Source organism: Lagopus leucura, unplaced genomic scaffold (genome assembly GCF_019238085.1).
Source record: "Lagopus leucura isolate 7727_CA_CO unplaced genomic scaffold, USGS_WTPT01 Super-Scaffold_73, whole genome shotgun sequence".
Lineage (NCBI taxonomy): Eukaryota > Metazoa > Chordata > Aves > Galliformes > Phasianidae > Lagopus > Lagopus leucura.
This window is the reverse complement of record NW_024962252.1, coordinates 67,584,859-67,873,216: the sequence shown is the minus strand read 5'-3', so window position 1 is coordinate 67,873,216 and position 288,358 is coordinate 67,584,859. Positions and strand designations below refer to the sequence as shown.

The window sequence follows — 288,358 nt, the reverse complement described above, 5'->3', positions numbered from 1 at the left end:
AGGCAACATCTGGTTGCCTTAAGCATAATGGTAGGCTTTACTTTGGGTATGTCATTGGGAAGTTTATACCTGTGCATTCACACTGCTTCCAGCACTGAGCATACACTTGTTCTGGTAGCCTAGGCAGTGAAAGCAGATCTAAAGTTCCCTGTAACTGTTCCTTGTACAGTACATGAGTCTGGATTTCATTTTGGTAGTGACACCTGCATTTTTCTAGTGACACCTCTGAGAAAAGACTGATGCAAAAGAATAGTTTTACCTCTATCTGAACACAGAATGAACATTCTTCTTCAGAGGGAAGGACAGCTATTAATTTTTGCTTGGATAACAGCATAGTGTACAGGATGTTTTATGAATACACATCTTGCATCTGAAGTGCTGTCTCACATCTGAGGCACTAGCAGCTACTTATGCCAGCTGCAGAGCTGCCTCTAGTTTCATTTCCCTAATACATTTTCAATAACTACTTCCAATACAATCTAAGCAGGCTGCTAATAATAAAATTTTATTTTATTATTTTATTTATCTTGCAGTATCAACTACCTTGTAATTTTTTTTTAATGTTTATTATTTACTGTCTAGCTTTCTACTATGAGTGCTGTTAACCTACACTTTTATATCTTCCTTTAACTTCAGCACTGGCCCACTCTTTCACATAAACACAATGCTAGAATGCATTTGGGAACTTAATATATCTCACAGAAGACTTATATTCACCTTTTTTGTATGTATGTTTTTTAAACACAAAGTCTTTAGGCATTTATGATTTACTAACAATCAGTTTAAAACCATTGAAACACGATTCCAATCGCTTTCTGGCAGTGTGTTACAGGAATGGCTCGGGAGGCATGTTATGGCTAGAATTAGCCGTTTGAATGGATCAAGCAACCAAAAGCAGCAGAGGAAAATAGCACAGCAAGCCAAAGTCATTTGCTAATGGTTAGTGGTAGAAGCCAGATCATAGTCAAGGTCTTATGAGCCTCACTTCTGTCCTTGTTTTTTTGATCACTTTGCTCCATCCTGTACGTGTAAATTTTGGCACTAGATGTGCCATATTTCTTTGCAGTGAGAAAATAACATTTGGTTTGCTTCCAGCAACAAACTTTCTTATACTTAATCAAACAGTTTATTAGAGCATGAAGGAAAATTGGTCACGGCTTCAGTTCCTGTACTGCCTGAATTAACAAGCTGGCTGTTGCCAACACCAAACTTGGAAGTGCTAATGGTAATTAAAAACTATTTTCACACAGATCTCACAGTTTTAAGGTGGAGAAGTATTTGATACTCATGTGAATTTCCAGACTATGTATTTTTTAAAAAAGTATTTTAAAAAAGTGATACTTTCTATGAGATGATGTTATCGGTGGGAAAGAGATAATTAATGAATTATTAATGCTCTGTGTGATGTGGCATTTGTTCACCTTTAGTATGTTCATGACTAGTATGTTCTCTAAAATCTCTTAAGAGAAGTTTGAAACTACAACTTATAAATATTACTTTTTTTTTTGTTAACTTCCTTGTTATGTTCTTGTTCTAGCAGCAAAATACAGAAAAAAATAGTGCTAATATTGAAATGGACAGGCTATCTGTAGCTTCACTCTGATTTGGCAGAAGTCCATGTGACTCATTCAGTCAAGTTTCTCTCAGGTGCATTTAGGTTAAATGCCTCATATTAACTAAGTACTCTTACCTCAAGCTCAAGCGGCACTGTGTTCCAAAAGGTGAATCTCCTCAATTATTCAACATATTCACACTATATGTTGAGGGGAAACAAGAGAAGGATAATCATACTTTGTTTTCCACTTCATTTTCTAAGCCTGCTTCCTAGCTAATTCAATCTACTGCATCAGTAGGAGGGACAAGCAAGACACTGAAAAAATGTTGACTGTCAGATCGACAGGGGATTTGAATTAATGTTCTTTAGCACAGAATGGAAGCATATGGGCCGCGGGATGCAGCTCTCCTTGGAAAATTACTACCAAAACAGTACCATCTCTATTAACACAGCTGCTGGCTTGTGAAGCAGAGATCAGTTCTTCCTTACATTAACCTTCAAGAAGCATTTTCAGAGTTACTGTATGCTAATATCCTGTCTCTTGCTTCACTCTAACGTTGCCTATTAAAACTCTATTCCAAGTCACACCTGCACAGCTCAGTAAGCATTACTGCAGGATGTAACATCCTATGGACTCTTCCTATGGTAACGTGAAAGAATCGAAGTTGTGTTCACCCAGCCTGATAACTGTTACCAAACCTCACTTTTCTCATGTGAAAAGGGAAAGCACATTTTGATAGAATGTCTTTCACATAAATATTGTCTGTTCCCTGCTACAAGCATACTGCTCAATTTGCCTGCATGTCAGCTGATTTCCAAGGCAGAAGTTCTGTCCTCCTACATAATCAGATACAGACATTTCCTTTAGATAATACTGCCACAGATGTTCTAGTTTTCTACCCCACTGTTTTCCCCAGGAAATAGTAAGGCTTCCTTATCTCTCATTTCTTTACTTGCAAGCTCTGAAATAAATGTTTTATCTGAAAAGAATGTTAAAGATTCAAACTTTAATTTCAGCATTTTATTCTTGGAGCTTAAGCGCAATCTATGCGCTAAGTAGGACTGCCTGCAATGTGCAACCTCTTTTTTTCTGTGGCAGTCCAGCTCAGTGTGTGCCAGAAAGGAGGTCTGTCATTAAGGCTCTGTGTGGGGAATCAAAGACTTGGTATTTTCTGTTATGGCCTGTGCTACCATATCCTGTATTATCATCTTATATAACTTCCTTAATCTTTTCATGCTTCATCTCTCAATGTAAAATAATAATGGACACTTCTGATTTATGTGGGAAACGGTATAGCTACAGCTATAGCTTCTGAGTGGTTTAACAGTCTGCCGATGGAAGGCACAGATGAGTTCAAGGACTTGGGACTGCTGAGAGGTTAGCAGGAGTGTGCAGGGACTGAAGGGACTGTCCTTGAGAGCAGCTCGGCAGAGAAGGACCTGGGGGTCCTGATGGACGAGAGACTGAATATGAGCCAGCAGTGCGCTCTGGCAGCTCGAAAGGCAAATGGAATCCTGGGCTCCATCAGGAGAGGGGTGGCCAGCAGGGACAGGGAGGTGATTGTCCCTCTCTACTCGGCTCTTGTGAGGCCCCATCTGGAATACTGTGTCCAGGTGTGGAGCCCTCAGTACAAGAAAGACATTGAGATTTTGGAAAGGGTCCAGAGGAGGGCAACTAAGATGATCAGGGGGCTGGAGCACCTCCCCTATGAGGACAGGCTGAGGGAGTTGGGCTTGTTCAGCCTGGAGAAGAGAAGGCTGCGGGGTGACCTCATTGCAGCCTATCAATACCTGAAGGGAACCTACACCCAGGAGGGGAGTAAACTCTTCAAAAGGGCTGACAACAGCAGGACTAGGGGAAATGGATCCAAGTTGAAGGAGGGAAGATTTAGGTTGGATGTTAGGGGGAAGTTCTTTATTAGGAGAGTGGTTAGGCCCTGGAACGGGCTGCCCAGGGAGGTTGTGGATGCCCCGTCCTTGGACGTGTTTAAGGCCAGGTTGGACGGGGTCCTGGGCAACCTGATCTGAATGTGTATGTTTGGTGGCCCTGCTAGGCAGGGGGGTTGGAACTACATGATCCTTGGGGTCCCTTCCAACCCGGGTGATTCTGTGATCTGTGATTCTGTGAAGGGATGCTCACTAGGACTTTTGCTAAAATGAAGCACCACTGATTTACATTGTTAAAAAAGAATACTGGTGAAATGGGTACAGTCAGATATAGTCAGAATGCACGGGTTCTTGAAAGTGTCTCTTCCAACTCATTATCCTTGCTGCCCAAGCAAGAATGGGTTTGAATTTGATCACACTGAAGACACTGTCCTCATCCCATAATGCTGCTAGCACTGCAGTGTGCGTTCTAAAGCTGTCCTTTGGAATGATGTGAACGTAGTTTTTGAGTTCTATGTGTTCACTGTGAACTTTGCTCTTTTGGAATAGTTGCTTCGTCATTCTCAGCCTAAAAAAAAAATTTGCTCATGATTTACTGTCTTCAGCATTAGCTTTCTCTATAAAGCCTTAGGAAAATGTTGGAATTTTCCATTGCTGTTAAATATAAAAGCTTCAAGGTGTCTTTAAAAACCAACCAAACAAAAATGGATGAGCTCATTTTAGAGCATAAAATTACTGATTTTTAGGACTATAGAAATCAGTACAATTCTGGTTACACTGTTAAGGAAATTGCATAATAAGGACTAAGATTGTGGCTATTGGGTCAGAGATGCTAATTTAGCATGCTCAGTCAGTAACTCAGTGAACCATTTCTTGTGACGTTTTTGTGTACTTTGTTTTAGTAATTTCATGCATAAATTTTGCAGCAAATCAATTCAGTGTTGAAGATTTGACTAAAGACTTGTGAATTCACTATGAGCCTTTGGACTAAAGGCTACAATGTAAAAGGCAAGGCAAAAACTATTTGTCTGTATTTCTTTTTCTTCTTTCCCTTTAGTGTCTGAAGACTGATTTCAGTGCAGTCTATAAAATCTGCAAAAGAAACACAGATCTGTTGGGCAATTCTACAATTTCTTACTTAAATAGCACTACAATTTTTGCAACCCAGAAGAATGATAGCTAGTATCAGCATTCAGACACCTCAGTTCCTAACTACTAGAAGGAAAATGGACATATGATCACTAATTGAAAAAATCTGAACACTAGCGAAATCAGTACTGTTCCATAGAAAATTAATTTAGTAAATTTTAAGGATGCTTTAATTAATGACCACAACTTGTTCATGAATTACAACTTGTTCTGCAGTTGGCTACAGTTACTTAATTTAATGCTTTTTATCAGTGACTGAAGCTATTCAATTCCACTTATCATACAAATTGCTTTTGATATCTATACACCCTCAAAGAGCTTTGATGTTCATATCTTTCAGTTCATTTCTCCCATCCAATTTTGTGCTAGAGATCTTTCATCCTACATTTTAGGCATTCTTGCCCTACCTGCAAGATCTGCCTGAAAAATCAGGAGTTTGTCAAAAGAATGTGTTCGCTTCATCAGGTTTGTGGTTAGCACTATCTGATGATGTGAAGGTGAGTGTGAATGGGGCCAGCAGGGAAAATCAGCATGCCTTTGCATCTTAGGAGCAGAACCAACTCTATCCCATTCTGAGCAGGGGAATCTTTACTTCCAAGATAATGTCAAAATGGCTGAACAAGGCTGGAACAGCGCAAGGATATGCTACATCTGGTAGTGGGCCCTTTGGCTTGAGGCTACTGGGGCTTCAGAGTTTCCACTGCTTTCTGTAATTGCCCTGATTCACACAACAAAAACCCACAGCCCAGCCCCAGGTGACTGAACTATGCTAGGACAGAAAGAGCTGTCAGTAAGCGAGTTGTGGAGCTACTGAAGCATGGGGGAATCGTAGAATCACAAGGTTGGAAAGGACCTACAAGATCATCTAGTCCAACTGTCCTCTCACCAGCATTGCTACCACAAGCCACTAAGCCATATCTCACAGCTCCTCATCCAGACACCTCTTGAACACTGCCAGGGACAGTGACTCCATGACCTCCCTGGGCAGCCATTCCAGTGCCTGACCACTCTCTGAGAGGAAAAAAAATTTTCCTTATATCTAACCTAAATCTCCTCTGGTACAACCTGTCATGTGCTTGGGTCCTGTTTGTTGTCTGGGAGAAGAGTCCAAACCCCTCCTCATCACAACCTCCCTTCAGGAAGTTGTAAAGTGCAATGAGGTCTCCTCTGAGCCTCCTCTTCCCCAGACTGAACAATCCCAGCTTCCTCTGGAGATCTCAGGATTCCAAAAGGCAGCATTACACAGGAACTTTGGCCTCATTCTTTCCCACTGGTGCCACTGGAATCACACTGACTGATTGGAATTACTTTGTCTTGAAAGTCTATGTACTCGTAGAATTACTACGTAATTTCACTTTCCTGCAGATGTTAGGTAGGGCATAACTTAAACTTCAGGTAAATATCAAATTTCTTATTTCTTATCTATTTAAACTGAATATCTTGTTAAAAACCACACAGCTAGTTGCTTCCTCTGCCAAAAGCTGTAGAGAGTAGACCTCTGGTAGCATGTTCTTAAAGAGAGTGTTGACTCCTAGATGACTCTGATTTCTTCTCATTACCACTCACATCTCCTGTCTCATACGGTAATAAATACCTCATTTTGACAGGACACAGAAACTGTTTTAAAACTTTCCTTTTCTTCTGGCAAGTGCTACATTTTCTCAGATCCCTTCACTTTCTTTTTTGTTCATTTTTTAATAGCAGAGAGATTGAACTATTGAGAAACCATATTTTCAATTTGGTATAAACTCCTAGTGCGTATGGGACACAGTTGTCATTTGAGCTGTACTTTGACTCTGCTTTGACTCTGTATTTGATTCTTTTAGTATCTACAATGACTGCTAATAAAACACAGATTAAAGCAGTGGTGGTTTTTTTTTGTTTTTTTTTTTTAAGATTGGGGCAGCAAGGAAGACAAATACTTCTGCTCTGTATGTTTCTGTCATCCAAGGCAGGTATTTGTTTTTACCTCTAGCAAGAGAATGGATTAAGTCTGCCTTTTCAAAAATCCCAAAAGCACTGAAAATGGTGGAAAAAAAGTGTCAGAGTAATAAAACAGAGTAAGAATCTTAAAGTAAATGCAAAGTTTCAAGAGTCCCTTCTTCACTGAAGAAAGACTGGGTACAGGCCCTGAGCAGTGCACTACTAAATTGTTAGTGCGAGAAGAAAAAAAATCCCACCATATATATATATATATATATATATATAGTATTTATTTGTAAACTTAATCCTTGCAAACCCCTCACCCAGTTACTAGAATGTATAAGACCATCAAACTCACAACATGCCGTTATATTATAATGACTATAATAATCTGTGTTTTCTTAGACAAAAGCCACAGTCCTTAACAAGGACAGAGCACAGTAACAATGAGAAAAAGGGCACTGGGGAGTATGATTGGGACTGCACTGTAGGAAGTCATGAGCCAGAAAGAAGCCCACAGCACAGGCAATTCCCTCGGTGGCCAGGGCACAGCCCCACCACATCTGGCAACAGCAGACAGAGATGAGTGCAGGGAATGAGTCCACCTGCAGCCCCAGATGTGGCAAGTGATGAACCAGGTCTAGGGTCCCTCCAGTGAATTCAGTCATGAGCAGCAGCAGTCAGCCAGGTCAAGGCTACAATGCAGATTTAGTCCACGTGGCAGGTTGGTTCCCTTGTAGACACAGATCAGGGTAGGCCAGTGGCTGCTTGCTGCAGTTAAAACCTATGAATGCCCTCAGAGCCCTAACAAAGCATTGCTTACATACACCATCCATTATATAATGTACACATTTATGTTAATCAAAGTGCTCCTGGTATGAAAAGCCTTACTAAAGACAATGTCACTGTTTCTAAATTTTGGTCCACTTATTACTGCTCTTTGACTTTCTTGGCAACTTGTGTTTCCCATTGATAATGTGAAATAATCTGTACGAGTATGAAGCTATTGATAAAAAGGAAAAGCAAGCCAGCCAGCCATATAAATAAAAAAGTGTTATAACCTTTGAACTCCAGAAAGTAGGCAGGAGCAAGCCACAGGCCTTGCCCAACAAACCACAGAAAGAGCAGCAGCACACCACGACGCCAGGACATTTTAATACTAGGTATTATGATAGGCAAAAGGCAGAGGTACCAGATAAAATACTGGGACGTGCACACTTTGTTAAAGCTCACAAAAATAGCGGTGTGTAGGAAACAACAAAAAACAAGGTCTTTGTAAAACGCTACAGACACCACCAGGAGCAGAAGCAGCTGCGGCAGGAAAGCTGCGAGCCCAAGGGCAAAACTCCATTTGCTCTCCGCAGTTAAATACAACATGTAGAAATAGGGAGAGAAGTTGTGCCGGATATCCCTCCTGGTCAGGTGGTAGAGGTAGGCGTGCTCCAAAAACTCCCAGCCGTAGAGGTGGTAAAACAGGACGGTCGAGGCGGCCAACACGGATCCAGAGACCGCTCCGAAAAGCAGCACGTCGCGGTTCAGTGCCCGCACTACCCGCTTCCAGACGCCCCCTACCAGCGTAAACTTGGCCGTTCCGTCACGCCCCTTCCCCGCCGCCCCTTCCCTGCCGCCCTGCAGGCGCAGCGCTATGGGCAACGCGTAGGTCAGCGGGTAGATCTTCAGGTGCACGGCCAGCCCATAGCATAGCGCGGCCCTCCCTACGCTCCCCGCTTCCACCAGGTGCAGGGCGGCCAGCACCAGCGCGGCCACCAGCGCCTCCGCGTTGCCCCGGCTGGACACGGCCATGGGCAGCGGGTTGAGCAGCCAGGCGGCGGCACAGCACCCGCAGGCCCGTCCGGGGGAGGCCCCTCGGCGCCGCAGAGCCCGGTAGGCCACGCCGGCGGCCGCCAGGTCCCCGGCCACGAAAAGCAGTTTCCCGAAGAGCTCGCCGAGGAAAACGTTGGGCGTCAGCAGCCAGGCCAGCAGCGGCGTGTAGCGGAAGGTGGCCCGCCGGTAGGGAGACTGCCCCTGGGTCACCAGCCGCGCCGCGTCCGTGAACACCCGGTAGTCGACGTCGGTGTACCGCACCCGCATGACCGCGTCCTGGTACAGGCCGTACAGCACCAGGCTCAGCCTGCCCAACAGCCCCGCGCCCAGCGCAGCGCCCAGCCCCGGACTCCCCCCCGCCATGGCCGCGCTCACCCGGAGAGCACCCAGCGCTGCTGCGCATGCGCGTGATGGCGCGTGCGTGGTGTGGCGCTGAAGCTGCTGCCCTGCCCGGGGAAGGGAAAGGGCGCTTCATTTCAGAATCACAAGATATCCGAGGTTGGAAAAGACCTTCAGGATCATCCAGTCCAACCATCCGCCTATCACCAACAGTACTCACTAAACCACGTCCCTCAACACAAAATCCAAACGTCCCTTGAACACCTCCAGGGCTGGTGACTCCACCACCTCCCTGGGCAGCCCATTCCAGTGCTTGACCGCTCTTTCAGAAAAGTAGTACTTACTAACCTGCTGCCTGAATCTGCCCTGGCACTGCTTGCAGCGTTTAAGGAGCTGCCGATGGCTTCAGGGCACCTTTGTCGTTTTGGGCTGTAGGCGCTGGTGCTTCCCAGCTCTGAGGTGCCTCTGGAGACAGAAACATCAGTACCGGCAGCAACCGCCACCGTCCGCTGTTAGAGCGGCATTAGCGATAGCATTTCCCTGTCTGTGGTGCCCGGCTGCACGGGGTGTGGAGGAGTACCGCCCGTTGGGGCTGCAGGGCGCAGCTGTGGGCGCTGCCGCGGGCTTTTCCGCCACTGCTGCCCCTCCTCACGCCGGCGCGCTGCGCGGCTCCCTCAGAGCTGTAAAGCTGTGCACGTGTAAGCTAAGAAAGAGAAAGGAAGAATAACACCGCTGTTTACCTTCTGCCGGTTGCTGCGTTTTGCCTAGATATTTGAGTTCACTTTAGAACTCTTAGGTAAGCTCCCTTCCGCGTTCAATTTCGCATTTGTTTGTATTAAGGACGGCACTATGAAAATCAGAATTTAAAAAGAGATGTCAGTTTTTCCCTGTCTGTGTAGATCACTACGTGTTGCCATATGTAGATCCCCCCAAAAGCCATGCTTCCTGCTTATTTCCATAGCAAACGCAACGGATAGAAAGTACACAATAATACCGTTGGATGGAGCAAATTCTCAGCTGCAAAGCGTAACTTCTCAGCATCGCCACCACTGTTAGCTGTGCATTTTTGTCAGCAGTAGCCAGGAGCCTGCATGCCATGCTCCTCAAAACACGTGCCAGTAGAGGTGACCCGCTGTTCCACAGCTGCTGTGATGGTGTTGAAATGAGGTACCCACTGCCTTACTGTGGTCCTATCCACTGCTTGGTCACCTTAAGCATTCAACAAGCATTGATGGATGGTCAATGGGTGCAATTTTTCCTGCATAGAGGAATTCAATCCATTTTGTCAGACTGTCCATCTGCTGCTGTCTGTCCCATGGCAACAACATGTAAAATCCACCTTTGGTGTCATGGGCCAACGTAATAAAATAGGAGACGTTACTTTCAGAGCAGCCTTCATACTAATTAGACAACTTCCACAGGAATCATTGTGAAATTTCTCCATTAATTTACCATATGACACCATTAAGTCCTAAAGCTGATAATTAAGGTATTTTTGGGTTTGGTGATATTTCATCTCCTTCCTCCTTTTATATATCTTGTACCATAATGGTTGGGATGTTGTACAGAAAGCTCTGTCACCCAATCTTTTGCAGTGGCCAAGGTACCCTGTGGAAACGCTAGGAAATAATAGAGGCTTACAGAATCGTTGGAACTGAAATCACTTGATATTCTATGGAACTACGAGTCCAAGAAAAATTGTGCATGTAGATACTCAATTCTGAGCTTTTGTTTCAGGAAGTTTATTGCTAAAAAAGAATTGTTCTTGCTATCTCCCTGTTTCTTCCCAGGATTATCTTGTGATTCTTCTGTAACTGCCCTTAATAGAATATGTTTTATTGTTTCACATTCTTTGTGGAAGCTGTCTATTGCTAGAAGAGAATTCGTTGCAGTTAATTTGATGGTGTGTCAAATTTAAATGTTACTGTTTAAATAATACTAGTTTAATAAAGAAACGTTTCCATTTGGTGATCTCTGAGATGCTTTTTTTTGTTTGTTTCTGACAGTTTGTTTTCGGACAAATATTTAATCTCCTCTGAAGTTAACAGAAGTTGCGAGGCTGTCCCTAGTGACTCTTTATCTGGATTCTAAAGAAGAAAAGGTAGATAATTTAATTCTAAAGTGTCCTAAAGTTAATAAGATAGAAAAACTACTTTAGCTATTGTTGTATATAATGTAACTGTATGACATTGCTCATGCTGAAAAAATAATTGATTTTCCTTATCAATAATTTAACATCTTGAAAATAAGCCTGAAGCTCTGCAGAGAATTAATGTCTGGCTCAAAAAGGTATTTGGCTTCAGATTTGATACCAGCTTGCTTAACCTGGTTTGTCATGTAGACTTTAATGCAGGAAGGAGGGCAGTCTTATTAAAGCTGTAAATCTATTGTTCCTGTAAAATGCTGCTTTTATTTATACAAGACATGAGGAGCCACTTTTAGAAAATGCTGGAAAATAAAAACTAATAGAACCACTGAGACCAAAGCTGATTGATTCCAGTGCACATGGAGATGGAAACAGTACGGAGGAAAATGTGGAGTGGAGTCGAGCATAGTCATGCATAAAATACGAATTAAATAGAAATGCGTATGGGAATATATGCACATCTATTTATTTTATAAGCATCTGCTTGTATGTGCACATAGTAAACAGACCTTTCCTGTTACCCATTGTGTATTTGGGTTACACAGTCTCAAAGGTGATACCATCAGATATTTTATAAACTGGAAGCTACTGAAGAGGTGCAAAGAAGTCAACTGAACTAAAAGATGATTTTGGTAGTATGTAGGAAGGAAGATCTTTGAAATTCTAAAAAAGTAGACTGCTGTGCTATGATTTATTTGGGTTCCCTTCCAATTTCTTTGGTTTTTGAACTTCAAATGTTTCCTTACAAGAGAAATATTCCTGCATAATGTATTTATCAACTGCCAGTGTGATTGATAAAGCAATTGGTACAATCTGTTTCTTGCAGCGCATAAAATTTGATAGAAAAACTGAATAACATCTATGTTAGATATTTTGAGCTTGGTAAATTTTTTTTTTGCAAATATAAGTGATGCCTTCCAAATATTTGTGTTGGGTTGAACTTCAGCTATTTTTGGCAAATGGAAAGTATGGCTAAGATTTTATAATGATGTATTCACTTCTGCTTTAACACTGGAATTAATAATACAGTAGGTTTTTCAAAAATAAGATGAAAAAGACATTAGATCTCTTCACAAAAGAAAATCACTGTTATAAATATAAGGTCACAAGTTTTGACTTTTCTTTTTTTTCTGTTAATGTATTTACTTAATACTGATGGATAAATCTATTCCCTTCTTCACACATTGTGCTAAAAATGTGTCTAGTCAGAGAACGTGCTATGATTGCAAAGGAAATTTTTTTCATCACATTATGGCTTCTCACAGCACGTTTTAGGTGTTGCTTGCATTTCAGAAAGAAAAAAAAAAAGAAAAAATCTACCATTGAGAAAATGCTTGTGGAACATTTGTCAGCAAGAGTAAGTCTTCTGAGGTATGATGCTGACCTAGGGAGAGATTCCAAAAGATTGCTCAGATTTAAGGCAGCCATAAATGTCCTAAACAGCTCTCAGTCACAAGACATAAAAGTAAGGGAATAAGGGAAATATTTTGTGTATTTTGAGTCAGTAACCACTTAATACAATGTTTTCTCTATTCAGAGAAAGAAAAGAGACAAAACTTGGGAAATATCTGTTCCACACTTCTCATGCAATTCTTTTATCAAATATAAAAGATAGGTTGTAGTTATAGCAGATAAAATATCTCTTGAGTGCAAGACTGAGCACCACCTTCTATGTTGGTGAGACCTTTGCTAATACCCAGTTTCTGAGGTCATATCCATATAGATGGATGAGACACAAAACTATATTTTGATCTTCTATTCTTATTTTTTTGATTGAGAAGTAGACATCAAATATGGAAAGCAAATCATTCCAGCTCTGCTACTATGTTTGTTTTTCTTCTAACACTGCTCTCGTCACAGATGAGATATAGATATGAAAAGGCACAAGAGCTAATCATCAATAATTTGTTTGGAAACAGGTCCCAATGACTTCTTTGGCTAAGTGGCTAAAGTAATAAGTGCAGAATTATGGGCTGTAACTCAAAAGTTACAGAGGCTGTGGTTGAAGCCAGAATTTTTATGACATCCCTTGAAGCAACACGTGCTGGCATTTGATCACAAACCAAGTACTTTTCTTGGGAGCTGAACTATGGAAACTTTGAAATTTGACCTCTTTTAGCTTGCATGACCTTTGGATTCAATGGGATCCATACTGTATGAGTTTTGGTCAAACCTTTTCCCAAGGAAGAAGCAGTTGTGGTTTCTCTCAATCTTCCTCCCACTACCCCAATTTCATTTTCTAATTAAGTTATTGTTCTTGCTGCTACTTTCTCTTCATAGGGGAATTCTGCTTAACCTGTCTGCCTGTCTAACTCATGAAGTTAGTGGGAATTTAATCTCTGAATATTTTTCAGTATTGTGCTGCTGCAGTAGAGGTAGGGAGACACACACAGTGTCTATGAACTCACTGTGTCCAGTGCTCATGGAAACAGTTCTGGTTAATGAGTCCTTTAATACAGCAGAGAGCTGTAACCTGCCACAGCTCCATTTCCATCTGTTTGAGGATCCTTCTGGGCTGTGCTCTTTTCATCTCCCAGTTAAGAGGATTAGAAGAAGTAGTGTTATGCTGAGAAATACTAAATAAACCACCTTAATGAAAAGAATGGGAATGACAGGCAAATAAAAAAAATAGTGTAACTCTCTCCAATGACCTCTCTTTGAAGGGAGAAGGTGAAATGGAATTTCTTTGCTATTGCAATTTTATTTAAGATAAATAACTGTCACCATGATAGACTTCTTGTGTATTAGTTGGCACGTTGTGTTTCAGTGTAACTAGAATAAGCAATCAGATTGAGTGAGTTGAGTTTGTTGTTAGCAAGTACAGATAATATTTCTTAAGAGTTCCTGCTGGAAAAATTTGTGGGGATACTGGAAATGGTAAATTTACAAAACTTCTAAGAAGGTGTGCCCAGTTGTTTAGACTGAGCATCAGGTGATTTTTCTGAGATCTAGGACACCTGCATTTAGAATGGTTTAAGAATGTTTTCTGCATTCCTGCAGAATAGTGTTGTGAACCTTGGAGAAAGAAGATAGTGGGGTAAGCCAGATCTTAACTGATAGTTTGATCTGAACTGCTGTTTTAGGGTTGTTTTTTGTTCTTGCTTAAAAAAAAAAGAAAGAAAATAATCTTTCTGAAATTTCACTGAGTAATTCTGGCTGAAGATTTGCTGAAGGAGCAGAGCTCTGAGTTGTTTCTGCAGGTTTTGTAAGAAAGGTGGCTGACACTATTAGAGCTGCTCTTAGTGCTTCTGCATGACAAAGGTCTGCGGCAGGAATCCAAAACTCTTGGGAATGAATGTTACACTGAGCACTGCTCCTACGTGCTGTGATGAGAAATGATTCCTTCTTCCAGAAGGTACCAATGGGCCAGCAAAGTTACAGAGAGTTACCAGGAAGCAGGCTTTGCTGTTCTATGGCTATGTTCATGTTTACTTTTGCTTATTGAGGTAGGGACAAATAATTCTACTTACGGATATAATCTCAAACTAAATCGCACAATATTGGCTGAGATGAACAATAAGAGATGATCTTCACCCCCACTATTTCTCTATGCTTTTAAGCACTGAATGGAATTCCAAGGATGTGGTATTTCTTTTTCTTCCCAGCAGACAGATGAGTTCCAACTCTCTACTGTAGATAGTTCTCTTATGTAGCACTAAAAGGTTTCCAAAATTACTTAATGAAATCAATGATGTGTTTTTTTGCTGTTGTCTTTATGGTCACAACTAATCAATGTGTCAGGGAAGTTAATATCTTAAATTCTTTTATGTTTTCTGACAAAAAAAAAAAAAAAAAACAAAACTATTAAATGATGTCTTTCTTTCTCTACAAAAAAAAAAAATACTTAAATGTTTCTTCTGTCAATAATCTTGAGAGCATTGTTGCACTTCAACACAGGGTACAAACACTGAAAAATATATTAAAAGAAAAAAAAGTCTTTTAACCTTTGCCCTTCTTTCTTCTTGTTTCCTAATGGCATTTTCATCTAGACACAATCAAAACTAAAAGAGGATGCATAATTCAGGGAGGATGTGGGATCAGTGGGAACATATCACACTGCTAGGGTGAGGGGTTCGTGTCCTCACACCTAGATTTTACTTGTACTGTCTTGTACAAGACTTGTAAGTCTTGAAGAGCTGTTCACAGAAACAGGTAAGAAGAATGAAGTAGTATGCTATGAGAAAGTTCTAAAAACAATCAGGCCTGTAAATGCTGCATTGGCAATACTTATGAGCAAAATTAGGTGGCTTTTGGATTATTATGAGGCTTCTTAGTACCTCATAGAGCATCGTATTTACCCACCTGTGGTTGTGCAGCTGATCAGAAGCAGCTGTTATGAAAGGCAGTGCCTGGCTGCTAGGGCTAACTGTTCTGGAAAGGCTCCAGAGCATATGTAACAGGTAAGAGCATGCGTGTGGGGAGTGTGTAGGATTTCTTCTGTGGGAGTGGTAGAAGAGAAGAGGGAATGTATTGTTCTATAAAGAGTTTTGTGTTCAGTTTCCTGCCCTTCAGTCAGTATGTCTAGAAGAAAGTTCAGATGGGTTTCTCAGTTCCTCCATGCTTGGAAGGAGGTAAGATAACTGTAGCAGGTGTTAGGCTCTCTCCTCATGTGGAGACATGGGTAATCCTCTAACTTTCCAAGAGCTTGTTTTGAACTTTACTTCTAAGCTTTATCTACCTGGGTAGGAAAGGTCTGAACTGGAAAGAAAAAAAAAAAAAACCATAAATCCTCTCGTGGCATAGCTTGTAAGAGACTGATCTGGATAATTGTTGGTACTGATAACTGCATATATGAGTATATGAGATAATAGGTGAATGAAGACCACCTGGGTTTCTGCATCTGAAAGATTTACAAAAAGGAATTGTTCTCTGATGGATAAAACTTAAGATATTCCCTCTGGTAAGGAAATGAAATATTCTTTTAGCTACCTGTAGTGCTTTTGATCAATAAAGGGCTTCCCTGTCTTATGATGTAAGTATTTTGAACTGGTTAAATATCTTCTGAAATTAAATAGCATATTGCTACTACTGCTATTAAACAGTTATCAAGTGATGGAATGGTCTTAGAATTATTTAGGGAAGGAATCCTGAATTTGTGGAGAAGCTATTAAATACTTTGGTAGGACAATAAGCACTTGTTTTTCTAATGCCTTTTAAAAAAGAAAAACAACAACAAAACTTGTCATATCCTTGACTAATAATTCCTTTTGTGGTATCCTAATCTATTTTGCATAGTGACTAAAGTGCTGTTATACTTGGTTCTATACAACTGTAAGCTGTAGAGAGAGTTAGCTGTAGAGATGAATCTTTATGTAACTGCCTGTGGAATTTTTTTTTTTTTTCAGTAACTAAATAGTATTTTCAGTCTCCTTAATATTTATTTAGATATGCTTCATTCATACTCCCTGACAGCTATTTGGCTGGACTAGTTGCTTACAAACACCTTCAGTTGGAGCCCTACCCTTTAATGTATGCTCTCAGACAGTAATGCTTCTTCAGAGTATAATTACATAATAGCATTTGGCACTTACAGTTCTATCTGTACCTGTTCCCTCCTTGTATAGGATGTTACTATTGTAATTTTAAGTACAGGTGTCTCTTAATTCGGTCTTGCTTATGCATTCACTGTTGATTCCAAGTGACAGCTGTGCTGTCAGTCTGTTCATCAGTTTCCCCCCATTTGTTGTACTAAATAATGTTCTCCCTCGCACACAACCTTAAGGTGCTGTTTAGCCCCTTTTGCTGTGCTGGTCTGCTGCACCTGGATCAAAAGAGAAAGGAGTACTCCATTGTTATGAGCACACAGTGTTTCAGTAGTAAAAATCCTCAGGAAAATAAAAAAAAATTTGAAGGAAAGTAAAGCCATAGTAGTGAATTCGGGCAGGTCATGTTCGTAGATTGTCAGGATTTGTGTGGAGTGTTCTCTCTCTGCATTGTGTGGTGTAACTAGTAATGGGCATGGCACTTGTGTCTCTACTGTTTGGCTGTCTTCATTCTGAATACTGTTGTATTTCAATATGTGTCCTTGCTGACTGCCACATCGCTGAGTTTGACAAGTTGTTGCTGGAATTTGAGTGTGCTGACATAAATTTTGCATATGTGTCAGCAGAGAGTCAACAAATAATTTTCTTGTGGCAGAGTAGATCCTGCTTTGTTTATGTAAAGTAGCAGATTAGGAAAGGCTGCCTTTTGAGAGAAGGGGGGCAGCTATATCTGATATTTATTTGATGAATCTTTCAAAGAGCTGATTGTGCCAAAAAATACAGCACAAAAATATCCCTCAGGCAAGGTGTGCCTTAGGTTACTGGTTAGGTTAGGTTTACTGATATGATGAAAAGTAGTTTTCCTTATTTAGACTGCACTGTATTTGTGCAAATAGTAAGGTAATTATTTCTGTAAAAATAACAAGTCAGCGGTTGATACTTACTGAGCTATGCTATTTTAGGATGATGGGAGTCTAATTTAGTAATACAGTAACTGTATTACTCAGTTTGGAACAGTGCAAAATTAGTGTTGTGTTGAAATACGTGTCATGCTTGTACAAAATATATAAATTGTTTGCCCTGACTCTTACTCTTTAAATGTTTAGCTTCCAGGGAGTAACTGCCGGGAATCGGAAGAGGAGAAAATTTTTCTACTTCCAGTAGAAATTACTCTGTAGAAATTTTTAGCTAACATAGAGGCAGCTGAAAAATGAAGTTTCTGCATCAGTAAACCTGTGGCTTTCTGTAGGAGAACTGCTATGTCAGGTTTTAATTCCTGCTAAAATGTTCTTAGTAACGGTAAAATCTACGATGATTCTTTATATGAGATGGCTAATAAACCCAAGAATGTTGTTTCTGGTTTTGTTTTGTTGAGTTGCTGGCTGCTTTACAATTTATGTATAAAGACAGTTTTCCTTTCTGAGAGCCAGGCTGTCCCTAGAATTGTTCAGGGGAAAATGGAATAGCACTTGCCTAGGAAATGTTGCTACAGTCCCCCTTAGCGTGATCAACAACAGAAGGATTCATTTGTTCAGTATCCCTTTTGATGTTCCTCTGAATTAACAAGTTCAATCTTCTATGAAGTAAGAATAACCTTCACGTGTAAAGCAATACCATGGTGAGATTTAAGTTCTACATATATCCTTTGATGTCCTGTGAGGACAAAAAGATAAAATTCTGGTGTGCATTTTCCAATGGAAATAAATCATCCTGTCTACCTGACCCTTTGGAGAATTCTTAAGAACTTCACAAGCTCAGGACAGGAAATGATCTTTAACCCTTTGTTTCATCTGTTTCTCCTTCTGCTTCACAGAATTGTCGTGGCTATGGCTTTCTTTGCATAGTAATCACAGCAGTAGCATGCATTTCTTGGGAACACTTTCAAAAAAGAAAAAGTAATCTAGCTCTCACACAAAGTACAGAAAATTATAATAGATAATTCTGTTCTGGGTTCTTCTAATAGTTCATATTTTTAAATACGGCAAGAATTAACACATAATGTTTCTCTAAACCGAGCTGCTTATAAGTGAGTAATGATGGAACAAATGCTAGAAGTAATTTTTGTCTTCGGAGTGAGTGAAATTTATGTGTATATATATATATATTTTGTGTCTGTGTGGACTTTTTAGAATTCTCTTGTTTTTGAGATTGAGCTAAGAAACTCAAGATTAGAGCTAAGGAACTTTTATTTTCTTGGGGAGGTTGTGAGGAGGGGAAGCAAGAAGGTTATCTTAGGTATTCTTCAAAACATAAACCTTTTATTAATGTTGGAATCATGGCAGCTTTCTCTGATTGGACAATACTCTGTTCCTGGGGTTTTGACTTTTTGGAGATGTGTGGAAAAGTCTGCAGTCAGAATGGGAGAGCTGATGCAGGTAGCTAAACATGAAGCTTGAGTGTTTTAAGCACTGTTTTTCTATCCTGCTTAGAACAAGTTGCTTCCCTTACTACTTTTGGTGGGCCTGGATTATCTATCCTTACCACAGATCTTACTTTTCTGATGTGTGAGGTGGATAGGAAAGACTGCTGCTGAAAAGAGCTACTGACAGATGGTGCTGGTGAAGCTAACTATTTTGAAGGTTTGTTTTTCATGCTAGGGACAGTGGTACCAAGAGGATCAGACACCATACGGATTTGTCAGGTGACTTGAGGAAAGAAATAGCACACTGTGAATATGAGTAAGAAATGACATACAAGTAGATGCTTACAATAGTGCTTGTAACAATGGCAGGAGCAGTCAGTAAATATATACTCGCTTGGTCTTCAAGATGTTGCTTTGAGGATTGTGCAATGGAGATTGTGATGGAATGAGCCATTTCATATAAAACAGGAATCTGAGCTCAAAACTGAAATGTATTCTGTTTTTTGTAATATGAAAGGTTGTTTTTTTTTTTTTTTTTTTTTTTAATGTTACTTTATTTTGGCTTAATTTATCTAGAGTTATGATAGATTTCCTTAGTGGAGCATTCTTGTCTACCTCTGCTTTTTTTTTTTTTTTTCTAGATGCAAGATATGAGATAGACTGATGAAAGGTTGGGGGTGGTAAGTGGTAAGATTGGCCTCAGTTGTAGCAGAATGCTTGTAGAGGAGGCAACAAATGGCATCCATGTTCAGAACAAATCATAAAGCAAAAGTGAGCAGACCGTAAGCATAAGGAAATGGGAGACCTGTTTACGCAGAACATGAATAAAAATTACTGAAGTAATCAGTGACTTTTTTTTATCTCAGAAGAAGAACTGGTTCTATCTGAACTACTCAACTCCCAGAATTCTAAGGCAGAGACTGGTAGAATGAAGTATGAATGGTGAGCACACTGTTGGAGAAGATCAAATTCAGTACTGTCTAAGGAACCTGAAGTGCAGAAGTCCCTGGGACCTTTATGGGATGTACCTGAACGAACTGTCAGATGAAGTTGCTAAGATACTGTCCATCAGATTTCAGAAGTCATGGAAGGCTGGTGAAGTTTCTAGTGACTGGAAAAGGGGAAACATAATGCCAGTTTTTAAGGAGGGAATAAAGAAAGAGACAGGCAGTCAGTTTTACCTCAGTGCCTGGCAAGCTCATGGAGCAAATCTTTGTGGAAACTATGTTAAGGCACATGGAGATCGAAGAAGTGATTTGTGACAGCCACCATGGGTGCTGTTTTATTAAGGGCAAATTGTATGTGAAAAATTTGGTGGCCTTCTAGAATGAGATTACAGCAAACGATGCCATCTACTTGGGTTTGTGCAAATCATGTGGTACTGTCCTGCATACCATTCTTGTCTCTGTGTTTGAGATGCATGGATTTAATAGATGGACCATTGAATGATCACATTCAAAAAATTGCAGTCAAGGGCTCAATTTCAGCAATGAGTGATATCCCTCATGGGTCTGTACTGGGACAAGTATTGTTTACTATCTTTGTTGGTGACATACACAATGGGATTGAATGCATTCTCGGCAAGTTTTCGAATTACACCATGTTGTGTGGTGGAGGAAAGGAACATCATCCAAAGGAACCTTGAAAGGTGAGTCCATATGGACCTCTTAAAGTTCTACAAGGCCAATGCAAAGTCCTGCACCCAAAGAGCTCCGTAAATAGGCAAAAGACTAACATTTTGACCAGAAAACCACCACAGAATCCTGTGTTAACTTGATCCAGTCAGATCTGCTGTTATCTCAGCCCTTTAAGCCCTAAATGGTCTGGTGGGTGATAATGCTGCTCATGGTGAGGGGGGCTGGAACCTGGTGATTTTTTAGGGTCCATTCCAACTGAAATCATCCTATGGTTCTGTGGAATACAGTCAGTATTTTTATTTTTTTGTGAAGTATTTATTTTGAGATGTTAGCTTATATACTGGAGCACAACTTCTTATTGCACAACAAAAGCGCACCCAGTAAGCCTCCTCTAAAAAAATAAGCCTGCTCTCTTATTTTCTGAAGGTAAACTTTTTTTGTTGTAAATGAGTGAAGGAAAAAAATGGATAAAATTGTAGGAGACAAATGTGAGCAATTACGTAATCAAAATGTTGGTTCATTAGTCTTCTCAGCAACTTCTGTTTGCATTGATTGTTTTTAAACTGCTCTATGTACGTCATAACATATCTTTGATTACATATCAGCATGTGCACTGATGATGCTTTTATAATTCTGTTAGTCCAGTGAACAATTATGACATTAACTACTCAGTTTTTCCATAGTGCTTTTTGCATAAATGCAGAGGCATATTAAAATTGAAGGAAATCCAATTGAAGTTGGCAGGCATCTGCTGGTTTAAATTTGTTCAAAGTAAACAATTGAAAAGAGAATTCGAAAGTAGTTTTCAGTAATGTTGCGAGTCTTTTCGCTACTTCTCTAAAGTTAGCATAAGAGGACTTTGGGTTGCAGTAACAGTTCCACGCGAGATTTGGTTTTTTTGAAGATTGTTTCCAGAAGGCCTGGATCAAACTTTTTAAAGGTGATACTGAGTTGAAGAATAATAGCAAAGGAGTGGCGATGTGGGGTGCTAGTGAGGGGACAATGTAGATCGTAATGTCTTGCAAGCTTGGATTACTAGCTTTTAGAGGCTATTTTGTAACAAAGAATTGTTAAGTGTTGATTTTAAGCCTTTGCTCTTCTTCGTTTCTGCAGAATACCTTTAAAAGTTAAAATCTGTATTGGTGGGAAAAATGCTAAAAACAGTCCTTGGTTCCAGGATCAACCACGATGATTCACCACGATAATCCTGTTTATATTTTGCATTATCTTGCTCTAAAAAAGAAAAGTTTTGGGGTGTGTAGACTCTAATGATGCTCAAGCCAATAGTGCAGAACTATGCCAGCTGACCTTCTGTAGATTTGAGAACTGATTGCTTTCAGCATGCTCTTGGTGGAGGAATGGCCTAGAAAGTGGCCTGGATTCTCTCTGTGTAATGTTAACTTTCTAAATTTTGGTGTCTAACCTAAGCTATCACTGCTCTAATTAATGTGAAGAGGTGTATGTCCAGTTAGCCAGAACAGATAACTCCAACAAAATAGAGCAGATGGAAAATGGTAGATGAGAGAAATACTTTGCTTCTCTGCATCTTCCATATGCTCTTCAAATGAATCATTAGATGTAAAAATTCCCTTTCTTAGGTCTAGCAGGGCGTGACACTAATAATTATGTCCCACTAAGTTATAAGGTCACTGTGCCTATTGCCTCTCTTTCCTGCTTGATATAAAATATATTTATAAATACTGTGGATGCCTATTAGTACTAAATTTCACGGAAATCAGGAATGGCAGTTTGTGACCTAGGATCTGGGCTGTGACCTAGGATCTGGGCTGAAAGATGATAATAAAAAAAAAAATAACAAGGGACAAATATAATTTCCATGGTCAATCCCAAGAAGAATGAAAGATGCATATGAAAAATTTTATTCAGGAGCTGAAGCAGGAAGGCTGTAGCAATTGCATGGTGGCTTTTATTGAACCATTTCTGGTCTGATGGTGTTCAGCATATGAACTAAGAGTTAGCTAATTTCAGTTTTTTATAATAAAGAGCACAAGGTGGGTGGTGGTGGTGGTGAAATCATAAGCTTAGTGTACTGTTAGGTTCTGTTCCAAAGTTTTGTTGACTGGAAGGCCCCGTATTTAGGTGGAACCCACTTAAATAAATTAATAACTGTGGATACGTTTCTAGCTAGTTCTGATTATGGGTAGAGAAAATACAAGGAATCGCCCATCAGCAAATTTGATATTAGAACCTAGCCAAGACTTTTGAATAGCGAAGCCTATCTTGATACGTTTTGACTGTATGTGTAAGAGTTAGCGAGACCCTGTTTTAATTTTTACTTCAGTGATATATTTTGATATATAATAAAACAGCTTTTCTTTTTCAGAGAGAAAAGATGCTCTTTGCCTATGTTTTGCTATTAGCTCTCTTTCCTGTCTCATGAAGGAAACTTTGCTGGAATGCAGCTTCCCTCTCTTCCCTCAGTTAACCAAATAACAGCTGAAAGGTTCAGTTCTGGAAGTTAGATGTTGATGTGTATAAGTTTAAAAAAAAGTGTGTGTATATATATATATATATATATATATTTAAAAATATATATATATTTAAAAATATATATATATTTAAAAAAAAAGTGTGTGTGTGTATATATATATATGCTGTTCCATAACCCATATTATATTAAATATCAACACTGCAGAAAGTTTGAGTGCTAACTAGCTGAATCAGTCTCTGAAATAGAATAATAAAAATTTCTCAGCATTACATGAAGTAATAACCTTCTTCTTCCCTGTCTCTTCCTGCCTCTCAAAGGAAAAAACACCCACAGCAATACAAACAAACAAACAAAAAAAAAAAACAACCATGGATTTGTGAATATCAAAATGTTTGAAAATTCAAGAAAGGCTTATGTGAGCTTTTGAAAAATGTCTACACAGAACTTCTATAGACTGGAGTAGAAGTTAAGTGTCCAGTCTCCCATTTTCTTTTGGAAATTCCCATAGATGGCTGTATCTTGAAACAGCTTGTGTTGTTTCTCTGTGGCATTGAGGACAAAATATTTTTTTTCTGTGAATGTGAAGCAAATATCTCTTCATTTGAACACTGCCCAGTATTCAAATTTTATGTGGTCTTAAAATTCAAAATGGAGAAAATAGATTTGGAAAACTAATTTTAAAAATCTATTCATTGGCCTAATGTGCAAAACCATTTCTCTCTGTACCATCAATTAACTTATCAGCCTTTGCAGTTTCTATCCACCTATGGAAGTATTTTTCTCCCGTTCGCTTTATGTATTTTATTTCTTTCTGTTTCTTCAGTGTCATCTTTTCTGCAGTTATTTATCTGTGATACTGTCTGTGGGCTCATCTGCCACTATTTGGCCTGTATTTCAGTTTCTTTTACTGATTCATATATAGAGTCATAAAATGTGCTGACATCTCAACATATAGTCTTCTCCTTTCTTTAATAGCTTTTTTTTTTTTTTCCCCTTGGATTTAAATTCTGAAGTACTTACTCCAAGATAAAAGTCAGGAGTTGGCAGGTTTGTATAAATACTTCTCCAAAGAAATGGGTATGGGTACGTTGGTTCCCAGGCCCCATGCCTGAAGTGATACATTAAGAATGCAGGTGTTCTACATGCAGAAATATACCGTGGGTTTCAACAGTGCTGGATAGAAGTGAAAATTGAAACCATAAAGATACTAGCTTCCTTTTTAATTTTTTAATGTTTTCTTGGAATGAGGAGATGACACGCATGGAGATTGTGCTAATATTGCTTGCAATTCTAGGAGGAAATTTTCTTTTTCCTCAATTCTCTTCATTTTCTTTCCTTAGTTCATTTTCTTTCCTGTCACTCACGCTTTCTGTTTTGTGAGATTGGGAATGTGAGATGCCATGCTCTACTGAAGTACTTTAGAAAGTCTTGTCTGTAATTAGTTGAAGATTTTTCTTCTTACCCCAGACAGTGCAGGCACATAAAGTCACCCTTCTGTCTTCCTTGTTCTTGGATTTGGATATTTTATCCATATGGCTAAATTGATTGTACATCTGAGAAAGGTATCTCAGTGGACAAGTAACTCCAGGATTACTCAGCAGTATAAATTGATATCTGTCCTCCTTCAGATCCACGTGCAATCTGTGTCTCTGCCTACACTCTATCTCACACTCTCTTCTCCCTTGTTACAGTGTCTACTGCCTTGGATTCTCATTACGTGTCCTTTTGTTAAGACCAGAGAGTTCTGGTATTGCTTTCCTATTTAAAGTCCCTCATGTTTATGAGTTGACCTTTCCAGGAAGAAAGTCTTTGTTTCTCATACAAATCTGTTCCTCTTCGTCTCTTGTGGCATCTTCATACAAAATGCACAGTTTCCTTCTTTCAAAAAGACAGCAGTTCAAACTGTAGAATCTGGCCTCCAGTTTGGTTTGCAACCATGCAGAATGAAAGTAGGGAATGCCTGTTCACAGCACCCTTTCACCATCTTGCTGAAGACTCCAGAAAAGTTCAGTCTAGGACCAACACCTTTTGTGGAAATTAGCCCAACAGTTTTGAAAGAGTTCTGAACAACTTCAGCAATGTTTAAGAGAAGTGTTAGCCAACTTTAACTTGGCCTTTTGTATGCTTGTTCATTCAGGCATACACATTAGTAGCACTAATAATGCTTAGTGCTACATATTTTACCTTGGCAAGCCCTTACTATGCTCTGAAATTCAAGAGGTTTGCTAGCACGTTAGATTTAAACCAAAACAGATCTGGTTCTGAATTCATGGAAACAACAGGAACAAACAAGAGCTGTTTTTACAAGACATTGTGCATGTATGCTTCAAGAGCCCAGAACTTCTCAACATCGCAGTGCTTGCCATACAACCAGTAGGAGGGATATCTGCCTAAATTTGGAAATAAGATAGAGTATTTGTGCTAAGCATATTATTTTAAGTGCATAGCACTTGCTTCTGCCTGTGGGTTTTTTTCGGTACTGGATGTGTTATTTTCACAAACTGTTCTTGTTCAGCTTATTTCTCCCCCCAGGCTTCATAAAGCAGTGGGAAGGAGTCACACATCTTTAACATATCTTCGATATGATAGTCTGAAAATAATTCTAAGTAAAGTAGAATATTCACAGTAACAAAAATAAATAAGCTGTTATTTTACACCTTGTTACTTTTGTACTGATATCACAAGATGCGATATCAGTCTGTCAAGGAGAGCTCAGAACAAGTTGAACAAGCAGTCTTGTTCAAAAGACCTTCCTTAACAGGACCACAGGTCAGGTTTTTCAGGCGACTTCCCACGAAGCAATTGTGTCTGCTTTTGCATCAACCGGAAAGGGAATGAGAGAAGGAATGGTAGCCAGTTTAGGCCTTAAGGCTGTGTCTGTGTTAGGAAGCTTATCAGGGCTGGAAGATATGTTTCAGAACAGTCTAATGATTCAATATTCAGTGAGTTTCCAGGCATGGTTTCGATATGTGGTAATCACTGCTCTCTTGTAATGCCTTGAGATGGACAGCGTGGGCTAATAGCTACTCCTAGTAAGAAGTAGAGAGGAAGTCCCTGCCTTGTTTGGGGGGAAGATGAATCACAGAATTGTAGGGGTTGGAAGGGACCTCCAGAGATCATTGAGTCCAACCTCCCAGCCAAAGCAGGTTCCCTACACCAGGTTGCACAAGTAGGTGTTCAGGTGGGTCTCGAATATCTCCAGAGAAGGAGACTCCACAACCTCCCTGTGCAGCCTGTTCCAGTGTAGTTCCGTGAGTTAGACAGATGGATGCAAGCTGTTGTGCTGTAATTTTTCACACAGTAAGAAATGGAGTGAACTCTTTCATTTCCCATGGAAATGCAGTTCAATAAGACAAGAGTGTGGTTACAGGACTGAGCTCTAAAAGGGTGACTATGACAGAGATTTGGATTGTCAAAGTTAGTTCACTAATCCTATGGCAAGTTTTTTATTGAACACTAATTCTTGAAAAGCTATCATTATTTCCTCCAGAAGTAGTATTTTCCTGACAGCCTACAAAAAAATCAGGTCCACATTGCTTTTGGAGTGTGTGAAAGCCTTGTATTTTTCATGTTTCAAAATACAAAGCAAATGCAATTGTTGGTTTCAGAAGTAATATATTTTCTGTTTGAAATTGGTCATGTTTTGCTGTATTCATTTGGATCTTTGACCAATGATTTCCTTCTTTCTAATTTGTCTCTCTTTCACACAAAACATACTTATGTGATCCTAGGAATACCTTACCAGGTATTTTTGAAAGATAGATGTCCTCAGACATCTGTATAAATGCTGAAGCTTTGATTATTATTTTTTTTTATTTTTATTTTTTATTTTTCCCCTTTAGTGTACTTTAGTGCTCCGTTAGTGGAAATGCTCCTGAACCAGTGATTGAGCACCTGGTGAGAAGGCAGGGCCAACCCAGGGAAACTCAGGTGCATGCAGTGCCCCTGAGTGACCAGAAGAGGTGGAGCTGGGATCCACCCCTTCCCACACTTCATTTAAGCGTTGGAAGTGGAGGTGAGGGCATCTTTTGCTGGAGGTCCCTGCCTACATCCAAAAGTAATCAGCTCTTTTTCTTCATTTCTGCATCCATGGCTGCTGTATCTGGGCTCGTTCTTATTTGTTGTAGTCAAAGACTTTGCCAGCCTGTGATTATCATCCCCATTGTAGGAGTACACCAAGTAAGTGCAATTTTGGAGTAGTTTGCTATGAAAAAAGGAGTTTGGAAATTGTGGAAGTACTGGGCCTATCTGAGCTGTGCATGCATCTTGTTGTAAGAGTCTGGAATTTGTGGTTGTCCTGAGAACGGTTTCTGTGTTTTTCTGTGCTTTAGGTAGATTTGTCTTGCACTGGGCCCAGTGCTGATATTTTGAATGTTCCTGTGTTCCTGCCTGGCTGGGCAGCCCAGGGAGTTGGCTGGTTTGGCAGAAGTCCCCATCTTAAACAACACTGGCAATTAATTTGAAGTAGTGGCTATTGAATGCAATATGAATATCTGAATGCACTTTCAGATTATTTGCTTCGATTTAAATGAAGCTAAAATGTAAGACAGCAAATAATAGAGCTCCAGGCTTTTTATCTTCGTCTAAAGTGGGTCAAAACAATTTGGAAAGCTATTTATGTATTTATTTACTATACACTGACTAAGCTACAGATGCAGGTAGGATGGTAGACTTGATTATTTTCATACCCTAATCCTAGCCTGATAGTTTTGGCCTTTTTCTCTATGTTCATTTATAGAGGAAAATGAAGTCTTTGAATTGGATGAAGAGCATGTTGATTTCTAATTTTTCAAAGAAGTACCTATGGAAATACAACTGAAAACAAGCAGTATGCTTTTTTTTAATTTTAAAGGTGTTTGGTTTTTTGTTTTTTTTTTTTTTTAATGTGATTACATCTTTGGCAGAGAAAGAACCTACTTTATCTGACTCTTTTTTTTCTGCCTTTAATGTTTATGGAATATGGAGTATTTTGACATTGAATAAATTGCTTGTGGTGTGTGATCCAGGGCAAACTGTGTAAAAGAAAAAACAGTCAGATTGTCATTTAAGTAAATGTCTTTATCTCTTTAGCTTCTCTCCTGGTCCTCTTCCCTGTATGAAATTATAATGAAGTAATAAAAACAAACAGGAAAAAGACCTGCTGGATGGGTGCACTGTATTATTATGCACCTTTCTTTTGTAATGTTTCTGATGCAGTTGGCTTAGTATACTTTCATGTGAAGTATTAAAAAAAAAAAAAAAAAAAAAAAAAAAAGCAGGATTTAGAGGAAGAAAGCTGAGTAGGAGCAATCCTTTTCTTTCTCTGTCTCTGTTGGAACACTGGCTGAAGGGTGAAATTCAGGCCCCACTGAGCAGGTTGGACTTTGAATTCACCATACAAGAAATGAGCTTTTCCAGGTCAGTTAGCGCCTCGTATTGGAAGCCTATGTTTTCCTAACTAGAGAAAACAATCCACAAAAAAAGGAAGAGAGTAGTTTCTCAGCAACCCAGAAGTGAATCATGCTGCGGGAATCATGATGTGGAGCTAAAGCTTTCCAGGCTCTGTACTGGAGGTGTTTCTCTGATGATTGTGACTACATTCAATCTTTTCTTTGGGAGTAAATGTTGGGTTGAAATTTAAATTTTTAAATTTTTTTTAAAGGGAAAAGCTACCATCTTTATAGTGGTCTATTTGAAATTTTTAAAATCATATCTGGTTTTCTACTTCTTAATTATAGTGCTTTTTTTTCTGTATTTTTTTTTTTTTCCAGAAGATTGGTTTAGAGAGATTTAGAGCTACCTATAAAAATAAGTCAATTATAGTATTGCAGAGAAGACAAGAGTTCTGAAACTTCACCATGTTCACTTCCTCATGCTGAAGGATGAAGCTATTTGATATCACTAAGTATGGTGACAGCATTCTCGCAGTTGGGCTTTGATACAGTGATGGTCTGAGGACCTGTAAAGAGGGCTGCCCTGTTACTTTACTAAGGTTTCCTGCAGACCTTAGGAATGGATTTATCTGGAGCAGGACTACCAGAGGTTTTATATCCAGAATAAAAACTGCAGTGTAAGTTTGGCTACTTTGACACATGCTTCAGAGCAGCTGCCTTCTGGGTACTGGCAGACTGAACTACTGAATATCCAATTTTTAATGTTTGTGTAGACTTTTAGAAGCAGAAAATAAATTATTGTTGTGTACAAGAAATGTATTTATTTCCCTCTGAATTGCTGGCATGGTGAGGTTATGAAGGTAACATTGAAGTTTTGGGGAGTGAAATGGTAAGAGGCCAGAATGGAGATATGCTGCCCTAGCATCCTGTGATGACAGCATTATTACCTGGTAACATTTAGAACTGAAACTTGCTACTGCTAAATTACCCATTAGCAATCCAAGCTCATGACTTTGTTCTTTTCTTGCTTGTATTAATGAATGTGACTTTCCACTGTCACAGGTATGGGGATATGAGTTATGGAGATATTGTGCATACCCTCATGGATAAGTTGGGAAGGACAAGTTATTGGAAGCTGTATTGTGACTGGCAGTGTAGGCATTTGTGATGCTAGCAGCTCTCTACCAGAATGTAACTTACCAAAATAAAGTGACATTTAATTACTAAATAAAATGATTAGGTAGGGGCATATACATACAATTCCATACCTGCCGTTTGCTTCCTAGATGTGTCTCATGCCAGATTAAACCAGCTTTGAAACTGATTGTTACTTTGCTAGAATGTTATCAGTCTAGATTGCAGGGTTGGTTTCGCATTTCAAGGTGTTTTTTTTTTTTCTCTAAATGTGCTTGTGGAGTTTGGTGGTATTTTAGGAGAACAAAAAATACTACTTAGGAGACCTGCAGTGGTAAGATGGACACACAAGTCACCTGCAAGCAGCCAAGAAATGAAACATGAAAGCTCTTTTCAGTTGACATGTCTGAATTTGCAGTCTTAACCATTGCTCGCTTCTGAATATCTGTTGATGCCAAAGGCAGTTACTTCAATTCGGCTTTTTCACTAGGTGTGCTTTTGGTTTGAGGTGAACTAGCTGAGCTACAGCTGGATTTCACTTCTGTTTGTACTTCCTCTATTAAATTATCTGAAACAATCTTAGCCAATGTCAAGCCACTTTCTGTGATTAATGTGTGCTGGGTATAACTGTGTTGCAATGACATAAAATTATCCGCTGTATATATTATGTAGCCACAGTTGTGGATGTAGAACAAGTAGTACTGTTATGCCAAACACCCAAAATAACCTTTGCTTTAGCATTCTGTAGCTTTGACAGACAAGCAAATACTGTATAGGAGAGAGAAAGGGAGATTATAGAAGAAAATACGCATGCTGCTATGATTTCATGACTCAACACTTTAATTCTCTCTGTCATGTAAAAGTTTTTTCTTTTTTTTTTTTTTTTTGCATATTGCTTATGATAGCTTTTCTTGTCAAATGTCTTTAGAAAAATCCCAGAGTACTATTGTAACTCAGACTAATAAATTAGTGGTTTTAATTTTTTTTTTTGTTCTCTATTTGTTGTCAGGAAGTAGATAGCACCAATTAATTTTAAAGACAGTCTGTCCTTGCCTAGTAAGAATGGACACCTTCACTTTCTTTCCTTTTTTGTTCCCTCTGTAACATCTTTTTTTATTTTTTTTGGTCCAATGCCCGAAGTATTTCAGTTTGCTGTGAATCCCAGAACTTTACCTTTTTCTACTGTTAATTCTCTTTTTGTTACAGGGCTAAAGGATTGTTCTTGTTTTCTGTAGTGCTCAGCTTATTTTTCATTTATATCCTTGGATTTACTTTCCTTGTCCTTAATTTTATCCTGATAATCTAATCAGTTTGCAGAGAAAATGGGATTAATCCTGGCTTCTTTTCTCTCATCCTAGCCCATCTTCTTCCTTTATCGTTGACAGCTGCACAATTTTCATTTGGCATACAGAGTCGTGATTGTGGAGTCTGATTTCAGTCTGCTTCCTTATTAAATAAGTAGTACTGTCCTCTCCCACTGGGAAACATTTTTCTGTCTGACTGTACTCACGCTGCCTTCCTGCTTTGACTATCATGACCTCTTTATTCACTTCTCTCTACCTCTTTCTTGTCTGTTACCAAAGACCTGTGACTAAACATCTTTCTCTCCCCCAGTGCATAGTAAGACTTTATATTCTGAAAATCTCCTGTGGATGCCTGATTCCCTTGTGTAAAATGTTAGTACCCTATTTAGGTCCACCAAAACTCTACTTTCTTTACTCCTAGTTTACTGCTCCTTTCTGTTTCCCTTCTTTTGCAACAAAATAAGGGAGGTGGGGCTATGATTCTTTTTAGGTTAAGTGTTTTATCTTATGATAAAATATCAGGCTTCACTGTTTGCCAGTAGTGAAGTAGAAGACAGTGAGAAAGCCAACTGTATATATACTTGTGTTTAACTAGAGAATGGTACTGTGCATTGTAATAAAGATAGACATGCTGGCATTTTGAAAAGATTAAAATCAATTTTATTTTTCCTAAAATAAAATCAATTTTTTTTTTTCTTATGTCTTGCATCTTTTTATTCCCTTCTCCCTCTTATTTTACCTCACTGCCTCGTTATTCAGGCTAAGAGCTCCAGGTCAGGATGATTTTCCTTGCTTGCAAAATGCCTTGATACTACAGTGTATTGTAAATAAAGAAGTGTATTTTACTCATTGCCCCCTGACTGCTGAAAGCTGAGGCAAGTTTTGGCAATACCAACGTTTTTATAAGACTTTTCTTTGCTATCCATACTGTTGTAGCCTGAATGCTTTGAACTTGCATGTTTATTGTTTTTTGAACTCTTTTCCCTAACTTTCATGATCATTTTAGTGAAAATACAGACAGGGTGTTTTCACAGATACAATTTTCTTTGTCAGTCAATTATTGTAAAGAGTAGAATACTCTCAGAGCTGTGGTTTCAGGTTTTAAGGCAGTTTCCTTTAATATTTGAGGAAATATATTAAAGTTGAATGTCAGTTAATAATCATGTAACCTGAAGGGAAAATCTTTGTGATATGGAGTAAGTTCTGGAAAAGTCTCAAATTCATGCTATGGTTTGGGGGGGAAGAAAAAAAAAAAGCAACCCTAAAAAAGCCCTTAAAATGCTCTAGTTTATGGTTCATTATGTTCATTTAAAACATAGGAATCTTTAGATGACGCAGACACCTGCTGGCATGCTTTCTTGTGTTTTTCAGACTCTTGGGGTTCTGGATAATTTAATTACAAAAAGCTCTCACTTCAGTCTGAATGCTATATAGAATTTTTAAAGAATGAAAACTCCAGTTCTTCTTGTGAGGATATTAGTATATTTTTTTTGTATGTGTATTTGGGTATAAGTGAATAAAGTTCAGTTTGTGATGCACAGTCAGCAAATTGACTCCACTTGCTTTAAAGCTTTAGAAAGACAAAATGACCTTGGGGGGCAGAGGCTATTTGATTAGATTATATGTGGATGTAAGGCAGGGGATTTGTGAATGATAGGGGGGAATTTTGAAATGAAATGCAGGGGAAGGAAGGAATATGACAAACAAAGCTTTTTAAACTGCTGACCTTTTTTTTCCTACAGTGCTTTCAGCTCAGTGAATTAATTAGATTAAGTTGCATCACTCCTGGTTGCTGGAAGGATTTAGCAGAAAAGGGAATTCCAGTAGTTGCCTGTGGATCTGAATTTGGCAATTGCAGGGAACCTATGGTGGTGTGGTGCTACCATTTACTGGATAGTTGGATAGCTGCCTCAGTTTTTATTACTTTTGTGATATGTGGAAACTTGGCTTATGGTTGGGAAAGTATATTGGAGAAGGTTTTTCTTTTTTGTAGAAGAAACCAATTTGGGCAACTGGTAAACAAGCAAATAAACAACTGCTCCCCAAAACACAGAATGTTTCAGCACTTACCTTTTCTAGGAGCTTCTGGAAGTTCTTCTGGTGTAAGCAGGGGAGGAGCGCTTGGTGGAGTAAGGAACAAATTGCATTTTTCAAAACTTCTCAGTTTTCCCTAACATGTCCTCATTAACTTCTTAAGTTAATCTCTATTTATCAGCTCAGTTCTTTGCCACATGGAATATTCCTCCATCTATTTCCTGGTGACTCCTGATAATTCCCTTATGATGCCTTTCAACAATTAATTGGTTCTGGCCCGTAACCATGGCATTCTCATACATGATGCACTTTTCTCTTTTCCTATGTAGTGTTTCTGAGTCCTCCTTTCTCTAGTCCTTTTATGCCAGAGAATTCTAAAAGGATTCTAAATCAGTGATTTATTTCTAATTAATCCTTAATAAGGGGCTTATTCTTTTTGATCTGAGCAAATACAGTCCCGTAAATCAAGCCTGAGAGATTTTCTTGAGTAAAGGGATAAAGCTAGTTTCACACTTGAGAGTCTTTTTTTTAAGCCACAAAAAACAACAACAAAAGCCCCAAGCCAAATCCCAAAGACTGTTGTTGTTGTTGTTTGTTTGTTTTTAACCTGAAACTAGTGCCAGCTTAAATTAAACTAGCGGCTCTGCCTGAAAGAATGACTTGTAAAAATCACAGCCACTAGATGATCTTTGATGTCCCTTCCAACTTAAGCCATTATATGATTCTCTGATTATGTTTTCTTACTTCATTTAAGTTGCTCAGTAGTTAGGACTGCTATGTGAGATATGCAGCATTCCTGAAGATGTGGATATTAGCCTATGAATCTTTTTTTTTTTTTTTTTTTTTGCCACCCAGCAGAATGTCATAAGCAGCAAGTAGTAAGAGATGCTTGAAAACAATAGACTCTTAAAATATTTTATCTGAAGTATAGATCAAGTGTCCCATTACACAATCTCTAGGTTCATTTCATCAATAATGTTGTGTCACAAAATGGAAAAAAAAATCTCTAAGGGCTGTTTTGGGATTTGAGAGAGCTGGATTCTCAATCTTACTTTAGTAAGAGAGGATGCTGGCATAAAATACAAACTTGACTAAAACAAAATCTTCTTTCCTGGATGTTGGTTCTATTCCTGCATGCTGAGCTGATTTTCCAAGCTGGTGATTTAGACTTAAGAGTAAGAAAAGTAATTAATCTTGAATGTTCCAGGAAATTTTCAAGGAGTATAGTGTAGTATTTATTATTTCTGTGAACATTCTTACTATTCGATGAAATAAGGGTGTATAGCTGGTTGTGATAGTTATTTGTTTGAAAGGAAAATTAATGTTGATGAATGCTTGTTGCATATCAGAGATCGAATGTAACCTCTTTATCTTTAACTGAGAAAGACTGCCCTCTTTTGGATGTAATTAGAATTGGTTTAATTGCCAAGGCTACAACTGCTTGAAGATGCCCAGCTTTGTCTGTAGAAGCTGGTGAATTTCCATGGGTGAATGAGGTGGACACCACTTTGATATCAAAATCTATGTAGCTGTGGTTATCTATGACGGTTGTAGTCAACATCTTCAGCAGGAGATTGTTAGTTGCATTTAAGCTTCATATCATGCTATGCATAATGTATGTAGTGTGTATATATCATATTAATGAGAATGTGGGATTTCCTTATTTCTAATAATTTCCCCTTCATGTGAGATTATGCATGGCCATAACCTAGCATATTTTTGTTGTTCTGTTTTATTGGTTCAATTTTTTTTTTCATTAAATATATAGAGTGCTTTAGTTACTTTTTTTACTTTCTAATTTTAAAGATCCTCTTTTCCATGTTTTGTGACTCCTTGCCCTAAGAAAATGAATGCATAGTTTCATTTTCTGCATCATAAATTGATGAAAGTAATGAAGCTTGATAGATGGGTGGCAAACCAGACGCCCATGGCTTAAAAATAAGTTTCATGAAGGAAATAGTGAAATTCGTGAAGTCAGTCCAAGGTACGTTTCTATCAAATACATACTCTAACTTGTAATAGTTTGAATGGCATTTGATGACCTACGTTAAATGAATTGATTGCCATTCATTTTTGAAGGAGCAGGTGTTCCAAATTTCATCAGAAAGGCTGTGGATTCGTTCTGGACTGTCTAGCTACCAATTCAGAGCCTGGCACTAAAACACTCACAGGTCTGTGGGATCATAAATATATCTGCTTGACTAAAGTAGAAGGGCTGTCTTTGTGCTTAACTATGCTGACAGGGAAAAAAAACCTTGGATTTTATACTTTAAAGTAGCATAGAACAACTCAAGTGAGTATTTAGGGTTTAGAGCCTAGATGAAAGGTTTCTATTAGTTTAGTATATTCAAATGTGATTGTTTATAATGCAGTTGTGTTTTAAAGACTTCATAGAATTAGATTGTACTGTTCTAAGAGTTTGCACATCATCTACTCCAAAGAACATTCAGTCTAGGTATAAAATGAGATAATTGATGGATATAGGCAGCATGCTGATGTAATGCTACAGCATTGGTCAGTATAACAGAGATAAACATTCCTGATCTATTTTAAATCCAGATAGGAAAAAACATCCTGACATGATGTTTTGACTTAAAAATGCCTGTCTTATGTGTACCATGTGCTTATGATGGTATTGGAATACTTGAGTTGTATTGATAATGCCAACTAAACACAGAAAATGTAGTCACCACCTTGCTAAATCATGTGTACTTTATTGCCTTGTTAGATAAAGCTGCCCCTTGGCAGCCTTTCCCATCATCATTGTTTTATTAATGAGTAGTTTTGCTTTGCATTTTGAAACAAGACATTCCTCTTCTGGCAGACTGTGCTTTCTGAGGATGCTAATGCAGATTGTATATGAAATGAGTGATGACTCTCAATGTGACAAAACACATAAGTAATTTATGAATTATAAAGCCTCTTATAGGCTACTGAGCAAGCATATCCAACTGTGTGAGGATGAAATTATCATATCAGTTATGTATTTTTAAAAGAAATTAATTTCTTTTTTACTTGCTTTTACGAAGCAGTCCACTCCAGGGTCTGTTTCATCACAAAATAGTGGCAGACAAATTTTGTTAGGTTGTTTCCGGTTTTCTCTTTCGTTTAGACCTCTCGGAAATCAGAGCTTCTTTTCCATTTTGACAATGGACAAACTGGTGAAGACCTTTTGATATGCTTCAGTGTAGGAAGTCTGTAGTTAAGAGATAAGTAGCAGTGATTATTGACTGACTTTTTTATTTTCAAGGACAAGATTAAAGACTGTGAAATATTGTTCCTTTCATTGATCCTTTGATGTTAATGGGCAAACACATACTGATTTCAGTAGGTCTAGATTGTTGCTCTGTCTGCATTTTTGAACAAATTTACTTTAGAACTTGATTTATGATAATTAACTTATTTCCAAAGAAAATATCTAAGCCTTGCCCAGCTAGTATGACATTTTCATTTTTTTTCTTTATTTGCAAAATTAATCAATGTTTGAAGAAAAAAATCATGATTGGAGGCAGCACAGCCAAAATTCTACCTCAGCTGGAGATACCCCTGCCTTTATTTATTTATTTATTTATTTTTGAGAGAGTCTCAGAAAATAAAAGCTTGGAAATACACTGCCTAAGTTAGTCAGCTTTGGGGAGTTTTTCAAAGACATAATACCCACCAAAATCTTTTTGTTTATGGCAAATAGGTAGATTAGAGACATCTTGTAACATCTTTGTGTATGCAGTCCAAGATTTCCAGTACAAAATAATTTTTTGTAGTATTTTTTCACTTGAATTTATAATTAGGTCAGGCAGAGTAAGAAAACAAGCATGAGACTTCATTGGAAACTTGCTTACATCCTTTGACACAAATTCTATACCGAGTGTTGGCTGGCCAAGTAAATGGAAGGAACATGAGTATAATAAACATTTTTTGTGGTGTTTTTTTTTTTTCCTCCTCTTCAAATTTGAAGTATATAGTATACAGTTCTTGCTTTTACTCTGAAAGAAAAATTTGAACAACTGCAGAATAAGAAAGAACATAAGTTTATTTTACTGCCATACAACTATTCTTGATGTATCTTGGAAGATATTTCCCTTGACTGTCGGTACATTTCTGAGCTACTGCAGCACTGCTTACTTAAGAAGTGTGTGCTGAATCTAGGGAAATTTTGTTAGGTCATTTCAGCTTTTACTTCTGCTTTCCCTGAAGAACATTCATATTCATGCTTGGGGTCTGCTCTCTACTCCAGTGTTTGTTACAGTGCCATTTTTAATCCTCTTTCTTTCCTTAGCTTTCTGAGAAGTCCAGATCAGCCCTGTCCTGTCTCCTTTACCATGCAGTGGCCACTGTGACTCACTATTGATGCCTTAGCTTGTCACATTCACTTTTGAAAGGACTTCAAGATATTTGCAAAGTTTGGAAGAGGAGTTACTAGCTAACAGTAGGTTCTACTGTTCTCCTAGGCTAGGACTTCTAGCAGGATGTCATTAACGTGAATCTCTTTGAGATGGGAGAAAGGTAGAAAAAATGGAATGATGCAGTAGTTGAAATCTCTGTGCTTGACTTGTGCACTTCTAGCAGTGTGCAATCCACAAGGTGAAGTGCAAACACAATGTGACTTTTTTTTTTTTCCAAGATCATCCTTGTAATAAGAGCTTATGTTTTCAGAAAGGACACCTTCAAACGGAGATATCCCAAATCTAGCCAGTTAGGTGTTCTTGTCCTGTTCTTGTGGGTGTTGAGTGCAAGGCATTTCAATGCTTTTGGAAAATGAAAGCATTCTAATCTATGTGATGAAAAAGCATGACTTAAGAGACCTTATTTTTTATTTTTATCGTGGTCAGCTCTATGCCTTTGCAAATCAGGCAGTTGCTTGCATACAGCAAAGCAGCCTTGATGGTGTCCTGAGGTGTCCTCGGGACTCCTTCCTGCTGGCTGGAACAGACTCGCTCTCTCCTCCCCTGCTGCTCAGAGGTCTGCAGTGCCGACAGGACACGAGCTCTCCCCAGTTCATCCTGGAAAAAATACGGAAGCGCCCAGGCAGAGGAACGGGCAGATAGATCCCTGTTACTGTCGGGAAATGTGTAAGAAGGAGACAGGTGACATCTGCTTCCCCTTAGTCTTTCAACCCCGACTCCTCTTTTCCTTCGCTAGCCCGCATTTGTCTTCCTGCCCAGCCCTCGGGCCGTCCGATCTCATTTACGGGGTCTACCGCCAGATCCGCAGACAGCTGTAGTTTCTTGGCCGCGGGTTTCGGCGTTGGGCCGCTGCGTGGCGGAGCGGCGGCGGCAGCGCAGCACAGCAGCACCTTTGACGTGCCCGTTCCCCACGTGACGGCCGCTCCATTGCGGGGCGGGCGCTGAGCTGCCGCCGCTCCACCAGAGCGGGGAGAGCCGCAGCCGCAGCGTGTGTGCGTGCGCGCGTGTGTGTGATGAGCGATCGCCGCGTCCCTCCGCCCGCCGCCGGCTGACACCCCCAGCGCCGGGCGCGCCAGGAGCAGCGGCAGGAGGAGCCGAGGAGCCGCGGCCACCCCGCACTGACCTTGGCCCGGGAGGTAACCGAGCTCCGCGCCTTCCCCGCGGCCGTGCCGAGAGCTCTCAGGCGCCGCTGCCGCTGTCCGCGGTGCTGAAAGCGCCGCGCCGCTCTGCCCGCAGGGCTCCCCCGGCCCTTTGCCGCTGGGAGGTGCGGGCACGGCGGGGCAGGCGCCGGGCGGGGCGTGCCGAGGGCGAGATGCGGCTCAGCCCCCATCGGGAGGTCTGGGGAAGGGTTCGGGGGGGTTCCGGGAGGAGATGCTTGGGGCAGAGCTTAGTCCGCCCCGCTCTCCGCAGCCTCCGGTGCCGTCTGTAGATGGAGCACATTCTTACACCTGCGTGCAAAGCCGGAGCTACAGCAGGAGCTGAGCGCTCAGTGCGGCTCCCGGGTGAGCGTGAGGGGGGGGGGGGGAGCCGGGGCTGGCGGCTCAGACGAGGCTTTGCGGTGAACTCCGATGAAAGTAGCTGAAAGCAAGCGGGAGCGCGTTGTCGTGTTTTTGTTTGGTGCCGAGAGAAGTTTTTAAGGAGGCTGTTCTTCTCACTGTGTGTTTGAGGGTTGTGGAAGTTGCTTTTGTTCGAGCCGTGAGATTAAGGCAGACCTGAACACAAAGTCTTGGGCCCTGTCAGTCCTCCCCCCCCCCCAAACTCTGGTCAGGAGGGTGCTGAGCATCCCTGGTTGGAAGTGCATATCAGGAGGGAATGCCTGGGGCGAGGCTCCTCATGATGTGGTGGTTAGTGAGATGTCAGGGAGCTATTTGGAGCGACAATTCATTAATGTCTGAATTAGATTAACATGTTACATTCATTATTTACAGGTAAAAGAGAGTAGTGACAATAAATGCTGAATTAGCTTCAATGTAAATATCTGTAGCAAAGTTTAGAGCATACACTGAATCTAATAACATCTTGGTATAAAGTCACATCCATTAATCATCAAGGAGGGAAGGAGACCTGAGGAAGTGTCTTACTGAGACCACTTGTACCTTTTACAGCGCACCAAAAGCGGATCAAATCTGTGGGACATGGCACAAGGAAATAATTATGGGCAAAGCAGCAATGGGGTGGCTGATGAATCCCCAAACATGCTGGTGTACAGAAAGGTAAGCTTTGTTTTATGAAATCTGAAGAAGGTGCTTCAGGAAATGGTGATGTCCTGGACTCTTGCTTAGCAAGTGAGACCGTTGTTTTTACTGTTTCTCTCTACCTTCCTGAAGAGAAGCTACTGCTCTGCTTTGCCATGAATGGAGCAGTGTGATTTCAGGATGCAGTCACCTGATATGAATTTGGAATGTTTTGGCTGCTGACGTTTATGCTACCTAAGGCAGATCAAATGGCTTGTGAGAACTAGATCTATATCTCAGGAACTGCAGCGACTCTTTTTTATGAAGTGACTAGATTTCTTGTTTTGAGCAGCAAATTATATGTGCCTCAACTTTGCATCATGTTCAGAAACCGTTTAGAATTTGAAATCTTCATGTATTTACTTCATTTTATGCATTGAAACATATGGCATGTGATGGTGGTGATGTGTCAGAGTCTGGAAAATGTTGTGGGTTCAAGTGTTCACTCTCAAAATCTAGTAGTAAAATGAATGCATGTATTATACTTATCTGCAGTCACCAGAACATAAAACCAGAAAAATTGAAACAAAACACAACATGACAACACAAACATACACTCTGGGGATTCTCTCTGGAAAGCATTTCTAATGTAGTTATTCTAATGCCATCAATACACAAATTTTCAGATCCTGAGCTCCAACAGTGTGATTTATATAGTTTCTACACTTTCATTTTTGTTAAAGTAGGTGCTTGGGGATTTTGTGATGGGTTGATACATTATTACTTTTCTTTATTTCAAACTTGACAATTGTGTTTATTATCATGACTTTTTTATTCACTGGGAGAGTGACACATTTTCATAATGCAGAGGAATAGCTGTTCTTGCAAATTGAAATACGTAATTACACAACTACTTGTTTATTCCTAGAATGCAGTGCTTTCTAACTTGTTTGTGGTTGTTTCTGTCAGGTGGAAAAATCAATACTTTTTTTCTTAGAGCCCTCAACTTTTCTTTTTGTGATTTAACTGTAATACAAAATATCTGATACATATTCAGATAAATTTTTGAGGTGAACTGAGGTATCACCGGTATCTGTGATTTTTTTTTTTTCCTCAGAAATTATAAAATAGTTTCAAAATGAAGACTGTTACATACTCTATTTTTTCATTATTATTTTCAAATATGTTGCTGATTTCAGTGAGTTTCAATGGTATTTTCCATGATTTGCCATTTTGGAAAATTATGCTTTTACACAAATGAGATTTATGAACTTAATCTTAGTTATACATGCGTGTAAGAATAGACAGCTGGAAAAAATACAGTGTACCTCATCACTAACTTGACAAGTGTGTTTCAATATGAAATAATGTGCATGAATTTATATGTAAAAAACATGCTGTGCAGATATAAAGCAATATAGCGAAACTTATTGTCCTTTATAGGCTTCTGATGTTTTTGAACAGTATCTTTTCATATTTGACATGTACTTCTATGCTGAAAAAGTGCCTATTTAGTAGATGGGGAGGAGGGGGGGGGACGACACAGAGAAACAGTTTGTCTTCTCCAGTGGTGTGTATGTCTGAGTAGTGGGCTGAGCTTATCATCCATTATATTTAGTCTGACCTTATGCCACAAAAACACTGCCCCTGAGCAGCCTCCAGATTAAAAGGAAAGTTCTGAGGTGGATGACCAAAATGTTGGTGATTCAGAGAAAACTTGAAAATGAGGAGTGGAAATAGGACCTAAGGCCTCATGTAGTCACTCAGTGTCAAATACCTTTTCAGTAAATCAAAGGCATGGGGATGGTATGAATTTGTATCATCTCCAGTATAGCAGTGGTTCTTCTCTTGATGGTAAAGTGCAAGTGGTGTACTGAGTATTAAACTTTCACGAATACTGACCTTCTACGATATTATCTGCCATATTTATTTTTATACACTTCAACATATATATATATATATATATATATATATATTTTTTTTTTTATACATATATATATATATATATATATATATTTATTTTTTTGGCGTAGTAAATCAAAAGGGTCATTTAAGATGGTTAGCGTACAAAGAGTATAAACTAAGTAGTCCTTCCTTTGGGAGAAATCAAGAAATAGGCAACAAAATAATAGATAACCTTTTCAAAAATCACCTACCTTTTTCTGTAATAAGATATTGGTGTAGGTGAGTGTTTTATAAGTTCTGTCTAGAGCATAAGAGAAAGATAGGTGGAAGTCATTTCAATTCAGAATATATAATCTCTAAATATCATTCTTTAATAGCAACAGCTAAATCATGGGATTCCTTGTAATACATTAGAAAACACAATACATCTGTCATAGTGTTGGAAATGAAAGTGTTGTGCAGAGTGAACAAGGAACTAGATTTGCTGGCTTCATGAAGAACTCTTTTTTTTCTTTGGCCAACTGAAAAAGTATTAATAGTTGTTAGAAAAGAAAAAAATAAGTGCTGTTGGCTGGCTTCAGAAGGAAAATAACACTACTGAAATACACAAATGCTGGAATATTTTCTTGCTGTAGATTATACAGCGTCAACACAGGGATTAGCACAAGTTTTGTGACACGTGTGTCTGCAAGGACTAGGTGAGATACCTCTCTTGTGATAATGAAGAACTGAAATTTGGCCATGATAAATAAAGACAATGCCTTTGGCTATAAAACATGACTTAGTTGTTTTGGTTATTCTTTTAGTTTAACTCCCAGACGCTATCTGAACTAAATACAACCTAAGCTACGTGTGGTTTCAGACTTGGATTTCCTAAATCCTCATTCTGTCAGGAGTATTTTATAGAAAATATAAAACCCGCTCTTTACGGAATGACATTTTGGTGTTTGAAAATTAAGTATTTAAAGCTTTGAATTGTTATAGAGTTATTATTGCACTTTAAGTACATAGAAAAGTATTGACATGTAGGCTTGTTTTTTTGTTATTGATTTTTATTTTTTTTAAAATGTTTTTAGTTTGTCTTTGGTTTGTGATTAGTTACTCATCTGGGAGATTGAAGAAACACAGGTTATTGAAATGCAGGATAGAATATTAAGTGTAGACAACATATTATAGTTGCCTGTATTCTCAGAGAAAGAAGAGTTTCATTGCATTCTGCTTTCAGAAATGAAATATATTTTATGCTGAATTTTTGAATTAAATATTCTGTGCCTGTCTAATTCTGAATGCTTATTTGACTCTGATAGAAAGGGTAGTAACAAACATAAATAGCTCCTTATATCATTTTTATCCTGACTCTTAAGATGCTTGTATGTCAGTGCTTTTATGCCTTGGGGAATACTTTTTATTTTAATAGAATGTCAGTTGCATTATTCTATTTGGCTATCAGCCTAATTATAAAGTAATGACATGTGACACATCATTAATACTGACATACCTTGGAAAAAGTCCCGATTTTTTTTCTGCCAGTAGCCTGAGGCCAACATGAAAAATTTAAAACTCCTGCTTTTACTTCCCCTCCAACAGAGTCCATTTCAGTCGGCACTTAAAAGACATAAGACATTAGAATGCTTGCTCTTTGCTCATACAGGAATCTTAGATTTCAGCAACACTAATTTAGGGCTGGAAGTTGAGTCTTAAAGACAATTCTTCAAATGTAAATGAGGTTTATAATGTGCAGTTTTGCCTAGTTTCAGAGCTTAACTTATCCTGTTTCATCTTCTGTGTGCCACAGGTAATTAAATAAGTAGAAGTTGCATTTTGAAGAACCTCATTTTAGACATACTGCTGGTCCTTCTAAACCTTTGTTTATCTTTCTGTTCTTACTTTTCTTAGTCAAGTATAGGCTGAAAGGATTAAGAGTTCTAATTTGGGAAGTTGATGGTTATTACATTGCTGTCTGAACTAGCTTCATTTGAGAGGTGATAGCCTTATTTTGTAAGGTTGCCCTAGTCTGAGTTCTTGTGATTGAGACTTGGATTCTCTGCTTTCCTCACTGCCCCACATGTTAAGAGCTTTTGCCAAAGCTGATTAGAATTAGTAACAGTTGATGCTTCCAGTATTGTAATGAAGCTACGGAGGTGTTCTTTTGTGTCAATTGTTGAAGGTCATATGCCAGTGCCCCTGTACTGAAAATGCTAAATTTGTGATCTCGGGTACTTCTTAGTTTACCGTCTTCTGATATTCCTGCTAGAAGCTAAGCTTCCCAGGTGTGATACTTTAAAAATCTTGTTGTAAAAGAGCATTAGAACACTGTTACCAACTTCTAGTAACCATTGTCTTCTGCTTGTACAAGAGATGACTTCCAGTGTTGACTGCATATAATGTGATGCTCTCATGTGGCTTTTATCAGGTGTTCATTTGAAGATTGATAGAAAAAAAAATATGAGAACTGTATTCCCTAGAGCCTGTGAGATCAAGGAAGGACGTAGTAGGTGGGATTTTTTTAAGTGCTGTCACTCAGTTTGATAAGAGAAGAATTGCGCTGATGCACCGTGTTTCTGAATATGCTGTCGCAACCTATGCTTGCATCTTGCTTCCTGTGAAAACTGCAGAGTTTGCTACTACTGTGTTCTAAGTGCAAATGCCAGGGCAGACTAAAGGATGTGAAATGTAGTTTAATTAAAAATGGATGAATATACACAAAATGTAGTTTCTTCTGAGAAGAGTAGTGGTATTGCTGCAGTTAGTGTAGAGTGTGGATGCTGCTTTTGGTTTCATTCTGATTCTCCTAGGTACAGGGTTGACTTTGATATATCCACGTCTATGGACCTCAGGAATTCCAATTGTAAAAATAGCATTTTCCTCCCTATTCAGTATGAACATCATGGGGATGTTGTCATGCTGTTCTGGAGTGGTTGGTTGCTGTTAAAGTAAAATAGATGGTATGTAGGGGGCATGAACTCGATACTGAAGGGCAGTATATTTACTAGATTCTGTGGAGTGCCTTTCATGTGGTGAGACTACATTTTGTGTTATGGTCTCATCTCTCTTCATACTAATTTTTTCCGTTGTATCTTCCTGCTGTGCCACCTGATGCTCTATCCCATCCTGGAATGCTTACTGTCAATGCTAGCTAGAGCATATATGCTTTGGCATCATTTGTGATAACAGTGTTATAAAGGAATTGACTGTCTCACAACTATACAAAATCACTGAAATGCAACCCAAGGAAACTTGATTAAAAATACTTGAGTCTGCATGTGGCTGGATCTGCAGATGTGAGAGGCGCACTTGCTCCATATACTTACTTTGGTGATTCCTGCTGATATTTTTCTTGCTTTCTGTTCTCCTCATTCTTTCACTAGTTGTAGAAATGTATGAAGTGGTTTTGCAGTGAGAAGTTTACTGCTTCATACCATTCTGAACTTGATGTGCTCAGATCGCTAGCACTGCGGTGTTTTTGTATTTGACAGTAGAATTCTGTGCTACCATGCTACTTCCTTTCTCCATCCCATGTGTGCTATCTGAAAACTGTATGTGCCTGTTTTGATTGTGTATTGTCATTTTTAGTTTCTTTCCGTTTTGCCTTTGAAACAGTCTACATTTGTAACTATGGAAACGATGCTATTGACAGCAATGCACAATTCGAAGTAAGAAATTGTTTGTTCTGGAGTTATGAGTTTTGTTTTCTTCAGAATTGCAACATGCTTTCTAAGTGCAGGATTTTTTTTTTTAATGGTTATATGTTGTCATCTGGTACAGGTGAAACATAAAAACCGCTCTTCAAATCAATCTGTAAAGGCTGCTAAAAGAGAATAAATTGTTTGTGAAGTCCATTTACAATTGAAATGACAGATGAAGCTGTGAAGAAATAAAAAATAAAGTTAGAATGAGGTTGTCATCAGAACATGTCTGTTTAACATAGTATAAAACTTCTCAGGCAAAATGTTGGGGAAGGGATTAAACAGTGGCTGTATAACAAAATACAGTGTAAACATATGGTTTTCAAACATATCTCTGCACAGAGATATCTCTTTTGTAACAGATGCATATGGTTATTCTCTGTGCTACCAGTGAACAAGCTGAGGCATGGCAGTAACACGACAAAGCAGCGGAAAAGCTAGAAGTTATTGTTATTATTATTATTATTTTGTGTGTGTGTGTGTGTGTGTGTGTGTGTGTGTGTGTGTGTGTGTGAAATAGAAAATACAGTTTTCTACAGAAGAGGGAAACATCAGTGCCAAGCTTGCAAAATATTACCTGGAATGTCTCCAATACTTTCCATCATTATTAGTTACTTTATTTAATGAATTACAGCAGTAGGGGGAAGGAGTTGGAAATGTGTGAGCTGAATTGTCTGTGGACCAGAGTTTGGAACTGTAACTTCATCTGAAGAGAGAACTGCTGGAAGTTTGTGCAGGAAAGCAGGCTGGTCTAAAAAAAAAAAAAAAAAAAAAAAAAGCGGAAACAGCAATAGTGGCCCTTCATAAAGCCATCATAACAGTCAGGAAAGTCTTTTACTGGATAACACATAAACTTCTTAACTGTCAGGGATGAGAGCTTGGCATTAAAAACAAACAAACAAACTACCAAACAAAAAACAATCTGAAACATGGGAGAGAAATGCAACCTGCAATATTTAAATGTCTGTATGTTGCAGCCTGTTAAATCGTTCAAAAATACATTCAGGTAATAAGAAAAAAGTTCAAATGTATATATTTTAATTAGAACTCAAAATGTTTTTTAAGTTGTGAGAGTTCAGAAGTAATTGTATGACAGGTTTTGTGACAGCATATGTAAGATTTTTTTTTTTTTCCTTTCAGACTGTTGTTGAACTCCCCAAAATAAGGAGTTGGTCTGTATTGTGAGCATTCAATTTTTCTTTGAAAAGTGACAGGCTAAACCAACTTGTGTTGAGTATATGTGGTACTTTGTGGTGGGTAGTTTATAATCTTTGGGTTATTTAACCTTCTACAATTGGGGCCCATTTTGTGCTTACATGCGTACCTCTGAATGCTTCATTCTTCAGATGCTGCTATGGTTTTCTTTCAATTTATTTGCATATGTGTATGCAAATGTGTTTATGTATCTCTGTAGCTCTGAGAAGCTCCTTTATTTCTGAGGTGAACAGGGCATTGCTCTTGCTTTTTCTTACTTTTACTACCAGCTTTTCCTTCAAGTTGTGATACTGCTGTTGATGCATTAGAAACTGGAGAAATGACATCATAATGCATGTTTCATCTGCCTTTGCCATAGGAAATATTTAAGTCCATTGCTTGTTTTTCGAGTATTTTACCATTATTGGGCTATTAATTAATTAGGGTCGTCTTTGCTAACCTCTAAATGGAATTTGAAGTGTAGTTGATTTTTAGTGTTACTCACATCAGAAGGTGAAGGGTTTGTCATGTTGTGTTCAAACAAAAGATGTGGTGATTTCATTTTGAAAAACCTTAAGCAAGATCTGAATAGATCCTGGCCAGACAGAAATATACCCTTGACATACTTCTTCTCAGATTCTTGCATGGCTTTGTGAGAAGATGTTCCTGAGAATTGCATTTCAGGTAAAATGAGAATTTTGAAAATGTCAGCTCTTCTGCGTCATTTCTGCTGCAGTTTGTTTTTCTTCTTCCTTTGACTTATGGAAATCCCATTCAGCCAACATAATGTGTAGTTGTAGAGAGGAAGGTTTGCTCCACAGAAAAAGCGATATCAAGTTCAGTGCAGCTCAGATGTACAAGGATCATCTAGGTGGAAGTGAAAATTTCTTCCTTCAAGGACCAAAGAAATATTTTCTTTCTATTACATTTATTGTTGGTGTAGGGGGAAAAAAAAAAAAAAAAAAAAGCTTGTAGCCTTCGTGGAAATTATTTTTGGAAGGAATATTATACCAACCAAACACTTCTTTTGTAATATGATTGAGTCATAATTGACCAAAATTGCATAAACGTGAATGGGAAGATTGGTTTAGTGAGCATATAAAAGTGTAGTAGTCTTCAGTGTCTCGTACATATAAGGTAACAGTATTGTACCTTTCCTTCCACGCTGTTGAAATGAACTGCACATATTTGTCTATACAATTCATTCCACCTGTATATGCATTGCAACAGAAATAAATCAGTATTTCCTTGCTCTTTGGGATTCTGTTTTCAGTACTAAAGTATTTTGTAGAGCTGTTATTCAAAGTGCCCTAAATTCTGGTGGAAAAACATAGTTTTTTCTGAACTACTTTTTATTTCAGGATGAATAAGCAGTTTACTGAATGCCTTTTAAAAGAAAGACATTAGGGCTTCTTAACACCTACACTTCTCTGAATTACAGACTGTAAAATATATAAATCTGTGAACTAGATTCTGCCCTCAGGTACAGTTTCACTGTAGCTCTTGATATCAGTGGGAGCCATACATTGCATTTGATTATAGAATCAGTATCAATATAGAAGAATGGCAAAGCTCAATAAAAACAAAACATCTCCCCCTCAAAATTACATAACCTCGAGGTGTTTTATGGTAAGAATTCTCATCACGTGGCATGCTTTTGTCTGTATGCAGTGCCATATCTGGAACATCTCATGGCTGTACCATGATGTTGGCATATTTGGTGATACGGGTGAGAAATGTTTGGTCTGAAGAATAAACTCAGTATTGTAAAATGGGATGACTTCTTAGTAGCGAGTGCAGAACTTAATGTATGAATTAATGCTGTCATAGAGGGCCACGCTGAGATTTCTCTATGGGTAGAACAGTTTATTAAAATAAAAGCTGTGTCATCTGTAATATAGATAATCTATACTATAATTAAACTTGATGCTATTCTGTGAAGTTTAACTGTTCATTTTCTACAGAGTACCCTAAATTTATCAAAGTACAAATTAGACACTAAAGTACTATTACCATAGGAATTCTACTTTTAGCTATATAGAACAAGAGTTCTACCCAGCTGCTCACAGTGTTACTAGATTTCAAATGTCTCCATTTTTTTCATAGTTACTAAGCAACCACAAATCTCATTCAAGTTGCTAAGAGGTAAAGTTTTTTAGTAACTTTTCATGTAACTTTTTAGTACCAAATTGTGTCTCTTGTGCTACCTGAATCAAGCTGGGGAGGGGGGAGAAATAAAGTTCTGGTTCCTGAGGTTAAAAGTACCAAACAGTGTCCATCAGAAGGGAAGAACCATATTAATGCTCATGAGGCTAAAACATTTGTTTGGTGTCCTAAAAAAGAGGAGAAATGCTTTTCTTCCTAATACATAATCTACATCTACATTTTTTACTTTCAAAGATTTAATCTTTGATCAGTTAATACACTCCTTGGTAGGGTCTCTTCGCGTCTTTTCTGTAGGTCCTCTTTAAATACTGGAATTTCCAATTTTTGAGCAATTATTCTATTGCTGAACTGTTCTTGCGACCTGAACTACTTTGTTACATTCATTGTGAACAAAAATAGTTCTGATCTTACTTTCTCTTTACCAGCAATTCCACTAATGTTAAAATTAAATTTGGATCCTTAAGTGCATATTCAGATAATAGTAAATACACTGTTGTTCTCCTTCAGGTAATGTTGTTTGTGTCTCATTCAGATGTATATCCAGATAAAGTGTGCAGATGATCTATTACTATAATTTCATTTGTATTTTTGTATTTATCTGATTTGATGGATCTGTAGCTGTCATCACATGAACCTTTTTGACAAAAACTCAGGAGCACAGTTGATCAGGAAGGCCATAACCAGCTGTATTGTCTCTGGGATTCTTTTGTTTTATGTATTAATTTTTTATTTAATTGTTTTTGCTCTCTAGAAATTAAGGGATAGCTTTGATTCCAGTATGTTGGAGTTGGAGTCCTTTCTAGTTCTGTATTCTGGTGTTTAGGAGCTGTCATTTTAAGCTATGGAAAATAAGGTGTCCTACAGCTATGAACTCGTAAGTCTAGATTGGTTCTGTCTTTCCAACTTGCAAAGACAAGCATGGATGCTGAGATTTCAGTTTACACTGGAAGGATGTTACACAGGATCATGTATGCATTTTTAAGTTCCTTTGATTGGTCTTCCATTTATTTATTTAAACATACTGAGGAACTTCTTTTCACGCTTTGACTTTGAACTGAAATTCTGCTTTTTTGAGTCCTGTGTTTCTTGAGCTAGATGATTTTATGATGCTTGGTTTCTCTCAGAAGCGTTAAAAGACTTGGAGTAAATTCAAGGAAAAAGAAAATCGGCAAGTGAAGCATTGAAGGGAAAATATTTAGCATTTCATCATTTTGTCACTTGCAGAGTGTTCATGAGCCATACCAGGGTTGAGTGAGGCCAGCACGAATCTGGAGGTGTTTTTGGAAATAATGCTGGAGCTTCACTAGGTGGTGCTCTTCCCCCTGGGTAGTGAACAAACATTGCACTGTGGTTCTGGCAGGGTTTCTGTTGAGGAAGAATGGAGTACTGGCTCATAAACTATGTCTTCCATGGTAGGTGTTGGTGTTGATGTCCTGGTGAAACTGCTAAAAGCACCAAAGATAAACTAGATCAGTTAATTCTTTTTGCAGTTAGTAGGGTGGAAAGCCTTTACTATAATCATGAGTTCATCAACCAACCTAAGAACTGGAGCTTATTACCTGCACTTATTAAACATAAGAGATTGTTGGGATTTAGTCTTCTGCTAGCAAGCTGAAAATATAATTTCTGTGCATTAAATTCTGCACTCTTAAGTGTAAACGGAAGATGGCTAAGAGATTTGGGGAGACTACTCAGTAGAGGCTGAGACCAGGTAACTTTCATCTATTTCTTTCCTCAGAGCATGGAATGGTCTTTGCCTCTTCTTCAGAATAATGTGTCAGGATCACCAAGTGGAGCTTGTTACAAATTCAATCATTCGCATGATTTGTTCCTAGATGTTTGTGTTTTTGGTTGTTCTGGTAGGCCTTAGCAAGAAGAAACTGATTTCTGTTACAGTCTCACATTTCTCCATTATCTCGCTTTTTGAGCTTATTTAATCCATCGTAAGACATGGTAAATGGATTTTAGATGAGTATTCAAATTTGACATGAATATCTTAGCATCTGTTGATGGTTTAGCCATATTGTTGGCTATGTCTAAATATTTTAGTCCTATTCTTTTTGCAAGCTATGTTGAGTAGATAGAATACTTACATGCTTATTTATTAGTCAGTTATACTTAAGAGTGTTAGCAGAAGCAATCAGCATGAATGTGTTTTTAGCTATACTTCTGACAATCTTTCTCAAGATGGAAGCATCTGTTAGATGCAGTTGAGGGGGAAAATGTTTCCTTCCTGATTTTTTTTTTTTTTTTTTTTAATTTAAGCAGTGATTTTTTTTCTTCTTTTTACATGGTAGATGTAGACACAGGATTTTACTTTGTGTGTCTCCAACTGCAGAATAAATGCTGTCCTCACTCAGGTTATTAATGTTCTTGAAAATTACCAAGTCGTTTCTGTGCAAGCAAAATGCTATAGAAGTTCTTATTCACTAGTGTCCTGATGGTAGCACGCTAGAAGTGTGAAAAATAGGCTTTTTTCACCAAAGTCGGCAATACTATAGAGTGATCTAAATGAAATCTTATGTGGTGTTTGTATTTTCCAGTTTCCCTTCAAAGTAAATATCACTATTAAAGCAGTGAATGATTTCTGACAAGTGAGAATAAATGAGACGTTAGTCAATAGCCAGCGTAACTCCTTTTTCATGAATGAAGATATGAATGATGCCTCGAGGATGTAGTTTGCATTAGAATATAGTAGAAAAGCAGTGGCCAATAGAATACTGCACTGAAATGCATTAGTAGTCATACTTTTTGCTAATGCTAGGATGATTTGTGATGAATGATCTGTTGTATCACACTTCTAATCTGTCAGATCCCAGCCTATTGCCTTCCATTTAAGATTCAGTGTGGTCTTGCAGAGGGAGACTGAGCATGGGAGAATTAAGGTTGTCTGTGTTGTGCAGCTGAAGGGTTTTGGGGAAAAAAAAAAAAAAAAAATTCCATATCAAGGAAGCAAAAAACTTTATAGGCCCTTTGCGCTTAGCTGTTTTGGAAAGATATATAGATATTACTTAAATGGATGAATCAGTGTGTATCTTAAAAGTAAACAACCCTTACCTACATTTTTGAGAAAGAAAATTGGAACTACAAAAACTCTTCATTTGTACAGTACTGCAAAAACTGTAGATTCCTCATCGTTGGTGAATTGTTGTACTATCACAAGAACACAGAGCAAAGAAGCTTGTCTAAAGTCAAATACTGCATTTAGAAAATAAGGCACCGAGAACATGGATACGATTCATTGTTCTGATTTCCCATTTGACAAAATGGTAGCAATTTTGTTCCTCTGTTTTCCATTTGTAATTTATAGAGAATTAAACTAAACTTTAAAGGGACACTGAAGATAAAGCTAATTACGTTTTTGGACAGCGGGTAGTATGGTGATGGCAGTATCACTGCAATGAATATTGCCTTTTTTTCCCTCATAATTGTTTTTCCAGTTACATTTTTAGAATTCGCTGTGATTATGTGATTCATTACAGTTCTAACCTTTGACTTTCTGATTTAAAAAGTTCTGTATTATTAAACAGACTTGCATGACTGCTAAGGACTGGCCAGCATGCCAGAATCATAGAATCACTCAGGTTGGAAAAGACCTTAAAGATCATTGAGTCCAACCACATACTACCTTAACTCAAACAACCCTTTGCTAAATCATGTCCCTGAGCACCACATCCAAACGTTTTTTAAACACATTCAGGGATGGTGACTCAACTACCTCCCTGGGGAGCCTATTCCAGTGCTGCGGGACTAATCCAGTTAAGGGATTCTGTGTCCTTTTTGGGTGAAGTTTTTCTGGCATGGAGGACTTTGACTTTCAGTGGAGTGTTGAGCAGAGATACAGTGGCTAAATCTCCACATGGTGTGCTGGTAATATTCTTCCTGAAGTCATCTTATCTGTTCCTTTACCTGTTTTGAGTTCTCCTCTTGGTGATGACGGGGGGAAGGAATGTACATGACCTACAGTACAGGCCCATCTGTGAATACCAGATGGCATCTATAGTAGTTTTTCCAGTAATTTGGTTATTTTCATTTCAATTTCTTGTAAACTGCCTAGGAAAACTCATGCACTGAAAAAAGAATATTGGAAGTACTGGCCTTTATTGATGATGTGGCATTTTCTGTTTTCTTACCACTGCAGCCTAACCTCATTTCTGTAATGCCAATGAATGCTGAGCTTGAAATAATGTGAAATTCTAAAAGCACAGAGAGGATATCTGTATCTGAAATGGTGTGTGGGAGCCATGTTTAGCCATGTTTGAAGGAGTTTGCTTTCCAGCAGTTTAAAGATAATCAGGGTGCTGAGCAAGAATCAAAGCGAGTATATGTAAAGAGGCATTCATTCACATTGTCTTCACCGAGCTTCATTTTTTTGGTAACCTTTACTGTAATTGTACCTCTCAGCAGTATATCTTAATGTTGGAGCATTCACTATGCTAAAGTATAAAGTCCTGCTTTTTAATCTTTAAACATGTGCTATCCATATGAATAATATGACTAGTGAAGATCTGAATGAACCTATGCTGTTCTATGCACTGCATTCCTGTGAAACAGGAGTAGATATGCAAAACAGTGGGCTATTTGTAATGTTTTTTTTTTTGCACTAAGTTTAATTGACATCTGTGTCACAGCCAGCAATATTTGTTTCCCCAAGGTGCGTGTGCATGTGTATTCATGTTTGCAGTTGTTTGAGTTATGACTAAGTTTATCCATCTAGCTTAAATCAATCCATGCTTTCAGTGTGGTCCTTTCTTTTACTATAATACCATACACCTATCTGCATAAAAAACATAGAAGTGTGTTTCAGGTGGGCTTCCCCCTAGAAATAAGATTATACCATCAAAAGTGCATCTTGTCCATAGAAATGCATCAGCAGGTTTGGGCATTTCATAACCACTATTCTGTCAGATCATTTTGTGATAGCTGTGTAATGTTTACTTGAAGACATTAAAATGTATTCAAATTTTTTTGCAAGTACTGCTTCTGATCTAGCAAGTCCCACGTGTTCCGTGTTGACCTCTGCAACAGATATTGCAATTTCTTTTTGGTAGTTTCTATTCATTTACCTCTTCTTCTCATAAGACTGTAGCTCTGGAATGATAGCTTTGCTAATGATTTCAAATATTTTCTCCACTTCGTAGTATTGTCTAGCTTCTTTTTCACTTCTCATAAACTTTTATTAAGTAAGATTAAAAGCACCTTAATATGTCACTTATAAACCAATTTATTTGCCAAAAGCATCACCTCAGATGATGTCTTTTTTCAGTTATAAATAACATTAAGATCAATATCACTTCAAGTTGTTAGAGTCTTCTTGGATGCTCATGAGGCTGAGTTGTAATTGTAGACAGTTCAGGATTTTGAGTCTGATGTTATGTTGGATTTTGTGCTATTTCTGGTAGCATCCAAGGTAGGATTATTTTAAGCCTGATGATATGTTGAGTTTATATTGTTTCTGGTTGTGTCTGAGGTAGGCATATGACAAATTACAATTGACATCCAATGAAGCTGTTCCTTCTGCAATCACAAAAGTTTTAGTGAGCTATTATACATTCATTTTTTTGCATTTTAGTTCATTTTTCACTGATTCAGCTCAGTACAGAAACTCTATAAAAAGCTTAATTTTATTGTATTGAAATTTTAGCCTAAACCCTAGAGCAAGGAACCAAATCATACACACAGTACAATTGGAGATCTGAATTAAGAGATCTGTTTACTTATAAATACGATGCTTTGCTAATTATTTGCAGTTAACAGGTAGTAGTTACAGGAATTTGGATAGTACATTACTTTATAATATAGCAAAAAGAAAACTAGTCTGGTTGTAGATATTAAGGACATTATTTAAGCTTCTGATTTTTGCCTTTTCTGAAATACCTGGAAAGCCACACAATTTGTCTTGTAAATCTTCCATAGTCTAAGAATTGTGATCCACTTCAAACTGTTGCTTCTCTATGCTACTTTTAAGTAATAGCAATTCTAAATTCTAAATAGAATTCTAAAATCTAAATAGAAAGACCTCTTCTAGCTTATTGTAATAATAATTTACAAGGGCCTTTTTTGGTTTTAACTTTTTTTTTTTTTCTTCAATTTGCTATTTTGCACTGCTCACCAGACTTTGCAGTTCAGATGAAAAGAGTCTTTGATAGTCTGTGCTTCACTAGGAATGCAAGAGAAAATGCATTTCATCTTCTGGTCTGACAAATTGATTTTTTTTTCTGCAGAGTATTGCTTGATCTTAAAGCTTGAAAGTGATGTATTAATGTCTCAGATCTATTTCCATTCATCGTTCTTAAAATGGAATTTGCGAGTTCTGAATTTTGTCTGTTTTGGAATCTTTTTGAAGGAAAAGAGATTTTTTTTTTTTAATAAACATAAAGTTAAGGAAAATGTTGTGTATATTATTTCATTATTGGCTTCAGACATACTTCCCTAAGGGAAGATATTGTCTTTCACTTAGAATTGCTTTTCCAGTTGCAGAATTCAGTTGCAGTATTACATGAAGTTTTTCTTCAGTATGTTTAATTTCTATTTTTTTTATTATATGGAAGTACATGTATGATTGAAAACTAAGCTGTACATTCTTGATTTTAAGTATGTACTCAACTGCGATGCTCATCAATACAAATATCTTCCAAAAAATTTCCTGATTTTTTGCAAGCACCAATCTAGTGGAAGAATTGATGCATTTACATCTGCAAGCTAGATTGTTTAAGAACTTTATTTTTCAAGTTAAGACAATTATATTTTATTCTGTTGAATGACCTCACTGGGGAAAAATATGTTTAGGGAGTTACGAGGACTGCTCCAAAAGTAATACCACCTATTTTATTATGTTGGTCTGTGGTGTCAGAGGTGGATAATGGTGGTATGGCAGTAGAGGTTGAATCTTCCCATCAGTAGTCTATTCCTTTTGTTGCTATGTGACGGATGGCAGCAGAGAAGAGTATGACTCAATGGTGTCTTATATGGTACAAATAGGGAACAAATGTGTGCCACTGGATTCCTCCATGCAGAAGAAATGGCACCCACTGATGTTCATCAGTGTATGCTGAACATTTCTGGAGATCAAAGAGTGGAAGTGCGCACAATGGGTCAATGGGTGCTGTGTTTCAGCAGTGGCAGCAGTGAGAAAGATAAGCCGTGTTTTGGATGGCTGTGTCACACTACTAAATGGAGAGCTATCAGCTTATCCATGCAAATCTGCTAATGGCGGTGACTGTGCTGAAAATATTTTGTAGCTGAGAATTTGTTCTATCAAATACTGTTATTGTACTCTTGTCTGTTGTAGTTTCCATGAAAATATGTATGAAGCATTACTTCTGGAGTTACCTATGTGTATTACTAAAAAATCTTTGGCTTTTGTATTGCAGATTTGAGGGATTAAATACACAAACTTGTTATTAATGTTACTTGCAGTTGTCATAAAAATCTTGACAGTTGTGTTTGTGAGGCGCTTAAGTTTCAAAATTGTATTCACAAGTGCATATCTATCATGTGACTGTATAACCATTTTTCAATCGCCATTTGAATTTTTGGTTACTATAAGCCTTGAAATATAGTACATACTACCCATTGATACTTGTCTGAACAAGCATTTCTGTAATTCTGCAAAAAAAAAAAGGGGTCTGTGTAAGCTCATAGACTAATGTATGCTTTAAAGAAATCTACACAGCAGTATTTCAGTTGCAGAATAAAAAGTGAAAACAGTTTTAAATGGATGGTCAGAAGCACAAGATCTTAGTACAATGGTCAAGTCTTAGAACTGCTAGAAAGTTTTTGGCAGTTTACATTTTGACTGTATGCTAAACTACAGTAGTAGTTTTCCTGACTGCATAGTCATGGCTATCTGAAGTTTGGTAAGATTGGCCTTTCTTTTGGTCAGTGCAGGTCATCTGAAGCAACTAGCAACAAGGCTGGTTCTCTGAGTCTTAGTGGAAGAAAAACTTCAGTGTTGCAGAGTATTTAGGATGCAAAAACAGCGCATCCATTCATTAGTAAGATACTTGACTATGTATTTTCAGAACCTTTCTGTAGTTCAAGGAAGGCAAATTGTATGTAATTTGTCTTTGATACAGCAGCTAGTGCTGGGTGGCATGACTTTTGCATGATACCTCTTGCATTTCACAGCATTATTCCAAGGAGACAAATACATGGAAAGGTTTTCTAGTGGGTAAAACAACTGAAAGTGTGTATTTGAGCTTAAATAGTTTCCTTCTAAAATAATTTTAGTGTTCAAGGCAATGGTGAAACTGAGTGCATCAGCAGCAGATGTTTTGTATTTGTCTAAGAAAAAAAACAAGCTGCTCATGAAATTTGCTGAAAAGATTTTAAGAAATAATACTATTGTTTTTATTTTTACTCAGGAGAGTTCTTCATGCACCTGCCTAGCTCTATAATCAATTTTTTTTTCTATCTATTAATTGTCTGTGTTTTGTAAGCTAAAAAATATAAATGTAATTCTAAATCAATTATTTAGTTTTCAAATAGACTTTTGAAAAGAATTTTGCTTTTTTCTTATTGGATATAAAACCAATTTTGTTGTTAGTGATTTTCATTAATGCTACTTTGCATGCAGTAGCATTTGCCATTTGATGACTTTCTTTCAGGAATACTTGGTGGTTAATGCCATTCTAATTTATCCGTATAATGATCTTAGACTGTTTTAATATATAAACTACTTGCTTTGCCACTGATAAGTATCTATTGGCTCAACTGCTTATCTGCACATTACTCTATCGATCTCTCTGTTTATCTGGTATCTTCTACTCTTCTATTTGAGTCAATTTATTCCAAGGACACAGAGTACTTTTCAAGCCATTTGAGCACACAGCAGGAAGATTATTCAGATGGTAGTTTTATCATTGAGTTTTACAAGAGTTTGTGATTGCACAATTAAAATCTAGCTGCAGGTAAAGGGATGTGTTTGAAGAGATGAACTTTATGTTTGAAGTGACAGTAAACGAATAAGCAGTTTCCATTGTCTGTTTCTGAAAATATCTCTGGCTATGCTGTTATTTTTTTAAACAGCAAATGATTGTGGGAATAATTCTTTTTGTGTATTGCTTTTGGATTTTGGGAGATGACTAGCTTTCCTAGGCTTGTGGTCTCTTCACAGGTAGTCTTATGGAATGTCAAGTGGAGATGAAAATCCAGGCCCTTCTGAAATTAAGGTTGTTCTCTATGATGTCTTACCTTAACATTCAATTTTCAAAGGGTTTCTGTAGGAGCTACCCTCAGCCTTTGGTTTGCTGTATCATAGTTCTCCTTTTCTTGCAATGTTGTGCAACCTCATCTGTAGTGTTTCCCACTTATCATTCCTTCAGAATTCTGGTTTTCTGTTTTGTAGTAACTTGTCAAACTGCTTTACACCTTTGTCAGTTATACAGACATAATTCTATATGACAAAGCTGAATGAGCTTCTCAAAAGCAGCTAAAATGCTGTGAAAATTGAAAGAATTTGGTATCTGTGTTGGATCGGAGGTACACTGCTGAAGGGCTGATGGTATTGAAAACTTGGAATTAGTGCTTCAGCCAACCTGCCTGCATTGTGCCCATGTGCAAGAGGACAGTAAAATGCTTTTTAATTAAATGGTTTAGTTTGCAGGCCTAAAGATAACATGGAACTCCAATTTCTGTGATACTACTGGAAAAGTTTAAGCTATTGCTAATTTTCTGGATAGTTACATAATTTTTATCTCTATTCATCTTTTTCTAAAAACCAAAACTCTTGGCCTTAGGATCTTGTGCCTTTCCGTAAAGCATAATATTCTTGTTCTCGCCTAATCCTTCCCTGTGCTTTGTTTTCCTGTTTTTTAAAAATCTTACTCTATCTTGCCATACTCCAAACAGATCTGTTCAGTAAAGAAGTCTTACGTCTGAATTTCTCAATATTTGAGTAGAGTTATTCTAAGTCAACTTGTAAATAGTAATATATTCCAGTCCTCTTTGAAATAGAAAGTGTTCACTCCTGATGCAAAGCTTTGCATGCATATGCAGAACTGGAGAACAGATAACCTTCCTGAAATATGAAAGTGGCTGAAGACACAAAGTGACTTGATAGGAATACTGTGAATAAGGAATAAGGTGTGAAGATGGCTGATTGTAACCAAAACAGTAGAAATATGCTGTTTGATATCGACACACTCATAGAATCATAGAATCACAAGGTTGGAAATGACCTATAAGATCATCTAGTCCAATCATCTCCTCATCACCATTGCCACCACAAGCTACTAAACCACATCACACAGCACGTCGTCCAGATGCCTCTTGAACACTGCCAGGGATGGCGACTCCACCATCTCCCTGGGCAGCCATTCCAGTGCCTGCCCACTCTCTGAGAGAAATACTTCTTCCTTATGTCTAATCTAAACCTCCTCTGGTACAACTTGTGGCCATTTCCCCATGTCCTGCTTGTTGCCTAGGAGAAGAGGCCAAATCCCTCTTCACCAAAGCCTCCCTTCAGGAAGTTGTAGAGTGCAATGAGGTCTCCCCTGAGCCTCCTCTTCTCCAGACTGAACAATCCCAGCTCCCTCGGCTGCTCCTCATAAGTCTTGTGCTCCAGACCTCTCACCAGTTTCATTGCCCTTCTCTGGACACGCTCCAGGACCTCAACATCTTTCTTGTAGTGAGGGGCCCAAAACTGAACACAGTACTCGAGGTGCAGCCTCACCAGTGCTGAGTAGAGGGGGATGATCACCTCCCTGCTCCTTCTGGCCTCATATGGGGGTGGACGATGCTAAAAATTTAAATAGCCTCCTTCACCTGTATTGTTTTGCTGTTGAAATCTCCTTAAAGACATATTTTGAAGGGGAGAAATGAAAGATGCACTAGAAACAGTGAAGCCAGTGAGACTTTATTCAGTACAGCCTTATGAAATAGGTAACCTACACTTTCTGGGTAAGGGAAGGCTGTACGGCTTTCAGTAGTATTGCTGCTGGTGCTCCATGATATCATTTTCTGGTAGCTGAAGGTACTTTTACTGATCTTCACTGGGAAGTTCAATGATCTATTTCTGAAAAGCGATAAAACAACTAGATAGAAACCAAAGCTTTAAGTGAGCATCTTAGTTGTGCCTAATGGGTCATGAGATTTCCAAAACATTTGAATTGATGTTTCCTATTTTCTGCAAGTGACAGACTGCATTTCAGCATTCCTGCTTGTAATTGTACCATCATGGGAATGTTTGGGGGGAAAAAAAACCACAACAAACAAACAAAAAAACCCCAAACTCTGGAGATCGTCTAGTCTCCAGCTGAAAATTATTATTCCTGACACTAAAACTGGTCTTCTGGATATCTTCCTTTTTTTTTTTTTTGTGAGCTTCAAGGGAGAATCGCAGAAGAATCACAGAAGAGATAAGGGTTGTAGAATTGGTATAGCAAGAGAAGAGTTCTGAACATTTGTGTGAGGTTCTTTGAAATATCTGGTTAACGTTGACTCTTGTTTAAAATCTGAGTTCTTTTTAATATATGAAAGTTTACAATTGATTTTTTTTTTCACAGTATTTCAACATTTGGATGCTTTAGCATAAGATGACATTTCTTTATTCAATCAATGTGAAAAAATTCTTTTTGGAGGCATGTGCAATAATTTTGACTTGCGATGAATGAAATTAAATTAATGAATTTAACTCTTACAGAAAAATGGGTGTGCTAATACTAATTTTATAACACTCATTTCATTTCTGGCAAGGTCCTCTAGGGAAAATCTTTGTAATGCAAAGTAGAAAGGTATATTTGTAGTTTGGACTGTGAAATATTTTGGGATAATTGCTTGTTTTACAAGGTCTTTCTGTTTAAGCTTGGGAAATCTATCAGTCTCTCTGTCTTAGATCCTCAGCAGTTAAATGGAAGAAATGTATTCACTGTTCTACTGTCTTAATACACTGTAAATTACTATATATTTGAAATGGAAAGCATACTACGTACATGAAAATATTTCCACTTAAAATATCAACCATGAAAAGCTGAAGGAAAAGCAGATAACAATTTTGCAATATTAAGATGATTAATCTGAAAGGCTTGTTTGGATCCCTTTGTTTTCTATACCTACTTACTCTATATTCCTCTTCAAATCAGTCTAAATGTAGATCTAACTTTAAAAGCCTGATAATTTCAGTTATTACCAAAGAGTTCGTGTGTGCGTTTTCACATAATTGTGAATTATAACGTTAGTTTCAAATACATGCTCCTATTAATACAACTTTAAATTACTCTTTCTTTTCCTGTTTAACATTGCCTAATCTGCAACCGGTTCTGGTTAACAGCTTTCCCTTTTCCAGTTATTTGTGAGAGTGGATGAAATGGTTGGTTAAGCATCTGTGCCTTGTAAGACTGCTGTTTTTTAATAAAAAAAAAAAAAGTCATCTGCTTAGTGAGAAGTTCCAACCAGTTCATTTTGAACCACTATAGTTACATCTGCATAAACGAGTGGAAGGTGAATAGTTGCTGCTTTTACTTTTTCCTCTCCATTCCAGAGTGAGAGTCTATCAGACTCGCAGCTCCAAAGTAATTGGCTGTCCACTGTCACAACGATGACTGCTTAGTGTAGAGCTTCCTTGTTTAAAAAAAAAAAACTAAAAAATTAAGCTGATGGAAAGCTGTTCCAAATTGCTCTTGCATTCTCTCACCAAATATAAGCAGTATCCAAAATGTGTGGAGATAATAGGAAAAAAAAACTGTGGCCAGCTGCATATAAAAGAAACCTACTTTGTAGTTAATTGTTCTGAAATCTATAATCTTTTAAGGAAGGGGAACATTAATTTATTGTCTGTTTGATTAGTTAATATTCTCTTGCAAAACATCTCATTATTTTCTTTGGTTTCTAAAGCTAATTCATCTGTGTTCCAGCTGGTGGAACTGTTTCTGATACTACATCCAGTAGAATATACTTTAAAGCGTGCTGATGCACGGCATGCAGATTATCTAGATAGTTTATGTTTTTGGCACATTTGGAACTTTGCAATAAAATTCTGACAAATCTTGTCTAGCTTATTCCCCTATTATTTTACACTGGTAAAAGAATCTTTGAGAAAATTAATGATAGATGTTTCATACGCTCAGAAACTTTTGGTTATACCATTTTCCTTGTGGAAAGTAGCATGAGGCTGTTATGCTCAGAGTACTTCTGATGGGTTTACTTCCAGCATTGCTACAGGGATCCATCTGTGGAAGGCAGCTCCAAGATGTACTGGTCATTTCTTAGTCAGTGCTCTACTTAGGGAAGCTGTGTGGCACCACCAACTGTGCCTTCCTCTTATAAAATAGAAGGGCTATTGCTTTCAGAACAGCCAAAGCAGATGGTTTTTTAAGTCTAAGCTTTGTATGTCCTAAAATTTTTGCTCTTGCAGTTCTATTGCCATTGTACCTTCACTTTGAAGGTATTTTCAGTTTTCCAAGTTAAGAACTCTTACTAGCTGGCAAGATAGAAACAAATGGTTTGAATGAATGTAGTTATAGATGGGAGTATTAAATCTAAAAAAACCAGAACATAACCAGATTCTATTAATAAAAAAATCTGAAATATCTCTTAGCCAAGTCATATGCTTATCAAGGATAAACTGTTTCTACTTTTAGAACAAATGTTAAATGGCAGATGCCCACAATTCTAATACCAGATGCCAGTGATGGAAAGGATTTGTGACCTAAATACTCCTGAACAATTTCTTCTCTAAATGCACATTCACAGTGGCACATGGATTAACTGATCTAGGTAACTGGAGTTATCTCTGTTATCTCTGCTCATATTATGACAGCAATATTGGCAAGGTGCTGTTGAAACCCTTATGTTTAGCTAGAAAGCACCATGCTCTTTGGGTATGAGGTTACTCTGTTTAATGAAATCAGTGAAAGCTCTCTTAGACTTAAATGTGGATGCCTTTACACCAGTGCTTTAACTAATCCTAGTTATGAATGTTTATGTTATGTTAGTTAATGAAAATATTAAAGAAAAATGTTGTCCATCTTTCCCAAAGAGGTTTCTCATACCAGTGCTGATTTATGCAGAAAGATTAAGGTGTTTTTTTTGGGGGGGGAGGGGAGGAGTGGGAGGGTGGAAGGGAATTGTGAAGAAAGTGTGCAGGCGGTTTTTTTTTTTTTTTTTTCTTCTCTCAAATCCAGCTAGAAGACTTAAGATTGCTACAGAATTAGTTAGAGAACATTCTGTTCTACTGTGTTATGCATAACACAAGTCTGCCATAGTGGTCTGTTGGAGCTTCCTATTAAAGCAGTTGAACAAAAGCACTCATCTGTGAAGTTTTATGACCCAAGATGGAGATTCCTCTTGTTTCTGAATGAATTGGCTTTGCTGCTTTGCCATTATATCTTTCTCCCTTCACCCCTCCCACCCCCCTTTCTTTTTTTGATTTAAACAGAAAATAGTATTTTCTGACAGTCCTTGCTTTTACCTGTCTGAGGTTGTAATTCCTTAAATAGGACACTTGAGAGGACCAAGAGATACCAGTCTGTGTTGGACTGTTGTTTTGAAAGCTGGAGATCAACTTTAAGGTCAACTTTAATTAATGAGATGGTTGTGCACTTGTCTCTGATCATTGTGACCTACACCTTCATAATCTCCCTTTTCTCTCTTCCAGAAATATCATAATTGTATATTTAAAAAAAAAAAAATTAAACAGAATGTAAGTGATAGCCTTGCTATGCAGTTAATGTCTGGATATATTCTACAATTAAAATTGGTCTTTAATCTAAAAATGTTAACTGTTGTCATCTTTTTAAAAAGCAAAACAAAAACACACATACAGAACAGTTTGTTTTGATTGCTCTGATGCCTCCTTTTCAAGTGTTTTCACCTACTCTGTAGTTGCTTTTGCCTTTCTCAGCGGTTCTGTTTGTCCCATCTATACTGGGCAGGCTGTTCTCTAATGATATGTGGTAATGCTCTGTAGGGAATATTCTGATTTTGCTATTGGGTTAACCTAGAAATATAAAACTGTGATGCTTTAGTTCAGGTTTGTTTACAGTGCTTGTAGACAGATAAAGTGGAGATTTGAGCTGTAGTTATAATAAACTATATTCCTTAACACTAATTCTTTGCCAGAAGTTCATATGGAAAATTGGCAGTGATTGAAGGGACATTGAGTGTTGAATCAGAGCTCTAACCAGAATTTCTAACCAGACATACAGTGAATCAGCAATCTACTTACTAGAATTGGGACTGTGACTAAACCTTGAATTGTACTATTAAATGATGTGAGGTTTGATTTTTTTTTTTTTTTTTTTTTTTTTTTTTCTGTCACATCTAGAGGTATTCTTCTGTAGTGTAGTAATATAATGTAAACAAACCTCTAATTGGTGGAACTTGAGAGGAAATTTCTGCATCTGTTTTTTGATAGCAAAGCTAGGTTACTTTCTAGAGACATCTGAAACAGGAAAGGTATACAAATATGACAGGCAAACTCATTTGAAATGTGTGCTTGCTTGTAGAAAGCATGGCTGGAAGTGTGGATCTGCCTGAGGGTAGCGAGGCCATACAGAGGGTTCTGGACAGGCTGGAGAGCTGGGCTGAAGCCAATGGGATGAGTTTCAACAAGGCCAAATGCCGGGTCCTGCACTTTGGCTACAACAACCCCAGGTGACGCTACAGGCTTGGGGCGGTGTGGCTGGAGGACTGCGTAGAGGAAATGGACCTGGGGGTATTGATTGATGCTCGGCTGAACATGAGCCGACAGCGTGCCCAGGTGGCCAAGAAGGCCAATGGCATCCTGGCTTGCATCAGAAACAGCGTTGCCAGCAGGAGCAGAGAGGTGATTGTTCCCCTGTACTCAGCTCTGGTGAGGCCGCACCTTGAGTACAGTGTCCAGTTTTGGGCTCCTCACTGCAAGAAAGACATTGAGGCCCTGGAACGTGTTCAAAGGAGGGCAACAAAGCTGGTGAGGGGTCTGGAACACAGGCCATATGAGGAGAGGCTGAAGGAGCTGGGAATGTTCAGCCTGGAGAAGAGGAGGCTCAGGGGAGACCTCATTGCTCTCTATAACTTCCTGAAGGGAGGTTGTAGTGAGCTGGGGGTCGGCCTTTTCTCTCGTGTCATTAGTGATAGGACCAGAGGGAATGGTTTCAAGCTACGGCAGGGGAGATTCAGGCTGGACATGAGGAAGTATTACTTTTCAGAAAGGGTGGTCAGGCACTGGAATGGACTGCCCAGGGAGGCGGTGGAATCACCGAGCCTGGGGGTGTTCAAGGAAAGGCTGGATGTCGTGTTGAGGGACATGGTTTAGTGGGAGCTACTGGGAATAGGTGAACGGTTGGACTGGATGATCTTGAAGGTCTTTTCCAACCTTGGAGATTCTATGATTCTATTTCCTTTTTTTAATTTTCTCTCACTGCTTGCATATTCCAAACAGAACAATGTTGGCAAGCCAAAGTGAGCTAACCTGCTGTAATTCCAAACTAAGTTCTATGGAATTTAGGTTAAATGTCTCAGGAAGTAATGACACCTCATGATGTGTAGAAAAAAAACCCAACCTCTTCATCTTTGATAGTGGTATATTACATAATGTGAATGATATGTTTTGCATAGGAATAAAAAAAATAGATAGGGCAGTATTGTGTTATTTATTTTTAATTTTAATTTAGGGCAGAGATTTATAAGAAAGTGTTTTAGGCCAGCAGAAGTTAAAGTTAACTTATCCTGAATGCATATTTTAGGAAGAATAATATCATTTGGCAGTTAGTAGCAGAGTTGTAGAGATAGCGGAATCTCCAGTAAGTTTGTGTCTTGAAAACCAAAGAGCAAAGATGTCTGGTTCCACTTTGAAATGCTCACCAGTGCTAGAAGTTTCTAGTGTGTTTACCTAGAGTTTTAGTGATGTTTAATAAGACATCATCTAAAGAATTGCACTTCAGCTTTTAGTAAAACTATGTTTAGAAAAAGGAAAAGGGCTTTGTGATGCTTGTAACTGTCAGGCACAAATAGCGACAGGAATAGGTATTGATAGGAAGCCAGCTCGTGTGCTACTTGGCATGAACAGCACGTCTCAGAGTCCTGTTACACACTGATATCTATATTGTGTATCAGCTGTCCACTCTAGGGTAGGGGAAATTTTGATAGATTATAATATACAGTGATACTTATTCACTGTAGGCTGACTTTTTTTTTTTTTTTTTTTTTTTTTACAAGCTGAGAGCATAGTAACTTATCCAGATATAAGGAAAAGCAGTCAGAAACAAAGGTATATAATGTATACATCATTTCAGAATATGACGTACATTCAGTCTTTTTTGTTTGTATGATGGAACTGATAAAGATAGCTGTTACTGTTTAAGTGGCTCTCTGTGGTATTTAAAATAATAGATTATTTAAAATAATAGTTGTCATTAAAAATACTTTTGTCTTTTTGGAATGAGCTTGTACACTTCATTTGTACCAGCTCTTGAAAGTTGTGTAGATGGAAAGATGAGAAATGTGACTAGCTCTTTTGTTGCATTTCTAGCTAACCTAGGAGAATATTGTAGAGAATATTACAGCAGAATATTTTTCATTGGTATTATTTTACACCAGCCCTGCAGCAGGTGAGCAAACACTGTTAACAGCTGTTTTTGGAGTTGTGTACATATGCAAATATTACTTTTAAAAACAAATGTAGAAGACTGAGTGATGTAATAGTGGGTTTGAGGAGGGCGCTTAGGTTGTCATTACTGCAAACATTTACACTTTGAAAAAAAAATGAATATGTTTATATAATATTTTTAGTGCTAAGCAGGCAAATGAGTCTACTGATTCTCATGGATGTAGCTGCCATAAATGTGTATAGGAAGATAAGTCGCTGGTTATCCATGTAAAAGTACAGATGATGGAATCAGAGCAATGAAGGCATAGATACGGAAATTAGCTTATATAGTATAGCAAATACAGAAGAATTTAAAAATATGCTATGCTGTAACTGAGCTTGGTTTTGAGGAACTGTTAAGATTTCTCAAGGCTCACTGTTGAAACATTTGTACTTACAGTAGCACGTTTTTCTGATCCTTCCTGCAACTGTTTTCTGATAGGAATGTAGCTATATTTTGTTTGAAGGGGATAAACAGTAATGACAAAATTATAAAAGAACCCCCTGGAACTGTCAATTAGATAAAAGTAGAAAATCTCAAAGCAAATTACTTCACTGATCTAGGTATATGCAGTCACTAAAAAGCCTCTTTCGTAACAATCCAACATTCTTATAAGTAAGCTGCATTTCTCTAAGAGAAGCCCATGATTTTAAGTTCAATACCACAGATCGTGATGTCAGTTTATTCCTTCATTTACTAAGAAAGCCTGATTTGTAGACTGTTTTTCAGAGAATAGTATTCCACATGGTTTAGCATGATGGAAGTGTTATTGCTGTGAAGCACTTTATGAGTTGGTTAATTTTTTTCCGCTCTCAAATGCAGTAAAAGTTCCAAAACTATTCATAGGAAACTACTGATTTACAGAGATTCTTCTGTATTGGTAAGTAGATGGAAACATGTAAATCTTTCAATTAAAAAAAAAAAAAAAAAACTTATAAAATTCATAAAAACTCATAAAAACTTATTTTTTTCTGCCTTTTCCCATCTTCCTGACAACTCTGCGGTGTGTTTTTTTTTTTTTTTTTTTTTTTTTTTTTTTTTTTGGGAGACTGAATATTCTGTGATACTCACTTAAAATTATTTCCTAAATAACTCTGTTGCTATGGCAGCAACTGCTGCTGCTGGCATTCACATGCACTCCAGTGAGGAGATTTACAGAAAAGTCATTGAAAATGGCCAGGTTTGTCCGTGTTTTCATAGCCCCCCCACAAAGAAGTTCATTATGTATCTCTTTGCTAGAAATCAGAAGATCTGTTGTAACTGGCACAGCTAGAAATGTAGTAAAGAAGAAAGAAGGATCCAAATTGTCTAGAATAGGGTCCTGGCTCATTATTTTTTTTTAACCCTTGCAGGGCCTTGTTTGTTTCTGTGTGGGAACAGATAGTATTTCTCACCATCAAATGATTAAATGTATTTCTGTTTTGTGTTTTTTGCCTAGAAAATAAATCTGAGCTCTTTGGCAAAAAAAACAAAAACAAACAAAAACAAAAAAAAGAGGGATGCTGAGACAAAAGCAAGCTTTTAGTAGGACAGATTTGTTATTCTGGAAGCCCTTTTAGTACAATTGAGATTGTGAAAGAAAGTCTTGCTTCGGTGTTCAGAAGTACTATTTGTGCATCTTGCCTTTTTTGTATGCTGCTGACACACATCAGGATAATTGCCTTCTGGATTATTAGCAGTGGTTATGGGTGCATCATCAGCTCAGAAGGAACGATGAATAATATTTTGACAATGAACTCTTCTTGTAGGAGTTTGGTGTTCTTTGTAGTTCACTGTGCTCTGTGTCCAAGGGAAGTAATCAAATATGCGTGGAAAAGTTGACTTAAACTTTTACTTAACTGTGTAGAGCTATACAGAGGACAGTGCTCCGAAGAGGAGGCTATATAGATGCTTCCTGGCCTTTGTTTCAGTCCTCACAGTAGTAATTGCAATGCCTTCAGTATTAAAAACACGTTTTTGTTTTGTTAGGTAAAATAGTAGTGGCGCTTGTTAATAGTAGCAACACAGTAGTGGTAGATGGAAACAAATAGCCAAATCCTGCTGTCTTGTATCACAGACTTGCCTCCTTTACTAATTATACATTGTGATGCCATTTTATGACAACTTGATAATGGCATAGCAAATGGTTTTTTTTGTGTGTGTGTGTCGTTTTTTTTTTTTTTTTTTTTTTTTTTTTTTTTTACTGTTTTCCAGAGATATAACAAACACTGGTTGCAAGGAACTGGGGATGCAATTTTAGCTTTGGAACATTGAATATGAGAAGCCCTGTGAAGCTAAAGAGATGGCCATTGTCTCATAGCAGAGGATATGACATTGATGCTAAGCTGTCAGTCCAGGTTAACTTTGGAGGAAATAATATTTTTCTCCACTGTTGATGGAACAAAGGCATGGAAGAGAGTTATGTTACAGTTCTTCTTAAAAACCTGATCACAGACTTCTAAACTAACTAGAAAATTTTGATCATGTACTTAGATTTGACATTACAAATATCTTTACATAAGGAGACCTGCTTTCGTGAAGAGGTATTTTGTCCTTTAATATCCTCTTTTTAAAATTTTCTACTCTTCAGAAACAAACCGAACCCCCAAACTCATGGGTAGTTCATGTTACTTCAGAAGTTAAGTGAAACCTTTACAGACTGACTTTGTAAAAATTCCAATAAGGCTAGTTTGTAGTTACATAGAGAAGTATGTTTCTTGGAAGGGGCTATTCCTCTGGCTAAGGCACAGTTAACATCCCTTTTATGTAATTCAATCATGCAAATTATGAAGACCTCTGAGGTTCTCTGCTACATCATCATCTTCAAGGTAATGGTAGCAATTGTTATTGGTAGTTTACTAAGTAGAAGTTTTTTTCATTTGTAGCTGACATTTAAAATCATAGAATCACCAAGGTTTGAAAACACCTCTAAGATGATCCAGTTCAACTGTCCACATATCACCATTCTCTTTCTTGCAGTGAGAGGCTTAAAACCGAACACGGTAGTTGAGGTGCAGTCTCAGCAGTACAGAGGCATGATCACTTCCCTGCTCCTGCTGGCAACAGTATTTCTGATACAAGACAGGATGCCATTAGCCTTCATGTCCACCTTGGCACACTGCTGGCTCATGTTCAGCGAAGCATTGATCAATCCCCCCAGGTCTGTTTATTTTATGCAGTCTTCCAGCCACTGTGTCCTGAGCCTGAAGCATTGCCTCAGGTTGCTGTGGCCCAGGTGCAGGACCTGGCACTTAGTTTTGCTGAACTTCACCCCATTGGCCTCAGCCCAGCTTTCCACCTGTCTAAATCTCTCTTTAGGGCCTTCCTGCCCTCAGACAGATCAATGCTTCCTGCCAACTTGATGTCATCTGTAAACTTACTGAGGGTGCATTCAATGCCCTCATCCAGAGACATCAACAAACAGGACGGGCCCTGATACCAGCCTCTGGGGAGCACCACTCGTGACCAGTTGCCAGCTGGATTTAACTCCATTCAACACCACAATCTGGGCCTGGCCATTCAGCCAGTTCTTTACCCAGCAGAGGGTGTATCTGTCCAGGCCATGGGCTACCAGCTTGTCCAGGAGAATGTTGTGGGAGACAATGTTGAAGGAATCAAACTATGCATACTGAAATCCTATGTAGTTCAGCTGAAGTCACTGAAAGCTAATAAAATGTATTCCGTATTGAAATAAGCTTGAATTTTGTGTGTTAAAAATTAGAAGGTTTCATACATTCAAAATGGCAGCTTGCTGCCACATTATCATAAAGCCTTTTTAGCTGAATTTGGCTGACTTCAAAGGCAGCCGTTTCTGTCGATCTTCGTGAATTACATATCCTTGAATGCTATAAGACAGAACAGCTTTCTGAGACAGAAGATTTGTATGGAGCCACAGCACATCAAAGCAAATAGACCACGTGCTAAATATTTTACTGCATATTCTCAGTGCTGCTTGGTCTTCATGTCCTGAAACAAATGTTTCTTCTTCTTCTGTAATCCCTTAATTTAATGGGCATGGATGACTTTTATTTGTTTGAGGTTTTGGACACATCATATCCTTCTCACATTAATCAACTTAGAATAAGCTTTCAGTGTACAAACCTGGCAGTGGCCAAAAGGTCTGTACGACTCTTCTCCAGATGTTATGAGTCTGAATAGCTACATAAGGCAAATTTGGCCTGAGGTTACAAACAACAGTATGCATAGGAAGTAACTGATTAAAAAGATCTGATCTCGTACTGGGATGCAATGTTATGAAACTCCATATCACACCAGAATTTTTTAAATAGCTCTCAGTTTCTATGACACCTTTTTACATACTAGAAAGCAAAGGTGACATGCAACTTCAGTAACATTTAATCAAATGGCAAAAAAAAAAAAAAAAAAAAAAAATTGCTTTGAGATAGAAGTAGGGAAATAAAAGATGAGAATTTCTTAAATTGTACAGTGGAAACAGTAGTTGTATAATTTCTTTTTTTGGAATATGAATTTTCATGCTTATCATGTGTAATGATATGTTAAGGGCAAGACAAATGGCAAACAGCTCAGACTGTGATGATAATACCAGAAAAAGCTAAAGATAAGAAGTGGTCCGTTCCAGGAAATCCTACTTTTTATCCTAAAAGCAGAGAGAAGCTGTGATTAAACTCTTGCCTAAGCTATAGATGACCCAGTTAAAGCTTTGTTCATAACAGAAGCTGCAACTTTAATCAAGCCTGACTATAAAATCTAATTATATTTCAATGCCTACTTTAGATTGAGAAGTATTTGTGCTTAGCTGGGGGCAACAAGTTGCAAGTTTCTATATAAAAACCATATTTGTATTCTGAAAGAAATATAAACCCGTATTTCTGTTTACTTAGTGTTTTAATTGGTAATACAATAATAAAAAATAATAAATTGATAATATAACAATAAAGAATATTTACACAAGTGTACAAATTTCAGTTTGCTATAGACTTTTTTTAGCCTCTTCCTCTGCATATGCACTTTTTTTTTTTTTTTTTTAAGATATGCTACCTCTTATTTCCTTTTCAAAGAGGTATTTCTTCTTAATGTAAAATAGGAGCAGGAGAAACTTTTAGAAACGTCTAAATAACTTACTTGTAAATAGTTTAATCTTCTTTATTATTTCAGTGGAGAAGGAAACAGAGAAGTAGTAGTTATAGTTATTTGAAACAAAAATATTTAATGATTTTGAAAGAAAGATCATTTGATCTTTCCTGCCTATAAAACAGTATGTAAAAGAAAAGAACCTTCAGAGTAATGTACTTAAATATTACCTTGGAGTAAAGTAAATTAGTAATGGTATAGAAATGACTATCAGCCTGAAAAAAAAAGAAAAAGAAAAAGAAAAAAGGAAATATCACTAGGTGATTAGATTCCTTACTCATGGTCTTGGTCCTTCTTTATCTATATTGCTATCTTTATGGAGCAGTCTAACATAGTGCTTGTATTTACTTTTCATAGTAAGAAACTGATCTTATGAACCAAACTAAAAGTAATGGACATACCTCCCATCTACTTATGGGAGGTAAATATTTGAAATGGTGCAACACCTGAACCGGGAAGCTAGGTCGAGTGGAGCCTCAAAACAAAGCTGAAAATAGTGCCTTTCCTTCCTTTCCCCACTCCTTTTACTTGAGATACGTTTTGTTTAGGGAAATTTTTTTGTATCGATGAAAGAGTCAGATTAGAGGAAATGAAACAGTACAGGGCTGGAAACAAAGGAATTAGGCAGAGATATAAGAGAGGGTTTAAGTTGATAACTAAGCAAGTGAGCGAAGAAACTGTCTTTTTCCTTTCTTTTCCCACTCCCTTTCTTTTCCCCCCCTCTCCCCTTTGGTTATACTGTATTCAGAAGAATTGAATTCTTTAATTCTTTCAAGCAGGACTCTTAACCGTGATAGGTCTAATAATATTCCTTCTTTGGGAAATCTTTTATTGTCTGCAACAAGCTTCAAGAGTCCAGGCTTTAGGTAGCTGATCAGGTGAGAGCTGAGAATTAGCACTTATTTACAGATACATGCGCTAGTTCAGATATAAACATATTCTCTTGATTAATTTCCATCTTTTTGGCACTTTTTTTTTTTTTTTTTTTTTTTTTTTTTTTTTTTTTGGTGAGAGGGATCCCTGCTATTCTTCTTGCATGTTCTCCAAATGAAGAACCTGGCTAGAAAAGGGATGGGTGATGGCAATTTTCAGTGTGCAATGGCTATTGAAGATATAGTGATTGACAAAATGAAGAAGATCCTTAAATCTGCTCTGTGTCATAGAAGGCTTTAAATTGTCCAGTTTATAGCATAACAGGCAGCTGAGATCCATTGTCATTCCTGTTTTTCTCATCTTTAGAATTCTGAACCAGGATCTGGCTAAAATTATGCTACTTATTGCAAGGCTGTGACTTACATCTTTGCAGAGTGAGGAAAAGAGATGTACTAATCATAGTGACAGTCTTTAAATTATTTATCACATTCATAAAATTGCTTCTTTTCATCTGTGATCATGGGTCAAAAACTGAAATATATGAAAAGTGATAGAGAAGAAACCAACTGTGATTTAACTTCTGTGGCCCTACTGAACTTCCATTCTAAACTGTATATACTCTTCTATTCTGATATTGTCGTAATTGAATAATGTTAATATTTTATTAAATATCTGAAAAATCTGGAGGTTTTATTGTGAAGTTCTTTCAAGTTTTTCAGGATTTTTATTTTGCTACTTATAGCTCATTGACAGAAACTAGACTTCCACTCTTTAAGGAAATACATTTGTTAGACAAGCACAATTACGCAAGTGTTTAAAAAAAAAAACAACAAAACAACAACCCTCACATACATGGTAGAAATCACAAGCTACATTCATAGAAAAGGATGAGTGGGAAGTCATTGTGGCCCTCAGTGTTGTTGTTATTTTGGTGGTACTCTTCAGACCATCTCAACTTGCTTCAAACTTCTTGTGCTGTTTCTGGGTTTTCATCATAATGACTTCTGAAGTCAGGTTCTTCTTTTTGGTTTTAAACACATTTACCTAATAGTTAAGCTTTGTTACTTGGTTACCTCATGGCAACTAATATTTGAAAATTGTGCTACCTTGAATCTCTCCATCACCCCACTCCACAGTTGGATACTTTGCTGTACCTGTGTCGTCGAACTTGTTCATCTCTTGGGAAAAGAGTACCTGTCATAACATATGCAAATCATTTAACCCTGAAACTGCTTTGTTTCTTGACTCTGTACTAAGTTCCATTTTTTAAGGACTGTCAAATACTTGAAAGTTCTGTTTGTTTATGATTTGATTCTACAGGAAATTCATTTTGTCTTAACAATGTGGGAGCTCAGGTTTGTGTTATAAAAGCAAAAGTCTAGAGCCCCTTTGAGATTTACCCTAGTTCATTAGATGCTGTAGAATCTCTCTTCAGAGTGCCAAATTGGATAACTCCCACTGAACTTCCAGAAGAAAACGGCAGAAGTCCATAATGGATTACTTTGGCTCTATCTTTCATCATAAGATATAGGAACGTCATATTGCATCTAACCCATTTGTGACTTCAGTATGAAAGTTTTCTGATACCTACAAGTAGTCCACTTACAGTAAGTGCTAAAAAAAATCTTTTGTAAAAGGAGAGTTCATGACTATACCTGAAGAGGTTGAGTCTTTATACCTGCAGAAAGACATATAATTGACCAAATCCTCCAATATTCTTTTTCTTAATTGTTTCTTTCTCTCTCTCTTTCTCTCTCTTTCTCTCTTTTTTTTTTTTTCCTAAAATTCTCCTTCAGTTTTGAGAGAGTTTACATGTATGCAAAATTTGATTCTAAGTCCCTAGCATGCTTTGAAAATACAAACTGGCATCTCTTCCTTCCCACAGTTCATGTTGGCATTACATCCAGAGACTGCTTTTTTTTTTTTTTTTTTAACTTTGGATTTATCCTTTATACCAACAGCCAAGTAAGTAGAGGGATACGAATGTTCCTGTTCATTCAGAGTTGGATTTAAGGCATGTATTCTGCTTTCTGGATAAAAAAAAAAATTCCTTTTAGGAATTTGATTTCTGGCATCAATGAAGCATTTCTGTAAGTGTGGTATGCATCTACCTTGAAAGCCTTGAAGAATAATGGCAAGTTAGCTTTAAACAGCAACTCCAGACCAAGCTTATGTTTGTTTGAAGATTAAAGTCAAAACGATTTGCCATGAGTACAGATATCAAGTTCCTGTCAAATTTGCCTCAGTTCTCCAATCATCTTCAACACCAGCTCCAATGTGATTTAGAATCAGAAATGTATTTGTTCTGCAGTTATACTAACATTGCAATAGGTATGTTAAGAGTCTTCTGAAATTGGCCAAGACTGCTAAGTGGCTGCTGGCACCAGTTTGCCAGGGATTATGGCATGTTTTTTATAGTTGTGAAAATTTTAAATTGCAGTTGGGAAACAAGCAGCTTTCTTAAAATGCTACATATCTGAAAAAATATACATTGTGAGAGCATGCTGTATTGAATACTGAGGATGAAGACATTTTCTGGAAGATGGTAAATTCTGCAGCTGGAGGTTTTTCATTGATTTCATCATAAAAGATGAAATTGAGATCTGTACTGAAAGTTTTGACTATAAACTAAATAGTGTAGTGTCATTTCCTTGGTGATAAAAGTTTGTTAAGGCAAATCTTTGTAATGGCTTAGAAATAACGGGCTTATTCTGTGCAAGAAGATGTAGGAGACAGCTTGGTTTGTCTGAAAAGCCTGTTTGATTAACCACAAAATAATAAATGGTGATGCTGAAAGTTCAGAAAACGTAATTCAAAGCTTTTGTGTCAGGCTTTGTGCGAATTCACACAAATATGACTTCAACAGCTTAATTGCTGTTTTTGTTTTTAGGGTTTTATTTCCTACGAAAAAGCCACACTAGTCTTATTTTTTAATGCTTCATTTTACACAGAAATTGTGTGGTAAACTCTGCAGCTGCAGAATTTAGTAACATTCAGACTTTATTATGATTGCTCACTTCTAGTAGTTCGCTGATTAGACCTGTACACTTGTGAAAAGTTTGGATTAAATTCATCAGGAAAGTATGTGCTATTTCTTTTAACATGCTTTGGTAGCTAAGCTGTCGTTTTTGTTTTTTCTTTGTAGTTTTTAGGAAAAAAAAAATAATCAGCTTTTTCTGTCCATACACACAGGTGTAATCTGGAGTACTGTGTCCAGGTCTGGAGTCCCCAGTACAAGTAAGGCAGAATGCTGTTGGAGAGGGTCCAGAGGAAAGTCACAAAGATGATCAGGGGACTGGAGCACCTCCCCTGCGAAAACAGGCTGAGGGAGCTGGGCTTGTTCTGCCTGGAGAAAAGAAGGCTGCGGGGTGACCTCATTGCAGCCTTTCAGTACCTAAAGGGAGTCTGTAAACAGGAGGGGAGTCAACTCTTTGAAAGGGTTGATAACAGCAGGACAAGGGGAAGTGGCTTTAAGTTGAGGGAGAGAAGATTGAGGTTGGATGTCAGGGGGAAGTTCTTTACTATGAGAATGGTGAGGTGCTGGAACAGGCTGCCCAGAGAGACTGTGGATGCCCCGTCCCTGGAGGTGTTCAAGGCCAGACAGGATGGGGCCCTGGGCAGCCTGGTCTAGTATTAAATGTGGAGGTTGGTGGCCCTGCCTGTGGCAGGGGGCTTGGAGATTCATGATCCTTGAGGTCCCTTCCAACCCATAATTCTGTGTAATCATGTGGGAACAGTTGCATGGGATGGATTCTACTTCTCTTATGCCCAGCTTCTCATAATATTCATAACTGTTTAAGTATTTAAATAAGTTTGATAAGTGAAGGCTGCATACAACTTGATAGTTAATTAGGAGCTTTAACGTGATTTCAGTATAACTTTATCTGTGTCAAACTGTTCTTACGCCTTTGAATGCATGACATGGCTTATCTTCAATAACAGATTAGTGCCTGTAAGGAGGGAGAGTTCTTTGAAATTGATGAGTCTATTCATCAAGCTGGCTTGTTCTGTGATTTGTCCGCAAGTGCCCTGAGCAGAAAACACCATATACTTTCCACCCTGAAATGAGTGTTGTATATATAGACACCAATGAGTCAAAGTAAATAGAAACTTGAATTCAAATTTGATAACTGAACAAATCTTGAAGACCTGTAAAGTATGCTTAATTTTAATTGAGACACGATAGGAACTGCCACCTTCTGCTCCTAAGTGTCATTGTCAGATGTGGCTATTTGTAAAGAGACAGCTAGAACTGAGTTGTAAAAGAAATTTTTTTCTTAAGTTTTATCTTTAACATCACAATGAACTTAAAAGTAGAATTATTGGGTGAAATTGTCCCTTCAATAGTGATAGAACCAGGCATTTCATTTCAGGCTCAGTGTAGTTCAGCACGTCAGCAGCAACATGCTAACTGTAAGTAGTACATTTCCTAGGAATTCTTAATTTGCCTGAATGCTGGTGTTACATATTGTCTCGAAGTAGGAGGATTTGCTATGTCACCTTCAGGCTTAGCTGAGCATTGAGGTTTGCATCACTCTGAGAATTTGATTTTGGTTTGAACTCATTTTTAATTTTTACTGGTGATGGGATTAGACATGATTGTCTGAGTCATCGCTGGGTTCTCTCCCAGTTCTCAGAAGGTAATTATATGTTAGGTATCTAGCTCAGATGAGCTCATGAAAGAGTTCTCCCCACACCATTAAACACATCCCAGCACTTCATAATAAAACACATATGCTGCCAGATGGTAAAAATGCAAAGCTTCTTCAAATATATGCTTTAAAATGTATAGTGTCTGTTTTCTCCTTTAGTTTTCTCCTCCCCTTAGGTTCTTGCTCACTTCTTTCCCACACCTTCCCCCATACTTTCTTAACTTTCCTCTCCAGCACTGATTCTTCTTTTCCCACCCCTTCACCCAGCTGCTTCTATTGCTTCTCCAGCATTTTAGTTGCATTTTCTGCTTCTTTCTCTTTCTCTGAATTTTTGTCACTCTTCAAATTTTAGAGCTTTAAATTCTCTCCTATTTTTTTAATCTGGCATTTGAGCCCTTCTTTCAATTTGTCATTATGATCTGAGTCCGCCCTCAGCAAGTTTGCTGATGACAAAAAGGTGGGAGGATTGCCTGACACACCAGAAGGCTGTGCTACCATTCAACAAGACCAGGAGAAACTGGAGATCTGGGCAGAGAGGAACCAGATGAACCTTAACAAGAACAAGTGCAAAGTCACTTGCAAAGTGCAATAGCTGAATGCATCGGTATAGGTTATCACCTGTATCCTGAGGTATATTAAAAAGAGCATGGCCAACAGGTTGAGGGATGTTATCCTCCCTGTCTGCTGTGCCTTGGTGGGGCCACCTTTAGACTAATGCATCCAGTTCTGGGCTCCCTTGTTCAAAAAGGACAGGGATCTCCAAGGAGTCCAATGGAAGGCCACAAAGATGATTAAGGGGCTGGATCATCACCCATAAAGGAAAGGCTGAATAAACTGGGTCTGTTCAGCTTGGGGAAAAGAAGACTGAGAGGGGATCTGGTAAACGCTTATAAACAAGGTGGGAGGCAAATGGATGAGGCCAGGCTCTTGGTGGTGCATAGCAATAGAACAAGGAGTAGTGGCCTAAAACTTAATGTAGGAAGTTCCATACTAACATGCAGAACTTCTTTACACTAGGGGTGACACAGCACTGGAGCATGTTGCCCAGAGAGATTGTGGAGTCTCCTTCTGTGGAGGGATATTCAAGACCTGTCTGGACATCTGACTGCATAACCTGTTATAGGGTTATCTGCTTTAGTAGGGAATTGGACTCAATGATCTCTTTAGGTCCCTTCCCTCTGTGATTCTGTGATCTTCAGAGAGAAACTAAAGGTGTTCAGCTATCTCTTGCTGCCTTTTGGTTTTGGGTCCCCAATGGCATTTGAGTCATAATAGAAATTCATTGATTTTCTGCTTATGTAAGATGATGTCACTTATTTACTGCTAAAATCAGCATGTTAATGTAGCTAGCAGATGCACTTAAAAAGATGCATTTCTGGAATCACCTGTTGACTGTCTGCATGTTGTAATGCTTCAATGAACTTTAAATAGTTTAGAGTGTATCTTTCCTCCTCTGTCTCTAAACTGTTGTCTTCTCAGGTCCACAAGTGAGGAACTCAGTGTAGCGTAACTAACAGAGGTTCTCTCTCTCATAGAGAATAGCACAATGACAAGGAGTGGGAACAGGAATCTCTTTCGGTATCCTTTCATCTCAACGTGATGTTGACATCAGATCTCCATATACGAGACAATGGATACTGTAGCTGAAAGTACTTTTAAATGCATTGCTTTGAGATGAATGGGCATACTTTGAGATTTTTCTATGAAAATTCTTAATCGCCAGTTATAAGTGATGATGGGAAATATTTCAGATCGTTCACTTGCAAAGAAGTGATGGAAGTGTTGTCTCAGTTGGGGAACAGTTTGCCGTAAGGGTAGTTTCATGTTGCTACAAAAAAAAAAAAAAAGTTTGAAGGATTAGTACTTTTTAGTTCCTGTCTAGACTCTTCTTACAAGGATGTTCTGGGTGGAAAGGGATATCTGTAAAGCTTGTTTCCTTCAATCAGTGACTGGTTGTTTAGAGATGTGTGAGGTTTTAGTGTTGCCTTGGCTTGTATCCGAGAGATGGTAATAAATGGAACAGTATTCTACTCTGTCTTTTTTTTTTTTTCCATAAGGAATTGCATCTTGTTAAGTAAAATTTTGTTTGAATTTATCCATTAATTTTCCTACTTCAAAGAAGATACCTTAAGAAAATATGCAACTTTTCTGACAAAATGGTCATTATTGATTTATCTGCTAAAAGCTTGTATTAAAGATGTATTTTTCTGGAAATAGACATATGGCTGACAATTGATTATGCATTGCAATGTCAAAGGATTTCCTGACTAAAAAGTTATCAGTGTAGCATGCAGAGCCATGGTATTGCTTACTGACTTGTGTAAGGTAAGCTGGCAGTGATTATTCCATTTTGTTCTTACTGACTGTGCTGTTTACCGCTGGTGTGATGCTTAAAAACAGTAAGTGGTGTGATGGAATTTCTGTGAGCTGCTTCTCATGGTCAGAATTCATGTATGTGTAGGAGAGGGCTATTTTAATCTTTTCAGTCTATTATATCTGGCTAGTTCAAGAATGTTAAGTGAGCACTTCTGCTTCTAATGACTCCCTCTAAGCGATGTTTGTGTCAACTCTCATTAACTTTATGATTGTTAGTATACACCATACAGCCAAGCGTTCTGGTTTTCTTCATGATATGGAACAAAGAGGAACCAAAATCCCAAGTGGAGGGCATTTGTTTTTGTTTGTTTTTTTTCTTTTGTTTTTTTTAATAGATGAAACTTTTCAAGGAATCCAAGCTGCTTCTGGGCAGTTTGTTTTGTGAGATTGTAAGGAAAGTATGAGAGTTGTTTGAAAAGACATATTTTTTAAGGGTTTCAAAATACACAGATATCTTGTTTGATACTGGAGAAGTGAAATAAAAAATGCTACTGGGGGGAATCTTGGTTATACTCGGTATATAGTATACTTGGTTATACTGTATATTGTACACTACAGCCAATGGGCAGGCAACCCCACACACGCTGTACTTTATTTCTGTCTTGTCAGTGTTGTATTGGATGGTATAGTTTCATTTGCAGATTGGCACTGTGAATTTGGGGAACTTCCTGGTGACAGGAAAATTAAAATAATCAAGTTTTTTTTTTTTTTTTTTTTTTTTTCATTCAAATTATGCTTCTTGCTATGAGGGTTCAGAAACAGAAAACACTCTTTCTGCGATTCTGAAAACCTGTAGCCCATTCTTTCTCAGTCATGCTATTTATGTCCTGGAAAAAAATCCAAAGGCGATGGAGAAGAAATAAATGCATAATTAACTCATGTGGATTCTATGTGAACTGACAGGAACAGCAATCTTCAGAACATTAAACCACAGTGTTGTTATTTTGGCATGTGACAGAAGAATTTACGTTGGAATGAACTAGATAAATTCTGTCTTCTGATTTGGCATCTCACTGAAAAGGAATGAAAAACTATGAATAACTCTGAATGAATTTAGTAAATTGTTACATTAAAACTGAAAGGTTCATTAGTTAAGAATTTTTCAAACTGTTTTTTTCTAATGAGCGCTGTTGCTGGGCAGTAAGATTCTGTATGTGATTACCTGTTGCCTTCGTATTTTCTGGTATTTCATTTTTATTCCTCCATCATAAGGTGTCTTTCAGCTATTGCAACTGTGAATTGTCTTGGCAGATTTTACTCTAAATTCTTCTTGTACCTGATTCTAGTAGAAGATTAGACTCTGTGTATGTGTGATTTCTCTATAGCTGCTTTAGTAACAGTTTACTTGAATTCAAAATTTTCCCTTAGATTGAAATATTAGGAGCTGATATACGTAAAACTTACATACACTTAGACAGCCTTCTTATACACTTAGACAGCCTTCTTGTACTTACAGAGTGCTCTTTCATCGAGAAATGCCAATATTTTTCTCAATTGTAAAGTTTTATTTTCTGCCTTTTTTTTTTTTTTTTTTTTCTTTTTGAACAAATGTCATTTGTATTCACTTCTGTGCTTAAAGTTTTGCTGGGTATTAATCTGCCTTCATAGGAGGTCTCTCAGATGTCTAAAAATGCTTCCACTACTTAATAACGGCTTGTGATGTTTTAAGTCACACTGAGGTAATTGGGATGTAGAAGGTTGTCAAATAGACTAGGCAGTAAGAAAATGGTGTTTACTTAACATTTACTCCACCAGGATAATGCATTTTCCAGAAAGAAACAGAATTTGAGAGTGAGAAGGGACTCAAACAAGGCTACCAAAAGAATTTGAGTTAGAGCACTGCTGTCACAAGAAAAAGAGCGTGACAGTATTTTAAGAAAGTCTTGAAGCAACTTAAAGATGACATATAAAAAGTATATTAAATATACCTTGACGTGGCTGCCTTTTGGAGCAAAATGGAAAGTAGCTTATTTTGTTTCTTTCTTCCAGTGTGTTAATAAATGTCTAATGGAATGAAATGTTAGAAAACAAGAAACAAAGTATATCACTACAAGCATAAAGTACAATTGATTGATTTGCTGAGTATCAGCCTTGAAATGAATGGAAACTGATAGAAAGGACTGTCAAACAAACTATAATGTGGACTTTAAAAAGAACAATGTTTGAATGCTCAAAGTCTATCTAAAGATAGACTTTCTGGGCCCAATCTATATGTAACCAGGTCAGAACTTTCTGATAAATGAAATATTTAGAGATCTGTGTGAAAATGGTGGTCTGTTACTCCTGGGTACAAACGGTGAGTGCAGAAGCCAAAATTGCAGCATTTTTTATCCATAAGAAGTTCTGTGTTTTTCATTATTTTTGCCTGGGTTTGGTCATAAGTAGCCAGCACTATTTTTTCTTTACTCTTTAGCTGCAAATTCTGCTTTTCTCTTTCCTAGAAACACTAAGTGCAGTGTTTCTAAATTTTTGCTTTCCTGTGCTATGGTTGCTCAATGACATTATCAAGACAGCAGCCAAGGGCTCCTGAGATTCTGAGTCACAGCACTGCAGCAGAGTGCCAGAATCCTTACTAGACTGCAGTTCCCAGGACTTCTAGATTGACAGGTCTGTGATAGAAATTCTGGCATAGCTTTCTTCACAACACCACATTTGAGTTTTGAGTACCTCATGTCGTGAAAAATTTGCCTGGCTTATATACCCTATATCTTTCCTGTGAAAAGATCACCTGTGATCTTTTGTACTTGATGAGGGATGTTTCAGAGCTCAGAAAGTGCTGGAGAAAGTATTGTGGCAGAAAGAGATTCCTTTCTATGTCCTTTTTCTTCTAGAGGAGATGTTAGGTTTTAAGAAGTATTCTTTTCAATTGTGCTTTTCATTGTGCCAGATACCTTCTGAGTTAAACACTTAAAGCAGAAAACATTGCTCCTGGAATTTTAAAATAACTTTTTCAAAAGATGTCGTAACATATTGGAACCCAGATGATGATTTTCACAAACAAAATCAGTATAAAGTGATTGTGGATATCAATTTCATGCTTGGCTACCTTTTGTCCTTTGAAAAATTCCCCCTACCAAAGAACAGTAGATATTAATGTGTGTGTTATTAAAATATCAAATACTAGGACTGCAACAATACTTGGTGTTACTTATATAATATGATTAAAAAACAAAAACAATTTTCATAATGTGTAACCAACTTGACTGAAAGCACTCCAGGTGTTCCTTAAGACTGGTAAACATTTCAGCATAACGAACACAGACCTTGAACCAAAAGCATTGTTTCATGGCAGTTCCTCAGGCTGTGAAATAAGAAACTAACTTCTATAATGAAGAATCAGTGAAACATGGTAGTTCAGATAATGGAGACATTTGGACTTTATTCTTCAGTCAGTCCCTTATCATTATGAAGCAGAATGACTTGGGTCTAGCATCTAACTTGGAAATATTTATAAGTACATTAGAAGTCAAAATAAGTAAAAATGTATGTGCTTATTGGTGGAGAAAACCACACAAAGAATGTCTACGAATTCTGTTTTGGTTCTGTTATATAAATGATTAATATAATATTATGAGACCATGTGAGAAAGTTTTAAATGTGAAATATGAGTTACTCTTAACTAATGTTTAGTGCATTTTCTCCCCCGTGCTTACTTGAATGCTGAAGGACTCTGCTCTGTATGTGTTACCAAATATTAACAGAAGAAAATCTAAGAATTTAAATCCTTAGACATTTACTATAAGCACTGTGTTAGGGTCTGCATATTTGTAAAGATATAATGTGAATTTGTGCATTGTTGAAATTCAGCAGACTTTGTTACTCTTATTTTTTGCTTGATTGAAAACAGCCCATAAATTCTGCTTTTTCCCAGTATATCAGTGGGGTTTCTAGTATCACAAAACAGGTAATTTATGCTGAAGATATCAAAAGCTAGACAATAAAGTACAGCAGATGAATTTGATTCATGTGGTTTACTGAATTGCTAATTTAAAATGTTTAATTATATCTGATTGCTATACTGCATAGAAATGTGAAACAGGAAGAATCTTGCAGTGTGTCTGTAGAGCAAATACTATCTTAATAACAAACTACTTGGAACAGATGGTGTTCACTCAGGAGTGCTACAGGAACACATGTAGGAAATAGCTGGTGATACTATTGGTGATGTGCAACTTTTCCCTTAAAATTTTCTTAGCACTGAAGATTAGAGAATAGCAAATATGATGGCAGGTTTTAGGAAGCATTTGATGTGGAAACTAAAGAATGATAAGCCTACAAGTAGAAATTTAGATTACTCTTAGTGGACAACTGCATAAATATGACATAGGATAAATATACTTGGGACTAATCCGCGTGTCTTTTGTGAAAAGAAGGCTTGCAGTTCTTTTAACAACAAGGCAGCCAAGACTTAAGAGCCTTATTTGATTGAAATTCCACTATGAACCCATTCAATGATATAAAAATTTCCAAGCAGTTTTTCAGAAGGCAGAATTTTTTCAGAGCTTAATTGAAATCAGTTGGATGGGTTTTTTGAACTGCAATAGACCTGGAATTAGGCATCCCAGAACAAATTAAAGACCTGCTGTTAAAATCTGGTGAACAGAAGTGCATTGGAACGATACTAAACCTGTGTTTCATCTACATTTTTCCTTACAGATTTCATGTACAATTTGTGAAACGTTATTCAGTGGCAGAATTATGCCATGTTGGCTGAGCTAGGGCTTGGTGTCTTATATAACAAAGCAGCAATAAAATAGACAGTGGGTAGTTTTGTTAAATGTCCATTGAATGCCTTCTCCCATAAAAATAATTATCTCTAACTGAATCCTGTTTCACAAGGGAAAAAAAAAAAAAACCTTTCTGAAAACTGTTCCCACTCTTTAGAATGTTATGATGGCCAATATCAGTGTAAGACTGCATGACTTCAGTGATAAAACAGGTAACAGAGAGTAGGGCTGAGAATATTTTTGCTAGCTCTTTTTGAGGAAACGTTCAGCATCCTCAAATACAAAAAAGAGATGCTGAATGTCATTTGATTGCATTAAACCAATGTTTGCTGCAATAAATATTTTTGCAAATCTCAGCTACTTGGCAGTTAGTAATTTATAGATATGGTAGTTTCTCCATTTTTCTACTGTTTGCAATTTAAAATCGTATTTCAGTTATTGACAGAAGAGGTTATTTTTAATAAGTACGGGCAGATGTCTTCTCTTGCTTTTGGCAACTTTAATCTGAAAGAAAAAAAAAAGATGATGATTTACTAATTAATGTTTTTGCTTGCTGAGGCTCCTTACCTTAAGTAAGCCCTGTTTGTCACAGTTGCATTGCAAGCTTTTTGTCCTGAGGACTAATTGGCAGGCTAGATGGACTGTGACATTCAAAAATGTGGAACGGGAGGATGTAGCCAGAATGTTAGACACTTCTGTGCATTTGAGATATTCTCAGTGGCTTTTTCTACTGTTTACAACTTCTCATTGTTTTATATTTCAGTGAATTATGCTTTTTGTTCCTTTCTTTTCTTTTTCTCCTCCAGAGTATTAAAATCTGAACTTAAGCATCTATTTTGGAAAGTATGCCAGTTTTTGTTTTAGGTAATGACATGGCTTCAGCATACTCCTCCTTGAAGATCGTAGTTCTTTATTTTTCTTTCCTTTTCCCTTTATTTTTAATTTGCTGCCTTTGTTTTTAGAACATTAAATGTTACTGGTATTATAAGCAGTCTGATCTTACTGAATCCACTGTGACTACTGACAACATTCAAATGGTTTGAAACATTTAATATTTCCTTATAACTGTGCATTTCTTTTGCTTTAATCACATTTCTCCTGTCACTCTCTTTTTCCTGTATCCATTCTAAGTGTTATATGCTTATTTGTCTTCTATACCAACTGTTTAGAATTAACAGGGAGTGTGGTCCTGTTGCTCCACTTTCCGTGGTGGACTTGGAACATTTTAACTATAAATAACAAATAACATTAGAAAAAAACAGATGAAGCTTTAGATCTCCTGCGTTTTAGAAGATTTTTATTGGAAGGCAACATGCTGAAGATTGCTGAAGAGGAAGATCTAGGTTTTTCTTAGATCTTACATTCATGGACATAGAGGGCAAGTCATTTTTGCTTCTTCGTTATCCATTCCATGCCTGTTGAAGAATGTAGCACAAGTTACTGTGTTTGGTACAGTAAATTCTGGATGAATGTCCAGAATTCAACAGTATGACTTTAATTGCTTTAATGCTTAGAAATTCTGTATGTGAACTTATGAACCAGCTTATTCTGTAATGAATATCTATATATATATGGCCTGTATGTTGAATGTAGTTGAAAACGCGCAGAAATTTGCATAAGGATCAGGACTTATTGTGTGATTATGTGATCTTATTAATGTTTATAAATTTATTGAGTGTGGGACTCAAAGAGACACGACCGACCTCTTTTCAGTGGTCTCTGGGGACAAGAAAAGGGGAAATGGCCATAAACTGGAGCACAGGAAATTCCTCACCAATATGCAATGGAACTTCTTCACAGTAAGGGTGACAGAGCACTGAAACAGGCTGCCCAGGAGGACTGCGGATTCTCCTTGTCTGGAGATATTCAAGACCTGCCTGGTCATCTACCTGCACAGCCTGCTGTAGGGAGCCTGCTTTGCAGGGAGGCTGGGCTCGATGATCTCTGGAGGTCCCTTCTACCTCTACAATTCTGTGACTCTGTGACTCAGTCCAGATAACAGAATTGCAACGTATACAGGCAGAGGAGTATCTGCTGGGAATCTGGTCTCTTTCATTGACTGAATCTTTTCTATGATGTTAGTTTTGCATTTTCTTCCTTTCTTCTACCAGCAACTTAGCTGGTGAGGATTAAACACCATTGATAGTTCTGCCTCAGTATAAAAACATTAATGTTACTTAAGGGAACTTTAGCAAAAAAGATTTGGAACAAAATGTTAATTTTGTGAGTGTGATTGCACATAATATTAAGTGTCCATTCGCTTTTGTTCGTTACTGATTTTTACTGTACTAAAGTTTGTGGGACAGTGGGATTATCTAACTAATTTCAGCAACAACTAGAAAGCAGTTAAAAAGGAAGAATATTTCACTAATGAATCAATAGAGTTTGCATTTATTCAGTCAAGACAGATTGCTATGGATCTATCCCTAAGCAAATTAACTTCTCCTCCAGCCTTCCAAAAATACTTTGTATTACTAAGAGGCACCTTACATCCATTTTGCTTTCCCTTCTGCTGTTCTTTGTGGGAAACTCCGCATAATGTATTAAAACATTTGCAAAGACTATAGTTTTCATCTATAAAACATTGTTATTAGAAAATACTCTGTCTGACAGATTTAGTTGTAATTGATTCTAGATAGCATAGTGTGATGATACGTTCCCTCTGTTCACCCCCTTCCCACCCTCTTGGCTTCTTTCCTCAGCTCTCTTTTTCAGCCTGGCCTTGCACAGGAAGACAGTGAACATCAGTACTGATAACAGTTGCTAAAAAAGATTAATGACCGTAAATCTGTCTCAGGCTGGGGGCTGAAAGACTCACTGTTCAATAGATGAGGATCAATTGAGCATGCGCCTAATCATAGGATACCTATGAGTCAGTTATCTTACCCCTATAAATAGTGAGCTGCCCAAGAATCTTTAAGCTCTCCTGCACAGCAGCTGGCTGCATGACAGGATCTCCTCTTGTGCAGGAAAGCCTCTTGAGGTTATGCCTGCACGGAAATCCCTTTACACCTTTATGTCAAGATGCTTTACTGATACAGATCCTCAGTAAGTGAGAAAAACCTTTAGGAAAGCTGTCTTTGGATTTCTAATGTAGGAGCCACCTGATTCAAATCTGCACTAGTTGGTCTGTAGATCTAAGCCAGTTATTTTATAATAATATTATAATATATTATATATTATGTAATATATATACAGTTATAATATATATACAGTTATAAATATAACTGTAAAAAAAATGGCAAATCTGGTCTCTAATACATACCTAACAACAATTTATCTGCAATATTAAACGCTTCGATTGCACAAGTAAGGAAATTTCCTTGCTACAGCTACCTCTCAAACACTAAACTTCTTCTGTATGTTTGCAGAAGTCATATAGGTTAGTTACTGAAGATCATTAGATAAATGATCACTGAAAGAGAAGTAACTAAAGGCGACTCATAAGTGCCTGTATTGCAGTAATGAGAATAAATCTGAGTGTGAATCCATACCATTGTACAGTGCATATCAGAAAAAGATGCTGTTTTTTTTCCTTTGGGAATTCTCTGAATTTTGCTTCAGCTAAGTAGCTTATACTAGCAACTGCATTTTGGACAACTGCCTGTCAGTTTTCCTATGTACTCTAACCTTGTTATATTTTGTAGTAGCACATTAATGACCAAGGAATTGTGAGCCCTGAACACTTTGGTTTATTTTTAATGGTGATATTGAGGACAGTTTTAATTCTTAGTAAAATTAATTTCAACAAATGATGTTTGGAAAATAATTAATTTGCTTTTTTCTCCTTTTGTAAAAAATGATGGCAAGCCATGAGTCTCTACTATTGATAATTTGTTCATTTGAGGCGCAGTCATTTAATCAATTTCATGGTTTCCTAATGTTGACCTGCTCTTTTGGGAATACTACTGTATACAGTTAACCAAATCTTCATTTGCTGTCTGATTACAAGTCAATGCAGTTATCAGTATAGAACCAGCTAGTGAAAGCACAGCTAATACTTCTTGTTTGCATTTTCATTGTCTGTTAGCATGTTTTAGTATAATCACTTTTTTTTTTATACACAGATGCTGGTGCATTCATTTACAGTAATTAGAGTTCAAGTCTTTACCTCATCAGTGTCAAATAAAATTGAGTACCTATTGAGATTGTAACATTATATATGTAAAACCTGCAATTGGCTTTTTAAAACAAATATGCTAGTCCTACATTTTTCTAAATCACTAACATTTTAGTGATTTGATTCTTCTTTAGAATCAGTTATAAATAGCTATCATGGAAAAAAAAAATCACAAATACATATTTTTAAGTTGAATTTTTAAAGTTATTATTATGTAAACTATTTTAACGTTTGAAGGATAGTTGAGATGTTGACACGAATAGTACTATTTGGTGCTTATGGAAGTGACAAATTTTTCAATTGTTTTTAAACAATGAAATTCTAGTTGTACAGTTAAGGTGTACAAAATTAATTAGTAAAGTGACATTTTATTGCTTTGAAAAATAGAGTGATTTACACAAATTTAACCAGCATACTTACTATGGCTGCCTTATTTAGCATACATAATTCATTTCTTATTCTACCTATACAGGTGCTTGACAGGAATTCTCTCGTATTAGGCAGAAGTAGATTAGAAACGGATCAAATCTGAGAAGCTCTGTTAAATTTATATCTTCTCAAAATAGTATTTCTAAATATTGTATGCTACCTTAGCATACCTCAAATACACATGTGCTTCAGCATTTGAAATACTGATGATTAAACAGAGCTTTTGATCACTGCCTGTCTTCATGCCTGATTCTTTACTTACAGGTCTACAAGTTCTGTGGTTGGCTTTGTTTCTTTTGGGTTCTGCTCTAAATAATTGTAATAAAGAATATAATTGGACTACTGCAGATGTGTATTTTATTGGATGTAGGCTGTTTCCATGAATTTTATCATGCTTTATTGTACTTCAGCTTTCACATTCCTCCAACAAATTTTGAGTCTGTTTTTTCAGCACCACGTTGAAAAGATTTTGAGATGCATTTTGACCAATAATGCCAGTGACTTTCATGTTGACCTGGATGACTGATTTATATGCATTAGTGGCAGCTGAATATGTCAGATATGAACTGTTTGAATTCCTGGCATATAAAGGTGGTGGCCTTGTTTCTTTGTTTCCTTGGCATTCATACTTATATTAATTGGGAAATATGAAAGTTCTTTATAAAGAATGTGAAATTCAGAGTGTGTGTATTTAAAAAAAAAAAAAAAGACTTATTCATATATATGGAGTTCCATTTGTTGAAATGGAACACTGCAAAATCTAACAGTCAGTGGAAACACCTAGAGAAAGTTTCAGTTGCTCTTTGGTTAGCACCTCAGGTACTGTTTGTAAGGTAAATGAATTTGAGTATGACAAACTAATTCTACATTCAGCCTATGATTGTGATGCATTTTGCTTGATTATCTTATATGTCTATAGAAAGCATAAAGTCTGAAAAACTGAATGGATATTATCTGTAGGGCTTGATGTATTTAAACAGGAGTCTGACCTAGCAGAAGACAATGGGGTTATTGATAGGATTAAGAATAATAATGTATGTTTTTAAGAAATGAATATTTAGCAGTGTAGACTTCACTAGATTAATGCCAAAAAGCTTTGATTTAGGGGGGGAAAAAACCCTGTGTTTTAGAAGGTTTGTTTTTTTTTTTTTTTTTAAACCTAACTACTACACTTAGAAAAGCAATGGAATGTGTTTTATCTTTACATTTAATTTAAAAATTTAATTATTTGAAATAAGGCATAATATAGTGATTTATCTGTACTTGTGCTCTTGATGATAGGGAAGAAATGTCTTATTTCCTTCTTTAACTGCTGAAGGTTAACAGGGCTATCTTGGGTGAACTGTTATTTTTGTCTCATTCATCTGCAGCTTCCTTGGGAAGTTATGAAACTGCTAAAGACTTGTTCTGATCTGGAATAACTCATGGCTCAAAAAAAATCTGCTGTGCAATTTTTTGGGAAGAGTTTTAATAGAACTAGAAAATTATATATCTTTAAAATGTATTCAAAAGACTGATATAGCAAGCTCATATATTCTGTCAAAGATTACCTAGAATACCTCTGTATGGTTTTAATATGTTCTAATGGAAAGTTATATTTAGTACTTCAGTGTTTTCAATGTTTTCAGAATTTTCAATTAGCAACATTGACAGCTTTCTAAAACCTGGTGGTACACATTATTCTCACTTCTTCGCTATTCTTCTTTATAAAGAGTCACCTGGCATAGAAAAAAAAAAAACACGAAGAAACATGGGTTGGTTACTTTTTTACTGAACTTCATCTTATCTTGTGGGTACCACTAAAGTAGTTTAACACTGCCTAGTATTTTTCTGAATGCCAAAATCCGATGTCTATCCTGTAAGCTTTTAGATTGTTCTCTAGCTTTAAAAGAAATTACTATGTTTGCATTTCTGAAATACTTTGGGATTTTGCCAGTCTTCCTTGAACTATCAGAGGTTACTTTAGCTGGCTCTAATAATATGGTAGGTGAACTTCTCTAAATACATTTAGCTTCCTCATTCTGACCTAAGTTCCTGCAGGCAACAGTTGTGTTCTTTGTCATATAGAAGTACTTGTGAATACAGAAAGAGAAAAAAAAAAAAAAGGTGCAGAGGTGGAGCGGTGGCGTGCTTTCCCCTTTTTTTGCAGCATGGGTGGCTGACTTGATGTTTGTCACCCAGAGAGTGAGATAAAACAACCTTTCATGGAAGTCTGAACCAATTTTTGAAGACTTGTATTGATTGTAATTATTGGGTTTACCATTGATTCTCTACCTAAATATTGAGACTATATGGACTAGTAACGTCTGTTTTGTCTTTTTGATAACACGGATTCTCTAGTAATTAGGATATGTATATCTGAAACACATCCTAAAACTGAGATTTGTTGGGGATGCAGAATAAGCTCTCATCTATTCCAGTATCTTTTGGAACACGCTTTGCTTTTGTTTATCAGTTGAAATAATATGATCTCAGAGGTTGAGGATTTTATTTTGTCTCTTCTCTGAAAAAAATGCTACTGATTTTATAGATTAGATTGAGGATATTTTTATTCCTTGTTTTACTCAGACCTTCCAAGTCAACAGATTAAGAATTGAGAAGTACTTGCAGATTTCCTTTATCAGTTTAAAACTGTAGTATATCATAGATGCATGTTTTATTTTAGAACTTCATAACTGACAGTAGAATGGATAATACAATTTTATGATAAAGAATTGTAAGTATAAATAATAATTTTATAGACCAAATTTGAAGTTATATGTACTTTCATGTGGGAAATGCAAAGATTCAGTGGAAGTGACATAGTACCTGAGGCGTTATGTCACAAGAAAATACATTCTCAGAACTGAGAAGAGAGATAAAATGCCTTCAGCTATCTTTGAACTGGGGGAAATACCTCATGTAAAAATAGCACTAGTAAGCATGTTTGATCATGTGTTAAATTTGTTCTCTACTTTTTGCATTACATCAAAAGTACAGTCAATTCATATCAATTCAATTTACCTTCGCTAAACTGTTACTCGAATGCCAGTCTGAATGTTCAGGCAGAATTAGCTCTGGGGACTGGTAAACAAACCCCTAACAGAAGCTGAAGTGCATGTGCAGAAGTAAAATGGGCAGAGTGAGCACATGAATTGTGGCCTTCTCCCTGCAATGTCTGGTCTTATGCCAGCTGTAGTCATCACTTGACTGTTCTCCTCAAGGCACAGCATGGTAGCATACTATGGCTGTGTCTGCCCAAATGGCTCAGTCTGCTGTATTACTCCTCAGAAACCTTCAGTGTGTTTCGATTCCATACGTAAGTGCTTCCAGCTTGAATAAAACAGGAATTCTATATTGAGCTTGTCATTGTGCAGTGTCCCAGTCCTCGTTGTCTGTCTTGATATTCCTCATCATTCCACACAGATATTAATAATGTTTGATTCTAAACACAGTTCAAAGGCTAATCATGATGGTAAACAAGCACTGAAGCCAAAGTTATGTAAACAAGTGTGCTGATTCTACAAAGATTTTTTTTTTTAATTATCAAAACTATTAACTTTGTTTTGGTAGGTGTTGCAAGTATTTCAATTGCTATCTTTCCATTTATTGACATTCCTTTAAATAGATACTCTCTAAAAGGAAAAGTTACTGACTTTCCAAATTGTATTTACACTATTAGATTTAGAAAGCCACTAATAGGCAGCAGGTTGCCATTCATTGTCATAGCAACTAAATGTGAATGTGCTTTGAGTGACCAGGAAAATCAAGAATTTTGTGTCATTCCTTACTGAAGTTATCTAGCTTTATATTACTAGTGACTTCAAGGCCTGAAGCATGCAACAAAGAATTGAAAGCAATATATTTTAGATGTTTTGGTTGAAAGGTTCTAAACTACTTGTTTGAGGTGATTGGAAATGTTGAAATACTATAGACATGGAAATCTTTGCTGTTTAGCAAAAGCAGCGTTGTTGAAATTAATATGACTATATGTGTTAATTGTTAAAAATTGTCACTAATGAAGAGCTACTTGTGGTGTAGATATGTCTAATGTGCTGTGTGCTTTGACTACAGGTTTAAAATATCTGAAAAATGGAAGCCAAGTAATAAGAATTCCATGTCATGTCTCTGAGGATACAGATTGCAAATCTTAGGTCCCAACATAAGTTTTTTTTTGTTTTTGCTTTTAAATTAACTAAGACCCGGAAATAAAAATGCCTGTGTTGGGTGATAAATCATGTGGCAGAGCAACGAACACTCAAAATATCTAGCAAACACTAGACTGAAATTCACTTTCTTCAAACTGCTGTTTTGCTCATAGGTGAGTGAGCAAAAGAAAGTCATAGCAAATCATCAACAGAAAAAATAATTAGATATTGCTTTAGACTTTAAGAATTACCTCAGTGTTCCCGATTGCATTAAATAAACTGTTCAGAATAGATACAGAATATCAATGAACTACATAAGTTGTGTTTGCATTAACACATACTGTCTGATATGTAAAATTACTTTTGGAATAACTGCTGGAGAATGGCTGGCCATTGATAAATTGAAATCACTTGCTCTTCATGTAGTTTAATACCTCCCATGCTGAATATAAGGAATTTATCTGATAACAGCATCTTAAAAAATTATGTTCAAAAGAAAATCTAATTTGCTTATGAATACTCAACTTTTCTAACAGATGTTTAGTGGAGGAAAGAAGATGCTAACTATGTGTCAGAATAATTTATACAATACTAATTGGAGTCTTGATTTTGCCAAACAGACAAAAGGAAGATCAGAAAATGTGTAGTAAGCTAGATCGGAGGGACAGCTGTGCTCACATGTTGGAAGAATCTTCACAGATGTGGATTTATGAAACTCAGTTTTATGGCAGCAAACCAAAGATGCTGTGACTCATACAAATCGAAAGCTTCTGTACTTATTCATTTCTTTAACACTTTTTTTTTCTTTTTTTTTTTCTTTTTTTTTTTCTTTTTTTTTTTTTGACATGTGCATTAGTTAAAAAAGACATAGGACTTTCTCTGGTTACAGTGAGTTACTGCAACTTATCCTGGAAAAAAAAATTGCCATAGAACTGCAATACCTAGATACTAACATTACTACTTCAATAAATTAAAAAAAAAACCTGTAGAATATAAGGAAAGATATTTGAGTAATTACTCTTCATGATGCACTGCATGTAATTTTTCAGTATCAAGCACAGTTTGGAAAATACTGTGTTAGCAAATACCCACATTTAGCATCTGAATATTCTGATAATTCATGGTGCATGCTACCTTTAACTTTTTCCAAAAAATCTCATAAATTCCATTATGGTTCATATATATGTTTATTCAGGCTTATGATTGCATCCAAAAATACTATACATGAAAGAGTTCCATTTACGTAAGATATATTTTAGGTTCAGTGAGCTTCCACCTAAATTTGAAGCACATTACTTTTAGCTGGTTTTTTTCTTTTTCCTTTTTTTTTTTTTTTTTTTTTTTTTCTGTTCTTTTGCGTAGTCAGTTCTGTAGAAAGCAAAGCAATCTGTTCCCATTGGGAGTGTGCAATAATATTAACCTTTTTGTAAGGAATGAATTGAGGACAGAATAAGATTTTTATGATGTGCAGCATTGAATTTTTGATATGAAAGAGTTATTTTACAAATTTATAAACAATGTTAGGAGGACTGCTCCAAAAGTAATGCCTTCTATTTTATGATGTTGACCTGTGATATCAGAGGCAGATGTTGGTGGAATGGCAGTAGGGGCTGAACATTTCCACCAGTATTCCATTGCATTTTGTTGCTATGCAACAGGAGACAGCAGAAGTGCAGACTGAGAAATTGGGGTCTGACATGGAGGTGCATATGAAGCAAAAGAGTGGGACTGAATTTCTCCATGGGGAAAAAATGGCACCCGTTGACATTCATTGCTGCTTGCTGAATGTTTCAGGAGACCAAACAGTGGTTGCGAGCACACTGAGGTGGTGGGTGGTGCTTTTCAGCAGTGGTGTCAGTGACAGTGCATCACCTCCACTGGTGCAGATTTTTGTAAGCCTGTTAAATGCAGGCTCCTGTTTATTGCTGGCAAAAATGCATAGATCATGGTGGTGACTGAGTTAAAAAGTAGTGTTTTGTAGCTGAGAATTTGCTCTATCAATTAGTCTTATTGTGGTCTTTCTATCTGTTGTAGCTTTTATGGAAATAAAGAAAGAGGTATTACTTTAAGAATGTCCTACATACCTCAATAAAACTGAATTGTATTTGTCGGGCACTGGTTTTCTTTCTATTTTTTGACTTCTCAGAGCGTGCTTTTATGCTTTGACTATATTGTTTTCCTTTAAACTTGTTTGAATGTTTGTGCATACTGCATATACATATGTATACATCGTGCTACCACATCTCAGTCCTGTTTTATTCAGGACTCTCAGTACTTGTAAGGGATCACATTAAGATTTTACCTCTCAGAGTTAAGAACTATGTGAATATTCTCAATGATGTCAGTGACTTAAGACACTCAGAAGTGAGCCAAAGATAAAACTTGTTCTTTTACAGTAATTTATGCTTTTGGTGTCCTGAGATAATCCCTTAGAAGAGCCTAAAGTTGCAGTCAGTGTTTTGATTATGAAGAGAAAGATGTGAGTTGTAGTCTTGCTTACTGTGATAGTTTAAGGTTAGAATGAGTTTTTAGGCAGTGCTTCTTATCAATTCTGTTTAGCTGTGCTCATGTTCTTAAGGTGAGTCTTACAATAAAAGTATGCATACAAAATAGGAGATGAAAATACCATCAGATCTAAAAATGATAAATGGTTTCCAAACAGTTCATGATAGATTTTTTTATTTCATCTTTGAAGTTACTTTTGTTTGCCTTCTTTAAATGCAATTTTGAAACAACCTTAGCCATGGTCTAAGCAAATGAATTATCTGAAAAATGAAATTTGAGTTTCTTTATCTATTTTAGACACCTTCTATTTCAACTTGTGGCAAATATGCAGACATTCTTTTGAGTCTACAAGAAAATTTCTCCTTCTATTTCAGCTTGTGGTAGACATACAGACATTTTTTCTGAATGTACAAGAAAATTCTGCCACCAGTCCTAGGAAAAATGACTGGCATCTCAGCCGTCAAGCAGTGTCTTAAAAGCTTAGCGATATAAATGGAACAGGTACTGTTTCAGTTCTCTGGAGAAATTTAGTACAAGAGTATAGATTCATTTACTTTAATGCCAGGGATGCTCAGGTTATAACCTCTTCTGAAGCTGACCACATGCAGCCAGAAGTAGTTCCAGTGAGAATTCACCTTTTTCTACCCATGTGCATGGTTTCCACATAGGTCCCTGCTGTGCAGCCATCTGCTGGATTTGTTGCTGATCCTCTTGTCAGCAGCAAGCTGCTTGCCAGCCCTACTTCCCCAGCCAGCTGTCATTCTGCTGCTTTTACCGTCTGACTTGTGACTTCATGCTAATCCCTTTTTTTCATGGGTGGTGGTAGACCTGAGCTGTCTCGTGGCAAAGAATCAATGAAACACTTCATATTAAGTCTCATAAGAAAAACTTTACTGCTACAAACTCACCGTTATTGGAGGTCTGTGCCAAACACGGAATGTATTCCATTGAAGTCCTCAGCCCAAGCTCCCATTCTTTCTGATTCTTTCTTTATAGGATCTCCCATTGCTGGATGTCTGCAGAGCCGTAGGCCTCTATTCTTGATCTTTATCTTCCTCAGTGATAAAGTCCCAGAATAATTTTATTTTTGATACAGCTACTATTACTATTCTAAACTAACAATATTTTTCTATTTCAAACTAAATCTTCTGTCCAAACTAAATCTGCTTGACTAACCTACATATTCAGCTGCAAGCTTAACTAGCAAACAGATTTGTCTCCTAAACCTCTTTTTCAATTTTCTTGACTGCTGGACACCTCAGGCTGATAAATACATCTTGAATTCAGAATGTGAGTGAATCTGATTGTGTTGTCATGAGCAATATTTCTTTTACTTTTCCTCTTCAGACATGCAGCATTAACGTAGACTTTGTCAAAGTATTTTGGTTATTAAAATAGTTTCTCTTCTTATTTTATGAAGTTGCTAGTCACACTTATACCTTTCAAATGCTTCTGTAGAGATAATTTCTTTATTCTGTCTGTTGCTGTCACTGTCTGTTTCTTTATCTTTCTCCCATAGCACAAGCTCCACCAATGCTTCATGTGCAAATTTTGTCTGCAAGCTTCAGAATAGTTTATTCTGAAAGTGTTCATTTGCAGCACGGTGTTGCAATGTTTTTCTGGCTGTTTAATGATAATACATATTATTTAGAGTTTGATTAATTTCAAAATGAGCGCTTGTTTAGAAGAACCTATTGCACAGTCAATTAACAGTTGGAAAGTCAGCTTCCCAGCATCGTCTTTTTCTTTCTATGCTGTTTTGCCTGCGTTAGTCCAGTCCTCTTCCTTAGATGCTGTTGCATTGTGTCTATTTTTTTCTTACGTAATATCTGACAACTGCCATGGTCCTGTCATTCTGTCTCACCTAGACAGATCATTTTGAAGCATGGGCTGAGTTTTTCTAAACAGAACATGTTCATCCTTTCATAGAACTTATTACAAATACATTTTGAACACTAGATTGTCTAATGATTAATATTTGTACAAGAACAAATGCTAATTGAGGAAGAATGTCATATCACAGGCTTTCTTGAGTAACAGATTTAAACGCTTAACTAGAAGCAGAAAGTATCACTCAAAGTATTTGAAAAGATATTCATTTCCATGTCATACAAGTTGGCTTATACCTGAGTATTTTCTTTTTTTGTAGTGATTGGTTTTTAGGCAGAAGAAAAAATACTTGGACAAAAACAGGAATAGGTGTGTGTTCCAAATGGTGGATGTAGTGTTCTCAAAAATGCTAAATTTAGATACTCTTGACAAGTAAGAAATGCATTTTCCAAATCAATAGCAGTCTTTAAAGATAGAGATAAAATAGAAGTTCTGGTGACTGTACTGAAAGCATAAAGGTACAGCAGTTGTTCCCTCACATTGCCATGGTCTAGTTCCTGACTGGTCCTTTGTAGATAGGTTCTTCTCCTGCCATCTTATTCAATTAAGATAAGATGAAAAGATAGCATTCTAAAGAAAAGGAAGTCTGCTTCTTGACCAGGAGTCAAGAAAATGGAAAAGTTCTGTAAACACTGCTGTTTTCAGTCTTCTTGCTGACAGAGAAGATATGAATGGTGTGTATTTGGAGCACAAGGACTACAATACTGTTGTACATAATTTTCATTAGAGTCAGAACATTAGGCAGAATATTGGCGGAACTTCGTGTTAAAAGATCAGAACTACAGAGTTGGTAAAAATGTGTTAAGCCTAAAACAACTAGCTGGCTTACTGTCTCATTTTTCTCATGAATAACCTAGTTGTGAACAGACAGCATTGTTTATATTAAAAAAAAAGCTTTTGTTCTTGTGCAATACTCTTACATTCTTAGAAGCATGTGAAAAGCCTAACATCCTACTGCCTCTAGTCAACTGGTGGAAAATAGTTCATGCACAGGTGACAATAACAGTGAATATGTAGAAAACTTGTCATTAGGAAAAGACTGTGTGATTGCAATTGACTACTCACACAAAGGAAATATTTGTGTAGATATAGGTGGTATAGTGTTCAATCCCAGATTCAGAGCTTCTGATTTGTTGCCAGAGTATGTAGATTCCACAGTCACAGGCAGAAATACTTTCCACCCATGTTGTCAGACCACGAGAGTAGGAGTCTGCTGAAATGTTGTGCTAAGATCAACATCACAGCAGTGTATGCTGGTTACTGCTGGTTTTGCTTGTAGGTTATAGTTTTCAAGTTTGTATAAGCTGTATGTCTCATAGGAAGTGAAATCTGGGTTCTTAAAACGTATCTGTGAGTACAGCATCAGTATGCTTTTCATAGCCAATCAATATTCTTTCTTTTCCCCCTAGGCTTAAAGAGATTGAAAATTTAGGTAATCACCACAACAACAAAGAGATGCAGAGTCTCAAGGAAATTAAAGGAAAAGAGACCAGAAATCTTTATTAAGTATGTAGAAAGACAAAAAAGATATCAAGTCTCATTTCCATAAAAAAAAAAAAACCAAATAAATTATCAGCACTTTGTACACATTACATTTTCTCAATCAACTGGATTTCTTTCATGTATTTGCAGAACTGGAACTCAATTGAAAATGAAAAAATGTTAGTTATGTGATTTGCATTATCTAGAATCACAGAATCACCAGTGTTGGAAAAGACCTATAAGAGGCCTTCATCTAGTCCAACCACCCACCTACCAACAATACTTACCTGCTAAACCATGTCCCCTTAGTACTGCTTCTCAACATTTCTTGAACACCTCCAGGGATGGTGACTCAACCACCTCCCTGAGCAGCCCTTTCCAGTGCCTGACCACTCTTTCAGAAAACAATTTTTTCCTAAGATACAACCTGAACCTCCCCTGTGCAACTTGAGGCTATTCCCTCTAGTCCTGCTGCTAATTACACCCACCTTGCCACAATTTCCCAGCAGGCAGTTGTAGATAGTGATAAGGTCTCCCCTGAGCCTCCTCTTCTCCTGACTAAACAATCCCAGCTCCCTCAGCCGCTCCAGAAGCCTCAACAGATTTGTTGCCCTTCTCTGGGCATGCTCCAGGGCTTCAATGTCTTTCTTGTAGTAAGGGGCCCAGAACCAAACACAGTACTCAAGGTGTAGCCTCCCCAGAGCTGAGTACAGGGGGATGATCACCTCCCTGCTCCTGCTGAAATACTATTTCTGAAACAAGCCAGAATGTCAGTGCATCAATTCAGAACAAATGCTGTGCATTGGATGTGGATAGAAGTAAAAATAAATATCAGCCATGTCAATACTTAATATTATTTTGAAGTTCAAAGGCATTTTGAAGAATAATGCATTCTTCTTATGATAAACTAAGCAACAAATATAAATAGCTTTCCTAAGTCAAAGCGCAGTTTTTCAGAGGCGCAGCTCCCATAGGCATGAAAAGACTACCACACATTCTTTTTAACATCTTAATTTATGTTGTGCTATTCAGTGTTCATTAGTAAGTATATTTTTCACTTTTTTGTGCAGTTTTAGAATTTTTACCTTTTGTTTAATAAAGTTTCTCTTTCATAAGCAATACGGGTAAAAACTGAAATCATGTGTTGTACTTATGCCATCGTACGCCTCCCTAGTGAAAAGTGACCGTTCTTTAAACCAAGGGAAATTATTTGCTGGTTATAAAATGTCTTTGCTTTTTTTAATACAGAAATATAGCAGGTTTATCTTTAAGGTCATGATGCTGCTTTAGGTAATAATGCAGAGAGTTGGAGGTGCAACATACAGATTTAGGTAGTTAGTTTTAGACAACATAAAAATTGAATTGCTACTACTTTGAAATGCCCTAAGATTAATGACTAGAACATAAAGGTTTTGCAGCAATCTGACAGTTCCTCTGAACTGCTTGCATTTAATTGTAATTTGGCTGACCCCACTTTGAGCAAGCGGCTGGACTAGGTGATCTCTAGAGACTCCTTCCAATTGCAACGACTGTGGTTCTGTGTCATCATAAAAATGAGCAACAATACGGTGAAGGCATTTGAAGGATGCTGTGTGTATTTACTAGTTAAGCAGGAGGAGGCATAGGACGGATCTATTTCTGCACTTTGCAGATCTCTTTGGAGGCAGAGGAAAGGTGATTTGCAGTGCCTTGGCTTCCAGGAATGCCATCTCTGAGGTGAACTCTAAGATCGTTTTTGTTATTGAAACTATTCTTTAATAATGTTTTTTGGACACTTCAAAACAAAACAACCCTCCCACTTACCCAGCCAACAAAGTGGGCATGATCTGGATACTGAGCCAGCCCTATGCCAAAAGAGCAGGCCACCTACATCAATGGTTCTGAGATAATACAGTTATACAATGCCTTATTTTTAAGGTTGCAGAGAGTTGCTTCTACCTGCTAAGGCAAAGCCTAAAAGCAACAAAAAGATATGTATTATAGCAAGTGTTGTCTTTGTGCCATTACATCACACTATGGATTATAGTTCTGTTAGGATAATTGCTGTAATGTTATTTTATATTTTGCCTATCTGCTCTATCTTAAGCCTAACTTGTGCTTCATTGCACACTGTATCTAACCTGATTCAGACTGAAAGCTGATGGAGCAGAAATCTTACCTCTCTGTTCTGGATTGTGCTTGTTCTGTAGGTAAATCTCCTACTAAACTTAATGGGAGCTTTTTGTGTATTAGGTCCTGAGTATTCAGTCAATCATAGGTATTACTTATGACTTTCTCTTTAAATAACATCCTTGGACAACTGTTGTGCAAATATTGCGGATTCATTCAGAAATCCTTCCTACAGAAAGCTTATATAAAAATATAAGAATGGAAGCCTTCATGCTTTAAAGGAAGATCTTGTGACTGTGTAAGTGGCAAGAAATAGAATATGGTTACTTTCTACATGGGAAACAGAAGTAAGGTATGTCTGGCATCAAGATGGTGGACTGTTATTTGCTCCTATTTGTTCAGAATGTTACACATGAGCTCATTTAGAACATAATCTTTCCCTTATTTGCTGATATCGGTAAAATACATGCATCTTCTTCTTTGGTGTTTAAAAAAGAAGCAAAAACCTAACTTCAGTCCTTAGTGTAACCCAGCAGGTGCTTTTGGTTGTGGTCAGTTAACTAGCACATCCAAAAGAAGGGTATTTTGCCTTTGCTTTTAAAATTGTTCACCCAGCTGTAATTCCTGTTACCTATACTGTACTTTTTTTTTTCTTTTAATGGGCATGAGTACTAGCTCTTCTTCTGAAATCATCATTGCTTTCTTTAATGGTGTGAAAAAGGAACTAGCATTTAGTTTCTTTCTAATTATAAAGATGAGGTGCTATTAGAGGTTTAGGTATGTTGGTGGGGTTTTTTTATTTTGTTTTGTTTTCTTTCCTGATTTCAAGCATACTTTTTAAATTGCAGAATTGCTACTAAAGAAGAAAAGAAGGCAGGTAGTTTAGAATTTTTCTTTTTCCATCCTGTTAAGTTTATCCTGCACTAGTATTTTCTAAGTAGCTAAAACCAATCAACTCAGCAAGTAAAAACAAAAGCTCACCAAGTCCTTGGATGTTTTTTCTTCTTTGTGTAGTTATGCAAAACAGGTGATAAGACTTAAAGTGTTGCAGAGAACATTTTATTGAGATTGAAATATAGGTGTGTTACCTGAATCTTCTGTCATTTCTATCCTGTTGTAACTGTTTTTATAATAAGCATCACTTCTATTATGAGGCTGCTGCTGTTTAAATTTGCATTGGAAAACTGCACAGCGAGTTTATGAGGTGTTCCAATTTGTACATTTGAAACACCTTTTTCATTATTCCCATTTGTCATCCTGTGCAATTGATTCCTAGACCTCATATCTCATCAAGGCACACCAGATACTTCTCCTGTTTGAAAATGTTCTAGAATGTAAAGTACCTAGTGTCTTTTTGAGCGTTTAGGTTTTTGTTTGTTTCTTTAAGGAAAGAGTCTTATGCAATGATCTCTAATTATATATCATTTTGTAATCAGCCAGAATAGATTTCTGTGCTGTGCTGAGACAAATATTTGTGCCAGCAGTGGTCTTTATCCCATGAAGAGAATTTGCAAAGAAGAGAACAGGAAACATGGTTTATTTATTTCTTAATGAAAAAAATCAGAGAAAGAGTAGGTTCAGTCAGGTGAGCAGAAAAGGAAATAAAATGGTGCTTGGATTATTAATTGTCTTGCCTAGAAAACAGTCTAGAAAACAGTGAACCCTTAAGGTCCTTGAGAAAGTTGGTAATAAGATGTTGGTTAATGTCAGCTGAAAGGGTGCTAGTCTCCAAATTACCTCCAAATTCAAGTTGGTATTGCTGTGTTCTTTGCTCTTACTGTATTGCTGCGGTAAGTCAACTTTCAGAAAATCTTTACAGGAAAACTAGGGGAGCTGTGCTTGGTTTTTTCAACAGGAAATTCTGATATTTGGTTTGAAAAGCATGGGAAAAAAATGTAACTAGGTGTCAGTAGGTCTTTACCCCCAGAAATGACTACAGCCTCTTCTGGTGCTTTTGCTGCTTGACTAGCAGTGGTTATTTTCATTGATCACAAGGAAGAGTATAAGAAAGAAACAGCTTGCGAATGCCTGTCAGTGAGCTGTGAAGCCAACAGCAGCTAGGACTGCTCAGATAAATGCTTTTGCAGCACCATGAAAAAACCATACTTCAATGTCATATCCAAGAGCTTCAATGAACTTTTAGCAGGTGTTCAGTCTTGCTGGATTTGTGTTCAAGATTGAACAGACTTAAATATTTTTTCTGTACTACAGTCTTCTGTCTTCTCTAAAACTTACTGAAGATCATGTAACTGCATTCAAGAGTATTGCAGATTTTTATAACAAAAGGCAGATAGTTATTAATTCTTAGTTGTCTGCATATGAACTGTTGCATTTTAAAAAGCCTATGAGTTTTCCTATCACAAATCTATTCAATTCTTGTAAGACTACTGTTGTTTTGTTTTCATTTGTGAAAGCTTGCCATTTGTGAATGTGTTCTTCAAAGCTCTGAAGAGTTGACAATACGTTCTGATTTTTTAAAGGTTATTTTGATTCTACTTTGAAAATACTCTGACTTCATTTTTAAAAAATGGTGGTTTAGGACTCCTACATGTGCAGAGAGCATAGGTAAAAAAAAACTCAGTAGAGTACAACTAAAAACTGGAGACTGAAGAAAAAACATATGGAGAAGTCAGCTATGCCTGATTGTTTTCAGTTAGTTTTTGATCATTTGAAGAGAGATGAAGATAGCTAGATGTTAATGTTAGAAATGGAGAGCATCAGGTCAATGAAGTAGCGCTGTGCAGGCAACTTTTAATTACAAGGAATTTTTTTTCTTCTGTTTTTTTGTTTTTTTTGCTGTTATTGTTTGTTGATGATTTTTTTTTTTTTTGTTTTACTGCTTGAATAACAATCCGAGTTATTGTTGATTAATATTTTATATATATGCAATGATTACCTACATTTGTATAATAGGAATGATTATATAAAAAATAATAAATGCCTTGTTTGTGAAAGAAATCACAGTCCAATTATAATTGGAATGAATGCATCTTTATACTTAGCATAGCCTGAGGCATTTTTAGGTATTCATTATCTGTATTGTAAAAGTTCTTTTATGTTTTTGAGATGTGAACATTTTGTTTCTTCATCTTTCTGAATCCTCAACATTAGAATTCTCCTAAAGAAATTGAAAAGCAAATTAGAAAAAAATTCATCTCATATGTAAATATTGGTGTCTTCCAGATGGCAGTATAATCTGGAAGAAGTTAAATGTATTTTATTTATTTGAAATGTGTTTTGATAAGCGACATTTAATAGTCATTCATAAAGGGACCATTTGCTGAAGAAAGCATTTTTCTGCATAATAAGAATGAACAGCTTTAGAATGCTAAGATGAGAAAATTGAGTTCTAAATAGAATTTAAAAAACAAACTTTCAACATGGCATTTTCAGTTTCTATCATTTGCATCTACCTTAAAATAAAGTATGCAGTGTTTTATTTATTGCTCTATTAATGAATCTTATGTGGCTCAACACGTAGGATAATGCTGAAGCACATTATCTTCTACTTTGTAGTGCTGAAAACCATTAGCTGCTACAGGGAAACTACTCATTGATTAGGTTCTCTGTGCAGGATGTGGAGGGTTTTAAGAGTTTCTGTGATTATTCTGGATGAAAAGCATAAACATGAATGAAAAACTGCTGCTGTAAAAGTTGTTTCAACCGGAAACATCAATATCAGAAACATTTATACTAACTAGATGGAGATCTTTAGATAACCCATTTAAAGGAAGTATACTTTGACAAAGGTATATTTCTTCCTCAGAAGAATAGTAGAAATATCAAAGCATTTGTCGCAATACTTGGAATATTCCAAATTATATAATCTCTGCTTTGTCATTGAGATGACAGGAGTAGTAGGCAAATCATATTAAATCAAATTCCTTCAAGTCTGTTTTTCAGAAGTCAAATTGACATTTCGGATTCAGATAGATAACAACACCTCTTATGTTTTGTAGTTCAGGAACTGCTTTGCTCTACCTTCAACTAAACTCTAGTTCAGTCCTGGTTTATAAAAATGTCACCCCGGTAAACCATTTGACCAGGAAAATGTAGTATGTGTGTGAGTGGTTTTCCAAACTGTTCAATGGCACAAAGGAAAGGAATGGGAATAGAAAAGGGAAGGGGCTGGATATCTGCTTTTGCCTGTTCAGAATACCTTGTTGATTTTTTTTACCAGCAGTAGTTTTTATCAGATGTCCCCAGCAGATCCGTGAGATGAACAAAGTAACAATTTCTCACCAAAAATGCTATGGCTGTATCTGGCACAGGCTAGCCCCTGCCAGCACCTGGAGGCCTGTAATCAGTTATTTCAGTCTTGGCAACAAATCATGGGTTTAGAAGGCATGGTGTTGGCAGCTGAAAGGTGATGTATGCTTACTTCAATTTGGCTGCATTCCCTGCACCTGAACCAGGCTTCTCTCAGGTTTTGTATCACATGCGTTTGCTGCTGAGTAATACCCAAAGAGTCATTTCACTGTTGAAACAGAGGTGTGGTCAGAAGAATATGGATATTATTGCTGTGAGGCTGGGGAGGGCAGAGTGGTGTGTGCTCTGGAGCCCATAGAGAAGATGGCTCCCAGCCACTGCAGGCTCTTTTCAGTGCTGGTGCCTCTCCTTGGTGCCGCACTCTAAAATGCTGTCCTGAGATGGGGTTCAGTTCAGCCTGTGCATCTACAGCAGCATGTGTTTTTTAACATGTGCATGCTTACAGTACCAGGTAATTTTCTTGACCTTGAGACTAACTTTTCTAACAGAATGCCAGCTCTTTTTAAAATTCATATCCCACTGGTTGAATGACCTCCAAATGCCTTCAAAAACAAGACTTTCATACCTAGTGTTTTTACTCTCGTATTTGACAGACTGATGACTCATTTATCTGTCAGCCAAATCACAGCAGCTTACGTTCTGGGGAAAAAAAAAAAATCCATATGAATTACCATGCCTTGTTATGGCTGTTAATAAGAAGCTTACTGTTCCAAAATGTTACCTTAGAAATCACAAAAATGATAGATTTGGCACAGATAAGGATTGAAAATCACAAGCAATATAGGAAGAATGTCATGAGATATGAGGTGCCCTGTCTGCACTTAGGAACCTCCTAAATAGACAAAATGTTAAAAGAGTAAAAACAATCTCCATCAGTGGTAAATCTGTTCTGTAGTTGTTTGGGTCTTGTATACTGAACATCTCTATCTTTTCAGTCTCGCTGCTGGCCAAATAAATTCGAAGGTGTTACCTTAGAACAGCAAAGGGTAGAAACATTTCCCAGTTGCAGTGTTAAAAGCAAAGCCTGTTTTCAGTTGTAATTTACTGAGGTTTTGTTCATTTTGTAAAACTTTTGTAATTTTGTAAAACTTGTGACCAGACTTAGGCAAAAAGCTGTAACACACTTTGAGATTGGATTTGAGGTCTTGGCATGAAGAGTTTCAGTTTAAAGAAAATGAACTATATAATGAAGATGTAAAAATTGAGTATGCATCTGGAGTCCTTGCTTGAGAAACTGGAAGATGAGCATTTACCCTTTCATGTGACTAGGTCTTGTATAAACATCAGTTTGAGTTGAAGAATTATTTCTAAATCCAGAAAAGCAGAATAAAAAATGAAGCTATTAAAGCCGAGTCTCAGCAGGTAACCATTTTGCCCAGGTGTCACAGATTTAAAAACAAGAACGACATACAGACATAGTATTATAGTCAAGCTTTAGTGTAAAAGCGCTGTGAATTTCATTTTGGACCTTAAAATTAGCAAGCATGCTTTCAAACAAAATGTGGCTAGTTTCCATGTTGTAAGGAAATTCATTTTTTTTGTAAATGAGTTAGGTAAAATTCTATTACTAAAGTAACTTTACTTGGAGCAACTATTGTAGCTGGGTAATTTATTATAGTGCCCTGTATTTTTTTAGACACCTAGGCTGATTAGAAATATTCTTTCAGAGACCCGGTGAAGAGATCATTGTTTATTAAATATTTTCTGAAAGAATACCTAACATTTTATGCTTAAATTTGTGGAAACAACCTGGGAGACCTCATTGCAGCCTTCTAGTACTTGAAGGGAGCATATTAACAGGAAAGGGAACGGCTGTTTATGAGGGTGGATAGTGACAGGACAAGGGGGAATGGTTATGAACGGAGACAGGGGAGGTTTAGGTTAGATATTAGGAGGAAGTTTTTCACACACAGGATGGTGACGTACTGGAACAGGTTGCCCAAGGAGGTTGTGGATGCCTCTTCCTTGGAGGCATTCATGGCTGGAGTGGATGTGGCTCTGGGCAGCCTGGTCTGGTGGTTGGTGACCCTGCACAGAGCAGGGGGGTTGAAACTAGATGATCTTTGTGGTCCTTTTCAACCCAGGCCATTCTATGATGCTATGAAATATTCTTTCTTTTCCTGTTTGTATGTACCGTGGGAAGTTTGAAAGGGAATGCCTTCTCACTAGTTCATCAAAGGAAAGATTTTAAATTTGTTGTCTTACCATAGCAAGAATTCCTACCATACTGGTAGCTTAACAAAAACTAAATGCACTGATGTTTCTTAACTTGCCTTTTAGCGTTTAAAAATACAGAAAATCTGTGCACAGTGATAAACACTAATATTGACTGTGTAAGGTGGAAGTCTCAAAGGTCAAGGCAGTGTTAAGTTGTCCATGTAGTGTGAATATGTGCATCACTATACAGCCTGTTCTGTGTTCAGTGACATGCTTGGTAGACAAAGGAAAAGCTATTGATGTATCTACCAAGACTTAAGCAAAACCTTTGACTCTGTCTCCCACAGTATTGTCCTGGAGAAGCTTGCAGCCTTTGGCTTGGACAGGTACACTCTTTGCTGGGTAATGAACTGGCTGCATGGCCTGGCCCAGGGAGTCGTGGTGAATGGAGTTAAATCCAGCTGGCAAACAGCCACAAGGAGTGTTCCCCAGGGGTTGGTACTGGGGGTCTGTCCTTTTTATTATCTTTATTATGACCTGAACAGGGAGATTGAGTGTATTCACAGTAAGTTTGCAGATGACACCAAGTTTGCAGGAGGTGTTGATCCTGAGGGTAACAGTGCCCTACAGAGGGATCTGGGCAGGCTGGATCGCAGGGCTCAAGCCAATGGAATGAAGTTCAACAAGACCAAGTGCTGGGTCCTGTACTTTGGCCACATCAACCTCAGGCAATGCTTAAGGCTTAGGGCAGAGTGGCTGGAAGACCATGTGGAAGAAATATTGGTGGACGCTCAGCGAACATGAGCCAACAGTGTGTCTAGATAGCTGTGAAAGTGAATGGCATCCTGTCTTGTATAAGAAATAGTATTGCCAGCAGGAGCAGGGAATTGGTCGTCCTCTGTACTCAGCTCTGGTGCGGCTATATCTCGAGTACTGTGTTCAGTTTTGGGCCCCTCACTATAAGAAAGGCATTGAGGCTCTGGAACATGTCCAGATATGGGCAATGAAGCTGATGAGGGGTCTGGAGCACAAGTCTTATGGTGAGTGGCTGAGGGAACTGGGATGGCTTAGTCAGGAGGAGTCTCAGGAGTGACCTTATTGCTATCTTACAACTGCCTGAAGGGAGATTGTGGTGAGGTTGGGGTCAGCCTGTTCTCCTGTGTAACTAGGAATAGGACTAGAGGGAACGGTTTCAAGTTGCACCAGGGGAGGTTCAGGTTGGATGTTAGGAAAAATTTGCTTTCCAGAAGAGTGGTCAGGTGCTGGAAAGGGCTGCCCAGGGAGGTGATTGAGTCACCGTCCCTGGAGGCAATCGAAATATTTAGATGCTGTACTAAGGAACGTGGTTCAGTGGGTACATATTGGTGGTAGGTGGATGGTTGGGGTAGATGATCTTAGAGATCTTTTCCAACCTTCGTGAATCTATGATTTTATGTTAAAGCAGGTATCTGTTTTTGCTTTAACCAATACTGAAATAAAGCGATTATTTTTTCTCAGATTGGAAATTTTATGTTCTTTAATAGAAGCAAAGCAGTCTCTTTGTGTTTCACTTATTATGTGTAAACTGGGTTTGAAAAGATTGCTGCATTTTGGTTATATTATGATAATTGGTATTTTAGAGGACGCTATAAAATACTTAAGCTATTATTTCATGGTGTATACATGTATAACAAAACCTTAGCTATGGTCAACAAATTGTATTGATATAAACTTGAATGTGTATATAAATGACAACAACTAACTTTTAAATGTAGTACTAAGACTCTTGAATATAGACAAATTGCACATTATTGCCACTGGCTCACAATGGAAATCCTTTTATCTTTGACTATTACTGAAGTCTTACTTATTTGTGTCTTGTTTGCATAGAAAATGCAAGTGTCCTAGTGGAAGGCTTGCTACAGTATAAGTGGAGCGGCTGTGGGAATTCCAAAAAGCAGTTGCCTTAGTATGTTTCTAATTTTGTAGCTCTAGCAAGGTGTTCTGTAGTACCATCTGTTCTTCAGAGAGCTTGACATTGACAGGTTTATCAGACTTCAAATTATAAACAACACTGTGCTTTGCATTATCTTTTGTAGGTTAGGAAAGGAGAGATACCTGGTTATAGCCTACTCAAACTGAGTCTGCTCTTACTTTGAGATTCTTCCTGTGGGCAATAAGTAGAGGATTAAAACTGGTAGACTTATGATAGAAGAAAAATGTATTCTGGGTCACTTAGGTGAGGCAGAGAAATAAGGGCAATGAAAAAAACATTAAAATTCACAATTTAAAATGAAAGTGAAATAATACTTCTAATCTCATTTCTGCTGGTGGTTTTGCCAGTTATCATCAAAAAGATGGACAGAACCACTAGTTTAAATGAATTAGACGCTAGCACTCTGTACAGTGTCTCTCTGTTAAGGACACAATATTGAACAAGAAAACAATGTTTTCCCCTTCTGTCAAAGTTTTTACTGTCCATTATTTCTGATGATGCTTTATGCCCCTACATTGACACATGGGTCATCAGAATGATTGATTTGGCACAGATAAGGCTGTAAAAATCACTGCAAGAGTGTCATGAAACAAAGCATCTGGTTTTTACAACCTTCTAAATAGAGGGAATATTAAAAGAGTAGAAATTGTTTCTGTCAGTGGAAATCATCATCTGCTCTGTAGATGTCTGAGTCTTACCTGCTGAAAGTTTCTACCTCCTCAGTTTGGAGGAGCCTGCCAGAACAGCTTACTGATTGTTGATTTTTCACCATATTTGGAATCTTGGAATAAAGTCTGATTAAAATACTATTTTTTCATTGATATCAATAGTACCTATTATGCTTACAGCCACAGCATTAACAATCTTGTCTTTTTTTAAACCTCAAAAATCATTACAGAGAATTTGCAATAGTTAGGTTTTCAGTATGCAGAATTCTTCACAGTGTTTCTCCTGCTACAGCATTATACTCTTGTAGAGATGCTGTATTGCAAATGAAGCTGGATGAAGTTCAAAATTCACTAATAAAATTTTACCATTATGAACCAGAGTTATACTTGAAAGAAAAAATTATTCTCTCCTATCTCTATAACTGAATTAAATTAAGGGAAACGTGTATTTTGAGTTTGTAAACTGTATAAAGTATTTAATATTTTATATTCCTATTGGGTTCTAGTTATTTAAACACAATATAATTCAAAATTAAAAAAAAAAATTGAAGTTAAGAAAAACAAGAAAAAGTAAACCATTTATTGATGAAAGGAAAAGGGAAATTAGTGATAACAATGGGTTCTTAGCTCTGGATAGGAGTTAAAATTTTCATTGAATTCCAAGTTTATGAAAAACTATTTAATTTTTAAAGGAGTTCTTCAGAATCATGCATTATGATGTATAGCTATTTTGCACAAGAAAAATCTGCTGTAAAATTGGGTAAATTGTTTCTTGTTTTTAACATTCTGTGTGCTTCTACTGTTTTACTCTTCCGGTAAAGTTTTATTTAAAGTAGATCATCTTTCTGTAATTGAGCACAAAGTATCAGAAGATGTGTTGTTTTTATTATTTACAGTGCAACATGATAAGTGCATGGTTTTTTATTCCAGTTTCCTCTTCCTCTCCTTTTTGCTGCTCTCTCTTTTAAATCTAGTCTCCTTAGTAATCCTATAAAAGAAGCTGGTGGTATTGTATGGTTCAGTTGTGGATGAAGTGAGTGGCAACGTTTTCAAGCATTTAGAAAGAGACCTGGATTAATTAAAAACAAAGAAAATGGAAAACTTATAGCTTGAGGCTTCAACTGAGATAATGGTTTCCCAAGATGTTTCATCAGCATTACTAGTTGAATGCGTTCCCTCTCCCCACTATTTGTACTCCCATTTATGTCAGCACAGTTCTCTGTGAAACCGTGCTGAAGTCCAGTTTCACAATCAGGGTGGCCTGCCCACATCTGCCAGATGCTTCTTCCTTAGCAGAGAAGAAAACTGAGGTAAATTTGTTTGACAGAGGTATTTATTTAATAGCTTCATTTGATTTAATAGTTTCAGTTGCTTCATTGCTTCATCCCCAGTTGTGTAGCCTTAAAGTACAGATGGGGTAAGCTTCTTGTAAATGCAGAGGAGTTGGTTGCCTTTCTAGTATAAGTGTCAGCTCCCAGTGCTAAAAACCCTTTTATTTCCAGTCAGCCATCATCTGCACAGCATCCACTATGTCCTTGAATGCTTTCATGAATGCGCATCATTGGAAAAAACAGTTGAGGTCTCACTGGTTCTCTTGTTTGGTTCTATTTGTTTTTATAGTATTGTCTGAGTATGTCTTGAATGTTTTATCATTGATTTTTATTTCAGTCCCTTAAAAACACTTCAACTGGAGCTACGCTAACACTTTTTATTTGGAATCCAGTATAGGAAGGTGCAGATATTTAGATAAAGTGTACAAGAGGCAAGACAAAAGGAAGCAATCCTTCCTCTGTATCCTGTTCAGATTCTGATAGTCATCAGCTTGGAAATCTTCCATACCAGGTTTTTTGTTTGCTTGTTTGTTTTTGTGTGTGTGTTTTACTTTGTTTTATCAGGGAAATAGAAAGAACCCTACACTAATCAAAGAAAATGCTAAAACTTTTAATGCTATTTTAATCCGGCTATTTTTTTCTCTTTCATTCAGAAGCAGTACATCTTGTACTGTAAAGAATCCACAGTGTTCATTATCTGGCTTAACATCTGTCAATAGCAGCCTTTTTAACCAGACACCTAAAAGAAAATACAGAAATTAATCTACGTAACTCGACTACAAAATAATAAATAATTGAGGTGGAATTGCACTTGGCTATCTGTCTGCTGAATTAGATTATTGAATCCCAAGATGGTGCTTTGAAGATACTTATGAGTAGTTTACAAATGAATCGTTGTAGTGGATCAGAAGATGGTAGTTACAGGCTATACCTGAGTGGTCCATGACATGGGGGATACTTGCTATTTCTGGGCTACCTGAATTCTGAATGGTAGAGCTGAGTTTTGATTTCTGTTACTTTGGTTCAGAAGCACTGGGATCTTAGCTGGGTTCAAGGACGTATCCCAGTAACTAAAAAGCAAACAGGGTAATGAGAGGTTCAAATGAGAGGAGAATGGCTTATATCTGAGAAGGAAAAGAAAGACAAAGATACGAATTGACAAAATTGATTCTCAGGGCAGGTGTTGGCATGCTCCTGTCTGTACATAAATAATTGAGCAGACTAGATACTGGATGTTTGATTAGATATTGAATTTGATTGTAACAAGCAAGGCAAAGGATCCAGCATGTATCTAATAAGCCAAGGCTATGAAAAAAAAAATAATGATAAAAAAACAGCAAGAATTGCCATGTGGAACTGATCAGGAACTGATCACCTCATTTAACTTCCCAACTGAGCAATCGTTTCTGTACCACTGTCGCTCCTGTATATTTCTTCATTAATTTACACTTAATCAATTCAAAAAGTTGTTCACAAATCCAAATGAAATTTAAAAATATATTTGCTATGAAGCCACTTTCCACTGAGGTAGAAAAGAATCCATGGATTTTTTAAGCCTTTAACAATCATGGGAATGATTTTTTATTAAGATTGAATTAAAAATGAATTCCATTATAACATGTGCTGCAATATAAGCAAGCACATTCTGAGTTGGTTCTATTTAATTCTTCACTCTGTTATTTAATTGCATCAGTTCCTCATAGTTTACCTAGTGTGCTGAAGGATAAACTTCAAAAAAGTTGTGTAAGCTTTTCAGCTGATACCTTACAAGCACAATATATGGGGAAAAAAGCCATTACACAACCAAAAACATAATTCAAATTTTGAGATTCAAGTCTAAGACAAAGGGTAGAAAACTTAAGCCGTAATTTCTTGAGGAAATTGCAGAAGAGTTTCACTAACTTGAAACTTAAATAACGTCCAAGGAATTATCAGGAAGTAGATAGGAAGTAATCAAGTACATATAATGTTCATATGAAACATCACTGTATAGTTTACAAACTTTTTTTTCTAGGGCATAGATTTATTCCTGAAATATTGTTTTGCAAATAGCGTTTCATCATGGAATGTCAGTGAAGAGTTGATATAAACAAGAAATAAAAATACAATGAGAAACAAGCAAAAGGAAAATAGGTAAAGGACTTAAGGCCTTGATGAAATCTGAACTGTTGATATCAGTGGCTCTTCCCTTGCTTACTGATGCTGTTATGCCATCAGCAACAAGGCTGGTCAGGCAGGACCTGCCCTTGGTGAAGCCATGCTGTTTATACCAACATGCTGTTTATCACCCCCCTGTCTTCATTGTGCCTTAGCATATTTTCCAGGAGGATCTGTTGCATGATCTTCTCTGGCACAGAGATAAGGCTGTAGTTCCCTGGGTCATTCTTTCTGCCCTTCTTAAAAATGGATGCTATTTTGCCTTTTTTCTAGTCACCAGGGACTTCACCTAACTGCCATGGCTTTTGAAATATCATTGAGAGTGGTTTGACGACTATGTCAGCCAATGTCACTCGGAATGTGTCTCATTGGGACCCATAGACTCATGTATATTTAGGTTCCTCAGGCAGTTGTGACCCTGATATTTGTTTAAAGCAGGAAGGGCATTACTCCCCACTGCTCCCACCTTATGAACCATCTACTCAAGGGCAGTGTGTGAATAGCAGTCACTTGTGAAGACTGAGACAAAAAATTGGTTAAGTACCTTGGTCTTCTCCTTGATCCATTGTCATTAGCCTGCCTGTATTGCTCACTAGGGGGGATATGCCCTCCTGGACTTTCCTTTTCTGGCTGTTGTACCTGTAGAAGCCTTTCTTATCTTTCTTTGTGTCCCTTGCCATGTCCAGTTTTAGTTGTGCCTTGGCCTTCCTGACCTCATCTGTACACAGCTTAGCAGCATTCCTATTCTCCTTCCTAGTTACCTGTCCCTGCTTCCACTGTCATTGCATTTTCTTCTTGCTCTCCAGTTTGACCAGCAGATCTAGGTTCAGCCATGCTGATCTTTTGCCTTCCTTTCCTGACTTTTTACATGTGCGGTGGAGAGCTCTTGTGCCCTAAGGTAAGCTTTCTTAACAATCCAACAACTCTGCTCTCCTCCTTTGTCTTCAAAAACAGATTGCCTGGGAGTTTTGGTGACTGTCTCCCTGAAGAGCTGGAAGTTGAATTTCCTAAAATTAAGCTTCCTGATTTTACTCTTTGCCTGTCTGATGTCTCTCGAATTTGAGCTTCACCATTGCATGGTCACTACGACTCAGGCAGCCTCCAATACTTATGTCACCAATCAGTTCACTCGTTGGTGAGCAACAGGTTTATCATTGCATCTTTTCTGGTTCAATAAGTTATTCTCGAGACATTCCAGGAGCCTCATTGATTGCCTACAATTTGCCATGCTACTTTTCCAGTACATGATTGGGTAGTTGAAGTCCACTAAGAGGACAAGAGCCTGCGAATGCAATATGTCCTGTAGTTGGAGAAAGAAGGCTTCATCAGCAGTCTCCACTCAGTCAAGTGGCTTCTAGTAGATAAGAATCACAAGGCTCCCTTTGTTGCCTCTGTCTTTAACTCTTACTCATAGGCTTTTGACTTCTCGTGGCCATTCTTCAGGTACAGCTCTTCATACTCTGTTCCTTCTTTGATATAGAGGACAATGCTTCCTCCCCTTCTTCTTCACCTGTCCTTTCTGAACAGCTATCAATGGCAACAGTCCAGTCTTGGGAATCATCCCAACTAGGTTTTGGTGACAGCAACTATATCATGGATTTCCAGTCGCACCGTGCCTTCATTTCCTCCTGTCTGTTTCACTCTCATGCTGACAAATTACACTGTTTCTCAAAATGCTGTCTCTTTCATATATTCTCACATACTCGCTTTTTCAACCTTAAATTGAAATGAAAAATATGTGGAGTTAGAATGAAAAAGGCTGAGGGGAAGGGGAATTTTTATTTTTGGGGAAACTGGTTTCCTCTGGAAAAAAAATCAAAACTGTTCAGTTATAGATGACAGCATCAGCAGTAAAAATAAATGTACCAGTGCAGTGATGAAATCTACTGTATAGCTAAGACATCAATGCATGAAATAAGATAGTCTGAAAAGATCTTTTCAGGTTTTATCTGACTGTTCTGTCAGGTATTAATTGATTGTATCTTTCAATCAAAAGAGTCTCCTTTAGTATTATTGCTGTCTTTTAAGTTTCATAATTCTACTTTGAGACTACATAGATAAGGTTCTATAGTTTATGTCTGGTTCATTTTTTTTTTTTTCCTGCTTATTTGTGCTGAAAAAAAAATAACTGGTTCCAGAAAGTTATTTTTCATTTTTTTCAAAACATTTAAAGATACTCATTAAATAAGTATTTTTTTTTTTTAAGTCTGTGCATGGCATGCAAGGATGCCACAAAACTTCTGTTTATATGTGGAATATTTTCTTGCTGCTTGCACTAACAGAATAAACTGAATAAATTTTCCATTAGGTGCATTAAGATATAATGAAAGTAATTCATTAGTTGCTGAATAGCTTTCATCTATTAGTTAATTGAAAACCTTCATTTTGACAGTAGGGAAACCAAGCAGCTAAGTGCTGAGTGTCTTTATCGTTTCAGGGAGGTCAGTAAAGATGAAAGCATTCATCATTTTTCACAATTTTGAGCCTGCCTTTCATAAAATCGTTTATCTAGAGAGTAGTAAGCTTCTCCTCAGGCATTATTGATCCTTTAGCTCTCATTTTCTTGCCATTCCTTGATACCTGCAGATATTTTATTCAGAAGTACATGCTAGCAAGAGGGATATTGCACGTGATGCTGTAAGAGTTCCATTCAGCTTTCTGAACCAGCAAAAAGTGGTTGAACATCAAAGCTGACTTGTGTATAATGTCTTTTCCTATAAAATATAAGAAATAAGGAAGTTGCTGTTTCTCTATTTTATTATTATTATTATTATTATTAATAATTTTTCTTAAAATACAAAATAAAAATGAGTGAGGTAAAACTTCAGAGCAGTAAACCAGAAATCTTAAATGTTGGACTGTCTTAGACTGCTTATGCATCTTCATGCTAATGCTTTAGATGACAATTCAGTTGTAGCTTAACAAAATGGTTCCTGGAACTCTGGAAGCTGGAACAGACCACTGGAGATCACCTCGGTCAACCACGCTACTCAACTCAATTATGAAATAGAGTTAACTTATCTGGCTACTTATGTTCATGCCTGGATAGGTTTTGAATGTCTCTAAAAATGAGGACTCTACAAACTCCGTTTTACTGTTCAGTCACCCTTACGTTAAAGAAAAAAGAACCACCTGCATTTGTTTACCTCAGAGTCCTGGCATGTATTACACTCCATACATTCCAAGCTACAGCTCCATACATTCTGAATGCTCTCTCACTTACTAGGAAACACCTCATCTTCTCCTTCTAGCCTGTCCTTCCCAAGTAGAGCCTATATATATCCACTGCAGCACTCTTGCTGTGCAAGCTATCCCACTGGGTCTCCATCATCCCAATGAGATCAGAGCCCTGCAACTGCAAGCAGCTCTCTGATTCCTCCTCCTTATTCCCCTTATTGTATGCACTGATATACAGGCACTTCAAAGAAGCATCCTGTTGTGATGATTTTCTTGATAAGGTATGAAAGCTTCCTCCACAGCTCTACAAAAACTGTCTTGTAGACACAGCTTTAGTTAAGTCCATGCGCTTTGGGTATGCTCCTTTCATTCCTGTTTGGTTGATATGAATTCATGTTTACATCATCCCATACCTTTTTTTTGCCAGCCTGGTCCACCAGTTTCTCACTTGATTTTTTTGTACTTTCCTTCTCCTGTTGGTCCTAGATTAATGCAAAGATGCTTTTCCCCACTTTATTTAACAAACAAACAAACAAAACAACCAAACACCAATGCATGTAAAAAATATGAAGAGAAGATTTGCAGTGAAAAAAATTTAATTTTCAGTTTTAGTAACTTAAAATGGAATTAAAATAATTACGTGATAAAGATTTAAATAAGGTAAATGTTGACAGTCGTAGTGTCAAGTAAAATAGTTTTGTGTACCAACTAATTAGCTGGTTACCAGAAATTTTGATAGGTTTGCAGAAGGATGAGTATGTAATAAATCTATGGGAAATAAATTTAAAAAAGATTTTTGTGTCTGTGTGCTCATCCATGTGCCAGCATTCACAGCTCTGTATGTTTGTTTGGAAAGAAAAGTTCTAGGTTTTTGTTGTTTCACTTTATTAGTATGTGAATTCATCATAGAGCCACTACCTTATTTTCTTCTTTCTTTCATGTATGAAATATTTTCAGTTGTGTTCACAAAAGAAACTATTAATATATATATAACAGTCATCTGTCATGCATCATCATAACTGAGGCATTAAATGGTTTTTAAGGCTCTTAGAAAAAAACTGTCAGTCTCTCCCTCCTATCCTTTTTACAGTGAAATTTTGAAGATACCAAGGCAGAGGAAGCATGAACTTAATTTGAATAATACATTTAAAGGTATTATAACGTTGATTATACATCTTTAAAAACCGTGACACGGGCTTTTGCAACAGCAAAGCTGTGCTTTTATCCCAGCATGACTGACATATAGCTGAGTTAATTTTTAAAGTCTTTCATGTGCTGCAGAGACTCAAATAACCATCAATTTATATTTAGTTAAAACTAGTCTTACAACCTATTTACGTATACATTTCTTTCTTTGTCTTACATTTTTTGCTCAGTACAATTTAATTTCATATCCTTAGTTCATGTATTATGAGAAATATTAATTTTCTTGTATTCATTTTTCTGCCTTTCATGTCTTTTATATTTGTCTCCTCACCATTTGATCATCTCTGTTCGGAATTTTTGAGTCCGTGTTTTATCACTTCCAGCACGAAGCCCATTCTGTTCTTTTTCTCATTCTTGCCCATCCTTCACTTTTTTTTTCAGTACATCTTCTCTATCTATAAATATTAATTCTTGCTGTCTTGTGTATTCAGAAGAAGGAATGTTACTGTTGATTTACCTCCTGACAGTTGAATTTAAAATCTAGAGAAGCTGAATGTTTCGTGTGCTGTCAGGTTTTCAGTCAATGTAACAAAACCAGTGTGAATCTTTTGAGTCTGTAAGTCTTGCTATATATCTGAAGTTGTGAAGTATATTTCAAGTTAAGTACTTATTAGTTATATTAATTTGAATTTTGATGATGTCAGGCATTTAACAACTCCTGAAATGATGGTGTGTGAGCGCTACAGAAATTGAGTAGTAGTTATTGCTGTATTAATGTGCTTGACAAGGATGCAAAAGCAGACAGAAAGTCTGTTGCTACTTCAGTGAAGGAGCCCTTGAGGGAGGCTATGCTGTCCTGTTGCCCCTATGAGTGTTCGAAGAGGGACTGAGTTTGGACAATCCCTTTGCTCGACCCTGCAGGCAAGGCCAGACAGGGCTCAGCTCTATGTTACAATTTTTTCAAAATATGACCTAGAGGAGTATTTGCAATGCAATGTGCTCTTATTTAGATTTGACACAACCTTTGAGGAATCTCATATTCTCCTGTGGCAAATTCAGGTGAATTTCTGTCTTGAATCTTTCTTTGAAAATTTTACTCTCTTTTTTACTTTAGGTATCTCATTCAAAACTTTCTGTGCCTCACCTAAAGCTTAAAAAAAATAAAAATAATTTTTTAAAAAAGCTTTAGAAATGATAGTCATGGGAACAGTAAAGAATGTTGAGGATTTCTTTGCAAATAATTGTTGTTAAAATGTTGTTACTTAGATTCACTGATTTGTTTTGCTGCTGTGATATTGAGTGAGAAGGTGGTAAGAATGAGATATTTTGATTTACAATTTTCTGACATAGTTTCTGCAATGGATAATAGAAAGTGACCATGCTAACAATCTAATTGGTTATCTTAGAATAAAACAGCATAGAAAATTAGTTGAAAGGCAGGAAGTCTGCATTATCTTTTTCACATCCATATATCCTGGACTAAGTATGATGTTTCACAGTCAAGCCTATTGATAAGTTTTCCCTTAAATTGGTGCTCATACTTGCTTCACTGTATGGTTATCTGGGCACTTTCAAATGTATAGCTTGGAGTAGCATGGTGTGGGAACAGAACATAGCAGAACATTGATTGTGGCAGCTTTGCAGCTCAAAAAACCCACCACAACTCATTGTATTTCCAGTGTTTTGGTCTTGAATATTGCTTTTGCCTTCAGAATCTCTTGGTTAATTGAAAATAATTATCTTTGCTGTGAGTTTATCCACAATAAAAACAAAAAGGCATCTGGAAAAATAGGTAGTAACTCTATAGTAATGCAGTGGTACTTCTTTTACTTGCCATTTAAATTTGATCAAAAGTAAGTAATGGATATATCACGATATCATACTAATTTATTGATCCTCCAGGATGACATAATTGTGATGCAAGTTATTGATGCCCAGAAATTTCCTTTTGCACATTGCAGTAATTTCTGTTGATTTGAAAAACTTAAAATTTTGTTTCATTAGGAAGATTCATGGAACTGGAGCCCTTTTTTAACCAACTTTGTTGTAAAGGGAGAAGTGAATCCATATTTTCTACACAAAAGAGTAGACATACCACACAAAACCTATGATAGTTGGTGCGAGTATGCTGTGAGATTGTTCTCTTCGTGTTCTTTTTCTATGTGTCTCTGCTTCCAAATTTGTATGTATGAGGCATGTTATCCTTCAGTGCCAGACTTCCTCACTGGTTGATAAAGAATTATGTATGTGGCATGAACACGAGTGAACAATACCTCAGGGTAGACCTGGTGGACAGAGCACTCTTCTGAAAGCTAGTGGTATTGGAAAAGTTACATAAATTGGAAAAGTTTCTGCAGTATAGCATTGATTCCTAAGCTCTAGCTCACAAGAGGATGTTATGTTCTAGTTTCATAAATGTAGCTCTTCAGTCCCATTGCTTATTTTCTTTCTCTTCTGGTTTTGCATGAGAGATTTGTTTAGTAGTTGAAACAGAAAAATAATTAGCTGCAGGTTTTAATTATATATAGTATACTGGAAACTGTTTGACTCATTTTTGATTCTATTAGCCTACATAAGCTTTTTGTCCCATGGACATGCTCCTTTTTTTTTTTTTTTTTTTTTGTCTGGTGGCCTTTTATAACAATTTGTTGTTGTGTTTATAGAATAATAATAATTTGAGTAGTTACATAGAAAAATATATCATATTTTGGTGCATAACTGTAGGAAATCCAACAGGCTAGACAATATTAAAACTTTATTATATGTAGAAATGTTTGTTATTATTATGAATTTTAGGTTGATAGGTTGAAGAAGTGAAAGGAAAGAGATAAAATATGATACAGCTGTAAGTTGTCCTCAGCTCTGAACTTTTTGTTAAGCGTTTGACCCTACTTATATGCTTACACTACAGCAATAACTTGCTGGAGGAAATACAAGAAGACAATCATTTTAAATTGTGGACTTGATAGCTTAGGACGTGTTAATCTGGGACACACTGATTAGAAATCATAGTGTTGATTCAGATCCTTAAAGCTCCTGATGTTCAACTGTAGTTGGAAAAAAAGCTTTCTGTCCTGGAGATAGGAACAATTGGTGGGAAGGGGGATAGGGTTGGGGGAGAAAACTGGAAGTTTATTGCCAGTGCTTGGTAACCTGGAGTTTTGTAAGAGAACCCAGAATTAATTAAGCTCCAACATTCTTTACATGCTAGGATTTACATTACTTTAAAATTACTAAGAAATAAGATATTCATAGCAATGCATGACCTCTTAGTTATGAAAGACAATAAAATAGATTTTGAGAAAAAAAAAAAAAAAAGTAGAAATCTATAAATAATCAGCATGGTTTCTGTTTCTCTTCAGTATTTACATGCTAATAGGTAACATAATTCTGGAGGTATATGAGATATTCCAGAAAATGGAAAGAAAATGTATTTAAAATTAAAATGAAACCTAATGTGAATCCAGTCTATATATTTTATCCTTGGTATCAATGCTGTGTAGCCATAGATGCTGCGCATGTTCAACACACTTCCAGGATGCTGCAGATTCTGCAGTGGGCAGCCACATTCTGCTGCAATGCACTGAACATGCCTGGCTTAGTTGCCAAAATGACAAGAGGGCTAAGGTGCATCTATTTGGCCACATAAAAAGCATCACAAATGACATGCTTTCCCAGGGTGTTTGTGGTGGGCTGGAGGAAATCTCAAGCGAGCAGAATGCCTGCTATTTTATTTTGAGAGCTACTGTCGCCCTGCTGTTCCACAGTATGGAATTGCCAGGACCCCAGTTCATTAGATTTGGATTCATTAGATTTATTAGCAGTTAGTCATAATTCCATGAACAAAAAGCAAGCTTAGAAGGGAAAAACAAACAAATGAAAAAAACCTGAAGACAAATAATAGGAAAATTATAGATTTTTTTGAAGTGCAGATATTCAATTTTTCAATATAATTACATCTCAAAATGTTACGTGAGTAATATGCCTTCAGGAGGTAGGATCTCAAAGTGAATTGCTTTAATGTAAGAAGAAATGACATAAATCATATAACTTTAAGCACATTTAATTTTTATTTTAATGTCAATAATGAACATGAAATCTTTGATTTTTAAAGCAATACAGGTCTCAGTGAAAATGCAAGAATTATTCAGAAATGTCAGTGTTTTTCAGAATTTATTCTATGAGCCTATCAGCTTCTAAGGAGAAATGAATTCATGGAGGTCCTGCAGCTTTTTCCAAAGATTATGTCTAAAATATTTGTTTTTTTCTGCCCAATATCTGCTCACTTCTACTTACAGTTTGTTTGCAAAATTTAACTATTCTTCTTACGCATTCTGTGATGTTTGTTTTTTTCTGTTGTTGTTTGTTTGTTTTTTTAAGCTTGCCTGAATCTCAATTTAGGCATATATTGCCTGTATTTACTAAACGTACTTAGGCTGTTTCATTCTACTTCTTGCTCCAGTACTGCTACATGAAAGTGCCCACCCATGTCCACTGCAACTGCTGTAAAGCATCTAATCTCACTATTGAATATTAATTTCCTGGGCCAATTGTACCTACAGGATACAGTTACCTGATTGTACCTACAGGACATGATGGCTTTTCAAGGCAGGGATTCCTTTAATTATGAATTATGTTACATTATGATGATGTGCACTTTAGAACTGACTAGAATTTAACTTGCTAGTGTGGTATTGGCTTATGTTTAACGTTATTGCTTTGCTTTACCAGTAAAAAGAATACTTTGCTCTGAATAAGAGTGTTTAGCTGGAGTAATATTCCAGGATTCAGATGCAATAGTTTTCCTTACAAACACATTCTTCTTGCTGGCACCTGGTTTAATTTTTAGTTTCTGTTGCTCCAAATCTATTAAAGGATGTGCACTGTGCTAGTCTTAAATTATTGGTTGGAAATTACAGTTTTATGATCTGATTTGATTCAGATGACTAGATTTAGTCTTGGGGAAGTCAACTCTGATCATGCTACGCTATTAGGTTGATGTTGTTCCTGTGTACTGAATATCATACTTATTCCAGTATAATTGGAATATATGGCTGTTGAACAGCAAACCCTATGACTTAGAGTGAATAGGGATAAGAGGAATTTTCTGTTAAAGATCTATTAACGATCTTTTATATGGAGGGTTTTGATATGAGAACTACCAACTTAGCATAAAATTTAGATCTTGAGTCTAAAAACTATTGTTATTACCAGTTCCTTGATAGCAGTAGCTCATTTCATTGTGTGTGCTGTTAATAAAACTCTGATTCATGGTTTCCAGTTGGTTGTACAACTTCTTCAGATGCTTCAGGGTACACACTGAGAATACTCTGATGGGATAATGAGTGTAACTGGCATATGGAAGAAAAAAAGCAAACCATCACTGAGAGAAGGTCTGAATTGATCTGGTTATTTCTAATGAGCTTTCTGTATCTGCACATTTCTTGTATATTTTCTTTGTTTGGAAAGTACAGTTAAATGCACAAGTGATATTCACCAGGTTCCTTCTAATCTAAGCCACTCTGTAATTCTGTGATTTTCAAGTCCTTGTCAAGTGCTTCATCTGCTAAATGAAACTTGCATTAATTACTAGTATTTTTTTTCAAATACTAATGGAATCTTATCACAGTTGATATGTTTACCTCTTTTTTTTTTTTCCCCCCCATCAGTTTGAAAGTGAATCATATTGTACTGTTTTTGTACAGCCCCTTTAATTTTGCCTGAAGAAAAGCTAGTTGTGCAGTATGTTTTCTCATCTGGAAGTAAGAATCTGTATTTTTTTATTTTTTTTACTTGGTAGGGGCAGGCTTGGTAGACTACTTAGTAGACTTCTCCTGTAGGGTAGTTTCTCTGTATAGAGATATAGAGATAGAAGGTTTCTCCACTAAGTATCCAATTTCTTCTAGCAGTTATACATCTCTCATATATTTGGAGTGTGAGGTGGATTCTTCTGAATGCTCCCATGCACTAGTTCAGAACTGCCTCAAGAATACTAGTGCTTAGGTTGTTAAGCACTGTTAATTCTTATCCTTTAAACTGGTAAAATGGGTGAACTGGTGACCGAAAAGATGTATCTCAAAAAGAGCTGGCATTTTTTGAGTAAGAGAGAACTTCACTGTTATCAAGCTTCTCTGTTTTGAGGGTAACTTTCTCTGAAATTTGGGGTAGAAAGTTTCTAGGACCCATATCTGAGCTACTGACTTGATCCAACTGGAATTAGTACAAAGACTTCCACTCAGTCCAGTTTCATTTGCAATGATGGAACTTAATTACGCCCAAAAAGATGGAGGAAAACCATTTAAACATTTTTATTGGCAGATTATTTATCCTAATGTCAAGCCCTTCTCTGTTAAATACTCTGTGAGGTTTTTTTTACTATTAAAAATTTAATTAGGCTTTCTGACCCAAGAGAAAAGACCAGTAACGCTTGTTTAAAAGTAGCCCAAACTTATAGTTGAATTTGTAAATACGGGTATTACTGCAAGTATCTTCCTCTGGGTAAAAAAAAAAAAAAAAAATTAGATTTGTTTTTTTTTTTTAATCATATGATGGATGGGTAGCATTTTCCTGAAACATTATTAATGAAATTTGAGGAAAGTTAAATGAATTGCTATTGAGTCTGCAGTACTGGCACCTGATCAACTCACCTTGATATACAGGAAGCATAGCTGGCAAACTAAGAAAACAGCATTATCTAGGATGCAGGCTCAGTAGGCCTAAGGGAAAAACTGATGACTAAGATACATCTTAGGTGAAAAAAAGTCATCCAGAAACTGGAACACTGTAACTCTGGACTCCAGTAAATGTAAAGACTTTATGGGAAGCTAGGAAAAAGCATATTCACCAAGATCTAATATAATTATATGGGTAGATTTGTAATGGTATATTTATCTTTCATGGGTTTATTTGCTGTGCTAGATTATAAAGTTATTTTTATGTTTGTTATACTTTCAAAACATGTAAATGCCCCGTGAGGCTTTCTGAGATCATGGTAATGGATCGGAGGACTAGAGATTCTTGCTCTGTTTGCGAGGTCATTCAAAGCTGTAAATCCCTCACTTCAGCTAAAGGATAACACGCCACTTGGCACAACCACAATCAGCTATATCATCCTGGCTCTCACTTGTCTTTAGCAGGATGAGTAGTTAGATACTGTGCAAGAACTATTGAATGTTAAATTATACTGATTACATGAAAGAAGACAACAATTTAAAAAGTGTTACATTCATTTGAAATGCCACGATCTGGAATACTGAGCAAAGGGTAAGGAAAATAAACTTTTCAGGTTAACCAGATATCTCTCAACTGATGTTGTGAATTATTATGTCTTCATAGAAAGGTATGTAAGGCATACATAGTGTAATTGTACACTCACCTTCTTCATAGTAGTCTTAATGTTATAGGTTTATGTCAAAACCTCATTTTTTGTTTTCTGCTCAGCAGAATCCCGATCTGCTTAATCTTTCCTCCTTCAAAATATATATATTATACCTCCTTCCTGTTTCTGTACCTTTTTGAGAAGAAGGACAGGGTTGCTGCCAAGTGAGTGCATAATGAAAATGTGGTTGCTCTGAAAGTAATCTCTCATATTTATTTCCATGGCAACTACAACAAATACGAAGAGCACAGTAATATTACTTGTTAGTGCAAAGTTAGATAGTTGCAGTGCAACACTCAGAGCTGATGGTTTTGTCAGGGTCCCAGCAAATCCCGAAGAATCACAGTGCACATCACTTCACCTAGTGAGGGCTGCATCTCAAACTTGTTCTTTGATGGGGAATTCACTTGTGACCCTTCCATTGACAGCTGTTTTGACTCTGGCTCATAGTGGTGGCGCCTCATCTCTGCATCTCATCACTAGTAATGATGTGATAGAAGAAACTGTCACCTTCAGCCTTTTGCTGGTTCAGTAGCTCCTGACCAATTTGCATATGGTGTTCTTTCTGTTCCTGCGTGAGCATTTGTGACGCACATCTGGTGCAAACTTTGTGATATTCCAACGTCACCATCATTGTTTCCAATGCATTGAAGCCAATATCCTGCTCCACAACTTGTAATCTGCTGATTTGTACAGATGAGCTGATCAATATTTTTGGGGTGACAGCTGTGCATGGCTGTCCAGAATGTTGCTTGTCTTTCATGACAGTGTTGCCACTGCTGAAACACACTACACACCACCTCACTTTGCTAACAGTCACTGTTGCTCTTCAAAAGTATTCAGCAAGCATCGATGAATTTTGAACATGATTTTGATGGGCAGCTCTTTCACTTGTAAGAACACATTCAGTGCAGTTTGTGAAATGGAAGAGTCTTGAAGTAATGTCCTTACCAGGTGGATTGCTAGTTGGCTATTGCTAGCTATTGCTAGTTGTCTGTTATCCACTTCAAGTTGCTTATATCTTACTTTCCTATCGTTATTCAAAAATGTATAAATTTTTCAATCTGTAGAGACGTGGTTTGTTTTTCTTCTGATTTTATGAAATATAAACATTTAAAGTGCTTTGAAGGAGTGGACAGACTCCAGTTAAAAACATTGGTTAGAAATGTCTGAAATGACAAAACATCAATAAAAATGTTCCCATTATGGAAATGATCTATATCATTTCTTCCCATACATATCACTAAAAGCTCTGTCTAAATGAATAGATTTTAGAGGAAAGTAAAAGTAATTTGGCTACCTCAAGCAATATATGATAATTCTTGAGCTGAAAGTGCCTGGTCTGTCCTTGCAGTCAGACCTCCTGGTCATCCAGTTTAGGGACTGTTAGTTGTGTCCAGTATATTTAAAGTACTCTGCCACCTGCTTGGAAAGAATCAAGCATTGATTTATACTGAATTAATTAAATTTATCATTTAATCAGTCATTAATTTTAACCATAGGCTTCAGTCCTACAAGTGTCAGTGGTGCATGTGAGAGTGCATCGCTCCATTTCATTCATTAAACTAGTAGCTCAGTGATGGTTCAGTATCCATCCATTTAGTAGGTAAACTTCAGTATTGTGCTGTTTTGCCCTGTAGTAAAAATCTATTGGAAAACAAAGCTCACTTTGTTCCTGTACATTGATTTGGATTTGAGTGAGTTCATTAGTGAGTGATAGTGGAAAGCAAAATCCCTATCTCCATGTGCAGTGTATTCTGTTATTCTGACTTGCACCTTCAGGAGACATCATCATCATCCACAGGTTTTCTCTAGACCAGTTTGACAAGGTAGGAAGTTGCTTGTTTGCACAGAAAATATAAGGTGCAGGACAGCAAGTTTACTGAAGGGACAATGTGCCTTCTATCCCCTGGTAACAGAGTCCTTCCTGAAGTGTGGAATTTTCCTTGTACTGGAAAATCACTCATTTTGGGAATAAATGTTGATGCATTTTTATGTGAATGTTCAGTGCACTCCACTACAGGGTTCACTATACATCTTCTATTTAGGAGGCTAAATTATTCTGTATGATGGGTATTACTGAATTTGACGCTAATTGTCTGCCCCTGTTTCCCCATGGATGTTTTCATGGTGATGTAAGTTGCTGTGTTTCCACAAACTTGTACTAGGTTGCAAGAGGACAGCTTGCAAGATACAAGTTAGAATATTTTTATATATCATTTGCAATGACAGAAGTAGCAATTTTGTCATGTGTTCTGCTCACCGTAGTTAATATCCAGAATGAGTCTGTACTTCTGGCAAAACCAAATTCGGCTAAAAATAACATTCCTCGCAAATGCACAAATGATTAGATTGCTTTAATCCTGAAATTATTTGGATTTTGAACTCACTGAGTCCATTTTCAGTTTTTGGTTGTAAATTATAGTGTGCTTAATTTTAATATTATTCTACTCTCATTATATACACAGAGAGAATGTAGTGGTATGTGAATACTGGAATTGGTTTCTAACAGAAGAATATCTCCTTTCCTAATTGTCTATCATGTAGACTGAACAAATGGTTTTATAGCCATCATTTGCAATTTTAAAAACTCACATTTCAAATCTGTGTCACAAGCATGATTTGACAATGAAGTGACAATAAAGACAGTATTTCTAATCAAAAGGAATATGACTGCAAAGAAAAATAAAATGTAGATTCAGTAAATGTCAAACTGACTAAATTGGACAAGCGCAGAACATTCAGACCTGATTTGCTTTTAAGTGTCAAAATTATAAGAATTCAAAACCAAGTGTTTTGATGGCAAAATAAAGTGAAAAGTGAAATTAGTTCTTTTTTTTTTCCTAAGGCAATTAAAATACAGTTGGATTTTCCTTAGCGGTATAACATGAACTCATAAAAAAGTTCATTTTCATAAAAAATAAAAACTATTTTTTTTAATAATTATGAGAGAAAGGGATAGTTCATTTTAATCTCTTTAACTATTTTCTAACAACCAGAAGACAACCTTATAGCTGATGTAATCACTACATACATTGAAAGGAAGTATCACAAAATGTTTTTCTTTTGCTATTATATTATTATTATTATTATTATTATTATTATTATTATTGTATCTTTCATTTTATATTTTCATTACTTTCATATTATTATTATTATTATATTATTATTATTTTGCTATTATATTATTATATTATGCTATTATACTGTGACCGGACAAAATCTGAACTAGAAAATATTATGTTCAAATGGAGTTCTTTTTCACAAAGTGCAAGAAAATACCCATATCTGTGCCAGCCTCTATGTGTTGATATGTCAGCCTACCATCTTTCAAGGTCGGTTAGGTGACTAGATACATCCATTTTTCCTTAAAAAAATTCAACCTTTAAGTTTGCCAAGTATTTAATGCTTTGATGAATAAAGCTTTATTGAAATAGCTCCTGAACTGCCACAGGGTAGAGAATCCTTGTGAAAATATGGCGGTGTGCAAGTGAGAGTGAGAAAAATAATATTTATTTTATGAATGGATAAAGATGGACAGGGCTTTTGGAAATCATGTGAACTGAATATGTACTTAATCGAAGAAATGAAGCCAAGTCAATAGCTGTGTATGTCTATGAGGTAACTACATGAGATGAAATTTAGAAGCTTCACTAGAGTTTGTCAGACTGGCTCTACTGAACTTTTTCAGAGATTCATATTAAGAAAGCTTCTAGGAAAATTGCTGTGATAAGACTATGGCTAACCAGGCTTTTCAACAAGGATTTTTCATTTCTGTTTTGTCTCTTCATTGTGTAGAATTAAAACCCCTGTCAATACTCTGTCTTTTTTTCCAAGTAACTGTTAAGAGAAACAAAGGCCTACATTCATTCAGTCACGATTTTAATAATTTTTAGGAGAATATCAGAAATTTATGGGTACCATGAAAACATTTAGTCAGTCATGGGATAATTGGATTTTAATGAAACGTTAATTACATCTAGAATCCCATACTGAAAAAAAAAAAATTCTGGAAATGTTGTGAAATTATATATTAAATGATGGCAATTTTGTCATTGTTTGAAAAATACCTATAATAGTTTTAATTACTCTTTAATTATGCTATTTATTAATAGAAGACGGAAATTTTGTCAAAATTAAAAAGTTCTGACTTGAACTATTTGTTTTCACAGTTTTATTTCTTAGCAATTCAGATTCCCATTCAGATTAAAATAAATTTCAAAACCATAAAAAGCGTTTGAAAATAGAAGTAATGCCTAAGTTTTTATATGAGTGTGAGAGAAAAAATGACATGGAGAAGTACTACTGTAGGGTAGGCTAATACATATATGTTTTACATATATTAACCTACGGTTTTCACTGCAGTTCCTGAGTTGCTGCTTCACAGGAGATATTAGGTAGCTCTGACATGCCAAGCTACTTTTGTATGTGATGTTCTCAAGAGCAGTAAGAAGATGAACATGCCTGAAATTTCTGCTAGCTCAAAGGATTTTTAATGAAGAGGGAGAATAGGAAAATCAGTTGCTGAATTTTTACAGAAAATTTTGTAACTACTCTGTTTATTACACTTTTGATACATTTTTTTGCATAAAGAATGTGTAATGATTGTATTTTCTGTTGAATTTGTCCTTTCTCTCTGTAGAAGATTGCTTGGCAGATCAGTACCTCAGTAATTAATTAATTTGTTTTCCTTTCATTTACATTGTTCTTAAGGTGAAACAGGTAAGTTATACATGCTTCAAGAACAGAAAGACAGAATATCTATGACTCTATGTCTATTCAAATAAGGTAAAATAAAATAATTGTTTTTAAATAATTGTGTAACAGACGGTGAACAAATGATTATGAAATGTGAAATCAATTCATCTCTCGTGTAACACTACATTACTGCATTACATCAACAGCACCCCCATTTTGCTATTATTTTTCAATGCCAAATGTGATTGATCACTGAAAGCTTATTATAATCTGGAGTACTGTGTCCACTTCTGGGCTCCCCAGTACAAAAAAGACAGGGATCTCTTGGAAAGAGTCCAGCAGAGGGCCACAAAGATGGAAAAGGGCCTGGAGCATTTCTCCTATGAAGAAAGGCTGAGTGAACTGGGTCTGTTCAGCCTTGAGAAAAGATGACTGAGAGGGGACCTGATCCAGGTCTATAAATATCTGAGGTGTAGGGGGCAGAATGGTGAGGCTGGACTCTTTTCAGCAGTGTGTGGAGACAGGACAAGGGGAAACGGCTGGAAACTGCAGCATAGGAAGTTCCGCACAAACATGCGCAAGAACTTCTTTACAGTGAGGTGACGGAGCACTGGAACAGGCTGCCCAGGGAGGTGGCGGAGTCTCCTTCTCTGGAGATGTTCAAGACCTGCCTGGATGCCTACCTGTGCGACCTGCTGTAGGGAACCTGCTTTGGCAGGGGGGTTGGACTCGATGATCTCTGGAGGTCCCTTCCAACCCCTACAACTCTGTGATTCTGTAATTCTGTGATATGGTAATACAATTATCAAGAACAACTTTGTTACATGAATACAGATCTCTTACAAGAGTGTAGGTATTGGCAAAAATCTGTTTAGGTGGTAGCACTTGTATTTTTATATTTAATGGGGCTTAATGCGTGAGAGCAATTCAAATACCAGCAGAGGTAGAAACATAGCTCATATGTGGTATCTCAATTTCCTGGATGCTGAAGGGTTATCAGAAGCTCAGCTTCACTGTTCCATCACCACCGAGTAGCAAACAATGCAAAAATCACGGAGTGAGTTAGGCTTTGTTCTCTAAAGTGTTCCTCCTTGCATTTTCATTGAGATAATCCCCGACTTTGATCAGTGTCCTCATCAGCTGTTCTCCAGAGCAGGCTGCAGGCTGTCAAAATACAGCAAGGCTCATTTTTAAAATCAGTATTCCATTGTATTGTCGTCGTTTACCCTGTAATGTTGTTTCTCTCAATGTAAGTTTAAATATTTTTGTAGTTACTGCTTCAGTCTTCAGTATTTGAAGAATAATTATATTTATTTAAAGTTCTCCTTGCCTGGCAATAGCTACTTCTAAACTGGTACGCTGCTATGTTGTGGCTTAGTTGTGTTTTAGATCATTTGATAAACCAGGAGAAGTCTCTAACCACACAAATTTGGATCTAAAACTATTAATAACAGATTACATAAGAAAGCTATACTAACATAAAAAATATCTGTTCTGTATACTTTTAAATTTAATGACAATATTTGGGAATAAAAGAAGTATTTTTCCTGAGAAATAGCACTTTTTTTTTTTAGACTCTGCTGTATCCTATTGCTAATGGTTTTGTGGTTTCTTTGAAGGTACGATGCCTCATTACTTGTCTGTCAATTTTGTAGCTGAAGGTGCTTTGTATAAGCTAAATCTGCCCTAGTTTTGCATTTCCAGTAAAAATAGGTGCTTGGTTTTCTTCTTCTTCAAAATATTCTTTATAATATTGGCCTGTACACAGGGTACCAGAATCTGTTCTGGCATTTGCCTATTGAATTTTGGCATTTTGCTTTCTCCTTTGAAAAAAATCCAAACCTTTTTGCAGTATTGTTTTGAAATGTCAATCTGGGGCCACAGAGATCAATTTTCCAGTTGAGCGGCCTAAATCACTGTGTGCAGAATGTACTATACACTATCTTCAAGGTTTTCCATCCAATATTGTATGATGTTATATTATAGGTATTAACCTTAATCCATTCTTTAGTTAGGGGCACTGACAGCTGTAGCTTCTAAACATGCCATATGATTACAGGTTATTCACCAGAGTTCAAAGCATGCTTTAATTTATGCTTTCTCTAAAAAATACAAACCAGAGCTAACCTAAATTCTGTTTCAGCAGACTATTTTCTATTATTTTTTCCAGCATTTTTGATGTTGGCGCTGTATTACTTACTCAGAAATACTTTCTCTTAAATAACATGTAAAATAACATTGCGGACGATTCTTTGCAGCGTGATGGTTATTAACATTTGAGCTGCCAGTAATTTAACTGACTGAATATTCTATGTGATTTCAGTATACATTATATGAAAACTGTGCTTTTTTTCTTCTTTGATAATACGTATTTAGGAATGGAGTGATTTCCCTCAGCCTTAACATTATGTAGTTTAACAGTGCCAAAAGGTGGATGTTTCTGTACTTAAATGTTCATTAATTGTCCTTAAGACTCAAACTTGCCCAGGTAACTCCAGTCTCAATAACAATTGCACAGAACTGGAATTGATTTTCAAGCAAATTCAGATTATTCTTAACAAACACAAAAGCTTGCCTTGCACTCATTTAATGTGAGCATACGCCTCTAATGTATGTAGTACCACTCCTTGCAGCCAGTCTGGAATGGTTTATATATACTGTATCTGAAACAGTATAAATAAATAGGACAAATAAATTTGTATCTTAATTAGATATTCACAAACTGATAATTACAAGTGGAATCATTAATACTGAACATAGATAATGCCTCAATACAGAGTTCACTGCTTATGGAGCCAGGACTTTGTGACTTTCTGTGTGAGAGGAAAAATGCTAAAATCCTGGGTATAGAGATGTCATCTATTTCATTTCTATATGATTTACAAAAACAGTTGTAGACATTCCTGACCTGAGGTGATTTGCTTTAGTTTGGTGGACATCACTGAAATATTTTATGTGATGATCATCTTGTCTGTATCTGTGCTTGCTGGTGCAGCCTCCTGGGAGTTGCTGTGTTTTGTGCTCTTTACTTCTCTATGATGCAGCTTGACTTGCTGAAAAAGCCCCCTGGTTCACTGAGTTAGGCATCTCTCAAGTGGCACTGTGATGATTTAATTAAAGAAGGATATTACAGTGATTGTTGATGTGTGTAGTCCATGCAAAGAGCAGCTCACATGGGAAGAAATAGACTGGAGCAACTAGATTGGGTCTGATGGGGTAATTCAGCTTTTCATCTAAACATACAAATTTTTACCTCAGTGAAGCACAGCAAAAGGCTTTCTTCCCAATTCTCTGTACCCTGTAATTGTAGGCTTTTTAGCTGATGAGCATTTCAACAGAAAATCTCCAGTAGAGAATGTGGAGGGACCACATATAGTAAAATGGAGTTTCAAAATAAGATCACTGTTGAAAGCAAGAGCAAATATAGGTAATACTGCTTCACATGAAAAACGCTTCTTATGAAGCACCAATGCCAAATTATGAGCAGAGAGATTATTTTTTTGCAAGATTTGTATGCTTAGTAATTGAATTCAGATTTACAAATTTAATGATCTGGGTCATCCCAAACCACGTCTTTGAAATTTAAGAAGCTATAAAAATTCTGCTCCTTGGAGCTGGATTCATTTCTTCCAGCTGTAAGTACATAATGGATACTGGTATGTGTTTGTTGTCAAGCCTTCCACTGTCCACCATGGAGATACCTTTGGGGTAGAAACTGGTTAAAGACAGAGGAGGCGAATTGTATCCCTTGTGGCAGAAACCTCGTATGACCATCAAAAAAGAAAATTAGCCAAATTAGCACAGTTCTTCATCCAACCTTTAGAAGTACGCTCAACTGAAAACTCTCACCTTTGCTTCTGTCTTGATAACTTTAAGCTATTTCTCCTATACTCACATACCACTGCCTGAAGTCTTGTCAGCTGTCAATGTGTTCTGCCCATGTGGAAGGCCACGTACTTCCCAATTCCTAGCTCTCACAGTCATATTTTTTCTTCACATAAGATGCATTGTCAGTGTAGTCATAGAGTTTGTCTTTGAAATAAATTTGACAGTACACTTATATATCAAGACCAAGATTGCAAATTGTCTTCACAAGGAGGTGAGTGAAGTTTTAAATAATAATATTGTGTTTTAAGTTTGGTGTGAGTTGCCTCAGGCATCAGAAGTCTAATGAGCTTTGCCAGGGTTTGAACTGACTCAGTAGTAAATAAATGACACAGTCTTTGATGTTTGGAATTACTCAGAAAACACCTGCAGAATCCTTGCTGCATTGGAAACAACTTTCTAGTATACTTTCCCTGTTAATTCTGTAACTGTGTCTGAGAAGTGCTATGAAGTGTGCTTATATAACTTATTTTTTTTCTCATGCATATTAAGCTTTGTTTTGAGAATGATCATGAGGCAGTTGTTTGTGCACTTGTTTTCTTTGACTTCTCCAAGAAGGCTTAGGGCTAAAAAAGTTAATCCCATTGCATGGTTAAAGCTGGTGAGGTTTAGCAAGGTAAGCAGGAGATAAAACACTAGGAAAGCCTAATTGTGAGGGGAAATGAAGGAGCTATGTTTCCCTTATGAGCATCAGGTCAGGTTACTCAGATGCAAAAAAAAAAAAAAAAAAAAAATAGGAGAATTTCTGTATCAGGCATCAGCTTGTGTTTCTCAGAATTCTTAAGCAAATTTAGACAATTTGCTTAGATTTTGCTTTAGAAGCAAATTTTTGTTTATCATTCTAATTAAAACATATTGCCCTTTTCATTGTCTTAAATCATTGTTGATGAATGGCAGCCTCGAGTGCTGTTTCCCAAATATAATTAAATGAGGACATGTTTTCTGTGGAAGAGATTATACGTTTGCTGCATTTAAAACAGCCAAAACTGCAGAAAAACGGACTATGTGTACTTGAAGTTAAACTGTGCAACTTTGTAGGCTGGATTAGATGATTTTGAATATTTAATTGAAGCTCTTCTTTAAAAAAAAAAAAAAAAATCACACCTTGAGGTTTAAGATGACCATAAAAATAAAAGACCTTTTAGTCTTGCAGTTCAAAAGGGACAAGACAAATAAAGCTTAGTAGTCTGCTTGATAGAAAAGACTAGCAGGTCAATTATAACTAGTAAGGTGTGCGTTGTGTTTTGTCTTGTCAGATCATTTCCAGTTATTATGCAGTAATCTTTTCATGCTGAACTAACCAACCTGCTCACAATAGTGATGTCTGGCATGCAAGCTGACTTTTGCATAAAGGGTATTCACAGTTGACACAGAACAATATTTTGAACTAGACCTGCAGGAGGTGTATAATTTTGCAGTTCAGCCATCCAAGATCTCACTGTCCTAATTATGTTTTATGCACTTCAGGTTAAAACCTGTCCATGACGCAAGTTTAGGGAAGCATATGTGAACGTCAGTAATTTATTCCATATACACTCGAAAGACTGATTACCAACAGTATGAATAATGCTAATCATTGTTTGCACTTTTGTGCAATTCCCAAGAAAGAAGTATCTGCATATCACTCTCTGGAATATCGTGTTTCCGGATTGAGTTCCACTTATTATAATGTAAATGTATCTTTATCATGTTGCTTTACATTGCTTACAATGCATGTGCACAATTTATCATCAAATTTACTTATGTGCATTTTTTTTCTGCAGAATACCCCTATATCTCTAAGTGTACTTTATTGTTTGAAGCAAAGATACTCACTTGAATTTGAGAGACTTCGTTCACATTTAGAAGCTCATGAATTGGGGAGTTGAAGGAAACTTTCACTTATTTGTATGGACAATAAATGTAGGGACAGATTCCATTTTGTAGACAACAGCTTGTCTACTTGACTGTTTCTTTGGAACATAATTCATAGCTTTTTCTACTTAAATAATAAAATTTCATGCTAAATGAATGTCATAAATTGACACAGAAAAAAACTATTACTGCCTTTCTTTGGAGTTGAATTTGTATATTCTTTAAAAGAGAACAGGAATCTCAGCGTTCCACATCTTGCTATTGGACAATGTCTGCTTTTTCGCTGTACTTTTTTGGTTTGGACTACGCCACTGGATTTGTGTTTCTTGAATTGCTAATATGTGATCTGTTACTAGAGAGAACATTTGAATCTCTGAACACTGCATAAGCAGGTTTTCCATAAGCAGTGGAAGTGTTTGATTTTATATTCACTTTTGGTATGTACACCATGTATGTGATCCCAGCTCCCTCTCCCTTTCTTGCATTTGTACACATCTCCACTATGGGAATTTATTCATAGCTGCTAATAACGCTGATTTGCTATTTGCTGATTGCAGTCATCAGACTTATGCAGAAAAAAAGGTGTTAGAATAATTTGTTTTTCTCTTTTTTTCCACATCACCCAGTCACAAACTTTTAAAACTTCCCCCCCCCCCCCAGACTTACTACTTATTGGGGAACATAGATGACATACCCCAGTTTTTTTAAGATTTGACTAGTAATATGAAACATTCAGTCAGATGGAGATTCAGTTTTCTTTGGTAATTAAGGAAAGAAGATAGTTATAATTTATTTTACCAGAATATTATTTTATATTTTGAGAGGTAAGGCATTTAAAGAAAGAAAAGGAAGAAAGGTGAAAGTTATTTAATATGTAATTAAGATGCACTATGAAATTTGCAAAAAATAAAAAATTGTATTGTCAGCCAATGATTCTGTCTAAACAGTCTTTGTATTTTCCAACAAAAGTGTTTGCATTTCAAATGAAAGTGAACCTTTGCACTGAGCTTGATTTATAAAATTTATGGATCAAAATATCCTGTAAAATTGAGTTAATGAGGAAAATATGAGAAAAATAGAGTAAAATCATTTTAAATGTTTTTATATCCACTCCATTAGCTATTAAAAAAAATTGTGTTTCTGGCCCCGCTTTTTCCAGGGATGCAAAATTGCATTGTTTCGTAGTTTTTTCACTTCTCAAAACAAAAGAAGGATTTTTTGCTTTGAACTTCAAGGCTCTATTTTTTGTTTTGAACAGCCTTTGACAACTGTGTCAGGACTGTGGAAGAATGAATGAATGTATTATACTTTCGTATTCAATACAATACCAGTAATACCATCAAACATTAAATTTTGCATCCAGCAATATTGAACCATTTTTATCCACTTTATACCTTTTCTATTCTGATATTTCATTCTCTAAAGACCTTGAGCCCATACATTAAGTTATTGTTGACTATGACAAAGTACTTCCAATACTTTATCTTGCTAAAAAGCATCTAAAATAAAAATTGTAAATTAAAAAAAGTAGCAAGAGTGGACCTTTAATTTGAGAGATTGACCTAGGATTTATTGTAGAAGTTCTTACAGGAATAATTCTGACTTTCTTTATTCTTCCTTTCATTTTTTTTTTATCTGTGTTCAGATGGAAGACGTCATAGCTCGCATGCAAGATGAGAAAAATGGGATTCCTATTCGTACAGTCAAAAGTTTTCTTTCCAAGATCCCCAGTGTCTTTTCTGGTAAGAGTCAGTGTGATTTTGATATTATTTAAGATTTCCATTTTACATTGTGTAAGAGGATGCTCAAGTGGCAAACATTTACCTTAGTGTTATGGGGAATTCACATTTGCCTGGTCTGAGGAGAAACTAACTACCCTACCCTTTCAGTACCTTGATAATAAAAATTGTTTATATATTTCTTGCACATTAAAATGTGTTTTCATGTATGTGTTTTTGTCCAGTAGTTTTTCCGAAGGCAGTACTTACTTTACTGTAAAAATTCAATTTATTTTTATTGCAGTGTTTTTGCATTTCAGATCTGATTTTTAACTTGTTTATATGGCAAGTATAAATAGTTTAAAATATAGGCCAGTATATGAATATAAGAACTATTATATCATCAGCACAAGAAAATAGTAATCATAGCGCTCTACATGATGCTGAATTGTTGATATTTCTTACAACACTTACAATCTGCTTTTATGAGCTTTGGCTGAGATTTCTGTGATGACATGCAAAACAGCCATAAACTTTATAGGTAACCCAAGCCAGTACTGTTGCATTCACAAAAATATGTTCATTTTTTAATTAACTAGTACTAACTAGTAACTATCTATTTAATACTGGGAGGAGGTGGAGGGAAGGAAGAAAAAGCATAGCAATTCATTTTTTTTCATTTTTAGATTTTCTACCTCAAATACAATTGCAGTAGGTTACTGAAAACAAAAAACCAGAAAACAGGAAAGCACAGCTATATTTTTAATGCACTTAATATTTACATTCCTTCTGCTGGAAAAAAGAAAAAAAAAAAAGTAGTACATATATTTGCATGTATTTACAAAGGCATGTATTATATCTAGCCAGCTGCCCAGGAAAACATCCCATACAATTTGGAGCTTTGCAATTGTTTGATTGAGGAGAGAAAAATAAGTAGGTATGCCGCAGTTAAGTCATGTTTCTACAAGTGGTCGGACTCATGCTTGTGTCTATGCCATAGATAATACCTGTTAGAGCCTTTAAACAATCTTTAAAATTAATCTTAACAATTCATAGATATCCTTAGGGTCTGGGGAAGAGAATACATAGAGGGGATGTTATCAGCGCTTACAAATATCTAAAGGGTGGATGTCAAGTGGATGGAGCTAGCCTCTTTTCAGTTATGCCGAGCTACAGAGGCAATGAGCCCACACTGGAGAAGTGGAAGTTTGCTATGAAAATGAGAAAAAAGTTTTTTTACATTGGTATTACACAACACTGGAACAGGCTGCACAGAGAGCTTGTGGAGACTCTTTGTCTGGATATAGCAAAAAACCACCTGGAAACTTTCTCCAGCAAGCTACTTTAGCTGGGAGTTGGACTTCATGATTTCCAGAGGACGCTTCCAATTCTGTACTTCTGTCTTACAGGCTATCACTGTAAAAGCAGGAGGGGTATTTTAATTTTTGTTTTCTTGTATTTCATACTATTGTTTCTAAAAACAGAATGGCAGACTAGTTTAGACAGCAAATAGTCCTTATTGCAGAATTACTGACCATGTCTATTAAGGACGAATAAATTAGCAAAAGAAGTTTGGGGAAAGGTATCTGAATGTGACCTGTTAGTAGAATGTTATGATTGTAAAAAATGGGACAATGTGACTGTATTATCTCATTTACTGTGTCATCCCTTTGATGTTTTTACAAGTAAAATATACACACAGAGAAACATTTCAGATATAGGTAATTCTTCACAGCCAGTACTCTATGCATTGTTATTCTTCACAAGATCACAAACGGAAAAATAATAATATGTTAAGGATTATTTCACCTTGTGAAATTTTGAAAAAATATATTTCTTATATTTCATGTTTTCATGGAGAGCAAATATGCTGCTTAATGTTGAAGCCTCATACATATGTTCCTGAGTGTGTGTAATCTGCTTGAATTCAAACAAAATTTTCATTTGATTTCTGTCTTGAAATCTTTCAAAAAGAAATAATTTAGTTGAGTTTACCAGATTAAAATATGCTTAGATTGAGTTTGGAAGCTATTTGATGAAAAAGAATACAGACCCATACATGTATCATAATAGTACTCATATTTTCATCAGGAGCATATATGCTTATTTGGGAGTGTGCAAGATTGAGTAAGCAGCAAATTTATCTGTGGTGTAAATTTACTAGCTAGTGAATTGCAGACTAGTTTGGATAACAGTATTTCAGTCACCTAGGAGGTGAAATGAATTATGAAAAAACTCTCAATTCTTGACTGAACTCCAATGTGCAAAAATACAAAACTCTGAAAACAAGGAGGTAAAAAACAGACATAAAAATTGACAGTTGTCCTATTCCTTATACTCCATCCCTTGGTTTGGAGAAGTTCTTCACAGCTGTTTAGCATCAATGATGTTAATGATACTCATTTAAATTCTTTTATACCATAAAATTATACCTCATATTATTCAAATAGCTATGGTGAACAACTCAGTATATTGCAAAGTTTGTAACAGAAATGATAAGGCTTATTATACATATTAATGAACAAATACTGAAGAGGAAAAAATGCATCCTTGACTAATTCCAAGTGGCACTTTGCATAAAAGAATCATTGGAAGTGCAGTACTGAGAGCTGACTACTGACTTCTATTTGTATTTCTGGTAGACCTACAACCTGTTGTGCTCATCAGTAGATGTCTGTGGTGCATTTTAATTTATCATGGCAAGCAACAAAAATATCAAATCTCAGAATTATGCTGCAGTGTTTCTTCTTGGATGTGATGAGCTAATGGTTTCATTGCATTCAATATTTTTTACCAATGTTTATGCCATTCATAGAATAGATATTCTACTGACTACCCAGCTATAACTTGCTTAATCAGATAGCACTTCACTGATTAGTCCTGATACTAACTGCCTTCTGGAGCCATTGTTACAGGATACTGTATGCCTAGTGTGATTTTGACCAATAATATTTTTACACTAGATGTTAGCCCTTATTGAATCTTGCTAAATGACCTCATTCAGCTAGTGCTTGTGAGGTCTTTGAACAGAAAGAAATGTGCTGTAGCAGATGGTCTTTGTAATGATAGTTTACATCAAGCTGACTCACCACAATGTTATTTGCAACTAGGCTCAGAGTAGATACGAACAGATGAATAAGCATGTAGAGCTTTGTAGAAAACAGACTAATGGGCCTAAGCATCCTAGAACATCACTGGTTAAAAACAGACTTATACTGTGAGTACCACACTGGTCATTGCTAATGGTAATTCTTTTGGAAGGTGTGTGATTGTCTTCTGGATGAACAAGTAGTCAATGAGTTTGGGGTTACATCAGGCTTGCAGCCAGTCACTAGAAAGGTTCTGCTGAGCTCCATTTTAGGGCCAGTTCTCTTCAGTTTTCATCAATGACTTGGATACAGGACTTGAAGATATACAAAGTACATTCATTGACAGCATTAAATTGGAAGGAGCTGCTAACTCCTTTGAGCATAAAGAATCCTTGGCAAAGAGATCTTGACAACTTGGAGGACCAGGAAACCACCAACCATATGATGCTCCACAAAGCAAGTGCTGCATTCTGTACCTGGGAAAGGAAAACCTTGGATGTATGTATAGACTGGGGGAAGAAAGACTGGAGATCAGCCTCACGGAAAGGCATGTGGGGGTTGTAGTTGATAAGTTTCATTTGTCAACAGCGTGCCCTGGCAGTCCAAAGGGCTAACCGTACCCTGGGGTGCACCAGCCCAGCACTGCCACCAGGCGAGGGAAGGGGTTCTTCCACTCTGCTCTGCACTAGTGTGACATCACCTTGGGCACTGTGTGCAGTTTTGCGCACTACAGTATGAGGAAAGAAATATACTAGAGAACACCTAAGGAAGATGGTAATGGCTCTATAGGGCAAGGTGGGTGAGGAGCAGCTTGGTTTGTTCAGCCCAGAGCAAAGGAGGCTGAAAAGAGGCTTTGTGGCAACTGCAGCTCCTCACAGGGAGAGGAGGGGTAGCGCTGTACTCTGGTGATAGCAACAGGGCCCAAGGGAATGGCATGGAGCTGCGTCAGGGCATAAGGAAAAGGTTCTTCACCAGAGGGTGGTTGGGCACTGGAACAGTCTCCCGAGGGCAACGTTCTTGGCCCCAAGCCTGCTGGAGTTCAAGAAGTGTTTGAACAACACTCAGAAATACAGTTTGAATTTTGGTTAGTTTTGTGTGGAGCCAGGAGTTGGACTTGATGATTCTTGTGGTCCTTCCAACTCACGATATTTTGAGATTCGGTGACTACTTAAGCATATTGCCACACTATGGTGGAAGATATCATAGTTCAAATAATAGCTTCTGGGTCTTTGTGAGTGGAATAACTATTTTTACTACGAAGAAATAGTCTGCTTGTGACCATTCACATTATTATCTTAATCATTTGTAGTAGCCATGGAATTTGTCTTTGTGTATCTTATTGAATCACAGAACGGTTTGGGTTGAAAGAGACTTTCAAGATCACCTAGTTTCAACCCCCCTCCTATAGGCAGGGACACCTCCCTCTAGACGAGGTTTCTCAAAGTCCCATCCAGCCCAGCCTTGAATGCTTCCAGGGAGGGGGCATTTCATGTTCATCTTCTAATTGCGTGATCTATAGTGTTTCTGAAAAAACAGAAGCAGGCTTTCACCTAGATATTATTTCTCCATGGAATATTCTCCCAGACTTCTATATGCATTATTTGTTGTGTCTGAATCATTTTACTGCTTTTTTAGTATCCATTAGGTCTCTTGATCACCTTGAGTCTGTATCAAAAAGCGCAGAACAGAGACTATGATGAGAGCTAAACAGAAACTATGTGAAAAGAAGACTCAGGAATAACTGATAGCCAAATCTGAATTCAGTGAATTAAGCCTACACGTACATCTCCGTAGAGACAGGCTGCATTTTCAACAGGGCTAATGGATAAATTGAGTATTTCACACATGAGATGATGGAAAGATGAGTAAGTATAATTTGAAAGTAGCTGTTTTCTTTTTATTTTGCAGCACGATAAAGACAATAGATTTTCTTGAGTGTTTTGCCCAGTTCACTACAGTGTCTAGTATGGAATGGATAGATCGCTGTGCTTCAGTATAGTCTTTCACTAGTCACCACACAAATTCATAACCTTTATTGGGGGTTTAGTGACTGCACGGTGATTTAAAGAATGTATTTTAAGATCAAGTTAGTGAGCTACTAAGGCTAATACAGAATCTACCATAAAATCCTACTTAAATTATTGGCTTCAAGAAACAAGAAGAAATTTACTGATTTCCAAATGTTATGAAGCTATTAAATGATGATGTGATAGAAGCTGGTAATGTAAACTAGATGTTTTTATGGAGTTTATTACATAACATATTTTCTATTGCACTGCTCCAACTTAGAACTGGTGAGCTGTACAATGTGTGGCTTTTGTTTGTTTATGAATTGTGTTATTTTAGGAGCATGTAAGAGAGCCTAAAGTATCTCTGGTTCAGTTCATGTAAGCTAGAAGTTTCTTTAAGGAGAGAGTGAGTCAGTTTTCTCATTAGCTTTGAGCATATTGTTACAAATCTGGGCATCTAAAACTGAGTTGGAATTGACACCTGTGTTGTGTCCGTGTGGTTCCTAGGGAATTTGATGGTCTTCCATTCAATGGTAAAATTCTAGTTATCTTTGTATCTGGATCATAGTCATTTTCTACCATTAATTCTGATGACCACAGTCATAGGCATTCAGTTTTCAGGAGGCACATATTTGAAACAGTAGTTGATAGATGACTAAAAATAATGCAGGACCCCCCACAGGCCTACAATCTGTAGTCTAAAGTTGAAGTCATAATTATGTTATTTATCAGATATATATTATGGCTTTGATTTGAAACTTTAAAGGCTCCAAGAAAAAAAAAAAAGGCAGGAGAATTTGCTCCTTCCATGTGATTATTTTTGATTTTGATGAACAAAGGAAGGGCTTGCTGTTGTTGTCTCCGTGGTTTTAAAATGCTTTGAAAGAGTGAAGATGTTTATATAGACATCTTGCCAGTCAACAACAATAATTGCATGAAGATTGTCATGTGCGTTCTTTACTAACAGTGATTAGAGCATCAGGAATAAAAAGAAGGCAATTTGCCAGGGACATGGTTCACATTAGGCCTGGAAATGGATAAAAAAACTTGCTTGAAATGATGATGAATGTAGGGAGTCTGACATATGAATCATAAGGATTAGGAGGAGCTCTAAAATATCATTTTTATTTTTACTAAGGAGAGATAGCAAGTAAATGCCAAAGTTTTGATGTTCACTTTCCAGCAGAAAGAAGCATTCAGAGTTTGTGGATAATGCTCTGAAATACTCAATGGTTTGTTTTAGGGATCTTAGCAAGGCAGATGGTCAATACTAGTACTGAAAGCTTCATAAGGTAATCAGGATGTGGATATTTTTAAAGACAGATATAGTGATGGAGAGATTTCATGGTTGTTACAGATTACCAGTGTGATGGTAATATAATTTAAAACGGGATTTTAAATTATGTAGTACTCAGATATGCTTGCTGATAAACGTGATGGCAGGAAAAACTGAACAAAATCTGTGGAGAATATGCCCATAGAGTGGTGTGTAAATGTATACAAGGGATGCTGTTTAGTGTTTTTTTGAAGGAATGGGGAGATGTATGAGAAATGTTAGTTCAGTTAAAGTGTACATGCAGAGGCAGAATAAAAGGTATCTAAGGAGAGAGTTTTCATGCAAGTTGTTCCTAGCTGTTTCTGTTGTGTGGCTCAATACTTTTAGAAAGGAGTCACAGCTTGAACCAGCAATGATAGGCAAAGGTCAGTAGAAAGATGGTTTATAAAGTCTCCTGAGTCACAGAGAAGGTAAAAAGATTCATTTATCATTTTCAGGAAAATATAATCCATAAAAAATCTTTAGCTTTTTTCTCATTCCTAGATGTGAGGATGACATTGTGCCTATTCCATATATGCACTGCATTTTCCCATTTTTAGAAAGTTTATTGCCATCATATGACATTTTAGTCTATCAGTTTTCCTAATCTCAGAAAATGCATTTTTCTTTTTTTCTGGGGAAATTGTTAAGGTAATGAGATGCTGCATTTTGATCTGTGAATGTATTCACATGATCATAAATTTTCAATCTTTATTTTAGCATTTATATTATGCTTGATGAAATAAGAAATCTATATGTTTAAACCTCAAACACTCAGCCGACGGAGTGTCGGAGGACTGGCAGACTGGCAGACCAGCCGTGGTCTGGTCAGAGGTAGTGAGAGATACTCCAGAAGAAAGCAGTGTCATGGTAGCCCATCTCACCCACAGATCATCGATGGTTAAGCCCCAGATATGAATGAATCACAGGAGCTGCCTACAACAACAGTATTGCTTGTTATACAGAGGCAAGCAGCAAAAAATAAAGAGCAGTACAGAGGAAACTGGATGACTCAGGGCACTAATGACAAGAGAGTGTTTCATCTGTCATTAGTTTTGGTATTGCCCAACTGAGTAATGAGTTGTTAAAATCTGATGACTGTTCAGTGCTGCATATGAAATGAGTTGATAGGTTTATCCAATTCAGTACTGAAAAGTACCTACTGAAAAGATACAAGAGAATTGTATTGAACTTGGGTTGACAGAAAAGAAACCCCACCGAAGCATAATACTTCAGTCATCTGGTACCTCTGAAGCAATGTAATATTGCATTATAGGTAAATGCAAGGAGTTTTGAATTTCCATTTTTTTGTGTCTTTTCTAGAATAAATTAACCATGCAGGAGAATCTAGGATTCCCTTATCCCAAGCCCTTGATTTTATGTACTTTTTTCTCCCTTCAGTGTATCTCCAGTGCTAGGTTGTGCAACTTATGCAGAAAAAAAGGTGTTAGAATAATTTGTTTTTCTCTTTTTTTCCACATCACCCAGTCACAAACTTTTAAAACTCCACCCCCCTCCCCCCCCCAGACTTACTATTTATTGGGGAACATAGATGACATACCCCAGTTTTTTTAAGATTTGACTAGTAATATGAAACGTTCAGTCAGATGGAGATTCAGTTTTCTTTGGTAATTAAGGAAAGAAGATAGTTATAAGTTGGTAAGAAGTTCCTGCTTTCTTTAATTCCTTCAAGTCCCCCACCGCCTTCCCCTTTGTACTGCATTCTTCTTCAGGTATAATTCAATAGTAATTGCTGTGTACTCTATGCCAGTTATTTGCAAGGTATGTTGTTTGCAAGCAGAGCCTTCAGTGTTAAAGATGCAAGTTGGTAGACTTGATTGGATTCAATCTTAGTAAAAGGTTTGATGAAATAAAAAGATCTTTGTCAGTACAGGAATGACAGAAGTTATCTTATTCCCTCTTTTATTTTCTTCTCAAAGACAGGAACTTGCCATCTTTACAGTTTCAGTTTTCAAACCAGACCTTTTGAAAATAAAAGTTAACAACGCTCTATCCCCAAATGAATAGTTGGTTTGAATTTAAAGTACCAATCATTCTTGTGTATTGTATTCATTATTTTGTCAAAAGGTGACTGATTTGCATTCATATGTTCATGGTCTTTTGGGAGTTGATATTTTTCGGTAGAAGGCTCTTATATATTGAAATCATGTTTATGATTTTTCAAGACATTAGTAGAAGAACTTACTAAAGTTGCAGCATAAGATTGGATGTGCAGTCGTTTCAAGATACTGAGATAATGAACTGGTTAATGCGTGATGCTTTGTATGCTTTACCATATGGCAAAACAAAAGTAGATATTTAAGTGCTGTTTGCACATGTTTACCTCACAATTCCTGTTTGTTTGTATGTCAGTCTTGGCCACATCATGCATATTGGAAATATGGCCATTGAAGGGTAATCTTAAACTGCTTACAACTTGACAGAACTTTTGCTTTTTTATCAATCAGTGCTGTAGCTGTGGAGCTCAGCTATGTCAGCTCTGTGTGATGTGCTGGGTTGGGCTGTGACCGCCCTAGAACATTCAGCTTGTATTCCATTGGAATGAGAAGTAAATGAAAGAAGTAAAAAACTATTTTGAATAACCATGGTATTCAATGATAATTTTGCTTCCTGTTTTCATTTTAAGAAAGTCGTGTGTTAATATCAGGCTTTTGCTAATCTCTGTCAGAATTAAAATATTTTCAAAATGTGTAAGGATTTTCATCTGTTATTTTCAACAGAACAATAAATTCTTATTTTTTATTTCTTCCTCCTAACCAAGCAAAAGAAGTACAAAAAAAGTTTCAGTTCAGTGGTGATTACCATTGGAAGCATTAGTAGAAAGAAGAAAATACAGTAATGAAACTTTGAGGTAATTTAGCAAAATTGTTCTAAGAAAGTGAAATATACTGAAAACCCATTGAGAAGTCTTTTACAGCAATTTGTACCTAAGACAGTCATTATAAATGTCTGTTCCCTTAAAGTCAGTAGATTATGAAAAGCTTAATTTCACAGATACTTGCAAAATAAGCAGGTCCAAAAGTCATGCTTTCGCAGGAAAAAGATGTTAATAACTGCTCTTTTGTTTAGAGATTTGAGATCAATGGAAACATTCATTTTTTATTTGTGGTTCATCCGTAAGGAGTGCACTGTTGGAATTAGATGATCCCTTGCTTCCCAAGTGCTGCATAAACTCTGAGCATGCTTCCAGATAAATAGCTCTGGGGCTTGCTGATTATAAATATTTTTTTTTTCCTAACTTCTTCTAATATGTTGTTTTGTCTTGAAAGTGTTTCCCTCAATCTTTGTACCTTCTTCTTTCAAGCCTCTTGTATGTAAATTTTGCCTGATTTTTTAATTATTTTACTTCATTGGGGGGGGGTTGGGGAAGAGGATTGTAGCTGTGAAGTCTGAGTACTTCTGAGCAGCATATGGGAAAACTTTGTTATGGTGCAACTACTTTGGTGTACTTTGCCATTTCTTGACATCCAGCCCCTAGATGCTGGACAAGTGACATTCATGAAAATGTTGCGCTGAAAATGGAGCCCTGAAAGTAGCAGAATTTCTCCAATTTATCACAACTTCACTTTAGCTGGCTTGCCATTGTTTTTCTGGTGTAATAATACCAGTTAATAATTATTTTGTTATGTTGCTTTTGTAGCAGTAAAAATGAGCAGTAGTTACACAAAGAATGACCTCCCCCATCTTGCGCATATGAGCATGTATAGCATTCATATGTATATCATATGTATTTATCCATAGAAATAGTGCATAAATTATCAGCTTTAAAAAAAAAAAAAAAAAACAAAAACCTAAAAACCACTTCAAGTCTTATGTAAGCTTCTGTAGAAGCTGTTAATAATATAAGCTCACTGAAGTCTGTTATATTTGTAATCAATCCTTGTAGGAAGACGAGGAGCAGAGCCTGTGATTCCGGGAAAGTCCTCCCTTACAAAATCCTCCATTATTAGCATGAAGGAGGATACAGACCTTGTCAAAACATGGATAAGAGGAGTCAAACTCCTCTGGAAATAATTGAGAATTCTATTTTTTTTTGTATATATAAATGTATATAAATGTGAAGAGAAAATAAGTATTAATATTCCCTGCACCACACATGCATTTTGTAACGTAATAGTAACATAATAGTTTTGATTATGAGACCTGGTAGTGCTTGAGTGAAGGAGCAGAAAGTGGAACTTCTGGGTATTTGATGAGTGTCTCACTGTTAGAATAATATAATATCTGAAGGATTTCAGTTGTTGCTGAGAATTTGGCTCTATTATATCACATGAAAAGCACCAGTCATGGGGCATTTGCAGCAGACAATTGAACTACCTCGGCTCTTTCTGAAATACTTACCTTCTCAAGTGTGTTAAATACTTGAAAATAAAAAAGCTTTTCTAAAAACTGAAGTATGATGCACATCTTTCCTTGCCACAGAAAAGGTCTGTAATCTTTTGTACTATAACAGCTATATGTGTAGTTTTGATACATAAACACCAGCAAGGCATTGTAGGTGTTTGAATGTACTTGTTTGGATCTTGGTTCAGGCATCAGTACATGCAAATATTCCTTTTATTTATTTTTAATTTATAGTAAAATGCATGGATATTAGCTGTTTAAAAATACTGCATGGCATTCTAACTCTTCTTCAGAATACATTACGAGCTTGTGGAAGATATTGAGAAGAGTTGTATAGTAGTTGGAAGTGGTATATCATTAGGTTTCATTTTTCTTTCTCTGCAGAGTGAAATACCAAATTAGCATGTGCTCATGAGTATCTTATGGATGTTGGCACTCCATTTTCTTGTCTGATGTCAGTATTTTTGCTGTTAAACCTCTTATAATGGAATGTGATATAGATAAAATATAGAAATGCTTTATAGACCCATAGACCTCAATAGTTTTTGTTAAGAGTACCTTCAATTATATCATGGACTTGTTATAGGAGGAAGAATTTGTAGATACTAAGGAAAGTAACAATCCAGTTGTTACCCAAACTACTTTTCTAGAGCAGAAAATATTTTATGAATAGAGAAAAGGCACTGGGCCAAGCCTGCCTGTTCATGGTTTGTTTACATAAATTCTACCTTCTGCTCTTCTTCACACCCATTTATCCTCTCCTGATTTTTCTGCTTTCAGTAATTTCAAGATCTCCTTTTTTATGTACTCCTAAGTGAAAAAAAAAGTCACTGTTCTCTATTCACTTGTTTTCTGAGCTATTAGTGTTCTTGTGTTCCTGCTGTCTGAACTGTTGTTCTAAAACAATTTTATCAAGTCCTTTCATACTTACAAACGCTTCTATTCAGTAGAATAGATCAGAATTATGTTTCAGTGAAAGGTGAAGGCAGTTACTTGTCTCTTTTGTTTTTGTGCTTTTGGTGAAATACTGTTTTACAGAAATACAATTGCATGTTATCTACATTTTTTTCAGACTGTTGATAGATTATCTAAAAAATTGCCATGAGTTCTAAATTGAGAAGTCATAAAAACATTGTTACAATGATCAACATTTGCAGATGGACCCAGGCTGCTCTGCTTGTGCGCTGGGCTGGTTGCTCTGGGCTGGAAGTAGATGAGAAATACAGCTGTGTTACCAGGACCATCACACTATTTGAGCTGGATTTAGGAGGTTAGTCTTGATTTTGTCTCATGCTCAAATAGAAGCTTCTGTCAGGGATTATTTCCCCAAATCCTGGACCACTTAAAGACCTGAAATTGTGGCTATTGTTCCAGAATGTGTCTAGAAAATTGGTCATAGCAAATCACTCTTGTATGACAGTTATTGAAAGAAAGAGAGAGCAGCTTATCTCACTTTTCTTTGCCTCTTAAAAATACAGTTCTCTGTGTTTAAAGAAACAACCAATCAACCAAAAAAGCTCAAGTGGTATACCTCTCATTCTCCCTGTTTTGATCATAGTTTAGGCTGTTCTGCAAGGGGCATAGAAAACTATGTACCATGTTTAATCTAGTCAGTCATGTAACTGGTTTTGAATTTAGTCTGATGTAACTGTGCTTTCTTGATGATGTTTAAGACTGCTATTTTTACTTTTAAATTATTATATGTAAAACAGAAATAAATTAATTAATAAAGCATCTGCAGAAATTTATACAGAGGCAGCTGTATTAATATGGAGTTGTATATTAGGCAGAACACCAAGCTGTGTGGTGTGGTCAGCACATCTGAGGGACAGGATGCCATTCAAAGAGACTTAGAAAGGATTGAGCAGTGGACCCAGGTAAACCTTATGGGGTTCAACAAATCCAAGTGCAAGGTCTTGTACCTGCGTTGTGGCAAACCCTGCTATCAGTACAAGGTGGGGAATAGAGTACAGCTCTGCTGAAAAGGACTTGGGGGTACTGGTGGATGGGAAGCTGGACAGGAGCCAGCAGTGTGCCCTCGTAGCCCAGAAAGTATCCTGGGATGCATGAAAAGATGCATAATCAGCAAGCAGATCAAAGTAGGTGATCCTGCCCCACTGTGCCGATGAGACCTCACCTGAATTATTGCATCCAGATATGGAGTTGTCAGTACAGAAGAAAAAAAGGACCTGTTAGAGTGTATCCAGTGGAGGGCCACAGAAGTGATCCAGGGGATGGAACATCTCCCCTATGAAAACAGGCTGAAAGAACGGGGCTGCTTAGCCTGGAGAAAAGAAAAGGAATTTAAGAAAGAAATGGGCAGTCTCTTTAGCAGCATCTGCTGTGACGGGAAATGGCTTCAGACTAAAAGAGGCTTGGTTTAGATTGGATATAAAGAAGTTTTTTTACAATAAAGGTGCTGAGGCATTGGAATAGGGTGCCCAGAAAGATGGTGGATTCCCCATCCTTGGAGGCATTCAAGGTGAAGCTGGACCAGACTCTGAGCAACCTGGACATAGCTGTAGGTGTCCCTTATTCATTTCAGGGGAGTTGGACTAGATAAGCTTTAACTTATCTAACTCAAACTATTCTATGAAAACCCAACAGTTGATGACCTATGAAAAACCATGCTAATGTAGCAGACTAAAAGTTAGAAGTTTTTCTAGCTCAGATTCCCATTTCAGAGAAATATTAAAACTGAAAATAAAGTGAACATCAAATACCTCTTAAAAATGTGTTTTAGTAAAGCCCAGATATGTTGATAAGAGTAATGAATTTAAGCTAGCCTGCCAACTAGAAAGTGTCAGCCAAAAAAGAGAAGGCCACCTGCATCTCAGGAAGAGACTCATGAGCTCTGTTACAGGGAAGAATTGCAACAGATTCCTAAACAAGAAAAGATGGAAAGCAGAATAAAAATTTTAATTGAGTGAAGGAAACACATTGTGAAGCATTGCCAGTGGAAGGCTCCAGACTACTTGAAATACTCTTTGTTTGATCAACGATATTACATGTGTTTAGGAACAAAGTCTGTTTGAATTATTTGGGAACAATATTTACTAATTCAGCGATCAATGCCTTTCTGAGAGAACATAAATTATTTAATACAGAGTAAGAAGTAACTTAGTGTGGAAGCATCAGTATTTTTTAAGGAAAATGTATCTTCTCAGAGTTTTGAAGAGCTTTGGTGTTATAATTTAGAGCATTTTGCATTATGGTCATCTAGGACAAGATACGCATTTTGATATTATTTGTCCTCATTCTCTGTGGTATTGTTAACTAGTTTGCAATAATGAGCTGTATCCTTACATGGCTTTGAAAGGGAGCCCATGAATACACTCTGCATTTCATGTATGCATACTCATGTGCTTGTGCTTTAAAAAGTAATATTCTAGTTAGTTTCAACTGAAAGTAAGTCACTACTTTTTGACTGAACAGCTTGATAAAGGAAATTTCCTTCCAATTTTGATTTAAAATGTCCATGAAAGTCAGAGAATAAAGTAGCAAATCACTCCTATATATATTAGATCTATTTTGAATCAGATGATTGTTGTTCTTCTGAGAAGTTAACCTCAGTTTAAGGATTTTGTGCCAAATATCCTTTGTTCTAAAGTGAGGGAAAATCTGTGATTCAGTGATTGTGCAGTGTTCTTGTAGCACACTTCAGGAGCCTGGCTATTTAGTCTACACTGTCAAACTCAGACATCAAAACTTGCTGAGCCCCTGTGTTCATTGTAATACTAGTCAAACCAGGATAGAAACTGTCTATTATATGTGCTCAATAATGGTTTCCTGATGAAGACATAGTGAGAGATGTAGAAGGGCTAGGAGGAAGAAGAGTGTGAAGCTGATTTTCCTACTAAGTATGACTCTTGAATCAGCTGAAATTGTGCTCGATTCCTGCTTGCATCTTTTCACTACCATGGTTCTTGATTTACAGCAAGAAAAACAAGCTGATGAGGAAAAGCAACAACAAAAAGTGAAGTTCTGAAGTTCTGTAAATAGGCTTTCGCTGCCTTCCTTTTCCTTGTGCTGTACACTGCTCCCACAAATATCAAAATGCTTTGTCAGTAAGACCAGAAGTAGAACTGTTCACATGAATTGCTAAACTTGTCCCATGCATTATGTTGGCATCCTGTCTACTGAAGTCTGAATTTTAAAATCATTTCACAAATGTTTGAAAAGTGAGAATTAGAAAGAGGGATTCAAGAGTGATAATCCTTTTGTGAATTATGATTTACAGTCTTCTGTTAGAGACAGTATGTACTGGTAAGTTAAAGATTTGTTTTATAAGCTGAAGTGTCATTTTGGATTTATTAATGGATTCATTGAAATTAAATGCAAAATTATTTATTTTTTTTCTAATATGCTGTCCAAATAGAACATTTAATTCCACATACCTTCCCTCCTACCCCCGCAAAAAATAAAAATGAAATAAGAATAGAGAATGCATAGATCAGAAAGAATTCTTGCTTTCTGTTTTACTGCTTTGCAACAAGCATAAAAACAAGCAGAACATGGAGCAAACTGAGTAATCAAGTACATTAGTTTTTATATTTGCAGGAGATGTCCTCAGTCAGCTGAAACTTTGATCAAACCAACAAATCTGTCAAATAAAAAGGAGATTATAGCCTCGTGTCTCAGATGTAATAAAGTTTTGGATCAATATTAGAAATATGTTGGAACTATTTTTCTATTATTTTAGGAAGTCAAAACAGTCTTCGTGCTGACATCATTTAAAGATAAAATATGATTTTGATCTGAAATGAGTATTGACTTAGAAGGGCAGAACAGAAACCAAAAAATCCCAAATAAACTGTGTGCCTTTCCCCTGCAATGAGCATGGGTTGTTTTAGATGAATCTAAAATGACGTATTTTTATTGGGTATTACTTTTGCCACTTTTTCTCAAATTGAATAAAATACTAGCTTTTTCCTTGTGAAATAAACATTAAAATTGTAGTGCTAACAGAAGGAACAGATTGTTTAGAAAGATTTGTATGCACACACATTTTAAAAATATCTTCTGCAGAAGAAAAGCTTCAGTGCAGATTTAACTAGATCTTTCTTTACTCAGAATCTGCACTTCACTCTGTGCCTGAGCATTGTATAAAGTATGTGTGTCAGCATCATCAGAAATCTGCTTTTATAATTACCAGTAATTCATCTGCAAACATTAATTGCTTAAAAGTGGGACAGCACCTAGCAAGGCCAGAGAAATCCAAGAATGCCACCACCCACCCCTGTCATCAGGTCAGTCTGTGCTCCTTCTGCCAGTGCTGGGAGCTGAGGACTTGCCAATTTTATGGATGTGCCACCTGCTGAAGTGCAGAGCTGGGGATCCATAAACTACTTTCAACCAGTGTTGCACTGTGTGCACTCATATCAAACAGAGACTTCTTCTATGGCTGTGCCAGAAACTTCTCTAATTATGTCTAGAATCTGACAAAACGTGAATGTGCCAGTTTGAATCTGGGGTTTTGCTTTGGGTATGTGAAGGCATTTTCCCAGAATCTGCAAGATATTTCTCTGCAGTTTCCAGCTGAGGGTGTTTATTAGGAGTATCAAACTTAGCATCAAAGGGCACAAATTGTCCTTTAATAACTATACATAGCTGCAAAATAAAGAAGCACATTTTGCAGAACAGTTTCTGTGCAGTACATCAAATGGAGTGTATCTTAGCCATTTGGGCAGTGGAAAGAAAATGTGGTGGGAATTAAAGAGTGACCAGTATTATAGAACTGCTGTAGTTTTCTCACTATCTTTGTATCTAGTAGTAATATATGTTGATGGCAGAATGCTGAGAGAAAGAAAGCCTGAATTTAAGCTCTTTCTATTATTCAAGTATTCAGTTTACATTCCCTTCATCAGATCAAGAAAATGAAAACCTGGCAAAACAGTGCAATGCCTGTAGATTCCATGCTAAGTAGAATCAAAATTTTGGAGATTAGGACTGTATTTGAGATCAATATACAGAAAAATGAGTTAGGAAAATGAAGACTAGGTAGTGCAAACTCTCTGGTTCTGCTATTTCATCAATGAAGTCTGTGTTTTGAATCATGAGTCAAATATTAATACTCAAAATGTTACCTTAAAAAAAAAAAAAATCCATCAAAATCCAAAACGTATTTTGAAAAGTGTTATGCAATTAAGCAGTAAGACACAAGAAAATGTTTTAGTGTGAGAAGATATACAGCTCAAGGGCATTGTTACCTAGGAAGCTTACTATCTTGCGATATCAAGACCTTTGCAGAGTCTTACTGTGGTTAATAAAATAGCAACCTGGGTACTGAGAAGAATGAAGAATTAGCTATAGGAGGCAGCTACAAGAGTACAGAAGAACTTGAATGCTGTATAATATGAATATATGCTAACTTCCAATGTGTTAACCCTAGAAGAGTAGATAAAGTTTTTTTCAAAGAAATTTCCTCTAAGCTCCTCTGGCAGGCAGTGGTAGTCGGTTGTGATGAGAAATATACTTACCTCATGCTTTGTTGTGCATTTACTTGCAATTTACCAATTTACTTGCAAATACTTTCCATTAACTATATAAAAGAAAATAAGTCTATCAAGCCTCTTCCAATCTCTTTTCTTCAAAAAGACATAGAATATATTAAAACCAAAGAAAATGCTAAGCTTAATAAAAAATGTACCCCAACAAAAAATGATCATATGCTTAGACAACCAGTGCAAATGATATGAGGGATTTATAAGAAAGATAATATCACATTTCTAATGCCTTCTGTAAAGCAAAGTATATCATGCCAAAGTAGCCTGTATGCTTCCTCTCAAGAATAGTTTGTGACGGTGTCCATTTTAGAGTACAATTGCCTCAATTCTCATTGGGCAGGAAGCTCCATAAAAGACATTGCAAACATGTTCCTTAATAAGACTGATAATTGGAGCCTTGTTCTTTGTGTATTTGTTTCACCTGCCTATGAAAAAAAATGAGGTCAGTTTGTGGAGAAATGAGTTGCTGTAAGGGCACTTACAGATTTTACAGGTATATAAAAGGTTTAATTGGGAATAAAACTGTATTGTAGTGTATAGTTAAGTTCCTTTTTTGTTTGAAGTTAAATACCCCTAAATTGTTGACTTCAGCACAATTTTGCATGCACATTGGAGAAAAGATTAAAAAGTAGGCTTTAATTTTTTTATAAAACTTAGATTCAATTTGTTCGCTGTGAATCTCACCATTTGTCACAGCTGAAAGAAATTTGATATATACTTCACTAATTCTATTAACCATTTCCTCAAACTATATTGATTTGGAACTTTCAAAACAACTGTATTGACTGTAGTGGAGTTGCATTGCAACTAAGACAGAATGATTTTATGATATCCCTTTGGATTTCACCATCAGTAAGTAGAAATTGTTGTACAGTATAGTACTATAGTATGGCACCAAAATGGAAGATATACATAAAAGTAAAGCTTAAAAGTACATAGATTAAAACTACTGAAAAACTAAGTTGACTCTTACTCCACTTTTCAATTGATCATCTTTTAGAAACTAAATTTTAAAGAGTTCTTAAATGTTTTCATCTTCACTTGCATAACTCACTCTCTGGATGTAGTGGATGTAGTAGTTACAAGAGTTGTAATTACACAAATATATTTTCCAAATGGTATATGCATATTTGCTATATGAAATTGAAAAAAAGTGGTAGCTTTTCAAAGCTCATACATTTTCTTTATTTCTCGGTGGGAGGAAAGATGACTAATTATCAACAGCAAGGCATGATATGAGCTAAACAGTTATCACCTCTGTGGTTAGTGTTTATGTTGCATAATAAGAATTTCCTTGGATTCAGATTAGATTATAATAAAAGTAACATATTATTAAAATTTTAGTAATAATTTTGACTCATTCTTGTAGAGTTAACCATTGACAAGGTGGTATCTTAAGAGAAAATGGAAGTTAGTATTGACCTTTATTCTCTTTCTTCTTGTCTCTTGTATCTAAAACTATCAATTTACTTTATCTGCGTGCTCAGTATAGCAGATTATAAAGCATCATTCTCTGGCCTGTCGAAAAGGTGAGAACACCACAGAATAATAAAGCTCATCCATCCTAGTTGTGTTTCAACCTTCTGCATCTGCTTAATTTAGAGGAATTATCCATTAAGAGCTTTCTGTGAAGCTTTATGCAGAAATCAGTTTTCTGCTGGAAAGTGTTTTCACAGCCAGACTGTTTCATAAGAATTTTCATGAGAATATTTTTGATACTGTTATCTGGAAATACTGAAATACTGCATTTTGATTTTATTGTTCTATTTCACTGTTAGAAGTTTTTCCTGTGAGTCAGAAAGATGAAGATGAAACACTCTGTTTGTTTTATACTAAAAAAAGATTTTGCCTCTGTTGAATTAAACATTTTGATAACATTAAAGTATTTTGGTATTTTTCATTTTGTGCAGAGTCTGATGTTTGATGTTGGGCTTCCAGTTCAGAATAAAATGAAGTTTGAGAACCTCAGAAGTTGATGCATGGTAGAAACTTTGGTGTTTAATGAGTTCTGCAGTTGTTCACAAAGTATCCTTTTGAGGATCATCAACTAGCACCTTCGGCTGGGGAAACTCAGAGGATAACAGAGAAGGAAGGGGCTATATTGAGCAGCTGTGGAATGTTGGTTGTTAGAAAGTCTTCATTATCCATTTAAATTATCACATCAGAAATCTGATTGTAAGAGAGAGACTTTTCCAGTGTATTTAAATTGCACTTACTATAAGATATTTGCATGCTAAAATTCTTGAACAAGCTCTGAAACTCCAAACTGCAGGGTAGCTTTACCTTTGCCAGATCTTACGCCTTCTATGATGTGCTTGGCTTCCTGGGTATTGTCTCCACTAAGATTAGAGTATAACAAGTTAAGCAGCATTTAAGTACTATTTTTGTGTATATTTTTGCTTGATATGCAGCAAGTTAACAGTGGGTGCTTCATCTTAAAGAACTGTGCACAGATCTGTAATTTTCCTCTGTTTTCTCAGTGCACATTTGTTCTTCTTTGTAAAAGAACTTGTCTATCTTTGTTAGCTGACTTGCTAAAAAGAAGAAAATGTCAACTTAGAAATACATCTCTTATAAGCCAAGTTATATGATGATTCTAAACACAGAATGAGGAAAAAGAACTGAAACTTAAAGATGTGTTAGTTATGATGAAATCTTGTAGCTTTGTTTTCCTGGGTGATCCTGATTTCTAGATGCATACCATCAGAGGGGAGACTCATTACTATTATTAAAATATCAAAATCAAAGTTGTAGTGTTGAATCTATAAATGTTTTTTAATATATGCACCTAAATTAATAATCAGTTTATTCTAAAAACATCTCAGTAGCGTATGAATAGATGAGTAATGCCTCCTGTTTATTTCCTGGGAAACTACAACAGATACAAAGAACACAGAAGCACTGTTTGATAAAGCAAATTCGCAACTAGAAAATACTGTTTTTCAGCATAGCCACCACCATTAGCTATGCAGTTTTTGCCAGCAATGAATATGAGCCTGCATTCTGTGCTCAGAAAAATCTGCACTAACAGTGGTGACCTCCTGTGGACACTGCTGATATGTACCACCCATTGCCTCACTGGTGCCACATCCACTGCTTGATCTTCATGAACATTCAGCAAGCATTGATGAATTTCAATGGGTGCCATTTTTTCCACATGGCAGAATTCAATTATACACCTGTGCTTCATATGTACTTGCATGTCAGATGTCATTTTGTCAGACTGCCCTTCTGCTGCAGTTTGTCACACTGCAACAAAATGTAATGGAATATTGGTGGGAAGGTTCTACCTTTATTACCATACCACCATCTGCGTTTGATGTTGTGGGTCAACAAAATAAAATAGGAGGCATTACTTTCGGAGCAGGACTCATATATTGCAGCAGGTGTTTCTTAAAACCATGGAATTTGTATGTTCCCAAAATAAAGGTGACTCTTTACATAGTCAATAACAGATGAAAGCTAGTGAATCTAAGCTGAACAAAGACTTCTGACTCTTCCTGATTGGTTTGAATTGCTGCTGTGTTTGTGTGTTTTGTGACAAACTAACCATCTCTAGGTGGTGTGTTTTACTAGCTGTTAGTGTTTGGGACTTTATAGGAATCTCATAAAGTTCATTAAGAACTGCAGAGTTCTGTGTGAGGGAGGGCACAGCCTCATGTGGTAGTACATGCTGGGCACCACCCAGCTGGAAGGCAGCGTGGTAGGAAAGGATACCAAGCTGAAGATAAGCCAGCAAAGTGCCTTTGATGCAAAGGAGGCTAATTATTAAGAGTAGTTTTATCACTAGGTTGAGTGAGAGGATCCTTCTCCTCGTATCCTCTGAGGTGAGATCACAACTGGAAGACTGGAGTCCAGTTCTGGACTCCTCAGTACAAAAGAGACGTGGACATACTGGATTGAATCCAATGAAGGTACTGGATTCCTATTTGTATTATGTTTTGTTATTGTTTTTTTTTTTAACTGATCCTGCTTTGTTTTCCCAAGGTAAAAATATGCGATCCATTTCTGAGTCTGTAATCAATGATTAGGGAAAAAATGACCATCAACAATTTTAGATAAAATATGTGCAGGTCTCTATACCTGAAGAGTTAGACCAACATATAAAAAAATTACCATGTATGTATGGAAGGTGGGAAAAAGGGGAGCTGGTTTAGAGATGTCTGTAAATGCTTCTGTGCATGTTTCATTAAAAGGTTCTTACTCTTGAGAGTGTAAACAGCAAAGACTCAACAGGTGCTAAAAGTAGTATTGACGTCACTGCATACTGCTAGGCAACCATATGAACTTATTTTTTTTCCTCTGCATTTTGTGAATAAGAAAAAAAAAGAAACAGAGCTACAGCCTCATCCTCACAAAGAGCTTCTATACTCATGAGATTAAGTTGTAAAAGACACATTCTGTGTTCACAGTAGGGCACCATCCCTTCTCAGCTGTTTCATCTAAATGAAATAAAACATGAAAATGTTCACTAAAATAATATGAATAGAATCCATGCACCAGGACATACAGTTGTCTATTATACCAATACTTACGGGTAAATCCTTTCAATGCACTTTACTGTTCTTTCAATCCTCTGAATCCACAGCACATTATGGGTAACTATTATCTTTACTATAGAGGTAAATATCCCTCCTTAAAAGCAAGCATTTACACCACAGACTAATGGTCGAACATCGTTCAGAAAATTTGTTGATTGTTTTTTTCTTCCTCTGCTTGATAATAGGTGACTGAAAATGGCTCTCTCCTACTCTCTCACATGAAATTCCAATTACTCTCTGGAAGCCAATGGATTAATATATCAAATGGTAGTTATGGACATAATGAATGTGAAGGGAAGGATGGGAGAAGCCAGGTGGTTTTTGCAATGGTCATTATTTTGTCCAGACACTAAGAAACATTCCTAAACCGGAGCCTTTCATGGTGGCTTCATAGTTGCTCTCAGAAGCTGATATTGCTGGAAAAGAAAATGTTTTGCTTCTAAGAGACATTTGTTTACATGCTACCAAGTTACTTGTAAAAGTAGAAAAACTGCTTTTCAATTCATGTAAAAATATCGAAGAGCTGGTAATAGATAGAGAGCTATGATTAATATCTCAGAAATGCTACTGTGAATGTCCCCAAGAAAACTCATAAGAGCAGGAATGAACTTAGTGAACTAAAATGTAGAGGGATTTATTTTCTGTAAGTCAGTTTGCTAAGTTTACTGTGATTTGAGGGAGCACAGGTTTTTGAAAAAGGTTGGCCTATATGAGCATTCACCATGCTTCAATTTTCAAATTTAGATGAAATACTGCACTTGTTAGGGATGGTATGATTAAGGATATCTTAAACTCAAGAACTGTTGATTGTGTATTAAAATGATAGTTCATGTTTATTTAAATTTTTGATAAATATACACTGACAGATAAATCAAGTTAGAGAATTTTGGTTGTCAGTACACATTACATTTCTTCAGGAATTATCTTGAAGAGATAATACATTTTGCCTTCATTGTAATAGAACAGCTGAAGTGCATGTGTAGAGAACTACTCTGAAAAGAACCAAGAGATTTTTATTGCTTTGAGAAAAGAGCCAGTCATATTCAGACAGGAGAGCAGTGCAATTATTGATATTGAGAATGAATTAATTCATAATGCCTAAAAAAAGATGAAAGGCTGCAAATGAATTTAGTGGAAGTATCAATATCAGATTCACTTCTAACAGTTCATTCCGTGCTGTGTGATGTAAATGATTTTTACTACACCAGGCACTTGAACATAATAAAGTCTTGAAACAATTCCATATTTTGGTAAAAGCTGAATGGGATTAGATTTTCAGCCAGACAAATGGTCCAAATGATAGGTACTTGCAATTGTAGTTCATTAATTTTTCTTTTTGAAAATGTAGCTGTGCAGCAGATATTTGATATGTAAACTCTGAGACACAACAGTATTAAAACAGCCATGGATTAGAGGAAGCAGAACAAAACCATCCAATACAGTTTAATCAAAAACAGAAATTCATTTGAACTTCCTATAGTCTATTGAATGTTAAAATATTTCATATTTCAAGTAGAAAAAAAGGAGCTGTGAGCAAAATTTTACAGGGAATTGGAACTTGATGATCCTTGATGTCCCCTCCAACTCAAGCCATTCTGTGATTCTTTGATGCTTCTGGTGTGACACTTGAGGATTGGGATTAAGTATGAATCTAAGTTTGAATCCTTCTGCTCAGTTTCAGCAAACTTTCTCATATCTTATACCATGTACTTATTGCTATTACCTGATAAACAGCTGGTCTTCGCTCGATGTCATGAAACAGTGGGACCTATGTGTTAAAAAAGCACTGAAAAAAAAAAAAAAAAAGATGACTAAAAACAAAGTATTTTAATCCCAAAATTTTGTAGCAGTTCATCATTAAATTTGTGTTTTGGGACTCTTTGTTATAGCTGATGCCCACACACTGAGTGCTATCTCTGAATGCAAGTATTCTATGTGGTCACTCTACCATAGCTTCTTTTTTATCATGAATGAAATTATGCAATGTAAATATTTCTGGACCTGTGAGAATGAGCTAAAGAGCAAATTTTAAAGTTCTTTATAAGTTCTCCAGCTTGTATCAGGTGTTGCTGTTTAGCATCACTTTATGCTGTTGTAATTAGCATCATTATCTCTCCTCGAAGGATGTATTTTATTCAGCATATCTACGTAAAACAACTTGGTTAATTCAGTAAATATATGATTATCAAAAAGGTTTTTTTCAGCATCAGTTTTCTTTCTTAAGCATAGAGTAAGAGCATGAGTCACTGAAAGAGTGTTTTGAAATAGCAGTAACAAAAAAGCCCATTTCCAGACCAGCTGTATAAGTGAACTGTTGTGTGGGAGCTCTTGAAAGAATCACATTGATATTATTGCTGGGCAAATGTCAAAACAGTAAGTTGCCCTGTCTCCACCAGCTTTCTTCCTGCAGTCAGAATCGCAAGACAAATGATGTATCGCTTATGTACGTACTTTCCACTACCCCTGAATGAGAACTTCAGGATTTTCCTCTGTGGATGTGAAGTGCCTAGTAAAAATTACATTGCTACCTCACTTCCTTCCATTGCCATCTGTGTGTGGGTGTCTTTTGGGGCAGTATGGCAAGAATTAGAAGAACCATTTCAGATGGAAAATACGGTATTTCTTAGACATTTGTAAGTGAAAATATGAAAAAATACAGAATTGTTTGAAGCAATGGTGTACTGAAGATTTTTACAGTGTCTTTTTGTTGGACCTGAAAACGGTTTTTAACCACTATTTTCAAACTGCTAATATAAAAACAAGAAAGTAAACCTGCTTATTTTGTCAGGTATCTCAATCTCAGGCTGCTTTTACTGCGTTTTAGAGATTATTAATGTGCAACTTCAAGACTGTTACTGATGTGTATAAGAAAGGAAGAAAATATTTCACTAATGATAACATGCATTTCAAGAAAAACTGAGAGGTCAGAAGCTGCAGTTTGTGATGCCATCACTGCAGAAAGTTAGTAAGGTTGCTTTGGATAGTGCAAATTTTATTCAATTTTATTCAATTTTAATTCAATTTTTTTTTTTTTTACCAGTTGTATTTCTTTTCAAGACTTTATAATTGTGAAATCTGCAAAAGCAGCATAAATAATATCTCCAACTGGTTATGTGTTGGGTTTTTTTTGTTCTTAAAAAATTCCAAAAAAAAAAAGAAAAAAATTATATATTTAAGCAAGTAGAAGTTAAAGTGATTGAGAATTAAAAACTGCAAATAGTAAAATTAGATTTCTTTATCTTTATGCAATGAGCACCAACAATTTTTGAGAAGAAATATAAAATATGTGGAAATTTAATTTAGAGAGGTTGCCCCCATCTGCATTCACTGCCCAAAATGATGGTGTCAATTCGTCTGCTCAAACAAACCCACTCCACCCCAACACCAGGTCTGCTCTGCAGCAGCAGAGCTCTGGGCTCTCACTCTAGTGTATCTCTTGTGTGGTGCTCACTATAAAAAGCATAAATTTATTATTTTACTTCCCCATAGAAAGAAAACAATTCAAATGACTAAAGTAATAAGTATATTTAGAAATTTCAGCTACTGCTCAATTAGTAGAAAGAAGAAAGAATTTAAATGTGCAGGGGAAAGCAAACCCAACCCAACCCCGTGCTTTCGTGATGCTTTCCTTCGTGGAGACCTCTGTCATAAAACTAGCAATAAAATATTCTTATTTTAGTTTGAAACTTGCTTGCTAATTAAGAAAGAAGACTTAGAAGGTGATCAATGTAATGTTAGGGTATCTCTTTACCTTGAACTCCAAAAATTTGTGCTTATTGATTTACCTATTTTCTGTAAAAAGTTGTCTTCAAGACACAGTGAAACATTTAACAAACTTAAAAGTAAAGCTAGATTAACCATTTACAGTAAACAGCACTTTTCTTTCTTCAAAAATGTCTTATTCAGATGTAAAACATAGATATTAGCTGAATATTTAGAGTGAGAGTTCAAGCTAAGAACAGTGCCATTGCTGTACCCCTTTTACATGTTATTTCAGGAATTGAAGGGGAACCTTACCATTTCCTTCTCTACATCTGAATGCTTTCCTTGGCAGGGGGCTTATATACTGGTGCGTGCTGTAGTGCTCCATCTGCTGTAGTGCACCTAGATGCTGTTCTTTCCATTAAAGAGCAGGAAAGAAGGGACTCTACAGGCTCCACTCCCTCCATGAGTATTCTTCCCAGTAAGACAGTAAATTGCATCTGTTTTCTCCTGTTATCTCCAAAACTATTTAACACAAAAGTGTTACAGCTCCAGTAAAGCAATTAAAAGAAATATAATTAAAATAAATAAAATAAAGCAATTAAAATTACAATAATGCCTGAGGACTGAGATGGAGACATTTGAGTTAATAAGCCTGGAGCTGCGTGTATCTGAGCAGATTTGGGTGAAGATTGTATTTCAGGAAATATCAGAAGCAGCAGGCAGTAGGAGAAAAAAAAGTTAGTACTCCTGGCTGGTGTCTGGGCCCTTACCTGCACATGGGGTGCATGTGGTTTGAGAGAGATGGACAGAGGTTTCATTACAGTTTCGTTGCCTGTTGAGTTGTGCAGTGCACACTCATGTACGGAAGAGTGCTAGACAGTTGCACATGGTGTTGGGAGGATTCCACAGGAAGACTGATGCAAACCAGAGGGTAGGTTTTAGCTTGAGAGTTCCCAAACATAATGGGGGAAGGGCAATATGATGGGTTTCTGAATTCTCATCTTTTTCTCTCTTAGTATTACCCAAATGTCTTTATGTGTGTTTGAAAGTTTCCTCTCTCAGAACTGGTTGACAGGAGAATACGGATAGATTCCAGTGATGAGAAAACTTTAAGTCACTCAGCTTTTAATCTCTTATCATTATTTAAGATTTTTACATGCAGGAAATCAAGTAAGTCTCATTGATAATCCTCCTGGGCTCCTCCTGGTTGATTGGAGTGTACGTCAAATATTTTAGAATTAAGGCTTTTTCTTTTTTCTGTTTCGTGATGAAGATTTCTCAAAAATAGATTTCTTCAAGGTGACCTTACGGTGTTCAGAATTTTACTTACATTTTCTAATTCTTTTTTTTTCACAGTTAGTTTTTACATAGAAGAAATTGTACATTTCTGCTGCCAAAAGAATGTGCAAAATAGTCTTTCCATTATCTCTGTCATCTGAACACTGATATTTCTTGGGAGTCAAACAAGATCATGTTGCTTTACAACGTATTGAAAGAAAGCATAAAAATTCCTTTACTGTCAAAATCTGTTCCGGGTTTTCAGAGCACAGTTTTTCTAAACAGCATCGTTCTTGTCTTGCAAATGTTTAGCATGAAGCAGGAATCTTCAGGAAGATGCTAATCGTTAGTGCTTATTATAACAGCTTTGAGATTACAGAGGTCCCATCTGTGGTTACTGGTATGTTGCCAATTAAGCACAGCCACATTCATCTATAAAACAGCCACTTGTGGCGGTTGAAGAGATCTGACTAGAGGATGTCTTTTGAGAAACTTTAGAGGCAAATGTTGGTGGAACAACGCTGCAGTTCCTTTTGCTTGGAGAAAGCATGGTCCTGTTGGTATTTGTGGTTTAGAAGAAAGGGTGGGCACAGAGGCACAGCCCTGATTAGACTAGTGGCTCTTTTTGTGTTTATCAAACAGAATTTCTGTTCTGAAGCTTGGACATGGTGCAGGATGTAACTGCAGAATTCACATTACTGGAATTTTTGATCAGCACTAGTAGTGTTTTTGTGTAGATATGGGAGCTAGGAGAGATTTTTCACATCTTATATATTAGCTCTTTTGAATTAGCTGATTAGTTCTTTTGCAATATGAAAGTAAATGGATTTTCCTCTTTGAAGCAGAGATTCAGTAACTGAACAATATCAAGAGATGTATTATTCTTCACATGGTTATGCTAGCCAGAAGAGCATATCTTTCTGTCATTTTTGGCTTGAGTGTTTTTGAGAATTGTTTGGAGCTTGAAATGAAATCATCTGATTCAAAGCAATAAGATGATTCATTTGAGACTATTTCTGCAAATTCCTTAGTCAATATACACTAGAAAAGAAAAAAAAGAGAGAGAGAGAAAAATCCTCATAGCTTATTATATTGTTTTTAATCCAGAAAACTCTATTTTGTGTGTGTCTGTGTGCTGCAGTAGATATCATTAGAATAGTTTGTATTTTCAGTACAGTTAAGAGTATTATTAAAATATGATTTTTAAATCTACAACTACAAGCTTCCTTGAGGATTAAAGGGACTACAGCAGATGTGTGGGACAACTTCAACTGTAATAAGTCAAAAGAGTAAGTTTATGCATTTGTTTTCATCAGTAATTTAAAAGAGAAAGTGGCAGAAATAGATGTGTGAAAGTTGAGATGCAAATTTCATTAATTAAACAGCTCTTTGATCAGTGATGTCTTTCTTCTATAAGCCAGCATATTTAAATAGTAAAGGTCAGTATGTTAAATATGTAAATGTAATCAGCAATGTATTCAAATTATTACAAATTCAGCTCTATTGCCACTTATGTTAGACCATGATACTGGTTTAAGTCTATGAATTTGTCTTCCAATAAAAGGAATAGAATTTTCCAATAAAGGAAAAGAGAAAATAAAGGCTGTTAAATAAAAATTAAAGGTAGAAAGCATTTAAATTAATACAAAGAATTACAGTCAGTCATTTCTCTTCTCTCTCTCTCTTTTTTTTTTTTTTCCCCAATAATTGGAACACTTTTTACCAGCTTACATCACTCTAGGAACAAGGCAATGAAAAAATCCTTGAATTCATTTTTTTATTAGACTGAAATCCAGCTTAGCACTGACTGGAGCTGTAATTTAACATGAAATAACTCATTATTTCTTCAGGCACCACTGCAAACCTTAGAGAGGAGTCCCGACACCCTTTTATTGTTTACTTTTCTATCCATAGCCCTACCAAGTGACTGATGTGAACCTTTTTGCTTACCAGTGATTCACATAAGGAAAAAATAATCTGAAAATAAACCAATATGGATGCAAGTATGGAAAAAATATATTTAGAACGTTAAGTGTATCAAAAGAGTTGGCAGTGAGAGTTGGCAGCCATTGCTTATTTTCTCTCAACCCTTCTGCCATAAAATATGTATGGTACTTGATTTCTTTTAGATGTATGCATGCAGAATTGATACACAAACTATACTTCTCAGAAAGAAAGAAAGAAACTGTAAAATATTTATGGTGAAATAATTCAATGGTAACCTGTGCTTTGGTTTGTGATCATGAAAACTTGTAGAATGTAGATCATCTCCCATTCATCAGACACTTTCTCACAGAGTCCAACTCCATCAAAGAGCAATTTATGTGAGTGGGTAAAGAGCAAAGAAGTGCGAGTGCTGAGAAACTGATCTATATCCAGTTTCTGTTTCCAGTTTCTGAATAAATGGTGAGGACTACATTTGCACATGATTTTTTTTCAGTCATGATCAAGGATTTTGAAGTGTGTGCCAACAACTAAATTTATTTTCGTGTAGTATTTCTCCCACTGTGACAAAGCAACAATGTTGAAGAAAGAAACCAAAATTGCACGACCCTGGTCTTTTGACAAAAACAGTAAGCCAATAGAAAGGCAGTGATCTTTCCTTATTAACTAGTAACAATCACATTGTCATAAATTTAGAAACTGATGCTTTGTGTGTAATGTTTATTAAACTTTCCCTACAGTAAGTTGGTCTCCAGGTTCCTGCAACTTGGTGTGAAGCCCTTCAGCAAACGCAGCTGCTGGACAAGCCCAGCCTCCTGGCTCTTACAGTACAGACGAAACTCTGCAATGATTAGCTTACCCTTGAGAGTTCAGATGACAAAAGCCTTCATGAAGATACAGTATTTGCTGGGTTGTCAGCAGCAAAATCCTTTCTTTTGGTATCAGGAATGCAGAAAACTTCCCAAACTTCCCATATACTTCATTATATGTAAATACTCTGAAGACTACAAGTGAAAAAAATGAATAGAATTTAGTTGCAATACCTAGATGTTAGCAGTAATATATATTTTTGCATTATCAAACCTCTCTTCTTGTGAAATGATAGATCACTGTAGCTCAGTTAAGCTCCTCAGTGACCTCATGGCTTGTGATTCTGGTGCACTTTATTAGAATTTCAATGTTCCTCACATAAATGCATTTTGAATCTTTGAAATAATAGAACTTTTTAATATTAATTTGATTTTGCAGATCTGGTTACACCTTTTTCTTGTCAGATCAGAGGTTACATGGCTCATTGCATCCCTGCATAGCAAAAAACAAATCTATAATTCCCGTTAATTTTGTTGGAGTTTAGAATCAGCACCTTTTTTTAAATGTATTCTGTAGAGGCTTGTTTAAATTAAAGGTTCTGTTCTTGAAAGATAACTTAAGCATTCGCCCTGGCGAATCCTTAAGATGTCGTGACAGCTTCAGTAACTGCTATTTTCAGACTGCTTCATTTAAAATTAATCACCAGTTGGCATATCAGCAGATATTTTATGTATTTTTGCTGCTTTCTTTTAAAAGGTGGAAAGTCTTTCATATTTGTGGACTTGGATAAGATCTTGTGAATTTTATTTCCTTGATCTGATGAGCTGCAAACATTTTCTAATGTTTTCTGAGGATTTTCCCCTGATAATGTTCAGTTGTATTTGATGCAGGAATTTGCACGAGAATTGAAGGTTGTTGGATTTCAAAATTGAAATGGTGATTGGTCTGTAAGGTCTCTTATACATTAGAAATCTAAAAGCAAGCTTCCCCTTTAACTGCCTCCCAGAAGTGAGACATGGAGAGCTGGGGAATTTCAGTTGGGAATCTCCTTAGAAAATGTTATTACAGAGTATTTATTATTGTACGTTACCAGTGACTACCACCTTAATCAACTGACAAAAACTGAATATCTTTGTGATGTAAGATTTTTTTTTTTTTTTCATCTTTTGGATTTAAATCAAATGTAGCATTTACAGTCTGAATTTCAAACTACTTTACTTTCTCTTCTAAGTAGAGAATTGTAATTCCTCCAACTGAGCTGCTTTTCCTTCTAGTTAAAAAGATTTGTTTTAGGTAATGCCAAATTATAAAAAGAAAATATCTTAAAAAGCTCAAATTTTTTAGACGTTTTATCATCGGACAACATCATCAGGCATTCCAAGTACTCTCTTTCAACTTAGGAAAGCAAAAGTCTTGTTTTATTTCCTTCTTGGGAGGCTCATTTACCAAGATAATGCTTCTTTGCAATTTCTGTCCTCATCACTTTGATAGATCCTTGGTGATGAGAATGACTCAGGATTTAAGGTTGAAGATGTGTTATCATGTAAGAATTAGCTCTTGCTTAGAATTTACGAAATCTGTAACCTTTTTCATCCTAATTCTTGGGTGTTTTCTTTAGGTACGAAGTACAGTGTATGAAAATTGACATGAATTTACTGGTCAACCGATTTTCAAATCTGGGACTCTAGTGAAATACCGTTTTTGCTCAAAACATTTATCTGTTTTGCTGCTTTGTCCTTTTCTTGAGATAAGAAATTACAGTACTGCCCTCACTTTCAGAAACAAATTTGCATGATTAGTAAACTCTAGAAAAGGGGGCAGATGTGAGTGAATGAAATCACATTATTGATTAGACACTTAAAATAACAGCTAAAAACACTCAGCTATTAAAGGTGGCATTTTTATTATTCTTTTTAGAACTAGAGTTGCCCACAAGATCTCCCAAAGGAATATGGACTGATAAATTTCTCACTTGTGGTGTGATAAACTACTTGCAACTTTGCTTCACTTGAATGCCCTGGACAATACAGAAAATATAAATGTAAATATTTACTGGCTTGACCTTTTGTCATCAAAGTCATGCCGTTCAAATCATGGCAGTGTTCAAATGTGATAGCTGACTGAAACTGCTGTTCCGGCTTTTGGTACTTGGGAAATGGCTTCATTACAAAATAATATATAGTAGTAGTGATCTTTCAGAAACAGATATTATAATTGTCAATCCTATTTCCCACTGTTATTTAGAAGACAGTGTAACATATGGAGGTGAAATTTCTGATGTGTAGATCACATACACAAATACAATGCCAGGAGCTGAAGACTAAGATTTGCAATATGTCACTGTAGGAAGAGGTAAAGAGAAATGAAGCATTTTAAGTTGAGATCAAAAGTGGAAAATTTCTTCCCATAGGGTACCTGAGGAATTTGAAGGAAACAAAAGTTTAAAAAAATTATATGTTTTTTTTTCTAATGACTTTTTCCTCTGACCTTTGAAGGTTTAGGGAAATATTTAGGGCTGATTATTTCTCTGTTTAGCTGATGGAAATATATGCTTAGGTTTGGAACTGTGTCACTGAAATCTATGAAGTTTCCTCTTACACTGAGCTAAAATACATCCTCCAACATCAGCCTCATAAACTTCATATGAATAAAGATAGGAATGGTATTTATAAACATACACAAAAATATAATATTTTGAGGTAGGAATATCCATCTGAAACATTTTGTTTATGTCCAACACTAAGAGCATGTAAAGGTAAACTGCTTCACTTAATGTAAATGTGTAAACGTGTAATTTTTTAATTAAGTGTAAATACTATGAGAAATTTTGCCACTGAAGTTTAATCTATCCAAATTTACATGTAATAAAGTACTGAAAATATTTCTCTGGAGACAGTTGTAAAATCTCCAGTTTTCACTGATGTATAATCAATTTAGTAATGTGTATGCACACAAAAACTTATATTAAAATCAGCTAGGCTTTCTAAAATACATGATAAATCTGTTCATTAAATATAATAAAATAGAAGCAACAAAATTTTATTTTCTGCAATTAAGAGAGTAAAAATAGATTTTCTTTCTTCTCTGAATTGGTTTATTAGTTCCTTGTATGCCTTGTCTTACAAAGATAAAAGAAAATTATGCACTCTTAGAAGTGCAGGAAGAAATCTGAGTCTTGAGAGTGATGGGGAAATCTGCAGATTCTAATATTTTATATTATTGCCTATTTGTGAGATTTTATTATTTTGACTTTTTCACATTGACATATGTTGATTTTGATTATCTTTTCGCTTTTCAGAGTTTTGTTTTTTTTTTTTTTTTTTTTTAATGAAGTTATTATGTTCGCTTAGAAATGGATAAGGAAACTTAAAAATTGGACATGTCTCTCCATTAGATTGCTTATCTGAAATGGAGACATGCTGCAATGCAGAGAACATGCACATCACCCCCAACTGTCTAGACTATATTTTCCCCTTAGGCCAGTTTTTGTTTTTAAAGTTGCTTAAATCATGAATGTCTTTTTTTGTCTGCCAAACTGCTTCATAATCTATTTTGGAATTTAGTATGTTCAGAGTGGTGAAGTCCAACTGCAGCTTGCAGTCTGAAAAATGAGACATCCTTCAGTGTGGCTTGGTAGGAAAAGTGTGAAGTGTGATAGGAAGTGCACGTCCAAGAGAGAGTTGGAAAGCAGGAGGTAGAGTTGGAAGAATACTCGTTGTAAAACACAACAAGGAGTCTGGTGTCAGAATTGTTAAGAGGACAGCAATAACGTATGGCCTTAAGATAAGTGAAAGAAACACAGTACAAAGAAATGGGTAGGCAGTAAATGCAGGGATAAAGAAGTACGGAGTCTGGAGTTGTAAGGAAAGGGCTTCAACACTGCAGAAGAATAACTTCTATCAAGAGCTAGAGATAAAAAGTCAGAAGGCTAAGCTGAACACAATAGAGGTCCTTAAGTGAGCTCATAATGGTACGTATTAGTACATAGGAGGCCTTTTATCAGAGATGGCCTGCAGCATACAGTGTCATATATTCCAAAATCATCTGTATTGCACCTGTAAAAAATCATTATTCCAAAATCATCTGTATCTGTATTTATTTTTCCTAGGCTTCATTTGCAACCTAATTTAGAATTAGGAAAGTAGGGAAACTATCATTCTGACTTCTGAAAGAGTGGTTTTAATGCAAATTTTGCAATAATATCTATTTAAACTGTAGGCTATCATCTGACATTTCTGTGTTTTATGAGTCTTGACCTAAGGAAAGGAGGGAGTAGTATGTTTCTTTGGCCAAAGCTGTGGAGAAACTAAAAAGAAAAGAAAAGAAAAAAGTAATATAGTTGTCTGAGTGCAAAAGATAGATATTTCTTTTACATGTAGAATAAAACTAATAGATCTAGGGAATAGAAGAATAGGAAGAGAAAACATATTAATCTAAAAATATCTATTTCTTTGTTCCTAGGTTCAGACATTGTTCAGTGGTTGACAAAGAACTTATCTATAGAAGATCCAGGTAATTAATTTTTTTTTTAATATTAGAATATATATTTTATATATATTAGAAAATTCTAGATTACCTTTTTAAAGGATTGCATTCTGTTTGTCTTCTGTTGCAACGCGGAGACTGTGTTTCATCAGTGTAATTTCTGCAGAAAAAAAAGACATAATCAAGCTTCAGAAAATTTTGCTAAGAATCTGATGATTTTGGCTATACATTTTGCTGGAGCACATACTGGGAAGCAAGAGGATGTCCAAGAAAATGAGTGCTTTAATTAGTAGAAAATTAATTTTCGTTCTACTCTGTTAGGAATTGACTCATAGTTGTACTGAATAGTTTCATAAGCACATGATGTTTTCTTAACAGAATTTTGAATAGATCAATGAATAAATAAAATTAATAAAATGTGCTCTAGTGTTGCTAGGAAGAACTACGTTTGCATTTTTAAATTTAGATTCTTTTATAGTATCTTAAACTGAGAGTGAACTGCAAATAGTATCAGTGCTCAATGAACTGTCTTGGAATGTGGAAGTAAAGCTTTGGTTCCAAGTGTGCCACACCTTTCTTATATGGCCAGGTTCTAGCTCAGTGTTTGTGCATGTCTGATATTTATTTCCAGAAATGAATGTTTTCTAGTAGAAAATGTTGAATATCTGAAATAAAATTCTATGGAACTCCTGTTATATTTTCTTCAGGGGAAAGATAATCTTCTATCTTTAGAGCATAATCAAAAAAATTCCAATTTTTCCTGTTCCTTTTTCAGACTTTTGGGAGTGTAATTTCTATCTTTATTTGTTTTTTAATTTTAAACATGTTATCTGACATGTTAGAAATGAAGTTTAATTGTTGTGGAATTCAAGGAAAGAGTAAAATCACTGTGTTTAAAATTATAAATTGTAGGTGCATAAACTGTAGGTTTAAACTGTAGATGCATAATTCAATAACTCCAAACATGCAATTCACAAATTATCTAAATTATTACATCAAGGAGATTGCTAATTGCTGCCAGATTAGTATTACTTCCTACAGAGTGTTATATATTTTCTTCCTGAAGACAATGTGGAGGTCACTAGATACACAGCTGTGATATTGTGTTTTTCAGCTGTCAACTAAAAAACACGTACCTCTCTATTCTCATCAGTTTGAAAAATCACAATTGATACAGAAGCTCAACCTTTATTTGTCAAACCAGAACTGAAGTCCTATGATAGCTGTCATTCAGATTATCTGGTTGTTGTGAAACTTTACAATAGAAGAAACCTTAAACTCAATGGGAAACACGGTTTCCTGTGTTAATACCCAATTAAAATTAAACAAACGCACGTGCGACTTGCATATATAACCAGAACACATTTTAATGTAATTTTATCTGAGCTGTATTATGTCCCCTTGGATTGCATGAGTGGAAACACTGTCCACAATAACAAAAATGTCTTATTCATGTTGGTTCTAGTCCAGGGACTGGACAGCCAAAATACAGCGTTCTGGAGCTGTCTGGCTGCAATTCTTTGGAAGGCCAGCCACCACAAATGTTGCCTTGTGATAGCACTCAGAATTGCAGATAACAGTGAACCTCACAGATAGCAAGCAAGAGCTGTCCACAGGGCAAAGCTTCTGATAAAATTCTGGTTTGTAAAATCTTCGAAGATTTTTGACTTTTTGTTCTGGTTCTAGACAAAACTGTCCAGGATTTCCTGTGCAAAAGCCCTAACCTTCTGAGGGCTGTTGTCAGCATAATTTGGATTTCCATTATCTTCTGTCTACTTTTCACCAATATGCCAGGGTTTTACTATGGCTATCTTTTAAAATTACTCCTTAAAGTCATGTTACCAAGCTGTTGTGCAGTTTTCTGAGGCAGAAATAAATAAGCCTTGTGTTTGAAAGTTATACTCTCCAACTAATTCTCATATCAGCAACATAATGTAGACCCTGGTTCACATACTTTAAGAGTATATTCTGTAATCTCTGGAAAAAATTAACAACTATTTATAATCCGTCCATGTCAGTATGAACTACTCACATGAGCAAGGCATGCAAATTCTCAAACACATAGGCAGATTCTTCTTAGTAAATCAAAGAACTAATTAGAAGTGGTGCCTTTTTCTTTCTTTTGCACAGAGCATGTAAATACTGTAACATTAAACGGGAAGAAATCTGCTTTTTGGAAACTGGGAGAACAAAAGAGAGGAGGAGATCTAGCAATATTTCCTTTCACTGTGATAATCAATGTAAAGCTAGTATCTGGAAACAGTAATTTCAACCCAAAAAAATGTTACAAGTGTAAATTGCCAGTAAAAACAAAACAAAACAAAAACAAAACAAACAAACAAACAAAAACCCACCAAAACAAAAAAGCACATTTTTCCATAGTTGAAAAACAGTGTGTTGAAGATTTGTAAGATTTTGGCTTGCTACACTAAATCTCTGTCAAGAAAATAAACTAAGGATGATGGGTGGATTCTGCTAAATTATACCAGATTTGAAGTTATTTCAGAGGAGTAGAACAGAGCTTGTGCCCAGAATAGCTGTGTGCAGTGTACCACCATGTTGCTATTATATTGTTTACTTTTCAGTAAGTACTTTAAAAAAATGTTTGTTTCAGCCTACAAATTATCTGTAAAATTTTAAGGAATGGAAATTATCTAAGTTATTTTTAATGTGAAGCTTAGCTCAGTCATAAAAATAAGCCTGACCTCAACCTGAAAAGAAGCAATTAACTGAGTTTATAGAATTGTAATGGCATGTAGTTTGGCACTTAGACATATGTTTGTTGAATTGGCCATTACAGGGTAAGTGCTGACTCTTCACTGCTGGTGCCAATTAATCTCAATGAAGAAAATCTATTCCATTTTTCTACATTATATTTTTCTTTTTTTAAGTAACAATTAGTTCTGTGAAATGTACCAGGCTGACCACACTGGAGATTGAAATCCTTCCAGTCCAAAAATATAACAATTAGGATTAGTGAACTGTTTTAAAGATGTCTGCTGAAATTTCCCAGTCTCTCTGTACTTGGCTATGTACTTGGTTCTTACATGCAATCAGTATCAGTTTTTGGTTTAGCGAAGAATAATTAGTGTTTTCATAAAGACAGGTATGTTAAAACACACACTGAAACGTGTGTGAAACACACATGCATACACACTGAAATGAGTGTGAAACACTCATTTCATTCTTCCCATAGTCCATGAAGTATTTCTATATAGGTGCTCACAAAGAGTCTGTAGGAGTTGATAATAGTTAAGCCATCACCTTCTTTCTCCATAGTACCTTTACTTAAAAGTGTTGCACAGTTAATTTATTGGTATCTGCTAAGCCAATGGAAATTATTTGGCTGAAGGCAGATCATTTTTGGGTGGTTGCTGCAGTAGAGTTGCAGTATCAGTGGCCATGTAAACTGTGATCACTAACCCAGTACAAGAAAAAGGAACAATTTGGTAGGACAACATCTATTTGTTTCTTTTGCTTTTCCTTCTATTGTTTTGTATTTAAATCTCTCTCCAGCAGTAGCTGTGTTAATAATATCTTTGATAATGCACTCTGCTTGCTGTAAGAGTTAGCAGAAAAGTATTAGGGTTTTTATTTGAGTGTATTTTATTTGATTGTATTTGAGTGTAGCTGGAAACCTATTTCTTCCCCTTTCTTGCATGCATGTGCAGGAAGGCAGCAGCAAAGAGCAACAAGTCATTGTAACCTGGGACACAGCACCAGCCAGCTGCAGGCAGAGGAGCGTTTCTGTTTCCAGAGCTTGCTAAAGAAGAAAATAGCCTGTTAGGAAAAAACGGAGTGGAGAGATCATACTTTTGTTTGCAGTTTTTGCATTAATCAAAACACTGGTAATAAAACAAGTGTGAATTTGATCTGAGCTTGTCAGGTCCTGTAGCATTTAAATTAAATAATATCTGTAATTTTAGATGAACAGAAAGAAGGCAGGGAATAGAAAATGTCAACATTTACAGGCAGTGTTTTGTACCAATTGTATTAATGTTGTGATGAAACTGTATAGGCCAGTTTTTCTTTAGGTTCGTGTAACATTTAGTAGTCTGTGATAGTCGATGGGCTACTAGCCAATCCTTAGGATTCAGAGCTGAAATAGTAAATGTTTGTTTGCAGCAGTGATTGTATTTCTCCAAAGCCCTAGGAAAGACCTTACAAATGGTGAACAAGGATGTACTGACAGTAATTTAATTGCCATTGGAGAAGTCAGACTTAAAGGATACCATTTCTTTCATGCTTTTCCACTAAAGGTTCTTCCATTTTGGTATAGCATGTTACCCTGTGTAGAGTGCAACTCTAAGGAGCACACAGAGCAGTAGAAGTAACTCGGAATGAGCTTTCCCTCCTCTTATGTGCCAGGAAGAATTTAAAAATTGAAGTTAATAATAATAATAATAAACAGCATTTTATTTGTAATTCAAAAGGTAATATGAGCATTATTTCACTGAGGTTTTTCAGAGTCTTGGTGAACAAGGAGTAAGAAAGAGGTACTGAATAGAATACAAAGTACTTTGAGTAGAAAAGTGAGTTTAAAGAAGATAGTCTGATAAAAGGCTAATGCTAAAACTATTACTAGATACTGAAAAATCAGTAAGCATTAATTTCAAGTAATTTCACTGAAAAGCACTTCAGATTCTCTGTTGCACCAATTTAAGGAATCTATTTTATCCTTTCTGTCACAGAAAAAATTAGTCTATAAGAAATCTAAATTACTCGATTGAAATCTTTTTCCATCAAATTACCTCCAAAGTACACAGCTTCATCAAAAAGTGTTATGATGAAGCTATTATTTTATTATATGTAAAACTATATGTTGAAAACTGGTGCTGAGTTCTTCCAAAAGTTTATCTTTCAATTCTTTTAGAATTGAAAAATAAATCAGGCATTTTTTTTGTTCCATGGTTTTCAATTGAAAATATTTCATGTACTTCTAGAAGAAGTGGCGGACTTAAACTGGGTATCTCCTTGTGGGTACTGTGTGCATCACTTGATGTCATCATTCAGCATATTGAGCCAGTATCTCAGAGTAAGAAAATACATTGCTAGCCAATATTAATTTCTTGCTGACACATCAGATTATAGAATAACTAGCTTTGGATACCAAATGGTACTAATTTAAATGTTATGTGTTCTCCATCTTGTCTGCTTGTTTTGTAACTGCACATTACTAGCTGCCACTTTTTGCTTATTTAGCATGGTCAGAACCTGCTGTATTACTGTCGCTGTTAAAAACAATGAAATGTATTGATCAACTTAGTTAAAGTCAAAAATACAACTGAAGAGTCATAAGAAAGGTATGTCCTTGTAAGAAGAATTCTGGTGCCTCTTAGAAATAAAGCTTATTCATTAATGAATTAAACAGTAATAATATTCCTAATAAAATACTTGATTCTATTTTTACTGAAGTTACTAAGATTTTTTTGTGATTTTTTTTCCTGTTTTTCATTTTCCTTTTGAACCTTTGGGATCATACCAATTTTTAAAGGTTTAAGAGGTAGAATATTTAGTGAATCCCAATTCGTGCTGGCATATTTAATTAAAAGTAGCTAAATAATTGTCTAGAGACTTCATTAGTTTTCTGTTTCCTTGTTTCCCGGAGAACTCTGTTGTGTGGCAATGGAAAGCACAAGTAGGTGGAAGTGAGATTATGTATCTGAACAACTTAATTAAATAAAAGTAGTTGAAGTTCTGTTTCATCTTGCCAGCAGCTGCTGCAACAATTTATAACCAAGTGAACAAAAATATTTTGATATTTCTTTATTTTATAAATATATATAAAAATAAATAATATATATATAAATATATTTACTTTTATATCTTTTATATCTTTTTTTTTTTAATATCTGTCATTTGATGACTGAATGGTTAATGTAAGGCATTTTCTTGATTTTATTAGTTGTTCTTAAGTGGATTTTCAATTTTATCATGGCACATTTAGAGAAATGCAGCTGTTCACATAAGAGCAAAGTGAAGGTTCAAGGTTAAGTGAACTGCTGGGCACTCTCTTTTACTAAGCAAAAGACACTGCTTGCTATGTCAGCATTAATGGAAAAATATTCCTTTCTCTCTCTTGTTTTTCAGTATTCTCTTATTTTCTTCATTTTCTACCTTTTACATTTTCATCTCCGTGGTTTGTCCCCTAGTTCTACCAGTGTGTCTTCTGGTTCTTGTCTGCTAAGACCTGTTGGTTATTATTCACATTTTCTTCTTCATTTACATATTCTTTAATTTCAGTGGTTGTGTTTGGTCACATTCTCAAATTTCACATAGGAAAACAGACAAATTGAAGCTGAATAATCAAGAGTTTAACTGTTCCATGTCCACTCTGATTTTGTAGCTGAAATCTCATTTGTCTTTGGAATACTGGAATCCACAAAGTAAAAATTTCAGTTCCCTCTAAAGCTGTAACTCAATATAGTTAAATAGAGCCCAACCATGAAATATCCTATTTATCTCAGCTATATATAGAGAAATTATAACAAGTAATTTACATTTGTTTTTGAAAGATTGCTTCTTAATGTCTAATTTAAGGAAATTCTTTTGTAGATGAACTGGAAAACTTGACCTTTTAAATAGCTTTAAAACTTGTGGGGAAGCTTATGAGGAACTATGAATTGTGACATTTTTGCATATTGCAATTGTGGAATTATTTACATCTTCAAATGTAATCACTAGCATAACAAATAACAAAGCAAAATAAAATAAAAAACTGCTTTGTCATAGTAACTGCTGTATCAATACATTTTGCTGAAAGTCTTTCAGGGTAATAACAAATGGTTGATTTGTTCTTCATAAAAAAAGTTGAAACTAATATTTCTTGAGATAGCTTCATGTATTTGTCACTTCACTTAACAATATTTAAAGTAGTCTGGTTTGAAGAAATTAAGGATGGGGATTTACAGTTCCACGGTTAAACCTGACTTGAATTTTTTAATAATAGTAACTGCCACTATCATAATAAAACTCAATGTAGAAAAACTATCTAGAGAACTTTGACTGTAAAATTCCAGGGGTTTTAAAGTTCATGTTAATGAGCTTTTGCAAAATTTATGCTCTCAGTTAGTTGAAGCAGATCAAAACTTATGCCTACAGGAAACAGATTAAAGATAATTTAGCAATCCACGGTTTTTACCATAGTAGTAATGGCTGAGAATAAAGTAGAAATGGAACCATCTATTTAAGTTCCTACATGGTGCATTTAGAAGATATTCTGATATATCAAAGATATGGCCAGGAAGAACAATTAACTTGTTGAATATATTGCAATTTCACTTCTAATGTAAAAAGAAACCGCTCTCTAAGGTCATTTAAACATAATAATGATCACCAATAATATTTTTTTTTTTTTTTTTTTTTTTTTTAATTAGTAAGGCCGAAAACTTCTGCACAGCAAGAGAAAGTATAGTAATAATCCTAATTAGTTTATATCCAGTGCACACTCCAGAACAGCAGAGATTAAATGAATTTTGTACAACAAATTCAATATGAACAGAAGACAGGCAGCACTGGAATCAGACCATCTGAAATATTAACTATTTCTGGCAGTGATCAGTCCCTTTTGCTTCACTGAAGGAGAAAGATGGTGTAATGGTCCTGACCTTCAGTTGTTTTCATCTTCATGTTCAATAATACTTAAGTGACATTTTTGTGCTTAAAACTTTCCATGAAAATATGTTCCAGAGATTGTTCTGATACTACAGATGTATTTTCTGTTTGGAAGAGTATGCCTGATGATCACATTGATTCTGAGTTCTTGAGTTGTGAGAATTAGCAAATTATTATTCCTAATTAATTCAACTCCTCTTGTCTCGTCCTGATGTTATTGACTGCTTTAATGGCTGTCCTCCACCATCCAGTGATGTATCTGTGATATCTCTTGTTGTATGGCACTCTCACCGTCCATATTTCCCCTCTTCCTGTGATTTTTGACTTCCCTCTCCATACATACACAGTTAAAGATGAAATAAACAAGTTCCCAGCTTGGAATTTATGGTGTGTTCATGTTATCCTGTATGCAAATGATGTCTTATGGTTTGTTTTCCATTTCAAATAATTGATCCTGTTTGACATTTGAGCAAAAAATTTCAAGTAATCGTATACAGTGATTCTAGTTTTTCTTGAGCAGCAGCTAACTTAAAGCCCCATGTGAACATGGAGAGTTTGTACTTTAAATGATTAGCATTTACCAAAAATCAATTCCATCTGCTGTTGCACTGTCTACTGAATCAGTACTGTGAAGTCCTTCTGTGCCTCTTCAAAACTGACTTTCTACTTAACTCAGAAATTATTACTGTCAGCAAATTTTGTTATATCATAAATCACTCTTCTGCAGATAATCTCTGAAGACAGTAATCAGCTGTAATGGCTGTGTCCCTGACCTGTGGTAACTGACCTACTGTGGCTAACCTTTATGCCTATCTTTTTAACTATTCTTTTTCCATGACTTTCTATCACAGATCCACTTAGTTCCTTTACAAAAACTTTTTGGGGAATTATATCAAGAACCCTTAGGAAGGCCAAGTTAATATGTTATGCAGACTTTCTTAACCTTGTATGTTCACTAATTCTACATAACAACACTCACACTTGTGAGAAATCGCATCATCCAATAACGGTGTGCTATCTTCCTTCTGTCTCATTTATATATACACATTCTCCACTTTATTATACTTTCTATCTTGTTGTCTCTATGAGCTCCTGTTCTATTCATGTGCCTCCTCCCCAGCCTTTGATTATCACTGTAGATCTTTCTAAAATCTGAGGACATATATTCCAGCTTCTTTTCTTTTCACTTAGGGTCATTTAAGTGACAAATTGCACACTGCTGGTAACAGTTCAGCGAGTTAATATTTGACTTGCCTAAAAAAATACAGTCACCATTCTGAGTGACCACTATGTTGACCCAGCAAGATGTTTTTATTCATTTTATCAATTTGTTTTAAGGCCTTTCAATTTTTTATTGCTGTTGTTGTCACCAGTGCTATCCTTTCTGTCTATATTTAGATCCTGCCAATAGAGAAAAAGTAGGTCAGTCACTGAGAAGGCTTTTTTTTTTTTCTTCTATGGGAAAAGAAGCCCTAACAGAGGGGTTTTCATTGAACTATTTTTGCTGGTGAGTTTCTTTCAGTATTTCCATGTTTTTAACAGCAGAGTTCGTGAATGTATCTGGCTGAAATGTCAGTGCTCTGCAATAATCTGTGTAAATCTGCTACAACAGGGAGAAGTAAGCACTGGGGGGGGGGGGGGGGGATTTTCATGACAGAAAGAACATTTGATTCAGACAGTAGGAAAGAAAAGAAAAATGAAAAAATGGAGTCTTAAAATATCTTGAAAGTGTGGTCAGTGAAATATATATAATTTACCAGACAATAAATTAATTATGAGAGAAGAGAACTCTCTAGAATTAAGTTTATATTAATTACCTTTTTAAGTATATATTCATCCCAGATGACTGTATCTAATGACATAGCAGATCGCACTCCTGTGTTAGTCTCTGGAAAGCTATCTCCACAGTCTTTGTAGTTTGCTTGCATAAGCTTTGGTTATTTCTCCTTGCTGTGTGTCTGAATGATACCATTTTACGTACAAAGCTTTTAACTCCTGCCGGACTTTACATGCACAGCATTCTTCCCATTGAAAGAAATACATTATCTTCAGCTTTTTATGCCCTCAGTTAGCTGGAAAGTTGTTATGAAGAAGATTGAATTCATCTTTACTGTGTAGAGTGCAGTGAAAGAGGCAGCTATTATTCGAGGTGCTGCAGCATGTTCTTTGTATTATCTGAACTGCCTGGTCATAAGTGGGTGTTCTGTGATTATGATAGCAATGTATAACAATGACCACAAAATTAATGGTTGATGTAGTAAGCAACTGATATCAAAACAGACTTGGAGACTAAAAAAGTGTCATGATTCATTTTAACCAGCAGTAATCATAGCAAGATAGTGCTACCTATTGTTTACCCTTACCCAACTTCAAAAAAAAACACATTAGTTGACATCCCTCTTATTCATCAATTCTATAGTTCCTTCAGGAACAAATATTTTGTGCACTGAAAAAGCCTGTGCCAACTCTTGAGCAACACTGGTGGCCACAAATCCAAGTGCTACTTGATCCACACCAGTTTTTCAGCACCTTATATAGCTGTCTCCTCCCATGAACCCCACCCCAGACTGCTCATGGGCCTATGCTTTCCAAACAGTTGATTGAGGGAGGAGTTGCTAGCTGTGCCTTGCCTTGAGCATCACAAAGAAAGAGAAAAGTGGTTACACGGTAGCAGGGAAACATGCCATCATACAGAGCGACATGTCTGAAGGAGCCATGATGTAAAATGTGTTTTCCATTTGGCACATGCTTACACAAACTTTTGAGTATGGAGAATCACATACCTCCTCCAAATATATGCAGCCAAATGAATTGATCACACATCTGCAGTCCCAGCCACTGGAGGAGAGAAAAGTTGGATGATCTGGCATACAAACAGTACACAAGAAAAACCTGAAATAATATACTGAGTAGAAGTGATTTATGTCCAGTATTTTGTATCTTTTATCGATACTTGAAATTGTGGAGAAAAAAAACAAACAACAACATTTGAGAAATTGAAGTATAGTATTTGCAGGAATTTTGATTTTGTTGTTTGCAGGTTCACTCAAAGGTGTATGCATATGACTGTATAAACTAGAGTAGAGGGAAATAAGTGAAGCGTCAGGAAATATCTTATGAAGACAAGTTCAGACTATTATTAGGGGAAAAAAGACATATTTTTTTTTATTTTCTGTATTTTGCCTTGAAGTAGTATGTGAATCAAAGCTCAAACTAAAAAGTTGTCACTTCAGAGGAAGTGCCAGTGGGAAAAAGAGGGAGGCAGTACTTCAAAGGAGTCTGGATTTCATTTTCTATCTTTTCAATTTTAGGAGACGAGAGATGATAATAGTAATAATCCTGAACTCTGTGATTTTGGCAAAATTGAGAATATAAAAACTCAAGAGTAGTGCTAGTGAAATTAGAAGAAATATTTTTTACATGCTGAAATGGGTCGTTTGGCAAGAGAGCTAAATTCCCCCACTAGAAGGTCTGATTGCTAATGTGATATACATAAGCATGTAAAAAAATTGAGGTGACAAAGAAACTAACAGCAAATTTAAATAGATTCAAGCTACTCTTCATCACGGTGAATGAACTGATTATCTAGGGGCCAACTGACACTGTATGCTATTTTCCCTGATATTAGGTTTACATAATGCCTGCAGCTTAGATGAATTTCTTCCACCTTGTATAACTACCAGCTCCCAGTACACCAAAAAAACACACCAATCCTTTCAGATGTGGGGTTTCAGCATTGCTCAGTTTCAGAACCTCACTCCCTATTTGTCTGCCTCATGAGACTTCAAATTGCAACTGCCTTTTGTAGGGGATTGTCTTCTCCTTTCAGTTGGTCTTTCATAATGACTTCTATTGACCTTGTCTGACTAAAATCCTAGCACGGTTATATCAGATAGTTATATTAGTCTCAATTCAGCCACATCCTGTTAGCATAAGAGACAAGACTGGTGATGTTCCCAAATACCCGTTTGCTGGAAATTTTTGTGAATAAAGTAGTTATTTCACACATGTGCATATATATATATATATATATATATACATCCCTTTCTCTAGACCTGAGATAGGTGCATGCGACCTCACAATACAGATTATCAGACTGTCAAGGTAACCAGTCCCTGAGCAGGTGAGGATTCATGGCAGATCTCTGATATACTTTCCTCCTTACCTGCTGAGTGATATTCCTACTGATGCCTCTGACCTGCTGGTAGAAGCAGCCACTGTCTAGCACATGGCACATGGCACAAGAAAAATCCTCCCTACATGCTGTGGTGATACATAAAGAAGTTTGTGATGAGTATCTTGCAATTAAGCATGAATCTCATTTTAAGTGTGTTTGAGTAAATAGTTCCTCTTCCTTCTCTGTCTTTTCTGCTTCTCTGTGAAATGACTCTCAGTGACTACTGCTTCTTTTGCAATTCCATTCTTCAGATGGGACAAAAGAGTACAGTTTAGAGTCATGTGGGCGTTCAATAACTTTTCTAGCTCTTTTATTTTCCCCTTTTTAAATGCCACAGTCAGGCCCAGAGAGCGTGGCTCTCCTACACTTTGTGTGAGCATCAAAAGTGGGTTTTATTTTATTGCCTTAAGTTAATTCTTACAGCCCGTTTTCACACTGGCAATGAAATGACAGCAGGAGTGAGGTGAGAGTAAGTGATAATGTCTTGGCATTCGGCACTTAAAATGAATGTGTGCTTGTGAAATTCTGAGTCATTAATTCTTTTTCCAGGCAGCCATGTGGCATAGCCATGCACTTGAGCACGGTGATGGATTTTAGATTACAGAAAAAAACCCAAGTAACAAACACTTTATTGTGGAGGGAGGAAAGGGAGGCTTTCTTTTTTTTTGACATGGCCATAATAAAAAGTGAAAGATAAACTTGCAAATTTGGGGTTTTTACAGTTACTTTTGTCATATAGCAGTCTTAAGAACATAAAATGCCCCAAATGATGTTCCTTTTAGGAAATTTTTCTCTAAGACTTGTATGGAAGCTGCATGGAACAACATAAAACAGGCTCTGAAAAATGACATTTTAAAGTGGAACATAATTGAGAAACACCTGTTTCCATTTCCTTTGTCCCTCAGAGAGTACTGCAATCTACTTCAGGTGTGGTGAGACTGAAATTACAGTGGTGTGATACTGTAAGGTGTTTTATGGAATTAAGAGACTACATCACCTAAAACCCTGGGATGCATAAGAAAAAGCAGAATCCAATCATAGCCTTTGAGAGATTTCAAAGCAGAAAAACAAGTTTATTCCAAAGAAAAACAAATAATCCATCCACTTGAGTCCTCCCCTGTGAATATTATCATAAGAAACAACTTCTTCCATGCATGTTGCCACAGCCTGCAATTTAAGATGAACAATCACTCAATCCACACAATAGCTTGTACAGTAAGGAGAAAACCAAACCATGTTTGAAAATAAAATGAAAACTCAACAATCAGGGTGTATTTTCATTTTTCAGACTTCATCAGGTTTGTGTTGTCCCAAAGTGCTGTAATAGCCTGATTCTCTCTTATAACAAAGTACATTAGAAGTAACTACCATTTAATCCATCAAAATCACTCTCCTTGTAGTGGCATAGTGGATGGCAGGGCAGTGTTATTTCTCCCAGATGTGATTGCTAATCAATGTACAGTTGTTGTTCACTTCACCACTCAACTAAATAAAGTTCTACAGCAGAGGGAAACATGAAATTTTAAACTTCTTCTCAGCTTTTAGCCCAGCAATAGCATACACCTTAAGAGTCAAAATTCCACCCACAGCAATATTTTGAATTCATATCAAAATATTTCATATGCTGTTGAAATGAATTTGGCTGATAAAGACCAATTTTTGCCTTTCAGTTAATACTTTTCTGTTATATATTCTTAGCTTAAAACTCCTGCAGTATAATTCCCTTTTTCACCCACAAAAAAAGTAAGAGTGATTTTAGCGATTTTGGTTTTTGAACATGTTTTTCTACTTACTTGTACTGTCACTGCTGGGAAGTTATGCCTGGAACCTTAATTCATATAACTGATCATCTCCAAAACAAGCGGTCAAGAAGAGAGGAAACTGAAATCTTCACCGTTCTACCAGTTACACCTCTGTGAGATTTGCTTCTTTCAAATTTTTGTGTGGTATCTCTGTTGCAATTGACTTATACCTTCTCAGTGAGGCTATCTGGGTGAAATTGACAATGTAGTCTCATATGTATTGCATATCCTTCTGCATGGTGACTAAATACCTGGAAATAATTGTTATGTACATATCACATTGCATGTTTGTTTACAGTTGCCATGTAAGAAGAAGCTTTTTATTGCTTTTAGTCTATGTTCCTCCTATTTTTGGATTTTTTTTTATTCTGAATATAAGTAATTAAACTTCTTAAGTAGTAACTTTTATATTTAAAAGTATTTTTTCAGATTTGTTTTTTCTTTTTTCTTTTTTCTAATGCACTTTACAATGTTTTTAATGTTCCTAACCTCCCTTTGCTATTCTTGCAGATGTAAGATGCTTTTTTAGGTCAAAATCCCCTAATTCCACATGCAGGAATACCTGGGGACTAATGAAGCCGTCTGAACTGAACTTCTAGGCATTTAGGCTTGTAGGATTAGTCTGCTGCTGGCTGCATTCTCCTTTTCAAGCTCACTTTTTGTTTCATGTTTTGTTTCCTGAATCCTACAATTGTACTTCATTTGGATTTTCAGTCTGATTTTAGCAAAATCAGATGTATACTTAAGCATTCCTTTTGTTGTTTGGAAATAAGAATCCTTTCATTCTATGTGGAAATTACATTGCTGTCCTGCAGAGAAGAGCAGTGTTAGTCTTGAGTCAGTCTGATATGAGGCAAGGTTGCACATTTCTGGACATTATTCACCATTTACAATTTTGTGAACATTTTTCACCTAGTTGATCTGTGTTTGATTTATGTGTTATTCAGTCTCTGACCAAATAAAAAATGCTTTGGTTATGCAGTTGCGTCATTGTCAGATAATATTAATAGAGAGGATTTTAGACTACCAACTGAATGGTTCTGTTAATGTATTTATTATACCATACATTTATTTTTTTCTTTTTTTCTATTTTTTTTTTTCTTTTTTCTTTTAATAGAACAGGTACTGCTCACCTGTGTGAGCTACAGAGGATCTTAGGTTGCTGTTAAAAAGGATATATTTTTTTCATTTATATTTATGCAGTGCTGGAATAAATTGCTGGATTGATAGTCATACAAATTTAAATAAATTGTCTATTAGTTGAAAGAAAATACAGGGAAGTTTATGTGTCCCTATTACCTCATAGTGGCTCTGCAGAGAGATACCTTAACACTGAGTCAGTGTAGATTCATCCTAATTGAATAAGGTACTTGAGGTGAGAGTATAACCTTCTTAGTCTCCATGCATAGCTGAAGATGAGACACAGACTGCTGTGGTGAACAATTCAGATCTCAGTTGACCTTAATTGCTTTAATTGCCTAGAGAAAACCATCATGGTCTTTTCTATTTCTCTGTAGAGACTCAGTAGTGACTGTACACTTGGGTACACGCTAAGTTTCTCAGCAGTAAGTTAGAGAAGTAACAACTCTTACTCCTACTGTAACCAGCCTTCCCAGGATTATAGGCTGCTCTGGCAGCTTTCAAATTATTTATTCTCCAGCTGTCCACATCCCTGTTTTCTGCTCTTTGTTTCACTTCTGCTTCATCCACTTAAGAGTCACAGAACTGTAATATGTTTCAGGTTGAGAAGGACCTCAAGAGGGCTGTAGTCCAATGCTGTGCTCTAATTACCATAAACTATAAGATCAAGCAGGCTGTCCAGGACTTTAGCTCCTTCAGTCTTGAAACTCGCCAAGGACCCAGACTATATGGGCAGCCTCTTCTGCTGCTTAGCTGCTCTCATCATGAAAACGTTCTCCATATGTCAAATCAGAACCACCCCTGATTTATTTTATGAACATTGTCTCTCTTAATTTATATTCTTTTTGTTTGTCATGCATCTTTTAAAAATCATGGCTCTGTTATTTGGTAATCTCTTCTAAGTAGCTGGAAGACTTTTGCTAGGCACACCCAAAATCTTCTCTTTTTCAATTTGAGCAAGCCCAGCTCCTCCAGATTCTCACAGGACAGAGATCTGTTCCCCAGCCAACTCAGCGACACACCACTGGACTTAGCCAGCTTCACTTATGTCTTTCTTGTATTGGAGTGGATGTGGTATTCACAACTGGGCATGGTAGCCCAGATGTGCTCTAACGGTTGCTAGGTAAAAGATAATAATATTATCTCTTTGTGTTCTTGAAAAATATTACAATTAAGAAACCAAGAAAAGCATGAAGCAAATCTGGAACATATTTAGTTTCTTTTATATCTGAAGGGAATGTGTTCTCATCTGCGTCAAGAACTCTGTGGTAAGCCCTGTCACCCTTAACCTAAGAAATCTTTCCCTGAAAAAGTCAGCACGTTTTCTGCCTTTGGTTTTTTGTTTTGTTTTTTTTTTTTGCTCTTATTCCACAAAGATTCATAATGCCTGGAAAAAAACCTTTTTAAACTTGCAGTGTGAAGAACAAAGAAAAGATTAATAAAATTTAAAAAAAAAAGCAAAGTAAACCAAAATGAAAAGAAAATCAGCAACTGACTCACCACGGAATGTTTTTGCTCAAAGTATCTTATCCAAAGCATAATATAATTCTGTAGCTTGAGGTAGATGAATAACAACAATACTTGGGGTTAAGCTAATTAGGATAAAGTTCATGTGTGGGTTTGCACATCCCAAGTGCTGGAAGAGATGTATTCTTTCGTTGAATTTTCTTGTAGGCTTGTAATTTGGAAAAGTCTTGTTAAGAGGGTTATAGCACTTTACAGTAGATAGGGAATTCACTGCCAGAGAGAGTGTGTTGGATTTTCTTAGATGAGAGCTCTGCCAGAGGGGCAGGAACCAGAGATCACAGACTGTGGAAAACATGGAGATCACAAGGATTGTTGGGTATCAAATAAGCCATTCTAGGGTTGTGTGCTCTCAATAAACTACTGTCCAGACCCCTTTCATTCTTCTTACACATGCTTGCTGGCTTTGGGATAGCTTACAAACATCCCACTCTGCCTCCTGTATCTTCTGTACCTTAGTACAGAATTAGAGATACCTCCTGTATCTCTAATATCTCCTGTATAGAGAATTAGATTAGAGATACCTCCTGTATCTTCTGTACCTTATGAATATCCTTAGTTGAACTGAAACATAAATGATTCTATCATCCTCATAAAGAACACAGGGCTGAGGACCCAGGCTTTTTCTGCACGATAATACTGTGCACCTCTTCATGCTTGTATGGAACTGCTGAATCATGGCCTCAACCTCTGATTGACCACCTGAGGTGAGCAATGAGTCAGCCCTGGGAGCACAGGTAGGTAATTCACATGTGCTGCTGGAAGGGGTGGAGCTTCTGGCTGCACCTCTCCTAGACCCATTTAAGAGCTGACTACCAGTAGGGAAGGATCTCCTTTGGAAATTGCTCCTCTTGCAGTTTTCTCAGTGAGCCCAGGACAAGGGTAAGCTTTCCATCTATTCTTCTTTGGTGTGATAACCTGTTTAGCCTAACTTCCTGTATATTTCTTAATTATAACATCTGTATGTTCACGGATTATATAACATTGAAGTCTTGTTTTAGATTAAAAAAAAAAAAAAAAATCTTCCTTTATTAGATCTCACTACTTCTATCCTTCTATCATTTTCATCCTCCACTTTCCCCTTATTTCTAAGTTCTCCTGTATGGCTTTTGTTTTGATCTGTTTCTTTTCATATTGCTGGTGTTACGCTGCTGCACTGCTGCCCTCTCTATCACTCGTTCCCATAACTGATGGCTTTATCATTGAGTTCAGAAACCCTTGTAACCTTCTCCAAGCTTCATCTTTTAAAATTAGTATGCTTCAGTGGTTGTGCACTTGTATTAGTAGGTTATGCTAGGGAATATTTAACACAACAACAGAAATTGCTGTCCACAGATATTTTGGGGGCATGCACTACAGTTGTTAAATTGTTGATAAGAGTATTCTAAAGAGTAAGACTTAAATACAGTATTAAGAGAATGACTTTAACTAATAACCACCTCTTCCTACAGTACAATGTTATCATGAACCAAATATTAACAATAATGAATGAGACTTTAGAGATTGATAATGGTCAGTGGTTTAGCGAAAATACAAGCACACATATAATCATGACTGGTAGGTATGATGGTTTTATTCACTAAAGAGAATGGAGTTCAGCCCAGTTCTGGGCTCTCCAGTACTAGACAGTTGTGGACATGCTGGAGAAAGTCCAAAGAAGGTCATCAAAGATGAAGGGCTTGAAGCATGTCTCTTATGAGGTAAATCTGAGAGACTTGAGACTGTTTAGCCTGAAGAAGGCTCAGTGGGATCTTTTCAGATGTCTATAAATGCCTGAAGAGGGATGTGTAAAGAAGATGGAACCATACTCTTTCTCTTGGTACCCAACTACCAAGAAAAAAGGCAGTTGACTGAAGTTCTATCTGAACATCAGGATGTACTCAGGATGCACTTGTTTACTGTATGGATGGCTGAGCACTGGCACAGATTGCCCAGAGGGGCTGTGGAGTGTTGTCCTTGGAGATCTTCAAAACCTGTTGAACACAGTCCTGGACAACCTACTCTAGATGGTTCTGTTTGAATGGGGGGGGTGGGAGGGAGGAAGGTTAGATTAGATGACCTCCTTCTTCTGACCTTAATTAATCTGTGATTCTGTGATCCTTCATTATTGTCCTAATATTGAGAGATTTTTAAGAAAATTTTTGTTCTTTACTACTTTTCTGGTAAAGCTAGTGAGGAATATATCATATAGTTGGAGTCAAGTATTTAAACGTTGTGTAATCTGAAACTTCTGAAGAGGAAAATGAGGCAAGACCATCAGGATAAAAGTGATTGCTGTTTTCACCTTTGGAGCAAGTATGTGAATGTCACAGTAGCCACCCACTAATGCTGATGTGAAATTACAGCTACAAAATGGGATGTCTAATAGCCGGTGATTAAGAAAAGTAAAGACCTTTTCTTTTGTTGTATCATTCTATCACCAAGAGAAAAAAAAAAACAACAACAATGCTTTCATGATGCCAGCACCTGGAGTAAGTGTCTATTTGCAGGAAATAGAAAACTGAGTTGCTTAAAATAAATTATCTAACTTCTAAAATGTTTTTCTATCTTGTTTTGATATTCAAACAGTGGAAGCTCTACATTTGGGAACGCTGATGGCAGCACATGGTTATTTTTTTCCAATCTCAGACCATGTTCTAACACTAAAGGATGATGGCACATTTTACCGATTCCAGGTAAGTGTTTTTGAGATGTTCTTGACTTGTACAAAGGCAGGCACATGTTAAAGACCTCACACTAAGGTTTATAGTAAATTTTAACAATGCTTTCTCTCTTATGTAACTCTCTTATGTAACCTAGTAAATGGTAGCAATTCCTCTTAAAATTAAAAATGGTAGAAGGATTTAATTTAAAAAATGAAGACAGTACTAAGATGTTAATGACGTTTTAAGCCCCTAGATTCAGTAAATGTGATAATGAAAACTGTAGAAGAATTTTGGAAGTGTAGTAAAGGAAATGAAATTATCTTATAGACTATGATTCCTAAAATTGTCTTAATTTAGAGGGGGAGTTTTTTTTTTTTCTTATTAAGCCTATAGAAGAGATCTGATTAAAAATGAAGCATAATGTAGATAGTCTTCCTTATGTGATGATTTCCATGTAGAATCAAAGAATCATAGAATCAAAATCCTTAGAGTTAGGAAGGACTGTCAGAGGTCATCTTGTGCAACTCCCGTGCAACGAACAGACATGTTGAAGTAAATCAGGAGCCTGATCCAGCCTCGCTTTGGAAGTCTCCAGGGACAAGGCATCAATTGCATCACAGGGGAAACCTGTTCCAGTGCCTCACCACCCTCACTGTAAAAGTCTTTTTCCTTGTATCCAACCTAAGTCTACCCTCTTTGAGCTTGAAGTCATTTCCCCTTGTTCTATAACATCAGACCTTGCTAAAGAGTCTGTTACCTTCTTTGCTGTAGCTCCCCTTTAGATACTGAAAGGCCATTATCAGGTTACCTCAGAGCCTTGGTTACTTCTGCCGACTGTAGAGCCCCAGCTCTCTCAGCTTGTCCTTGTAGGAGAGGTGTTCCATTCCTTTGGTAATTTTTGTGGTCCTCGCTCCAACAAGTCAATGTCTCTCCTGTATTGAGAACTCCACATCTGGATGGAGTCCTCCAGGTGAGGCCTCACCAGTGCAGAGTAGAGTGGGAGGATCACCTCTGTTGACCTGCTGGCCATGCATCTTCTGATGCAGCTCAGGATACAGCTGGCTTTGTGAGCTGTGAGGGCACTCTGCTGGATCACATCCAGCTTCCCGTCCACTAGTACTCCCAGATCTTTTTTGGTAGGGCTGTGCTAAGTGCTTTCTTCCCCCAGCTTGTATTGGTAGAGAGGGTTGCCTCGACCCAGGTGCAAGATCTTACTCTTGGATATGTTGAACCTCATGAGGTTCACCTGGGCCCCCTGCTCAAGCCCGTTTAGGCCGTTCTGGATGGCATCCCATCCTTCTGGTGTGTTGACTGCACCCTGGAGCTTGCTGTCATCAGCAAACTTGCTGAGGCTGCACTCAACTGCTCTGTCAGTGTCACTGAAGAAGATATTAAAGAGTATTGGTCTCAGCACTGATCCCTGTGGGACACCACATTTTTAAATGAGAGGGATGGCATATGGATGAAGGGGCTTACTGCTGAAGGAAAGGGGTTAATGTGGTTGTGAAGTAAGCAAAAAGTGGAAAGAAATCATGAAATAGATAAGGCTTCAGTTTCTGGCTCTTCCCCATAAGCAGTGGTCAGGAGGACAAAGTATCTGAGAATTTCCTTTGCAAAGAATAGGACAAATAGAGGTGCTGAGCGTTGAATTCTGTATTGCTACTAGTGTAGTAATGTTTCAAACATGAGAAAACATCACCTCTGCTAGCATGATATTTCTTTTGAAGGAAAGTGCAGGTGAATATTAGTTGCACTGTGGACAGCTGAGAGTATAACTGAGTATAAAAGAGTATAACTGAGCTGTAAGTGTTCCCCATTCACTTCATTTTTAATGTTCCAAAGGATGACGCATTCACTCCTAACAGTAAAATTACTTCCAGTTTGTTTTAAACAAGCTACTGTTGTATAAAAGAAGCTAAAAGCAGTAGCAATTGTGCTTTATTTGCACAAATGCCCTTCTACAGGCAAAATTATGCTTTTTCAGTTATTACTCTTGCAACCAGGGTGGCTGTAAAATTGTAGTTTTATCTTCTCTTTTAAACAATGTGGCTTTAGAAATAAACAATCATTCCTAATCATTCTTTTTACTTACTTTGTTTTAATTGGGTCAGTTCCTGCAATAGCAATTTAACTCAAAGGGGATAGATCTAAATATTATTTACCTTACATGGAGAGAGGTGAGCTTTTGTGTCGTCAAAGCAAAGTGGAAGCTTAGGTTTAGTGATACTTTTTGAACCACTCTGAACGTAAGGCATATTGCCTTTGCATGTTATTTAAAGCTGGGGCCAGAGAAGGAATTGAATATCTACTACCTACCTTCCTGCACTCAAAGGTTAATATGTATGAGGGGTTTAAATAAGAAGAGCAAGGTGCACCTTGGAAAGATCTTCTAGGGACCAGGCATTACCCACTGAGTGCATTTCATCACTGTCCACATAGCTGATAATATGGCTGACCTGGTGAGAAATGCTTGATTTAACCTTTCAGCTGCTATGCTTCTGTAATTGCTTCCTGGGGAAAGAATGTAGATTTTTTATTTATTTATTTATTTTTTTACAAACTACATACTCAGTATAGGGTCTTTCAACATTCATAATGAAAGAAGTGTTTTTTAATACTTTTTGTTTTTAAATCAACTCCTAGAATATTCAGGCTTTTGATAATCACACGTTTTTTTAAGAGATTGAATTTTCAGAGATGAGGTTTAGGTTCTGTTATTTTATGACTTTTAAGTTTGGAGGCATACATAGGTGAGAACAAATGTGGAAATGGGAACAAAACTTTTAGTTGTGAAAGCTTGATTCTGGTGAAGATAGTAGCAAAATTCATGGTTTTGGCAAGATGGTTTCATCTGTGATGTCTTCTTTTCTACCACTGTAACACTTTATTGATGAATACATTTAACTCTCCAACTTTGTTTTTCCTATATCTGTAGTGGAAATTATATATAGCAGTCATTGTAGGGATCTTTTAATATCTGTTGCAAAACAGTGTTACTGCCAACATCACTGAGTCACCCTGCTCAGCTAACCACCTCAGGACTCAGTCATAATCTGGTGTCTGTTTGTTTAAGTTATGTTTGAATATCTCAGCTCTCTAGCTATTGTCCACTGTCTTGTTGGATCATCTGTGCCTTGAGAGAAGCATTTTATTGGAAGTCAAGTTTTGCAATAAAAAAGAAGTTATCTTATCCACACTTGACAGATTTTGTTTGGAAATTGCAAGTGCAAGAACTAATTCGTTGTCTCTTCAGCTCATATGCAGTATATGCAGGTGCAGTTGAGATTTCAAAGAGGGAAAAATCATTTCAAAACCATTTGTCTTCCTGACTGTGCTATCAGTGGCCTTTTTTCTCTTTTTTTAAATCTGCTCAGGCACACTTTTACATCCTGTGATTCTTTGAGAAAAATCTTTCTTTGAAGGTGATAAAACACTGAAATGGGCTGTTGTGGAGTTTTCTCTGGAGATCTGCCTGGATGCTTTCCTTTGTAACTGACTGTGGAGATTAGCAGGGAAGCCAGACGAGATGATTTCCAGAGGTCCATTTCAAGCCCTATGATTCTGTGATATATATATATATATATATATATTTTTTTTTTTTTTTTTGTAATATGTGAAGTAAGGTTTATGGGTGATTTGAATATTCCTCCCATGTTCCAGTTACTGAATTAAAGAAAATGTCATGGAGTGGAGCAGCTTCAGAAACAATTCTTTTTACTACTATCAGCAGTGGTAGCTGAAAGATGCTTAATGGTTTATTTCTGCAGTAATACAGTTTAATGCATAGAAATTAATCATGCTCTATAAAGGCTGACAAGCAACACTAATTTTTCACAAGTTGCTGTTTCATTATTTCAAATATTACTATTGATTAATTTAACAGTAAAGCCAGAACAGATCTATTTGTTTTATCACAGGATGTCTCACCATGCATACCAGCCACTTCTAACAAATTGTTTCGTGTGGAATAGGCACTATGTTATGAGATTTTGTTTCATGTGACTTTATTAAAAGGAGGATTATGGATTTCTGTGGTTTGTATTGGCTTATAAGTCTATACTTCAAGAGAAACAGAGTGCTTTTTTTTTTTTTTGAGTGCAAAACCAGTGCTCTGCCAATGGTCACGAAGAACCTTATGACAGCCTGTTCTGTTCAGAGTGCTTAACTGGTTCCACGGTAGCACATATTGTTCTTGGTAAGCCTCTTTTCTCTAGCTGCTTACTGGTTGCTTATTCAAATTGCAGATAAAGTTAAACAAAGTGCCTTATCAGTGCATACTGATAAAAACTGGCAGCGTTGTTTCTGCCTGCACTGATAAACAGTACTTGACTTTCTCCAAACTGTTCTACCACCCACCTTCCTTCCGGCTATAAGTGGGATGTCATGGCAAAATGACAAATGTTCCCTCTTTAATACTTGTTCATGACGAACTGCATCACATTTCCTGCTGAGGAAAAGTAAAATTCCATCAGGTTTTCTACATTTCACGAAGAAAGCTATTTTATTTATTTATTTATGATATTTTATAATTTTGCCTTTGAAAATGGTCATGTGGTATAAAATATTGTAACTGAACATCTGAAACCCTCCTGGGGAAGGTGTTTGCCTATGCAGATTTCTAGATCTTGAGACAAGGTATATAGGTTGTGTAATGTTTGTATTATAGGAATATGTGGTACTTAATGGATGTTGTAATAATACTACAATATACTCTGAATATAATTTGTAAAAAATAGTTAAACCAATCTTTGTTAGCATTCCCCAGGTACAGATAAGTTCATTTATGTGGGCAAAGTCTCCTTGCATGGCTGTAGGGCTGTTTTAGTAGATCAGAGAGAGCAGCCAGCTCTCCTCTTTGCACATACTTCCTCTTCTCATTCCTAACCTCATTCCTTGAGACCAGAGATCTTTCTATTGATATTTTCTTACTTCCTAATCTTTCTTTGTTGAATAAGGTAAAAGCATTGTCACATAGTCTTCGTAGATACACTCTCCAGCAAATTCTTCTATGGAGTTATTAGATATCTGGATTGTGAAACTATGTAAAGACTTCTGGAACAGAAAAATGGGAACTCTTCCCTTATGTTATAGAAGTGGAGGAAAGCAGCCATGTGTTATGTGCATGAACTGAAAAACATAAGATGTAAGGGACAAAGTAATACTCCAGACGTCTGTTGTGTTTTCTTGATGTTTGGTTGCTTGTTTTTTTTTTTGTTTTTTTTTTTTTTTTTTTTTTGTTTTTTTGTTTTTTTTTTTTTTAAAAAAATTAGGGTTTTAAATCACCATAGAACCATAGAATGGTGTGGGTTGGAAGAAATATTAAAAATATCTAGTTTCAAATCCCCTGCCATAGGCAAACTTGCCATCCACTAGATCTGGCTGCCCAGGATCCTTGTCCACCCTTGCCTTGAATAGTTCCAGGAATGGACCGTGCACAGCTTCTCTGGGTAACCTGTTCTACTACCTCACCACCTTCTGAGTACAAAAAACAATTCCAACTGACATCCAAGTCTAAATCTCCCCTCTTTTAGCTTGGAGCCATTCCCTCTTGTCTTGGTGCTGTCAGACTGTGGGTCTCTGTCTTGAGACCCTCAGTCTCCATCTTTGTGCTGGCAGGAGCCTGTGTGGCACTGAGGCTGAGGACTATAGCTGGAGAGCAGAGATAGCAAGGATCTACCTGGTGCATCACACAGCCAGCCTGAATAGGGCTTATTGACACCCATTCCCATGAAAGCAGAATGTATTCTAATTACTGAATTGTACTATTGTGGAAGTCTTGTGATAAGGTATCTCTTTGGATCTTTTCTCAGCTAGCTTTTCTTCTATTATAACCACTTTTCAAGAAGCATTCCACTTTATCCACTGTGCATGACAGATGGCAAGGTAGATTAAGACCAGAACTTCATGATTGATAATACCAAACAGTTAAGCAAGAAAACGTTGCATACATCTTTAGAAAAATGTCAGTCATTTCATCTATGCACAAGTTTATTGTTGATTTTTTTTTTTTCACAGAAACAAAGAATTATAAAAGCTCTTCAATAGAATCTGACTTTATATCAAGTTCCATTACCAGTGTTTATGCTATTTTAAGTGTGGGTTTTGGATTTTCTTTCTAAGTTTTAATCTTGCCCTCTATTGTCATTTTTTTTTTCTTTTTTTTATGCGAGGCCTTAGGAGAATTTCTCCTGTCTTTACCTCCACCAGTGCCGTTTCCTGCATTGAAAGTGAATAATAGTTATCTAGTCTTTGCTTTGTGCTTTGTTTTCTATGAATAAACCGACAGCTTACCCATGTGAAAATATGATTTAAGCATTCTGTTATGTATTTTATCAGGCCTCAATCTGAGCTCATATAGTATTTTTTCTTCCTGTTGTTTTGTTGTTTTTTTCTCCTTGTACTTTATCCTGTAGTCATGTCTTCATATCAAAATTAATTTGGGGCATATTCACGTGGCTGGTTGCGAGGAGACTTGAACTTTGTTCCCACTAGGAGCCTGTTGGCTTGAGGCTAGCCCTGGCCACCTTGCAGTACATTGCTGTTGAGCTGTGCTTCTCAGCAGGTCCCAGTGAATGTATTCAAGCACTATGCAGACAAGGTCACAGCTTGCAGCTGGGAGGCTGCTTGTGCCTGCCTAGTTGAGAGCTGCAACAAGGAGATCTCATGCCTGCTTTTTATTCCCTGGCGGAAAGGTTCTTGTCTTTCACAGTCACCCTCCTTTTGGAGGCTCAAACAAGGAATGCATTTCTGTGCTTATATGTACTGTTATGTGCACCCCTTTCCCATGTTGCAGTATTTTCTTTGTGGTGAATTTTCTCTTTTGGCTTACCTTACAACACATTATAAAATCTTTTGTAGGGATTTATTATGTACTTTGCTAATTAAAGTGTATGTTTTATCTTGTTTTTATCTCCAAAGGGATGATGGCACGGGAATTCTTAGACTCCTCCTTACAAGCATACATATTCTTATTTGCTTTCTGAATGATTTCTTTTTGGGTTTAGCTAGTTGGAGATTGCTGGTGTGATTTTACTGGTTTGTCTTTGTGCTTTCTCTCTAAAGGTAATTGAACACTTAGTAAGGTCTCTTTCCATAACTGTGATCTCCCTTCCTCCTCTTCATCCCTCAGTTAAGTTTCCCAAGGGTCCTTGCATGCCTAAGATAACCTCTGCAAAGAGACTTTCTTTGGCATTGGCTCATAATGTAATGGGTTTGGGTTAAATTCAGAAGACAGAATTTATTTTGCAAGTATCATCATTTGGGGGGGGGTGTGTTCATGCGGTTCATCTAATTTCTAAATAGAAATCCAAAGTTTTTATGAGAATTTTGTAACTATTTTCACAATCGTAAGAATCTTTGACTTTTTACTACTGAAAAGGCTCTTTTGCTGTATTTTTTTCTAGCCCTCCTCCAGCATAGCTTGCTTCTGTTTCACAAACAATATCTGAACTCTAGCCAGTTTCAGCTCAGAACCTGTTTGAGTGGGTGAGGTTTCTACATACTTGATATTTCCCCTTGTTGGATTCTTCTTTGATAAGTTTAGTTGGACAAATGAAAGCAGATTTTGTTGAGCTTTTCTTCTTAGGTGCCTCCTAAAATGCAATTTGTGTCAAAGGAAGGAGTGCTCTCTCTCCCCAGGTCTGAAAACTTAAATAAAAGTAACTTTATATGATTTATATGGTTAAATTATTTTTATACCTTCTTGCTTCTCAAGTGTTTTCTGACTGCTACTATTTATTGCTGAGGAGTTTACTTTCTATTTCCATCTGTGCTTATAGTGCTCACTTCTAGTGGCACAATGAAGGAATAGTTTGTAGGAAGAATGACTTATTGCTTCTCCACTAGAGAGAAAGAAAAACTGGCAAGAAACTTGTCTCAACCTTCAAAGTTAGTTTGTGATTTTATTTTTTCATCCTTTAGCTCATTGTTATTACTTAGTAAAAGGCAAGTCTTAAATTGCAGTTATTAAAGTTGATAGGCCATTTTTACAATGGAGAGATTTTTCACAATGTATGTTTAACCTGATAGTAGGTGTAAATGTGTCACCCTTCAGTCTTGTTGATTTCTGGATAAACATTAAAACAATTTCAAGATAAGTGGGCAGCAAGAGGTTTCCATTTGTGTAGCTGAGGGATCTTTGAGGGGAAAAAAAAACAACAGGAAAGAGAGAGTGAAGCAGAAAGTGAGCCCGAGGAGGTATCAGTAGTTTGAAATACATCTGCTCTTACTAGTCCACATATATTTAATTAGGTTAATACAACTTCTCAAATCATATATAATTCTTGTGGGTGGATATATATAAAATAATGCATTAAGTATAAATATTGCAATCATTTAAATTTTCTCTAGAAAGTTAGGTTTTTAAAAATTAAGTTCCTGATGTGAAAAATCCTTGTATTGTTTTATATTCTTCGTTTGATAGACAAGAAATGTTTTAGCAATGCAATTTGCAGTTTTCATTATCAGTGTTAAACTAGTTATTGGCTTTCCATTAAGAAATCATATTTTAAATGACGTTACATAATTAGAAAAAAAGTAGGCTTCCATAAATGAAAACAAATTTGATAACTCTGAAGACCAGATATGCTAACTAACATTTTTTAACAAATAGCTAGAAAACAGTACTGAATATTAACATACAACAAAGAAAACTCTCCACAATGAATAACGAAGTGTGTCCAAAAGTATGTTCCATCTTTTCTGCTTCTAAAACTGATTCTTAGGTCATGTGATGAGTATGTTGCTAGGGAAGATGAAAAAGTACCTCACTACGTAACCTTGTTTTTTGTTCCCTTAACTTTAAAAAGAACACATTGTTCTTCTTTTCAATGCCATTCTGACACTAGTGCAAAAAATGAGCATACAAAAGTAATTTTCTATTTTGATGCCTACTTCAAAATCATCACGTTAATATTATAGTAGATCTGCCAAAAATGTGAATCAATTTTGAGAAATTGTATCAATCCAAGAACTGTATAATGCTTGCATTGTCTAACTTGAATTCCCTACTTTTTTGTTTTGTCTATAGACGCCCTATTTTTGGCCTTCAAATTGTTGGGAGCCGGAAAACACAGACTATGGTCAGTGTGGAAATCTTTCCTCTTTATTTTGGGAATTATGTATTATATAAATGAACATATCATTGCAGTCTATCTTGTTTAATCATTCCACTGTTAAAAGCGTAATTAATGTCATGTAATTCCTGTCCAATACTTGCTGATATTGAAACAAATATGTTGTTACCCTTTTCAAAGTTTATTAAAGCAGAAGTCAGATTTGGTGTTAATTTGATGGGGGGAAAAAAATAATCCCCAAAGGGCATCCAATCTATTTTACTATTTACATTTTCTATTTGTGTCAGGAAGTGTAATCACTTGCAATGATAAAGTCTTAGTGCAGCAGTACACATTTTATTGATAGTTCTGCAATAGTTATTCTCAGATTTGGACCCAAAAATGTAATGAGTTTAGGTCTCTTATTTTTGATATGTGACATGTAAAATTATTTGCTATAGTTCTAATATGAAGTGCATTAGAAAATACCTTGTTTGCTTCCCTGTTTTTTGGTTTCCTATTCATAACTTGCATGCAACAATTACTGATGTGCACTTAGACTTGCAAAAAATCCTTAGGCTAAGCTTTTCAAAAACTGATAACCAGATTTAAATATCTCTGTACAGCAAACAATAACCTAATTTTTTCATTAAAAAAATTATCTATGTAGTTTCCATTCCAGTGCAGGCTGTAAGTACTCACTTCATCTGACGGCAAGGTCACTTATTTAGGGTACTAAGCACATACATGATGGCTTACCTTTAAAAAAACAAACAAACAAACAAAAAAACCTAAAATCTTTTGGAAATTTAGGTAGGTTTTCACTTGTAAGGTAAATTCAGTCTCAGTGCTTGGGAGCTGAAAACTGTAGGGTCGTTGTAAGGATATGTCCTGTTTTCAGCTGGGACAGAGCTGATTTTCTTCATTTTGTCAGGTATGATATTGAGTTTTGGTTTTGTCCTGGTTTATCAGTATTCCATGTTAGGAGAAAAATAATGTTTAAATACACCAATGTTTTAGTTGTTGCTTAGCAGTGCTGTACAGAGCCAAAAGCATTTCAGTTTCTCAGTTTTTTTTTTTTTTGTTGTCCTGTCAGTGAAAAGACTGGAGGGCACAAATCGCTGCACAGAAACAGGTCAGCTAACCTGAACTGACTGAAGAGACAATCCTCTGTGTATTGAAAGGGGCAGGAAAACCCATTTCATAAATACATGGCTGAGAGGCTGATGCAATTGCAAACACTTTTTATTTTATTTTTTTACTGTGGGGCGGTTTACTCAGCCTGATGTCTGTTGATGAATCTCACCTGTCTCAAAGCAGGAAACAGATCCTAGCCCTAGAACTGGCAGGGTTTGTTGAGAGGGCTTTAAACGAGTTATGAAGGGGGAAGGGGATAAAACCAGGCCTCCTAGAGAGGAGTCTAGGGGAATAATGACAGGACTAGAGATGAGGCAAGCTGCTCAGCTGAAGTGCATCTGCACCAATGCAAACAGGAGGAGCTGGAAGCCATATTGCAGCACACAAACTATGATTTAGTTGCCATTATGGAAACTCCTGAAGTGCTGTAGTGGAGGGCAACAAGCTCTTCAGAAGGGACAGGTAAAGAAAGAGGGGTGGTGATATGGCTCTCTATGCTAAAGAGTGTTTTGATGTTGAGCTTAGGGCTAGAATGATATGGTAGGATCACGGTGAGGACCAACAGGGTGGGCATCTTGATGGAGGTCTGTTATAGACCGCCTAACCAGGATGAAGAGTCTTATGGGGCATTCTACAAACAGCTGGCAGAAGTTGTGTGATTGACAGCCCTTGTTCTCATAAGAACTTCAACTTCCTAGCTATATTCTGGAAATACAGTACAGCACAGAACAAGCAGAAGTTAACTTCCTGACGCAGCTGATAAGAGAACCTACCAGTGGACATACCCTGTCAGACCTGCTGTTCACAAACAGAAGAGGACTAGTTGGAGATGGAGAGGCCAGGATCTGTCTTGGACAGAGTGACCATGAGGTGGTAGAGTTTTCAATTCTTGGTAAAGTCAGGACTGGGGGCAGCAAGACTACTACCTTGGACTACGACACTGGAACATGTTGCCCAAGGAGATTGTGGATGTCTCATCCCTGGAGGCATTCAAAACCAGGCTGGATGTGGCTCTGAGCAGCCTGGTCTAGTGGTTTGCAACCCTGCACATAGCAGGGGGGTTGAAGCTAGATGATCAATCATCATCCTTTTCAACCCAGGTCATTCTATGATTCTATGACTTCCACAGGGTGGACTTTGAACTGTTCAGGACACTGGTAGGGAGAGTTCCTTGGGATTCAGTCCTGAAGGATAAAGGGAAGGAAGGCAGGTAGCTCTCAAGAAGGAGAGCTAAAGGTGCTCTCCCTTGAGCTCTCCTCAAGAAGGAGAGCTAAAGGAGGTCCTAAAGGAGCAGGAGCAGGCTGTCCCCCTGAGCTGCAAGATGAGCTAGCAGGGAAGAAAACCAGCATGGATGAACTGGGAGCTTTTCCTGAGGTTCCAGGAGAAAAAGAGAATCTACCTCCTGTGGAAGAAGGGATGGACAATTTGGGGAGAGTACGAAGAACTTGTTAGGATGTGCAGGGAGAAAATTAGAAAAGCAAAAGCCCAGCTTGACCAGCTTTACCCCAACTTGGCTGTTGGGGGAAGAGAGAAAAAAAACTTTTTTACGATGTATTAGCAGTAAGAGGAGGACTTAGGAGAGCCTTCATCTTTTACTGAATACTGCAGAGATTGTGACCACTGAGGATAAAGAAGGTGTTGAGAACCTCAGCCTTTCCTTACATCTGTCTTTAAAATTCATACCAGTTATCACTGGGGTACTCTACCCTCTGGCCTGGAAGTCTTGGGTGAGGAGCAGAATAAACTTTCCACTATTCATAGTTTTTATTTCAAACTACCAGTTCTGCTTGCTAGATTGAACCTCAAGATGATGGATGGTTCCCATGGACGCTTCTTGCTTTTCCAGAGCTCACAAAATTTGATTTCAAATGTGCTGCTACATAAAACAATTTCAAACTGAGACTCTCAGCAGAGATGAGTACCTTCAAGGGAGAGTTCAAAAAATGTACCAGTTTCCTCATCCTATAGAATGAGGGAAAATATTAATCTTATAAAATGCTGATATTTGAAGATTTCCTGCAAGTAGTTATCAAAGGCTATGAAGGAAGGGTAGTTCATACCGCACCTGAGTGATTAGCCACTGCATATGAGGGAGTTAATCACTGAAGGAGGAATACTTGATTTACTAGTTATTAAAATGTTTTTTCTTTCCTTGAAAGTTATTTGTTTTCCTCACAGGAGCCCTTCAGTGTAGTCTCCTAATATGTTAAATATAAGAAAGTAATTTGCTGTAGTTCTAAGAGACATTGAGTTCTTCAGCTGTAGTGTGTATGACATTACTGGGAGAATTTTAATAAGCATATACTTAACACACCTGAACTCATGGTTAGTCTGAGGAGATTTCCTTTTATGTCCTTTAATGAAAATTGTAAGAAACTAACTTTCTAGATGTAGCTTATTATTGGACTGATTGCCCAGTCCAATAATCCAATATATTGAATAGTCCAATATATCGAACAGAATTACGTGTACAAGTTTGTGAACAGAATTCTGATATAAACTGTGTAGTCTTTTTCATGTCAGAAATACAGAATTTAACTTGAGATCAGATTCTAACCCTCATTGAGCAGCAAGACTACTGGCTTGAGAGCCCTTGAGATTCAATGTAAGACCAGTATAATAATTTCCAGTTGGTGAATTTAAGTTCTGTTGCAGTGGGGTGAAGGAAGGAAAAGCCCCAACCCTGCCATCTCATTGCTCCCTTCAAATCATGAGACAAAGATGCAAGCCTGTAAGAAATCTGCCCAGTGCTTGCACTGGATCTACCTGTGGAATCTGTGTGTTGCCAGAAATGACTAAGGCTAGAGCATTAACAGGAAAGTAGTCTTTTAAGGCTACTTTTCAATAACATTTTTATTGGGTTTGCATCTTCCCAAACTCAGAAGTTAGCCTTTATTTTGTAGCCTGAGGTTTCTTTTTTTTTTCCCTTAATGGCTTTCTGTAAATAGAAAAGACAAGGGGAGAACAGAATACAGCTGTTTGCAGAAAGGATCACATCTGTTGTAAACAAATGGTCATTAGAAGAATAAAGAAAACTCAAATAATATTCTAAAACCCAAAGAAGGATAGAAATGATTTGATGACATTAAATTTCATCACAAACACACTCCAACAAGGTTCTGCAGATTTTTCACAGTAATTGTTACCTACTAGAAAATAAAATAGATTTTTTTTTTTTCTATTGCAGGTACATAAATGCATTTAGTACTTGTCACATGTTACAGTGCTGTTCATTGATTCTGTTTTCATGGATATATCCTGAACAAACTTGAATTTCTGCCTCCTAAAACAAATTAATGGCAGGAATTAGGTGTTTTTGAAACAAGAAAACAAAACAAAAAATCTGCTTTCTGTATAGTCTTCCTATATCAAAGAAAATAAAATCACTTTCTATGGGACTGATCTAATTTTGCAAGTCTATTAAAGCACACTACAGCTTTATTTTAATTTAAAAACTATGCCCCACCCTTGATGTTTACTCACCTATAACTGGACTGCTGTCCAGAATGTAAAATACAGCCAGAAAATAATTAATCTTTAATTAGAAATGAAACGAGTTAGAGCACGTGATAGTTTATTACTGAAACTAACTAAAAAATAAATATCCTTACAACTTTATGAAGCGTGTTATCATCTCTGAGATAATATTGGTTGCTCTATATTAGCTTGTAAAAGAAAAGGCATTCATTAAAAATATGTATGGAGAAAATGTGAGGAAAAACAGCGTTCCAAAATTTCAAGAAACTTCAAGCTAGTTCTACTCATAAACAGTAGTGCATTGCTGTGTCTCAGTGACAAAAACAGGGCTTGGATTAATAAACAGATACAAAAGTGGAAGTGTGCAGCCTTGGTTTTGATTTTAACTATCAAAGTAGTGACCATAATTCTGGGACCACTGCTTAGAAAACATTAGTATTCACAAATTGCAGAAAATCTTCTCTTGAAAATCATGCTGTAAGATATCTCAGGATAGATAAATTGTAAATATTTTTTTTTTTAATTTGAATTATTTTATTCCATCTGTCGAAGACACCCATTTTAATGCCATATATCTTGGAGTCCACCCATGCAGGGCATGTTGTTCTGTGCAGAATCTCATTGGTTTCAGTGGGATCTTATTGGTGAAAATAATTATGTGCATCCCACATTTTTAGCATTTGTGTTTGTTTGCTTGTTTTTAAAAAAATGATGGTGTAGGTTAAGTCACTTTGCATTTCCTGTGGGCTGTCATATTCTTGAATTTGTTTGGTTTTATGACAAATAGAATTGGATTTCAGGTAAAAAATACTGTCTCTGAAAATGAATGGCTGAATGTGCTATCTGCCTACAATCATCTTCATTTTTCTTACTTTTTTTTTTTTTTGCTAACAGATTTTTTTTTTCTGGCATATTAAAAACAGCGCACGCCATTAGGATAAAATTAAAGATGGAAACTTGAGTATGTTTCGTGTCTGAACTGGTGAAGATTGGTTATGTATGAAATTATTTTTTTTACACATTTGGCTTCATGGAATTAGTCTGATTCTCTTGGAGGTGTAGTGACTCACAGCTGTTGCATGTTTGAGGGATTCAGTTTGCTGAATGAGATGTGTAAGAAATAGAAGGGTCTAGGGGAAAAATCTACTCACACACAAAGCAAACTGATTTTTATATTTGAGAATCTCAAGCAAAGTCTAAGCAAACTGAGGGAAATATTTGTAGCAATCATATAAGGATTTCAGACATATAAGGTATAAATGAATTAGTAACTCTTAATCATCTTCTCTCTAGTGTACTTTTGCTGTAGTTTAGTCTCAAAGGTATCTGAGACATGAAGTAGTTCACTTACACTTGACTGTATGTTAAAAAAGGTGTTCAAAGAGAGTCAGAAGAAAATTTTATAAGTGCCACAGTCACTTATGATGTAAAAGAAGTTTGAACTAATGCTAGAAGACAATAATCAATTGTATCTACATAGTTGCAGGAGGATCTGTTTCAGCCTTGTCGTTGTGTGTCCATTTTCCCCAGGTGGGTTAGAAATGGAGGAGTTTTGCAGTTTTGATAGGTTATGGGGAAGAGGGTAAATAACTGATACTGCAACATGACTTTAGGAGCATACAACCGTCTGTTTTATAAATTGCATTAAATAAGACTATTTTCTATATATTCAAAGTGATTTCTGTTGTGAAGAATAACAAATCTTGAAAATGTGCTTATGGTTAGTAGCCTTCCAGGTAAAGACATTCTATAAATGCACCATTCTAGGAAATGAGAACTTACACAATAAAATGCCTTAATTAATTACTGTCTTTAAAATAGATATGCTGTCTATCTAGATAAAAACAAGTGCTGCATGTAAACTTCTGTGGCAATGCCATAAATATTCATGATGGTCCTACCAGCTGAGTTACAGTAAAATACAGAAATCATCTCCTTTTGTTACGTGAAAGCTTTTGTCTCATAGATATTGTTCTCCTGCATTTCTGTAAAATCAAGATTCTGTCCTGTTTAAATTTTCTTGATAATTTATGTAACAAGTCAGACCATACAAAGCTTCCTTCCTAAAAGAAACTTTCTTACCAGGTAAGAGTAAACTGAAAAAGACCTCTGTTCAGCATCTGCTGCTCCTTTCTGAACATGAGCCATGGCAACTGGGTCATCTGCCTGTCCTGCCAAGCTTGCAGCCACACATACACAAGTACATAGCATTCAAAAAATAATTGCTATCATGCGTCATTTTTTTCACATCTTGAAATTTTTCACATAATTTTCTCTCTAGCGTTTGTTGCCTACTTACTTTTCATATAACTAGCTTCAAATCTCTATCTGAAATATTGATTTTTCTTAGGGATTTTTTTCTTATACATCTTTCTGCATTGTTTTGCATGGAATAACTGACAAGAAGGAGGACTGTGCAGAAGAGGCATTATGTCCTTTCTTTGCCCATATGCTCAGGAGGGATTCCCTTGGCAACAGCTTAGCAGTAAGCAATGTCGATTTGAGAAATATTAAGCTGTATTGTTTGCCTGAACTCTGCTGGAAAACTGCATGTGCTCAGCATCTCTGTAAATGAATCCATAAATATGAGTCAGTAGCTTGGGGCAAACTGGTAGCAAAGTAGCATTTTTCTTATATATAAATTGTCAGATATGAATAAAAATATCTTTGTTAAAATGTATTCCATGAGAATGGGGAAAAAATTATCAATATAGTGTAAATAGCTTGTGCATAGCTCTACAATTCTATAATCCTGAATCTTGATGCCCAATACCCATTTTTTCAACAGCTCATGTCAGCAAGAGTATGTCAGCAATGACTCCTGTAAACAATCCTCTTGGGTCTTTAATAGAAATCTTTATTGTAAGAATCTGCCTCAGGATATCTCAGAATTTCCTGGATTTTCAGGTGAAGTGAGAAGCCATGCCTTCCACCCATCTCAAGTAATTTACCAAATTGTTGTACTACTTGGTTGTCACTCCTTATGTAAGTGGCTTTTCATTGAGAAACTAGATACACAGAATGTGTTGACTAGGATCTTGGTAATGGGGCTAGGTGAGAAATAAAATCTAACGAGCAGCATTGTCCCTCAAGAAAATATGGCTGGGTCTAGTATTTGCTATGCATAAAATGTAATCTGAGTAGAACCTCATGAAATGTGCTTTCAGGAGAAGGAGAGCTGCACTAGCAGAAAGATGGTCTAAGTAAACTACTTTTCCACTCCAGATTTTTTCCATTATATTATACTTCACATCTACAAATTTCACTCATTAGGAACTATTTCTATCATGTAAGTGATGAAAAGAATGTTTCCCTTAATAAGCATGTCCTGAATTTTGTTGTAAACTTTGCAATTTGGACACTGACAGCCCACCACAGTTAGGGCTCTTTAAGCAGGAGGCATTTCCCGAAAATGCTTTCCAATTCCCTCACCTCTTCAGAGTTTTTCACTTACCTGTTTTTTTTTTTTTTTTTTTTTTTTTTTTTCCATGAATATGTAATTTATCTCTGTAATATGTGTAACATGTAAAGTGTGTTTGGCCAAGGCATTTGTATTCATATCAAAGTAGGCAGCATTACTTTAACAGTGCTACTTTAAAAGCATTGATAATCTGCATCTAGGTCCTAAAAAATAGAGATTCTGATATTTATAAACATAATTTTCAGAATTGCTTTCAAATCACCATGTTTATGACATTAAATATGTTTTTCTTTTTTTTTTTTTTAATGTTTCATTATTAATATCGAAGTTAGAGCTTTCAGGCTGTGACTACAAATGTCTTTTTCAGCCTTAACACTGTCAGCATTCTGACAGTGGGCACTAAGTAATTGCCATCCTTGCAGCTGGGTTTTGCATAGCAAATTCATGGGAATTTAGGTGACTTGGGTGGCCTTTCTTCTGTACCATTTTTTTGTCACCTTGCACAATTTTAACTGGCAACATAATCTGGAGAATTTTGTGTATAAAAAGATAGATTTGCTTTTTCTTGAACTCTCCCTAGTTCTTGAACTCCCTGGTATTTTGAAATTGGGTTTCTTTCTTGTCCTTGATTTATTTAAGAAATTTGTAATTAATTGGCTCTACTTCTCTAAGTTTATTATCATACAACATTCCTTAAATGTTATGGAAATGTTGTGATCACAGAGTAAAAGCTGGTGAGTGGTAGGACTATTACAGAAATTTTGTTTTGGACCATTTGCAGATTTAGCACACAGAAACTGTCACAGTCTTGCTTAATGTCACTAGCATTTACTGAAGGGTGCAGTACGTTTACTGATAAATGACCCATTTGTCCACCTAAAAGAAAATTATCTTTTTTTTCCTATGACTAAGAGAAACTCAACAGCAGTCACAAATACCAAAAATTAATTTTTTAGAGCAGATCTTAAAATGGCATAAATAGCCCTAGAAATACTGATGTTAAAAAACAGTTGTTTTCATTATCTCTGTTCCATAGTTACGCTCAGTGCTTATTGTCCTGTAATTCTCCATCTGACGCAGATACTCACATATGGAGAACTTCTGTTTGCCCACAGGGCACTTTGAAACCCTTGGAGTTTACATTACTTTCTGTTTTCTTTGCACTTTAAATACTGACTAGGCATGACTAGGCGCTGACTCTGAAATGAGAGTTTTGATTCAGAGAGGCTACAAATTTAATCTGGCTTCAGTGAAGAAAATGAAGTTCACAGAATGTTACACCCACCATCTAGGGGTGAATCAAGCTGTAACACTGCTGGCACTGGGACAGTTACGTAAGGGGTTTTAAGTTTGCGTATGTGGTGGTGGATGTGTAGGTGGCATTATCTGTGGTCTTCAGAAGTGTGGATATCTTCCATAGGATTCAGCTGAAGCTTTTTTTCCCTGCTCTGTATAGATTGAGACCCCTTTTAGAAACAACGTTAAATTCCCAGCTTTAACTTTCAGTTGGAAGCTCTGTGTTTTGAGGTTTTTGTTGGTTTTGTTTCTGTCAGTATGTTTGTTTAATACAATGAATAGGCAGTCCAGCTTATTGCTTCTAGAATAAAAGTTGCAATTATCACTGTGATATATAGAAGTTTGTGTCAATTTTCAAGTACAGTTGAACAGTTGAGCAGGAAACAGAGGTAATTAACCTGAAAATATGCTATTTTGTATGTAACAATTTAAAAAATTTGGAGGGGAGAGAAGTCTATACGCCCTCTCCAATTTCTGGTTTTCACTTTCAACTCTAATTGTCTGGGTTTTGTGAACGTCTGAACAGAGTTTTCAAGAGCAAGTAGTCTTGCTTCACAGATAACACTGTTTTTCTTAATTCCAGTTTGTGGTTCAAATTCCCATTTATAGGTAGGTCACTCCAAAAGCAATGCTTCCTGTTTATTTCCATGGAAACTACAACAGGTACAAAGAACACAAAAACACTACTGGATAAAGCAAAATGCCAGCTATAAAACGTTATTTTTGTATATAATTACCACCGTTAGCTATACATTTTCTCCATCAATGAGCAGCAGCCTGAGTGCTGTGCTTGTAAAAATCTGTGCAGACCTCCAGAATGCAGCTTGTCTTTCACAGCGCTGTTGCTGCTGCTGAAACATACCACCCACTGCCTCACTGTGCTCACACTTACTGTTTGGTATCCAGAAACGTTCAGTAAGCATCAATGAATGTCAGTAGGTGCCATTTTTTTTCCCAAATGGTGGAATTCAATCCCATACCTTTGCTTCATATACACTTCCATGTGAGATGCCACTTGTCAGAGTGCCCCTCTGCTGCCATCTGTCACGTGGCAACAAAATGTAATTAAATATTGGCGGGTTGGCTCTACTTCTACAGCCATACCACCAACATCTGCATCTGATGTTCTGGGTCAACAAAATAAAATAGGAGGCACTGCTTTGGAGCAGCCCTTTGGGATCTTTGGCCATCTTCCAGTATGAAATGTTACATATTCACACTGCATTTTAAATTGCTGGAAAATCTGTTTTCTTATGCTAATCAGTAACTTGTAAAGCATATAGCATTTAATATATAGATCACTTCAGTGGAGGCAATTCTGTTGATTGCAAAATCCATCAGAGTACACTGGCACAAAAAAAAGATTGTATGTGGCAGTCCATATTTAGTAAATTGAGGTTATTAATCAGACCCTGTTCCCAGTGTATCATTCATCCATATGTTAAGCATTTTTCAACACCCTGTGAGGGAACAGCAAGCACAGGCAGCTCTGCAGTAGAAGATATATGAGGTTTAAGGGTGGCAACAGTACAGCAGAGGCTAATCTCTCACCAATAAAGTATTGAGTGACCGTGAAAGTCCTGGCTTAAGCTAGGAAGTCAGGACAGCATTGGTAGTATATAGGCCTGTTTACAGGCATACCTTGTACAAATCAAGCAGGGGCAATGGAATGTAGCTGTGCTTGAACACAGCTATGGGTCGGAAGAGATCCTGGAATGGGTTGCTTAGAGCACTTACAGCTCCATGGTGAACTGAGGGTCGAGAGCAGGGTCCTTGGGGGTCACTTTTAGTAAATGTCTTTTTTATTTATTGCATGTGCTACAAATTAATGGACCTTCCCCTGTGCAGGTTTAGAGTAGCGCAGGCTCAAAAACAGATTCTGCTTCAGAATAAACAGAAAGAACAGTTGCAGCCCTATATTTTTGTTTTTTGGACAGTCAATTAATAGTACTCATCTTCAAAAAATTTTGGCTGAGTTCAGAAACAATCCCCCTTCTTTGAAGTCTTTCAAACTTTCTTTATTCTCTCAGCATACTTGCTTTTATTTAAGCATAAGGATTCCTGGCTGGGAAATGCCTGCAGTTCTAATGTGGAGCAGTAGGATCACAAGAAGATATGTAAGAACAAAAAGAATATTTTGACAACTTGCTTCCTTCAGGCATAAAAGCAATCTGCAGAATTTTACAGATTCTGTCAAACTGCCAATACACTACAGTTACTAAGGACCATCTGATAATGATGCAGTCTGGTAAGTCAACCTAAGATGCAGTTCCAAAAATCTCCCATTAGCAGATCATAAATGAACACTGATGAGCTGGAAATGTCTTCTCTATTATTGTAATTTCCATTCTACAAATGCAGATGTTCATGTTTTGGGGAAAAGAATGGGAAACACAACACTGGGTATGTTGTAATTAACTGCATCATCTTTTTGTGCTGGAAAAGCATATGTGAAAATAGAGCAACTTATAGTTTGAGAACCTTACTGCAGATTGTGGTTCCAAATGAAGCTGTAAAAACACCAGAATCTTTTTCAAATGATGAACATAGAAAAGCAGATACTGTCATACTCTAAAATGCCAAGGGATCATGACTGTCTTTTGGTAGAGGACCAGGAGACGCATTGCTCGATGTGAAGCTACATTTTTTGGTGCAGAAAAGGAGTGGTACCAGAAAAAGACAGCAGCATCCATATTTCAGGTCTCATTGCTCTGAACTTCAAAGGCATAAAACATTGTTTCTCTGTATTTTCAAAGTCTGTCTGAAAATGAGAGATTTTCACATTTTTTCTGCATTCCAATAGATTAGTGAATTTTGTTATGGACAAACCAAGGTTTTGTATTGGCAAGACTGTGAACTAATGAACTCAAATTCCTGAGCTGCTGCCCACTTCTCTTCTGTCTACAGTAGCTCTTAAAAAGATCCTCAAACATGCACTTTTATAAGGATGAATTGTTAGCACACCGCAATGATGGTATATTGAGTCACGGAGTAGGAATGTTCTTGAGGACTATTTTGTTCTGCATTAGTGATTTCCCAGGTAACTAAATCCTTATTAGGAATATTCCAAACCATCAATATTATAACTTTTATATTCCCAAAAGGGAGGTGATCTGGATAGTAGAGAAATTCTTTTTCTGGAGAAAAATGTCTAGGGGATGAACATGACTTGGCTAACTATGTACATGACGAGAAACAAGTGTTCTTATAAGGACTCTTTGCCAAGGTGTTGAAGCAAAAAGGATAATTAAGAGAACTGCAGGAAATATTCTGTGGTATGCTCACATAGTGAAGACAAGGATTTTCTCAGGCACAGTATTATATTAAGAATCCAGAAAGCTAATTCTTCTGTCCACATCTGCTCCTGGTGACCTAGTGGTTGTCTTGCCAGCTCTGAGTACTCTGTGATCTGAAGATGCCTCTTCTATTGAAGCCTCCTCTGGCAGAAAGGTGGACAGTTGGCTGCCTGTACAGCAGTGACTTTTGTTGAAAGTAGGAGGAGATGCCAATCCCAAAATTTATCCACAAGGGGATTCAAGGAAGTGCTAAGCTAATTAAAGGTGCCTATAATGGGGAACATGAAAATATGACTTAGAAGAAGATAAGCAAGTGCAGAGAGCAGAGAGTAGAGAGTTTGTTTTGTTTCTGTTAAAATGGTTGGAATGGACAACTTCTGGAATTCTTAGAACTGTCTACACATTTCTATTAAATATACACTGTATGTATACATTTTATTGATGATATTTTCAGGGATTTTAAGAATGTTTTTTCACGTTCAGAAAAATAACCTATTTTGAAGGAAAAGGGGGAAAAATGTTTCACTATCAGAGGAGTTAAATATTAAAGACCATCTTTGTCCTTTTTATTTTTCTAGCGCTGTGAATACATCCTCACTACAAAGGGTCCAGAATTCATTTAATCTTTTTGTGACATTTCATTATGTGTTCCAATGCAATAGTGTAATTGTATAGTACTATTAAAACGTATGGAAACAGAGGCTATAGAAATTCTTTGCTTGCTGTACTGGATGTGTGATTAGTGTATTTGCATCCGTACGTATTGAAGACAAAGAAATTGCACTGGAACCAGAGAGAATGCAGGAGTATAACAAACAGAGGAAGTGGACATTGCTTCTTAAAGGAATTAAAAAAGTGTGAAAGAAAATAGGCTAGGCAATGTATATTAAATGAGGAAAAAATAGACAAAAAACTGTATCAAACAACTTCATCTTATGTCAAGTAACACTTGTAGCTGCTGCTGGAGTTATGAGAAGTGCTTGTCATCAATTGCACCAAAATAACATCCATCAGTGGGGGTTTCCATGCATTTGCAAGTGATTTGTTTGACATAAATATATTTCCTTCAGAGTTGTAAAATTTATATGTAATTGGTGACCTGGTGTAGGGAACCTGCTTTGGCAGGGGGGTTGGACTCGATGATCTCTGGAGGTCCCTTCCAACCCCTACAATTCTGTGACTCTGTGACTCTGTGATTACCTTAAAAATCAAAGCTAAATACAAAACAAACAGTTCCTTCTTCCTAGAGATTGCAGGAATGATGTTCCTATATGCAGTTATTTCTCTTTGTGACCTGTAGTGGAGAAGCTAGTAGGAGTAATTGCCTATTCCTAGCAGAACCATTGGCTCATTTTGCTGATCACAGAGACCACTGTTAAGGTTTTCTTACCTGCACTGATCAAAAGATTCTCCCATGTTGTATGTGAGAATGTGCTCAGAAGTAGTGATGTGGGTAGACACCGCTGCCAGACCTTAGCAGAAGGAATTGTAGTTCCCTCCTTATCTTTCTGTTGGGGCATCCTGTGTAATGCTTTTGGGGTGATGGGAAGTAAATAAATCTGTTGGAAATATGCTTCATTTGTAAAGAATATAGAGACTGAAGAAGTAAGAATCAAGCTTTTATTCAAATAGAAACAACTGTGCTGTCTGTGTAGCCTTAACTTTCATTTTCATGTTTTCAGTATTTAGTTCCATTTTACTATTCTGTTCAGTCAGGATGAAGTGGAGGCAGAAAAGATCTGCTGAATGATTTTGGTTTTAGAAAAGAATGAAAGATTTTGTATCTAATACAAGCTTCTCCTTTTTCATTTTTTGATCTAATCTTGTTTTAAATGGAAGTCATTGCAGACTGTCCTGTATGATACTTGAATTTTTTTTTTTAATCAATTTTTAATTAAAAGTTTATGTACACAATTTTTTATATTTCCTGAGGAATGCACACACAGTTAAAGATGTTTTTGCCATTTTGTCTTTAATTTGCCATGAAATAAATTCACTGCAAGTATCTCGTGCATTTTGTATGTGACATCTATTACATAAAGCAGATTTTATAATTATTTAATGAACCTTTGTATCTGACCTGTAATTTCAGTTACATTACTTGTAGCGTTGATCCCGCATCTAAAGCTTTTCAGAACTGAAGAATTCAAAACGAAAAAGAGGGCGAGCAATAAAGTATAGATGAAGGCTCTAGATTTCTGGTCTGCTGTGTTTGTGAGACAGTAGCAAATCCTGTATGATTTTTATTCTGTTTCAGCGGTTTACCTCTGCAAGCGGACAATGCAAAATAAAGCAAGGCTAGAGCTAGCAGACTATGAAGCTGTAAGTACCTGAGGAAAAGTAAATTTCTTTGCTGTTCTTAATTAGCATGTAAAATAATGATAAGTGTGAGAACTGTGGGCATTCTGTAGTTATACAAATTTTGCCAGCATGTGGGTTTGACATTGCTCAGGAGTAATAAAAGGTGTTTGAGAGGCAGTAGCAAAGGCTGGCTGGGCAAGAGTTGACATTTTGGCTTGTCTCTAATACTGGATCATCATGCAAGGATCAGAAACAGCTGCTTGCAAATCCCACATACACCTCGTGTTTGAAAGAAATTGTACTCTACATAGTGTAAAGACTTGAATGAAAAGTCTCTGACAATGATTTGAGAAGCGTTTAGTAGCTATAGAGATATGAATCTCATTCTTAAAAGTGTTGCTGGCACTTGAGCTTACATCTCATCAGTTATACTATGGGCAAAGACTGCTAGAGTAGAAGCACTTCCCACTATAAATGTCATGCTCTGCCCCAGGCAAGAAAGCAAGGTAATTGGGGCTAGGAAGAGCAGTAGGAGGAAGGAGTTTGATTAGGTGAGGAGGAAGGCACTGACCAAGGAGATAGGTTGGATTCCATCCCTATTCCCCCTAAAGTTCCTGAATTTTTCATGAATGTGTCAACATAAGATTCATGCACAGTTCTGTCTCTGCACTGAAAGCTGTCCAGCTGTGTTACTATGACATGATAGTAGGATAGTCAGCCAGACCTCTCAACATGCCAAATACTCCAGCCTCAGCGTCATGCTGACAGACTTCATTGCCTCTTCTGGCACAAACTTGCTTTTCAGTGTACTGCGCTGTGAGGTATGTATGATTTTATATTTGCATAGAAAAATTACCTCCAGTATACTATTCATAAGAGCCTTTATTGGTATTTACAAGATTTCCAATCTCTGTAATCTTTATTTTTGATAAGAATTTAGTTGAGAGACTTTTGCAATACATAGAAATACAATTAACACAACACTTTTTGTTAGGAAGTTTAAAGATGTTTTTTCACTTAATCTCAATAAAAACAATGTGCAATGGCAACTGGGATCTTTCTTGATGAATTTAAGTACATAATTCTTCTCCACGTTATCGTAATGCATGCTGCTGCCTCTCAAGCTTGAGAGAGATAGAAAAGCTCTGTCACAGACCATGAACCTGTTCCAGTGCCACCAAAATAATTTTCTCAAGGTTTGGAAAATCTTCTTCCTGTTATTAGTAGTAGAATATAGCATATATATACATTCCTCATGCAGTACTGAATAACTTTAGTCTGTATTTCTTTTGAAATGAGAATAGCTGTGGATAGCTTCAGAGACTCCTACATTACAAAAATATTCCTACTTTCTCATTATTGTATTTTAAATACATTTGTATGTAGCCAACATTATCAAACACAAGTCACTCATACAGGCAACTGATGGAATTTGTCATGTAGATCATTCAATATGGAAATTTCTTCTGTTACCTTTCATGAGAAGGTATAAAACAAGAATGTGGTTTTGCATTATTACAGGATTACCCAGTCCAACACCCAGCACATGGAAATCTTTCAAAAATCCCATGTTCTTTTAGAGGATTTCATCCACTCTTATCATCAAATTTTCAAAGCAAAAATAGTGAGGACATTAAAAAGTAGATTGATGTAATGTTCTATCCTCTTTGGATTTGTGCAAACACTTTAAATCATAGGGTGCATTTACACTGGTACACACTATGGCTTGCATTACGTCTTTGTGGGGGGGAGGCATGGGAGGAGGAAAAGGTAAGTCAAAAACTATTAAACAGTAAATTGCTACCTAACTTGTCAAAACTGTGATCTGTTTTCAGGAGAGCTTGGCCAGGCTACAGCGAGCATTTGCTCGGAAGTGGGAGTTTATTTTTATGCAAGCTGAAGCACAAGCAAAGTAAGTTCCTTTCAAGATGAGTTTTGTGTGTGCATGTGTGTGCTTTTAAAGGGAATAGGGGATAAATAAGATATTGGAAACCTCTTATGTTTCAAATCACTAACACAGTTTCTTTTAATTATCTCACAATAATGACAGAGTTGACAAGAAGAGAGACAAGATAGAAAGGAAAATTCTTGACAGCCAGGAGCGAGCATTTTGGGATGTGCACCGGCCAGTGGTGAGTGCTGGTGGAGTTGTGCTGCCTGGAAGCAGGACTGATGGTGAACATTAGTCTCTGCAGGGTATTCAGGTAGTCTGGAAACAAGTAAAAGGTTTGTAAAGCATGAGATGGGGTCTGCCTTCCTATTTCCAATATCAACAGTTTCCATCATTCTGCTATTTAAGACTGCTTTTAAGATTACACACAGTTTAGGGTTTTCAGGAAATAGATTTCTTGTGTCTAATTTCTTGAATCAGACAGTAACTTTTTTTCACTATTACAGTCTCAAATGTTTTGCAAGGTATGAGTCACGCCACCAAACTATCATCATATCTAAAACTGCCTTTAAATAAATCAGAATATATTTTAATCTAATTATTTGCTTGCTAAGCCTTCCAATTTCACTGGTCATATTTTCTTCTTCTTTTTTTTTTTTAATGTGCTTAAAGGTTAGCTATTGTTAGCTTTGATATGTGGAAGCTGTAGTCTTAACAAGATGTGTCAGATTTCTCTTTCAAAATCCATCTGAAATTTAAAAAAAAAAAGTCCTACTGCTTCAGAGAGTGAAAAATAGAGGGAAAACACCAAATGTCATAACAATTCTGATTGATCTTTGAGAAGTGAATAATGACACTGGTTTGCATTACTACAGAATTTCATCTGCTTTTCATATGTAGCATTAAGCTACATATACATTTTGATATAATTGCCAGTGAAATAGAATACAGACTGTATCTTCCACTGACATTTTAATAAATAAGGAACTAAAGCTTACTCATTTTTATTCCTAGTTGTTAGATGACTTAAACTGTAACAACAGCTGGTGCTATGTTGTCAGTAATTGTTTTGAGGAAGTAAGGTCAGCTTGATGAAGCCTGTAGAAGAGCTGGATGTGGTGAAAAAGTTTCAGAGAAAAAATAATGAACTTCAACAGGGTCAACTTGCACTTGTGTAGAGTGGTATTGGAAGAGCAGTAGAAGAAATGGATTTTTAGGTAGGATTTAAAACGTCAAGTAGGGAAAATCATTTGCGGTGAAAAATTCAGTCTGCAGACATTAGATACAAAAACATTATTGTCTAGTCACTGGCATTAAACAACAAAGGAGGGCATTAAAACAATCTGCCACCTGATCGTCATGGAAGCTGTCAATAGAAGAGACACAGAATGTTTCTACGCGTATAAGAAGTTTAAAAGCATACAGCATTTACCTTAGCTGCAGAAATGGATTTAAGGGATTTGAATCTGGGAATGAGATGCTGTTTCCATGTTTGGAAGAGAAGTAGTTGAAGGTTTGAGTTAAGGTATGGGCAGACAATAACGAGAGATTTAAAGGCATCAGAGCAAGAGGAAATTGAATCTGATTGAGAGCTTTGACTGAACTGTGGATAAATCTGCCTACTCTTGTTGAGATTTTTAACCTGGCTGTAGATAGACCTAGGAAATATCAAAGGTAAAAGATTGGCTTACTGTCAGCAATCTAGGCTCCTGACTTTGAGAGATGATATAAATAGAGATATAAATAGAAGAATGGAGAAGAAATCATTGGCACTTGGGCTAAACCTAGCAACATATTCTTTCTTTCTTTTTTTTCTTTTTTCTTTTTTTTTTTTAATTGTGTGTGTGTGTGTATGTACTGGCAGAGTAAATATATCTTAAGAGCTTTCCTTTTCTTTACATCTTCCCTGAAAGAGCATTTCCCTAATTTTGAGATTTCTATAAATAGCAGACTATGGAACTGATTGAATGAAAATTGATTAGGAGAATTAGGGTTTCAGTCAAAAAGCAGTAACAAAACAGCTAATGCAGGGAAGACGGTTCTTCTAAGATGAAAAGAAATTGAGCTGTTCTTCTTCGAAAAGTAATGTTAAATGTCTGGATTGAAGCCTTTGTAAAAGAACTCATAGCTTTCCTCAATCTAGGCAAACTCTGTTAAGATCGAAAGTGACTGTAAGACCAATATACTGATGATATAACATTTGTAAATACTTCTGATTTCAGGATTTAGGGGTTTCATGGCATTGTTGTCTGGTAGAAAAGTAAGGAAAAAGCAACCTTGTCATTTCTTTAAGACCTTGTCACACATTCCACACCTTCATCTTTTTTTCCCTGTTAAATTCTTTACTGGATTCTGTTTCCATTGATCTCATTTTAAATGTTTATATTTTAAAATTGTAATTTATGTGGTCTGAACATGATCCTCAGTATCTGTGCCAAAAGGTAATACTACCAGGTGTTCAGGGTCATGCAGTGGATAACTGTGGTTATTTGTTCTGGGCTTTCCTTTCTTTTTCTTTTTGTCATTTATATTCTGCTTTTAATGACTTTTCCATCCTGTTCTTCAAGATCAGCCTCAAAGACTTAGCAAAGGACTGCATTTAACTTGGCCAAGGTGGAACAGTCCTTTTTTTCACACTTCATGTGCTACAGACCTTGAGATTTTCTGGGTCAGTTACTTGTTCAGCCACAGAACACTTCTCTCTGCTTTACCTTTTAAACGTCTATAGGAAAGAAACATAAATTATGCCATCCAACTTATCTGGTGATGTATCATGTCTCCTTTTGCACCTGTTTCACTGTGTACCTTTGCAAGGGAGTTACCCATCCAACAGTCAGGGAATACGGCCAACACAGCTGTTGGCAGCCTCAAATAATCACATTTCTGGTAATAAAATAAATGTATTGTACAATGTGTTATTTTCAGAATTGTGAAATAAAACTGATGAGGTAATGGGAAGATGCAGAAAAATGAGATGATCTGGTTTTTAGTAAGACTCAATTCTGGTAGCAACTGGGATAATAAGCTGAATTATTAAGTGCAGTACAAAACATAGATTTAACAGATTTCCTTATGCATTAGTATTGCAAATACTGTATTTTTCACAAAGATCATATTAACACATTCTTAATTAAAATTCATACTGCTTAAAAAATTTTGAATCTATGCAATTTATGTTATTTATGTACAGTAATATCTGGTTCTGAAAACTAGTCACTACAAACCTAAAACAACCTGTTGTAAATTAAGAACAATCAGAAATTGGATTAGCTTTCAGAAAGAATTAATCATATCAGTTCTGTCCAGTCATGAACTCTTTAGCACTGTTTCTAGTTTACTTTTAAGTGCCTTAAGTCTTTAAAAATTACATCTCAACATCCCTTTTGTATGAATTTTATATATTATGTCTTTTCTGTGACAAAGAAACCACTATAAGAATTATTTTCAAAAGTGAAATGATGAAATCCTATTTTCTTAAAGTGAAAACCCAGTTTTGTACTAAATCTTAAACAAGCAAGGAAATGAGAATGTGAGCATAAATGTCACGATTCAAGATGCTCACATATGGATTAAATTTAAGGCTTAGTTTATTATATTAAATTTCTTGAAAATCTCTATGTATCTCTTCTTCTCCTGTCCCAAGAAAACCCTTTACTTGCAAGGCCACTGAAATTCCTTTTGTGCCTGATATTATTCAGGGAAAAGATCTGAGCTGTAGTTTGAAAGGACAGGTATAAAGTATAAAGAGAAAGCTCATGCAGCTCAGGTGCTTTTTTTTTTTAAGATACTGGAAAAGATACTGAAGTTTTAAGCAACCCTAACTTTGCTGTTGAGTGGTTGAGTGTGACTTCCCACCTCTTACTTTTAAAAACAATTGGTTTTACTGTACTGCACATGCTATTTAAAGCTTGATCAAACTAATTGATCATTTCTTCTGTATCTGATGCTCTTTGAACCTCATTTTTTCTTGTCTAAACAAGAGAACTTGACAACTTTTAGTTATGTTTTTATCCACTGATTGCAATCTTATTCATGCTTTGATTAATTTTAAACTGCAGAACAGGGGGCCTTCTGCCATTTTAATAGTACTCTTCAAATAATATATATTTAATAGTTATCTTCAAATAAATCCTTGACTAAAGCATGTATTGATTTTACTAATTGGTACAAATGGCAAGTTGTCCTTTACAAGAGACTTGTCTATAGCAGGTTTAACTTATGCTTATGCCTGTATTTGCAGTTTATCAAGAATTCATTATTTCTGAATCAGTGTATTTCCAGTGGATGACACAATCAGGATTGTTACTCATTCATTTCACTTTAATAAAGAAATTTGTAACCGTATATCTCTATTATGTAATAACTCAAAATGAAATTAACTAAGGAGGACATATATTGAGCATTTAAATTCTCTGTGCTTCCTGCATAGTTCTCTGTTAAAATCTTCAACAGGAGAGAACACTTAATCCTAACAAAGCTTTTATTAATTATTAGCAGGACGATCCTTTCCTTTGTAGGAACCAATCCAGTAAGGTTTGACATTGGATATACTGAGGCCTGAAATGCCATTTCAATAAATGAATAAGAAAGCATGAAAAGCTGTATTTAGGAAATTAAAAGCCAACAGATTGTACATCATCAGCTGATATAGACAAGTTTTAGCAGCTAAGCTGTGTAATACTAATTTGTTTCCATAATATTACTTGAGTGTAGATCACTATTTTCAAAGACAGTTCCAGCATCTTGTCAGATGTATCATGTTTTAAAAATACATTCAAATTAAGGAATATAAACAAATTTGCGGCTGTTCTATGCAAGTCCACTTCCAAATTGTATTCACTTATTTCAGTGTCAGACTGAATTCGTAATACTGGAATTATTTACCCTATCTGTGTTCCAGAAGGATTGTATTTAGTAGCATAGTACAGGTGTTTTAAGATGAATGATTAAAAGGCTGAAGAAATTGTGGAAAATACTTCAGTAGAACAAGCAGGTTTTAATAATTTTTTCCTGATTACGTGCCAAATTTGCAAGGCATCCAGGAATTAATTTGAAACGTAACTGCTACAGAATTTAACTTGTAAGAAAATCTTGGGATTTTCTTCCTGAACATTAAATATAATTTATCAGTGTTAATTGGAAAGCATCACTGTACTTCCCAGATGAGCTAACTTACAACAGAAAAGAGTCCTTGGGAAGAGCTAGGAAAAATGTGATACACTTTTAGAGAAGTTTAGTCTGGAGTTGTAGAGAGTTGAAAGAACTTGGTAATATCTGTATATAAAGTCATAATCAAGCTAATCTACTTATTGCAATTTCTATAACGTCCCCATGGACTTTAATTTATGGTTACTGGATATTTATTTTTTTTTTGTCAGTTATTTGAGGCTGATTGATGTAATAGTTATAAAGTTAGCTATCAAATAAACATTAGGAAAACAGCTATTTGATTTTCTTTTAAAGGATTAAAAAGAGAGCAACCATCCTTTGACAGGACCTTATAAAAGCTGTTCCTCTAAATACTTTTAAAAGAGCTGACCAATTGTACTTAGCACACTGGGAGAGTTTCTATAAGACTTTCCATTGTACCATCAAAGTCATTAATAGCTGTGCTCCTGCACAGCAAAGTCATCTTACCCATTGACCCTGAAGTGCATAATGTAGAGTAAAATGAGATAAAGCAAAAATATTAAAAAAATCTCAGCCCTTCCTTATAAGTCTTCACAAGTTCCACATACTCCAGTAACTTGCATCTCTGGGAAATGAAAAATTGCTGCATTGCAGAAGAATGTCTATACCTATACAATAGCCTGTGTTTTTCTCTGTGAGAAACACTCCTAGCCATTACTGACAACTTGCTCAATAAAGGATTTTAATGTCTCCTTTGGTGCTAGATGTTGTCTGAGAAAAATAAACTTTCCCACATACCCAGGGTCAAACTGGGGATTCCTCTGGCTATCCTCATTTATTTTTTTCCAGCTGAGCACCACTGGCATTTTTTTCTTTGCCATGCTTCTTTCATCCTCTTATTCTTGTTTGAATTTCAACTATGCACAGTCCAGCTATCTCCACAAGTAAATTGGAATATTAAAACAACAGATAAAATTTAACTCTGATATTCTTCAAAGTATTTATTACACAGAATCACACAGAATCACAGAATTATTATCTAATTATCTTCATTTCCCTCATTTAGAAGTGAGAAATATTAATAGTGACTGCTGAGGTTTAGAAGACTGCTTTCCTAAGAAAGTAACAGAAATCATGACAGAAATAATAGATAGTTGCAGAAAGCAACACTGACATTTGAGACTTTGGATATTTCAAATTTTAAGCTTCCTATATTTGTGATAATCTGCTGTTAAAAACAGTTCATAAGTTTTCAACCTCTGTATTGTCTTTACATTTGTGCATTTGACTTGCTCTAACTTCTATCTTTTTTTACTCTTTTTTTCCAACTGAGATACTTCATGTTAAATTGCATAAATCTGAAGCATTAAATTTGTTATTTTTTATTACATTTAACCAGTTAGTCCCCTGCTTGCAAAACAAATGTAAAAATCTATTTCAAAATGAATTGACATTGGAACCCAGGGAAATTTTACATTTACTGCTTTAATGTATGCTGAATTTATGGGCATGCATATTGAAAGGATGCAATTATTTTAAGTATCACCTATGCTTTTCTAGGTGAAGAGTCTGTGAGATTTAGTTTTCCTTGTCAACACTTAGTTTTTATGAGTTGAGAACACACACTGCTGGCTGTTAGAGAGCAGAGGAAGCAACTACCAGTCTTGTCTTTCCATTCTGCTGTTGAGGAAATCAGAGGACAGGATGATCAATTTCACACTGCCATGAACTTTTCACTGGAGCGTTCCACAGTGTGGATTATTTTTATTTCATTCCCTGCTCTTTGTAAAGATTATAGCCTATATCACAAAAACATGGGCTGAGAGGGACCTCTGGAGGTCCTTGATTTCAACCTCCTGCTCATAGCAGTGCTAAGTTGAATAAAATGGTCCAGGCCCTCGTTTACACAAGTTTTGAAAATCACAAAGAATAGAGATTCTGCAGCCCCTCTAAGCAATTTCTTTCTATTACGAAGAATATTTCCTTTGTAGCTGACAGCACTTTCCCTTATTGCCATTTCTGACTGTTGCTTCTCGTGCTTTTATGGTGCACGTCTGGAACAAGTCCAGCTTTGCAAACCCCCTTCAGGCATCAGAAGACAGCAGTTAGCTGTCCTCTTTTGAATGACAAATAAGTCTGATTCCCTCACCCTCTCTTTGTCTGTCGTATGTTCAGCCTCCTGATCATCTTGCTATTCCTTCACCAGATTTTTCCATTTTGAATTTATATCTTGCGTTGTCTGCGAGGCCCAAAACTGGTCTTGGGATTCCAGATATATTATTCTCAAGATGCTAAGCAAAAGAGTTAACCCCTTCCTTTGCCTGCTGGTTGTGCTGTTGCTAATTCAGCTGGATGTGTGATTAACCTCTACGGCTGCAAGGGCACTCTGCTGACTTATACTTAACTTCTACCTCAGCTTCTACAGAGCAGCAACACAGGCAGGCAATTCCCACCCTATTGCAATGGATGAAGTTATCCTTTCCCACATACGTTTTGTACGTTTTATTTGTATCAGATACAAGGAAGCTTCTGGTTTAGAAGAGTTAAGTAGATTTACAGTTAAGTTGCCATACTCTTTAAGAAAAAAGACAGTATCTCTATTTATTTATTTATTTATTTATTTATTTATTTATTTATTAAGATTTTGCACTTACCAGCATTACAAGTAGATCATACAGAGTTTGTTACGTATAAAGATGACCGTAGCAATTTGTACATTTTTTAACTAAACATACCCTCGAGTGTTTTTGTTCAAATGTTGTCTATAGTCAGATTCACATAAAGTCTTCCACTCCACCAGCCGTGGGATGCAAAGCAAGAGAAGCTTCATCCTTCTGCTGTGTTTCTTAGTGGATTCCTACCATGTAGCCTCCTAGACAGTATCAATAGAAAGTAGTAAAGTAGTGTCGACAGGGATTCATACTAATGTGATTGTTCAATAACTGAAGTAGGGATAAATAAATCTTCCATATGTGTTCTGGCTTTTATTGTTTTGTTTTTAAATATTTATCTGTATCTGTTCAATTCAGCACTGGATTTATTGTCATTGGTCTGTTAGCCTGGGGATTAGAAGACTGAGGAGGGATCTAATTAGTGTTTATAGGAATCTACAGGGAGGTGGGAGGTAAATGGATGAGGCCAGGCTCTTCTTGGTGGTGTGTAGTGATAGGACAAACAGCAGTGGCCTAAAATGTGAACATAGGGAGTTCCATAAAAGCATGCAAAAGAACTTATTTACGGGAAGGGTGATGGAGCACTGGAACAGGTTGCCCAGAGAGGATGTGGAGTCTCCTTCTATGGAGATATTCATGACCCATCTGGATGCCTACCTGTGCAACCCGTTATAGGGAACCTTGCCTTAGCAGGGAGGTTGGACTCAACAATCTCTTGAGGTCCTTTCCAACCTCAGCGATTCTGTGTATATTAACAGTGTCATTTATACTTTGAGAGTGTGTCAGCTGATGGATGAAAATAAAATCAGATTCCTTTAAATATGTGTTAGTATTTCAGACATCTTATTTAATATCAGATAAGGGCCTAATTCTATCCTGGTTATGATCTTGCTGAATGACAATTTCAGCAAGGTCACAAGAACTTCCTATGTGTTTGTGACTGTGGGGGACTGTTTTCATATAGTATATTAGTCCTGAAAGAAATAAGCGTTCTATTTACTTTTATATAATAGGCTTCAATTCTTCCAGTAAGTCTGTTTGAAAACTATTTATGGTATTAGTATGGAAATTATATATTGCACGCTAAATGGGAGTCTTGCAGCCGAGGACTATGACAGGCATCTCACTATTTTAACTATGGTAGCCCAGTTGAAAAACAACACAAAACACAGCTGGATGTAATTGTATTGAAAGACATACTTATTATGTTAATAGGGGCATGTGAATAAAATGAAACATTGTCCAGCAAAGCAAAGGTTTTCCAGCAAAGACTCTGAATCACTTTGGCAAGATGTTCAAATGAGGCAACCTTTTATTTTTGTTTGAATTGAAAATATGTTTGGTATTTATTCTTAAATACTGACAGATGAACTGTGGCAGCACCACAGAAACAAGAAAACTCATGTCAAGAATCAATTTAATAAATATTCTTTAATTGAGAATAAAGTATGAATTATGATCCTGAATCTTTTAGGTGCTGTAATTTGAATCACATAATGAAAACACTCTGTAGTGGTGACATATGTGCTGAGCCCCTGTTACCCTGACTTGTGATAGTACTGTGATAATGCCTTTCACTGCCTTCCCCTGCTCAGTGAAGCTTACTGATTTTCCTGCCTATATCATTCTGGTGCTGCTTCTGCTGTGCCACAGCAACATAACATCACCCCAAGAGGTTGTAAACAGCCAGCTTTCAGTAAGATTCTACCAGATGCTGTAGAAGTTCAGTATTGGATTGGCTTTCCTTCTAAACAGTGCAGGCATTGCCCTTCTTCCAATCCTACAAGTTCCCCAGAATTTCTTATTTTCATCGGTCTGCAGAACTTGTAAGTTACCTGGTCAAAGTGCTAGATCTGGTTATGCCAATTCATTGCTAGTGGACTTGAAATCTTTCAAAACAAGACGCCTCCGATGAGTTTTATGTTTTGTTTTGTTTTAAGACATGTTTTTAACAAACCATAACTGAAGACTAAAAAAAAACCTATAACAGTTTGTACCTTATGTAAGTGTGCCTGCTATTCAAATAGCTGCTTTCAGGGGCTGAAATACTGTTAAAAGCTCGAGTCTTCATGGCCAGCTGCTGCCATAATCCTGAAGTAGATGAAATGTTTTCTTTTTAACTTTGTATCTCAGTATACTGTCCTATGAAATTGCTTTCAGCCTTTAAATTGATTGTCATGCGGAATTTTGTACTTTTCAACCTATTGTTGAGTTTGAGAGTTACAAGCCATTCTGAGATTTAGTACTCAAATTAACTTCTGTTGCTAAATAGAAGAAATGCTACTGTGGTGAAAAAAATGTTGTTTGTTATATTTTATTTCTTTATTACATAATTAAAAGATGAAAATGTCTTTGGGTAGAGCTTTATTTCCCCTAAATAATACCAACCCAACTACAACAGTGTAGATATAATAGTGAGATGTGATTCTTGACAGTCTAATCATTGGTTAATCTAGCAACGCTCACAGAGTCAAAATATTGTTAAATCACTGTCCTTCCCTACTTTGGAAAGCCACCAGGTGAGCTGTTTCAGTGGTAATAACATTAGAAAATAGTGTGAAAGAATTTATTGCTAACAGATCTGCAGAGAAGAGCAGTGCTGAAGACAGTGTATTGATTGCTGTAGGAAAAAGAAATAAACCCACAACATTTCAAATGTACCCTGCAATGGACTTATACAATTCCTCTTATGTAACACAGATAATGTTAAATTTTATGGACATTATATTTTAATGGAAAAAAAATGTCTCAGAAAATGGGTTATTAATGCTCTGTGCAAATCCTACAGAATAAGAATGCATTTGCATGCAAATTCTGCAATAAAATAGTATTCCTGGTACATTACACAGATCCAGTCTTGATATTATCCCAGTACCTATGTATATTCTTTGTAATGAGGAACTGTTTATTCTTGAAATGTAATATGAATAAAATACATATCATTGTAATATTTACAGTTTAAAAAGTGTAATTTTTTAAAAATACTGCATTTAAAATCATTCAATTTAACTTATTTTAATTTTAAATTAAATTTAATTTAAAAGCTGTTATTTGAAATAGGTTTCTGGAGATAAAGTACCATTGTCCTGTTTAATGAAATGTATTTGTTTCTTGACTGTCAATATAAGAAAGATGTAAAAGTTTTTTTTCTGTGAAGATTTACACCTGCACCTTATCAAGCATTTTGCAGAATGATGAGGAGACATGTAGGTTGCTCTGAAAGTAATGTCTCCTATTTATTTCCATAGAAACTACAACGGATAAAAAGAGCACAATAACAATAATTATGTAGAGCAAATTCTCAGCTACAAAACACTGTTTTTCCATGTAATCACCACCATTAGCTATGCATTTTCACCAGCACTGAACAAGAGCTTGCTTGCCAACAGAGGTGAGCAACTGTTGCTGTTGCCAGTGCTGAAAAACACCACCTGCCACCTCACTGTGCTTACAACCACTGTTTGATCTCCATAAATGTTCAGCATGCATTGATGAAGATCCAAGAATGGCATTTTTTCTGTATGAAGGAATTCAGTGACGCATCTTTGCTTCATTTGTATTTCCACATCAGACTGCCCCTCTTCTGCTGTCTGTCACATGGCAACTATTTACATGTAATAGAATGTTGGTGGGAGGGTTCAACTTGGACTTGGTCAACTTGGTCATACCATCAACACCCACCTCTGATATCATGAGCCAACGTAATAAAACAGGAGGCATTACTTTTAGAGCAGTCCTGGTGATTTTGCCATTAGTGTGATAATAATTCCACTTTGGCAAGTAAATTCCAAATTCCACTAAAAGTAAAACAAGACAACCTATTTTCACTAACACGTGTACTCTCACTAGAGAATAGATTTTTTACTTCTCACTCCCAGTGGGATATCTAATCCCTTTAAAATCAATAGGTAAAACTCACCTGAGAGGATAACAATTTTTAGTTGCTTCCAGAAATGAATAAAAAATGGACTTCTACAGGGAGTTTAGTACTTAAAGAAAATTATGAAAGATGAATTAAAAGAAACTAGTTCTTTCCTTTCTTTTTCTTTGAATAGCCTGGATGTGTAAACACTACTGAAGTGGATATAAAAAAGTCTTCAAGAATGAGAAATCCACATAAAACAAGAAAGGTAAGTACTGCAATTATATAAGAAGCAGGAAATGGAGGTAATTTATTGCAAGAAGTTCTGTAGTTTATTAAAATATTTTTTATTACTGCTGCAAGGAATGAGTACATGAACATATTTTGTTACTTAATAAGGTCTTAAATTAATTACTATTTACGAATTTTCTAATACTAAGTAAATGCTGTCACATAAGAAAGTGTTTGGAGGAATACCCAGAGATTATGAAAATAATTTTTTTTTTTTGCTTATGTTATTCATGTTGTTCAGTAGTTTGAATAAATGAAAATGTTTATGTTATTAGTTAAGGAAAAATAAATGAAAAAATGCAGTGTAAACTATAACAGTAGTGCTTCTTGTGCTACCTTTAATGAAAAGGTTGCCTCTATTTTACAATTTTGCATCAAACAGATGTACAAAAACTGGACAAACTAAGCTTCATCTGCACTAGTATCCTGATACAAACTGTTTTTTGTTCTCTAGGGACATATAGGTGGAATGAAACAATATTTTCTATCGAATCCTCTTTATCATAATGTAGACTGAGTCCAACTTTAAGTTTGCCTTTTGGGGTATATTTTAGTGTCTTCAAAAGGAAACTATATTATTTTCCAACTGACTAGTTTTTCCCACTGACCTTATTCTAATAGCTGTCTTTCAGTGTCATCCTCCATGTTTGCTGTGTCATTAATATAGAGACAAAATACAAGTTGATGTTCAGTGACTTTAGGAAATTGTGTTTTTTTTGTACAATTTATTGATACATAGCAACAAACTTTTATGTGAGCACATGATTTATTTACAGCTTCTTTAGAAGCTGGTGATCTGGAATAAAGTCTTGAGCACTTTATCCCAGTTATGTACTGTGGGTTTATGTAGGAAATGTTGTTTAAAAGCAACTCTCATTGTTCCGTATTTTTTGCGTAGTCTGTCTATGGCTTACAAAATGACATCCGAAGTCACAGCCCTACTCACACACCAGTACCAGAGTCTAAGCCTCCTACAGAAGATGAACTACACCAAGAGGTTTGAAAAATAACTACAAGCATTTATTTTTAAATGAACTTTTTAGGAAAGTAGGTAGTAAACCAAAAATTGTCCTACATGGGAGGTATGTTCAGAGTAGATCTGTGAATTGCTTAGTAGACCTTTTCCTTGCACCATGTATATGGACTTAGGTATGTAATTTCTATTAAAATTAATGAGACAAAATGTGACATGCTTTATATCTCAGATGAAACAGTTGAAGGCAGTTAGAAACAGTCCAGTTGGTGGGTTCTTTGCATAGCTCAGCCCATTAGCTCCTTTAGTATTACACTCCTCAATCACTCTTCCTTTCACCACTTTGATTTGAGCTATGGGGGCACACTAACCTTTCATTGTGTGCATTTATGGGTTCACACATTTATCTGTTGTTAATATTTCATTAGTCTTTCCTGAGTCATTAGAAATGGGAGAAGGCAAATGTCTGAAGAGTTAGTAGCTTTCTTCAAAAATCTAAAAAAGGCTAATTGAATTTCTTTTGATGAACCTGTAGGGAAAAATGTTACATGTTACAATGGGTCTTTTTTCTTTCTTTTTTTTTTTCCTCTATATAATCTTTCTCTTTGATGGAATATTCCATTTATTTTAGAACTACACTGATGAAGTGTTGTTTTATTTCAGATATACTTCTTTTCTGTGCCCCAGGGTAAATTACAGCCCTAATAAAAAAGTTATGGAAATAGAGCCAAGCAATGAATTACTCATAACACTCTGCTTTCCTTTCTCACAGATTAAACACTGGCAAATGCAATTAGACAGACATCGATTAAAAATGTCAAAAGTTGCAGAGAGGTAAGTATATTGTCACATCTTCTGTTTTTTCAATTAGACTGATAACTATTTGGAAAATGTCAGCATGAAATAGCTTGAAAGAAAGAGAGGCAAGAGAACTCATGTCACAGAAATAACTGAAGAGAGTTTAAGTGTGAGGTATGATTTTTTTTTTCTGATAAAAGATGGCCCAGATATTCCTGATAAATTCAAGTCACTGTAGTGGCCTCTGACCAAGTGTTCTCAAGTTTCCCCTTGCATTGACAGGGAGGCTAACTAGAAATAGGTCTGGGGTTATAGTTTGATATTTCGAAAGGGTAATCACTGACAAAGCAAGGGATCTGATTGATAGAGCTTGCTGGGTGATGAGCTCTCAGCTTGAGCAACATGGCTCTGAGCTTACATCCAACAAGAGCACATAACACCAGCAGGAATCTCTTTCCAAGTTGGAAGAAAATATGCAAGTAAGGGGCTAAACACCAAACCATTCAAAAAGGCTCTTTAGAAAGTTCACCTTCAGTTTAGGTAAAGAAAATGTCTGCTGTATCTTACGGATCATGAAGTACATGGATAAAGTGAAAACTGCAGAAAGATTAAGCTGCATAAGATCAACTGAAGGAAATAAAACCAAACACGTCTTCATCCTATCATATAGGTGTGTCCACATGTGTTTGCTTATATATACATATTTATGTATTCACATGCATTGTGTTCTGCTTGCTGAACAGTAGTGATTATGGACTAAGTACACTGTAAGCAGTAAACAACAAGAAGTAATATTTTTCCTCACTTTTCAATGATTTTCAATAATTATTAGGCAAAAAGAAAGTGGGAATTAGAACATGGGAGACGTAAAGTAACAGAACACAACATAAAGAAGTTTTTGGTTTGTTCATGGGATTCAGACCTATTCATGAACCCTGAAGTTTTTTTGAAAAAAACAACTTTGTGGTTTTTGGGGATATTTTTGGACATATTAGGAAAGTTTGTAATTTATTTTATTTCAGCTCTTGGTAAGAAAGCCTCGAAGCACGCTCTTTCTTCAAGGATCCACAAGTTCAGTGTTAATGGAATCATTAATTTTTTTAAAGCATAGCAAACATATTTTAGCTTGAGCTTGTAGGTTGTTTTGGAATGTACACGTACCTGGTTACAGCGGTTTGGTTGAGGCACAGTAGCTTCATGACTGGATAACACAATAAGGTTTTCTCTCCTCCTGACATGACAAATGTTTGATGCTCTTGTTTTCCTAGTCTATTAGCTTATACAGAGCAGTATTTGGAATATGATCCTTTTCTTGTGCCCCCTGATCCCTCAAACCCTTGGATATCTGATGACACCACTTTCTGGGAGCTGGAGGCAAGGTATATATTTTTCCTTTGTCTTTTGGGTGAAGGGTGCTTAGCAGGCTTCTCTTGAAATGTGAAAGTTTCAGGCAGAAAGAGGCATTGAAGGAAAATACTGAAGCAAAAGTAAATGCAATATCCTTTTGGTCTTTCTAGCTTCAGAAGATGTGAAGAGCTATGGATTAATAAATCTATGTAAAGTTACTGTAACCAGTCTATAGGATTCCAGTGTGGGGAAAAAAAACATGACTTTTTGAAATCTGGTAACATTTGCTAGTTGGAAGTCCTTTTTCTTCTGCAAAAGTGAATGCATTTTATCTTCATCCTGTCTGAGCAATAACAGCCTGGTTACTCATTGCTGAACTTTGCACTGATGTGAGCAATCTGGAAAGTGAGAAATTTCTGGCTGAGCTCTAGGACTTTATCTGCTATATTCTGTACATAGAGCACTAAAACACTGAAGTATTGCTGATTGTGGGTTTTATTGCTTCCTTTCCTGTAGCAAAGAGCCAGGACAGCAGAGGGTGAAACGATGGGGATTTGGCATGGATGAAGCTTTGAAAGACCCTGTGGGAAGAGAGCAATTTCTCAAGTTTCTGGAGTCTGAATTCAGTTCAGAAAATTTAAGGTGAAATACTTTATGTTTTAGTAGCTCCTAAGATACTTCTTATTTTCTTATTAATATTTTTGGATGACATATTCTTTCTTGATTTCAATCCCATCAAAAGTTATCTTGTGTCTTATGCTTTGGAGTCAATTCATGTGGATTGCTGCCGGTTTTTATATTTAGGTTGAGACAAAAACTAATATAATTAGCAGAGACTCGCATGAAATGGTCTCCTATTCATATTCAACTTTTGGTCCAAATACCCACATAAAAGACTTTCTCTCAGCTCATTCTATTATACAGCATTAAAACACTGACCCACTTAAAACCTATTCAGTAGCTTTTATTATGTTTGTTTTTATGAAAAAAGTAAAGTTTTAAAGAAAATTTGTTAAAATAGATAAAGTATTTAGAAATAAAAGTTAAAACTTTCACTGTTGGTCCTGTTTATGTGGATTCTTGGTCTCTTGAAAAGCTCCACGAAGATCATATGGATCAGACACAGAAGTAATGTGATGTTCACCTTTCAAATTCCTTACTAATTGCAAAATGCAAACTTGTTTTTAGTGTATGAATCTTAAATCACACATGTATATAAGCAGTATTATTTCAAAAAGATTATTCAAAGTACTATTCCAAATATTTCAAGAGAAATATTCTTTGACTTAAAGAAATAGTATTCCATCCATTGGCTTTCAGCATATCTAGTATTGCTGTTCTGAGGAAGTCTTATGGTAGGGATTACTTCAGAGGAACCAATAGCAGTATTTCGACTGATGAGTCAGACTGTATATAGCACGTAAGCATGTATGCCACTATTTTCTCTATGTTCCATCTTGTCAAATGTCATCTGTACCACTTCTCATTCACCAATAGCATAAGGAATATAAAATCCTATTTACTTACATTACAAAACTTAGAAAATTCCTGAACCTCATTTTTGTGTGTGTGTGTGCCTGCACTTAGTCCTAAGCGGTGCAGTATAACCTTTCCTTTTCCTTTACATAGCATTAGAGTTACCTTTACATAGCATTTTACAAGAGGCATTTAGCACTTTGTGGCGTTGGTTCCTTAAATGCTCAGTAATTGCACAAACCTCCTTGTTGTTAATTTAGGATTAACTGCGGAATAACTAGAGATGGATTTCTCTAAGTTGCTGACCATGTTCATACTTTGAACTTTGCATCACAAGTATATATTGTGTACTCTATACCTTATATTTCCCAAATGACTTTTTTTGACTTTACCTCTCTGGAAATATAGCTCAAACATGGAAATATAGCCTGATTTCCATGCTGATAAGTTCATTAGTTACATATAAAGATTTTTTGTTAATTAACAAATCCAGTGATGAACTCAGCATGATACCTAAAGAGGGAAAAAATCATTTTTTCACTCACAAAACATCCTGGCAATTCCTTACGCAGAGCAGCTGTTCAAACATAAACCTATCCAGCCTGGTATGTACTGCAGTTTCAGTGTGTTTCTGTGATTCATTTGTCTCTCTGCCAACTACAGTGTTACCCACATAATCCCCAGCTCTTTTCTCTAATCCTATTTACAACACTAACCACAGGCAAACTGCAAGTGACTGATCCAGAAAAATACACTAGAGAAATTTGTTCAGAGCTGATTCCTTGACATGCCATCTTCTCTTCCATCTCTCTAGATTTTTACATTGGTATTATAAAATACCTAACAGCAGCAGTGAATATGAGCTTAAAGGCTTCATTGGGAAGAATCGGGCAGAGGATCAAATTCTTACTTTAAAGGGGCTTTCTGTGATATTAACTGAAAACTGTCTCACAAGCTCTGAATTATATTTATGCGTTCTCAAACTGGGGAAATCAATCCACAGTTAAGCTCAAACAGTAAAATCAGGTTACAAAGCATGAATTTGTAAGGCTCATTGTATATGAGAATAAAAATATTACAGGTCACACTAAGAGAAATTAACAGCATTTGGGGCATGGTGGTTTCAAGCGTTATTATTAGAAAAACCTTAAATTTAAAAGACTACCTGTTCGTTTGCTCAGTTATTAACCTCACTACAGCAATTTGTTTTTTCTTATTTTTGAATTTGACAGCCACCTTGAACAAAATGTTTATTTCCATTCACATCTTCCTACTGCAACAGTGTGAATTCAAGTCAGTAGCTAGATCTTATCCTTCTACAGTCATAATCAGTAAGTGCCATTAAACTCAAGGGAGGTAATACAGCTGGGACTGTGGATTCAAGTTACCCAGTACAGTACAAGAGATACTCAAACACTACAGATAATCTAATTGATTAGAATTCTTATACCTCACTTCAAAACAAATAATCACAAAAGCCCGAAATGTGAATCAGTTGTTAAGTCTACCATATACACCATTTGTATTCAAGTGTAATTGTCTAAGTAGTTAAATGTCCCAGTATTACTGTTTCATTGACTTGAACTGAGAGTGCCTAAACTGGCTGAGAACCTGAGTCTTAGAGGATATAGATTGCGTTTTGAGAAACAGAACAGGGATAAAGAAACTTGAGTCATGAGTTAAAACTAAGAACTGTGCAATCTGATCTAAATGTGTATGTCCTGATCTAAATGTGTATGTTTGGTGGCCCTGCTAGGCAGAGGGGTTGGAACTACATGATCCTTGAGGTCCCTTCCAACCCGGGTGATTCTGTGATTCTGTGAATCAAGGGGAATGCAATCAGAACTCACTTCTTTTTTTCTGTCCCTCTCTGTTGTTTTTCTTTCTTTGCCCATAAATTGGAATTAATAGTATTTCCCTCTCCAGGGGTGTTGTGAAGGGTAGCAAAGGAATGCTCCTTCTGAGGGAGATATTGAGTAAAACTGTAAGCCATCTCATGAATCTAGTTCTGCTTGATCATTTAGCAGTGAGCTCTTCAGAAAGCCTGATAAGGTTTATCAGCATGGCAGCTTAATTGCAGTGTGATTGAGTTTTACTAACAGCCAGAATGGATTCTTCATTCACCTAACATATCTACGAGTTGTAATCTCTCCTTATCATGCAGCTGTTTTGAATGCATCACTTTGCATACAGTTCACTACAAGAGAGCAAACAGCTGAAGTTTGGATAATTTATAAAAATTCCCACTGCGTATTACAAACATGGTGACCAATATTCAGAATTCATGAGATTTCAGTTTTGGCATGATCCAGTGCTACTGAGTTCAGTTGCAAGGCAGTTCAAGCATGGGAAAGGAGATTTTCAAAGAGTAACCTAGTGAAATGAATCTTACGGAAACATGGCACCTGGAAACTGAATTTCTTCACCTCTGTAGAAAATTTCCATTCCTCTCCCTACCCTTCTTTTGTCTTCATGCTGCAGAATTTTTTGGAAAAATAGCATTCGTGTGAACTGTACGTTTGCTCCTACGTGGTTGTTTTGTAGGATTTACCAACGATTGGAAGATCTAAATAATTTCAGTGCTGCCAATCTGAAAACCTGTCACAGTCTATGATGCAGTACTGCAGTAGGGGTGATCTCCAAAGTTGCAAAAGCCTCACAGGTTAATGAATGGAGGACAGTGACAGAGCGTCTTCCCTGATACACAGAAGCAAAAGCCACTGGACCTGTTGCCCTTTCCTTTGACCCTCATTTACTATCTTCCATATTGAATGAACTAGTTAAGGAAAAGAGGCACTGAGTTCTGTCTGTTCAGAGAAAGGAAAGGGACTGAGAAATCAGTTAAATTAAGTTTTCTTTAAGTGTTTTCTCCTGATGAAGTTGGATGTGCTCAGACCTCTGCAAGCTGAGATTGTGTGAAATTTTTATCATGGACTCCTAAATTGCTGTAAAAATGTTCTACACTGGAAATAGAGGCTGTGATTATGTCCTATAAAATAAATGAATTAAAAAGTATTACCAAAATGTGTAATTTTTGCCCACAAATTGTTTCAGTCATAGTGCTTAATTTTATGTTTTATTTACTCCAGGGTACTGGTAATTTTTTTAATTACAGCATGACAGTACTTTTCTAGAGCACTAGGGGGAAAATGGTGCAAGAAGCAAAGTTCTTTTTCTTAATCCAGCTTGTTTCTTCTTTTGTCGTTCTTTGTTTTTGATGATCAGTCTTCACTAACAGGGAAGTTATAAAGGTATGATGAACAATCAACTGTACTTGATAGTGTAGCAAATCTGAACAGAAGCACTGGTAGCTACTTTCTTTGAGGTACTGCTAGTGTTTATAACTCATACCGTTGATTATGAGACCTTGTTCTAAGTGCTAATGTGGCCAAAATGTAATCTTTGAGGCTGAAATTACCTGTGCTTTACTTCTGTTTCAGTCAGAAGTGTAAACTCCCAAGTCCCCAAAATATTGTAATTTCTGCAGATCAGAAGACACTAGTTGCCAGATTTAATTCCCTCCCATTTTTTTGAAGAACTCTTGTGCTACTATATTTGAAGTTTGAAGTTGTATTTGGCAAGCAGGTGGTTTCTAGGAGTCAAAAAGTAATCTTTCATGCAGCCAGAAAAAAATGCTAGCTGTTTTTCTCAATGCAATTTGTTAATGTCTTGCTGAAAGTGCTGAGGTCTGTCTCTGACCTGTTGTGACACATACATGGGTTGCAAAGCCCATGGAAAACCCACCTTGCTTTCTCAGTGTTGCTTAATTCTCGCACATTTGTTGAGAATCACTGCAGCTTTTTTCCTCTGTCTGTGTTTTTATGTTGCTATGTGCTAAATATAACTGATTAGCTTAATCTGGGATCTGCTGTTGGCTGCCTCAGTCATTTAGGTCAGTTAATGGGACAGAAGCTGGGATGCAGCTGTGCTATTTATCTGGCTCGGCCACCCACACTTTGAAAGTTTTCCAGCTGGAGGACGTAAGCCCCAGATGTCTTTCAACATGTGTCCTATCATGTTATGTGGCTGGAGGTACAATTCTCATGCTACACACTCTCACTCAGCCATACATCTGGCTTGTGACCCAGTATGACACAGCCTAAATGCTGGGATGAGCAAAGCAGCAAGGTTTATACCCTGACCCTCAGACTGTCTATTCAAATGGTACTGAGCATCCTCTAGCAAGGGTCTCCATGACTGAAGCTAACCTACATGAACAGGATTTTCAAGTTTCATTCAAGGAAAGAAACAAAGCTCTAGTTCCTTCTGTGAAATGTAGAACCAAGTCTGTGCATAGATTTGTCCAGAAAATGCACTTGGAATTCCCTCTATCCTCTCTTCCCCTTTCGTGTATTTACTGTTGCAGACATACCCTTTGCTACTGGAGTTTTACCTTGCTCTAATCACAGCCCGCAAGGCAGAGGTATAAAAGCAGACAGGTGCATCTTTATGAGGCCTCTGCTGAGATCTTGCAGAATCCATTTCCACTTCCTTCAATAATCTGTGCTTTTGATAGCCATGTGATACTCAGAAATGTTATTTTAGAAAATGCAAGAGGTAGCAGCCTCATTTTTGGCTTTTCCTAATTTTGCATATTTGACTTTAACTCTTATGTGGGAGGAGGGTAAGCCTTTTTTCTTAAACATAGATTAAGAAATTGAAAAGTAGATTAAATTAGTGAACTTGGTTTTGGCTGTGAATAAGCTTCTTAGATGGAGCATGCTGCAGAAATCAGCATTTTCTTCATGCTTTTAAAGTGTTTTCTATATTTAGAGCCTTGTATTTCCAATAGAGCTTTTAAATGCTAATGTTAGAAGGGTGGGATAAAATTAATTTATTGAAAATCTGATGTTGAGCCTCTAAGAATGTATCTATGCAACCTTGCTGTTCCATACTGGAAGCTTCTTGTTTACTCAAAGAAGTCCAATTTATCTCCCATCTGTTTTCCCATAATTGAATATAACCTACTGTATGGAAACAGTTCACTTGAGAAAGAAAATAGCATCCTAAGGCATACTTGTAGTGACTTCCAGAGATACTGGCAGTCATATAAAGGAACAGACAAGAATGTGACAGCTTTGAGCTAGATACTCAGGCTGTCTGCAGGGTGATAGAAAATGTATGTTTACAAAGAACATCCTTCTCTTTCATTTTTCTGTTCCTTACCTGACTTTGATACACATGAGTAATCAGTCAGTCCCAGAAGATGCATATAAAGGGGTTGGCGCTGCAGGATATGCACTTTTAGATGCAAATATTAAAAGTAGCTTAAGGAAACCAAAGTAGGTTGCCCAAATTTGACAGAGTGAACTGAGTTAAAGTTTCTGAGCTGTGCCGTTTTAAAACTTGAGTTATGAGGCCTTTATACATACTGCATTGCCGTCAGATTCCCAGAATATATCTGTGGGCTTTGTGCAGAACTGTTTTCAATTCATATTGCAGATCACACAGATAAGTGGTTCTACTCAGAATATTTGAAACTAAAGTTTTTTTCTGTGTTGGCACAGACTCTGTGACCTTGGAGAAAACACTGTACATTATTAATGTATTTGCGAAACTGGGACAATATTACTTCTTTATCTCTTGGAGAATTTTATGGGATTAACAGGCTGAGAGGCTGTGTGTAAATACCATGCAACTGGAAGGTGCAGAAGTGCCTAAAATAGTCAGCTCGGTATTGTGACACTGACTCTAGTGGCTTGGAAACCATGAGCACGGGCTCCTTCCATCCAGCACACTATAAAGCAGTTTTGAAACAGAACTGAAGGATTAATTGCTGCCCAGAAGGTAAATTATCTCAACTGAAGAATGTGTCATAATAGGAATACTCTAAGTTTTTCTTTAAAGTGCTTTACTGTCTCTTATGATTTGTTGCAGTAACTATAATATCACTTGGACTTAGTGTGGTATTATTTCATTTACCTGAACACCCATCCACAATTCCTCTCTCCAACCATTCACTCTTGGACAAAGCTAGGAGATTTCAGTTTGATTTTATGTTTTAAGCAGGATTGAACCACATTTTAAAGGTCCACCTAAATTAGCTGTCAGCCTTGTAAAAATCTGACTTGTTTCACACACATCAGCCGACCTGTTTCATAGAGCCAACCATATCAAAACAATACTGAAAAGTTGTATCTTTTGCAGTGGTTGCATATGTAACATGATAAAAATCATACTTTAATTGGGCTCTCTGAGGAAAAAAGAACACAACTGTGTAAGGGTTCTGTAGTGTACATAAGCATGACATCCTGATTTAATTTAATTGAATTTTGTGCAGTGAGAGTTCTAATAGCTGTAAGAGAGGTAACAATTAAGAGCTCCTAATAGGAAATAACAACAGATTAACAAAGTTCATAGCTAGCTGGCTGTGATCACAGCTCGATCAAGCTCATTCTAGTGATCCTTCTCTAGAATGAGAAGGATGACTGTCACTGTGGTTGCATGATGCTGGTTTGCTCTGCAGCAGCAGGAGAATGGGTGCTTCTGTTCAATGCTGCAGTTAAAAAAAAAAAAGTTTAGAAATGCAATACTGAACAAATAAATGAAATTATAGAAATGCTTTTCTTTTATATACATAATTTATGGAGTAAAAGTAGGAAAACTGTCAATACAGTTATTTGGCTGATAGCTTAGCAGGACTTAGATTTACATAGATATCAGGAGCATGAGTTCTTATTAGCTTCTGAAGGAATGTCAAAAAGCAATAGGTTTATAAGTGATGTAAGACCTTGTGACTCAGGTGAAATGAAATCTCAGTTTAATTCCAGTTAAATGAAAACCTCCTAAGAAAGCTACACATACATAAGAAATGAAGCATTTCTCACCTCTCTTGTCTAGGCTTGTAATTGCTTTTTATGGCAGTTGGATTGCCTGACATGGCACCAGTCTTGATCCCAGAATAAATTGATAGATTTTACCTATTTTCACACGTTTTATATGAAACCTGTAGTTACCTTACTCTTTTTTTTTAAGAGCAGAGAAAACTATCACCATTTCATTAGTGATTATATTGAGCTGGAAGTCAAGATGATGTGTTGTGCCATAGGTTCTGGTTAGCAGTAGAAGACCTGAAGAAGAGGCCTATCCGTGAAGTTCCTGCTCGTGTCCAAGAAATCTGGCAAGAATTTCTTGCTCCAGGTGCACCCAGTGCCATCAATCTAGATTCAAAAAGTTATGACAAAACCACGCAGAATGTAAAAGACCCTGGAAGATACACATTTGAAGATGCTCAGGTCAGTTTGCAATTCTTTTTATGGAAATCTGAAACAGAATATTGGCTACTGAGATGCATATGCATAAAATAAGATATATTTGAGAATTAAACAGTAATGTTCTGTGTTCCAAACCGATATTTTGGAATTAAAATGTGTAACATTTATTTGCATCTGGATGCTTCAAGCTCAAAAAAGGGATAGGTTAGATATAAGGAAGAAAGTCTTTTACAGTTAAGATGGTGAGGCACTAGAACAGGTTGCCCAGTGATGTGGTTAATGCTCCATCCCTGGACGCTTTCAAGGTGAGGCTGGATCAGGCCCTGGGCCACCTGATCCAGCTGTGCATGTCCCTGTTCATTGCAGGGGAGTTAGACTAGATGGCCTTTAAAGGTCCCTTTGAACTCTAAGGATTCTATGAGTCTATGATTCTATGATTAATTCTGTTGATGAAACTTCTGTATCTGGAGTCTTCAACTAGGTTTGGTATGCATCAATTTCTAGTTCTCAAGATCTGCCTGTGAAGGACTTCCCTTGATACATACTCAGTGTCTTTTCTCTCAGTGCTCATCCAAAACTGCTGCTGTCATTTATAATAGTGAGGCTTCTCATCACGAAGAAAATCTGACTCATGAGAAAAAAACTTGATAGTGGCTTATGCAGAAATATCATATTCCATGGATGTTGTATTAAATTATCATCTACAGAACATCCTAAGGATGTATTCTTTGATAAGCAGTATAATAGGAGTAAAGAACAGTCTGTAAATGTCTTATCTGGCTTTTGGGGATTTGACTTAGTACATTTTTGAATACCATAATCAAAAGATACTTTCAATCAGAGCTAGGTTAAGAAGATGCTTACTTTTTGGGATGGGAGCATAAGTTAAAACAAAGCAGTAAAATACAAGTTTCTGTTTTCCTCAGGGGAAAAAAATAAAACTGAAAAACAAAAATCCCCCCCACCTGCCAAAAAAACAAAAAACTCAAAAACAAAAAACCCAAGCACCTAAATAGTAAATGAAATTTCATTTGACTCATAGCTTAATATTTTATACTTGAAGACTTCTGAGAAATACAACAGAAATAACTTGTTTCACAATAAAAGCTGTAGAACTACTCCTGCCCTCCCTTTTTCATAAGCAGCCTAGTGATGAAAATTTAATTATTAATACAAAGTGAAATGGTGTCAAAAGGAGAGATTGAGATCATATCCCTACAGAATTTTCTACAGCTTGATTATTAGGACATCAACTTGGAAGCCAGGAGATACTGTTCTAAGACCCTCAAAGCAGAAAGGAAATTGAATCTGACAATCTTTCTACTTTTTGGGAAAGTGCCTCTGCTCTAAGTAGGAAGACAAATAATTATACCAATATAAAAAGAAAGAAAATTTGTGTGCTCTCATATTGCTGTTATAATAGCAACCTATGATGAAACAATAATATTGTCATTAAACACTATATCATTCATAGTGATTTTAATAAGCCAAACAAGTGGGTGTTGCTTACATATACTGAGCCACTGGAGATTTAGGAATTTAGCATACAGCAAAAACAAGTTGCACAAATAAAAGCTCTAGCAAGTTCAGAGGTTGAAAGGAAAATACTTTTTTGCAATTGAGTCACAAAACGAAAATTTAATTCCTTGCCAGCGTCCAATTTTTGTTTCATAAAAATAAGTGTAAAGTTTCAACGTAATTTTAGTTCCAGATTTACTTCTTTTTTTTTTTTTTTTTTTTTTTTTTTTTCCTTTTTTCTCCCCTTCAGTTTCTGAAAGAGGTAAAGTATGCTGTCCATATGCAATAAAGGATTTTTTCCTGCATTCAGGCTTCTATGTATTTGATGCAGTTCAGCATACAGCTCGAGCCAGGAAGGATCCATTTTGCAGAGTAAAAGGGGCAAGCCCAACTCCAGCTTGATGCTTTAGCACCTCTCGTATTTGTGCCCCACCTGCAGTGGCAGAGTTCTGTCAGTAGTGGGGCTCTGCCTCTTGGGAAAGGGACCACTAACAACTCATTTTTGGCAGACATCAAGTCATTTAATTGTGCTTTAAAATGCTTTGAAAAGCATTTCTGGACTTGAAAGATGGTACTGTGGGATTCCATATCAAATGAGAGTGACACAAAAGTAAAAATAGACCAATTGTGCTAAATAATATCCATCCTCAATTTCCGACTTATTGTACACTAACAATATTAATGCAACCTAATTTAGTCTTTTTTTTATAGATTTTTGCACAGATATAGCATTTTAATGCCCATCATCAGTGGTATGTACGTCAGTACCAGGGTCCCTTCTGCTCTCAGTTGCCTGAATCAGCTGCTCTTGTATAAACTGAATGGAATTAAAACTCCCCAAATGAACAAGCCTGAGTTCTGACTGTATGCCAGAACTTCTTGGCTTAGTGTGGGAAGCACAATGAAAGGCACTTAGAATCATTCTCTAGAGTTTCTAACAAATCAAAGATAAAAAAAAATAAGCTTTAATTTTACATCACTATAATTTTAATTTGGTGGGTTTTTTTCTATTCATTAATTGCATGCAGTACCAACCTCAAAAACAGTATTTACTGTAGAGTTTATTGTTTCCTGTTTGCTCTGCTAAAGTTTCCTGTGGTAGAAGGTAGGGCTTAAGTGAAAAAGAAAATGGAAACAGCTAACACAGTGCAGAACATTTCTTAAAATACTTTTGTGAGAATATTTCCTGTTCAGATCGCTTTTTCTGAAAATTCCTCTTCTAACATTATAACTGGAATGAGATTATAAAATGTTTTACGGTGTAGATTTTTAGTGAGGTTTTTTTTTTCCATTTGTTTCCTTGTTTATTTTGATTAATTTATTTTAAAGTGATGAGAATGTTGAGAAGAAAAGCTCTATAAACTGCCTGTGTCACTTCTTTCTCCATTAGTGCTATCAAATTTTTATATGTCTCTGAAGAATAAATATCTTGAAAATTCGATTAGCCTGGAATTGTTTTTCAGTTTGCATGTGCATTTTCCTTTTTATATTATCAGCTGGGTAGCAGAATAAACATCTCTCAAATAATGCTTCCAAGAGGAGCCAAGGGACACCCTCTCTAGGTTAAGCACTTATCTGTAGTGCTAAATTAGAAACCTACCACCTTTTCAAGCATATCAAGTCAGAAAAGCATCTCCAGAAACGAGCTGAGAAAATCTGATGGGAAAGGATTTGAGTTAAGCAATGTGGTCGCTTAACTGAACTGACTGATGTAAGGAAGGTTTCAAACTGGGCTTTAAGATAGAACCAAGTTATAAATTCTCAGAAAAAATAATTCTGTAAGAAAATAGGGACTGTAAGTTTAAGGAAGGTGTGCTATATCCTTTATATGTAACAAATAAGTGGAATTTCTGGTTTAATGAAGGAAAGCAACTCATCTTCAGCTGAGGAACTGCAACCTCAGCTAACCTTACCTCATAACACTGCCTATTCTATGTAGTGGTAGCTGGCTAAAGATATACAACTGCCTCCTGTTTTACCTATATGTTCTTTTGTGGGAGTAACAACACTTTCTTTTCCTTTCAGGAGCACATTTACAAACTGATGAAAAGTGATTCTTACCCTCGTTTTATACGATCCAGTGCCTACCAGGAGCTGCTACAGGCCAAGAAAAAGGTATTGGTCCATCTTGCCTTTGTCTTGCCACTGTGCAAAGCGGTGGTTATGTTTGCAACAATACTCAGTCTTCTCTCCCCTGTGCCAGTGCAACTGGATATCTGGTAGGTGACCAACTTGGCGTATTTGGAGGGTCACATATACACAGGAATTCAATATACATATATGTGTATATATCTGCATGTGGGCATGTTGCAGTAACTTATTCTAGCAAAACGTATTTTTATTTTTACATCCCATATTGTACTGTTTTCTCTGTTATGAAGCACCTTAAATTGCAAAGTGCTTTACAAATTCATTAAAAAATAAAATAAAATCCCAGAAGAATAGTCTTTCATGTTTGCAAGTTTGCTTATGTAATAACTGTTGTTCTCTTTATTCCACCTGTAAAATTGACAGAATGTGTTTAGAAACAGTCTCACTCATATGAATAACTTCTGATTCCAACTATAAAAATAGGGGCTTCCTAATCCTATTTCTTTCCCTATTATTACATGAATAGTTTCAAACAGATCAGAAATATGAATTGAAAGACTGATCATGTCACACTTGTACAATCAGAGGCTCATGTATTGGCATGTAATGTTTGCTTAGAGAAGCCCACATTCGGAATTGACTCCTGAAAAGGCACAGCCCAGAGTATGTGGAGCAGTTTGTGCAATGCAGAATTCTATAAAGATAAATAATTTTATTAGAGGTCTCTAAATAGTGATCTCCTAGAATCACCTGGGAGCTGTGTGCTTGCAAAATCAGGACCCTGTCATTGCTGAAATGAGGTAGTTATTGACATCGTAGCATTCTACTGTTTATAATGACAACCTAAAATTATATGAAAGTACTGTGTGATTTTGTTTTTTGTTCAAACATTGATTTCTGAAGATCCAATATAGAGAGAAATGTTGAAAATACCAGAAAGCTACAACTGTCCGTGTGAAGTCCTTAAGTTTGTGATTGTCAGTTCATTAACACAAGATGTGCACTTCATTATTTCTTTTTATTTTCAGTTTCTTTTAAATCAAACCGTTTTGATTCCCATGAAAAATGATTTTTGTCAAATACTATATCTGCTTTGCCCATCTGCTGTTTTGCAGAGTCCCATTACAGCTTCATACCTATGTTTGCTTCCTTATTTATACAAACCTTGTTTTGCAGTCCATTGTTTCATCAGTCCTTTTCTACTCCATTTTTTCTTGCTTTTCTTTTTCCCCTCCTTTTTCTTTTAATTTTATTTTAAATTTAAGTTGGAAAACACACTGGATCGTCGAACATCTTTTGAGAAATTCACACGCAATGTGGTAAGTTTGTTGCCTCGGAAGACTAGTAAACCTGATGGGACATCCTTCTCCTTTCCCCCTCACCGAACCTTCCTTTCCCTTTTTGCTTCTCTAACCTGACAGTTAAAAGTCTGTTTATCACAGTTTGTGAATTTTCCTAGGAATGTCAGCTTTATAATCTACTTTCATTACGACCCCTCCTCCCTAGTCCCTTTCCTGCTGACCTCCACACATGGAGGAATGGAACTTTGGAACTTTGGGAGCCATGCTTTTTACACTAGGAAGCATGAAATGATTTGCTTCTTTTTTTTTAATTTGTAGTAAAGAATCTGTGAAAACCTGCTTGATGTTGTTCCTTTTTCCAGTGCCTCCCAAAATACTAAGGCTGATATAGTTTAAGTATAATGGATTTCATTGCTGTTTCTTTTTTTTTTGGTTTTACTAGAAAAGCGTTTGTCCCATTTTTGTAATTGGGGACAGCGAAAAATGAACAATAATAATTTCCCTTTCCCTATCCTCCTTAATGCACAGCTTCTTTAGGACCAAAGAATTGATGCTGATGATGCAGAAGGGTTTGATTAAGATTTCAATTTGTTTAAGGATACAGCAACCAATTATTTTTCTTTTTAATAATAATTTTGGAAATATATTTCACCAAGGTAAAATTGTGAAGGCTGGTAAATTTGCTGTGGGCATTATCTTGCCACCAGCCAAAAGATCCACTGATTGCTTGAAATGTGGGATTCTTTTTACTTTTCCGGTTTCTTTGGATTTTTTTTTAAACTTTGTGAAAGTTCCAACTAAAGCATTCAACGCATTTATTTTTGTAGGGCAGAAACATCCCTATTTTCCCATGCCATAAAAACTGTACACCAACACTGAGGGCGAGCACTAACCTGTTATGAAAAGAGGTAGAAAGATCTTGGATTCTACTCAAGTTTGTCTGCATTGTCTGTTGAATTGTGCAGTTGATGCTGCTGTGTGTGTGTGTGCATCTGTGGCTTTTTCTGTGACCTGATTAGTGGAGCTGTGTGCATTGAAATGACAAATCTGAGAGCTTTCAGCAAAGATCATGGTTTTTGTTTTTAGTTACTAGGGAAGGAGAAGCAGTTCTCAGAAACTGCCTCCCATATAACGAGACTTAAGAGCGTTTCCTCGAGTATTTAAATTGCATATACGTTCCAGTAATCAGAACAAGAAACAAACACAGTGAAAGTGCAAAGTTCTGTGAGGTTGCAGGAATATCTCACATGTTGAAACAAAACTGTAATCCTTTGACTACTTTCTTATAGGTAAAGGCTTCCTGTAATATGCTTTGAATCCACTGCAATCAGGATCAAATTTGAATTCAATGGGACAAAGTCAGTAAGACTGAAAAGTAAATAAACAGCCACAAAGGAAACTATCTCAATGTTTGAAACAAAAACCCCTATTTTTTGCATGGTGGTGTTGCCATAGCATGTTGCAGTGTGATTTGTGTGTTGTCTGAACAGGTTGATCTATACAACGTTATATGTGACAACATTATACGTAACGATTCTACTTTCTTCCATGGAGATGTTTAACAGGAAGTTCCACAGTAATAAACGAGCCTGGGTTAATGAGAGAGAGCGCAGACAGTACATCTGGGACTCCTGAGAGGCAAGATTTTGCTCATCACAGTGCCTGACAAACTACAGTATATAGGCTGGGTGTTTAAGTAGCCAGCTGATCAGGAACTGGTTATGATAAAAAGTATGTAGACAAGTGGCTGTAAGGAGAGAAATAGCAAGTTCCAAGCAGGTGCAAGGAAAACAATACAAAAAAGTGTAAAAGTGAACACAGACTGGGAGGCATTAAAGTTATTCTCTGATAAAGCATCAGCCCTGTACACCAGCACTGGAGCAGCATAGTGCCCTGCTGGCATGCCCAACATTCAGCGGCTAATTTCAGGCAGATGAGATGAGATCAGCAGGATGCTGGAGATGTAAGGCAGGCCCAATAACAAAGCTGTGAGCTAGAACAAGGGGAGTGAGGATTTCTGAATATGAAGCATTAGTACTTCATTAGAAGAGGGTGATTCTTTTCTCATGGTGTAAGCTATAATGTAAATACTGTGCATTTGCTTTTTCTCAAAGTACTGCCCTATGAATTTGGGTGGAATCTGTCAAGTTAGGTCAGCTGCAAAAGTAAAAAATATCACTTCTTAAGCATACATTCCTGATGAGATGAGCAGCTCGGAAGCTCGCAAACTTCTCCAGAATATCAGGGTTCTCAGGTACAAACATTTTTCTGTGAGAGATCTGAGTTTTTAATCCCCCACAGACCCAGGACCCCTTGCCACCAGGGATCCTTATTCTTCCATTCTTGTTCTCAGTTATGATGAGTTTATAATGTGTAATTATGTGATTCGGTACACTGGTTCTAACATGCAGGGATGAGGCAAGTGTTTCTCAGAATATCCTACTGATTAACTTGTTCTACTCTGAAGGGACAGACTGTGGTAAAAGACCTGCTCTTCTGATTAATACAGAAAACAGATGTGAAACAGGTCTTCTGCAGCTTAGCCAAATGTCTCTGAATGATTTATGAAGAAGAAAATAGTATTTTCACTTATCTTCTGACAATTTAGAAAATTTAGACTCATTTCCACCATTATTTTTCTCAATTACACCCAAGTGGCTTTGCATTGAACTAAATTAGACCTCAGTATTTTTATTTCAAATGTTAAAAAAAACCAACCAGTTGTATATAGGGACTGAACATGAGAGGATGACCTTGTGATTCATAACCTGATTTGTTAAGCTGAGACTATAAGAGATTTCTGAACCTTTTGTGAGCAGTAATTGGAAGTGGGTTATACTTGCAACAGAAAGCATTTGCTAAGCTAGAAAGTTTTAAAACTTTCTACATGCTATCTCTCGGTATTAATCAGAAAATTAAATTGAAGTCACCTAAGATAATCACTCATTATTTTAGTTTGGTGGGAAAAAACAGAAGTGAATCTATCCACACATAAAAACTAGGCTTAGCTTTGCATTTCTTTGAGACAAGAGTTTTCTTTTCAGAAAGCTTTCAGTAATTCAGTGCACTTTATGAACGGCCTATATGCACAACTAAAAGAACTAGTTATTTAGCTTGCTCTGTAAGTTATACAGCACAGTTGCTAATGCTTTTGGCAGTCTGCAACAGTGTGAATAGTGTCAGAAACATGTTTATATAAGATACAATATAGGTAAAGTAATAGCAAACTCGTATTTGCTGTGTGTAATATTTTGTCCTAAATAAAAAGTTAGGAAACTTCCTCTACCTCAAGTAATAACATCCAAACAGCATAGGAAAAAAAAAAAAAACAAAACAAAACCCACAAGTGAAGGAAGGTGCACTGATAACACTGATGGGAGAAAAGAGGTCCTTTAAGGAAGACTTTAATTTCTCCTTTCCATCAGGAACTGTGACAGTAGCAGACTGGTAGTCTCTGAGCAACACACCTTTGTGAACACCTGCCTGTGTTTAGCTGTGCTCAGTGGTCCGGAAACCCAGAACAAAGCATTTCATTTACAGCACAGTAGGCTCATTTCTTTTCCACTACATGCAAATTTTCCTGTCTTGGCAGGAGACCAGTTCACAGGGCAGTAAGGTGCACTCTTTTCCTCAGAACCCCCCTGGGGAGATGCTCCATCACTGCATGTGGGTGTGACAGCTTCAGATGCCACCGCCAGTGTCAGAGTTTTATCTGTTGCTGCTTAACTGTCGAGGTGAAAAAATGGGCTTTTTGCAAGTTTGTGGTGTTTTATGAAAACAGTCAGTACAAAACTGAGCTAACTCAGTCCATTTATTAAACCAGAGTCATCAAATGATAACAGTCTTCACTCATAGCCTCATAAGCAAGAACCCCATTTAATGACACTGGATTTAAAGCTACTATGTCTTACATTACCCATGCTCTTTCCACTTACAGCTATCTGCTTCCACTTAGCTTAGAACTTGCTTACCAGTTTCCTCTAAGGATTTTCCTCTCCAAACCAGTAAAATTAGACTATTTAATGCATGAGATAAGAAATATGAAGGCCATGCAACACAGCACATTTTCACAATCCACTGTCCAGTGTAACTTAATATGAAAAATTGCAAATTATGGTCTAGAGGTGGAAATTAAAACTCTTTAAAATAGCTTCCTCTTTTCTTTTCAGTCGGGTATAGACTTTATAGATGTTTAAACTGATGTTGCCATATTAAGAACTGTGCCTTTACTGAGAAAGGCAGATATTAATTTCCCATTAGCCAATAATTTTTTTCTCCAAAACTTTGAAAAATACAAAAAACAAAAAACAAACAAACAAAAAAAAAAAACAAAACCACAAACAACTCAAAACCCAAACCCTAAAAACAATAAACTTTCATAGAAATGAACCCTCTTTTTTAGGAAAGAGATGGCTTAATGAAAAAAAAAATATATATATATATAATAATAATTGAAATTTTGAGTGTGGACTAATAATTAGTCCAAAAATCCAATGTTAGGTTGTTTTTGAGGAATGATTGTCCAGCTTAGTGAGAAAAATCAAAAGTAGAATCCCTAGGAGATGCCAGTGAAGGTTGGCCTCCTTGCCCAGTTCTACAATGATGAGCTGAGCTGCCTTGCTTTGTGCTGGGGCGGAGGGGCTGCTGTGTGGTACTGGCACAGCTGGGTCTGTCTCCATTAGGAAACAGAGTGCTCCCATTCAGATATTAGGCCAGTGACTGCCATTTCCCAGCTGACAAATATTTGCCTGTGTCCTAAGCTACTGGAAGACTGAGAAGTACAAAGTGATAATGAAATGAACTGTTTGTCGAATGCATTGTCTCCTTAGAAAATCTTAGATTCTACCCCATCCTTCCGATGGTTTTTCAAGTTAAAACTATCCCATCTGGAAAGAGCCTGCAGGTTAAGCAGGAATTAGAGCAGCTCATCAGAATATGCAGATTACTGGGGAAGGAGAAAGAGGAATTATCACCCAGTTTGGAACAAGCCAAACCAAGACTACGCAATTGCTCAGACACTCCTTTTTGTCTATGAACTGCTCCAGGAAAGGAACAGCTGCAGTGTAAAATTAGGAGAGGACTGCAAATCCCCACTATAGGCAAGTGGATTTTCCTGCACATGCAACCACTGAAGGTAGTAGTGAGAACTTGTCCCCTAAACTCAGTAAAATTCCACTTCACCACCTTCCTGAAAAAGAAATACTCTGGCACAACTGGATGAAAATCAAAGCAAAATCCTGACCCCCTGGGCAATGCTAAATCCATTTGCCTGCCTTAGAGGAGCAAGGGCTGGCTAAATCCTGACCAGAGACTTACTGTTTCTGTTCCTGTGCCTCTCCAAATGCGCTCCTGCCAAGGGCTGTTTATCTCAGCACTGCGAGTGGCACCAGGGATATCACCTGGGAACTTTGCCTGCTGATGCTGGCCAAGCTGCTGGCATTCATCATGTTTGCCACACACAAGCAGATCAGGAATAGTGAGAGCAAGGAGGCCCAGTCCTCATTTTGTCTCATTTTGCTCCCAGTAGGGTGCATGGCATTCTCCCTATTGGATATGTGGTGTTCCCCTTTCCATTTCTATGAACTGGAAATATAAGTCCTAATGAAAATAAAGAAACTTGAAAAAGGAGTGACTGAGGTTGCTTAGCAGAAAGGATAAGAATTTGAAAACTAATCTTTTAAACTTCATATTTTTCAACTCTGGTCCCTATATAGATTTCACATTGGTCTGTTATAAGTCACATATGAATTGAAGTTGTTGCTGAGTTACTTGCCAGATTGAGTTGTTGGTGTCCAGCTACATAAATAGGTCAGTCAGCATACTTGTGTTCATAAATCTGCACATACTTTTGTAATTTTCTCCTCAAGCTCTCTAAAAGTACAATTGGAAGGACAACTCTGCATTTAAAAAGTTAATACATTAATGTAGGTGAGAGAACGCTGAGGTCAGTTATTTGGTTTTCATCAATGTAATTGACTCCAGTTGTTCTGCTGCCTGCTTGTACTCTGACTCCCTTGTTGAGATACAGAATCACAGAATAATAGAATCCTTAGAGTTGGAAGGGGTCTTTAAAGGTCATTTGCATATATGCATAAAGATTCATTTGGCTGGTGTGTTATAATAAAATTGTTAAATTGTTTCAATTCATATGTCCAAATTGTACCTAAAAGACCGAAATAATCCTTTTCTCGTTTAGAATTTGGCCCTATACTCCTACATGTTGATGGCAAGAATACAACAAAAATATTAAAGATCTTCTTTTCATTCTTCAGATGAAAATCTAGTACTTCTGAATTTGTTTTCAAATGTTCTTTAATCTTACTAGCACAGCAAACAATTTCCTATGTGTGATTAGTTGTATGCCACACTTTTTAGAACTTGCCTGTTTGTTGTAGGTGACCAAATTGAAAAATTGGCTTAAGGAACAGTAATTAGCATTGTACCTGAAAGAAATAGATTCAACCCTGGGGAAGGAAGGTGGTGAATAAGACATCCAGAGAAATCCTTAGGAGAAAAACTACCCAAAGTCTTTCAGCTTACTGTGGTGAGCAGTATCTGGGGAAGAAGTGATGCCAAATAACAACAAAATTTTCATGACATCTTAATGCATCTATAGGGAAAAATTCAATTAATACATAGAATAAGATTATCAAGTCAGATCAACTAATTAATGAATAGTTTTTTTTTTGCCTGCACTTAGATCAAAAATTCCTACTTTATATAATATCACAGTTCATTCCACAGATGCCAGAATGGTTCATCTCAAATTCCATGGAATTACAACTCCTAAAGAATCAGCTGCTGCAAATAAGAAGGCAAAATTAATTCACAGATTCACAGACAAAAATCTTCATAAGATGGAAAGATCAGCATATGCTGAATATTTTCTTAGCTTATGTACAAGGCTGACAACCCTGCACCACCTCTAAAATCACATAACAAATTTGGGCTACCATCTTAAATTGTAGTAGTCCAATGCCACATAGCTGTGGAGACATTTTGGTTATCTAAAAAGTGTTTAGCTTAGTGGTTTAAACAGCTTAATTATTACATTATGGGAGAACATAATCTAAAGCTAAACTAATGCAAAAAAATTGAAATTAATGTAGGTAGAAATTCATAGAGTTAAAGCTAGATGAAGGGAGGAAACCATGCCTAGAAGGAGACATGCTGTCATTTTTTTAGAAGCAAGTGCTATTATTGTCAGGCAATATGGTGAACTTCAGAGATGAGGAATCTAATCCAACATTACAGATCGTTATTTCCCTTCAATATTATACTGTAGGGGGAAAATTCACCCTCATCTGTATGACATTTATTTCAGAGCACAAAGAGTAAAATGGCTATTCTTTTTGTCAAGATCTATTCTGGTATACTGCATTTAAGCAAATGTTCAAAACCAATTTGCATATCTCTTTGAGCATAAAATTAATTGGTAACGAAAACAGATATTAAATTGTGTAATTCCACGGCACAACAGATTACTTTACAGCTCATTGATAAAGCAGAATAAGTTTATTTACCATTTACTGCAGGTCACCTCTCTTCGCAGTTACAGTAATTCTTAGTGTAGTTTCCTTGAAGTCAGTTTGATTTTAAAATAAACAATAGATGTTAATATTAAATATCCTTTAACTGACAAGTTAGATAGAGCCCTTTACTATTTTATTTTTTATGATCTATATTATCAGGATATCCCTGTGGTGTATTGAGAAGTGCTGTAAGCTTGCTGTGCCAGCTCTGCCTCTGCTGAATTGGTGCCACAGCAGGATGGCCTGAGGAGAGCTAACTGACATTTTGTGTGGTTTTGTGGCTTTTGTTTGGCTCAGCTAAAGCTCAGATCTGCCTGAAATATGCCATCACAACATACCTACACTATCCTCTCTGCACTGTACAGCTAACTCTTGTGGGACAGAACTTCCTGAAACAACATCTCTGCAACAGGAGGACTGATGAGGAAAAAGACAATGTGAAAATCCAAACACCTTCTAAGCAATTTTAGGCAGTCCCATGTAACAAACCTGACCAATACTCCTTATAAATAGTAAATGAAGTATCAGCAAACCTATTGCAAAGTTCATGGAAAAGCTGCTTTCCTGCCTGTATGCAATCTGCCTCTTACTTTTTTACTTCAACTGTAAAGTAGCTTTCTGCAATCTGTGATGGAGCTACTACAGTGTGCACATCATCGCTGTAGCATGAGGCACCCTCACTTCTGGTGGCCACCTTCAAGTAGTTCTGGGAGTGACCAACAGCAAAGCCCTCACAGCAGTAGTTTCTTAACAGCCAAACCCAATTTCATTCAAAACTGGCCTTTGAATTTGCTGTAAACACTCTGAAACAGAATGGCTGGCTGGCAGCGCAGGCGTGCAAGTGTAAGGGCTTCCTGTGGTTTAGGATTTGACAGACTCCAGTTGGTGCCCTTAGATATTTGACAGTGATGTGGCAACACTGAGTGGTTGCTGATGAACAGGTTTGCAGTGATCATGCCTCTGTTTTCTGTTTTTGTTTTTTGTTTTTATCTTTTCCTCAGGGGAAATCGCTCACATCAAAGAGGTTAACCAGTCTAGTGCAGTCCTACTAAAAGGATCACCTTGTAGCATGGAAGCAGACTCAAATCATTATACATACTTTGTAGCTCACTGATTGCCTGAATCAGAGGACAGTAGAACAAGATGTTGCATGAGCAAGGACCTGACTTGTTTTCTTTTGTGTATACTAAGGCATTACAGACTCCGAGGGACTCTCTAGCCTTTCGATGCCTCCATTTCGAAAACTGTCTGCTCACTTCCTCCTTCATATCAAGCTGGATCTGTGTCTTTTTATTTTCTGCAAGCTCAAGTACAGTGAAAAAAAAGCTTCTGCTAGGCACAGTTTATTAAAAAAATACGTCAATCAAAAACTGGAAGAAATGTAAAAAATGCATATATTAATAAATATACATATGGCATCACATTTATTGCACAATAAATTAGCACAGAAGGTTTCATTTCACTGATGTATTCACATTGAGAAAGAAAACCTGTGTCTTTGTCTGTTGTCTGTATATTCTCTGTTAATGTTTCTTGCATTTATTTTTATACCATATTTAAAAAAGAACACCTTTTACTCCAGATGTATTAAAGTTGATCCTTCCTCTGTAAATTTGTGTATGTTTATATTGTTGTTTTATCTTTCATTAAAATATGCAGAGTCTCTTTCCTTTGGGAAGTTTGAGATTTTAATACTCAATCTGAAGATTAGTCCAGAGCAAAGCCATTCCCAAAAGTTACATGCCTTGTGCTTTCTAAAAAGTGACATGAAATGGCATTTTCTTTCTCTGAGTGACACCTAACCAAACACACTTTATTGATAATCATTTACTCTTCATTTTCTTTTTAGCAAGCTAGCAGCAGGGAGACCTTTCCAGCTTGCTCATCATCACATAAGCAAACTTTTCTTCATGCTAGATCAGGTCTGTAATGGTGCAGTCTACACAGTTTGCTCAATGATTCAGTTGCTGTCCAAGAGCAGATCAACTAAACTGCATTTTCTTAGGAATGGACGTGATCAAGTCTGGCTGAGAACATGAGTATGCTTTTGCTAAATATGACACCATTTCTTTCTCCTTGCAGTCATGTGTGCCACAGTGCAACATTTTAAGTTGAAGAGATGGTGGTTTGGAAGTGCTGAGACTTGAGCTCAAACCTTGGGCTGTAAATGAAGAAACCTGCAATTTTAACTCAGGGGCTCAGTTCAAGTGCACTGTTGTATGTGTGTCTAATAGTGATATTCATGTAAGAGATCTACTTATAGGTTCATAGGAGCTTGCAGACATTGTCCATGAGACAATGGATATAGAGCCTTCTGCTGCTAAATGGAGCTAGAGATGTAATATCTCTGCTTGCAGAAGAGAAGCAGCATTTTTGCATAATAGATGATGTAAAGATAGTGGCAGAATCTCCAAGTAGAAAAGCAGTGGTGTGAACTAAGGCAAATGACAAATAGCTCCGGGGCATTATATGGTGTGTAGGACAAATGTACTGAAAGAGCCTTTTTAGCCATGCACAGGATTGGCTCAGGACAGCCAGAGCCGGTACCATCTGTTGTACTCACTTTTGTGTGATATTGATAAACAGAGATCTTGTTCCAGAGGGACTGCTAAACCTAAAAATGTCATCTTTCCCCCCGCCCCCCCATTCCTGACACAAAACAAGCTGGCCGTAGACACAATCCAGCATTACATTTGAACAGATTAGTGCTGGAGTCATCTCATTCAGCACCAGATGCCTACCTGCGTTACTGCCTCTGGGACAGGGCTGCTGTGGGCAGAAGGGAGCTGAGCTGCCATAACCCTGACTGCAGCATCCCCAGAGAAATGGCCTCAATAAACCCAGGAACAAACACATTGTTCATCACCGTGAATGGCTTCTCCCCTGGTTTTTGCTTGGTTGAGATCTGGGGAAGGGAAGGGAATTCGGTTTTTTTTTTGTTGTTCTTTGTTTTCACATGCTGTGGTGTTTCTGGTTTCTAACTAGGATAATAATCACTGCGTTAAAGTGTTGCAGTTTCTGTCAGCACAATGCTTCCAAGCTGAGTTTTATCACAGAACACTGGTAATGCCCATGAGAGCTTGATTTTATCAAGAGCTCCATCTAGGTCAAGTCAAAATATTCACAGTCTAGGAGGCTAGATGAATTCTAATAAATAGTCACACTGAACCCCAGATCTTAAACTCTGAGATTTAATTTTCCTTTACTGCAGAAATGAGAGCTCTGAGGCATGAACTTGGGGCCAGGATATCCACAGAAATTTGAGCTCTGTTTCACTTTTCAGTGCCAAACGGAGATATTTATTTCCCAACTCCTGCTGCCACCGATTGCATCAGCTGGTATACTGCCTGCTTTTCCTTAGGATTTAACTAATTAGATACCAATGTCTGCTTTGAAGAATCACTCCCATCAAATAATTAACATTTCAGATTCACGCATTAAATATTTCATGCAACTTTACCATAAGGAAATTATTATTTTTATTTCTTCTCAAAGCATTTTGCAACATTGTCTGGACAAATACATGGATTATTTGTATCTCTAGACCCATTTCATTCTAGTTCTTCTTTTGCCTCAGTAGATATGAAGCTTATATTGAATGGCAGTCTTTTCCTGTATTTGCACAGGAATTAACACAATGACTACAAGGTAAAAGTATGCATTAAAGTAAGGATTTCAAAGTAGGCAGGGAGCTCTATCAAGGTTTCATTTGAGCCTGTGTTTCCAGTGATGCAACTCCACTATTACCTGTGATTGAATTTGGCTGAAAAAGAAAACCAAACAAAACCTGCTCTGCAGCCAGTTGATTTTTAAAGGGTTTATTTGAGATCTCTTCATCCTTCCACTGATCACTGTCATCTGTCAGTGCTGCCACAGTGGGAATGGGAACTCCTCGTAGGCACAATGTCCTTTTATATCCCCACTGAGAAAAAACAGTTGGTTTTTTTTCAAAACATTACGAAAATCCACTTCCATAAATTAGGATTAACCCAGGGTAAGGCTTATTTGTTCTTACTGCAGCAAGCATCAAACAGATGAAGTATAGCTTTGGTTACACAGTAGTGTACCCATTAGGAAGTCCAGTGAGGTCACAAATCTGTTGAGCAAAAATAAGAACCAAGGGAGAAACCCGATAGGAAGGGGCTGTGCTCTTTGCCTCCTGGGGAGAGTCAGCAGTCAGCACCTCCTGGCACCTCCCAGGAGGCTTGAAGCATCCTGCTTTTCTTTAAAGGAACCACTTGACCTGAGAACAGCAGAACAGTCATCAGACCTTGTGTAAGATGCCATTAAAAGTTGCTCCTTGAACCTACAAGACCAAAAAAGGAAGGAAAAGGCCTTAAAGAGGGAAGAGAGAAGGAGCAAAATGCTGAGCTGAAAGAGCCATGGAGACTGGCCAAAAATTAATGAGCTGAAAGTGAAGACAAAAGAAATGAAAATTAATTGCAGTGACCAGAATGGAACTGATGAGGGAGGAGAACTCATGCACAGAGCAGTTGGGTGCTGGAGAGGCAGCATGCCACTGTTGAGATGCCAGTGCCAGGCAGGGCTGCCAGCAGAAACCATCCAATGGCACCAGCTGTGGCTGCTCCTTCAGACATTTTTCTTCTGAAAGAAAGCTCTTAATACCAAATATACGGAATTGCTTTGTTCAAACTGCACCCCTAATATCATTTGAAATCGTAAGGCATAAATGCCAAGTAGTTCTTCAACAAATAACAAATAGGAGAGCAAAAAACAGTTCCAGAAAATGAGAACTGCAGGAATGCATTTAGAATATTCACTTATTAAAAATATGAATGAAAGCCAAAGCAGATGACTGAAGGGAGAGAAGGCTGTTTTATTTAACTAACAGTTGGGAATCGTCAGTGATTTTTTGTGGCTCTACCATTTATTTATCTTTATGCCAAGTTATTAGCAGCTGTTTGAATTTAGACTTAAAAATTACCATATTTTTAATTTGCTTTCTAGCTAGAGATGTCATGCATAGAACCAATACCACTGAACTACTAACTTAAGTGCATAAAAAATAGAAATTTTGCTAAAGGGAATTTAATAGCTACAGGGACCTTTCTAAAATAAGGTTTTAATCTGAAGATGTTCAAAGGAAATTGCCAACAGTTTATTTGAACATGTTCTATGTCCATGATTCATTTAAGTGTGTTGCTAAATAGTTCTGATTTGCCTTTTGATCTAAGATAAACAGATTAATGCTTTTGTCTCCTTTGAGTTGAAGATATGCTGAAGAAGCCCAATAAAATCTTCTTTGCTTCAGTTTATCCCTCTAGTTTTTGATGAAGCTGCTGCATTGACTGTAATAAAATGTCCCCTCTGTTATTGCTTAAAATGGCCACTGCAATGCTGCAGCCTCTTTTGGTGTATCCAAGGAGATACATCCTTACCGATGTGGGTTGACTCCTTTGCCCTCCTCCAGACTGGAGATGTTATAGATATTTTATGGAGGACAGCACCACAGTGCTCCTGCCCTGGCTCTAAGGAGGAGGACTGTTGTTCATGTTGTGCCAGCTGTGTGTCTGCCTATACACAAAGAGGCAGAGCTTGCCCCCGTTGCAATAAATGGTGGCTGCTGAACTGTGTTGGCTTATGAGGCACTGTGATTTGCCAGTCCTTTGTGGTAACACATAGGTGTTGTTCACATTGGTGTGTAAGGCATTAATTCCTGGGTCAGTGAGATGTCTTCAGTTGTTCGTTGAGTAGCATCCTAGTTTTTCAGACTGTGCTTTTCTTTTACCAAGGTCACTTTTTTTTTTTTTTAATTTAATTTAACCTGTGCAATACTTGTATTCCTTTTTCCTGCTGGTATTTATTTGCATGAGTGGGAGTGAGGAATCGACTGTTCAAACTTCTTAATGCTTAAACATGAATGATAGTGACATAAGGGATCTGTATATGCAGATCATTAAGAGAAATTGCCATGACAATAGACTCCGAGAACCTGCAAAAATTATTTACAAGGGTAAACATGGATAATAAATATCAAATAATATTCAGACACAATTGTAAATGTTACCTTGTTAGTGGCATTTGCACAATTTTTATTATACATATCCTCTGCTCACAAAATATACTCTGATGCATTCACCTTGTCTCTCTCTTTTTTTTTTTTTTAATTGATTTTGTAATTTCTCATTAGGTTGATGTCACTTTTTCAAAACAAATGCTGTTTACCACCCTTGCTATTAACCCTGTGGCTGCTGCTTCTGCTATGTCATGTGAATGAAGCCTCTCATTATTCATGTAACTTTTCTATCCACCTCTTTACTCCTTTCCTCTTTTCCTTTTTGAAAGATGCACAGCAATGGCATTTTTAATATAACTTGCTTTTCCACCTTTTTATTGAATGCATAATCTGAGGTCTATGACATTTATTTGAGTTCATCTATTTTTATGTTCTGTTCTTTTTATATGGCTCATCTGTTCTTTTAGATTCTCTTTCTTCTCTTCCCCTCCCCCCAGATAACAACTTTTTAGGATTCTCTGTCTCCTGTGGTTCTTCTCCTTCACAGTGACCACAAATGCTCTTTGCACTTCCCTCCTCTGCTTTATGTTTCTTGGACTTGAAAGAAATTGCAAGAAAATAAGGAGAAAACATTAAAGAAAAGGATGGTCAGCAATTGGTGCAAGGGCTGATTCACGTAATACCTCACATAATATCACATAATGACCTTCCCATTCTGCTCCCACCAACTCTCCACTCTTCCTCCAGCCAGCACTCCAGCCAGTGCTGCCCCAAACTCACCACTTTAGAGGATGGCTGTTAGTGATGACACCTTCTTTGCTGAAAATGCCCTCCAGATCTCTCCATAAAGGCAGAAACCCACACCTCATTGGGACTCCTATACTTATATCAAGCATGATTCTACTGAAACAGTAATGGAGCTATGGACTATCTGGCCTTGTCTTCTTTCCCTTCCAATTAAACTTGGCGATTGGTAAGCAGTATTTAAATGACATATATGACTGAACTGGAGAAGATGTGGTGCCTACAGGGCCCAAACAGATAACAGGTGTGGGAGGTGGAAGGGCCTGGGGTGTTGTCCTAGGGAAGCCCAATGAGCAAGCCCTGATGTGGACCTGAAAGGTGGTAGGAGGGAGATGGATAGTCCTTAGCTTGGAAGCAGTGATCAGGTATAAACAAAAAGAAGTCTAGTTGCGTTACTCTGGATGTGGTGGAGGTGCAGGACCAACTGCAGGCATTTGTGATTTAGAGTAATTGGGAGCTTGGATTTCCCTCCAAGTAACAGAGGGGTGGGAGGGTCCACAGGGTAATGTAGAACACCTGGGTCTCTTAACAAGGAAAGTGTCTGTAGGGAAAGGGAGCTTAAAGCTCAAGGTTAGTAAGTGTTTCTAAATATTGATCTGCTAATAAGCTGGTGTATGGAAGCCCATGTTGTACAAGTGACTTTTTGAAGGAAGGAATGTAAGTCTCTAGTTTCATCAATAGATACCCTTTTCTTCCAAAAAAAGGTTCTGGTGTTTTAAAAGGTGATGCTATCAGTCAACTGTTGAATATACAGTGAAAATAATTAGACAGTTAATGTTTACTTAATGATGAAACTGGTTTCTAGCAAGACAGTTTTAGGGATGCATTTGTAATTGTTAAGGTTGGTCCTTTTCTTTTTCCACCCCACCTGAATCACTTAACTGGCACTGCTAGGTCTCTGGCTAGATCTCCTCTCTTGACTCTCTTCTCATTTTTTTTCCTCATCCTTTCCTGTTCCAAAACCCAGACCTGGGGCAGTCACTGCAGTTGTGCTCCTACTTAGTGCTCCCCACATACTGTCAGACTTTCATTTTGTTCTAAAGAGCTTCTTCACAGTGCAATTCCTGTCATGCAGACTGATATGTTTTTTTTTGTTGTTGTTTTTGTATTTGTCTACTATTGACACTTAGGCATCTTACTTGGAGAAAAAAATATTATTATTTTTTTTAAAGTTCTGATTTTTTTTTTTTCTGATTATTTCTAAAATATCTGTTGGTCAGAGCAGACTGGAACTAATGACAAACTAATTAGCCCTTACTACCTACTTTCATCTCACTGCCACATTAAAACAGCACCTTGGGGTTCCTGTCTACAAGGAGAGCTGAGTATCTGCTGATCTCCCAGTGCCTCTGGTGGCATCTTCCACTGCCTCCTCCTGCCCCATCCTCTCAGCAGACCTCCACTGCAATTGGAGATGTGAAACCTGCCAGGGCTGACTTAAAGTGCAATCAACTTTTGCTCAGTGGGTACCTGTGTTGCCAATGTGGTACAATAAGTGTTTTGTTTTTACTTCTGAAAGATGTTTTTGATGATTCCTCTCCCTCCTGCCCACCCCACCTCCTATGTGGGGTGTGCACATGTCTCTTGGAAGCTTTTGAAGTCTCTTTCCACCAATGACACAGATGGGGCAGAGCAACTTTGATCACTCTGTGTCTTTTCATGAGCCCTAGAAAAGAAAAACCAAAGGTTTGAAGGCCAAGAGACCCAGAGGAACGAATAGAACAAGAAAGGAGGAATGAACAGAGCACAGAAATAACCTCTTCAGTAGTGGCACTGGTACCATTGTTACAGATACCAACTTCTGCCTCCTGCAAGTGGCTCTGGGTGGCTGGAGCCTCTGCTCTGAGTGTCCCAGTAAAGCTATAGGGGAAGCAGCAGAAGAGAGGAACATGTGGAATGCACACACTTGCTGATATTGCTCGACACAGAGAAATAAAAGGCTGAGGTCGGGCACCAGAGGAGCTTGATCTGTGTGCTCTCCAAACCGTGCTGAGCCCACCATATTTACTTTTCATCTAAAGAAAGTTTGCATTGTGTAAAAGAAAAGAAGGAACAAGAAAAATGGCTAAGTTCCTGATGTGGCAATGACTTATAAAGTTGCCACTGTGTCCCTTTCTTAGCCCTGACAGCACCTGTGCCAAGATGGAGCTCTGTGCCCCCCCTTGCTGAGGCACTGCGGTTCTGTGTCTGCCTGCAAGTTCCTACTCAGTCAGAGAAACACTGCCTGCAGCACTCAGCACCTGTCCTCAGTGCCATTCAGTGCTGGCTTCTTGAAGCAGCTTTCCCCTGGGCTCTGCAGCTCTCCGTTTATTGGTACTGACATGGCAGCACCAGCGCAGTCAGTGTATCGGCACCCATCTGCCACAATACAGCCAAGGTTTTAATTCTGCTCAGGATAAAAGTATAATCAGAGCAGTAGCACTCACTTGGAATTGTGTAATGGTTTAAAATACAAATTTTGTATGTGCATTGGATGGAACATTTTTTGTATCCATTACAGTCTGTCATCTAAGAAATCTAAATAGAGCATAAAATCAAAACCAAAGGATGCAGCGTCAGTCAAAACAATTTTATTTACCATAGCAAAGCAAACAGTTTGGTGCTGTAAAAGGGTGGGGGTGTTTGACTTTTTTTGTGGGGGGGAGGGGGAGAGGGGGCTTGTTTGTTTTTGGTTTGTTTGATTCTTTTGTTGTTATTTACTTCCTCCCCCTCCCAAATTGTTCTGAAGTGATCGTTTCCCCTTTCTTTCCGTTTGGATTTTCCTTCTGGTTAAGCCTTGCTGAGAACTGCTGCTGACGGAAAGAAGACACAGAAAGCCCCTTTCATTTCACCGAGCTCTCGCTACGGCCCTGCCAGAGCGGCCCTGCCGCTCTCCAGCCCGGCCTGGGCGGCTGCTGACACCTCGCGGGGCCGCGCGGCCCTGCAGGCGGTGGCGCTCACCGCGCGGTGGCGCTGTGACGTGGGACGGCGCCCCCACCCTGAGCCGCGGGGCAGGAGCGGGGCCTCGGGGTAAGGCGTGCGCTGATACGTTGTGTGCGAATACATGGGTTTATCGGGCACCGACATCAGGCTGCCTTTGCCCTCTTCCCCACGCCGTCCGTGTGTTGGGATTGCTGAAAAACAGCCTCTGTTACTTCAGCCGTGTCCGTCCAACGTTGTTTTTTTGCACGCAGAATTGTAGCTTTACCCCGGGGGCTGTGTGGGATCATCGGGCTGTACACCCCGGTGTCCTCTGAACTGTTTATCAGGGAGGCTTTTCTATGGAAAATCACGTAGTGGGAAGATGGTCTTCCCCTCTGAAACTTACGGGGTGGAAGGAATGGCTTTGTTTCACCCCAGCCCTTATAACAGACAGATAACTTTCATTATATGATGCTTAATGAAAAATAAGTACTTATATGTAATATCTTTTATGTCTGGACCAGGTGCTACGTAAAGCAATTGTAAAGCTTTAGGGAATGGAGTTAAGCTTATCTTTGCTTGGATATATGGCACTCCCCTTTGAGATGGTGTCACTTAGTAATTTCTGCCACATGTTGTTATGAGTAGGACGTTTTTGTTTCTTTACTGTGTTTCCCTCAAGTCCTGCCGGATAATATTTCAGATGGTCACGGTCAGAAAAAGCGTGTGACAACTTCCAGATGTGCAAATAATCAAAGCGATCTGCAGATCTAAGGGAACACACCAACAAACAAATGAAGGATAACTCAAAGGGCTGCACTCAAAGTGGGGGGTCACATTATGAGGTGGGGCAGCAGGCAGGAGGACGTTCCTGGAGTACCCGAAGACTTCACTCCTGTCTGCATCGTTTGGTAAAACAGAGAGTCTGGTGATGTGGCTAGGCAGGCAAAGGAACCAAAAACAAGGGGTCTGGTTGTGGATTTCACACAGCTTGAAGCAGTGCTGGCTTCCCAGGGAGCAGGAGGGCTGATGGTTGTGCTGGTGAATGAGTGTAGCCGTGTGGTGCCGCATGTACAGAGCAGCGGGATGCAGGCTGCATGTGGCTTACTGCTACAGCACAGGCAGCACAGCTCTGTCCTTGGCCACGGTAGGAACAGATCTCCCACCCCACAATGTCCTACAGCAATTCTGCTGGTGCCTTTGTGTACATGAGCATGGGAGTGCCTGCTGCAGACAGCACGTTCTTTGAAACAGATGTGCTTTGCTGCTGCCTGCTGTGTGTGCGACTGGCACAGCGCTGCTGGAAAACTGGTCTTCAAAGCCTCCTATGAGGAGCACTGACAGAGCAAGCATTAGTAGTAGTATTGCCGCTATCACTGCTACTACTGCTCCCAGTAATGGGCATGGTTTAGTGATGGTTTAGGAAGGTCAGCTTGGTGCTCAAATTTGATTATCCTGAAGCCTTTTCCCATCTAGATGATGCAATGACCATACCACTAATACTAGTATTACTAGTAATTTGTGCTGGCTCAAAACCTGTCAGCTGATGATGGAAGAAGGAAGATCTGATTGCTTCCAGGGAAATGCTGGATTTTTGGAAGCTGCTGTGACTCCTGCAGACCATTTAGTGACGGAGCTGATGTTCTTGGAGCACTATGATGTGGGAGACTGCTGCCAAATACTCTTTTTCCTTCCTAGCAAGGCTCTTTACGTAACTTTTTTGTGTAATCCTATACGATCTTTTACCACTTGGGAGCTACTGATGAAGCAAGCTAGCAAACTGAGATGCATGCTAGGAAAAGAAACAATTTTGTGACAGTTCGTCTCTTATCAGAGGTGACTTTTGTCAGTCATGCTCTCCTTTCTGCGTTCCCCAAGGATTTGGAAAACCGGCAAGATTGTTCTTTGACTTTGTACTAAGAATCACATTGTACCTACATAGAAATTGAAAAGAGCAATATCCTTCTCACCTGGGACATCAAATCATGGTGCCCATCTGCATGAAGCAGAAGCCCAAGCCAGATAACTGTGTTGGAAGTGTGTGGTGGCCTCGGAGGCAGCATTCCACAATGGAGGCAAACAGTCTACAGAGCCTGCATGGACCGAAAGGTGAGGAGATGCTGCAGCTCGCAAGAACACCAGTATCTTGATGCACTGAAAGAAGGTGATGGCTGTGACCTGGGCTATGCAGAAGATGTTTGTGGTGATGGATCATCTCTCCCAGTTCATGGCTGTAAGATAAGGGTAAAAATGTCTTTTAATGTGAAGTTTAGCAGCCTGTGTTCATCTAGTTGGAATATCAGCAGCATGTGCATCCATCGTTTATAATGTGGTTGCAAAGACTACCAGGTCCTTCCCCACGTCCACAGAGAAAGCTGTAATTACCTAAGTTTGACAAAATAAAAATGGAAACCATTCTCTGCACTGGAAGCTGAATCAGAAACATTGTAAGGAAATTAAAGTCTTACCAACCAGAAAAGCATGGGAGAAAAAAAGCAAGCAGCTTCTATCAACTATCCATCTGTTTGTACGCTGACTGTATTTAAGTTTTTACTTAAAAAAAAATGTCTTGTGTTTGTGCTCAGTAAATGCTGATGTTTTTCACAATGGCAGAAAAACCCTGGATCTTTTATTTATTTATTTATTTATTTATTTATTTATTTATTTATTTTAAGAAATAAGAAAATAAACTGGAAGAGCTTCTTTTTCTTTTTCTTTTTGACAGACTCTTTGGATCATTAAGAATCATTTGGGCAAAGGTGCACTCCCAGCAAGTTGGTTGTTACGTTCCCAGGCTTGGTGTGGTTCAGATCATGTGTTTTCTCTCCAGTCAAGATTCCATAGTTTAGAAAGACTTGCATTTTGTTCTTAAGAAGATGTGTCTGTCTCTGTAATGGATTAAGAAGACAAAATATGCCTTTCATGTTTACTCTTCCAACAAGGGCTCATTTTTGAACTATTTGCTAGTCATAGAATTACAGTCACGTTTCTTAACGTGTTGGGATTTTTTTCTTACTAAAACTCAGGTTCTGTCCTTCCTTAATGTAAGGCTTCCTGGAGGTGCACCTACCTGACCAGAGTTTCTCATTTCATTGTCATCATTAATATATATTTTGTGCACTCATAAAATCCATTGCAGTACTAAAATCATTTTGTCAGGGTAGAAAGGGCAAATTAAAATATTCTCGCAGTGGGTGGTCCCCAAGTGTAACTTTCGTAACAAAAACTCCCCAATCATTTCCAAACTAATTGTAATTTACAATGAAAAGATAAATATTTCCACTTAGTACTACCTAGATGTGATATTCCCAACATTTCATATGTGAATAGTCTTTCTCTGAGTTTTGCAGCTCTTCTAATTTCCTGGCCGTAATAAACCTACCCTGTGACTCCAGTGTTTGCATATCTTCTGATTTGCTTTCCCATTTTTCTTTTATTTGTTTGCAGTTTTCTCTTTACCTTGCAAGCTTCTTCCTTCCCTCTCCCTCCTCATTATTCAAAGTCCCTAGTCTCTCTCACATATTTTAATGCCCATTATTCTCATCTGCTGACTTCAATTCTCAGCAAAACCCTAGTAAAGTCAACAGAAAGGCTTTCCCTGGAATTCTAGATGTGTTTTGTCTTTCTGTTTTGTTTTTGTTTCTTTCTTTCCTTTCCTTATTCCTATTGCTGGCTGGCTAGCTGATTTAAAAAAATATTTTCAGTACAGCTTGTCCTCAGTTGACTAAACTGGTAAATAATGGATAAATATAGTTTTGATTGAGAACAGCTTTCTGGCAAAGATGGAATGCAGCACTAAAGAAGAATTTTTCGCACCTTTAATCATAAGTTCTGGTTATTTAAATTAAAACCAATTACTTAACCTGCCTGTACAGCACACAAAAATTGTAGATGTCCTTGTACTGTACTCTGTGCTGCCTACGCTACACTGGCTGCAGCAACCAGGTGGTAATTTTATTCTGTGAAATAGAAATTGCCTGGGTTTATTTCTTTCCTCATATTAAAAGCAGCAGAAATCTAATTTAGATATTTAACCAATGGCTTGGCCTTCTTTTTCCCATGATTTTTTTTTTTCACCATCTGGAAAGGAAATGTTTTTCTATCATAAGCTCCCGGCTTCAACACGTAATAATCGTATTATGAATTCTTCAGTGTCTTCATTATGGCTACCTACCTCTGTAACTCAGTCCTGCTGTGACAGTACTTCAGTACATACAGTACTGTCTTCATAGCAAAATGTACTTATTCGACCCACTAACAGGGCACTGCTGTTTGTTAGGGTGAAACTTCACATTTTGCCTAAGAACCATACAGAGGACTTTTTATAGATATATTCTGTGTGTCCATTCACACAGGATCTAGGAACACATAGTAAAAGTAAAAATCTAACTCATAACAGTAATACGAATGTAAGTCATTGTATTTTGAATTTTTATGGCAATAAATTATAGCAATAGTTCACACAACCCAGCTATTATCTCAGATTGTCTCTCTGCAGAATCACAAAAACAATCTGAGTCATCCTGACCTGATTCATGTTCAGTTCCTGTTTTGGAAGGCTTCCCTCACCATCATAAGGGCTGGTAACATTTTTTCGTGTGAAGGCTAGATTCTGTGCAACAGCTCCTCAGTCTATGGCAGAATCTGCAGCATGAATCATGGAAAATATGCATCCCTGGTTATTTGTAGCTGGTTATTTTTGCAGAAATTCATGTGGCAGAGGAGCCATGAGATTTTTTTTCTAGATGATATATGGAAGCCTGATGAAAATTGTTTGTTGGAGACCTATCTGACATATCAAGAGACATGCAGAACGTGTAAAAGAAAAAAAGAAAGCATAGGATAAACCACAGAACTTTATCACAGAATGGTTTGGGTTGGATGGGACCTTAAAAATCACTCAGTTCCAGCCTCCTTCCATGGGCAAGGCTGTCCCCCACCAGCTCAGGCTACCCAGGGCCCCATCCAACCTGGCCTTGAGCGCATCCAGGGATGGGGCACCCACAGCTTCTCTGCGCAGCAGTGCCAGGTTCTCACCATCCTCTGAGGAAAAAATTTCCTCTTAACATCTAACCTAATTCTCCCCTCTTTTAGTTTAAAGCCATTCCCCCTTGTCCTGTCACTATCAAATCATGTAGAAAGTTGATCCCCCTCCTCCTTGTGAGCTCTCTTCAAGTACTGGATGTACACAATGTTCTCTCCCTGGAAACTTCTTTTTCTCCAAGCTAAACAAGCCCAACTACCTTAACCTTTCTTCACAGGACAGGTGCTCCACCCCTCTGATCATCTTGGTTGCCCCCCTCTGGACCCACTCCAACAGCTCTGCATCCCTCCTGTGCTGGGGCCTCCAGGCTTGGATACAGTACTCCAGATGGAGCATCACGAGGGCAGAGTAGAGGGGGACAATCACCTTCCTGTCCCTGCTGGCCATTCCTCTTTTGATGCAGCTCAAGATACTGTTGGTTAGCCTGGAAAGACTGAGTGTGAACCATAGTCAGACAGAAAAAAAATCTGCCTTTGTGAGTAAAACAAGGCAACAGAGACTTGTTTCCACTGTTCTCTCAGGATCCTCTTTGAGTTCTATCATTTAATTCTCATGAAACTTTTTATTTATCTTTGTTGCGGCTTTATCTATGTATAATCATTTCAGATAGTACAGAGAGGATATATTATTTCAATTAGTAAATGAAGCTGATTAATTAATAAATGGCTTTGTCACTCTCAGCTGAAAAGCACAACAGACATAGAGAGAATGATTTTTGTTTGCCAAACTTCCTTGCATCACTATGGAGAGATATCTCTGATGTGAAAATGCAGTGCAGTTAACTCTGTTTAGTGTCTTAGACATTAAGTGAATAATAACTTGTGACTTCAGGAATATGAAGCCAGACACAATAATAGTGTTACAAACTAATGTTTCTGCAGTGGAGCATTTCAGCAGGGAACAGCTTATGTCTGGTAGTACTCTGCAAAATTATGGTGCTACTTTACTATTACTAATTACTAAGGAGTGGCAAGAGAATAAAACCGTCACTTAAAACATTGGCAAATATTACAGAGATTAGGGTTATCGTACATAATGAAGATAAAAGGATCTCAAGCAGAGAAAATGTGAAGCATGGTCATTTGATGGCAGCTGAATGAACAATAGTCATTTCTACTGCTGACAAAGATGAGCTTGGACATAGAGGAACGCTGAGTATAGGCTGGCAGGAGCACTCTCCATGGGAACTTGAAACAGAATGTGTAGACTCGTGTCCAGATCATCAGTTGAACACAAAGGAGAAAAGCTAGTCCAAAACTGCTGTGATTCCTGGGGATATGAATTTTTATCAGGGAAGTCTTTTTTCTTTGACACATATGTTGAGCTCTGAAGCATCCCATTTGCTTCAGGCACTCCTAAAGTCCTTCTGAAAAACAACAGTCTTAGAGCAGCTAAACGACTGGAAAGGACCTTCTAGTAGCTTTGAGTACCCAGTCCTCTGAGCTTAAAGGTTAAAGAGTGACCAATCATGGACGGTAAGTGTTTACTTCAGGATTAATGCTCTTCCCATCTAGCAAGCAAAGATATAAAAAAGATCTGGTGGCAAGAGTGGGACCATTTTACAGGAGGAAGCAGCTACACCAGTGATATATGCATCTACTGGCATGGACAGCAATAAGATATTGTGGCTTTTCTTTCATTCATAATTTTTAAACCGAGAATAGATGTTGTTGTTGCTTTTTTAATCTAAAAGATGTACTCAAGTTTAAATTGGATCTCATTCAAGGATGTTCTGTGTCCTAAGTTATGTGATTATGTGACCACATAGTAGTCCGAAAATCTTTCCTCTGACAAATAAGGCTGGAGGAGCTGTTATTCAGATTGAAACTTTGCATTCAGTGGTGCTCATTATGTTTACTGGGGTCAGTGCTCACCTTTGTTCCTTCCTCTAACCTAGCGCTGCGCTCACTGGTGACCGCTGCAGAGCTGCACTAGGCAGACCTCTCCTGCCTAGGCCAAGGATGCTCCTTTTTCACTTATTTCTCTCCTCCCAGGCTGGAACCCCACATTCATTTTTCCGAGGAGCCAGGAACCACCTTGAACACGGGAACTTCTGTAGCGCTTTGAGAGTAACCATTCATAAAGACCTTACAGCTCTGAACTACAGCACGCACAAAGAACACTTTTTTTCTAGTGACTACAAAATGCTTCCATAGGCTCTGCTTAACTGAAACCTCTATTAGCACTGAGCAGTAGTGGAGCTTTGTATATTAGCCACTAAGGATTTATGTAGGAGGTAACTGTCATTATGTGTTCTCCTCAGAACCACCTGCACTATTTCAGAAGAAAATGAAGATCCAATCAAGCTGCTCGGAGATTATGAAATACTCAGATGTAGAACAGCCAGCTTCCCTGGTATAGCCAGGGGGGTGCAGTGCAAAATACTGCTAAGCAGGCATTATTCTCAAGCATTGCACTGACTGATCATATGGATACAGAAAGTTCACAGAAAAGCCTGCTCTTGTGAACTTTCAGTCAGCATTTGCAGACTAAGCCATAGGTTATTCATACAATAAATGGATGCATATCTGTCAGAATGTTTAATAAAGATAATATATGAGAAGCATGAAAAATTCATTTTCCTCTGCAGTAAAAATATGTTCCTTCTATTGGATATAGGTCAGTGACAATAGCAGTTTAAAACTTTTGAAGCTTTGATGTTCAGAAGATGGTATTTTGACAGAATTATACTAAAGATACGGGTCTTGGAATGGAAACTATCAGGTCAGATGAAACCAAAATCTGATGAAGTAATGACTCAGCTGTCCTTAACTAATATATAAACCATTTAAATATGATATTGGTAAAAGGTAAACTGAACCGTGGAAAATGATCCAGCAAAATCTACTTTTTAATAAATAGTCTTTGTCCCCAAGAAAGCCTGGGGAGATTGTCTTGATGTTAACAGCTACAGCAGAGGGTGGTTTGGGAATACTGGGAGCTGACATGAGCTAAAGAACAAAAGCTACAGATCCGTTTTCCACAGGCACAGTTTGATGTGTAAAGTCTCCCACTTCTGCCCATGGTGTGCCCTCATACCTGACTGCTGTGAAACTGTTACACGAGGTGGGGAGCACTGCTCTCTGAAGGTCTGTCTGGTCTGTGAACAGGAAAAGAATTCCAAGTGGGAGGACTGTGGTGAGCAAGTGAACTACTGATGTCTTTCTTTTCCAAAACAACCATTGGAGTGTTGTCTTTGAAATCTTTTCTTGCAGACTTCACAAAATAAAGAGCAAGGAAACTGTGAGGATATGTATGGGCAACTCACATGCATCTTGAAATCTGGGCAAATAATACTATTGGTTTTAAAAGGTCAGATCAGCTGTTTCTGATTTCACTACTGAGAGTATGCCCAACCTGAAAAAGGTAAATGTTTATTTGGCCCACAGTTACCATATAACCTCAAACAGCTTGCTCTCTGCATGTGTTTTCTCTCTTCCCTAAAGCATCAAGAAAGGAAACATGAATTTTACCAAGCAAATAGTATGAGTTCGCATCTACATTGTCAGAATAACAGTGATTTTTGTTTCCTGGATGGTCCCAATAGACTTGAACATGACCTCCAGCTCCAGGCCTACATTTACAGTCTTGCTGTGAGCACAAATGATTCCAGTCTGGTAAGATAAGTTGAAAATATTATTTCCTCTCCATCTAGTAATGTACCAGTTGTCACTCCAATACACCAAAGAAGTTTTCAGATGTAATATCTCCACATATCTGCATTTCAGATTTTTTTTATTATTACCAATTCACTTTACATTTTACATTACACTAAATGTCTACATTAACTGTTTATATTTGAGCTCACTAACAATGGATGGGAGGGAATTGAGAAGAAGGAAGAGACTAAAATATGTTCTGGGTGTATCAGTAGCATTATAAGGTTAGGTCCCAGAGTTTGAATCTAAGGAGTCTTTGGCAGCACACTTTCAGTCTAAGACCTGAAATGGTGGTTGCACATCAGCGCTGGAGCTACTGTTGCAGTTTTGAGGATTAGAGTCCATTCTCTGCCACTGACAGCAACTGCACCTTCAGCAAGAGCTCTGACACTCCGTAAGCACAAACCTGCTCAATTAGCTTGCTTAATTCTTTTTACACAAGTGCATACAAAACACTTCTATCCTAGCTGTTTCATTATAAAATGATGCAAAGATGCAAGTGCTTCTTGCTGCCAGAAGTCTCCAGGAGGCCTGCTTTTTGGAAAGAGGTAGGTGATGGAGGAAATGGACTGGCAAAGGTGCAAAGGAGCACCTCCTCAGAGCAATTAGTTACTGCACATCTCTGGTTTGTTTATTATAGAAAAGAACCTCCAATGACAATAAATGCTGCTTTACTGTTGTTGTTAGTATTAGACAAGGAAATGCCAGAACTAGCTGCAGACCAAAGATTTCACTCTGTAGGACTGTTTATTAGAATAGCAAAAGGCTAAGGCAGATGATGGAAAACATGTCTACCAACAGTTTGGTGTGACAGACAATCCGCTCCTGTGCTGCCATGTGCTACAGATATCTTCTTTACATTCCTACTCAGGATTTTCAAACAATGAAAGGAAGTGGTCAATGCACTCAAATTTGATAGAACGATGCTGGCATTGAGTTTTGCGGTTGCAGTCATGTGTCAAGAGATTATTTGTGCTGGCATGGTGAATTCAATACAAGAACACATACTTGATACTTAAATCTCAAAAACTTAGTAAGAAGGAGGCCGGTAAACTATTATTTTCTCTAAGCACCGGTTCCTTTTAGATATAATATCATAGTAACAGCAGTCAAATTTGTGCTAACAGCAGCCAGCAGGGGTTGAAATCTTGGCCCTTCTTGCATAAATCTTGCATAAAAATTTCACTGAGAAGTAAAATCGATTTTCACGGAAAAATAAACAGATGGAAAAACAGAGTTTTATGTAATGGTTAATTTCTTCTGCTTTTCAACATCCTGGGTGTTAATGTCCTAAAGTTTATAAAAATTGAAGTTTCTTGGTGTTAAAATGAAACAAAACAAAAAAAGAGTTCACTCCTCTAACTTCATTTGGGCCCGGGTGAACCTATTGAGGTTCAACACAGCAAACTGCAAGGTTTTGCACTTGGGCCAGAGGAATCCCAGGCATCCATACAGACTGGAAGGAGCATTCTTGAGAGCAGCCTTGCCAAGAACCTGGGGGTCTTGATGGATGAAAAGCTTAACATGAGCCAGCAGTGTGCTCTTGCAGCTCAGAAAGCAAATGGTATCCTGGGCTCCATCAGAAGAGGGGTTGGCCAGCAGGGGCAGGGAGCTGATTGTCCCCCTTTACTCTGCTCTTATGAGGATCCATCTGGAGTACTGTCTGGAGTCCCCAGTACAAGAAAGACAGAGAGCTGTTGGAGAGGGTCCAGAGGAGAGCCGTGATCAGAGGACTGGAGCACCTCCCCTATGAAGACAGGCTGAGGGAGCTGGGCTTGTTCAGCCTGGAGAAAAGAAGGCTGCAGGGTGACCTCATTGCAGCTTTTCAGTACCTAACTGAAATCCTAAGGGATCCTACAAATCCTAAGGGATTCTACAAACAGAAGGGTAGGTAGATTTGACGTGGTAGATAACTGCAGGACAAGGGGAAATGGTTTTAAGTTGAGGGAAGGAAGATTTTGGTTAGATGCCAGGGGGAAGTTCTTTACTATGAAAATGGTGAGATGCTGGAACAGGCTGCCCAGAGAGGTTGTGAATGCCCCGTCCCTGGAGGTGTTCAAGGCCAGGTTGGATGGGGCCCTGGGCAGCCTGGTCTAGCATTAAATGGGGAAGTTGGTGGCCCAGCCAATGGCAGGGGGGTTGGAGATCCATGATCATTGATGTCCCTTTCAACCTGGGACATTCTATGATTCTGTGATTCATTTCTAATTCTCTAAAACAGTAAACCTGGCAGGACTATATTTTAATGCAAATGGTAGCAGATTCACTGCTAACCAAGTATCAGAACGATGACATGGATCTGATGCTGTAATGGAAACATTAAGTCACAGCTTGAACCAGTAACTGAGCACCAGGTGGGAAAGCAGAGCCAACTCAGGGGAGCTCAGGTGCATGCAGTTTACCTGAGTGACCAGAAGGGGTGGAGCCAGGATCCATCCCTTCCCAGACCTCATTTGAGGGTCAGCAGTGGAGGCAAAGGTATCTTGCTGGAGATCTATGTATACTAAAGCCTTTCAAAGGTAAATGGCTTCTTTTCTTTGTTTATGTGTCTACAGCTGCTGTATTTGAGCATATCCTCACTTGCTGTAGCTTAGGACTTTATTACTCTGTTGTCATTGCTGCGTTTTCTGTTGTATTATAGATACCAATTGAATTCTTTCTGGTAGATGTTGGGATTTTGCTAGCATTCTAAAAAGTGTGGTGAATCTGATTCTGAAGCTTCAGTCTGGAGCTTCAGGCAATCAGGGAACCTCTGGACAGAAAGTTTTCTCTTCACAGGTCTTGTCTAGCCAATGCCAGCTGTAATCAAAGGGATATTTCCTGTTAATTTTTTGGACTTTAGAAGTCAGGTCTATATGGCAAATACCTGTAACACCAAATATCTAAGCTGTGGAAAAACAGAATGTGTCAGGTCCTTGATCTGTGTGAGAGCTACATGAGATTTCTGAGCAAATGTTTCTAAAACTTCATCATAAGGAAATAAAACTAGCTGAACTCACAAGCATGCCCCATCTCTTGGTGAATGAAGGAGTAAAAAGAGTCAAGAATGTTAAGAGATGTTAACAAAATAATCCCACTTAGCGCATACAAACTTTCTGCTTATTTCCGTTTAGGCTTATTTATTTGTGATGCTTTCTTTGTAACTGCTTCTTGATTCATTGAAAAGGATGGGGAAAGTCAAAAGCAGCAGAAACAGCAGATGGCAGCACCAGGCTGCTTCATCCATGCTGTTGGCACAAACTCTGAGTAAGCTATGAACCTAGTAGAGCGAAAGTTTCCCAGAGTTTTCGTACCTCCTTTCTTTCTCCTTTTCTTTTGGATTGATTCTCCTTCTGATTTTTTTTTTTTTTTTTTTTTTTTTTTTTTTCCCTTCTATTCACTATTTTAGAAAAGCGCAGCAGAAGAAGAAAATCGCTGTCAGGTTATCCTATATTGATTTAGTGGAAGATAGTAAGACCTGATGTGACCTGCTGAAAAGATGACATGAGGTTATGGCCTAGCCTACTAGCGCTTCACGTCATATTAAACACTCCACAGGGGCAACATCTGGAGGGTTAAACAACTGCTGGGTAATGCGGTTTTAAATACCACTTCATCAAAGTAATAGACTCCACAGGACCCTCTTGGGATCTGTAAACTGATGTGTTCCAGGCTTTGTGTGCTGAAGCCCTTTTGTGTAATGCATTAAGGAGAGTCTGATAGCTCTGACTATTGTGTGGAGATATAACTGATGTTTGCACATTCATCTACAGCCTTGCTGTTCCTGTGATCAAATGATCAAATGCCTTGCCTTTAATGCTGATTTTTGTTTGTTTGTTTGTTTCACTTCTATTTTTTGCTCAGAACTTGATAGGTCATTTAGCCAAAACTTCTGTGAACCAAGGAGAAGTTTTTAGAACAAGAGATTTGCTCTCGAGTCTGTTATAGCAGAAGGATGGTCAGATCCCATGCTTTCTGTATTTCAGAGTAGTCAATGAAAAGAGAGCAAATATTTTGTGCTCTATTCCTAAGCAGCCAAGCTTTCAACCTTAGTATCAAGCTGATTCCTCGGGTCTTTACAATACCCAGTTTCTTTTCTGCATTCCACAAATACAACGTAACCATAGCTCCAGCAATAAGAATCATGAAAAAAAAATGCTGTCTCCAGTTTGGTGGACCATGCAGATTGGTACTGCCATTTTGCTGCAAATCAATGTATCAAATAGTTAACTAAATGGTGTGTCATTTTCTGAAGTAACTCCTTTTACTATTCTGGTGCTGCAAAGCAACAATTAAGAAAAGTGCCATCAAATAACTAATAATTTTAGTTCCATCAAGTAATTAATTGCAGTAAGAAAGGCCAGGATCTTTTCCTGTCGTTTGTTAATGCGGCTTTTACTTTCTGAACCCTAATCCAGCAAAATAGTCCCTTCACGTGGATAGAGATGATTTGATAATAATAATCACTAATTGATCTTTGTCACTACCAGAAACATGTGGAAGAACGCTTGGCAGCAGCTTTCCAGTGAGAAACATTTAGGGTAAGGTTTACAGCTGAAATGAGGTAGTGGTGTTCAGCTGAAGCTGATGGAAAGATTTCTAGTTGTTCCAAGTGAATATCTGGCCCTTACTGCTTTCTTTGCTTGTGGATTTTTCTTTCTACTTTACTGTACTCATTTCAGATCAAAGAGTAGTGGAAAACTCCCTAATTGCCTAACACAGTTTCAGTTCAGCAATGTCTCTGGCTAAGTTTTTTATGTGATGTGTTTCCAAGATGGGTGATGACAAAAGTCACGCTGCAGAAGGAGAAGGTCTGAAGGTGACTTTAAACCACCACCGCACCTTTGTAATTGCTACTGGGTACTTGGGATTTATGGGAGGTTATGGAGAGCCCAGAGAAATAAGTCATTGTATCTCTGCCTCTCCATATCCACATGAAACAACAGTCTCCAGCTACCTTTGTGTTAGAAAAAGCAATGACCTGAATTGTTCCTAAGCATGTGCTGCTGCCTCACATGGCATCACCACACCATTCCTGCCCAAAAATGTTTATATAGGCCAGTAGTATTCACAGCTGATCACATTAGGTGAACTAGAGTTTCTGTAGACATGGTAAATTTTACAAATGCTTATATATGAAAGATGTCTTACCCCCACTAAACCAACTTGTGTCCTATGCTTTAGAAATAAGACTTGCAGACATATTAGCTACTGTAGTTTACTTACTAGGATTATTTTCCATACCTTGTTACTGCTGAAGAGACCATGGCTGCCCTCCATCTGTGTGTAGGTTTTCATAAGAAAATGGGGAGCAGTAGGGAAACAGTGTGGATTCTCCAAAGAATGCATTAGTTTATTTATTTATTTCAAATGTCTTTCATGTCTCAGCTTTGTGCATCTTTTCCAAGAAGCAAATGCTTCACAGATGGAAAGAAGCAATTTTCAGTTGTAAAATTCTAAACAGTCCAGGTGAAATGAAAAACAGAACTTCCTGGAGACAAGCCAATTCTTTTTCCAGCCTCACTTTGATTGTGAAAATATTCACCCACCGTCAGAATTTATAGCATGAGAAATGCCCTGCCTGGATTCTAATCTGTGTCAAAGGTATCCATTCTGTGTAGATTAGAAAGGAAGGCTCCTATTTCCACACAGACACTACACATCTGCTCTGGTTTTCTGTGGGGTAGATCCACAGTGACCCTACTAAAAAAAAAAAGCATAAACCAAGCTTGTACTGATACAGCTCCTTTTCTGAAGGGATGTCTGCTTTGTTGTTATCGGGCAAAGATACTAATTTGTCCTCTGATACTCTGTTCTCTGTCAATTCATAAAGCTAGGTAGTGAAATCAGGAAAAAAAATCATAGGTGATTTGTGAGAAAGAGTAATGAGCTTATTTTTATATACCTCCTGCTGATAAAACCTTTCAGGATTTACTGCACATCAAATTAGCAGGAGCACTCATAATTACCCTGAGAACTTTTGGGTACCACATGCTGTCTATGAGGCTCTTAAATCACTCACGTAAATCCCCACAGGGAGCTGAACTCATCATTCAGGGCATCTGCTTTGGAATCAGACACCTATAGACAGACACCTATACATCTGTGTCCTGCTGTGTGTGGACTGAATCCCAGCAGCGGCCAAAGTAGTATTTCCTCGTATTCTACGTACAGAACAAGCATGGGGGAACCAGAATTTTTTTTCTGAGTAATAGGGAATTTTGGATCACTTGGCTCTTAAGTCATTCTGTGTATTCAGGATCACAGATTGAGTGAAGTACAGAAGAAGGCACATAATTATTATCTGCTGCAGTCTCTCCAGGAATGCAGATCCCAAACACATGAATGAATATAAAATGCTTGATCACTTGCTCACTTTAGATGTTGCAATGATTTTACAACATGTACTTGACAGGCATGTCGTTTGGGATGTGCAGGAAGAGAGAAAAGCACTCAGTAATGGGTGCCAAATCAGGATCTAAGTGCATAACCCAAAGTAATTTCCTATAAAGTCTAGCACATTCTCTGAAAAATGTTGAGTAGTGCAGGAAATGTCTGGTTAGTTGTGTAACTGTTTGCGAGATATACAAACTCATCAGGCTCTGACTCCTAAATCTTATGACAATAATGAGTTTTCTTCCAGACTTGTTCAATTGCATATCTGATACACATACTGCTCAGCCAAAATGACTTGTTAGTGATTTATTTTGAATATCCAGCCTTTACCATATGACATCACCTCCTTAACTTGATGAAAAAAAGGTTGAGGCTGAATTCTTCCCGTTAAAAATAATGGGGCAATGGTTTCTTCATGCCAATATTTACTGATATCAAAGCAAAATATTTTCTTGGTTATTTGTCTTAATTTAGCCCAAACAGTACACAAAGCACAGTGTACAAAAACAATATGTTCTTTCTTCTAAACCAGATCATCACTTACTAATTACTATATGATTTGAACGAAAACAGAGCATGATTCAGTGATGATTATCTCAATATATTTGGAGTTTTTTGTTATTCTGGTTGATAGAAAGGTCATATAAGATGCATTCCTACAGTTTCTTTTTTCCAATCCGTTCCTTTCAAAAAGATTGCACTTTAAGTATCTGTTTAACAAAATAGAGCAGAATGAGACCCAGATCCTTTCGTAGTATCTCTAGAGAACAACTACATTATTACATAAATGTATATGTATAATAATATACATATGTATGCATATCTACACATACATATAAACAATTTTCAATGTTTAATTTAAGCTTACATGTCCTAATGGTATTTGCACAGACCATATAATGTATCCAAATCCAACACAAAGTCCAAACCTGTGTCACAGCAAACAAATGTCAGAACTGATATGACCAGTACAGATCCTTTGCTTCTGAATCTTGATTTGGGCAAAGCCAGAGATGGTTTCTATCTCATTAGGAAAGTCACGTGTAAGGGTTACAAGCTCAGGTAATGCATCAGAGAAAAGGTAATATAAAGCACGTAGAATTTTTACAGAACTAGTCTATTTACAGCATATAAAACAAAATTTTTGACTGAGGACTCTAGGTCACAAACTTGACTCCAGATGAATCTGTCTCTACACTTCTATCGCCTGGAAAATCTTTAGCAGAAGGTAAGAATGCCGTTCTCTCAAACCCTGCTAACATCACACCTCTTGTTTACATGTATGCAGTGGACTTTTCCTTCCATCTGCATCAGACACGGTCTTCTCCTGCCTTTCTGATGCTTCCTGTGCAGGGCTTCATTACCCAGGACAGTGTGGCCTAATGAGAAACACATTTCCATCAGTGAACACATCAAAGCCAATTCATTGACTTCTTTTGCACTTCACAAACATGCCCAAACAATGCCAAGCACATCAAACGCAGACTTTCAGTTATAGTGCACACTTCGCTGCTTCTGAGTGAATGGAGCAAAAAGAATTTCTGTTTGATTACCACTAGATGGAGCAAAGCCAAAACTGGAGACTTAATAGCTTTGTGATGGAAATACATCCATTTCCTATATTAATTTTTTATCAAAACATTTTGATCAAAACTTGAAGCCATCTTTCACTTGGTTAAGCTGAAAACCCCTGCCTCAAGATGAAGTGAAAGAGTCTTTTTCAGTTCATAACTAGGTTTCACTCTGCAGGTTTGCGGCACATGGACTTCCCAGTTTGTATGTTGAACTAAAGATGAATTCTTACGAGACTGCTCACCTTTTTTGTCTCCCAGCACCCATTTCAGATGAGTAAATATGGAGTCTAAACCATGGGGAAGGTCTCCATGATGTGATTGCATGGGTATGTAAGAACCTTCTTTAGGCACAAGGCAGATCACTTATACTTGATGTCTTCCCTCTTCCTCTTTTGCCCCATTAACCTGCCTCTCACATTTTCTCTTGCAGACATCTGCTCTCCTATCTACTGTCCAACTAATTAAATACCAATAATATGTGGGGAAATCGCTAAATCCTTCATCTTGTAGTGCAAATGATCACTTACACTGTTTTCACAGCATGGGTGATATTCCCACCTGTGTTTAACATTGCTCTAGTTCTGTTTCCAACTTGGGAGTTTTTACTGTTGCCTGAAATGGCAGCTGGCAATAAGGTAACAGACACAGCTTCTGGGAACTTCTTGTATGTGGATGCGTATTTTGAAAAACACAATGCAGTTTGAATGGTAAGTATATAAACACACAGTTTGCTGCCCTGTTGTTTTTATAACTGTTACAATTCTGCATATGCAGCCCTTAAAATCCCTGAAAGCCCAAAGTTGCTTTATGAACTGTACTGATCAGTTCACTAACCTCCTACTATTACAATTCTGTAAACACTTAGGTACCTGAATTGATTGAATTGCTTCTCTAAGCAAACTCTTCGTTCAATCTGAATTATAAGTTCATTTTTACCATTATTTCTTCTGAAGTAGGAACCATTTCTACTTCACGATTTTGAAAGATCTACTAGCCAAATGAACACCTTGAAGTTCTCTGCTACCACTAGTACTCTTCCAGATGAGGCTGTTTGAATGTTTGGGTTTTTTTTTCCCCCCCACCAAATGAGACTTCTTTTTACTGTGCTTAGTGATGAAATGATTTAAGGCAATAGCTGGTCAGAAGTCCAAATACATCTCATCAAGAACTTTTTAAAATAAAATGTTGAGGAATGTTTCTGCTTGATGAACAATCTTGTATTTTTTCCAAGAAGTTTTAAACAGACTTAGGAGAAAATAAAAACTTTGAAACAAAATACGTAATGGAACATTTTAAACATTTTTTTGTTTGTTTTTGTTTTGAATAAAGGCAATGAAATTGCCATTTATAGCGAAGCGAGAAATGATAAATTTGTATTACACCAATTGATCTTTTGACTCAAAACATAATTTCACTGGAGATTTTAAAAATGATTAGTGGAAATTACAGTATTTCTGGACTGCAAGAAGTATTGCAGCCTCAGTGTAGACTACATCAATTTGAAATCAAAACAATATTTTTACATGCAAGAATATTTAAACCTCTTCTACACAGTTCTTCATGCCAAATGCTTGGCTCTCCATGTTGTGTCTACACAGTTGAAAGATATCAAGATTTAATGATCGGAGATAACTCATGAAGTCTTAGTTGTGCAAGCAAACCTGAATTTTGCTACCCACGGGTGAGAGCCAGGCCATTCCTGTTGTGGTCAGGAGAAGTAGATTGGAAAGGTACGTATGTGGAATGAAGAGCTGAGGAAAAGCGTTAGATGCTCAGACTTGCTACTGCTACTACTAGGAGGACAGGGAAAATGGGCCCGATAATGCTGCTTCTAGACCAGAATGGTGACAGCTTCCAACATACCAGCTCTTTCTTCAATGAAACAGTGGTGGAAATAGCCAGGTTGGACCTTTGGCATTGAAAGTCTGTTCTTTTCCTCTTCTCTTGTGCTGTTGTATTCTGTCAAAACAACCAGGCCTACCATCAGCCTTGATTTTGACTAATTCTTTAATTTTAGTCAGTTCAAGAGTGCCATGCCAGAATTTCCAGGATATTTAGGTAAGACACAAGTCTTCTGCCACCAAAGGGCATGAAATCCTCAGTCATACTGAAACTGTAAAATGGATGGAGTCATACAAGTTTGAATAAACTATCTTACATGCTGTGGTATTCTTTAGACACAAAAAGGAAATAGTTTATCTACCCCTCTCCAACAACACATTAATAAGTGTTCTAACTACCCCTTCACATCCTTTTTAGAATATTGATTTAGTATTGCATCATATAAAAATCTGGTATTCATTTCAGTAGCTCTTACAATAAATGTAGATATCAACTCTTATACAAGACTTCTAACAGTTTCTCGCTTAGTTCACTTCACAAAACTGAGAAATGCTGAACTAAAAATGTACCACAAAGGAGGTGAGAATCATTTGTTTCTTTGATTATACAGTTTGTGTGTAGCCATTGATATGCATATGTTTCTAACCTGAATAAGTGGGGGATCCATCACAACTCCTTAACCTCGGTTTTCTAAAAATTAGGCATCAATTGGAAATGACTTCCCTAGCTTATTTGATACTTAACAGAGAGAGAGAATTTTTGTAGAGCAAATCTTCTGGAGACATGTGTAAGACTATGATGCAAATGACTCTGTAGTGATTTTTTGTCACTCTGCCAAGTCCTGGATGATTAACTTGAACTAATTTTTATAATTTTGTTAGTGTTACATCACAGGAATGTTAACAGCTATTTCTTAGCTTTAATAGCTATTAAAAATGTTTTTACATTAACTAAAAAGCTGTTAAACAGGAACATAATTATGCATATGTTTACGTATATGTATATAAATATTAATAAGTTTATGTAAAACCCCCTATAAATACAACTACCTTATGCTAATTTGCCTGAACTACATTTATTGCAATGTGAGGTTTCTTTGTTTCTCTTTCTTTCCTGACATACCCTTTGGTCTCTTCATAGTCTGGAAGACATCACTGCCTACATACTTTGTATGTGATGAGAATTTTTTAACTCATTGAAGGAAAAGCATTTGGAAACATCTTGTACTCTCTATCACGTACTGTTTGGCAATATTCTATAGTGTAAAAGTGGTTTTAGAATTGGGTTATTTCCTGTTGCTCAGCTTGTGAGCTTCAAGTCGTTACATAAATTTACAGCTGTGAAATATCATTTCATTCTAAGGGCCGTAAACAAAATTGTTTTCTTCTCCAGTTTTCAAGCAGGACCACTAAGCAAAAGGGGGAAAGTATCCTGCTAGGCTTTATGCTGGCAGCACCTGAGGTCAGAACAGAGAGAAGTGAGCTGCTGTGACTCATATAAACACAGCATTTGCTCAGGACATGTTTGTGTCTGGGAGAACAGGAGTTGATAGCATGTGCCAGACGCAGACACAGCTCAGTCAGTTTACCTCACATTTGTGTCCTTGCTGTTCTAATCCATTATTCAGCCACACAAGTGCTGGGCCTGTCTTCAGTTGAGAAAGAAAATTATGCCAATGTAAGTGGTATTTATTTGATATGGAAAAACGTCAGACGGGGCTAGGATAAGATTAGCAAAACAAGTTCCATTGCTGACTAAACACAAATTAAAACCTAGGTCACTAAGGGTGAAATGTCACTACACCAAGTTACGTAGTTTTGACTTACAAGTTAGTTAATCCTTATTTCAAGGTAATAAAACTCAACTGTCAGCTGGAATATTGTGTCCAGTCCCAGTATCCACACCTTCAAGAGGATTTTGAAAAATTGGAAAGAATTCAGGAAACTGCTTCAGGAATGCTTTGAGAACTTTTTAATCCAGCAGAAAAGGCATAACAAGGTCCAGTATCAGAAAGCTGTATCCTGAAACATTCAGGTTAGAAACAAGGGCTATCAGAATTACATAGGCAGGGAGCGACAAGTAAGCTTCTCTATCACTTCCAAGTTTTGAATTGAGACTGTCTTCTCTTGTTAAAGAGATCATCCTATGCTTAACCAGAACGATGGATTTGAGACCAGAATTAGTAAGATTCCCCTTGGGCTTTGTCAAGCTCCAAACCAGCAATAAATGAGGTACTTGATTTCAAGCCATCTGCCTCATGCTTAAATGAGGTACTTGATTTCAAGCCATCTGCCTCATGCATTTTTTTTTCTTTTTTTTTTTCTTTTTTTTTCCTTTTTTTGAGTAGCTACATGAATGTTGGTATAATACTCTCATACCCAAAGAAAACCTGAGACAAGCTGAGCCATTTTGATAACTGATCATTTTAAATTGCATTCTTAGGTTCTTATACATGGATAACTGTAATGCTTCTAATTTATATTTCTTTTCTTGTAGAAGTGACTTGAGTTGTCATCCAAATTCATGAAATTGATGTGTTGGTGCATATGTCCAAAGACTTGGAGAAGAGATTATGCGTCAAAAAAAAAAGAGATTATGCAGAAAAAATTTACACTAGGACTTATTCTTTTGAGATTCATTCAATATCCATTTGCAAATTGTAAGTTCATCAGATTTGGTCAATATTTTAAAGTACTGGACTATTTATTTTATTTTATTTTCAGATAAAATCTTACTGTAAACATTGTTTATTTATTTATTTGTTTGCTTGTTCATCGGATTGCAATGGCTACATGGTATTGCTTATGCTGGATGGATTAATGGTCTAACAAATCCAACATAAATAGTGGCATATTCAGATGGAAGTTTAGCATCCACAGGAGCTGGCTTGAAAAAACCTTAACTGCTTAACTGGAAATGAATATGAGAAGGTATGTTAGCAAGGCAGAAATTATTTCAAGTCCTAAAAATACTTTTCAAATACTTTGCACCAACACAATGAAATTTCAGAGGAAAATAGCATGACACACCAGCATTTGCAACAACCCCTTCTATTTTACACATCATTTTTCCTGGTGCTGTGTTGAACTTTTTACCTATTTCTCTTCTATCTCCTCTTTAAGTTTTTAATTGTCAAATCCTTCTATCACCAGTGTTTTTTTTTTGCATTCATTTTCAACACCCCCTAGGCTTATAAAACTGTATTATTTGGAAAACTGAGGAGGCGTATGTGCAAGTCACCTTGCTGTAGCTTCACTATGAACTGCAGTGCATTTCTCCATTGAACGGAGTGCTTCATGTATATAGTAGTTCATTACCTAAATAAATATGTTCATTATGACTTACCTACATCACCTCAAGAACTGCTGTATTTGTAACTCGTATCTCCAAACACTAAGGAGATAGAGATGGCACTGAAAGAAAAGCTGAAGATATGTCTGTATAATCAGAAATTTGTTGTTCTTTTTTTTGTGTGTGTGTGTGTGTGTGTGTTAATATTATTAGTAGTATTTGGTATTTGTAGTTCTCTAATTTGGCTTAATATGAGTTAGTAGTATGAATAATCCAATTCCATCACTAACATCCATTCTCAACAAGAAAATGACTCGAGGTAGATCAAGGAAAACACAGACTGAGCAGTAGAAAATAAAAAATATGAAAAATAGCTGGAGGACTAGAAGGGTTCTCAATGGGGTCTTGTCTATGTGTGTCTTATCTTCCTGTTTCTAGTATAGTTTTAGTAGTCTTATCTTTTTTCTCTATCACGCAGATTTTTCACTATTTTGACCCAGGCTTACTGTCTTATTTAGATAGGTTAATTATTGGATCCTATATAGTGTGACTACAGAAAGAGATAAATATATATTCATCAATAATGCCATTTTTCCTCAAATGTTTTGGAGTTGGAGGCCTTACAATTATCTGGTTGTAAAAATTATAATTCAGCCCCTTGTAAAAAGCATGATACTTCTCCAATTGTACTGTCAGGCATTCATAACACCTACAAAATGTGCAAAAGTAATAAATGTTATTACACTCCACCCATTGATTTGTATTTTTTATGGTTGATTCCCTTCTTGTCCTTGTATAATTTAACATGAATTAAAATATATGTCTCATTTTATGTATTATTGATACGAAAATGCATTTGCACTTAGGAATGCACATTCATTATGCTTTCATGTCAATCAGTAGAACGTCTTGTCATCCATAAACAACTTGCTATTTGTTAGATACATATACCTGGAACACCCCACTTTTTGATGCTCAGCACTTCGTCAATAATTCCACTCCATCACTGAGGAATTCCCTAAATAGCTTGCTCATGTATTCACAAAATCAAAGTCACAGAACCGTTAAGGTTGGCAAGGACTTCTGGAGGCCATCTGGTCCAACTGCTGTTCAAGTAATGCCATCCCAAGCAGGCTGCAGGTGTGGCTTTTCAAGATCTCCAAGGATGGAAAATCCTCCTCCGAGCAATCTATTCCAGTACTCAAAGGAACATATATATGAATATATAGTTGCTTTTTGAGAGTGGATGCAGCTCAGACTCCTCTGAGGCAGAAGGTTAGTTATGTAAGAAAGGAAGAATGAGCAGAAGAACCACAGCCTCTGATCAGGCTCTTGCTGTTCCTACACTCCATCCAGATCCCTTGCACTTAGTGGAAAGATAGTATGCTTTGCTCTTAAAAATAATTGCTTTAATTCAAATTACAGGGGGATTTTTCTAACAGGACAGGAAAAGCAACAAAGCTTTTCAGATGGAAGATTTGCTCTTGAGACATCTGTTTTGACAGTTCTGCTCAGGTGTCAGTTTGAACCTTGTATTTGTACCTTTGTGGAAAAACACATATGTAGTCAGCTCAAATTCAAAGAATTTCTAGCCTCTCCAAGAAAAAGAAAGGAAATATCTTTTTTTCTTTTTTTTTTTTTTGTGTAAGTCCCTGTGTGTAAATACTTTCAATATACAGAAAATAAGTGATTTTATTTGCATAATGCTCAGTATTCAGTATTATTTGTTATTTAAAAGAATCAAACCCACATCTAACAGATGTGTTATTAACTGGAAATTAATTTAAAAAAAAAAAGAAGAAACTGAAGGACAAAGAAACAAAATGCTATATTTAATACACGAATATCTCAAACTTTAGCTGGATATTTTATTTAGAACTGGGCAGACAATATTATATGACATTACAAGCAGAAAGAAGGAAAAAAATACTGTAGTTTACATGGAGTTGATGAATGATGTATTAAATGTGTATAAATTGTACAAAACAGGCCAGGCAGATTGACAAAACTTGGCAAAAATAACTCAATCCACAGAGTCAAATTACGCAATAAAAACAAGTTGGTGCTATTCAAACTGGTACATTTCACTAGGGAAAAAAAAAAAAAAAAAGCGGAAATATTCCTAGATTCCCAACAAATCATAGATTCCACTTGTTTTGGCCAAACCTTGGTCCCTTTTCATGCAATACATGTGAATGTTTTCATGATGATACAGATTTTGTTGTCATTTGGTTTTCCTGGGCACTGATCACATCTATTTATTTCTTAGGATTATGAAAAAAAAACACAAACATTAAAAAAAATAGTGTGAGAGGATGCAGATTGGACATTACGGTCAAGTGGCGTCCTGAAGACTGGAATTTCAGTGACAATAATTTGTGGCAAATGTTATGCTATAGGATATTCTGTGCTCTGTCACTTCATTACCTCATCCAGTAGCAGCTTAATATTATTTCTTCATAACTTTTAGCTGATGTGTTCATAATATATTTGAAATGTTGAAAGAAGTTACTATCCTGTTGTTTAAACCAATGATTTCAGCAAAGTACTCGTGCACTTCCCAACACATCCACTATCATTCATTATCAAAGTGAGATAAATTTCAGTTTAATTAAAACATCTAATGCAATTTCACCATGTGATATAAATATACTTTTCCCTTGTGTGCTGTACATATTAAATTGCTGTCATATGTACTCTGTACTGAACATATCCCCTCACGGGATTCTTGTCACTTAAAATCTGCCCTGCTGTCAGAATGAGCAATCCATCACTTAATTTGTTTGTTTGGAGGATCCTTTGCTGCATTTGGTGTGAGAGGGGGAAGCTCTGTTTGCTTTGTGTAACTCGAACATCTCTCACAGCCTGCTAATTCTGTAGTAGCTAGAAAAAAACGCTCAAGTTTGAAGGAGGCATGCTCTCAGTAGTGAATGGCTACAGGCTTCCTCCAGAGCAGTAACGGGAAAGCCATAAGTACACAGAGCAAAAGAACTCAAGCTTTCTTAAGGAGGTGCAACAGTGATGTAGCAGGTTGGGCTAACAGCTGTCTTTTCTTCTTCTTCCTTGCTCTGATGGAAGATTCACAAAGAAGGACAACGTGGCACCTTGTGTGAGTTTTTCCTCCTTTGGGACGTTCTGCAACTAATAGGTTTTCTTCCATCTTAGGGAAGTTTTACAGAATGTTTCCTCTGAAACACCTGAAAACTGAAACACCTCAGACTAAAGAAAGACGCTGCATGTTATACAGGGATTCAGTGTATATATATATCTGGACTATAGAACAAGTTTTGAGAGGAAAACCGTCAGAAGATTAAGAACTAAGGAGTAACAAGGAAATGTAAGCTGATGCTTCTGTAGAAAAAAATATCTCCAAGATTTTTAAGCTTCATATTTTACTTTTCCTTCCTTTCTAATTGCATGAACTTGTTCTATTTAGGAGTAGAGGGAGACGTCACACAAAGAACACCACTTGTAAGAATCTCACTCAACATATTTTCATGAAAGAAATTAAGCAGGGACCCAGTTAATTACTCACAGTTCTTGGAAGAAGCTATATTGGCTGCTTTCCTTGTTCCACACATACTGCCTTTATTAGTCGTTATACAGCAAGAGAATCATACATGACAGAGCTGGTCTGGCTCTAATATTTTGAGGTTATCTGGTCCTATTTAGTGATGTTCCCAAGAGATCCAGATGTCCTCACAGTCTCTTATGACAGTGAAGAAGGAAGAGAACTCATCCCAAATGTATTTCTGTGCTGTGCCATTTCTCTCTCTTCCTTGGCTTGACATTCTCTCCATCCAATAAGAGAAAACAGAGGTGGAGTGCGTAAGTCCCCTCATTCATTTACCTCCTCTGGGATTTAGGCAGGATCATCTTCTCTTAAACAGAAAGAGCATCATCAAAACAGGTTAAAAAATGAATGTCTAAGGTTAGTCTGGAGATGAGGGATGACTCTGAAGGTACATCCAAGCAAAAATCCTAGTCTAGGTCTTAGACTGTGAGACAGAAAATATACATCCATACACTTATAATGCTCGGACACATGAGATCACTGCTTTCAGTGAGCAATTTTCAAAGGGTTGTGGGTGGCTCAGGGCTCTCAGACTCTTTCTGAGACATCAAAGGTTTTGTAAAATTTTCATGACTTAAGAAATCATAGCTTTAAAATTAGTGATGAAAAGTATATTTTGGTCTACCTTGAGTACATTAAAGGAAAGGAACAGTGAATGTTTACAGACCCATTCTGTCTAAAAATAGAATGACAGCATTGACATCTCACAACTCTTCATCCCCTTAGATTTTTTTCTGTTCCTCACTTGTTACTCCATTTCCTACCATGATCTTCCCAAAACAATTTGGTAGCATGTATCATTGAACCTTCATTGGGGTTAGAAGAAATCACCCCCATGCTAGAAAACATTCTGGTCAAGGAAAATTTTATTTATTTTAGGCCTCTGCTAGGACTCTTTAAAAATTATTAATTATTTGGTACGTGAGTATGTGAGCCTCTGAAGAATAGCCAGAGATGTGCTACCCAGAGCACAAGTTCCTGGAGCATAGAGGTGGGCTCTGGGCATCTGGATGGAATTTGACTTGAATGAAATTTTGCTGGAAATGAAGTGGTAGAAGATAAAGGTAGTGAAATGTGTTAGCTCTTTCTTTTCCTTCCAAAGAGTAAACAGAGTAATTTTTGTTTGAAGCTGGAATCAGGCTAGACTGTGAAAGTTTCATTCATGTTTGCTGTGAAATACAAATAAGGCATTTTTGACAAAAACAGTTTTATTCACTTTAATGAATTTTATTACTGGCGGTTGGGTGAAGTATTTACTCGTGTCCAGTGATAGGATACTGCACTGACTCAGCTAGATATGTACTTTAGAATTGTTTTACACAGCAGAGATAAAGTAGTGGGAAGAAAAAAAAAAAAAAGAATTCAAATTACTGCTGCTTAGAGTGCTTTCCTGGCTTGAATCCACAATGTCAGAAAGAACTCCAAATTAAAAAACAGGTGCACTATGTCCAAGGCATTTAGGTGCCTAATTGTCTATGAAAACAGTATGAGCTGTTGAAGATCTTGACAAGTGTGATTTGTCCTAAGGGGACATGATATTCTCATGTGCTCTCATAGATTCTCCTAAACCTTTACCCAATACCACTGCTACAGTCTCTTACAGAGGTGCTGAATTATCATGCAGATAAGATATGAGCTAAATTCTCTGCGTCAGTACTGTGATATCACACAATATCATTTCCATTGAGTAAGGTGGATATAAGTGGGTACTGTTAAGGAGCCACAAGTGGGAATACTTTCACGTGGTGACTGTAGTTGGGGTGGGATCAGTCACTGAGCCTGAGGAAACTCAAGATCA

General features: G+C 36.9%; 2 protein-coding genes and 1 long non-coding RNA gene across 3 annotated transcripts; 2 read left to right on the top strand and 1 right to left on the bottom strand.

Annotated features, from left to right (window-relative positions):
* Positions 1 to 6,787: 6,787 nt before the first annotated feature.
* On the bottom strand, positions 6,788 to 8,701 carry PIGM (phosphatidylinositol glycan anchor biosynthesis class M). The gene has a single exon (XM_042889476.1). It carries the CDS (start codon positions 8,699 to 8,701, stop codon positions 7,445 to 7,447), a length of 1,257 nt encoding a protein of 418 aa, XP_042745410.1. The 3' UTR covers positions 6,788 to 7,444.
* Positions 8,702 to 15,720: 7,019 nt separating this feature from the next.
* On the top strand, positions 15,721 to 55,159 carry LOC122185793. Its single transcript, XR_006180974.1, has 3 exons — positions 15,721 to 15,795; positions 39,110 to 39,217; positions 55,111 to 55,159. It is a non-coding gene; the product is annotated as an uncharacterized LOC122185793 (long non-coding RNA).
* Positions 55,160 to 136,420: 81,261 nt separating this feature from the next.
* RGS7 (regulator of G protein signaling 7) lies at positions 136,421 to 252,841 on the top strand. The gene is made up of 16 exons (XM_042881893.1): positions 136,421 to 136,517; positions 170,517 to 170,567; positions 189,366 to 189,472; positions 198,471 to 198,522; positions 213,380 to 213,444; positions 215,259 to 215,335; positions 215,474 to 215,555; positions 227,172 to 227,246; positions 228,168 to 228,266; positions 229,015 to 229,076; positions 230,309 to 230,419; positions 230,904 to 231,029; positions 238,912 to 239,098; positions 242,621 to 242,710; positions 244,815 to 244,895; positions 252,711 to 252,841. The coding sequence occupies exons 1-15, from the start codon at positions 136,421 to 136,423 to the stop codon at positions 244,887 to 244,889; spliced, it is 1,356 nt and encodes a 451-aa protein (XP_042737827.1). The 3' UTR covers positions 244,890 to 244,895; positions 252,711 to 252,841.
* The last annotated feature ends 35,517 nt before the right edge of the window (positions 252,842 to 288,358 follow it).

Bases quoted from the DNA above. Each gene is read 5' to 3' on its own strand.
- PIGM (XM_042889476.1), bottom strand. From the start codon at position 8,701: ATGGCGGGGGGGAGTCCGGGGCTGGGCGCTGCGCTGGGCGCGGGGCTG.
- RGS7 (XM_042881893.1), top strand. From the start codon at position 136,421: ATGGAAGACGTCATAGCTCGCATGCAAGATGAGAAAAATGGGATTCCT. The intron at 136,518-170,516 runs GTAAGAGTCAGT...CTTTGTTCCTAG, and splicing joins GATCCCCAGTGTCTTTTCTG to GTTCAGACATTGTTCAGTGG. The intron at 231,030-238,911 runs GTGAAATACTTT...GTTGTGCCATAG, and splicing joins TTCAGTTCAGAAAATTTAAG to GTTCTGGTTAGCAGTAGAAG.